Below are 286,621 nucleotides of genomic sequence, written 5' to 3'. Positions count from 1 at the left end.
TATAAGTTGGCAACCTAGACCCCTTTAAAACACAACAACAAAAAAAACATTAGTTTATCGTCCCTGCCCTCATGCCGAAACTGCATGAATTTATTTATTTATTTATTTTTTTTTTTTGCTGAATACCATTGACGGTGGTACAGCTGGTGCAGGAACCGACACGACAGCTAGGTGGCGAGTATGGCCAAAGATGGCCAAAGTTTACAAAGCCAGGCTGGGAACTTGTTATCACTTGGCTTGTTATCACTGACAACCACACACCGTCTCACTCACACATATGCATGTTTATCACACTATTAATATGCAGGACACTGACTGTATTCAACATGGAAATAAGATTTATTTTAAAAATAGCTGAAATTTTCCGTTCTTCACTTGCTGTTAGTGTCATTTTACAGGTTTGAAATGACGCATGTACAACCCCTGGCAAAAATTATGGAATCACCCTGTAAATTTTCATCCCCCAAATTAACACCTGCATCAAATCAGATCTGCTCATTGACATTGACCCTATGCCATGACATTGACCCTATGTGTCTTTTTGCAAGGAATGTTTTTGCAGTTTTTGCTCTATGGCAATGCATTATCATCTTGAAAAATGATTTCATCATCCCCAAACATCCTTTCAATTGTCCAAATATCAATAAACTTGTGCATTTATTGATGATGTAATGACAGCCATCTCCCAGTGCCTTTACCTGACATGCAGCCCCATACCATCAATGACTGTGGAAATTTACATGTTCTCTTCAGGCAGTCATCTTTATAAATCTCATTGGAAAGGCACCAAACAAAAGTTCCAGCATCATCACCTTGCCCAATGCAGATTCGAGATTCTTCACTGAATATGACTTTCATTCAGTCGTCCACAGTCCACAATTGCTTTTCCTTAGCCCATTGTAACCTTGTTTTTTTCTGTTTAGGTGTTAATGATGCCTTTCGTTTAGCTTTTCTGTATGTAAATCCCATTTCCTTTAGGCGGTTTCTTACAGTTCGGTCACAGACGTTGACTCCAGTTTCCTCCCATTCGTTCCTCATTTGTTTTGTTGTACATTTTTCGATTTTTGAGACATATTGCTTTAAGTTTTCTGTCTTGACGCTTTGATGTCTTCCTTGGTCTACCAGTATGTTTGCCTTTAACAACCTTCCCATGTTGTTTGTATTTGGTCCAGAGTTTAGACACAGCTGACTGTGAACAACCAACATCTTTTGCAACATTGCGTGATGATTTACTCTCTTTTAAGAGTTTGATAATCCTCTCCTTTGTTTCAATTGACATCTCTCGTGTTGGAGCCATGATTCATGTCAGTCCACTTGGTGCAACAGCTCTCCAAGGTGTGTTCACTCCTTTTTAGATGCAGACTAACGAGCAGATCTGATATGATGCAGGTGTTAGTTTTAGGGATGAAAATTTACAGGGTGATTCCATAATTTTTTCCTCAGAATTGAGTGATTCCATATTTTTTTCCTCTGCTTGGTCTAAAAAAGTAACCGTTACTGACTGCCACAATCTTTTTTTTTTGATTTCTTATAGTGTTTCTTAAAGCCAGAAAGTTGCCATTTGAAATGACTTTAGTTTTGTGTCATGTCTGTGATCTGCTTTTTTTCTACAAAATTAAACAACTGAATGAACATCCTCAGAGGCCGGTGATTCCACAATTTTTGCCAGGGGTTGTACGTGTATCTAAGAAAAAAAATAATAAATTAAAAAAATCCATCCTCCCTCACCACTTTTTTCTTTTGTCAAGGATAATAAACTTTTTCTTTTTTTTTTTTAATGGGGCCTCATATCCTTCCTTTTAAGGCAGAAATTGAACGTAAGTTTTTAAGTTGAGTCATTCTTATAATTTTTTTACAGTGTAGGTAACAAAGATAATAGAGCTTCGGGTGGTTGATTATTGTATTTTTTGCAGTGTGGGTGGTTCTTAGGTAGTTGGAGTACTGGTATTAGAAACTCTGATGCCATATTGCCTCAATAACTGGGCGCCATCAGCGTACCTAACATCACCAAGCTATCAATACCTGCTACTTAGTGTCAACGATTCTGACATATAAAATAAATAACCTGAAAATTTCAGGGACCCATAACTTTATGTTTAAGGTAGATTAAAGTGATGAGTTAAATAAGAATGGACAGGAAATTAGCTACAGAGACCAGAACTATCCTGTGACGTGTTTATTTCTGTTGTAAAGTTGTACGTTTTAACATTGAGCTCTATGACGACTGATACGCTTTTGGACCCATCCTTATGTGTCCATTTGAAGAACTGCAAGTTTTACCACTTCCACATTCTCTTCTCTGCACCAGAGGTTACCGCTTGGTTACAATCTTGGCTAGGTTGTCCACTTATTTGTGGACTGTTTAATTTGAGGCAAGGTACAAAAAGTGTCAAACACATTTTTTTTCAATATAACTGCACTCTAATTAGAACAGACAGTCTGCACTATAAATGCATGCTCAAAATTCACATTAAACTCAGTCAACGTCCAAGTATTTATCTCTTAGTGAGCTGTGCACACAGTTATATAGTGGTGAGGAGATTTGTTTCATGTCGGTTCCTCTGATGCTGTTCCCAAATCAAAGGCAGTGCAGTGCAGGAGAACTAATACACGTCGCTAATAAAAGAAAAAGCTCAACGATGGAAAATCTTATCTCCACGGGCTGACTATACACACACAGACACAAAGCCACCTTGATTGATTCCACCGCGCACCCACCGATAAGGTGACAAATAGATGGAGACCTTCCATCTCTCATGTCTCCTCACGGCCCAGCAAAGGAAAACAACTCCAGACTCCTCTGGCAAACATGGATCCATTAAATAAAGATCGATTGTTAAAGGAAACACGGTTGCCTGTAGAAAGAGAACGTTGTTGTGTCCACACAGTCTGCAGTTCTTCTCCAGGATCTTTGACAAATGTAGAATTTGATGCTGAGGGAAGACTCTCGAAACCAGGACCCCCAAGAACATTAAGCTTCTCTGGCATTAAGTCCTGTGGTGCATGTGTTTCTTGATGACACACACACACATTAGTCATTAGAGTTTCAGAATTGTGCATGAATAGTGAGGCTTAGAGGTGTAACAATTCACCGATATGAATCAGAATCCAGCAACTGATAGGATGACATTGATCCACGGGTGCCTGGATCACTTTAAATCCGCTATGAACCACTCAGTGGTCCGATTTTAATATTTCCAATCGGTTAAGTGAAGTTGCTGCCACATCTGCATCGTCAAACTCTCGTACACGTTCAGTGGTCAGCGTGAGAATCTTAGAGTTTCAGAACAGGAAAGTCTGTTTTAAGCTCTCATTAAATGCTCATTTTTAATTCTGCACCTCTGCTGCTTCTGGCGTACACATCACTGCCTCGTCTCTTCTGCATAACACAACATAATGAAAGAAATTGTAGAGTTCAACCATCATCCAAAAAAATCAGATGAATTTCCACACACAGACATTTACACTACACTAACAGTATAAAAACAGCTGGCTTCAACATCTGGGACTCTTCTATGCTCTTTTTTCTGATACTGTACCATACATCTGGAAAGTACAGCACTTCACTTTTTCTCCATTTTATTACGTTACAGCCTTATTCCAAAATGGATGGAATTCATTTTTCCCCTCAAAATTCTACACACAATACCCCATAATGACAATGGGAAAAAGGTTTTTCTATTTTAAAAAATAGAAAAGTAAGAAATCACATCTACATAAGTATTCACAGCCTTTGCCATGAAGCTCAGAATTGAACTCAGGTGCATCCTGTTTCCACTGATCATCCTTGAGATGTTTCTACAGCTTAGTTGGAGTCCATCTGGGGTAAATTCAGTTGATTGTGTTGTGTGGGCCGCCAGAAGAGGATGTACTGCTGGCCCACCACCAAAGGGCGCCCTGCCTGAAGTGCGGGCTTCAGGCACGAGAGGGCGCTGCCGCCACGGACACAGCCAGGAGTGACAGCTGTCACTCATTAATTCCTGACAGCTGTCACACATTCTTCATCATCGCACTCCATAAAGACCAGACGTCATCTCCACCTCATCGCCGAGATATCATACTTCATTGGAGGTAATATCCTCAGCCGTTTGTGTCTTTTGCAATATATCTGTATATTGTGAGTGTTTGCAGGAGTACCGGTTCCTTTTTCTGTGGAGGCTGAGTGAGTGCAGGACGGCACTCTTTTCCCCTGAGGAATCACTGCGGTACTCTGCAACATATTGAGTGAGAGGTGGAGGTGGCATTCCCACCGCTGTTGTTACTGGGTGTACACACACCCACACTTGACTGTCTTTGTTCTTCGCCAGCAGTACCAGATCCGACAGTCGGGGACGGTGATCACCTGGGAATTCGGGACTTGGCGGCTCCAGTATTCACCAGGTTCTGTGGGGGCGGAAATCGTGTGGTTCCGGCTCTTCTCAGGACAGACGTCTTCTATCCTCGAGCCTGCCCACACGTCACCTTTGTAATTTGACTGTAATTATATTCTGAGATTGTCTGTATGTTCGTTGTGCACGTTTCACAACATTAAATTGTTACCTTTTGGCTCATCTATTGACTGTTCATTTGCGCCCCCTGTTGTGGGTCCGTGTCACTACACTTTCACAACAGGATATCTCGGCCAGCGTCATGGACTCCGAGGGGCGTCACCCGGCTGTTGAACGACCAATGGGAGAGCAGGGAGCGCAGGCTCTGCAGGAGGCGTGATTGGTGAGCTACAGCACATTCTCACCGCCTTTACGGCTCGGTTGGATCAAATGGCCGAGCAAAACATCCTCCTGAACCGCAGGGTGGAGCTCTCTCCGCACAGATGGCGGCGAGCGCTCAGGGCTGCTGCAGCTCGTCCTCCTGCCGACCCTGTGCAGAATATGAACGTTCCAGTGGTGGTTCAACAACCCCTCCCACCATCCCCTGAAGCATACATAAGCCCTCCTGAGCCGTACGGAGGTTGTGTGGAGACATGCGCGGACTTTCTTATGCAGTGTTCGCTCGTCTTCGCACAACGTCCCGTCATGTACGCGTCAGATGCTAGTAAAATAGCTTATGTGATTGCTCTGCTTCGGGGTAAAGCACGCGCCTGGGCTACGGCGCTCTGGGAACAGAACTCACGGTTGTTATCAGCATACACTGGGTTTGTGGGGGAGTTCAGAACAGTGTTTGATCACCCTAACAGAGGAGAGACCGCTTCAACCGTGCTGCTGTCAATGAGACAGGGACGCGAGAGCGCAGCCGCTTATGCAGTCAACTTCCGCATCGCGGCTGCGAGGTCCGGCTGGAATAACGTTGCACTCTGCGCCGCCTTCATAAACGGACTGTCGTTGGTTCTGAAGGAGCAGCTGGTAGCTAAGGAGGAACCGCGGGATTTAGATGGGCTTATCGATCTCGTTATACGGTTAGACAATCGGTTGGAGGAACGCCGTCGGGAGCGAGGCGAAGGACGTGACCGGATACGCGCCGCCCCTCTCCCTTCCGGGTTCGAAAAGGGGCCGCCCTCCCCACGCTCCACAGCCACAGCGCTCCGTGGGGTAACAGCTCCCCCTGCTGACGTTGTTAGGGAAACGCACAGGGCCAAAATGAGGAGGCTGATCCACGGGGAGTGTTTTCTCTGCAGCTCAAAGGAGCACATACAGAAAAACTGCCCCAAACGGCCAAAACGACAACACTCGCCCTTAGAGACTGGGCTAAGGGGGGGTCAAAACATTCAATTGAGACACACACAGATTGCCACACGACTCCCAGTCACAATCCTGAGCGGGGATTTAACCCTTCAAGCCCCAGCACTTGTGGACACGGGGTCAGAAGGGAATCTGCTAGACAGCAGATGGGCAAGGGAGGTAGGGCTCCCTCTGGTGGCGCTTCCTTCGCCATTACAGGTTCGGGCACTAGATGGCACCCTCCTCCCTTTACTCACACACAAGACACAACCAGTAACTCTGGTGGTGTCTGGAAACCATCGGGAGGAGATTGAGTTTTTTGTAACTCCTTCTACCTCCCGCATGATTTTGGGCTTCCCATGGATGTTGAAGCACAATCCCCGGATTGATTGGCCATCTGGGGTGGTGGTTCAGTGGAGCGAAACCTGCCATCGGGTGTGTTTAGGATCCTCGGTTCCTCCCGGTTTACAGGCTAAGGAGGAGGTCAAAGTCCCTCCCAATCTGACGGCAGTGCCGGTTGAGTACCACGATCTTGCTGACGTCTTCAGCAAGGATCTGGCACTCACCCTTCCCCCGCATCGTCCGTACGATCGTGCCATTGATTTGGTTCCAGGCGCTGAGTTCCCGTCCAGCAGGCTGTACAACCTCTCACGACCTGAGCGCGAATCAATGGAGACCTACATCTGGGACTCATTAGCTGCCAGGCTGATCCAGAACTCCACCTCCCCGATGGGGGCAGGTTTCTTTTTTGTGGGGAAGAAAGATGGCGGACTCCATCCATGCATTGATTATAGGGGGCTGAATGAGATTACGGTTCGCAATCGATACCCGTTGCCATTGTTGGATTCCGTGTTCACCCCCCTGCATGGAGCCAAAATCTTTACTAAGCTGGATCTTAGAAATGCGTATCACCTGGTTCGGATCCGGAAGGGAGACGAATGGAAGACGGCATTTAACACCCCGTTAGGTCACTTTGAGTACCTGGTCATGCCATTCGGCCTCACCAATGCCCCCGCGACGTTCCAAGCCTTGGTTAACGACGTCTTGCGGGACTTCCTGCACCGATTCGTCTTCGTATATCTGGACGATATTCTCATCTTTTCTCCGGATCCTGAGACCCATGTCCAGCATGTACGTCAGGTCCTGCAGCGGTTATTAGAGAACCGACTGTTTGTGAAGGACGAGAAGTGCGAGTTTCACCGCACGTCTTTGTCCTTCCTGGGGTTTATCATCTCCTCTAACTCCGTCGCCCCTGATCCGGCCAAGGTTGCAGCAGTGAGAGATTGGCCCCAACCAACAAGCCGTAGGAAGCTGCAACAGTTCCTCGGCTTCGCTAATTTCTATAGGAGGTTCATTAAGGGCTACAGTCAGGTAGTTAGCCCCCTGACAGCCCTGACCTCTCCAAAAGTCCCCTTCACCTGGTCGGATCGGTGCGAAGCCGCGTTCAAGGAGTTGAAACGATGGTTCTCTACTGCGCCAGTTTTGGTGCAGCCCGACCCTAGCCGCCAGTTCGTGGTTGAAGTGGACGCCTCTGACTCAGGGATAGGAGCCGTGCTGTCCCAGAGCGGAGAGACTGATAAGGTTCTTCACCCGTGTGCCTACTTTTCACGCAGGTTGACCCCGGCTGAACGGAACTATGACGTCGGCAATCGAGAACTCCTTGCGGTGAAAGAGGCTCTTGAGGAGTGGAGACACCTGTTGGAGGGAGCGTCTGTGCCGTTCACGGTTTTCACTGACCATCGGAACCTGGAGTATATCAGGACCGCCAAGCGGCTGAACCCCAGGCAAGCCCGCTGGTCACTGTTCTTCGGGCGTTTTGACTTCCGGATCACCTATCACCCCGGGACCAAGAACCAGAGGTCGGATGCCTTGTCCCGGGTACACGAAGAGGAGGTCAAAACTGCACTGTCGGATCCACCGAAGCCCATCCTGCCGGAGTCCACTATCGTGGCCACCCTCACCTGGGACGTGGAGAAGATCATCCGGGAGGCCCTGGCACGGAGCCCGAACCCAGGTACAGGTCCGAAGAACCGTTTATACGTCCCACCAGAGGCCAGAGCTGCAGTCTTGGACTTCTGTCACGGTTCCAAGCTCTCCTGTCATCCAGGGGTGCGAAGGACCGTGGCAGTTGTCCGGCAGCGCTTCTGGTGGGCGTCTATGGAGGCCGACGTCCGGGAGTATATCCAGGCCTGCACCACCTGTGCCAGGGGCAAGGCTGACCACGGACGAGGGCGAAGACCCATGCAGACCGCCGGCGATCCCGGCCCCTGCTTACCAGCCCGGGCAGGAGGTGTGGCTGTCCACGAAGGACATCCCCCTCCAAGTGGACTCCCCCAAGTTGAAGGACCGGTACATTGGACCTTTCAAGATCCTCAAAATCCTCAGTCCTGCCGCAGTGAAGCTCCGACTCCCAGCTTCACTGCGGATCCACCCGGTTTTTCATGTGTCCAGACTCAAGCCTCACCACACCTCACCCCTCTGTGCTCCCAGTCCAGCGCCGCCTCCTGCCCGGATCATTGACGGGGAGCCGGCTTGGACAGTGCGCCGGCTCCTGGACGTCCGTCGGATGGGCCGGGGGTTCCAGTATTTGGTGGACTGGGAAGGGTATGGACCCGAAGAACGCTCCTGGGTGAAGAGGAGCTTCATCCTGGACCCGGCCCTCCTGGCCGATTTCTACCGCAGACACCTGGACAAGCCTGGTCGGGCGCCAGGAGGCGCCCGTTGAGGGGGGGGTCCTGTTGTGTGGGCCGCCAGAAGAGGATGTACTGCTGGCCCACCACCAAAGGGCGCCCTGCCTGAAGTGCGGGCTTCAGGCACGAGAGGGCGCTGCCGCCACGGACACAGCCAGGAGTGACAGCTGTCACTCATTAATTCCTGACAGCTGTCACACATTCTTCATCATCGCACTCCATAAAGACCAGACGTCATCTCCACCTCATCGCCGAGATATCATATTCATTGGAGGTAATATCCTCAGCCGTTTGTGTCTTTTGCAATATATCTGTATATTGTGAGTGTTTGCAGGAGTACCGGTTCCTTTTTCTGTGGAGGCTGAGTGAGTGCAGGACGGCACTCTTTTCCCCTGAGGAATCACTGCGGTACTCTGCAACATATTGAGTGAGAGGTGGAGGTGGCATTCCCACCGCTGTTGTTACTGGGTGTACACACACCCACACTTGACTGTCTTTATTCTTCGCCAGCAGTACCAGATCCGACAGTCGGGGACGGTGATCACCTGGGAATTCGGGACTTGGCGGCTCCAGTATTCACCAGGTTCTGTGGGGGCGGAAATCGTGTGGTTCCGGCTCTTCTCAGGACAGACATCTTCTATCCTCGAGCCTGCCCACACGTCACCTTTGTAATTTGACTGTAATTATATTCTGAGATTGTCTGTATGTTCGTTGTGCACGTTTCACAACATTAAATTGTTACCTTTTGGCTCATCTATTGACCATTCATTTGCGCCCCCTGTTGTGGGTCCGTGTCACTACACTTTCACAACAGATTGGACATGATTTGGAAAGACACATGTCTGTCTTCATATAAGGTTGACAGTGCATGTCAGAGCACAAACCAAACATGAAGTCAAAGGAATTGTTTGTAGACCTCAGAGACAGGATCGTCTCGAGGCACAAATCTGGGGAAGGATACAGAAACATTTCTGATGCTTTGAAGATTGCAATGAGCACAGTGGCCTCCATCATCTGTTAATGGAAGCAGTTCGGACTCACCAGGTCTCTTCCTAGAGCTGGAAACATGTCTAAACTAAGCAATCAGGGGAGAAGGACCTAGTCAGGGAGGTGACCAAGAACCCGATGGTCACTTTGTCAGAGCTCCAGCATTCCTCTGTGGAGAGAGGAGAATCTTCCAGAAGGGCAATTATCTCTGCACCAGTTCACCAATCAGGCCTATATGGTAGAGTGGCCAGATGGAAGCCACTCCTTAGTAAAAGACACCTGGAGTTTGGCAAAAGGCACCTGAAGGACGCTCAGACCATGAGAAACAAAATTCTCTGGTCTGATGAGAGAAAGATTGAACTCTTTGACGTGAATGCCAGGCGTCATGTTTAGAGGAAACCAGGGGCCATCTCTACAGTGAAGCATGGTGGTGGCAGCATCATGCTGTGGGGATGTTTTTCAAGAACTGGGAGACTAGTCAGGATTGAGGGGAAGATGAATGCAGCAATGTACACTGAAAAAAGTGAAACACAGTGCACTTCATTCAAAGTAGTTATTTACATTGGTCTAATGGAAAATTGTGGTTTCCAGTTTAAATCTGCTGGAATCACTTTACAAAATCATAACTATACATTGTGAGAAACTAAAAAAAATTAGCTGTAACGAATTACATCAATTTTTTTAAGTTGATCCAAAGTATCATTTTTTTCAGTGTACAGAGACATTCTGAATGAAAACCTGCTCCAGAGTGCTCTTGACCTCAGACTGGGGTGACGGTTCATCTTTCAGAAGGACAATGACCCTAAGCACACAGCCAAGATATCAAAGGAGTGGCTTCAGGACAACTCTGTGAATGTCCTTGAGTGGTCCAGCCAGAGCCCAGACCTGAATCTGATTGAACATCTCTATAGAGATCTGAAAATGGCTGTGCATCGACCCTCCACAACCAATCTCATGAGGTGCTGCAAAGAGGAATGGGCAAAACTGCTCAAAGATAGATGCACCAAGCTTGTGGCATCATACTCAAGAAGACCTGAGGCTGTATTTGCTGCCAAAGGTGCATCAACAAAGTATTGAGCAAAGGGTGTGAATACTAATCTGCATGTGATTTCTTAGTTTATTATTTTTAGTAAATTTGCAAAAATAAAAAAACAACTTTTTTCACGTTGTCATTATGGGGTGTTGTGAGTAGAATTATGAGGGGAAAATGGATTTGCTACATTTTTGGAATAAGGCTATACCATAAAGAAATGTGGAAAAAAAGAAGAGCTGTGAACACTTCCTGATGCACTGCATGTGGTGCTGCCCCAGTGTTGAATAAAAGGTAAACAAAGGCAGCGCCAACATACTACAGCACTAAAACCATGAAGAAGAACCCTGGTCTTTTCTGAAATGTGTATTTGAAGGGAAGCAATGCGACTTTATTATTTTATTTATTTTTTATTTTTTATTTATTATTATGGTAAATAAACCTCTACATTAAAGCTACAGTGTGTAGGATTTTCAGCATCTATTGATGAGATTGCAAATCACATTCTGCAGTCATCAGTAATGATTTTGTTTCCCCTTCATGTTTTCCTTCTTTGACGATGGGGAGTAAAATGCAGATCACGATTCCTTGTGTTCTCTTCTGATAAGCATTATGTATGATCCCCCAGTTCACAAAAATAAGGGTTCTCAATCTTACTGGTCTGCACTAGCAACCAGTAGTGTATAGGGAAGCAACCACTCATTCCTGTTTTTTTTCCTCCAGTCTTCTGACTGCTGCAAAATGTCCCTTTTGGGCTGCTGTATCAACATGGCAGCCTCCATGAAGAGGCCCACTTCCATGTAGACATAAAGTGCTCCTTCTGAGCTCATAAAAACAGATGGATTCATTGTTGCAGTAATGAACAGATGGCTACGAATGTTACTTTGTATTTCTGCAAAAAAAAAAAAATCCTAAATTCTACACACTGTAGCTTTAAACAAAGAACTGTGTTAAGTCACGTTGAACTGAATTGTTCCACAACAAAAGGTATCGTCCCTGAATAATAAAAATTCATGTGTCTAGATGCATATTGGATTCTTTTTTAAGGGAGTGATGCACAGCCCAAACAAGCCTGTTTTATCTCAACAGGATACTTCTAGGTTGGACTTAATTTGATTTTGTGCAGAAGAAGGAAGATGTCAGAAAACCTCTGTGGTGGAGCTTTTTAGTCGATGTGAGACAAAAGATACTTGACTTTGACCTAGACAGGCCAATCTAAAATGGACATGTCAGATCAGTTGTCAGATTAGTTTAAAGTAAACAGCATGCACTTCCCCTCAATGTGTCTGCTGCGATGAAGCAGTCTGGTCTCCATCGTGACCCAGCATGTATTTGGCTGCAGGATAATTCCATCTGAAGCTGATTCATTGGCAGGGAAAACAACTTTAAAGTGTATTTTTGACAAAAAAGACACCATCACCGTTGATGCATTTCTTTATAGTCTGTCACACATGGCGGAGAGAGCAAGATGAATAAATGGCTCAAAGAGGCTCAGCCTCTGAGCGCAGACTGCATGGGGCCAATTCAAAATCCAAGAAAACTCTCCAAATTACGTTTGCATCTGCTGAGGTTGGGGAGGGTGTCGATGTAATCCTGGTCAGTTTTCCAGCTGCACAAATAAAGCTGAGTGGAATAACAATGACTACCGAGAGAGAAGGGGAAAGCTCCGAAGCCACGGAATCTTCATGTGTACCTGCTCCAGGATCACTCAGACGCGAGCGCTGAGCATAACCAGAAATCAGGAAACCGCGACATGACCACACTGATTAAGCCTGCTGCTGCCACAGACAGTGAGAGCTTCAGTTCATAAATCAGACTGCGGAGCCTAAACACAGTTTGCAAAGTGGAGCAGAGCCGGTCCAAAGCCACAGCGGCAATCAGAAACCTTGTAGTCAACCTGCTTGTCATTATTTCTGAAAATGTTGAAAGGGGTGATCTTGAGCAAAATGTCTTTTTAGTTTACATTTGTTGAAAACTTTTACCGCTACCATGTTATTACACAATAAAATCGCCAAATTTGAGTGATCTGTTCTCTGTTAAATGCAGAAAATCAAGGCATGTAGTTTTTCTGTCCTACGTTTGACGGTTCAAGAGTGACAAGAAGAAACATAAGAAGAGATGTGCAACAACAAGCGCATTTTGGTCACCCCTCAGTCACCAGTGCACTTTTCGACTTTTGGTTCTTCGGGATCACCACAGTGGTCCTGGTTGAGATGTGCACTAGGATTTACACCGAATGTCATTTTGAATGCAACTCTTGTCCCACTTCGAGGATCATGCTTACGGTGTGAAATCAGCACATTTTTTTGTGAGATAAACCAACCTTTCAAATGTAGTGCAGCAGATAAGAGAATATTTAGAGGGGAATCCTGCAAATGGTGATAAAAGCATCAAATTCGGCAGAAATAGTCCTCAGACAATCCTCTTTCGAGAAAACCAATTGGCCACTTGAATTTCAGTTGGCATTCAGGTAGAGGTCAATTGAAGAATTACACAGGAGTCAAAATTAAAAGATGCTCCAGTCATATTGAAAAATATTCCACATTATTTGCCTGATCATAAAGATTCCAAAAAGGTATAGTTTGGACAGTCTGTAACTGAATTCTATGGAGTTATGGGATAAAAACAGCAAGAATGGTGACAAAGGTCAGTGTCGGTTTGTAGAGGGGTCAAAAGTTAAAGTTGCTCCAATTTTGGTAAAAAGTGATGCAAATTACTAGTTGAGTTAACACGGTTTTATAAAGGAATCGTTTGAACCATGTATCATTCTTTCTTATCACATTACGGGGTAACATATGTCACATGTCATAGAATCCAATAGACATAGACCTTGTTTGACCTTTACTTTGGAGACCAAACATTCAACACTGTCAAAACTAGTCCATTTATTAATCCTATTAGCTCAACCAATAATTTGCATCACTTTTTACCAAAATTGGAGTAACTTTATCTTTTGACCCCTGTACAAAATGAAACTGACCTTTGTCACCATTCTTGCTGTTTTTATCCCGTAACTCCATAGAATTCAGTCACAAATAGTCCAAACTATACCTTTTAGAATCTTTATGATCAGGCAAATAATGTGGAATATTTTTCAATATGACTGGAGCATCTTTTAATTTGACCTCTGTGTAATTCTTCAATTGACCCCTACCTGACCACCGATTGAAAAGTCAAGTGGCCAATCGGTCTTTTCAAAAGAGGAGTGTATTTCTGTCAAGTCTGATGCTTTTATCACCATGTGCATGATTGTTTCAGTTATCTGCTGCACTAATGGTCAAGTCAAGTCTGGCGGCACTCACTGCTGCCACATCCACCACACCATGGAACCTCCCTGGGTCCAACATGGGAAATCCTGAGGCAAACAAGCAGCCCATCTCCATCTCTTGAAAGTGACCATCCGTCTAGGGGAACCAGGGGCGTTCCCTTGGCCTTCTTCAGCCACTGGGTTCCTCAACACTGATTCACCTTTGTGCCGGATCATCAGTATGTTGTAGCTGTAGCTGAAGCTCATTTTCACCATACAACTGATACTCCTCACCTGAGCCTCCCTAAGTAGCAGCTCATTTAACACAAAGTCATTCCAGCAGTACCCAAGGATGCGGAGAAGAGACGTAGTACTCAAGACATCCAGTTACGCTGCTGGTCGCTGGTTAGCATCCAAGCTCACAACAGGGCAGCACAGTCTTGTTTGAACCCTGCGTGGTATCTCGGGATTTGACCACTTATAGGGACAACTGCTCTTGTTGTGCAATATAGCACAGCATAGCTTCGCACGGGAAAATGCTGTACTGTTTTGTTTTAGGCTGCACATCACCGAAGCAGTCGTGAAAAGTGTAGTATTTTTAGTTCCCAGTGGAGAAGGGAAGACAAGGCAAACGGGAGACGTTGTGTGATGGTAAGTGTTAGCCTACACAACTAACCAGCAGTGGTGGGCACACTTCCGATAATCCGATAACAGATAATTATCAAAGATAATGTTTTCATTATCGGATTATCTTTTTAGATAACTTTAAAAACTGTTATCGGACCAATTATCTTCCAATTAATTTTTGTCCTAGAACTTTTAGACCGATAAAGTAAACAAAGCTGAACAGCGACAAGCATTTTAAAATTAGTTCAGCACCTACCTGTTAAAAGTTTTGTAACAAATGGACAGTTATACCCTCTGCTAACAGAAGAGAGCTGCTTCTATGAAAAGCATCTCTATCCACTGTAGACAAAAGAGAAATGGCCAAAAAAAAACCAAAAAAAAAAAACCTTTCTTTTAACACCCTACTGATTTACTGGCAATATCAACTAAGTCATCCAGAGGCATACATTTTTAACTTATGGTTCAAATTTTAACCAAACTAATTTTGGACAAGCTATTTAAAATTACTGTCATGTCTGAAGTTTTATAAAGTGAAAATATCAGATATATGTTTTAGTTTTAAAGTAATGTGCTAATTTGTAAGGTTTTGTGAGCACATGCTGTGTCCAGCAGTGCATTATGGGTAGGATTATGTAATCTCAGTATGTTCACGACAGGACAATTGCATTTCAGACACTCTGTTCAGGCTCCACGGACAACAGCATTAAACTCTAGTGCCTAAAACTCTCGTGAATATATTCTCTGGGTTTATAAACGCTGTTACTGTATTTGAGTTTGTTCAATTCCACGCATTTTAAATGTGAGCAGACAGGGATTATCTGGAATTTTGTTTTCAAGGCCTCTACTGCCATCTACTGGCCAGTAGTGTTCATGGCAGTATTCGCCCTAAGTACTAAGCGTCTGGGCACCAGCGTCTGGCAGTGTTCTATTAATTTTGACCCCGGTTATATCAGATGATTGTCAAATCAACTTTTTGGCTTTGCAAATGGCTTTTTTTTTTTTTTAATGAAGTTTAAAAACAAAATAAAACAACAGCAAAAAATAAAATAACATTACAAGACAGCTCTGCGGTGTTTGCACAGGCACAGTGTGAGCGGTTGGTGGAAAGCCGCGTGGAGGCTTCGCGCGTCACGACCGATTTGCTTTGGAAGCGAGACAAAGGAACACCTCCTTTTCGGTGTGTCAGAGGACAAGTTTGGACATGTCCAGCTCTCCACAATTTCACTGATACTTACTGGACTGGTAAGCATTGAAAGCCGAGATAGATATGTCCAAACTTGTCCTCTGACAAGCCGAAACGGAGGTGTTCCTTTGTCTCGCTTCAAAGCGAATCGGTCATGACGCGCGAAGCCTCCGCGCGGGTTTCCATGACAAAATCTCTTGTTAAAAGTGAAATCTGCTGGAAAATGGCTGATGTCGAGCTCTTGTGATAACCAGAGAAAGAGCACACGACGGTCTCGTATCCACAGAGCCATCAGCTCAAAAATGGTCCAGTGGCTTGTGCCGTGTCGTCACAGCTCGCAGCGTGGCGCGCTGAGCATCCTTAAAGGGGTCCTTAAAGCTGTACTACCAGACCTTATTCTCTGTGAAGCCTGTAAAATTTTCACCGAAAGCCAGATAAATTTTTCGAATGGCTTCCAGGTGCCAGTCTGAAAAAATTCTGATGGAAAAAAAAACCCAAATCATTCCGCCATTTCCAGACAATGAAAATCTGACCACGGGGCAGGACCACTCCTTCCACAAGGCGTGCTCACAGGCGAATGACGTCACCGACAGGCATGGAAAAACTCACGCATGCGCACAAGGGTTCAAGCTTGTCTGACGTGAAAACATATGAATCAAATCCATATAGTTAAAAAAAATAATAAAAAAGGTATGATACTTTATGGACAGACCTCGTATATCTGTATCTGTTAATAAAGCGACATCCCTTTGTGTTTACAGACAGGCAACATGGGACTAAAAGAAAAGACAAGTCAAGAAGGTGCAGGTGGGTGCACATGGACTCTTCTGATGTGAGACACTCCCAGCTCTTGGCTGTGAATCAGAGAGCGATCCACGCTGTCAGCTGTGTGTTGTGACTTGCTGCTTCTGCAGCTTGTGAACAGAAGGCGTCCCAGCTGCCACACCCAGGCAAAGTGTTTTTCAGGAAAACGGGGGAGTACCAATGAACCGTGCAACAACTCCTGCAAGAAAAACACATGCACCGCCTCATCTTATCTGCATAATCTCTTTATTTATTTATTTATTTATTTATTTATTGTAATATATTGACCTCTGACTGGTTTTGCTGAAGCCTACAGCAGGTCGTCTCGTTGATAATTTTTGTTGTTTTTTTTTTCCAGATTTTGTTCTGATACGACCGAATTAAGAGCAGGCAATAAAAGAAAACACAGCCTCCCTGAGGAACAGCCTTCTCACTGCTTCCTAACAGCCGCCGCTCCCAGGCTGCAACTGAAACCTGAGCATCCTTCAGGGACTGACACCACCCACTCACCAACCATCTCCGCCTTCAACCCAGAGTGATCTGTTCCATTAGAAAAAAAATAAATAAATCCCCACTCCACCAGTTCCCACCACTCACTCATCTGTTTGTCCATCCGTGCACTTATATGTCTATTTATTTATCGTACTCATCTCTTTGTCCCCCCTTCTCACGCTACGCCTGGAAGCTCTCCTTTGGATGCTTGCTGCAAAGCCAGGTGGAGGAAATGCCCAGAAACACAGAGGTCTTATACACATGATGTCATGAGCTGCAGAGTCTTAGGTTTCACTGGTCAGACTTGTGGAAGAAGAGGAGAAGTCCTATACTGCTCCCCAGTCCCAATGGTGCCTGTGCTTGTCCTCGGTAGGGATGGGAATTGATTCTGGTTATCAGTCTGATTCTTTATCAACTCCCTTATTGATTCCTGGTCTTTTTTGTGTCTGGACAGCTGTTTACCTTATTGCTAGATGCAGAGTTGGCGTTGTGATGTTACGTCAGACATCATGCATTGATTGATAAGAGGTATTGACAGCACCTGAGGTGTTTGACGTTTCAACTGGAACCAGTTCTTGACTCTCATTCCTAATCCCTGGATACTGTAGCATGAAGCTGATGATGATCTATGCCTCCTCCTGGACGGGACACCAGTCCATCACAGATTACTTCCCTATCCAAGGCCAACACATTCTCACCCCCAACTCTTCAAATTCTGATGTTGGGTCCGTGCCCCTTTGCGTAACTATGTGATGAGCATCATTTCTCTGACAACAAGACAGAAATATTTGCTAGACTTCCACATCATCAGGGAACATTTATCTATGTTTGCATTATGGGCACTACCATGCATAAGGTTAAGGTTTGGACTGTTCTGTTTCCCCCGTCACAGCTACTCAAACCATCACATGTTACCATTTGGTCAAAACAAACCTCACTCACTCACTCACTTAGTCCAATTAGGGGTCCTGGGGGGGGGGGGGGGGTTTGGAGCCTATCCCAGCAGTCATAGGGTGTGAGGCGGGGTACAGTCTGGACAGGATGCCAGTCTGTCGCAGGGCCACATACAAACAAACAAACACATTCACACCCACACGCACAACTATGGACAATTTAAAGATCCCAATCCACCTAACCTGCGTGTCTTTGGATGTGGGAGGAAGCCAGAGCACCCAGAGAGAACCAACGCAAACACGGGGAGAACATGCAAACTCCACACAGAAAGGCCACAGGTGAGAATCGAATGCATGACTTTCTCGCTGTGAGGCAACAGTGCTAACCACTAAGCCACCGTGCTGCCGCAAAACAAACCTTTTGTGTCAAAATGTAACAAGTTGGGAGTGAGACTGCATTGCCAAGGCTGGTACCCATTTACATCTGGGCGGACTGGGAAACACATGAAATGCCTCGTTCAACTAATGTGACCGGGAATCAAACCCAGGTGTGCATACTGCCAGTTCAACTTCTATCCCAGATGAGTGGGATGTAAAACAATGAGGTTGCACTTGTGGAACAAGAACGGCAGCGGATAGCACTAACGGGTGGAGTTGTTTGGGTACTGAGCCCAAAAGCAGACAGACACCCCGCTACCCTGTCTTCAACCAGTTCAAACAGCCCCAGACAATGCCCACTGATCCTCACAGGCGCTGTCATCAACAAACGTGCTGACAGGGTCTTCACCACCTGATGCTCTCCTGGTTCCTCGTGATTTTATCTCAGCGAGATGGTTTCACTTTGCAGCATCTCCACATATCTTTTAGGGAGTTGGGTTTCTCACCCTGTCACCCATCCTGCTGCTTTGAGTCCAACCAACCACAGAATAGATTAGAGGATGACGGATGGCGGCTTTTATCTGCAGCAATAAACATGAGCCCCCGCTCCTTATCTCTCATGCAATGTGAGGATTCCACCACAACAGGATGTTTTGCCGTGACTTCACAGCTCAAACCTGTAAGTTGGGGTCACCAACCCTGCTCCTGGAGGTCACCTGTCCTGCAGGGTGTACAGTGTACAACTCTCCCTGCTAATTAATTCAGTCAGGTTTGATCAGCCAATAAAGAGCTAGAGACACCTAACTTGACTTATCACCTGTGGTTGCAGCAGGTACACTCTGAAAACTGGCATGGTGGGTGATTTCCAGGAGCAGGGTTGGCCGCTTATCTTCTTTAACTTCATTACTCCTCAGCCTACAACAGAGTTGTTTTACAGCTTGCACAAAATTCGAATGCATTTACAGCATTCCCTCTTAAACCCAGTACACTTTTTTAAATCTCTGAGCTCCATCTCCAACCCCTGCCAGATTAACTCCAGCATAATGGGGTCTTTTGTTTTATTAATACATCCTTTCAATACAGCGCCTTCTTTAGTGTGACGGATGAACAAGCCTCAACAACCTCGTGGATTGGTGTGTGTGTGTGTGTGTGTGTGTGTCGGGGGGGAGTCACAGCAGGCTGCGCAACGGCTCTGAGGACTTTTGTTTTTTTCTCAGAACCATCCCAAAAACCCATAAGGGATGCAACAATGGCCAACCCTGCGCGTTAATATTTAACGCGCACTGAAATGTTTAACTAACGCAGCTGTCACACTCGATCTAAAGAATTCCACCTGCTCAAAAGGTGCACATTTTTTAATTCATTTTCTTAAAAAAAAACAAAAAACTTTAGTTTGTTATTAACGCACTCTGTGGATTTTTTAATGTGTAAAAAGAGTCAGACCGCGTTTAAATTCTGTGCGTAAAAGCGTTCTGACGCCAAAAAACCCGTCAGACGCGTGAGATCCTTTTGTTACACGTAGACTGTCACACGCCATGCGTAATTTTTCTTACCCCATGAGAGATGGAGCGGCGAGAAGATAATTATTGGTGCTCCAAAAACGTCCTCACCATGTGGTCACAGGTTTTCACCATAAACGTTGCGCCCTGCTCCGCTCCGGGGGGTCCGATGACAATCAGAAGTTTGGCAGAGGACAAGATAGCGTGTCTCGTCTCCAGACGATGACGACAGTCTTTGGTAAATCCATATCGGTCTGCGCGCAAAAGCGCGCAAAGATCAGCAGCAACAAAACAAGCTCTCGAGGAGAGATTACAACAAAATAATTTCTCCCTCGCGTCGTAGTTTGTCCTTTTTTGTTGTTGTTGCGGCTCTCTGATCCAGCAGTCCGCCCGATAGTCCTCCTGCTGCCTCTTGAGGTCCGCAGGGAGGCGCGCACACCCAACACCCCCCCCCCCCCCCCACCTCCACACACACATACACAGAAACACGCACACACACGCACACTTTGAAAACGTCACATGTCCATAAAAAGTGTGTCAGTGTGTCGAAATAGAAATGATGATGTGGATTTGTGGATTATACAATTAATGTGGAAAAAGACTTTTAAAAAGGAAAATACTTTTTTTCTAAAAACTAATTCTGGATGGTTTTCCCACTCTGCAGCGCAGCAATGAAATCCAGATGTTCTCATCGTGTTCCACCTCCTCACTTCCTCTCTCCCAGCAGATCCTAAAGAAAACTCCCCATTTTTTTGCACTCATTCTGGCCCAGTTTCATCTGACCAGCTACAAATCCTAACTGGACACATCTCCAGCCAAAAACTCTCTCAGCTTTATTAGAGTGTCATAACTTGAATCAGCTTTTAACCTGCTCAACAATAAAGCTCCACTTTTGGAGGTAATAATAATAATAATAATAATAATAATAATAATAATAATATAATAACCTCATGTGACTTCTGACGTCATGTTTGAGTGACAGTTTGTTAGTGATCTCCAGATGTTCCACAGGTTGGGTGGTGGGAAATATCTGAGGTTTAGTTTTATGTGTGTGATGCTATTGTGGCTTCATTTTTTTGGCACTGTAAAAACAACCAGGCGGTAAGCTTCCATGGTCCCAAATGAAGCCCACCCAGAAGAAGAAATAGTTGCAGTTCCTTTACTGGCCACTTGAGGCTGGCTGCAAAAGCCAGCAGGTTCCCATACAAGCCCATGTTAAAATGTCCAACTTTCCAGCAGAAATAGACATGTTTACAGCCTGGTACAAAAAAAAAAAAAAAAAAAAACAGTTTTGGTCTCTATAGCTAGTTTCCTGCTCGATGATAACTGTATCGGGGTGGGGTTCTAACTTAAGATGTTTAAAGTTATGAATGTATGTATAATTAGGGTTGTGGATGCTTTGATTGACAGCTCACTGAGCTAAATTCCAACTCTCACAGCCTCTGTAGCTCAGGGGCTGCTGGTCGCAGTTGCTAGCTGTCGTAGGGAGCTTTGCATGTTTTTGTGCATTTTATGATAAATATCTGTTATAATATGGCTTGTTACATATTGAAGTGCCTTAATGGATCATCTAAGAAGTCTGTGTTGCAATCATTTGCACTGAGTGAAATTCTCATGTTATTTAATGTTGTATGCTAACACATTTAGCAGCTATTGGTAGGTTGATATGTTTAATCCTATTAATGCATGATTACTGAGAATATAAGAGGTCATAATTTTTAATGGCCACACCAAAGCAAAGTGTTATAACTACCGCACAGTCCACCCAAAATATAAATTCAACCATATTCCACCTCTTTACCCAAATATTGGCTGGCCATGGTTAGGCAGAGTAAGCCCTGCAAACATGGCGATATCTAGAACAGCAAATTTTGAGCTTCATATCAGCTCTTACGGATGTCGATAGAAAACCTATGGGTGATGTCACGCAATGTTTGTCTTCTATGTATACATTCTATGGTAAACATAGACTATAATGGGGGGCAGCACATCCAAGAAGGACACATCTAGGCTGGACACACTGGTCAGGCGGGTTGGCTCTGTGGTTGGCATGAAGCTGGACACTCTGGTGACGGTGGCAGAGAAGAGAACACTGGACAAACTGCTGGACATTATGGATGATGCCAGTCACCCTCTGTACACCGTTATCAAAGGAGCCTCTTCAGCCACAGACTGCTCCTTCCCAAGTGCAGGACCAACAAACTGAAAAACTCCTTTGTCCCTCAGGCCATCAAACTGTACAACTCCTCACTCAGGGGGAGGAGGAGTAACAGGAAGACAGAGGACGGGAATGAGAGGAACAGTAGTAGCCAGTAGCAAGCAGTATTTCTGGTATTTATATTTGTATTTACATTTTGTAAGTAGTTTTTTACTTCTAGTTTTTATGCTCTGTGTGCTGCTATACAATGCTGCTGGAAGCTCAATTTCCCTGAGGGAGTCTTCCCAAGGGATCAATAAAGTTCTATCTAATCAAATCGAATTTAATCTAATCTAATCTAATCTAATCTAATCTAATCTAATCTAATCTAATCTAATCTAAGCATTTACATCAATCTCTAATACAAACGTATAATAGTGTACTGTATGGTAAATCACTCTGGAGTTGGCAGTTCTTGAAACTGAGTGATTGTGTAAGAAGTAGATGAGTGAGGGAAGCCACCAAGAGATCCACAAAAACCCTGAAGGAATTATAGGCTTCTGTAGCTGTGATTGGAGAAACTACACAGTGCAACTTATGTCTATTGAAGTACAAGTCACAGCTTCCTGGCCGAGTATGAAGGAGATGGATGTTCATACATGAAAACCTATCATGTCTTGGGTTGCGTCTCCAGCGGGCTTTCTAGCAAACTGAAGATGAAATTTCACATCTTCTTTGGAAGAAAATCATTTTCTGTGACACTCCAACATGAAACTGACTCACTGACTGAATTAATCCTCTGCTTATTCTGCTCATCCCCGTGGAATAATTCTGATTTCTGAAATGCTTCAAATTTGTATTTTAACTGACACTGTTGTACTTGATTCATTTTTTGTGACAAGAAAATTATGTTCATAGGCAATATACAAATGGAAATTGTGTGACAAATAAACAGAATGATGAATATATCTTGAGTTCTTTTACTGCAATGAGTCACACAGTGCTGCCAGAAAGTACCATTGAGGTTTTGATTTTTGTAATGACATAAAAACTTCTTTTTTTTTTTAAAAATGTCTTTACCGATGCCCTGAAAACTAATCAACATGACATAAATGTATATAAAAAAGCCAAAATCAATGGTGTGCTGAAGTAGATACACCCTTAAGGATGGCACAACTAAATGGTCACTTTTACAGCCAAGGCAAAGGATCAATGAATATGTCTTGGACTTCATTTGTATCAGTTATTAAGAAATATAAACAGTGTGGTACTGTATGGCAAATCTGTCTGGAGTTGGCAGTTCTCAAATATTGAATGACCGTGCATGAAGCAGACTAGTGAGGGAAGCCACCAAGACACCCATGACAATTCTGAAGAAGTTATCTGTTTCTGAAACTGTGAATGGAGAAATTGTGCACAGTGCATGTTTTGCATTTTGTATCCCCAGTTATACAGCTTCATGATGAAGTGGTACAGAGGAGGGTTTTCTTTCACCAAAACATCAAATCTAGGTTTTCATTTCAGACATACCTTCTGGCAAACTTCCAGGTCTTTTTAAGAAAATCCTTCTCTATACCACTTCATCATGAAGCTGGCTTTCCTCACTCATCTGCTCCACATAGATTTACCATAGAGTGCCATACTGTTTGTATTTCTTCATAACTGATGTAAATAAAGTCCAAGATATATTCAGTGACTTGGAAATGTTCATGTATCCATCCCCTGACTTGTCTGAAGAAAAATGGCAATAAAACTGAGTATTTACAGGTATTATACTAAAGGGGCCCTTTACTTATGCAACCCATCATCTTGGCTTTTAGATTTTTAATTAATTTATATCAAGTTGTGGAGATTTGCTTTGAGTTTGAGTTTAAGGATGATAATTTTAGAAATTTTTATAATGAGAAGCCTGATTTACTGTATATGTATTTGAAATGCATCACCACCACTCACAGCTTCACAGTGGAGCAGAGGATGATTTTCATACAACAAAACAGATCAAATCTAGGCTTACATCTCCCATGTGCCTTCTGGCAAACTGTAGCTGAACTTTCAAGTCGTCTTTTTAAGAAAATCCTCCTCCATACCGCTTCTTCAAGGAGCTGTGCAACTGGGGATGCAAGAGTTAAAAATTGCACTGTGCAAGATTGGTTAACAGGAAGCAACTCAAGTTTTCTCACGTACAGTTTTTCTCCCTGAGTACAGCTGACTCTGGAGCAGTCGGGGAGAGCACCTTGTAGCACGTCAGACACTGTCAGTGACGCATCTCATTATTTCCCAAAAGAAAGTCTGACAGCTTTTAATTTACATATGCTGTGTTTGCAAATCAGGACTGCCTCGAGGCAACAGGGAGCCCTCAGACAGATTTTGTTTGGGGTGGGGGTGGGTGGGGGGCTTACTTTGCCTGGGGCCGGGAAATATGAAACAAAATACTGCACAATGTACAAGTATATATTTTTCATTCATTCATTCATTTGTTCATTTTTTGCAGCTATTATTACAGCCCAGTCTCACATTTTGTTTCGTGCTCCCGTGACGAAATGAGTCAAATTTTTGTGACAGGGTTTTTTAAACTCATTATTACTAACACTACTCCTTCCCCACAACCCTAACCATAACCACCCCTGACCCCCCTGACCCCCACTGCACTTTTAATTTTGTGCAGCCATCACAGAATGAATTACAATGAATTTGTGCTGCCGTGACAAAAATGAGGCCTTTTCTAACAATTTCACAAACCAATAGATTAATGTATATTTCGTGCTGCTGAATCCCGACTTGCTGTGACACCAGGTTGATTATTATTATTATTATTATTATTATTATTATTATTATTATTATTATTATTATTATTATTATTATTATTATTATTATTATCACTAATATGAATGAGCGAAGCTTTTCAGCATCTCACCATATCATTTAAGTCCTTCAGACTTTTTTTAGTAAATACTTCAGGGAAGCATACCATGGCTAAAACCTTTCACCTTCTGGGTGGGGGGGGTCTCCACTCCCCCCCCTCCCAGACCCCCCTCCTTTTTAAGCATTTTTCCTCTATTTCACTCTCACATGCCTGGAAGCTCCTCACCATCTAAAGGTGCACTGACATGTGCATGACTTTGATTCGCACACTTGCACAACCTGTGTCATGCAGGAGAGTAAACTCGTCTTTAACGGGTGCAGACTGAACACGAGAGGGGTGCCGGTGCGTGCAATTGCTCAAAGAGAATTTTGAAATGTTCAAAAAAATCCTTCACGCATAAATGTAGTGCTATATGGGGTGATCTGCTCACCAACACGATGTGCAGCTCATCAAGTGGAGTAAAGAAGTGAACAGAGTGAATTGCTGTGTCAGTGAATCACATCAGAGCGCAGCTCGTCTGAACGATTATAACAAGATGTTAAATCTATCATAAACATACTTTTACAGCTGCTAACACAAAGGAAAGAACATGCAACTGTTTTACCAAGCCATGATAATGTAAACATGACAAATAATTACCTTTTTAGATGGCTCCAAATACTTTCACAAGCTCATTCAGCACGCAGGCACATGAACAGCACTGCTGGAGCGGTCCTGTGTGATTCAGGTAGCGATTATAGCCATTTTCAACAGACAACTTGCAGAGTAAATGATTAATCCGCTACAAAATAATTATTTATATACGCAGTGTCCAGCATAGAGCGCCTGGCAGGTGGTGGAACAAAGCGTGGCATCCAGGTGGGAACACAGTGAGTGGGATCATCACAACAATGTGCGTGCAAGGGCGTGAATCAAAGTCATGCATGTGTCAGCGTACCTTACCATGTCATTTAGGTCCTTCAGACTTTTTTCAGTAAAATGGTTCTGGGAGCACAAGCATGGCTAAAACCTTTCAGCTTTCCCCCTAGACACCCCGCCTTTTTAAGCATTTTTTTTTTTTTTGACCATTAAGTTTCTGGGGGGGGCTCCGCATGATGTGTCTTTGTGTGAGTGCATGCGTGCGTTTCAGCAGGTTGAATGGACAATATGTAATGATCACTGAGACGAACGGAACGATGGCGTTATGTGTTGCAGCGAGAGCTGATCTGCTTCTCAGTAAAGCTTCAGGGAGGGTTCAAGAGCCCTGACCTCACTTCCTGTTGGGGCTCCTCACAAGCATTCCTTTGTCTGTGAGAATGTACATGGGCTCCAGGGACTCTGCACATCTGGCAGCTGTTATTAGTAACCCCCTGCACCCACCCCAGGGAAGATTACTGTATTTGTTAGTGGACAAGTGACCTGAAATGCACCAACAATACATTCTTACGATGGCATTGCTTCATATGCATTGCTGCATAGTTCTGTAGCTTCACTGCGATGGCGCCTCATGATGAACTTTTTATCTCCTCAGTCCTTTGCTTAGAGTTTTGCAATGTACAGCAAAGCAATAAGGCACAATGTCATTTTAGATCCATTTCACTTTGCACAATACAGGTGACATTTACAAATTTGAAGCCACCACACAGGCTGCGGTTACCTGACCGAGGTTTGCCCTGAGCTGACGTGAGACACCAAAGAGGTTTGAAGTCAGAGAGCGAAGCGAGAACCATAACAGAGAATTGATCAGCGCATCAGATCAAGAAAGAACAGAAAAATGTAAAGCGGCTGAAAAAAAACCCAACTTGTGTTTCTAATTTTAAACACGAGGGGAAGTCATTAACAGTCAACTACAACTGTTGTCTGGCTATATATTGTGTTAGATCAGGGACTTTCCATCCTTTGTTAAATGGCCTCATTTCCATAGCACACATGCCCAAAGTGCACATGTGTATCTGTATAAATTGAGGACAGCTATGTGGGCTGCAAAAGCGTGGGATTTTAGTTTAATAAAACTTTTGGATATTAGTGTCAACTCTTCACACTGAATAATGTTGAATATTCTCGGTCATCCAGGTAGAAGATATGTAGAATCAGATATTTAGTTTTAAGTAAATGTCTCAATATCCTGATTAAACATGCCTGAAGACAAAAACCAAAAACAATTTGATTAGAAAAAAACAAACAAACAAAAAAAACAAAGTTACAGTGCATCTGGAAAGTATTCATCTTTTCCACAATTTGTTCTATTACATCTTTATTCCAGAACAGAACAAATACATTTTTCCCCTCAGCAAAAAAAAAAAAAAAATCTCATAATGACAATATGAAAGTTTTTTTTTTTTTTAATTTTGCAAATTTATTAAAAATAAAAAAGCTAAGGAATCACATGTACTTAACTATTCACACCCTTTACTCAATACTTTGTTGATGCACCTTTGGCAGCAATTACAGCATCAAGTCTTCTTGAATATGATGCCATGAGCTTGGTGCACCTATCTTTGGGCAGATTTGCCCGTTCCTTTTTGCAGCACCTCTGAAGCTTGGATGGGGAGCGTCGCGCCACAGCCATTTTCAGATCTCTCCAGAGATGTTCAATCAGATTCAGGTCTGGGCTCTGGCTGGGCCACTCAAGGACATTCACAGAGTTGTCCTGAAACCACTCCTTTGATATCTTGGTTGTGTGCTTTGGGTCATTGTCCTGCTGAAAGATGAACCATCACCCCAGTCTGAGGTCAAGAGCACTCTGGAGCAGGTTTTCATCCAGGATGTCTCTGTACATTGCTGCATTCATCTTTCCCTCAATCCTGACTAGTCTCCCAGTTCCTGCCACTGAAAAACATCCCCACAGCATGATGCTGCCACCACCATGCTTCAGTGTAGAGATGGTGCTTGGTTTGCTCCAAACATGATGCCTGGCATTCACGCCAAAGAGTTCAATGTTTGTCTCATCAGACCAGATAATTTTGTTTCTCATGGTCTGAGAGTCCTTCAGGTGCCTTTTGGCAAGGAGTCTTTACTAAGGAGTGGCTTCCGTCTGGCCATTCTACCATACAGGCCTGATTGGTGGATTGCTGCAGAGATGGTTGACCTTCTGGAAGGTTCTCCTCTCTCCACAGAAGAATGCTGGAGCTCTGACAGAGTGACCATCGGGTTCTTGGTCACCTCCCTGTCTAAGGCCCTTCTCTCCAATTGCTTAGTTTAGATGGGTAGCCCGCTTTAAGAAGAGTCCTTTTACTGAACCCATTTACTGATATTCCATTTATGGATGATGGAGGACACTGTGCTCACTTGACCTACAACCAGATTTGTGTCTTCAGACAATCCTGTCTTGGAGGTTTAAAGACTTTGATTCCATGCATTTAAAGACATTGATTTCATTTGATTTCAGTTGGTGGATTAACAGTTATCAAAGATAAATTTTAGTTTGGCTGTGCAGACCACTGTGCTCATGTAGAAGAGAGAAAGACAGGCAGAGAGACAAGAAGCCTTCCAAATCAAAAATAAGTCTGGGTGGATGCCTTCCTCTTTTTGTGCAAAGATGCTGTAACCATAGGCATATTTTTAGTGCTGCAATGTTCTCCAGATCATGTGCACCACAGAACTAGAAACGCCATATAACACAATTCTCACAGGACAGGAGAAAGAAATGTGCTCTATTTCCATCTTCGAAGGTGCTGTTGTCACTCTTCTGCACAATGTGACCATACTGTGGTGCTGCTTACAGGTTTTGTTATTTCGATATGAAGGATGTAAATCAAACTATCATTTTGTGGCTTGGTTGAAGTCAGAATTTGATTTTGGTTTCTGGGACAAGGATGAATGGATAAAAAGTTCATTGGCTAACGATGATGTTCTCATTTTTCAACATAGCTTCCTTTGAGGTCCCCACATAACACTGATGCAGTTGATCCCGCTGGCATAGAAGAGTTCAAGGTAAAAAAAAAAAAAAAATCCTGAATGACAGATATGACATCATCACAGTGATATTTCTTGCATTTTGTTTTTAATTTATAAGCAGATGGAAGACAGATGGTGGTAAAGCATGAGAGAATAGTGTGTGTACAATCAAGTGGAATCTGCAGGAGCTAATGTAACCACCAACATATGAGCCGGGGCAATGTCCTAATAAAAACAAACCAAAAAAAAAAACAAATCCTCAGGTTCTCGTAGAATTTGGTCTGGATTGCCTCACGTTGCTACCTCAGCAAGCTACCATACAACACTCTGCTGGTTTTTCATTCATTCATTAATTTTCTGTACCCACTTACTCCAATCAAGGCTCACGAGGGGGCTGGAGCCTATCCCAGCTGGAACGCCAGTCTATCGCGGGGCCAAATATACACAGACAAACATATTCACACATGCACATACACCTGTGGTCAATTTGGAGTCACCATTCCACCTAACCCGCATGTCTTTGGATGTGGGAGGAAGCTGAAGCACCTGGAGAGAACCCATGCAAACATGGGGAGAACATGCAAACTGCGCCCAGAAAAGACAAGGTGGGAAGTGATCCCATGACCTTTTTACTGTGATGCAACAGTGCTAACCACAAAGCCGCTGTGCTGCCTGCTTAAGGTTTCACTTTTTAGAAAGTAGGAACACCACAGACACTATGCCCGAGGGAGTCTTTCCTTAACACTGTCGCCCGTGTGCTTGCTCAGGGGGGGTTGGTGAGGTTAGACCTTACTCATGTGAAACGTCTAGGGGCAGCGCTGTTGTGATTTGGTGCAATATAAATAAAGTAAATTGAATTGCAATGGCTTTTGGATCCCAGAAAGCTGACCTTGACCTTCTGTGAAGAGGGCGAGGACATGTTTCCACTGCATGGACTGTCTCTTTGTCTGTGGCTGAAAATAATGGATGCAGCAGCTCTCCTCAGGACATTTTCAGCAAAATGATCTGGATCTGCTTCACAACATTCTTCCTTGACATGAGTCTTGTGTACTTTTGATTAGGGGTCAGTCAGAAGATGTGGCACCTGCTAAGATGACCCCTTTGGTAATCCAGGTCCTGTATGCAGAATATTCTTGACTCTTTCGGTCATATTGAAGTTTCTCTCAACCCTTCTCTAATTTAGCTTCTCACATGAAGCTGGAATGTTATCTCCTAATGTAGCAACACCATCAGCATGAGTGTCCTGTGGAGTTAAACCCTTCTCCCGCTGATACCTGATGATACCACAAAGGTTTTCCGTTTTGATCAATACCTGCTGCCATCAATGTTCAACATGTTCTATGAAGCAATGGATGTGGTCTGGACAAAAGTAGTGCAATTAGTTGTGAAAAGAGTTTAAATTAATGGATGTTGTTTTATTAACTCAGTTTTGGTTCTTTCTTTCACGCTGCCGGTGCTGCCGACATGGTCAGAGTGACTTATCTCTCTTTAGTCTCCATTCCAGACTGTGGACTTAAGTGCTGGCTGTGCCACATGTCTCTGTGGTTCACAGGTTTAGTACAAACCCGTCCACCCTGCATTCACTCCCCAAAGACCTGCAGTATTATCTTACTGCTTATCTCCACGGCCCATCTAGCATCTATTTTTCCCCTCACAAAAGCTCTCCTGTCACAGTGTATGAATCCTGAATCACTCCCCATATTCAGGTCACTTCCTTTATTCGTGATAGTTAATATGTAAACCCTTGATTCTGAAGGAAACATGACTTTCACAGTTTAGTTCTGAGTATCGTGCCTTTGTGATATTTCATCATGCTTTACTGAGGTGTCTCTCACGGGACTGTAGGATTCCCTTTTTTATATAGCCAGGCTTGGAAAGACTGTTCAGTACTGCTTCGTTACTGCAGTAAACTTGAGTATTGGATGGCTGTTGAGTTCACTGTCCTCTAGTCTACCAAGGAGATGCGTTTTGGATACTAAAAAAACACATGTGGGGCTCCCCATGGTTGGTTGGGGGGTGGTGATGGAGTGACTCATGCCTTTTGTGGCTTCCTGCAGATTAGGGCATTGTTTATAGAGGTTTACTCAAAGACCCTTAGTAAAACACGTTCAAATCCACACAGCCATTATTAGCGTCTTTTGCACTGAGAATGTGAGTAAGAGCGAATGTTTTTTTGGAGCAGTTATAGGAGAGGTGACACAATTCTTCTGTGGCAGTTCTGTGGTTAAACAGTCATTTGGCAGTTGGAGAGGTGTATTTTCCAAGGCGCTGAAAACACACATAACGCTCAGTAGAGATTCACAAATAGGATGCCTGACATTTAATCTTCAAAAGCAAAGACACAAATCTAAAAACCTGTTGTTTTGACCTGGAACCATATGGCAGACATGAGTGGCTGCGCTTGTCAGTGGCTAAGAAACCCAATCCTGGTATTTCTCAGCTAATACACTAACTACACTTTAAAAAAAGAGTTGAAACAACATACGAATACGAAACAACATATGAAAAAACAACCCAGCCTCACGGATTGTCGTGATTCAGCAGCACGAAATATATACATCAATCTACTGGTTTGTCGAAAAGTGCAAAATTTTCACCATGGGAGCACGAATTCATTCATGATGGCTGCACGTAATTAAAAGTGCATGGGGGGGGGGGGGGTGATTATGGTTAGGGTTAGGGGAAGGACTAGGGTTAGTAATAGTGAGTTTAAAAAACCCCCGTCACAAACATTTTAATCATTTTGTGACGGGAGGATGAAAAAAACCTGGAAACATGTGCCATTGATTGACATTAATTAACATGTATTTGACATTAATTAATTTAGTAATACGCATGAAGTACCAGTTAATTAACAGCTAACTATTTGAAATAATTTATTAATAGTGTTCATGTTTGTTAATGCTGTAATAAGTATTAACTAAAGTGTTAACTCTGTTTCACTCTCACATATTAATCGTTTTCATGTTAGTTAATGCTGTAATAAGCATTAACTAACAGTGAATTAAAGAATTAACTCTGTTTTGCTCTCATGTATTAATGGTGTTAGTGTTAGTTAATGCTGTAATAAGCATTAACTAAAGTGTTAACTCTGTTTCACTCTCACATATTAATGGGGTTCATGTTAGTTAATGCTGTAATAAGCATTAACTAACAGTGAGTTAAAGAATTAACTCTTTTGCTCTCATGTATTAATGGTGTTAGTGTTAGTTAATGCTGTAATAAGCATTAACTAAAGTGTTAACTCTGTTTCACTCTCACATATTAATGGGGTTCATGTTAGTTAATGCTGTAATAAGCATTAACTAACAGTGAGTTAAAGAATTAACTCTTTTGCTCTCATGTATTAATGGTGTTAGTGTTAGTTAATATTGTAATAAGCATTAACTAAAGCATTAACTCTGTTTCACTCACATATTAATGGTGTTCATGTTAGTTAATGTTGTAATAAGCATTAACTAACAGTGAATTAAAGTGTTAACTCTGTTTCGCTCTCATGTATTAATGGTGTTTGTGTTAGTTAATATTGTAATAAGCATTAACTAAAGCATTAACTCTGTTTCACTCACATATTAATGGTGTTCATGTTAGTTAATGCTGTAATAAGCATTAACTAAAGTGTTAACTCTGTTTCACTCTCACATATTAATGGTGTTCATGTTAGTTAATGCTGTAATAAGCATTAACTAACAGTGACTTAAAGTGTTAACTCTGGTTCGCTCTCAAGTATTTATGGTGTTCGTGTTAGTTAATGCTGTAATAAGCATTAACAGTGAGTTAAAGAATGAACTCTGTTTTGCTCTCATGTATTAATCAATCAATCAATCAATTTTTTTATATAGCGCCAAATCACAACAAACAGTTGCCCCAAGGCACTTTATATTGTAAGGCAAGGCCATACAATAATTATGTAAAACCCCAACAGTCAAAACGACCCCCTGTGAGCAAGCACTTGGCTACAGTGGGAAGGAAAAACTCCCTTTTAACAGGAAGAAACCTCCAGCAGAACCAGGCTCAGGGAGGGGCAGTCTTCTGCTGGGGCTGGTTGGGGCTGAGGGAGAGAACCAGGAAAAAGACATGCTGTGGAGGGGAGCAGAGATCGATCACTAATGATTAAAAGCAGAGTGGTGCATACAGAGCAAAAAGAGAAAGAAACAGTGCATCATGGGAACCCCCCAGCAGTCTACGTCTATAGCAGCATAACTAAGGGATGGTTCAGGGTCACCTGATCCAGCCCTAACTATTAGCTTTAGCAAAAAGGAAAGTTTTAAGCCTAATCTTAAAAGTAGAGAGGGTGTCTGTCTCCCTGATCTGAATTGGGAGCTGGTTCCACAGGAGAGGAGCCTGAAAGCTGAAGGCTCTGCCTCCCATTCTACTCTTACAAACCCTAGGAACTACAAGTAAGCCTGCAGTCTGAGAGCGAAGCGCTCTATTGGGGTGATATGGTACTACGAGGTCCCTAAGATAAGATGGGACCTGATTATTCAAAACCTTATAAGTAAGAAGAAGAATTTTAAATTCTATTCTAGAATTAACAGGAAGCCAATGAAGAGAGGCCAATATGGGTGAGATATGCTCTCTCCTTCTAGTCCCCGTCAGTACTCTAGCTGCAGCATTTTGAATTAACTGAAGGCTTTTTAGGGAACTTTTAGGACAACCTGATAATAATGAATTACAATAGTCCAGCCTAGAGGAAATAAATGCATGAATTAGTTTTTCAGCATCACTCTGAGACAAGACCTTTCTGATTTTAGAGATATTGCGTAAATGCAAAAAAGCAGTCCTACATATTTGTTTAATATGCGCTTTGAATGACATATCCTGATCAAAAATGACTCCAAGATTTCTCACAGTATTACTAGAGGTCAGGGTAATGCCATCCACAGTAAGGTGTTGTGTGGGCCGCTGAAGAGGAGGTACTGCTGGCCCACCACCACCAGAGGGCGCCCTGCCTGGAGTGCGGGCTCCAGGCACCAGAGGGCGCTACCGCATCATGGGAGTAATCTGGGTGACAGCTGTCACCCATCTCCAAACACAGCTGTTTCTACTCAGCACCGAGGTATATCAGGAGGACGGCGTCTCCACCTCAGTGCCGAGATATCGCCTTAAGACTGAGGTAACATTCTCTGCCTTCATATTCTGAATAACCAGCTAAGATTTGTAAACCGTTTCAGGACTGCTGACTACTAACAGCTAAATTGCTTGAATAAGTACTCACCTTCCTGCTGTATATTGTCAAGAGGTGGAGGCGGCTTCTCCCCTCTCCGTGGCTGGGTGCTGTCGCATCCACATCTGTGTGTTGTTGCTCTCTCCTGCCAGCAGTACCGGATCCGACGAGCGGAGGCAGTGGCCACCTGGGAATTCGGGACTTGGCGGTTCCAGTATTTCCGGGGGTCGGTGGCAGAGGAGATCTGGGTGGTTCCGGTTCGACTGAGACGGACGTCTCCTACCTTCGAGCCTGCCCACACGACACCAGTGGAATTCGGTGTAAACCCAAAGTGTCAATTGTTGTATTGGTTGTGCATTTTCACAACAGTAAAAATTGTTATTTACTTTCTCCATTGTCCGTTCATTGCGCCCCCTGTTGTGGGTCCGTGTTCCTACACTTTCACAACATAAGGATCTGGTTAGACACCATGTTTCTAAGATTTGTGGGGCCAAGTACAATAACTTCAGTTTTATCTGAGTTTAAAAGCAGGAAATTAGAGGTCATCCATGTCTTTATGTCTGTAAGACAATCCTGCAGTTTAGCTAATTGGTGTGTGTCCTCTGGCTTCATGGATAGATAAAGCTGGGTATCATCTGCGTAACAATGAAAATTTAAGCAATACCGTCTAATAATACTGCCTAAGGGAAGCATGTATAAAGTGAATAAAATTGGTCCTAGCACAGAACCTTGTGGAACTCCATAATTAACTTTAGTCTGTGAAGAAGATTCCCCATTTACATGAACAAATTGTAATCTATTAGACAAATATGATTCAAACCAGCGCAGCGCAGTGCCTTTAATACCTATGGCATGCTCTAATCTCTGTAATAAAATTTTATGGTCAACAGTATCAAAAGCAGCACTGAGGTCTAACAGAACAAGCACAGAGATGAGTCCACTGTCCGAGGCCATAAGAAGATCATTTGTAACCTTCACTAATGCTGTTTCTGTACTATGATGAATTCTAAAACCTGACTGAAACTCTTCAAATAGACCATTCCTCTGCAGATGATCAGTTAGCTGTTTTACAACTACCCTTTCAAGAATTTTTGAGAGAAAAGGAAGGTTGGAGATTGGCCTATAATTAGCTAAGATAGCTGGGTCAAGTGATGGCTTTTTAAGTAATGGTTTAATTACTGCCACCTTAAAAGCCTGGTGTTAGTGGTGTTAGTGTTAGTTAATGCTGTAATAAGCATTAACTAAAGTGTTAACTCTGTTTCACTCTCACATATTAATGGGGTTCATGTTAGTTAATGCTGTAATAAGCATTAACTAACAGTGAGTTAAAGAATTAACTCTTTTGCTCTCATGTATTAATGGTGTTAGTGTTAGTTAATGCTGTAATAAGCATTAACTAAAGTGTTAACTCTGTTTCACTCTCACATATTAATGGTGTTCATGTTAGTTAATGCTGTAATAAGCATTAACTAACAGTGAATTAAAGTTTTAACTCTGGTTCGCTCTCAAGTATTAATGGTGTTCGTGTTAGTTAATGCTGTAATAAGCATTAACAGTGAGTTAAAGAATGAACTCTGTTTCGCTCTCATGTATTAATTGTATTTGTGTTAGTTAATATTGTAATAAGCATTAACTAAAGCATTAACTCTGTTTCACTCACATATTAATGGTGTTCATGTTAGTTAATGTTGTAATAAGCATGAACTAACAGTGAATTAAAGTGTTAACTCTGTTTCGCTCTCATGTATTAATGGTGTTTGTGTTAGTTAATATTGTAATAAGCATTAACTAAAGCATTAACTCTGTTTCACTCACATATTAATGGTGTTCATGTTAGTTAATGCTGTAATAAGCATTAACTAAAGTGTTAACTCTGTTTCACTCTCACATATTAATGGTGTTCATGTTAGTTAATGCTGAAATAAGCATTAACTAACAGTGACTTAAAGTGTTAACTCTGGTTCGCTCTCAAGTATTAATGGTGTTCGTGTTAGTTAATGCTGTAATAAGCATTAACAGTGAGTTAAAGAATGAACTCTGTTTCGCTCTCATGTATTAATGGTGTTTGTGTTAGTTACTATTGTAATAAGCATTAACTAAAGCATTAACTCTGTTTCACTCACATATTAATGGTGTTCATGTTAGTTAATGTTGTAATAAGCATTAACTAACAGTGAATTAAAGTGTTAACTCTGTTTCGCTCTCATGTATTAATGGTGTTTGTGTTAGTTAATATTGTAATAAGCATTAACTAAAGCATTAACTCTGTTTCACTCACATATTAATGGTGTTCATGTTAGTTAATGTTGTAATAAGCATTAACTAACAGTGAATTAAAGTGTTAACTCTGTTTCGCTCTCATGTATTAATGGTGTTTGTGTTAGTTAATATTGTAATAAGCATTAACTAAAGCATTAACTCTGTTTCACTCACATATTAATGGTGTTTATGTTAGTTAATGTTGTAATAAGCATTAACTAACAGTGAATTAAAGTGTTGACTCTGTTTCGCTCTCATGTATTAATGGTGTTTGTGTTAGTTAATATTGTAATAAGCATTAACTAAAGCATTAACTCTGTTTCACTCACATATTAATGGTGTTCATGTTAGTTAATGCTGTAATAAGCATTAACTAACAGTGAATTAAAGTGTTAACTCTGTTTCACTCTCATGTACTAATGGTGTTTGTGTTAGTTAATGCTGTAATAAGCATTAACTAAAGCGTTAACTCTGTTTCACTCACATATTAATGGTGTTCATGTTAGTTAATGTTGTAATAAGCATTAACTAACAGTGAATTAAAGCGTTAACTCTGTTTCACTCACATATTAATGGTGTTCATGTTAGTTAATGTTGTAATAAGCATTAACTAACAGTGAATTAAAGTGTTAACTCTGTTTTGCTGTCATGTATTAATGGTGTTCATGTTAGTTAATGCTGTAATAAGCATTAACTAAAGCGTTAACTCTGTTTCACTCTCACATACTAATGGTGTTCATGTTAACAGTGAATTAAAGTGTTAACTCTGTTTCGCTCTCATGTATTAATGGTGTTCATGTTAGTTAATGTTGTAATAAGCATTAACTAACAGTGAATTAAAGTGTTAACTCTGTTTCGCTCTCATGTATTAATGGTGTTCATGTTAGTTAATGCTGTAATAAGCATTAACTAAAGCGTTAACTCTGTTTCACTCTCACATACTAATGGTGTTCATGTTAACAGTGAATTAAAGTGTTAACTCTGTTTCGTTTTCATCTGTTAATGGTGTTCATGTTAGTTAATGAACATAAACATTTCCAAGTCACTGAATATGTCTTGGACTTTATTTACATCAGTTATGAAGAAATACAAACAGTATGACACTCTATGGTAAATCTGTGTGGAGTAAACAGTTCTGAAAAACTGAGTGACTGTGCAAGAAGGAGAAGAGTGAGGAAAGCCACCAAGACACCCGGACAACCCAGAAGAAGTTACAGGCTTCTGTGTCTGTGATTATAGAAATTGTGCACAGTGCATGTTTTGCATTTTGTACCCCCAGTTATACAGCTTCATGATGAAATGGTACAGAGGAGGATTTTCTTTCACCAAAACATAAAATCTAGGTTTGCATTTCAGATATACCTTCTGGCAAATGTTCAGGTCTTTTTTTTAAAAGAAAATCCTCCCATGTACCACTTCATCATGAAGCTGGCTTTCCTCACTCTTCTCTGTCTTACAAATTCACTCAGTTTTGGAGAACTGTCTATATCACACAGACCACACACCATAGGGTGCTATACTGTTTGTATTTTATTCATAATTGTTTTAAATAAAGTCTAAGGCATATTCAGTGACTTGGAAATGTTTATGTATCCATCCCCTGACTTGTCTGAAGAAAACCGGCAATAAAACTGATTGTTTACAGGTATTATACGAAAGTGTTCCATTACTTATTCAACCCATCATCTTGGATTTTCTATTTTTAATTAATTAATTAATTAATTAATTAATTATATCACGTTGTGGAGATTTGTTTTGAGTTTGAGTTTAAGGAAGATAATTATGGAAATTTTTATATTGAGAAGCCTGATTTACTTTTTGTATTTGAAATGGCATAAACAAATTAAAATGTGTGAAATACCAATTGAAATACTAAAAGTTTAATGTGCTTAAAACATATTAGATATTCTTTGAAGCACTGCCCCCTTGTCCTCTCCCTAGGGAGGTCTTCCAGGCACATCCAACTGGGAGGGGGCCCAAGGGAAGACGCAGCATATGCTGGAGGGATTATTTGTCCAGTGGTGGTCCAGATCAGTCCACCAACCCTTTGATGTAAAGACAACCTACTATAAAACTTGAATGTCTGACAATGATTGGTGGAACATTCATCAGATCATTTTGGAACTTATTTCTACTGTGTATACTAGTATCTAAGGAGTAAAGAGTATCTAAGGAGTGGACATACTGATGCAAACGTTTTCAGGTCAACATGACAATGCTGATCTGTGTCCGTGGATGAGAAACCTTGGGCCCTAACTTGGCAATCTTTAGCGCAAAAGGGGTCTTTAGTGTATCTTTAGTGTAATCTTTAGTGTGAAAGGGGTAGTACTGCATATAAGTGCCGGTTTCAGCTTAGAGTAAAGGTCGTTTTTACTTCTGCATTGTGACGTGAGTGCGTCATCTTGACCAGCCTTCGGATGTAATTTTGATGCTGTTTCCCTTTATAAGTTCTATGTCCTCCACAGACGGTGAAACAGATGAGTACCAGAAAACAGAGGAAGTGTCCCGGAGAGGAAACAGCTTTCAACCTCTCAACCTAAAATAACGCAGTGTTTTCTGTGTCCCAGGGAGGATGAACATCGAGCGCCTTCATTTGCTGTGTTAAATTCATATTCACCCAATCATTTTTTTTTTCAAAGTGCAGCAGAGATGATGTGCTCATGACAAACGGCAACTCACAGCATGACATCAAATGGGTCTCTAATAGGTCCATGGTATTTACCACTTGAAAGCGGTGGTGTTCGCAGTCTCAACTGGTCAGCTGTGCTGTGGACATGGGACTTTGAAACAGTTTGCATTGCAAAGTATTAGCGATGTCTGTTTCCGTACTTACTGGTTGTGTTTGGAATGAATCAAGAAACACAAATGTGATGATGGCTATCGGATGTTTACTGACCGTCATGTGGAAGCTGTGGAGCTTGGAAGTATCGAAGCATATGAAGCTGCGTGAAGCCCAAAGCAACATCTGACAGCATGACGATATTCTCCATGGTTGCTGTGTGCCTCTTCGGGAGAAGTAAAATCAGTTGGATGCAATTGTGTTGCCAGGTCTATATGTATTATAAATTACTCAGATTATCGAGTCTGGTTATCGCTTATGGGATGTATTTTTAATGCTCACTTTGTGAACACTGCACGGGTTAGAGTGTAACAAATCTATAATAAGACATTATTAAATGGACCCTCTATGTTGGTTTGTAGGTGACGATATGCAATAGGGAGACTGTTATAATGTTGTATGTAATGTAATGTTATAATCTATGTTGCTATTTGAGGACAAGGTCATTCTATTTCAATTTTCAATTTATTTAATTCATTTCATTCTCTTAATTTTGACTTATACAAGTGAAACGCCACGCAGCGACGCATAGCTCGCTCATGGTACAGGGAGTCCCAAACAGGAAGTGCCGAATTTTGAGTCCACAGTGAAACAGGACATGTCAAATGTTGAACACTTCCTGGCATGGGTGGAGCTAGAGCGGAGGCCAGGGTTGCACTGGACTCCCCTGAAATCTGATTGGACACAGATGATTGACATGTCACGGCACTGCACATCTGGTTGAAAAGATCTACATTTTGAAGTCAGTGATTCATATTGGCTGCTAGGTTCCTCCTGTCCAGGAGTTCGTGCTGTGTACCACAAAAAGTTCTAATCCACCTTACCTCAGATTTGAACTAAACACATCATTTGAACCCATCCATCCATCCATCCATCCATCCATCCATCCATCCATCCATCCATCCATCCATCCAGCCATCCATCCATCCATCCATCCATCCATCCATCCATCCATCCATCCATCCATTTCCTTCTGCTTTATCCGGAGTCAGGTCGCGGGGGCAGCAGCTCAAGCAAAGCCACCCAGACCTCCCGATCCACACACACCTCCCCCAGCTCCTCCGGGGGAACCCCAAGGCGTTCCCAAGCCAGCTGAGAGATGTAGTCCCTCCAGCGTGTCCTAGGTCTTCCCCAGGGCCTCCTCCCAATGGGACGTGACCGGAACACCTCTCCAGCGAGGCGTCCAGGGGGCATCCGGAAAAGATGCCCGAGCCACCTCAACTGACTCCTTTCGATGTGGAGGAGCAGCGGCTCGACTCCGAACTCCTCCCAAGTGACCGAGCTCCTCACCCTATCTCTAAGGGAGCGCCCAGCCACCCTGTGGAGGAAACTCATCTCGGCTGCTTGTACTCGCGATCTCGTTCTTTCGGTCATGAGCCAAATCTCATGACCATAGGTGAGGATCGGAACGTAGATCGATCGGTAAATCGAGAGCTTTGCCCCCCTACACAGCTCTCTCTTCACCACGACGGTCCGATAAAGACACCGCATCACTGCAGATGCTGCACCGATCCGTCTATCGATCTCACGCTCCATCCGTCCCTCACTCATGAACAAGACCCTGAGATACTTAAACTCCTCCACTTGAGGCAAGGACACTCCACCGACCTGAAGAGGGCAAAGCACCTTTTTCCGGTCAAGAACCATGGCCTCAGATTTGGAGGTGCTGATTTTCATCCCGGATGCTTCACACTCGGCTGCAAACCGCCCCAGTGCATGCTGAAGGTACTGATTTGACGAAGCCAACAGAACCACATCATCCGCAAACAGCAGAGACGAGATTCTGTGGTTCCCAAACCAGACCCCCTCTACACCCTGGCTACGCCTAGAAATTCTGTCCATAAAAATAATGAACAGAACCGGTGACAAAGGCAGCCCTGGCGGAGGCCAACGTGCAATGGAAACAGGTTTGACTTACTACCGGCAATGCGAACCAAGCTCCTGCTGCGGTCGTACAGGGACCGGATAGCCCTTAGCAAAGGACCCCGGACCAAATACTCCCGGAGCACTCCCCACAGGGTGCCCTGAGGGACACAGTCGAAGGCCTTCTCCAGATCCACAAAACACATGTGGACTGGTTGGGCGAACTCCCATGAACCCTCGAGCACCCGATGGAGCGTGTAGAGCTGGTCCAGTGTGCCGCGACCAGGACAAAAACCACACTGCTCCTCCTGAATTCGAGGTTCGACCATCGGCCGAATTCTCCTCTCCAGTACTCTGGAATAGACCTTACCGGGGAGGCTGAGAAGTGTGATCTCCCTATAGTTGGAACACACCCTCCTGTCCCCCTTCTTAAACAGAGGGACCACCACCCCGGTCTGCCAATCCAGAGGCACTGTCCCCAATCGCCACGCAATGTTGCAGAGGCGTGTCAGCCAAGACAGACCCACAACATCCAGAGACTTAAGGTACTCAGGTCGGATTTCATCCACCCCAGGAGCCTTGCCACCGAGGAGCTTTCTAACCACCTTGGTGACTTCGGCCTAGGTAATGGATGAGTCCGCCTCTGAGTCCCCAGTCTCTGCTTCCTCTTCGGAAGATGTGACGATGGGATTGAGGAGATCCTCGAAGTACTCCTTCCACCGCTCGACAACATCCCCAGTCAGGGTCAACAGCTCCCCACCCGCACCGTAAACAGTGCTGGAGGAGAGCTGCTTCCGCCTCCTGAGGCGTCGGATGGTTTGCCAGAATCTCTTTGAGGCTGACCGATAGTCCTCCTCCATAGCCTCCCCGAACTCCTCCCAGACCTGAGTTTTTGCCTCTGCGACCGCACGGGCTGCGGCACACTTGACCTGCCAGTACCTGTCAGCTGCCTCTGGGGTCCCACCTACCAACAAAGACAAGTAGGACTCCTTCTTCAGCTTGACGGCATCCCTTACGTCCGGTGTCCACCACCGGGTTTGAGGATTGCCGCTGCGACAGGCACCAGAGACCTTGCGACCACAGCTACGAGCGGCCACATCGACAGTGGAGGTGGAGAACATGGTCCACTTGGACTCCATGTCTCCAACCTCCCCGGGATCTGGGAGAAGCTCTCCCGGAGGTGGGAGTTGAAGACCTTGCTAACAGAGGGTTCCACCAGTCGTTCCCAGCAGACCCTCACGATACGTTTGGGCCTACCATGTCTGACCGGCTTCCTCCCCTCCCAGTGGATCCAACTCACCACCAGGTGGTGATCGGTCGACAGTTCTGCCCCTCTCTTCACTCGAGTGTCCGAGACACGTGGCTGAAGGTCAGATGATATGACTACAAAGTTGATCATCGACCTCCAGCTCAGGGTGTCCTGGTGCCACGTGCACGTATGGACACCCTTGTGCTCAAACATGGTGTTCGTGATGGATAAACTGTGACTAGCACAGAAGTCCAACAACTGAACACCACTCGGGTTCAGATCAGGGAGGCCGTGCTTCCTGATCACCCCCCTCCAGATCTCACTGTTGCTGCCCACGTGGGCGTTGAAATCCCCCAGGAGAACAATGGAATCTCCAGTCGGAGCGTTATCTAGTACCCCTCCCAGGGACTCCAGGAAGGTCGGGTACTCTGCACTGCTGCTCAGCCCGTAGGCCGAGACAATGGTGAGAGACCTGTCCCCGACCCGAAGGCATAGGGACGCGACCCTCTCGTTCACCGGAGTGAACTCCAACACATGGTGACTGAGCTGGGGAGCAATAAGCAATGCGATCCCAGCTCTCCGCCTCTCCCCGTGGGCAACGCCAGAAAAATGAAGCATCCAGCCCCTCTCCAGGAGTTTGGTACCAGAGCCCAAGCTGTGCGTGGAGGTGAGCCTGACTATCTCTAGTCGGTATCTCTCAACCTCCCGCACCAGCTCAGGCTCCTTCAACCCTAGCGAGGTGACATTCCACGTCCCAACAGCCAGGGGCTGTGAGCATGGACTGGGCCGCCAGGCCACCCGCCCTCGGCCGCCACCCAGTCCTCTCTGCACCTGACCCCCATGGCCCCCTCTGCAGGTGGTGAACCGACAGGAGGGCGGGCCGATGTCGCTCTTTCAGGCTGAGCCCGGCTGGGCCCCATGGGCTAAGGCCTGACCACCAGGTGCTTGTGCGCGAGCCCCAACCCCAGGCCTGGATCCAGGGTGGGACCCCGGCTCCACCATACCGGGTGACGTCTTGGTCCTTGATTTTTTACTGGTCATGGAGGATCATTTGAACCATGAACTAATAATGGCACCAAAATTCTATTGGTGAGTAAACAACCATATTTTATGCCAGAAATAAAGTCCAGGTTGTTAAAAGCGGCATTTCTCCTTTAATTCGGGTTGTTTTATATATGCGTGTGTCTCCAGTAATTTTTAAATGAGCAGGCAGCTGTTGATTAAATGACCTCTTAATTTTGTTGTCTGAGTGAAACACCAGTTACACAACTTTAGATAAATAAATCTAAAGTTATCTTCCTTAACCCTCTGGGGTCCGAGGGCATGTTTTGGACAGTTCACTCGCCTGGCATAAATGTTTTATTATTGCTGTTAACAGCTCTCCCTGAACCCCACAATCACGTTTTATGCCTCTTTATTTCAGGACAACCTGTGCTTTCAGAATATATATGTTTTTGTTGTGTTTTATTAGTGTAATAAAGGTTCACAATCAAAAATAGGCAAAGGAAAAAATAAAGCATACAATAATTTTCCAGACACATTTATTCAAAACACACAGCAAACTATAATAAACTACTGTTTTGTCACTTTATAAAGGTAATTTGAGGTCTTGTGTGAAAGACTGTACAACAAAAAGGTTCAAACAATAAACACAAATGCACATTTTGAACAATGTATACAAAATAGTCTATGCATTTTGTTATTTTGATATGGTAAACAGTGCTTTATGCAGAGAAAGCAACAGAGTTATCCAGTAACATTCACATGCAAACTAGTGGAGCAATCCTGATAGTTACACACTCTTTGTTTGAGCACATGAGATTGTCATCAGAGGCTTTCCGTCTGCTCCGTGTGGTTTCACTTTCACTGTGCGTAATGGCGCAGGGTGCAGTGAGTATGTACTAATAGTATGTACTCATTGGAGCACCCAGGGGGCTATTCAAATGGGCCAACTAGTAACACATCCTGAAACCATCTTTGGCTTTTCACGTGAGGTAAATCTGCCCTACGATTGGATTTTGGAAAACCATGTGACGGTGAACCAATTCCGATTGGACACTCACATTGCGCACGTCATCACACAGCTTCTATGAGGAGTACAAAGATGGCCGATGGCTGGCTTGAAAATTAGAGAGTTAACTTTTCAGCAAAAAAAAGTAAGTTTCTATCTCATATCATTAAAATGTTATTTATAATTTAGTAAAGCTTGGTCTTAGCCGTCGTATAAGACGGCGTCGGCCCCCACAGGGTTCAACTCAAACTGAAAAGCAAATCTCTACAACTTGATATAAAGTAATATAAAAACATAAAATCCAGCTTCCTGATGAAGTGGTGTAGAGGAGGATTTTCTTAAAAAGAAGCGCTGAACATTCAACTACAATTTGCCACAAAGTACATTTGAGATGAAAGCCTAGATTTGATGTTTTGGTGAAAGAAACTTTTGTATTTCTTCATAACTGATGTAAATAAAGTTTCCATCCCAACTTGTCTGAAGAAAACTGGCAATAAAATGGATTATTATTTACAGGTATTATCACATTTTAGAGATCTGCTTTCAGTTTGAGTTTGAGGAAGATAATTTTAGAAAAAAATGTTATTTTTTTGTATTTCTTGTATTTAAAATGGGATAAACAAATTAAATTGTGTGAAATACCAAGTGTTCTGATACTTTTGGAAGGCACTGTATCCTAACCTTATGATGAGTGCAAATGAGTGTGGTATTATTACTGTTTTGTTTAAGAATGTTTAATTTTCACTGTTGTTGCACTTTGTGTCAAATCATAGTAATATCGTATATCATATTGATATGACAATATTGAGATATGATAATTTGGCCATATTGTACAGCCCTACTGTCAACTAGCTGAAAACGTTGATTCATTTACATCTATATTTAAAAAGAAATGTTTAAAGTGGCAGGGGATTAAGAGGGATGTAATTAGGGGGGTCTGGGGGTGGAGCCCCCACAGAAGCTGAAAGGCAAAAAAGAAAAATGTTTAAAAAGGTGGGGGTCTGGGAGGCGGAGCCTCCTCCTCTGCCTCCCCAGAAGCTGAAAGGCAAAAAAAGAAAAAGGCTTAAAAACGCCGGGGGGATCTAAGGGAGCCGAGCCCCCCCAAACCTGAAAGGTTTTAGCCATGCTAATGCTCCCCTGAAGCATTTGCTCAAAAACAGTCTGAAGGACCTCAGTGACATGGTGAGATGCTGAAGAGCTTCGTTCGTTCATGTCTGCAATATATACATATTATTTTATGACTGAATAATGCATAAAATATTAGTCTGGACTCAAAAATGGGATCAAACTCCCCCAATGTATGTATTTTTCCAGTTTACATTACTGCTTGCTTAGAGCATCAAAATGATGCAGAGAATAACTTCAACACTTCTACAGCATGCTGTAGGAGACGGTCATGGGAAGCTGTTTTCTAGAATAGTTAGACAACATCTGGCCCCGTTTTTTGACCTCACAGGCATCGACCCGATGCAGCGCTTGAGAGAGTGCTACGTGCTTGCCGAGGTAAGGGAGTGAATCAGCACGCAGATGTTGCACGGCACTCACTCAGCACAACAGTAAAAGCAGACCTGTCCTTCTCTGTCTTTTCGTGCAAACCGGCAGATTTCATGGCCAGAAGGAAAGAGAAGAAAGCGCTATAGGAGTTTAAAGCAAGCAACAGAAACAGGATGGATGGGTGTAATCAGAGGAGGGAAGGAAGTGAAGTGAAGTTGGTCAATAGAGGGTAAAATAAGCTTTCAGTAACCAGGTCAAGCGTGCACCTATTGGAATCTGGCCCAAAGACGCTTGCGTGCGGTCTGCTCGCTGTACTTCTGAGACAGGTGGGCTGGACCCGGTGTGATGATCACTGTGTAATTTTGCTCGAGGGTAACGTTCAGGATTTGTTTGCAAAAGTGTGTTCTCAAAAGAGTGTGTGTGTGTCAAAGGTACATGTTTCCTTCCTGAGGCACAACATTTTCTGTTTCCCAAAGGGAAACTAGCACTTGGCTGCCGGGGTCAATGCTGGGGGTCCTCAGATAAGAAGGATCACGGTCAGGCTAGGAGCTTAATCCAGCCTCTGTGAGGACCAGGACCCCTCACCATAGAGCCCTAAAGGAATCCAGATGTCATCTGGATTCCTTTAGGGCTTGTAGAGAAGATTGTTCTTCTCTACAAGAGTCAAGACAGAAGTCAGAGTACCAGATCAAGAAATTTAGCTGAGGAAGCTTCTGCGATTAGAAGTGAAACATCCTCACGTCAAGCAATCCAGTCCAGTCGAAGATTCAAGCTTCTCTATAATCTTGGGGAAAGTTTTTTTATATGCAAATTTGCATGCAAACCTTTTTTCTTTAACACCACTGTCAATATGCAGGATAAAGAAATCACAGTGGTGTCTACACCCATGTTTGTATGGACAAGGATTAATATAATGCCATTAAAAATAGTCATGTCTTTATAAAAATACAGAAACACAAATAAGCCACCTTCACGAGAGAAATTTAGATTTACCTTCATATCATTGGATAACATCATGAATGATGTGTTTGCACAAAGGTTTTTATGATAAAATATTTACATGAAAATATTAGTAGATGATTAAAATTGGTATGTTTTTAATTGCTTTATGAAACATAGATGGGGACACCATATTGACAATGGTATAAAATTTAACCACCTTGGGGAAATTTTTAATTGCAAATATATCAGGGACCCCATAGGATTATAAAATCACAAACAAACAAACAAACAAACAAACAAACAAAACCAATTCAATTCAATTTATTACATTTATATAATGCCGAATCACAACAAAGGCATTTTACACAAGTAAGATCTAACCTTACCAACCCCTAGAGCAAGCACATAGGCGACAGTGGTAAGGAAAAACTCCCTCTGGTGATTTGAGGAAGAAACGTCAAGCAGACCAGACTCAGAGGGGTGACCCTCTGAGCAAAACAAACAACTTATTAGTATAAGTTGTTTATTTGTTTGTTTGATTTATGGGACCACAGGAAGCCCCATTGTCATAATTCATGGGGCACCCCAATATGGCAAATAAACGTGGTTGTGACTGTAATCACTGACCTAAACTGGACATCTTTGGTACGAGGTCTTTACTAACTGTTTTGGAATGGTTTGCAGTTTGATTGATTTTGATTGAACTTTCTAAGTTATTTAATTCATTATGTGTTTCTTCTTATTTTTTCTCTCTATGGCTGCTTCAGACAGCTGTCCAACCCTTTCATCATGTCAATTACATATTGGCTGCAAATTGTTGACAATAAAAAGGTGATATATGACCTGATATTAGTGTTTAATAATTCATGTATCTTTAACAAGGTAACTTCCCAGTTGGTCGAGTCCCAGTTCGTCTACTCCCATTTCGTTTACTCTCAGAAATGTAGAGTAGTGCCATTTCAATCTACTCTCGTATTTTCCTGATTTTTTCTTAATTATTTACAAGATTTTGATTTATAAGAGGTTGGGTTAGGGTTAGGGTTAGGGAGTACACGAAATAGGATTCATGTACTTTCCTAAGAGTAGACAAAATGGAAGTAGACGGGAATAAATCTCGAACAAATTCCTTAAAATAGCCATTGTAACCCTTATATGTAAGCATTAGGTCAGAATTGTACACTTGGTCTGTGACCTTTAACTTGAAATAGATTTTTCCGAAAAATCAAAACACTTCTCTGCTGATAGTCATTTCACCAAGACAGGTCCAAAGCAGATTGGATTAAAACTCTTTGAGGTATGTTGTCCACACATGGACAAAGTGAAAACAATACCCCTGCATGCGCTCCTACTGCACACTGGTACAACAAAAGAAGACAGTGAGTGGAGACATTAAGGGCAGTAAGTGTCACACTTTTCTGCTACAGCCTGAAGCAGTTTGAGCATTAAGGCCCAGAGCAGGCGAGGACGTCATTACCACTCAACCCTGACAAAAGTTCAAGGAATGACAGATTAGATGTTGTGATCACCTAGGCTATTTCAAATGATTGTATTGTTGAAAGTGAGTCTTTTTGTAAATGTGTCATTCCAACTTCTTTTCTAACTGGAGAGAAAGCAGCTCCGGTTTTATGGTGTGCACGCTGTAGCCTCCCCTGTGGTCACGCCCCGCACGCCACCCGGGACGCCAAGCTTTGATCAGCACACTGCAAACATTCTTCCCATCACCATCTCACCTCCCTCCCCAGTGTTTATTATTGGCTGCAGCTGGAACACCTCCTTTCACACAAATCTCACTCCACCAAGGTCACGTTGACAAAATCCCAACTGCACCATTTTAGAACGCAGCGTGCGGCCAGAGCAACAAGGACAGGAAGCCCCATTGTCAGTCTTTGTCTCTGCAGAACAACTGTCGAGAGCTGCTCTGTTTCACCTGGAATAGAATACCAATAATACTAATATGTTACTGTGGCAGATCTCTTTTCTTCCCTTTCTGCTTTGTAAATCCAGCAGTTCTGTTTTGTGAATGCTGATGCCACCACTTTGTGCCATGACATCTGTTCTACATATAAAGCTGCAGTGTAAACACGAACCAACATTACTTCCCCATAATGTCATTTCTCACTTTACATGTCCCTTTTTTCTTTGTTTTTACCAAGGCTTTGAATGTTCTTCAAGTTTCAAAAACGAAAACCAAAAACAATTCCCAGGAAGAAGAATTAAATGAAGTCAAAAATGTTATATACTCGTATGCTAATATTCTGGAACAGAAATATTTATTTGAAATAATGGCATCTGATAAATGACATTATTTCCCCCTTTGTTTCTTGCAAATTCATTTATTTATTTATTTGCTTGCAATAACTTGGGGCTGACTTCACGTCCTGTCTCTCTCTGAACATCTTTCATGTCTTTCAATGACAACAGGTGATTAAACAAAAATGTGGTGTGGTCTCCCTCTTTCCAACCAGAGGAGGTAAACATTGTGCTATGTTGTACCTTATAAATGTTGGTCTTAGACATCAATTTCATCTATGTTTGATGGATGGACTACCATCCATCCATCCAGCTATCGATCCATCCATCTATCCAAGTTCTAAACCCGTATATACCAGTTAAGGGTCATGGGGGGAAGGTTGGAGCATTTCCCAGAGGTAGGCTAACATGCAAAGAGAAATAATTTTGCAATACTCCAGTTCTAGCTCCAGTTCAGCATAGCCTACCTCGCTAAGGCCCCATAAAACAAAACATTAGTTTATCATCCCCACCCGCATGCTTAAATCAGTATGCATCAATTTTTTATTTTATTTTTTATTTTGATGAATTTCATTGACGGCGGTGGAGGGGTGGTGGCCATGTGGTTAATGCGCTTGGTTTGGGTGCAGAAGGTTCCAGGTTCAAATCCCACCCCTGCCACATTTCTCCGTGTAATGTGGAGTTGCGTCAGGAAGGGCATCTGGCGTAAAACCTCTGCCAATTCAACATGCAGATCCACCTTTGCTTGTGGCGACCCCAAGTGCAAACAAGGGAGCAGCTGAAGAGACTTACTTTTCATTGACGGCGGTATAGTTGGTGCACAAACCGGCACGTCCACTAGATGGTAAGTATTCTTTGGCTGAAGACGGCGTAAGTTTATCGAGCTGGGCCTGGAACTTGGCACTTGTTGTCATTGACAACCACACACACATGGATGATTGCCGATAAGGCCAAGAAGCTGAAGCCATGGTACGGGGTGAGACCCCCCCGAGGCGACTATGAGCGATATTTACAGCGAGTGTGCATGTGGTATGTTGGACAACGGAGGTAGCTTGGACACCAAGTGCAATGGTTCCAAGGTGAGTTTTTCCTCGTCCTCATGAATGAAATGAACTGAGTGCCATAAACTTATATTAATTCATATTACAAGGGGAACTTTTATTTCCCACCTTCAAAATGTTACTGTGTTATTTGTCCTCTGTTTCTAGGGAGAAGAAAAAAAATACACCCTCCCTCGTCACTTTTTTCTGATGTCATGGATTATAAACTAATGTTTTTTAATGGGGCCTCACTGTGGTTTTAGTCATAGAGTCAATCATAATCTATATCAATACACATTGTTATAACATCTGAAAAATACATATTGACATGTCAGACAGAATTACATGGAACATTATTAACAGGTATTGCATTTGGATTTAACCAGTTCAGGAATGACAATTCTGAGATGAAAACTAAAAGCACATATTTGTCATGTGTGCAAGTGAAATGATTTCTGGCAGAGGTGGAAGTGAGTCACTGTCAAGTCATTCTCAAGTCATCAATCTGCAAGTCCCAAGTCAAGTCTCAAGTCAGCTTGCAAACAGCTGGTGGTCATTATGGCTCGAGACTTGACTTTGGATTTTCTGATTCATGACTTGAGAGTGACTTGATGGTGACTTTCTCCCACCTCTGATTTCTGGCTCATTAACAAATTAGTGCCAATCAGACATTGGCCACCAAAGCATCCTGAGGTGAAGCCTACAGCATGATATCATGAGTATTCATACTCATTGTGTTTTATGGCTGTTTTCAGCTGACTTTCATTACGTATTTTGCTAGACAGTGCCAGACGTTAGACCAGGTTTTTGGTGGTCTTGCTTCAAAATACTTTCTGGTGACTGATGATATCAATGCAGTACCTTTGCACCTGACCACACATCATTTTTAGACAAACATTCCCACAGGAGCTATAGTGGTATTGTTACTTAGGGGACGCCACCGCTGAGTGTAAAAATGACAACTGTGCCAGGTGGAAATTAGCAATAACATTTGCATTGATTTTTGTGTTGTTTGCACCACCAACAAAATTCAATTAAATTCAAAATTACTTAACAACAACAGGCAAAATGACCATGGCAATGAAAGCGAAGCTAAAGGATATCCATGAATAGCAAATGTGCAAGTTATTCCTTGTTGCAGAGCTCAAATACAATATGAACAATTACCTGCTGCTCCAGAATCCACAGACAAAATTGTAACCTGGCAACTCTTTCCCCATGCAACACCCCATCAGTAAGTAATCAAAAAGGAAGGCTAATGATAGCCAGGCATCACTTTTTCCACACCGAAGTCACCGAATAGTGACCCATGATGACTAAAAGTCTGTTTCAGTATATGACGTTCTCACTGAACAAATTATTGTCTGTACATTTGGCAGCTCTGGACACATGATCACATAATGATGAATGTTAGTGCATGTGGCCGCTTGCCAGCTGGGCCAGTTCCACCTGGAGACTTCAAAAAGTGAGTCATGCCATTAGAGGCAAAGATTGGAGTCTGCTTGGGAGGGAGATGGCGTCATTATCCAGTCAGACTACATGTTAGACTGGAGATGTCAGGAATGACAGGAAATCTAGAACCAGTTTGGGGTCATAAATTGCATTATGCCATCACTTTCTTCCCTCCACTTTCACTTCTTTGGTGACAGAGATTCATGCTCTCTTGCCTTCTCTTGTCATAAGCAATATGTATGATCCTACCTTTCACAAAAACGAGGGCGTGCAAACTTGTGAACCTGCTTATAGGAGAGCAACCACCATAATAATAAGTTCTTTTGGCTTCTCTGTTTTTTTTTTTTCACGCTGGGTCGCCACAGCAGATTCAGTATGGAGCTGCATGTTAATTTGGCACGTTTTACACAGGATGCCCTTCCTGATGCAATAGTCCATGGGCCAAGCAGGTTTTCGGCACCACTTAAGGTGACGAAACGACACTTCGAATCCAGCCTCAGTGTACCATGGCCTCCACAAAAATGTATGACAGCAATCCTGGGGTGGCAGCTGTAGACAGGTAGGGGTTACATAGAGGTCAAAATTTAAAAATGCTCCAATCATATTGAAAACTATACCACATTATTTATCTAATCATAATGATTCCAAAAAGGTATAGTTTGGACTATCAATGACTGAATGTTCTGGAGTTATGGGGTAAAAACAGCAAAAATGGGAGGTGATGGTCTAGTGGTTAAGGTGTTGGGCTTGTGTCCAGAAGATCATGGGTTCAAATCCCCACCTGACTGGATAATCACTAAGGGCCCTTGGGCAAGGCCTTTAATCCCCTATTGCTCCCGGTGTGTAGTGAGCGCCTTGTATGGCAGCACCCTGACATTGGGGTGAATGTGAGGCATAATTGTAAAGCGCTTTGAGTGTCTGATACAGATGGAAAACCGCTATATAAATGCAGTCCATTTACCATTTACCATTTAAAAATGGTGACAAAGGTCAGTTTCAGTTTGTACAGGGGTCAAAAGTGAAAGTTGCTCCAATTTTGGTAAGAGGTGATGCAAATTATTGTTTGGGTTAAGATGGTTCTAAAATGGAATAGTTTGCATCATCCGTCATGCTTAGTTATCATGTTACAGGGTAACATATGTCACATGTCATAGAATCCAATGGACGTCGACCTTGTTTGACCTTTACTTTGGAGACAAAGCATTCAACACAGTCAAAACTATTGCATTTATTGATCATTTTATTTCAACCAATAATTTGCATCATTTTTTCCTGAAATTGGAGCAACTTTAACTTTTGACCCCTGTACAAACTGAAATTGACCTTTGTCACCATTTTTGCTGTTTTACCCCATAACTCCAGAACATTCCATCATAGATAGTCCAAACTATACCTTTCATTCAACACAGTCAAAACTATTCCAATTTTTTAATCTATTTATTTCAACCAATAATATACATAATTGTTTTACTGAAGTCGGAGCAACTTTAACTTTTGAACCTCCTAAATCCTGCATACTGTAGCTTTAAGATCAGCTACACCCTGACAGTGAAGACCAAGTGTTTAAGGTAAAAAGGTTGAATCTAGCAACACTGTAAGTGCCATGACAATACCCCATAAAACCGATAAATATCGCCGCAGGATAACAAACAAAAGGGAAGCTGGTTTTAATTATCAGCTTACACGACTACTTCTACAACCGACCGCAGTCTTACTAAGTGAGAACAGACTGAATTCAACATTCTTCCTCAAACACTAACAGGACAGTTTGCGTCAAACAGATTTTCAGATTGTTTTTTTCTTCATGTGGAGGCAAAAAAACACTCCACATTTCTGTAAATGTTTAATGTTGTAAACCAAGTAGCCCTTTTTAATTATGATAAATATTTACAGAAAAAGTTAAGTAAAGCATCTGTAATTAAGTGATGTAATTTTATTTTACGCCGACTCTCTGTAAACAGATTAACAAGCCGCCGGTGGAACAACACTTTTTTTTTTGCTCTTTATTTTTCAGTGAGTGCCAATAACACACTGAAGGCCTCCAACTTGGATGTGGCGCTCCAACGTGTAAACTCAGACAGGCCTTGGCAACTTGCAAAAGCAAAGAGGAGAATGTCAGTTTGATCTCTTACTTGGCTCCATCCCGAGGTGAATTGATTTAATGGAAAAAGTGAAATATTGCTCTTATCCTAGAACCTTCTAAACCCTCCTTAAAAAAGCCCCAAATTCCAGGAAAAGTTGGACTAATGTGCTCGGTTCCATAAATCACACTCCCTAGTCGCTCCCTGCGGAGCACAGAAGGAGAAACATCATCTCCTTCCCTTTCCCTGATCCTCCTGCAGCTCCACCCCTTCTACTCACAATCTTACCGAGACCTCAGCGGGTCTCTGTTGCACCAGAGGAGTTTAGTGTGTGCTCAGATCTTTATGACGCTGTCTGTCGCACCGCAGTGGTGTCAAAGTCACACAGCTTCAATCAGGTTCCTTGTTCAGTTTACCTGCTGGTGCTACATGTGCTTACGGTGTCATTACAATTTTATTGCTCGCAATCCACAACAGTGGTGCCGGTCAGATCTGACAACTGCTATCTGTGAGGGGCCGGACAAGCCTGAAGTCATTGTTAAACTCCTCCTCTTTCTTACATACATGGAGGTACTTTCACATACATACAGTATGTTCTGAAAAACGCCTTTGTCCCTCAGACCAATCAGACTGTACAACTCCTCACTCAGGGGGAGGAGGAGTAACAGGAAGACAGGGGACGGGAAGGAGAGGAACAGTAGGAGCCAGTAACGCATTATTGATCAGTGTGTCTGGTATTTACATTATATTTGCAAATTGTTTTTGTTGTTGTTTGTTTTGTTTTTTACTTTTGATACTCTGTGTGCTTCTTACCCTGTGTGTTGCTATTCAATGCTGCTGGAACCTCAGTTTCCCTGAGGGAGTCTTTCCAAGGGATCAGTAATCTAATCTAACCTAATCTAATCTATTCTAATATATTCTCACCGACACATGCAATTACTCGCACACATTTACTCACACATACATTTATTATCACTCACACATGTATTTATTGTCACACATTCATATATTTTCACTCATACATATATACATTTATTATCATTTTCACATTTATTCTCACTTAGACATTTATTCTTACTTACAAATGCAAATATCATCACACATACATACATTTACACACATTTAAACTCACTCACAAATATTTATTCTCACATATTCATTTATTCTCGGTCACACGTACTTTTATTCTCACTTAGACAAATATTTGTTCTCACATAGACATTTTTTCTTACTTACAAATGCACGTATTGTCACTCACACACACTTTTATTGTCATTTACACGAGTTTATTCTGACACACAAACATTTATTCTCACATTCATTTATTCTCGATCACACATACATTCATTGTCATTTACACAATGCATTATGTCACTCCCACACACACATTTACTCTCACAAATGAATTATACAAACATACAGTATGTAAATGTGTATACATAAGTATATTTTCACTATTGGAGTGTGCGTGCGTGCGTGCGTGCATGATAGATAGATAGATAGATTACTTTCAATCCAAAAATAATCCAAGGAAAATATTCCTTAATGCCCCACACTAGTGGAAAAATGTGTTACACAAGCGTTGTTAGCAGTGGCAGCGTTTTTATTGATTATGACTGTTATGATGTCTGAAAGCTGCGTGTGACTGTAGCGCTAAAGCCCCACCCATGTGAGTGATCGGCCTGTCTGTGCACGTCCATTTGACGCACTTGAAGTGATTAATAAAAGCCATTAGGCTCACGTATGATTAGCGTATCCATCACATGGTTGAATGTCGGGGTGGGTCAGGCCCGCTATGACAGGAACTCTCGGTCTCAGCTCTCATGAATAGGACATAAACAGAGAACATCCGTAAACAGTTTAGAAGACCCGTTTGGACTTTGTTCCAAATGTTGGGGTGGGAGGGAGACAAGTACAAGGAGGATGAGGACCAGAGGGGTGAGAGAGTGAAGCCATGCAGCTGATATTGCCCTTTCTAGCGACTTGTTGGGGAGGAGCAACACCAGGCTGCCTCTGTTCTCCTTTGGGACATTCTGCCTGTACAAACAAACCGACCCCGGGCCTCTGGTCTAATGGGAACCAGACCTGCTCAAGACCAGATCCATTCTCTCTCTCTCTCTCTCTCTCTCTCTCCCCCCTCTTCCCTTTTTTGCTCACTCCTTCTTCGTACGAGCAGTGCTTCACCAACGTGCACTCAGGCTGAAGGACGCACTTCAATTATCCTAAACAGACCTGAAAATATACCCCCTTCCATTTTCCAGTGTTCCCACATAGCAGCAGTTCCTGATATTCCATGTTTCTACATTAGCGCTGACCTTCTTGACCCTCGAGCAGCCAGACTCCAGTGGTCCTTACTTATCTCAGCAGATACACTTTCTGTCACTTTCACATGCTCTCTCTATCTGCATATCAGACACACTGAGAGAATTTTCCACTGATTCATATCAATACTTTGTTCTCCTGTACATTTAACCTTCATCCTACAGAGCTATGCTATATCTTTTTCCTACCATTGTTCATATATATATATATATATATATATATATATATATATATATATATATACAGGTTTAGAAAACATTTTGATCAAACAAGCGCCAGTCTCTCAGCAACTTCTCAGACAAAGGAATTCCGACGAGGGGCTGGACGACTCCTCCCACAAGGAGTGCTCACAGGCGAATGACATCACCGACAGGCGTGGAAAAACTCACGCATGCGCACGAGGGTTCAAGCATGTCTGATGTAAAAACATATGAATGAATCCATATAGTTTTGAAAAAAATAAAAAGGACCTATACTTTATTGACAGACCTCGTATATATCTTTATGGCATTTCAAATACAAAAAGTAAAGGCCGTCCTCAATATAAAAATTTCTAAAATTATCTTCAATGTTAAACCAAACACTCAATTTTAATACAATAATTAAGTTAATGTAACTCAAATTTTGAAAAAGTTAGAGTCACTCATTTCCATTAGTAAACTACTCAAAAATGATTGTTGTCATAACAACTCAGTTCCTTTAAGTGCATTTAAAGTTTTGGGGCATTTAAGTGTTGGTGATGTATTTCCAGTGCATTCCATTCACTCATTTTAATTGAGTTTATGTAACGGAGGCCAGCAGGTTTCGCTGTACGATGTAGTTAGTAAACCTCACTCCAACAGCTCAAAAGAATTCTCTGGTCACAAGGCCAGAGCCCTGGGTTTTAGCCTTCTGGTTAGAGAGTCTGACTTCCATGCCGGAGATTGTGAGTTCGCGTTCCGAGTGGAGCGAATGGGCGGAGTCATAACAACACAACACAGAGTCAACAAGTAAACGAAAGAATGCTCACAAAATCTAATCCAAAATGGAATGCAAATTTTTTAGGCAGAAATTTATTTCACTTTTTTTTTATTGAAAAACATAAACTAGATTTACATAAGTTTAATTAACTATAAATTAAGTTACTAAAACTTTAACAATTAAATTTAGATTTTTTTTTTTAAGTTGGCAAGCTCAAATGGTTAAGCAATCAATTTCCTCAAATGGTTTGAGTTCAACTAACTCATTAATTTTTACAGTGTTCCTTAGACTCAAACTGAAAGTAAATCTCTACAACTTGATATAAATTAATTAAAAATATAAAAGCCAAGATGATTGGGTACATAAGTAATCAGCCCCTTTGGTGTGATACATAATCAATTTAATTGCCAGTTTTCTTCAGTCAAGTCAGGGGATGGATACATGAACATTTCCAAGTCACTGAATATGTCTTGAACTTTATTTACATCAGTTATGAAGAAATACTCGTACAAACAGTGTGGCACTCAATGGTAAATCTGTGTGGAGGAGACAGTTTCTCAAAAACCGAGTGACTGTGCAAGAAGGAGAAGAGTGAGGAAAGCCACCAAGACATCCAGAAGACGTTATAGGCTTCTGTGGCTGTGATTGGAGAAATTGTGCACAGTGCATGTTTTGCATTTTGTATCTCCAGTTATACAGCTTCATGATGAAGTGCTATAGAGGAGGGTTTTCTTTCACCAAAACATTAAATGTAGGTTTGAATCTCAGATGTCCTTCTGGCAAATTGTAGCTGAACTTTCAGTTCTTCTTTTCATAAAAACCCTCCTCTGTGCCACTTCATCGTGAAGATGTAAGGATTCTCTGGTCTCTTACGTTCACTACTTAACCACTAGACCATCACCTATTTGACCTGAATCCCTCTCTCTTTTGTTTTGAAATTACATTTTTAACCTGTTTTAATATAATTTCCTTCATGTTGTGATGTCATTACAGGCTCTCTTGGACTGTATACTTGCTGTGTCCTACTTCAGGGTATGCATCCTTCTAAGGCTACATTTGTCCACTGTGTCCCTCATAAGTGGCACGATTAGGCTGTCTTATTTTGAAGGCTCTTGTGAATGCAGCTGACATGTAAAGTTTCTTTACCTGGGAATGATGTGTATCCTGCATGGACCAAATAATCTCACAAGTCATTGTACATTTTTGTTCAAGATAAACTATTGATAAATTAAAAAAAAAAACAAACAACAGGGATACCATACACTTTTGGGGTCCATATGAAAAGTTCAGATGCAAAAACCAAGTAAGTACTTTTTAAAAATGGAGAAAAATGTAGTTGAAAATGTAGATTTAAAGGAAACCATATTCCAGAAATGCACAGACTTTCGTCAATAAATGAAACAGTTTATTCAAAGTCTTTCATATTTTGCACACTGAGGTCCCCTTGACAGCCAAGTACATGTTGGCCTCACGAAAAATGTATGGTTAAGTAATGATGAGAAGTAAGTGTAATAAGCCCTGAAAAAGGAATACTCATCAATCATCAACATATTATTTATAAAGCGCTTACAGCACCGACTGGTGTCCAACGTGCTTAACATTAAAAACACAATTCACAAAAAATAAAACACATATAGAATAAAATTTTAAAACAGCACACAATAAACAGAACTTGTCACCTCCCCACTAAGTGTTAAAAAGCAGTTTAAATAAATAAGTATTTAACTAGATTTAAATGTGCTAGGTCAGCAATAGTACGTAACTCAAGAGGTAGATCATTCCACAGTCTGGGGCTGGCTACCGCGAAAGCATGATCACCCCCAGCGTTTATATCTGACCTCGGAACATCTAAGTAAAGCTGGCCAGACGCCCTTAATGTCCTACTGTAGGTGCGCAAAGTTAAATTTCAGACAAGTAGGGAGGTGCAAGGGCATAAATAGCTTCATAAATCAAACATTAAAATTTTAAAATGAATTCTAAAACGAACTGGAAGCCAGTGGAGTGAGGACAGGATGGCGTAATATGCTCATGTGTAAAAGTGTTTGTTAAAAGACGAGCAGCAGCATTCTGCACCAACTGAAGACCTGCAAGACATGACTGATTAATGCCCGAATAAAGTGCATTACAATAATAAAGTCTGGAGCTGATGAAAGCATGAATGGCTGTCTCAAGATCACGTCTACTGAGGAAATGCTTTATTTTAGCCAAAAGGCAAAGTTGAAAAAAACTAGCTTTGACAACAGAGTTTATCTGTTGATCGAACCTCAAACAGCTGTCAAATATACTAAACTAAGGGTCACACCAACTACGCTAGTTTGTCGTATACAGCTATCAAGGTTGCCAGGTGACAGTGGATAGTGGTGGGGAGCTAATAACGCAATCAAATTATGCTCTGTGGCTAGACCGTCTCATTTCAAACCTTTTGTTCCATCCTCCACTGTCTCTGAAGGCCAGGTCTTGGTAGGACACAGACTTAGAAGGGTGCAGCCCCTGAACATAGCCTCTGTTTACACTTAAAATACACCTGCTAACAAACAAACCAAAGACAAATCCAAGCCAAAACATAAACTACAGCAAAATTAGACATTCAGAAAAATCCTAAAAGTGGCTCTGTTAATGTGTGACTCTGAGCAAAAGGCGCTGTGTTGACCTACTGGGTGAGAACAGCTCAACTTTGGCTACAAACTGTGAATGTTCTCATTGTGACGGCTCAGAGGTTATCTATAAATGTCCTCCCAGTCTCAGTGCGCTCAGTATCTGAATGTTCTTTTTAACAAAATCGTGAATATTGGCAAAGAGCCAAAGAGAGACAACTCTTTAAACACAGAGCCTCCACATTTCCACACTGACAGTAAGTCCGATACAGAGGAGGCTGATTGTGATGCCGACTACTGACAGCTGGACTTCCAGACATTTAGTGCTCTTTAAATGATTACTGCATTCTTTTTCCTGAAAGATAAGCCCAAGATAAAATGCACGCTAACCAGGGCTTCAAGAAATAATTTTTTCAATCGGTTCATTCTGACCCGAATTAATATTTTAACGTTTCTGGTTTTGGGTTCCACCTTAAAATGTTCACTCCTAAAATGTTTAGAATCAAATTAAAGATTAGTTAATGAAGTTTCATGTAACATGTAACAATATGTATCTTTCAGGCGTACTATGTATCCAGAAAGTATTCACAGTGCTGTTTTCCACATTTTTTTTACATGACAGCCTTATTCCAAAATAGATGAAATTCATTTTTTTCCTTAGTATTCTACACACAATACCCCATAGTGACAATGTGAAAAGTTTTTTTGAGGTATTTGCAAATTTATTTTAAAAAACAACTAAGAAATCACATGTACATAAGCATTCACTGCCGTAGGTATGAAGCACAAAATTGAGCTCAGGTGCATCCAGTTTCTAATGCCCATCCTTGAGATGTTTCTACAGTTTAACTGGAGTCCACCAAATTCAGTTGACTGGACATGATTTGGAAAGACACACATGTCTACATATAAGGTCCCAGAGTTGACAGTGCATATCAGAGCACAAACCAAGCATGAAGTCAAAGGAATTGTCTGTAGACCTCTGAGACAGGATTGTCTCAAGGCACAAATCTTGGGAAGGATACAGAAAGATTTGTGCTGCTTTGAAGGTCCCAGTGAGCAGAGTGGCCTCCATCATCCATAAATAGAAGCAATTTGGATCCACCAGAACTCTTCCTAGATCTGGCTGCCTGTCTAAACTGAGCAATCAGGGGAGAAGATCCTTAGTGAGAGAGGTGACCAAGAACCTATAGTCACTTTTCCAGAGCTCCAGCATTCCTCTGTGGAGAGAGGAGAATCTTCCAGAAGGACAACCATCTCTGTAGCAATCCACCAATCAGGCCTGTATCGTAGAGTGGCCAGACAAGCCACTTCTTAGTAAAAGACACATGGCAGCCCACCTGGAGTTTGGCAAAAGGCACCTGAAGGACTCTCAGACCATGAGAAACAAAATTCTATACTCTGATAAGACAGAGACTGAACTCTTTGGCATGAAGCATGGTGGTGGCAGCATCATGCTTTGGGGATATTTTTCAGAAGCAGGAACTGGGAGATTAGTTAGGATTGAATGAATGCAGCAATGTACAGAGACATCCTGGATGAAAACCTGCTCCAGAGCGCTCTTGACCCCAGACTGGGGCGGCAGTTCATCTTTCAACAGAACAATTACCCTAAGCACACAGCCAAGATATCAAAGGAATGGCTTCAGGACAACTCCGTGAATGTCCTTGAGTGGTCCAGCCAGAGACCAGAGCTGAATCCGATTGAACATCTCTGGAGAGATCTGAAAATGGTTGTGCACCGACGCTCCCCATCCAACCTGATGGAGCTTGAGAGGTGCTTCAAAGAGCAGTGGACTCCGACACCACTACAGTTTTGGTGCTGTTAGATCTTAGTGAAGCATTTGTTACTGTGGATCATAATATTTTACTTGATAGGCTAGAGAATCTTTTTGGGATTACTGGAAGTATCATTGCGTGGTTGACGTCATACCTGTCCAGTCGTTCTCAATGTGTTTTGCATAATAACACTACCTCTAACCTTAGTAACATGAAATCTAGGGTTCCACAGGGATCTGTTTTAGGCCCCCTGCTTTTCTCTGTTCATGTAGCACCCCTTGGGCATAAACTGCGACGTTTTGGGATTGCCTTTCATTACTGTGCTGATGATACTCAATTGAACATGCCGATAACTGCTGGTGATCTCATTCACATCAAATCATTAGAAGATTGCCTTGCAGCAGTGAGAAACTGGATGTCTAGTAACTTCCAACTTTTAAACTCTGATAAGACTGAAATGATGGTTCTTGGTCCAGCGAGATATCGGCATCAATTTGACCAGCTAACGCTTAGCTTAGGTTTGTGTCTTATACATCATACAAAGTGAGGAACCTTGGGTAATTTTTGATCCTACGTTGTCCTTTGACCTCCACATTAGAGACATTAGGAGGACTGCTTTCTTCCATCTGCGAATTATAATGAAGATTCGTCCCATCCTGTCTATGGCTGATGCTGAGACTCTGATACATACATTTATCTCTTCCAGACTGGACTATTGCAATGCCCTATTTTCTGGTTTATGCAGTCCAGCATTAGGGGTCTTCAACTAGTTCAAAATGCTGCTGCCAGACTTCTGACATGAAGGAGAAGGTTTGACCACATTACACCCGTTTTGGCATCCCTTCATTGACTTCCTGTCTCTTTGAGGTTGGATTTTAAGGTGTTCATGGCCTAGCACCTCCCTACCTGGCTGACATGGCTATGCCCTACGTACCGGCTCGGGCCTTGCATTCACTGGGTGCAGGACTGCTGTGTGTTCCTAGGGTGAAAAAAAAGTCTGCAGGTCACAAAGCCTTTTCTTATCATGCCCCGGCTCTGTGGAAAGATCTCCCTGCACAGATATGGCAGTCGGACTCTGTGGAGATTTTAAGTCCAGATTAAAGACTCATCTTTTTACCCTGTTTTGAGTCAGGGGTGGTGGCCAAGTGGTTAATGCGCTTGGTTTCAGTGCAGAAGGTTCCGGGTTCAAATCCCACCCCTGCCACATTTCTCCATGTAATGTGGAGTTGCGTCAGGAAGGGCATTCGGCGTAAAACCTGTGCCAATTCAACATGCAGATCCACCTTGGATTTGCTGTGGCAACCCCGAGTGCAAAAACAAGGGAGCAGCCTAAGGGAATTACTTTTTTTTTACCCTGTTTTATCGTTAGTATTTTATGTGATTTCATGTTTTCTTTTATTGTTTTTATTTGTTATGTTTTTATTCTTTTGTTGTGTTTTTTTAAATGTTTTGATTCATGTTGTTCTTGTGCTGTACGAAGCGCCTTGAGACGACCACATCGTGAGTTGGTGCTATATAAATTCATAAAATTTGAATGTGAATTTGAGGAACGGGCAAAACTGCCCAGCGACAGGTGCACCAAGGTTGTGACATCACATTCAAGAAGACTTGAGGCTGTAATTGCTGCCAAAGGTGCATCAACAAAGTACACAGTAAAATTACCAGTGTTAAATTAACACTGTCAGTGTTAGTTTTACACTGGTGATTTTAGTGTTTATGACTAGAATTTTGAGTGAAAAATGAATTTAGTTCATTTTGGAATAAGGCTGTAACATAACAAAATGTGGAAAAAAGTGAAGCGCTATGAATATTTTCCAGATGCACCGTAGTACCAAGTACATCCAGCTGTTGCCTGAGGTCACTAGTTAACCTCCACGTCTTAGAACTGTACAGTAAGACAGGAAACTCCAAGACACTAAAGACCCCCCACCCCCATATCTGCCCTTGCTTCATTCTTCTGCAAAGATATCAACATCATCAAACACCTCTGCAACCATGACTCCATGAGGCCATCTCTCAGTCTCAAACCCAGAGATATGAATGTCAACGCAGAGATAAAGGAATCTGTTTATATGTTTGACATTTTTACCGCATGTGGATGCACGTCTGATGAGTCCAGAAAGTTGTTGAAAGCCTGGCTCTTGAATTTTGATTCAATCCAACTGCAAACCCAGCCTACGAAGTCAAGACCAGTAAACCTGTCATTGCAAACAAAAGCACCTAACCCCTCCCCAACACTCTATTATTTGAAACCAGCTCAGTGGATTTAGTGTCTTTTCCAAGGACACAGACAGGTAACATGAGCAGGAGTCAAATCCAAGTCTATATATTGGCAGCTCAGCTCCATTTGCATTGTCTCAGTCCAGCCAGCTGGTGTCCTTTCAGGGGGAGTTGGAGACTCTCTTCTGCTTCATGTTATGGCCACTGGAGATAAAGCAAAGGCCCTAAGTCAGGGCCACTATAAGACATAATATGTATTTCTGTTCTGGAACATTAAAAATCTAACATTTCCAGTTTTAGTTTTTGTTTGTTGAATTGATTCAAAGACTTGAGTTAACCGTACTTTTCCATTTCTTTTGAACATAAAACAAGTATAAAAAAAACTTTGTGTATCACAGAGTCTGTGATTACATCAGTGATGCAAAGTGTCAGGAAGTACAGCAGGTTTATTGACGAGAATCATGTGCCTGAACAGCTTGAAAACGCTGACAAACATTGGACATAACCGTTCAGCTCTCTTCCCTCCCACACATCTGGGCACAAACTCGTCACTGTTCCTCCAGGCGCACATCCACAACGAGTTGAGTCGATCTGCTATCCGTCTCGCGTTTGCATCGCCCCCACTTCCCCTCCCTCCCGGGTTTTGCCCGGTCTTGTGAGCTCCTCTGGGGAGATCTGTTTTTCTCTTTCACTGTGCGATTGCTGTGGGCTCTCTGGCAGCTGTCTGCTGTTGTGCCGTGTGAGCCAGGAGTGGCCAAGCCCAGGCGCAACCCGCTGGAAGTAGTGTTTTCTTGTGAAGTCAGCACAAAATCAGACCTGCCCACAGCAAACGTGTTGCAACTCACTCCGCTCTGGCTTCTAAACAAGGTTAGGAGTGGGAGGTGTGGTCTGGCAAGTGAAGGAAATTGGTGTAAAAGTGTGGTTGCACATTTCCAAACGTGAGACGTTGGTTGTTGGATAGATAACATGTTGATTTCCGCATGCAGTTCGGGATCGTGTTTGCACCATAGCTTTAGGATATATTTAATTGGTATTGCATTGATCCTCTGGAAAGATATACTCACATGTGAGCGTCACAGATGAAATAGATCAATACCGTAACACAACACTACACCCTTAATCTCAAGAGGAAAACATCCGGTACTTTGAGAATGAGACACCCGTTTGAGACAGATTCTACATTTAAGGCCTTTAGTTTTTAATTTGCCAGTTTCCAAACTTACCACAACATTGCAAAATATGGAAACCACATGAAATTACACGTAGCATGCTTGCAGAGATAAGACCAAGCGGGTGTGTCCAGCCTGGGGTGGAATCCACATTGGTTTGTTTCCCACTGATGTCACGCGTTGAGGCAACAGCACTTTGGCAGGAAGGGGCTAACAAACAGTCAAGGTCACTGAACCACTCAGGGGAACAAGTAACCAATCCGTGTGTGTGTCCCTGATGCTTCAGAATAATGATTATTCCCCACAGACGTGAGGAACAGAGCAGCCTTTGCCTATTAATGGTCATATATACAGTACGCCTGGTGTTTGTTTATGTGTTGTTAAAAATACGCCTCGTCTTTTGTCATTTCCTCAAAGCTTCATCTGTGATGATGTTTCATTTCCACCACATTGTTCTAACCACCATGTTGTAGCCCACTGGAACTGGGGAAGCTGAGACACCTGCGTCTGAATGGCCTGGTTCCAGGCTACTTCACGGTCTTGTGATGATAGCGTCACTTGTGATAGTGAGAAACACGCGAGCGTGGGGACTCCACACCCCCACAAGTCTGCAATGCTCTCCAGAATCATATATACACTCTCACAGGAGGAGCATGAACTCTCTGGCTTCCTGACCACAGATGAGGTCATTAGTCTCAACGGGGTTGTCCGTGAAATATCTGCTCGATAATGGTGCTTTACAGTTGTACGCGGAGGTCATAATTCCCCGTTTACAAGTTGGAAGTTTCAGTTGGAATGCTTCCTAAAGTCATAATCCCAACTCATCAACTCCACAATACGTAATCCATAGTAACACATTTTTAATGTATAATGTATGTATGTAATGCAATGCAAAAAATGCAATAAAAAGTAATGCAAAAAACTGATGTCATCAAAACCAAGATGGCGGCTTTTCCTTCCAAATAAATAAATAAATAAAAGGTGAAAATTCACATTATTATCATTATTATTGTACTTCTAACCTCAAACAAAATTCAAATGCACATTTCTAAATGTTAAATGTAAAACTCTCATTGTACATGACAATTTTTGTACATAGAAATATGCACAAAATATCGCACTTTACTTTTCATATGATCATATACAAAATAAGTTGAACACTAACCAACCCAATCTCATGCCAAGTTTGTGATGGCATCATGAAAGGTGATTTAATCTATTAGTTTGTGATACCATCATGAAATAGAGTATAGTGTAATGAAAAAAATTTGTGATGGCATCACAAAATTTGGGGTGACATAAGACGGGGGCATTGGGGTTATGGTTAGGGTTAGAATTAGTGAGCGAAGGGTGATCGCATCATGAAAATGTAAGACATTTTCTGGCGGGATCACGAAAAACAAAACAAAGGGTGAGTCTGGGCTGACACTAACATACCCTCTGTGCCATCTGTCCTCTTCCATGAGGCCTCTTTATTGGATCGCATATTTGTTTCGTAGCTCTCTACACTCTGAAAGAGAAGCACAACAAAGGATTTCTTGGTGACACCAATACGGGTTTCCCACCTGCGGTTTTGTGTAGAAATTGGAATGCATTTAACTCGGCCATTTAACATCATTCCCTGTTGTGAGTTGTGATTTGAGAGGCAATGGGAATGTGGTATAACCACAGACTTTATACATACTGGAGGAAAACCCTCCTTGACGTCACCTACAGGTTTTCTGAAATGTGGGTTTTAAGCGCAAATGGGTTGTTCTCAAATTTTGCCATCTTGGCACTGCCTGACTCCTCCTAACTCCTAACCAACCCATAATGAGTAAAATGGTTGAATGAGCAAGATGACCTGGGCGAGATGAATGAAGCCTGAACACACACCCATCTTGGAGTTCCCAAACAAGCCAAGGCCAACAGGTTAATGTTGGTTCAGTTGTTTGATTAAGGAAAGTTTTTGTGGACAGGGTGGTGCATTTCATAATAGGGCGGTATAACAAACAGGTATAACAAAGTGTAGCGGGATGAAAGTCCCGGGTCCCAATTGAAAAGACGTTCCCGCTAGCTTGGCTAACGGGGAGTTCCCCTTTGGCTGACCTGGTAGAGGAACGGTCTTTTGTGCGAGCCGCATGGGTTCGATCCCCACCGTCGTCCCGGCCATGAAGGTCCTGCTGCTTCAATCGTATGACCAGCATATTGCCTCAGTAGCAGTTGCACCTTCAGTGGACTTAATGTCACCAAGCAACCGATACATGCTAATTTGCGCTAACAGTGCTAAAGCAGGAATTAAATAATACTAAAACTTCACACAATGGAAATACTGGAGCACAGGCTTCTGTGATGGTATGTAAGTACATCAATGTGATAGTTTTAAGCTATAAATAAACTACAGCACTCAGAGTGTTCTTGTTCATTCTTATAAGTGCTGTATGACTGTGCTAAAACTATCAAACTTGTGTTGTTTCCTACAAGATATTCAATGTAGGTTTTGAGTATTTTATTTTTAATTTTATTGTTTCATGTTCTGTATTGTATTGTTTAGAGCAATTAATGCCATGATTCCAGACAGTCTGATACAGTAGGTGGCAGTATGCACCTCTAAATGTGGTTTGTGATTAGCTGATGAACACAAAGAAGAATAAGTTTTATTGTTATTTATTTATGTGTTGTTTATTTTGAGACCGTGGCTGATGACACCTTAAAGCAGTGATTCATTTAATCGTTCATGTATGTTGAAAACAATGTCAAAGAAGTCACTAGCATGACATAGAGCGATGCTAATGGCTAGCATCAGGGAATGATTCTTCTGTGCATATTTTCCTTGCAAATGCCTATATGCCATGAAGCACCTTACATGTGTGGATCTGTGGCTCTGTATTTTTTTAGGTCGAGTGAGGTCGTGACTTACGTAGAAAGCCACTGTGCTGGACACATATACAGAGATACAGAGTCACACCACGCGCTGCGGACACATATACAAATCGTCACAGAGCCACACACGTACGCTCATTTATAGTAAGGATTACACATAAACAACAAGCATTTGCTGCAACTTGTTTGCAACATTGCGTCATCATGGAGGTGAGTTCAACCAAAATATGTATTTGGTATTTAACTAAGAAAATCGTGAGTCTTTAATGTGGGTTTTATAAAAAAGAAAAAAAAAAAAAAGAAGAAACAAAAGCTGTTGCTGTTAGGGTTGTGTGTTGGGAACCGGTTCTTTTCAGGTATCCTTAAGAAATGATTCAATCCATGGACATCAATAGCCTTTTTGCTTAACGATTCCCTTATCGGTCTTTCAGAGTGGCCGTTGTTTTTGGGGGTGTTTGTCAGGAAAATGATCATTTCTCTACATTGATTACAGACCCTGCAGAGGGTCTATATAATCAACCGTTTCTGCAGTGCGGCTTTGCTTTGAACCTTGAACCTGAACCTTTGAACCTTGAACCAATGAAGCAGTGCTTTGATCTTCAAGCTACTGCTTAGTTGGTTCTTTGTTTTATTTCGCATATCTTAATTTTTCCCCGCTAAAACCCTAAAGAGCATATGTCTTTGAGTAATATTTACCTTTTTATGTTAAACTGACCTGTTATGGTCTTCTGAAACAGTTGATAGTTATATTTTATAACTTAAAAATGGGACAGAGGCCAACATGTTAGCAGGTCTATGGCATTTTCAATGTTAAAGTTAGCATTAAGCGGAGCCATTATCTAGCCTCCCTCCCCAGCACGCAAAGGATTCTGGGATACTCTAAAACTGTCAGTAGAGTCTGGACTCCACTTTATGGTGCACAGCTGTCACTCAAAGTGACCATGCCCCTAATTATTGATAGGCTGTAAACACGTTCATTTCTGCAGTAAAGTAGGGAATGTTAACATGGGATCTGTTAGATATATTTGTGCATTTATCTATTTTTTTTCCCCTTTGGTTTCTTTGTTATTTGTTTTGGTATTAAGTAAGTCCTTTACTTAAGTGATTATATTCTTAGTTTAATATACTCTTAATTTGTTATTTGTTTAAATGTGCATGTTGAACTGGGTTGAACTGGTTTTACTATTTAGAACAAAGAGATTCAAGTTACAATATAAATCTTATGTTCTGTTATCACACGGGTTATGAGCAGGGGGCTGGACCTCCCTTGAATGCCCGCGGGGACCAATAAGTGAAGGGTTTCACAAAATAAGTTCTACCTTTGTCACGTCCATGTTGTGCTTTATAAAAACTGTTTTAGTTCATTGTTTGGGGTTCTGAATGGATGGATCTTCAGAAACCAGGCCTGTTTTTCAACATGACTTTCAATAAATTTAAAAGTGTGAAAGAGTTTGACTTTGTACTTTGTGAGGGACAGTATTACAGTAAGAACCGAGTAGATTTAACAGATCTATGGGGTTTTTCACACTTATGAAGGGCTTGAGCAAAACAGATGACTAATGATGGTTGCGGTGCTAAAAAAAAAGGGATGGGATGAGCAGCACAGGTAGAAGAGTAGGTGGCGAGTTGATGGGTTGATTGAACAAGGAGGAGGAGTGAGGGAAGATCATCCAGTGCAGGTATCATTAGAGAAAATCATCTGGAGATGACTATGCTCTATTTTCTCAAAAAAAAGCTGAGACAAATGTAGGTGGGGAGTGCCAAAACTACACAGCCAGGAAAATCTCATAATATGTTCCACAGCTGTCTTGACAAAATTCTGCTTTCATTAATCACAAATGCAGGTCCGTCCAAAGGCAGTGCACAGTTTGAATAAAGCAAGACCACCAAAACTGAAACGTTTTTTTTGCTTCACCTGGAGAGGAATGAGTGGACGGAGATACACATTTTTTGGAAATCAGATGCATTTTGTTTAAATCGTTTTGGGCACAAGATTTAATGCTCTGCTCAGTAAAGTGGGTACTCCATAACCCAGTTGTGCACAAATTCAAACTCGTCTATCTGTAAGTGGGGCCTAGGCTGCTGTAAACCTCAATTAGGGGAGCACCTGGTGTGCTGTGCCCGAGGCTGCGGTCCTACAGGTAGGGTTATATGAAGGGAGGGAGGGATGGTGATTACACATACAATGCCATCTTGTTTTAGGCCAGCTGCTCTTTTTTCCAAAGGTCCAGAGCTCTGCATCCTGCCGCCAGTGAAAGAGCCAGTCTTCAAACATGTTGTGTGAACAAAGACCCATACATGCTGTGTGCTGTGCATCAGTACACCAACATGCACATACAGAATGGGTACTGTACTTCATCATCCATATCTCCCTTCATATCTGTTTTCACTTCCTAAAAACACCCTTATTGAGCTCCAAGTAGAGGCTGTGTTTCATCCCCCAGTTCACAAAAGCAAAGCAAAGAAATCGCACGCTTGCCCCCAATCATCGTCTTCCTATGTTTCACCTCTGGGTTACAGTGTAATGCCTTCCAGATGTGGAGATAGTGTACTCTCCATCTTCACCAAACTTTCGAAGCCAGTGATCCTCTCTGCTGGTGTTAATGGTGCCCAGGAGGCCTCTTTGGGGGGATGGCGCGGTGGGAATGCAATACCTTTCAAGCTCCTACTGAGTTGACAAAAAGACATTTCCACCCTTTCCCTTTAATGGGGTAATCATTGATCTCTTGTCTCTTTCCGCCTATCAGCAGGGTATCAAATGAAAAGCTGCACGAGGAACATGGGTGGGGTTAGAAGACATGGTACCATTTGAGGAAAGAAGGTGCGCTTTGCACATTTAGAGTAAAACACATCTGCAGCTGTCTTCTTTCTATACAGATGGCTGATGGTGGTGGTCGTGGTGGTAAATATTAAGTTTAATTTATCTGCATCTTTGAGTGGAAACTTTGGGTATTGGTGCAGTCCCACAGACTGTCGCAGTCCCACAGTTCGGTACAAGGTCCACAGCTGGGGTCTATTAATTTGTAAATCATTAAGCCCTATCTGTTACTCAGTATGGATCCTGTACTGTGGTGTATGGTTGATGTGCAGAGTCCCTCATTCCTTATTTTTATGTTATCCTTGAGCTCATGGCTCCACTACATTATTTTCTTCATGCCTATTTTCTGTAATGTTCTGTGTTTGTTGATTAAATTAATATACATTTATCACAGGATTGTTACCACAAATGGATATGAGGTGCACTTGGGGGACCCCTACAGGTGTGAATCATAATTCTCCTTTTTTTCGACTTTTGACAATAGAAGTCACAATTTGAGCCTTACGGAAGCACATTGCATTCAGAGGATTAAAAAAAGTTAGACTCCTAATCTCGTAATTATGAGAAAAGATCTCACGTGAACTCGGGTGTCTATTTTTTTTTTTTAATCCAGCTTCCATATAATGTGCTTCCATACTCCCATCTGTCAGTAAAGACAAGCGTGCGAATTCCTGAGTCATAATCAAGATGGAGCTCTCCGCCTCTCCCGTGGGCAACGCCAGAAAAATGAAGCATCCAGCCCCTCTCCAGGAGTTTGGTACCAGAGCCCAAGCTGTGCGTGGAGGGAGCCTGACTATCTCTAGTCGGTATCTCTCAACCTCCCGCACCAGCTCAGGCTCCTTCAACCCTAGCGAGGTGACATTCCACGTCCCAACAGCCAGGGGCTGTGAGCATGGACTGGGGCGCCAGGCCACCCGCCCTCGGCCCACCACCCAGTCCTCTCTGCACCTGACCCCCATGGCCCCCTCTGCAGGTGGTGAACCGACAGGAGGGCGGGCCGATGTCGCTCTTTCAGGCTGAGCCCGGCTGGGCCCATGGGCTAAGGCCTGACCACCAGGTGCTTGTGCGCGAGCCCCAACCCAGGCCTGGATCCAGGGTGGGACCCGGCCACCATACCGGGTGACGTCTTGGTCCTTGATTTTTTACTGGTCATGGAGGATCATTTGAACCATGAACTAATAATGGCACCAAAATTCTATTGGTGAGTAAACAACCATATTTTATGCCAGAAATAAAGTCCAGGTTGTTAAAAGCGGCATTTCTCCTTTAATTCGGGTTGTTTTATATATGCGTGTGTCTCCAGTAATTTTTAAATGAGCAGGCAGCTGTTGATTAAATGACCTCTTAATTTTGTTGTCTGAGTGAAACACCAGTTACACAACTTTAGATAAATAAATCTAAAGTTATCTTCCTTAACCCTCTGGGGTCCGAGGGCATGTTTTGGACAGTTCACTCGCCTGGCATAAATGTTTTATTATTGCTGTTAACAGCTCTCCCTGAACCCCACAATCACGTTTATGCCTCTTTATTTCAGGACAACCTGTGCTTTCAGAATATATATGTTTTTGTTGTGTTTTATTAGTGTAATAAAGGTTCACAATCAAAATAGGCAAAGGAAAAAATAAAGCATACAATAATTTTCCAGACACATTTATTCAAAACACACAGCAAACTATAATAAACTACTGTTTTGTCACTTTATAAAGGTAATTTGAGGTCTTGTGTGAAAGACTGTACAACAAAAAGGTTCAAACAATAAACACAAATGCACATTTTGAACAATGTATACAAAATAGTCTATGCATTTTGTTATTTTGATATGGTAAACAGTGCTTTATGCAGAGAAAGCAACAGAGTTATCCAGTAACATTCACATGCAAACTAGTGGAGCAATCCTGATAGTTACACACTCTTTGTTTGAGCACATGAGATTGTCATCAGAGGCTTTCCGTCTGCTCCGTGTGGTTTCACTTTCACTGTGCGTAATGGCGCAGGGTGCAGTGAGTATGTACTAATAGTATGTACTCATTGGAGCACCCAGGGGGCTATTCAAATGGGCCAACTAGTAACACATCCTGAAAACCATCTTTGGCTTTTCACGTGAGGTAAATCTGCCCTACGATTGGATTTTGGAAAACCATGTGACGGTGAACCAATTCCGATTGGACACTCACATTGCGCACGTCATCACACAGCTTCTATGAGGAGTACAAAGATGGCCGATGGCTGGCTTGAAAATTAGAGAGTTAACTTTTCAGCAAAAAAAAGTAAGTTTCTATCTCATATCATTAAAATGTTATTTATAATTTAGTAAAGCTTGGTCTTAGCCGTCGTATAAGACGGCGTCGGCCCCCACAGGGTTCAACTCAAACTGAAAAGCAAATCTCTACAACTTGATATAAAGTAATATAAAAACATAAAATCCAGCTTCCTGATGAAGTGGTGTAGAGGAGGATTTTCTTAAAAAGAAGCGCTGAACATTCAACTACAATTTGCCACAAAGTACATTTGAGATGAAAGCCTAGATTTGATGTTTTGGTGAAAGAAACTTTTGTATTTCTTCATAACTGATGTAAATAAAGTTTCCATCCCAACTTGTCTGAAGAAAACTGGCAATAAAATGGATTATTATTTACAGGTATTATCACATTTTAGAGATCTGCTTTCAGTTTGAGTTTGAGGAAGATAATTTTAGAAAAAAATGTTATTTTTTTGTATTTCTTGTATTTAAAATGGGATAAACAAATTAAATTGTGTGAAATACCAAGTGTTCTGATACTTTTGGAAGGCACTGTATCCTAACCTTATGATGAGTGCAAAATGAGTGTGGTATTATTACTGTTTTGTTTAAGAATGTTTAATTTTCACTGTTGTTGCACTTTGTGTCAAATCATAGTAATATCGTATATCATATTGATATGACAATATTGAGATATGATAATTTGGCCATATTGTACAGCCCTACTGTCAACTAGCTGAAAACGTTGATTCATTTACATCTATATTTAAAAAGAAATGTTTAAAGTGGCAGGGGATTAAGAGGGATGTAATTAGGGGGGTCTGGGGGTGGAGCCCCCACAGAAGCTGAAAGGCAAAAAAGAAAAATGTTTAAAAAGGTGGGGGTCTGGGAGGCGGAGCCTCCTCCTCTGCCTCCCCAGAAGCTGAAAGGCAAAAAAAGAAAAAGGCTTAAAAACGCCGGGGGGATCTAAGGGAGCCGAGCCCCCCCAAACCTGAAAGGTTTTAGCCATGCTAATGCTCCCTGAAGCATTTGCTCAAAAACAGTCTGAAGGACCTCAGTGACATGGTGAGATGCTGAAGAGCTTCGTTCGTTCATGTCTGCAATATATACATATTATTTATGACTGAATAATGCATAAAATATTAGTCTGGACTCAAAAATGGGATCAAACTCCCCCAATGTATGTATTTTTCCAGTTTACATTACTGCTTGCTTAGAGCATCAAAATGATGCAGAGAATAACTTCAACACTTCTACAGCATGCTGTAGGAGACGGTCATGGGAAGCTGTTTTCTAGAATAGTTAGACAACATCTGGCCCCGTTTTTTGACCTCACAGGCATCGACCCGATGCAGCGCTTGAGAGAGTGCTACGTGCTTGCCGAGGTAAGGGAGTGAATCAGCACGCAGATGTTGCACGGCACTCACTCAGCACAACAGTAAAAGCAGACCTGTCCTTCTCTGTCTTTTCGTGCAAACCGGCAGATTTCATGGCCAGAAGGAAAGAGAAGAAAGCGCTATAGGAGTTTAAAGCAAGCAACAGAAACAGGATGGATGGGTGTAATCAGAGGAGGGAAGGAAGTGAAGTGAAGTTGGTCAATAGAGGGTAAAATAAGCTTTCAGTAACCAGGTCAAGCGTGCACCTATTGGAATCTGGCCCAAAGACGCTTGCGTGCGGTCTGCTCGCTGTACTTCTGAGACAGGTGGGCTGGACCCGGTGTGATGATCACTGTGTAATTTTGCTCGAGGGTAACGTTCAGGATTTGTTTGCAAAAGTGTGTTCTCAAAAGAGTGTGTGTGTGTCAAAGGTACATGTTTCCTTCCTGAGGCACAACATTTTTCTGTTTCCCAAAGGGAAACTAGCACTTGGCTGCCGGGGTCAATGCTGGGGGTCCTCAGATAAGAAGGATCACGGTCAGGCTAGGAGCTTAATCCAGCCTCTGTGAGGACCAGGACCCCTCACCATAGAGCCCTAAAGGAATCCAGATGTCATCTGGATTCCTTTAGGGCTTGTAGAGAAGATTGTTCTTCTCTACAAGAGTCAAGACAGAAGTCAGAGTACCAGATCAAGAAATTTAGCTGAGGAAGCTTCTGCGATTAGAAGTGAAACATCCTCACGTCAAGCAATCCAGTCCAGTCGAAGATTCAAGCTTCTCTATAATCTTGGGGAAAGTTTTTTTATATGCAAATTTGCATGCAAACCTTTTTTCTTTAACACCACTGTCAATATGCAGGATAAAGAAATCACAGTGGTGTCTACACCCATGTTTGTATGGACAAGGATTAATATAATGCCATTAAAAATAGTCATGTCTTTATAAAAATACAGAAACACAAATAAGCCACCTTCACGAGAGAAATTTAGATTTACCTTCATATCATTGGATAACATCATGAATGATGTTTGCACAAAGGTTTTTATGATAAAATATTTACATGAAAATATTAGTAGATGATTAAAATTGGTATGTTTTTAATTGCTTTATGAAACATAGATGGGGACACCATATTGACAATGGTATAAAATTTAACCACCTTGGGGAAATTTTTAATTGCAAATATATCAGGGACCCCATAGGATTATAAAATCACAAACAAACAAACAAACAACAAACAAACAAAACCAATTCAATTCAATTTATTACATTTATATAATGCCGAATCACAACAAAGGCATTTTACACAAGTAAGATCTAACCTTACCAACCCCTAGAGCAAGCACATAGGCGACAGTGGTAAGGAAAAACTCCCTCTGGTGATTTGAGGAAGAAACGTCAAGCAGACCAGACTCAGAGGGGTGACCCTCTGAGCAAAACAAAAACTTATTAGTATAAGTTGTTTATTTGTTTGTTTGATTTATGGGACCACAGGAAGCCCCATTGTCATAATTCATGGGGCACCCCAATATGGCAAATAAACGTGGTTGTGACTGTAATCACTGACCTAAACTGGACATCTTTGGTACGAGGTCTTTACTAACTGTTTTGGAATGGTTTGCAGTTTGATTGATTTTGATTGAACTTTCTAAGTTATTTAATTCATTATGTGTTTCTTCTTATTTTTCTCTCTATGGCTGCTTCAGACAGCTGTCCAACCCTTTCATCATGTCAATTACATATTGGCTGCAAATTGTTGACAATAAAAAGGTGATTATGACCTGATATTAGTGTTTAATAATTCATGTATCTTTAACAAGGTAACTTCCCAGTTGGTCGAGTCCCAGTTCGTCTACTCCCATTTCGTTTACTCTCAGAAATGTAGAGTAGTGCCATTTCAATCTACTCTCGTATTTTCCTGATTTTTTCTTAATTATTTACAAGATTTTGATTTATAAGAGGTTGGGTTAGGGTTAGGGTTAGGGAGTACACGAAATAGGATTCATGTACTTTCCTAAGAGTAGACAAAATGGAAGTAGACGGGAATAAATCTCGAACAAATTCCTTAAAATAGCCATTGTAACCCTTATATGTAAGCATTAGGTCAGAATTGTACACTTGGTCTGTGACCTTTAACTTGAAATAGATTTTTCCGAAAAATCAAAACACTTCTCTGCTGATAGTCATTTCACCAAGACAGGTCCAAAGCAGATTGGATTAAAACTCTTTGAGGTATGTTGTCCACACATGGACAAAGTGAAAACAATACCCCTGCATGCGCTCCTACTGCACACGGTACAACAAAAGAAGACAGTGAGTGGAGACATTAAGGGCAGTAAGTGTCACACTTTTCTGCTACAGCCTGAAGCAGTTTGAGCATTAAGGCCCAGAGCAGGCGAGGACGTCATTACCACTCAACCCTGACAAAAGTTCAAGGAATGACAGATTAGATGTTGTGATCACCTAGGCTATTTCAAATGATTGTATTGTTGAAAGTGAGTCTTTTTGTAAATGTGTCATTCCAACTTCTTTTCTAACTGGAGAGAAAGCAGCTCCGGTTTTATGGTGTGCACGCTGTAGCCTCCCCTGTGGTCACGCCCCGCACGCCACCCGGGACGCCAAGCTTTGATCAGCACACTGCAAACATTCTTCCCATCACCATCTCACCTCCCTCCCCAGTGTTATTATTGGCTGCAGCTGGAACACCTCCTTTCACACAAATCTCACTCCACCAAGGTCACGTTGACAAAATCCCAACTGCACCATTTTAGAACGCAGCGTGCGGCCAGAGCAACAAGGACAGGAAGCCCCATTGTCAGTCTTTGTCTCTGCAGAACAACTGTCGAGAGCTGCTCTGTTTCACCTGGAATAGAATACCAATAATACTAATATGTTACTGTGGCAGATCTCTTTTCTTCCCTTTCTGCTTTGTAAATCCAGCAGTTCTGTTTTGTGAATGCTGATGCCACCACTTTGTGCCATGACATCTGTTCTACATATAAAGCTGCAGTGTAAACACGAACCAACATTACTTCCCCATAATGTCATTTCTCACTTTACATGTCCCTTTTTTCTTTGTTTTTACCAAGGCTTTGAATGTTCTTCAAGTTTCAAAAACGAAAACCAAAAACAATTCCCAGGAAGAAGAATTAAATGAAGTCAAAAATGTTATATACTTATGCTAATATTCTGGAACAGAAATATTTATTTGAAATAATGGCATCTGATAAATGACATTATTTCCCCCTTTGTTTCTTGCAAATTCATTTATTTATTTATTTGCTTGCAATAACTTGGGGCTGACTTCACGTCCTGTCTCTCTGAACATCTTCATGTCTTTCAATGACAACAGGTGATTAAACAAAAATGTGGTGTGGTCTCCCTCTTTCCAACCAGAGGAGGTAAACATTGTGCTATGTTGTACCTTATAAATGTTGGTCTTAGACATCAATTTCATCTATGTTTGATGGATGGACTACCATCCATCCATCCAGCTATCGATCCATCCATCTATCCAAGTTCTAAACCCGTATATACCAGTTAAGGGTCATGGGGGGAAGGTTGGAGCATTTCCCAGAGGTAGGCTAACATGCAAAGAGAAATAATTTTGCAATACTCCAGTTCTAGCTCCAGTTCAGCATAGCCTACCTCGCTAAGGCCCCATAAAACAAAACATTAGTTTATCATCCCCACCCGCATGCTTAAATCAGTATGCATCAATTTTTTATTTTATTTTTTATTTTGATGAATTTCATTGACGGCGGTGGAGGGGTGGTGGCCATGTGGTTAATGCGCTTGGTTTGGGTGCAGAAGGTTCCAGGTTCAAATCCCACCCCTGCCACATTTCTGTGTAATGTGGAGTTGCGTCAGGAAGGGCATCTGGCGTAAAACCTCTGCCAATTCAACATGCAGATCCACCTTTGCTTGTGGCGACCCCAAGTGCAAACAAGGGAGCAGCTGAAGAGACTTACTTTTCATTGACGGCGGTATAGTTGGTGCACAAACCGGCACGTCCACTAGATGGTAAGTATTCTTTGGCTGAAGACGGCGTAAGTTTATCGAGCTGGGCCTGGAACTTGGCACTTGTTGTCATTGACAACCACACACACATGGATGATTGCCGATAAGGCCAAGAAGCTGAAGCCATGGTACGGGGTGAGACCCCCCCGAGGCGACTATGAGCGATATTTACAGCGAGTGTGCATGTGGTATGTTGGACAACGGAGGTAGCTTGGACACCAAGTGCAATGGTTCCAAGGTGAGTTTTTCCTCGTCCTCATGAATGAAATGAACTGAGTGCCATAAACTTATATTAATTCATATTACAAGGGGAACTTTTATTTCCCACCTTCAAAATGTTAGTGTTATTTGTCCTCTGTTTCTAGGGAGAAGAAAAAAAAATACACCCTCCCTCGTCACTTTTTTCTGATGTCATGGATTATAAACTAATGTTTTTTAATGGGGCCTCACTGTGGTTTTAGTCATAGAGTCAATCATAATCTATATCAATACACATTGTTATAACATCTGAAAAATACATATTGACGTGTCAGGCAGAATTACATGGAACATTATTAACAGGTATTGCATTTGGATTTAACCAGTTCAGGAATGACAATTCTGAGATGAAAACTAAAAGCACATATTTGTCATGTGTGCAAGTGAAATGATTTCTGGCAGAGGTGGAAGTAAGTCACTGTCAAGTCATTCTCAAGTCATCAATCTGCAAGTCCCAAGTCAAGTCTCAAGTCAGCTTGCAAACAGCTGGTGGTCATTATGGCTCGAGACTTGACTTTGGATTTTCTGATTCATGACTTGAGAGTGACTTGATGGTGACTTTCTCCCACCTCTGATTTCTGGCTCATTAACAAATTAGTGCCAATCAGACATTGGCCACCAAAGCATCCTGAGGTGAAGCCTACAGCATGATATCATGAGTATTCATACTCATTGTGTTTTATGGCTGTTTTCAGCTGACTTTCATTACGTATTTTGCTAGACAGTGCCAGACGTTAGACCAGGTTTTTGGTGGTCTTGCTTCAAAATACTTTCTGGTGACTGATGATATCAATGCAGTACCTTTGCACCTGACCACACATCATTTTTAGACAAACATTCCCACAGGAGCTATAGTGGTATTGTTACTTAGGGGACGCCACCGCTGAGTGTAAAAATGACAACTGTGCCAGGTGGAAATTAGCAATAACATTTGCATTGATTTTTGTGTTGTTTGCACCACCAACAAAATTCAATTAAATTCAAAATTACTTAACAACAACAGGCAAAATGACCATGGCAATGAAAGCGAAGCTAAAGGATATCCATGAATAGCAAATGTGCAAGTTATTCCTTGTTGCAGAGCTCAAATACAATATGAACAATTACCTGCTGCTCCAGAATCCACAGACAAAATTGTAACCTGGCAACTCTTTCCCCATGCAACACCCCATCAGTAAGTAATCAAAAAGGAAGGCTAATGATAGCCAGGCATCACTTTTTCCACACCGAAGTCACCGAATAGTGACCCATGATGACTAAAAGTCTGTTTCAGTATATGACGTTCTCACTGAACAAATTATTGTCTGTACATTTGGCAGCTCTGGACACATGATCACATAATGATGAATGTTAGTGCATGTGGCCGCTTGCCAGCTGGGCCAGTTCCACCTGGAGACTTCAAAAAGTGAGTCATGCCATTAGAGGCAAAGATTGGAGTCTGCTTGGGAGGGAGATGGCGTCATTATCCAGTCAGACTACATGTTAGACTGGAGATGTCAGGAATGACAGGAAATCTAGAACCAGTTTGGGGTCATAAATTGCATTATGCCATCACTTTCTTCCCTCCACTTTCACTTCTTTGGTGACAGAGATTCATGCTCTCTTGCCTTCTCTTGTCATAAGCAATATGTATGATCCTACCTTTCACAAAAACGAGGGCGTGCAAACTTGTGAACCTGCTTATAGGAGAGCAACCACCATAATAATAAGTTCTTTTGGCTTCTCTGTTTTTTTTTTTCACGCTGGGTCGCCACAGCAGATTCAGTATGGAGCTGCATGTTAATTTGGCACGTTTTACACAGGATGCCCTTCCTGATGCAATAGTCCATGGGCCAAGCAGGTTTTCGGCACCACTTAAGGTGACGAAACGACACTTCGAATCCAGCCTCAGTGTACCATGGCCTCCACAAAAATGTATGACAGCAATCCTGGGGTGGCAGCTGTAGACAGGTAGGGGTTACATAGAGGTCAAAATTTAAAAATGCTCCAATCATATTGAAAACTATACCACATTATTTATCTAATCATAATGATTCCAAAAAGGTATAGTTTGGACTATCAATGACTGAATGTTCTGGAGTTATGGGGTAAAAACAGCAAAAATGGGAGGTGATGGTCTAGTGGTTAAGGTGTTGGGCTTGTGTCCAGAAGATCATGGGTTCAAATCCCCACCTGACTGGATAATCACTAAGGGCCCTTGGGCAAGGCCTTTAATCCCCTATTGCTCCCGGTGTGTAGTGAGCGCCTTGTATGGCAGCACCCTGACATTGGGGTGAATGTGAGGCATAATTGTAAAGCGCTTTGAGTGTCTGATACAGATGGAAAACCGCTATATAAATGCAGTCCATTTACCATTTACCATTTAAAAATGGTGACAAAGGTCAGTTTCAGTTTGTACAGGGGTCAAAAGTGAAAGTTGCTCCAATTTTGGTAAGAGGTGATGCAAATTATGTTTGGGTTAAGATGGTTCTAAAATGGAATAGTTTGCATCATCCGTCATGCTTAGTTATCATGTTACAGGGTAACATATGTCACATGTCATAGAATCCAATGGACGTCGACCTTGTTTGACCTTTACTTTGGAGACAAAGCATTCAACACAGTCAAAACTATTGCATTTATTGATCATTTATTTCAACCAATAATTTGCATCATTTTTTCCTGAAATTGGAGCAACTTTAACTTTTGACCCCTGTACAAACTGAAATTGACCTTTGTCACCATTTTTGCTGTTTTTACCCCATAACTCCAGAACATTCCATCATAGATAGTCCAAACTATACCTTTCATTCAACACAGTCAAAACTATTCCAATTTTTTAATCTATTTATTTCAACCAATAATATACATAATTGTTTTACTGAAGTCGGAGCAACTTTAACTTTTGAACCTCCTAAATCCTGCATACTGTAGCTTTAAGATCAGCTACACCCTGACAGTGAAGACCAAGTGTTTAAGGTAAAAAGGTTGAATCTAGCAACACTGTAAGTGCCATGACAATACCCCATAAAACCGATAAATATCGCCGCAGGATAACAAACAAAAGGGAAGCTGGTTTTAATTATCAGCTTACACGACTACTTCTACAACCGACCGCAGTCTTACTAAGTGAGAACAGACTGAATTCAACATTCTTCCTCAAACACTAACAGGACAGTTTGCGTCAAACAGATTTTCAGATTGTTTTTTTCTTCATGTGGAGGCAAAAAACACTCCACATTTCTGTAAATGTTTAATGTTGTAAACCAAGTAGCCCTTTTTAATTATGATAAATATTTACAGAAAAAGTTAAGTAAGCATCTGTAATTAAGTGATGTAATTTTATTTTACGCCGACTCTCTGTAAACAGATTAACAAGCCGCCGGTGGAACAACACTTTTTTTTTTGCTCTTTATTTTTCAGTGAGTGCCAATAACACACTGAAGGCCTCCAACTTGGATGTGGCGCTCCAACGTGTAAACTCAGACAGGCCTTGGCAACTTGCAAAAGCAAAGAGGAGAATGTCAGTTTGATCTCTTACTTGGCTCCATCCCGAGGTGAATTGATTTAATGGAAAAAGTGAAATATTGCTCTTATCCTAGAACCTTCTAAACCCTCCTTAAAAAAAGCCCCAAATTCCAGGAAAAGTTGGACTAATGTGCTCGGTTCCATAAATCACACTCCCTAGTCGCTCCCTGCGGAGCACAGAAGGAGAAACATCATCTCCTTCCCTTTCCCTGATCCTCCTGCAGCTCCACCCCTTCTACTCACAATCTTACCGAGACCTCAGCGGGTCTCTGTTGCACCAGAGGAGTTTAGTGTGTGCTCAGATCTTTATGACGCTGTCTGTCGCACCGCAGTGGTGTCAAAGTCACACAGCTTCAATCAGGTTCCTTGTTCAGTTTACCTGCTGGTGCTACATGTGCTTACGGTGTCATTACAATTTTATTGCTCGCAATCCACAACAGTGGTGCCGGTCAGATCTGACAACTGCTATCTGTGAGGGGCCGGACAAGCCTGAAGTCATTGTTAAACTCCTCCTCTTTCTTACATACATGGAGGTACTTTCACATACATACAGTATGTTCTGAAAAACGCCTTTGTCCCTCAGACCAATCAGACTGTACAACTCCTCACTCAGGGGGAGGAGGAGTAACAGGAAGACAGGGGACGGGAAGGAGAGGAACAGTAGGAGCCAGTAACGCATTATTGATCAGTGTGTCTGGTATTTACATTTATATTTGCAAATTGTTTTTGTTGTTGTTTGTTTTGTTTTTTACTTTTGATACTCTGTGTGCTTCTTACCCTGTGTGTTGCTATTCAATGCTGCTGGAACCTCAGTTTCCCTGAGGGAGTCTTTCCAAGGGATCAGTAATCTAATCTAATCTAATCTAATCTAATCTATTCTAATATATTCTCACCGACACATGCAATTACTCGCACACATTTACTCACACATACATTTATTATCACTCACACATGTATTTATTGTCACACATTCATATATTTTCACTCATACATATATACATTTATTATCATTTTCACATTTATTCTCACTTAGACATTTATTCTTACTTACAAATGCAAATATCATCACACATACATACATTTACACACATTTAAACTCACTCACAAATATTTATTCTCACATATTCATTTATTCTCGGTCACACGTACTTTTATTCTCACTTAGACAAATATTTGTTCTCACATAGACATTTTTTCTTACTTACAAATGCACGTATTGTCACTCACACACACTTTTATTGTCATTTACACGAGTTTATTCTGACACACAAACATTTATTCTCACATTCATTTATTCTCGATCACACATACATTCATTGTCATTTACACAATGCATTTATTGTCACTCCCACACACACATTTACTCTCACAAATGAATTATACAAACATACAGTATGTAAATGTGTATACATAAGTATATTTTCACTATTGGAGTGTGCGTGCGTGCGTGCGTGCATGATAGATAGATAGATAGATTACTTTCAATCCAAAAATAATCCAAGGAAAATATTCCTTAATGCCCCACACTAGTGGAAAAATGTGTTACACAAGTGTTGTTAGCAGTGGCAGCGTTTTTATTGATTATGACTGTTATGATGTCTGAAAGCTGCGTGTGACTGTAGCGCTAAAGCCCCACCCATGTGAGTGATCGGCCTGTCTGTGCACGTCCATTTGACGCACTTGAAGTGATTAATAAAAGCCATTAGGCTCACGTATGATTAGCGTATCCATCACATGGTTGAATGTCGGGGTGGGTCAGGCCCGCTATGACAGGAACTCTCGGTCTCAGCTCTCATGAATAGGACATAAACAGAGAACATCCGTAAACAGTTTAGAAGACCCGTTTGGACTTTGTTCCAAATGTTGGGGTGGGAGGGAGACAAGTACAAGGAGGATGAGGACCAGAGGGGTGAGAGAGTGAAGCCATGCAGCTGATATTGCCCTTTCTAGCGACTTGTTGGGGAGGAGCAACACCAGGCTGCCTCTGTTCTCCTTTGGGACATTCTGCCTGTACAAACAAACCGACCCCGGGCCTCTGGTCTAATGGGAACCAGACCTGCTCAAGGACCAGATCCATTCTCTCTCTCTCTCTCTCTCTCTCTCCCCCCTCTTCCCTTTTTTGCTCACTCCTTCTTCGTACGAGCAGTGCTTCACCAACGTGCACTCAGGCTGAAGGACGCACTTCAATTATCCTAAACAGACCTGAAAATATACCCCCTTCCATTTTCCAGTGTTCCCACATAGCAGCAGTTCCTGATATTCCATGTTTCTACATTAGCGCTGACCTTCTTGACCCTCGAGCAGCCAGACTCCAGTGGTCCTTACTTATCTCAGCAGATACACTTTCTGTCACTTTCACATGCTCTCTCTATCTGCATATCAGACACACTGAGAGAATTTTCCACTGATTCATATCAATACTTTGTTCTCCTGTACATTTAACCTTCATCCTACAGAGCTATGCTATATCTTTTTCCTACCATTGTTCATTATATATAATATATATATATATATATATATATACAGGTTTAGAAAACATTTTGATCAAACAAAGCGCCAGTCTCTCAGCAACTTCTCAGACAAAGGAATTCCGACGAGGGGCTGGACGACTCCTCCCACAAGGAGTGCTCACAGGCGAATGACATCACCGACAGGCGTGGAAAAACTCACGCATGCGCACGAGGGTTCAAGCATGTCTGATGTAAAAACATATGAATGAAATCCATATAGTTTTTGAAAAAAATAAAAAGGACCTATACTTTATTGACAGACCTCGTATATATCTTTATGGCATTTCAAATACAAAAAGTAAAGGCTTCTCAATATAAAAATTTCTAAAATTATCTTCAATGTTAAACCAAACACTCAATTTTAATACAATAATTAAGTTAATGTAACTCAAATTTTGAAAAAGTTAGAGTCACTCATTTCCATTAAGTAAACTAACTCAAAAATGAATTGTTGTCATAACAACTCAGTTCCTTTAAGTGCATTTAAAGTTTTGGGGCATTTAAGTGTTGGTGATGTATTTCCAGTGCATTCCATTCACTCATTTTAATTGAGTTTATGTAACGGAGGCCAGCAGGTTTCGCTGTACAGATGTAGTTAGTAAACCTCACTCCCAACAGCTCAAAAGAATTCTCTGGTCACAAGGCCAGAGCCCTGGGTTTTAGCCTTCTGGTTAGAGAGTCTGACTTCCATGCCGGAGATTGTGAGTTCGCGTTCCGAGTGGAGCGAATGGGCGGAGTCATAACAACACAACACAGAGTCAACAAGTAAACGAAAGAATGCATCACAAAATCTAATCCAAAATGGAATGCAAATTTTTTAGGCAGAAATTTATTTCACTTTTTTTTATTGAAAAACATAAACTAGATTTACATAAGTTTAATTAACTATAAATTAAGTTACTAAAACTTTAACAATTAAATTTAGATTTTTTTTTTAAGTTGGCAAGCTCAAATGGTTAAGGCAATCAATTTCCTCAAATGGTTTGAGTTCAACTAACTCATTAATTTTTACAGTGTTCCTTAGACTCAAACTGAAAGTAAATCTCTACAACTTGATATAAATTAATTAAAAATATAAAAGCCAAGATGATGGGTTACATAAGTAATCAGCCCCTTTGGTGTGATACATAATCAATTTAATTGCCAGTTTTCTTCAGTCAAGTCAGGGGATGGATACATGAACATTTCCAAGTCACTGAATATGTCTTGAACTTTATTTACATCAGTTATGAAGAAATACTCGTACAAACAGTGTGGCACTCAATGGTAAATCTGTGTGGAGGAGACAGTTCTCAAAAACCGAGTGACTGTGCAAGAAGGAGAAGAGTGAGGAAAGCCACCAAGACATCCAGAAGACGTTATAGGCTTCTGTGGCTGTGATTGGAGAAATTGTGCACAGTGCATGTTTTGCATTTTGTATCTCCAGTTATACAGCTTCATGATGAAGTGCTATAGAGGAGGGTTTTCTTTCACCAAAACATTAAATGTAGGTTTGAATCTCAGATGTACCTTCTGGCAAATTGTAGCTGAACTTTCAGTTCTTCTTTTCAATAAAACCCTCCTCTGTGCCACTTCATCGTGAAGATGTAAGGATTCTCTGGTCTCTTACGTTCACTACTTAACCACTAGACCATCACCTATTTGACTGAATCCCTCTCTCTTTTGTTTTGAAATTACATTTTTAACCTGTTTTAATATAATTTCCTTCATGTTGTGATGTCATTACAGGCTCTCTTTGGACTGTATACTTGCTGTGTCCTACTTCAGGGTATGCATCCTTCTAAGGCTACATTTGTCCACTGTGTCCCTCATAAGTGGCACGATTAGGCTGTCTTATTTTGAAGGCTCTTTGAAATGCAGCTGACATGTAAAGTTTCTTTTACCTGGGAATGATGTGTATCCTGCATGGACCAAATAATCTCACAAGTCATTGTACATTTTTGTTCAAGATAAAACTATTGATAAATTAAAAAAAAAAAACAACAACAGGGATACCATACACTTTTGGGGTCCATATGAAAAGTTCAGATGCAAAACCAAGTAAGTACTTTTTTAAAAATGGAGAAAAATGTAGTTGAAAATGTAGATTTAAAGGAAACCATATTCAGAAATGCACAGACTTTCGTCAATAAAATGAAAACAGTTTATTCAAATTCTTTCATATTTTGCACACTGATGGTCCCCTTGACAGCCAAGTACATGTTGGCCTCAACGAAAAATGTATGGTTAAGTAATGATGAGAAGTAAAGTGTAAATAAGCCCTGAAAAAGGAATACTCAATCAATCAATCAACATTTATTTATAAAGCGCTTTACAGCACCGACTGGTGTCCAACGTGCTTAACATTAAAAACACAAATTCACAAAAATAAAACACATATAGAATAAAATTTTAAAACAGCACACAATAAAACAGAACTTGTCACCTCCCCACTAAGTGTTAAAAAGCAGTTTAAATAAATAAGTATTTAACTTAGATTTAAAATGTGCTAGGTCAGGAATAGTACGTAACTCAAGAGGTAGATCATTCCACAGTCTGGGGCTGGCTACCGCGAAAGCATGATCACCCCCAGCGTTTATATCTTGACCTCGGAACATCTAAGTAAAGCTGGCCAGACGCCCTTAATGTCCTACTGTAGGTGCGCAAAGTTAAAATTTCAGACAAGTAGGGAGGTGCAAGGGCATAAATAGCTTCATAAATCAAACATTAAAATTTTAAAATGAATTCTAAAACGAACTGGAAGCCAGTGGAGTGAGGACAGGATGGGCGTAATATGCTCATGTGTAAAAGTGTTTGTTAAAAGACGAGCAGCAGCATTCTGCACCAACTGAAGACCTGCAAGACATGACTGATTAATGCCCGAATAAAGTGCATTACAATAATAAAGTCTGGAGCTGATGAAAGCATGAATGGCTGTCTCAAGATCACGTCTACTGAGGAAATGCTTTATTTTAGCCAAAAGGCAAAGTTGAAAAAAACTAGCTTTGACAACAGAGTTTATCTGTTGATCGAACCTCAAACAGCTGTCAAATATACTAAACTAAGGGTCACACCAACTACGCTAGTTTGTCGTATACAGCTATCAAGGTTGCCAGGTGACAGTGGATAGTGGTGGGGAAGCTAATAACGCAATCAAATATGCTCTGTGGGCTAGACCGTCTCATTTCAAAACCTTTTGTTCCATCCTCCACTGTCTCTGAAGGCCAGGTCTTGGTAGGACACAGACTTAGAAGGGTGCAGCCCCTGAACATAGCCCTCTGTTTACACTTAAAATACACCTGCTAACAAACAAACCAAAGACAAATCCAAGCCAAAACATAAACTACAGCAAAATTAGACATTCAGAAAAATCCTAAAAGTGGCTCTGTTAATGTGTGACTCTGAGCAAAAGGCGCTGTGTTGACCTACTGGGTGAGAACAGCTCAACTTTGGCTACAACCTGTGATGTTCTCATTGTGACGGCTCAGAGGTTATCTATAAATGTCCTCCCAGTCTCAGGTGCGCTCAGTATCTGAATGTTCTTTTTAACAAAATCGTGAATATTGGCAAAGAGCCAAAGAGAGACAACGCTTTAAACACAGAGCCTCCACCTTTCCACACTGACAGTCAGTCCGAGACAGAGGAGGCTGATTGTGATGCCGACTACTGACAGCTGGACTTCCAGACATTTAGTGCTCTTAAATGATTACTGCATTCTTTTTCCTGAAAGATAAGCCCAAGATAAAATGCACGCTAACCAGGGCTTCAAGAAATAATTTTTTCAATCGTTCATTCTGACCCGAATTAATATTTTAACGTTGCTGGTTTTGGGTTCCACCTTAAAATGTTCACTCCTAAAATGTTGTGAATCAAATTAAAGATTAGTTAATGAAGTGTCATGTAACATGTAACAATATGTATCTTTCAGGCGTACTATGTATCCAGAAAGTATTCACAGTGCTGTTTTCCACATTTTTTTACATGACAGCCTTATTCCAAAATAGATGAAATTCATTTTTTTCCTTAGTATTCTACACACAATACCCCATAGTGAAAATGTGAAAAGTTTTTTTTGAGGTATTTGCAAATTTATTTTAAAAAACAACTAAGAAATCACATGTACATAAGCATTCACTGCCGTAGGTATGAAGCACAAAATTGAGCTCAGGTGCATCCAGTTTCTAATGCCCATCCTTGAGATGTTTCTACAGTTTAACTGGAGTCCACCAAATTCAGTTGACTGGACATGATTTGGAACAGACAACACATGTCTAACATATAAGGTCCCAGAGTTGACAGTGCATATCAGAGCACAAACCAAGCATGAAGTCAAAGGAATTGTCTGTAGACCTCTGAGACAGGATTGTCTCAAGGGCACAAAATCTTGGGAAGGATACAGAAAGATTTGTGCTGCTTTGAAGGTCCCAGTGAGCAGAGTGGCCTCCATCATCCATAAATAGAAGCAATTTGGATCCACCAGAACTCTTCCTAGATCTGGCTGCCTGTCTAAACTGAGCAATCAGGGGAGAAGATCCTTAGTGAGAGAGGGTGACCAAGAACCTATAGTCCACTTTTCCAGAGCTCCAGCATTCCTCTGTGGAGAGAGGAGAATCTTCCAGAAGGACAACCATCTCTGTAGCAATCCACCAATCAGGCCTGTATCGTAGAGTGCCAGACAAGCCACTTCTTAGTAAAAGACACATGGCAGCCCACCTGGAGTTTGGCAAAAGGCACCTGAAGGACTCTCAGACCATGAGAAACAAAATTCTATACTCTGATAAGACAGAGACTGAACTCTTTGGCATGAAGCATGGTGGTGGCAGCATCATGCTTTGGGGATATTTTCAGAAGCAGGAACTGGGAGATTAGTTAGGATTGAGGGAAAGATAATGCAGCAATGTACAGAGACATCCTGGATGAAAACCTGCTCCAGAGCGCTCTTGACCCCAGACTGGGGCGGCAGTTCATCTTTCACAGAACAATTACCCTAAGCACACAGCCAAGATATCAAAGGAATGGCTTCAGACAACTCCGTGAATGTCCTTGAGTGGTCCAGCCAGAGACCAGAGCTGAATCCGATTGAACATCTCTGGAGAGATCTGAAAATGGTTGGCACCGACGCTCCCCATCCAACCTGATGGAGCTTGAGAGGTGCTTCAAAGAGCAGTGGACTCCGACACCACTACAGTTTTGGTGCTGTTAGATCTTAGTGAAGCATTTGTTACTGTGGATCATAATATTTTACTTGATAGGCTAGAGAATCTTTTTTGGGATTACTGGAAGTATCATTGCGTGGTTGACGTCATACCTGTCCAGTCGTTCTCAATGGTTTTGCATAATAACACTAACCTCTAACCTTAGTAACATGAAAATCTAGGGTTCCACAGGGATCTGTTTTTAGGCCCCCTGCTTTTCTCTGTTCATGTAGCACCCCTTGGGCATAACTGCGACGTTTTGGGATTGCCTTTCATTACTGTGCTGATGATACTCAATTGAACATGCCGATAACTGCTGGTGATCTCATTCACATCAAATCATTAGAAGATTGCCTTGCAGCAGTGAGAAACTGGATGTCTAGTAACTTCCAACTTTAAACTCGATAAGACTGAAATGATGGTTCTTGGTCCAGCGAGATATCGCATCAATTTGAACCAGCTAACGCTTAGCTTAGGTTTGTGTCTTATACATCATACAAAGTGAGGATCCTTGGGTAATTTTGATCCTAACGTTGTCCTTTAACCTCCACAGTAGAGACATTAGGAGGACTGCTTTCTTCCATCTGCGAATTATAATGAAGATTCGTCCATCCTGTCTATGGCTGATGCTGAGACTCTGATACAATACATTATCTCTTCCAGACTGGGACTATTGCAATGCCTATTTTCTGGTTTATGCAGTCCAGCATTAGGGGTCTTCAACTAGTTCAAAATGCTGCTGCAAGACTTCTGACATGAAGGAGAAGGTTGACCACATTACACCCGTTTTGGCATCCCTTCATTGACTTCCTGTCTCTTTGAGGTTGGATTTTAAGGTGTTCATGGCCTAGCACCTCCCTACCTGGCTGACATGGCTATGCCCTACGTACCGGCTCGGCCTTGCATTCACTGGGTGCAGGACCTGCTGGTGTTCCTAGGGTTGAAAAAAAGTCTGCAGTCACAAAGCCTTTTCTTATCATGCCCCGGCTCTGTGGAAAGATCTCCCTGCACAGATATGGCAGTCGGACTCTGTGGAGATTTTAAGTCCAGAGTAAAGACTCATCTTTTTACCCTGTTGTTTGAGTCAGGGGTGGTGGCCAAGTGGTTAATGCGCTTGGTTTCAGTGCAGAAGGTTCCAGGGTTCAAATCCCACCCTGCCACATTTCTCCATGTAATGTGGAGGTTGCTTCAGGAAGGGCATTCGGCGGTAAAACCTGTGCCAATTCAACATGCAGATCCACCTTGGATTTGCTGTGGCAACCCCGAGTGCAAAAACAAGGGGAGCAGCCTAAGGGAATTACTTTTTTTTACCCTGTTTTATCGTTAGTATTTTAATGTGATTTCATGTTTTCTTTATTGTTTTATTTGTTATGTTTTTATTCTTTTGTTGTGTTTTTTTAAATGTTTTGATTCATGTTGTTCTTGTGCTGTACGAAGCGGCCTTGAGACGACCACACTCGTGAGTTGGTGCTATATAAATTCATAAAATTTGAATGTGAATTTGAGGAACGGCAAAACTGCCCAGCGACAGGGCACCAAGGTTGTGACATACATTCAAGAAGACTTGAGGCTGTAATTGCTGCCAAAGGTGCATCAACAAAGTACACAGTAAAAATTACCAGTGTTAAATTAACAGGACTGTCAGTGTTAGTTTTACACTGGTGATTGTTAGTGTTTATGACTAAATTTTGAGTGAAAAATGAATTTAGTTCATTTTGGAATAAGGCTGTAACATAACACAATGTGGAAAAAAGTGAAGCGCTATGAATATTTTCCAGATGCACCGTAGTACCAGTACATCCAGCGTTGCCTGAGTCACTAGTTAACCTCCACGTCTTAGAACTGTACAGTAAGACAGGAAACTCCAAGACACTAAAGACCCCCCACCCCCATATCTGCCCTTGCTTCATTCTTCTGCAAGATATCAACATCATCAAACACCTCTGCAACCATGACTCCATGAGGCCATCTCTCAGTCTCAAACCCAGAGATATGAATGTCAACGCAGAGATAAAGGAATCTGTTTATATGTTTGACTTGTTACCGCATGTGGATGCCACGTCTGATGAGTCCAGAAAGTTGTTGAAAGCCTGGCTCTTGAATTTTGATTCAATCCAACTGCAAACCCAGCCTACGAAGTCAAGACCAGTAAACCTGTCATTGCAAACAAAAGCACCTAACCCCTCCCCAACACTCTATTATTTGAAACCAGCTCAGTGGATTTAGTGTCTTTTCCAAGGACACAGACAGGTAACATGAGCAGGAGTCAAATCCAAGTCTATATATTGGCAGCTCAGCTCCATTTGCATTGTCTCAGTCCAGCCAGCTGGTGTCCTTTCAGGGGGAGTTGGAGACTCTCTTCTGCTTCATGTTATGGCCACTGGAGATAAAGCAAAGGCCCTAAGTCAGGGCCACTATAAAGACATAATAGTATTTCTGTTCTGGAACATTAAAAATCTAACATTTCCAGTTTTAGTTTTTGTTGTTGAATTGATTCAAAGACCTTGAGTTAAACCGTACTTTTCCATTTCTTTTGAACATAAAACAAGTATAAAAAAAACTTTGTGTATCACAGAGTCTGTGATTACATCAGTGATTGCAAAGTGTCAGGAGTACAGCAGGTTTATTGACGAGAATCATGTGCCTGAACAGCTTGAAAAACGCTGACAAACATTGGACAGTAACCGTTCAGCTCTCTTCCCTCCCACACATCTGGGCACAAACTCGTCACTGTTCCTCCAGCGCACATCCACACGAGATTGAGTCGATCTGCTATCCGTCTCGCGTTTGCATCGCCCCACTTACCCCTCCCTCCCGGGTTTTGCCCGGTCTTGTGAGCTCCTCTGGGGAGATCTGTTTTCTCTTTCACTGTGCGATTGCTGTGGGCTCTCTGGCAGCTGTCTGCTGTTGTGCCGTGTGAGCCAGGAGTGGCCAAGCCCAGGCGCAACCCGCTGGAAGTAGTGTTTCTTGTGAAGTCAGCACAAAATCAGACCTGCCCACAGCAAACGTGTTGCAACTCACTCCACTCTGGCTTCTAAACAAGGTTAGGAGTGGGAGGTGTGGTCTGGCAAGTGAAGGAAATTGGTGTAAAAGTGTGGTTGCACATTTCCAAACGTGAGACGTTGGTTGTTGGATAGATAACATGTTGATTTCCGCATGCAGTTCGGATCGTGTTTGCACCATAGCTTTAGGATATATTTAATTGGTATTGCATTGATCCTCTGGAAAGATATACTCACATGTGAGCGTCACAGATGAAATAGATCATACCGTAACACAACACTACACCCGTAATCTCAAGAGGAAAACATCCGGTACTTTGAGAATGAGACACCCGTTTGAGACAGATTCTACATTAAGGCCTTTAGTTTTTAATTTGCCAGTTTCCAAACTTACCACAACATTGCAAAATATGGAAACCACATGAAATTACACGTAGCATGCTTGCAGAGATAAGACCAAGCGGGTGTGTCCAGCCTGGGGTGGAATCCACATTGGTTGTTTCCCACTGATGTCACGCGTTGAGGCACAGCACTTTGGCAGGAAGGGGCTAACAAACAGTCAAGGTCACTGAACCACTCAGGGGAACAAGTAACCAATCCGTGTGTGTGTCCCTGATGCTTCAGAATAAGGATTATTCCCCACAGACGTGAGGAACAGAGCAGCCTTTGCCTATTAATGGTCATATACAGTACGCCTGGTGTTTGTTTATGTGTTGTTAAAAATACGCCTCGTCTTTGTCATTTCCTCAAAGCTTCATCTGTGATGATGTTTTCATTTCCACCACATTGTTCTAACCACCATGTTGTAGCCCACTGGAACTGGGGAAGCTGAGACACCTGCGTCTGAATGGCCTGGTTCCAGGCTACTTCACGGTCTTGTGATGATAGCGTCACTTGTGATAGTGAGAAACACGCGAGCGTGGGGACTCCACACCCCCACAAGTCTGCAATGCTCTCCGAATCATATATACACTCTCACAGGAGGAGCATGAACTCTCTGGCTTCCTGACCACAGATGAGGTCATTAGTCTCAACGGTGGTTGTCCTGTGAAATATCTGCTCGATAATGGTGCTTTACAGTTGTACGCGGAGGTCATAATTCCCCCGTTCAAGTTGGAAGTTTCAGTTGGATGCTTCCTAAAGTCATAATCCCAACTCATCAACTCCACATACGTATCATAGTAACACATTTTTAATGTAAATGTATGTATGTATAGCAATGCAAAAAATGCAATAAAAAGTAATGCAAAAAACTGATGTTCATCAAAACCAAGATGGCGGCTTTTCCTTCCAAATAAATAAAAAATAAAGGGGAAAATTCACCATATTCTCATTATTATTGTACTTCTAACCTCAAACAAAATTCAAATGCACATTTCTAATGTTAAATGTAAAACTCTCATTGTACATGACAATTTTTGTACATAGAAATATGCACAAAATATCGCACTTTACTTTTCATATGATCATATACAAAATAGTTGAACACTAACCAACCCAATCTCATGCCAAGTTTGTGATGGCATCATGAAAGGTGATTTAATCTATTAGTTTGTGATACCATCATGAAATAGAGTATAGTGTAATGAAAAAAATTTGTGATGGCATCACAAATTTGGGGTGACATAAGACGGGGCATTGGGGTTATGGTTAGGGTTAGAATTAGTGAGCGAAGGGTGATCGCATCATGAAAATGTAAGACATTTTCTGGCGGGATCACGAAAAACAAAAACAAAGGGTGAGTCTGGGCTGACACTAACATACCCTCTGTGCCATCTGTCCTCTTCCATGAGGCCTCTTTATTGGATCGCATATTTGTTTCGTAGCTCTCTACACTCTGAAAGAGAAGCACAACAAAGGATTTCTTGGTGACACCAATACGGGTTTCCCACCTGCGGTTTTGTGTAGAAATTGGAATGCATTTAACTCGGCCATTTAACATCATTCCCTGTTGTGAGTTGTGATTTGAGAGGCAATGGGAATGTGGTATAACCACAGACTTTATACATACTGGAGGAAAACCCTCCTTGACGTCACCTACAGGTTTTCTGAAATGTGGGTTTTAAGCGCAAATGGGTTGTTCTCAAATTTTGCCATCTTGGCACTGCCTGACTCCTCCTAACTCCTAACCAACCCATAATGAGTAAAATGGTTGAATGAGCAAGATGACCTGGGCGAGATGAATGAAGCCTGAACACACACCCATCTTGGAGTTCCCAAACAAGCCAAGGCCAACAGGTTAATGTTGGTTCAGTTGTTTGATTAAGGAAAGTTTTGTGGACAGGGTGGTGCATTTCATAATAGGGCGGTATAACAAACAGGTATAACAAAGTGTAGCGGGATGAAAGTCCCGGGTCCCAATTGAAAAGACGTTCCCGCTAGCTTGGCTAACGGGGAGTTCCCCTTTGGCTGACCTGGTAGAGGAACGGTCTTTTGTGCGAGCCGCATGGGTTCGATCCCCACCGTCGTCCCGGCCATGAAGGTCCTGCTGCTTCAATCGTATGACCAGCATATTGCCTCAGTAGCAGTTGCACCTTCAGTGGACTTAATGTCACCAAGCAACCGATACATGCTAATTTGCGCTAACAGTGCTAAAGCAGGAATTAAATAATACTAAAACTTCACACAATGGAAATACTGGAGCACAGGCTTCTGTGATGGTATGTAAGTACATCAATGTGATAGTTTTAAGCTATAAATAAACTACAGCACTCAGAGTGTTCTTGTTCATTCTTATAAGTGCTGTATGACTGTGCTAAAACTATCAAACTTGTGTTGTTTCCTACAAGATATTCAATGTAGGTTTTTGAGTATTTTATTTTTAATTTTATTGTTTCATGTTCTGTATTGTATTGTTTAGAGCAATTATGCCATGATTCCAGACAGTCTGATACAGTAGGTGGCAGTATGCACCTCTAATGTGGTTTGTGATTAGCTGATGAACACAAAGAAGAATAAGTTTTATTGTTATTTATTTATGTGTTGTTTATTTTGAGACCGTGGCTGATGACACCTTAAAGCAGTGATTCATTTAATCGTTCATGTATGTTGAAAACAATGTCAAAGAAGTCACTAGCATGACATAGAGCGATGCTAATGGCTAGCATCAGGGAATGATTCTTCTGTGCATATTTTCCTTGCAAATGCCTATATGCCATGAAGCACCTTACATGTGTGGATCTGTGGCTCTGTATTTTTTAGGTCGAGTGAGGTCGTGACTTACGTAGAAAGCCACTGTGCTGGACACATATACAGAGATACAGAGTCACACCACGCGCTGCGGACACATATACAAATCGTCACAGAGCCACACACGTACGCTCATTATAGTAAGGATTACACATAAACAACAAGCATTTGCTGCAACTTGTTTGGCAACATTGCGTCATCATGGAGGTGAGTTTCAACCAAAATATGTATTTGGTATTTAACTAAGAAAATCGTGAGTCTTTAATGTGGGTTTTATAAAAAAAGAAAAAAAAAAAGAAAAGAAGAAACAAAAGCTGTTGCTGTTAGGGTTGTGTGTTGGGAACCGGTTCTTTTCAGGTATCCTTAAGAAATGATTCAATCCATGGACATCAATAGCCTTTTTGCTTAACGATTCCCTTATCGGTCTTTCAGAGTGGCCGTTGTTTTTGGGGGTGTTTGTCAGGAAAATGATCATTTCTCTACATTGATTACAGACCCTGCAGAGGGTCTATATAATCAACCGTTTCTGCAGTGCGGCTTTGCTTTGAACCTTGAACCTGAACCTTTGAACCTTGAACCAATGAGCAGTGCTTTGATCTTCAAGCTACTGCTTAGTTGGTTCTTTGTTTTATTTCGCATATCTTAATTTTTCCCCGCTAAAACCCTAAAGAGCATATGTCTTTGAGTAATATTTACCTTTTATGTTAAACTGACCTGTTATGGTCTTCTGAAAACAGTTGATAGTTATATTTTATAACTTAAAAATGGGACAGAGGCCAACATGTTAGCAGGTCTATGGCATTTTCAATGTTAAAGTTAGCATTCAAGCGGAGCCATTATCTAGCCTCCCTCCCCAGCACGCAAAGGATTCTGGGATACTCTAAAACTGTCAGTAGAGTCTGGACTCCACTTTATGTGCACAGCTGTCACTCAAAGTGACCATGCCCCTAATTATTGATAGGCTGTAAACACGTTCATTTCTGCAGTAAAGTAGGGAATGTTAACATGGGATCTGTTAGATATATTTGTGCATTTATCTATTTTTTTCCCCTTTGGTTTCTTTGTTATTTGTTTTGGTATTAAGTAAGTCCTTTACTTAAGTGATTATATTCTTAGTTTAATATACTCTTAATTTGTTATTTGTTAAATGTGCATGTTGAACTGGGTTGAACTGGTTTACTATTTAGAACAAAGAGATTCAAGTTACAATATAAATCTTATGTTCTGTTATCACACGGGTTATGAGCAGGGGGCTGGACCTCCCTTGAATGCCCGCGGGGACCAATAAGTGAAGGGTTTCACAAAATAAGTTCTACCTTTGTCACGTCCATGTTGTGCTTTATAAAAACTGTTTTAGTTCATTGTTTGGGGTTCTGAATGGATGGATCTTCAGAAACCAGGCCTGTTTTTCAACATGACTTTCAATAAATTTAAAAGTGTGAAAGAGTTTGACTTTGTACTTTGTGAGGGACAGTATTACAGTAAGAACCGAGTAGATTTAACAGATCTATGGGGTTTTTCACACTTATGAAGGGCTTGAGCAAAACAGATGACTAATGATGGTTGCGGTGCTAAAAAAAAAAGGGATGGGATGAGCAGCACAGGTAGAAGAGTAGGTGGCGAGTTGATGGGTTGATTGAACAAGGAGGAGGAGTGATGGAAGATCATCCAGTGCAGGTATCATTAGAGAAAGTCATCTGGAGATGACTATGCTCTATTTTCTCAAAAAAAAAGCTGAGACAAATGTAGGTGGGGAGTGCCAAAACTACACAGCCAGGAAAATCTCATAATATGTTCCACAGCTGTCTTGACAAAATTCTGCTTTCATTAATCACAAATGCAGGTCCGTCCAAAGGCAGTGCACAGTTTGAATAAAGCAAGACCACCAAAACTGAAACGTTTTTTTGCTTCACCTGGAGGAGGAATGAGTGGACGGGAGATACACACATTTTTTGGAAATCAGATGCATTTTGTTTAAATCGTTTTGGGCACAAGATTTAATGCTCTGCTCAGTAAAGTGGGTACTCCATAACCCAGTTGTGCACAAATTCAAACTCGTCTATCTGTAAGTGGGGCCTAGGCTGCTGTAAACCTCAATTAGGGGAGCACCTGGTGTGCTGTGCCCGAGGCTGCGGTCCTACAGGTAGGGTTATATGAAGGGAGGGAGGGATGGTGATTACACATACAATGCCATCTTGTTTTAGGCCAGCTGCTCTTTTTTCCAAAGGTCCAGAGCTCTGCATCCTGCCGCCAGTGAAAGAGCCAGTCTTCAAACATGTTGTGTGAACAAAGACCCATACATGCTGTGTGCTGTGCATCAGTACACCAACATGCACATACAGAATGGGTACTGTACTTCATCATCCATATCTCCCTTCATATCTGTTTTCACTTCCTAAAAACACCCTTATTGAGCTCCAAGTAGAGGCTGTGTTTCATCCCCCAGTTCACAAAAGCAAAGCAAAGAAATCGCACGCTTGCTCCCCCAATCATCGTCTTCCTATGTTTCACCTCTGGGCTGTTACAGTGTAATGCCTTCCAGATGTGGAGATAGTGTACTCTCCATCTTCACCAAACTTTCGAAGCCAGTGATCCTCTCTGCTGGTGTTAATGGTGCCCAGGAGGCCTCTTTGGGGGGGATGGCGCGGTGGGAATGCAATACCTTTCAAGCTCCTACTGAGTTGACAAAAAGACATTTCCACCCTTTCCCTTTCATGGGGTAATCATTGATCTCTTGTCTCTTTCCGCCTATCAGCAGGGTATCAAATGAAAAGCTGCACGAGGAACATGGGTGGGGTTAGAAGACATGGTACCATTTGAGGAAAGAAGGTGCGCTTTGCACATTTAGAGTAAAACACATCTGCAGCTGTCTTCTTTCTATACAGATGGCTGATGGTGGTGGTCGTGGTGGTAAATATTAAGTTTAATTTATCTGCATCTTTGAGTGGAAACTTTGGGTATTGGTGCAGTCCCACAGACTGTCGCAGTCCCACAGTTCGGTACAAGGTCCACAGCTGGGGTCTATTAATTTGTAAATCATTAAGCCCTATCTGTTACTCAGTATGGATCCTGTACTGTGGTGTATGGTTGATGTGCAGAGTCCCTCATTCCTTATTTTTATGTTATCCTTGAGCTCATGGCTCCACTACATTATTTTCTTCATGCCTATTTTCTGTAATGTTCTGTGTTGTTGATTAAATTAATATACATTTATCACAGGATTGTTACCACAAATGGATATGAGGTGCACTTGGGGGACCCCTACAGGTGTGAATCATAATTCTCCTTTTTTTCGACTTTTGACAATAGAAGTCACAATTTGAGCCTTACGGAAGCACATTGCATTCAGAGGATTAAAAAAAGTTAGACTCCTAATCTCGTAATTATGAGAAAAGATCTCACGTGAACTCGGGTGTCTATTTTTTTTTTTTTAATCCAGCTTCCATATAATGTGCTTCCATACTTCCAATCTGTCAGTAAAGACAAGCGTGCGAATTCCTGAGTCATAATCAAAGATGGGCCAATTTATTACCAGGTGGGGAGGTGATGGTCTAGTGGTTAAGGTGTTGGGCTTGAGACCAGAAGATCCTGGGTTCAAATCCCCGCCTGACTGGAAAAATCACTAAGGGCCCTTGGGCAAGGTCTTTAATCCCCTATTGGCCCCGGTGTGTAGTGAGCTGCCTTGTATGGCAGCACCCTGACATCAGTGTGAATGTGAGGCATTATTGTAAAGCGCTTTGAGCGTCTGATGCAGATGGAAAAGCGCTATATAAATGCAGTCCATTTACCATTTACCAACCACTGACGGTGCACAGTGATCGCACACAAAGTGTGGATTTCCCCTAAGGTGTTCCTGGATGGATGAAATCGAGGCCGGAGCTCAGGGACCGTCAACAAATTACCACAGTGAAAGGAAATGCTTTGATAAAAACTCAATACATTTATTGCTTTTAATGCAACCAAACACACATCACACATCAATGAGCGCTCTCTAGTTCTAAAACAGCACTCAGGATTGGAAAAATGTACTATTATATAATTTTAGGGCTTTTTTTAAATTCCAGTAAATATGAATAAAATCTCAATAACTTTTTACATATATTGCTTGTAGTGCAACCAGACTCACATCACACATCAATGAGCTCCCTCTATAGCACTCAGTTTGGAAAAAATGTCATTGGGAAAAATTTTTTTTTGAATTTTTCCTTGTTTAAACTTTCAATGGCATCATTGTTATGACCCTTTTCCAAACTGAATGCTGTAGTATAGCCTGCAGGAGACCATTGATATGTGCAGTGAGCCCGTGTTGCAGGCATCCATTTCAAAATGAGCAAATATTTGCACAAAAACAGTAACGTTTATCAGTTTGAACATTAAATGTCTTTGTACTGTATTCAACTGAATACAGGTTGAAGAGGATTTGCAAATCATTGTATTCTGTTTTTGTTTACATTTTACACAACATCCCAACTTCATTGGAATTGGGGTTGTATGTGTCAATATTGAAGAATTCTCCACAAGAATTCTTTTTATCTTCTTCATTTTCTCCGACAATGTCATCTTCTGAGAAAACAGACAGCTAGCTAACTATTCCGAGGGTGACAGCTAGCTAGCTAGCTAGCTCCTTCTTATTATTATTAGCTGGTGGCTGAACTCTGCCCGTGTAAAATCTTTGGTCTGATGTGTGTCATATGGCGTAAAGCATTTCCCACAATTCACTGTTCTCATGAGAAATGTTCCATCTCCTTAGCAAAAAGAAGTTTATTCAAGTGTACTATGAGTATACTTATTTTTTAACTAAAATTGAGGAAGTATACTTGAAGGTGACTTTTTAAAAACTATATTTTATATACTTAAGAAAAGTGTAGTGAAGTATACTTGGCTTATACTGAAAAGTATAAACAAAAGTCTAAGTCTAAGTACATTAATACTAATACTTACACTTGTACTTTAATACTAAAACTTATACTTTAGTATACTTTTTATGTCTTTCTGCCACAAAGTACTAACACTTATGCACTTGGAGCAAGATATACTAAATCAAGCCATTGACCCAAGTAACTGAAAAGAAGTCATAAAAGTACAGATGTTTTTTTCTATGTAGTTATTTATTTTTGGTTCCAAAGGTTCACACTTTTCTTTTACGTTTTTTGACAAGGAAGGACTTGAGTTCTCAGTTGAAGATGCTATGTTTATACAAGGTCTGTGATAAAAGTAACGGACCTTATTATTTTTTTCAAAAACCATATGGATTTGAATCACGTGTGATTACATCAGACATGCTTGAACCCTCGTGGGCATGCGAGAGTTTTTCCACGCCTGTCGGTTACGTCATTCGCCTGTGGGCAGTCTTTGAGTGAGGAGTGGCCCACCCTCTCTTCGATTTTTTCATTGTTTAGGAATGGCTCAGAGACTGCTGCTTTGTTTGATCAAAATTTTTTCAAAACTGTAATGTTGGGAAAGTGTAAGTACACAGACCCACAACAGGGGGCGCAAATGAACGGACAATGGAATAGGTCAAATAACAACACTTTACTGTTGCGAACGTGCACAACAAACACAACAGATTACACAATAGATCAAAGGTCAAATTACAAGGTGTCGTGTGGGCAGGCTCGAAGATAGGAGACGCCTGTCCAAAGCAGAACCGGAACCACACGGTTTCCTCCGCCACCAGACCCCGGGAATACTGGAGCCGCCAAGTCCCGAACTCCCAGGTGGCCACTGCCTCCGCGTGTCGGACCTGGTACTGCTGGCGAGGAACAAAAACACAATTAAACGTGGGTGCGTCTGCACCCAGCAACCTGCACGGCAGGGAAGCTACCTCCACCTCTCGTTGGAGAAAAAGTCTGTTATCACTCACAAAAATCACAAAAAGGGCTTTCTATCAAGCAATCAGGCTGAGGATATTACCTTTCAGGTAGAACGATATCTCGGCAAAGAGGTGGAGATGACGTCTTGCTGATATACCGATGCAGATCAGATGAGTGGTGACAGCTGTCACAGGTGATGGGTGTCAGCTGTCACCCCGGCTGCTCCTGTGAGGCGGCAGCACCCTCTGGTGCCTGGAGCCTGCACTCCAGGCAGGGTGCCCTCTGGTGGTGGTGGGCCAGCAGTACCTCCTCTTCAGCGGCCCACACAACAGGACCCCCCCCTCAATGGGCGCCTCCTGGCACCCGACCAGGCTTGTCCGGGTGGCGGCGGTAGAAATCGGCCAGGAGGGCCGGGTCCAGGATGAAGCTCCTCTTCACCCAGGAGCGTTCTTCAGGTCTGTACCCCTCCCAGTCCACCAAATACTGGAAGCCCCGGCCCATCCTACGGATATCCAAGAGCCGGCGCACAGTCCAAGCCGGCTCACCATCGATGATCCGGGCAGGAGGCGGTGCCGGACCCGGAGTACAGAGGGGTGAGGTGTGATGTGGTTTGATTCGGGACACGTGGAATACAGGATGGATCCGCAGTGAGGCCGGCAGCTGAAGCCTCACTGCGGCTGGACTGATGACCTTCTGGATTTTGAAGGGGCCGATGTAACGGTCCTGTAACTTGGGGGAGTCCACTTTGAGGGGGATGTCCTTTGTCGACAACCACACCTCCTGCCCTGGCCGATACGCAGGGGCCGGGGTCCGCAGACGGTCTGCATGGGCCTTTGACCTCATCCGGGCCCTCAGCAAGGCAGAACGGGCGGCACGCCACACCCGACGGCACTTCCGTAGGTGGGCCTGGACCGAGGGCACACCGACCTCTCCCTCAACCACTGGAAACAAAGGCGGTTGGTACCCCAGACATACCTCGAAAGGGGAGAGGCCGGTGGCTGACGACACCTGGCTGTTATGGGCATACTCGATCCAGGCCAGATGGGTACTCCAGGCCGCCGGGTGCGTGGCTGTCACGCAACGCAGGGCCTGCTCCATCTCCTGATTGGCCCGTTCTGCCTGCCCGTTGGTCTGGGGATGGTACCCGGATGAGAGACTCACCATGGCCCCCAGTTCCCGGCAGAAGCTCCTCCAGACGTGCGAGGAGAACTGGGGACCGCGATCTGAGACGATGTCTGTTGGGATCCCATGCAGCCGGACGACGTGGTGAACCAGGAGGTCCGCTGTCTCCTGGGCCGTCGGGAGCTTCGGGAGGGCCACGAAGTGGGCCGCCTTGGAGAATCGGTCCACTATCGTGAGGATGGTAGTGTTGCCCTGGGACGGCGGGAGACCCGTGACAAAATCCAGGCCGATGTGGGACCAGGGGCGATGGGGCACGGGCAGCGGCTGGAGCAGACCCGAAGCCCTACGATGGTCAGCCTTGCCCCTGGCACAGGTGGTGCAGGCCTGGATATAATCCCGGACGTCGGCCTCTAGGGACGCCCACCAGAAGCGCTGCCGGACAACTGCCACGGTTCTTCACACCCCTGGATGACAGGAGAGCTTAGAGCCATGACAGAAGTCCAGGACTGCAGCCCTAGCTTCTGGTGGGACGTAAAGTCTGTTCTTCGGCCCAGTTCCGGGGTCCGGGCTTCGTGCCAGTGCCTCCCGGACGGTTCTCTCTACGTCCCAGGTGAGGGTGGCCACGATAGTGGACTCCGGGATGATGGGTTCCGGTGGATCCGACAACTCCGTTTTGACCTCATCTTCATGTACCCGGGACAAGGCATCCGATCTCTGGTTCTTGGTCCCGGGACGGTAGGTGATCCGGAAGTCAAAACGGCCGAAGAACAGTGACCAGCGGGCTTGCCTGGGATTCAGCCGCTTGGCGGTCCTGATATACTCCAGGTTCCGGTGGTCAGTGAAAACCGTGAATGGCACGGACGTTCCCTCCAACAGATGTCTCCACTCTTCAAGAGCCTCTTTCACCGCAAGGAGTTCTCGATTGCCGACGTCATAATTCCGTTCGGCCGGGGTCAACCTGCGGGAAAAATAGGCACACGGGTGAAGGACCTTATCGGTCTTCCCGCTCTGGGAAAGCACAGCTCCTATCCCTGAGTCCGAGGCGTCCACTTCAACCACTAACTGGCGACTAGGACCGGGCTGCACCAGAACGGGTGCAGACGAGAAGCGCCGTTTCAACTCCTTGAACGCGGCATCGCAACGATCCGACCAGGTGAAGGGGACTTTTGGAGAGGTCAGGGCTGTCAGGGGGCTAACTACCTGACTGTAGCCCTTAATGAACCTCCTGTAGAAATTAGCAAAGCCGAGGAACTGTTGCAGCTTCCTACGGCTAGTGGGTTGGGGCCAGTCTCTCACCGCCGCAACCTTGGCTGGATCAGGAGCGACAGAGTTGGGGGAGATGATAAACCCCAGGAAGGACAAAGAGGTGCGGTGGAACTCACACTTCTCGCCCTTCACAAACAGCCGGTTCTCCAACAACCGCTGCAGGACCTGACGTACATGCCGGACATGAGTCTCAGGATCCGGAGAAAAGATGAGTATATCATCTAGATATACGAAGACGAATCGGTGCAGGAAATCCCGCTAGACATCATTAACCAAAGCTTGGAACGTCGCGGGGGCGTTTGTGAGGCCAAACGGCATGACCAGGTACTCAAAGTGACCTAAGGGGGTGTTTCTCCCTCAGCCCCAACCAGTCCCAGCAGAAGACTGCCCCTCCCTGAGCCTGGTTCTGCTGGAGGTTTCTTCCTGTTAAAGGGAGTTTTTCCTTCCCACTGTAGCCAAGTGCTTGCTCACAGGGGGTCGTTTTGACCGTTGGGGTTTTACATAATTATTGTATGGCCTTGCCTTACAATATAAAGTGCCTTGGGGCAACTGTTTGTTGTGATTTGGCGCTATATAAAAAAATTGATTGATTGATTAAATGCCATCTTCCACTCGTCTCCCTTCCGGATCCAAACCAGGTGATACGCATTTCTAAGATCCAACTTAGTGAATATTCGGGCTCCATGCAGGGGCGTGAACACTGAATCCAACAGGGGTAACGGGTATCGATTGCGAACCGTGATTTCGTTCAGTCCCCTGTAATCGATGCATGGACGAAGTCCGCCGTCTTTTTTACCCACAAAAAAGAAACCTGCACCCATCGGGGAGGTGGAATTCCGGATCAACCCGGCGGCTAAAGAGTCCCGGATGTAGGTCTCCATTGATTCGCGCTCAGGACGGGAGAGGTTGTACAGCCTGCTGGACGGGAACTCACCGCCCGGAACCAAATCAATGGCACAATCGTACGGACGGTGGGGGGGAAGGGTGAGCGCCAGATCCTTGCTGAACACATCAACAAGGTCGTGGTACTCCACCGGCACCGTCCCTAGATTGGGCGAGACTCTGACCTCCTCCTTAGCCTGGGAACCGGGAGGAACCGAGGAACCTAAACATACCCAATGGCAGGTCTCGCTCCACTGAACCACTACCCCGGACGAACAATCGATCCGGGGATTGTGTTTCAACATCCAGGTGAACCCTAAGATCACACGGTAGGTAGCAGGTGTCACAAAAAACTCGATCTCCTCCCGGTGATTTCCTGACACCACCAGAGTTACTGGTGGTGTTTTATGTGTGATTGGAGGGAGTAGGGAGCCATCTAGTGCTCGCACCTGCACAGGCGAGGTAAGCGCCACCAGAGGGAGCCCTATCTCCCTGGCCCATTTGCTGTCTAGCAAATTCCCTTCAGAGCCCGTGTCCACCAGTGCTGGGGCCTTCAGGGTTAAATCCTCATAAAGGATTGTAACTGGGAGTCGTGTGGCAATATGGGTGTTACCCACGTGAATGTCTCGGCCCACCCCTAGCCCAGTTTCTAGGGGCGGGCGTTGGTGTTTAACCGCTCGGGGCAGTCTCTTACCTGATGCTCTATCGAGCCACAAACAAAACACGCTCCGCGGGCCAGCCTCCTCTGTCTATCTGGTGCCCTAAATGTGGCCCTGCTCGTGTCCATAGCTTCATCAGCAGGGGGAGCTGTTACCACACGGAGCGTAGGGGCCGTGGAGCGTGGGGAGGGCGGAACTCGGTCGGAACCGGAAGGGAGAGGGACGGCGCGTGCCCGGCCACGCCCTTCGTCTCGTTCCCGACAGCGTTCTTCTAACCGATTGTCTAATCGTATAACGAGATCAATAAGCCCATCTAAATCTCGCGGTTCATCCTTAGCCACCAGGTGCTCCTTTAGAACCAATGACAGTCCGTTTACAAAGGCGGCGCAGAGGGCGGTGCTATTCCAGCCGGACCTCGCAGCCGCGATGCGGAAGTCGACTGCATAGGCAGCTGCGCTCCGACGCCCCTGTCTCATTGACAGCAGCATGGCTGAAGCGGTCTCTCCTCTATTTGGGTGATCGAACACTGTTCTGAACTCCCTCACAAACCCATCATATGTCTGAAGGAGCCGTGAATTCTGCTCCCAGAGCGCTGTAGCCCAAGCGCGTGCCTCACCGCGAAGCAGGTTTATTACATAAGCTATCTTGCTAGAATCAGTCGCGTACATGACAGGACGTTGTGCGAAGACGAGCGAACACTGCATAAGGAAGTCCACGCACGTCTCCACACAACCTCCGTACGGCTCTGGAGGGCTTATGTATGCTTCCGGGGAAGGTGGGAGGGGTCGTTGAACGACCAGTGGAACGTCACTGTTACGCACAGGGTCGACAGGAGGGAGAGCCACAGCAGCGCCCTGAGGGCGCGCCTCCACCTGCGCGGCGAGAGCCTCCACCCTGCGGTTAAGGAGGACGTTCTGCTCGGTCATTAAATCCAACCGAGCCGTGAAAACGGTGAAGATCCACTGCAACTCACCGATCATTCCTCCTGCGGGCGCCTGTGCGCCCTGTTCTTCCATTGGCCGTTCAACAGCCGGTTGACGCCCCTCGGGATCCATGTCGTTGGCCGAGATATCCTGTTGGGAAAGTGTAAGTACACGGACCCACAACAGGGGGCGCAAATGAACGGACAATGGAATAGGTCAAATAACAACACTTTACTGTTGCGAACGTGCACAACAAACACAACAGATTACACAATAGATCAAAGGTCAAATTACAAGGTGTCATGTGTCATTCGATAAATTCAGCTGGTTTTCGGTAAAAAATTTTAACAGCTGATGAGAGATTTTGGTCTGGTAGTGTCGCTTTAAGGACGGCCCACGGCGCCTGACGGCAATCTGCGCTTCGAAGCGGCAGCGTCTTGCCGTTTCAAGTTGAAAACTTTCACATTTCAGGCTCTGTTGACCCAGTAAGTCGTCAGAGAACAGAGAACTTTCAGAAGTCGTCGGCATGAGGAGTTTATTCGGACATTCCATTGTTAACGGACATTTTGTAATGAAAGAACGTGCGGGCAAAGTCGCATGTCGGGCCCGACCCGACCGCGGGGGGTCGCAACAGGAAAAACACCTCCGTTGGAAACCTTAACGGACAAGTTGGAACATGCCCAAGCTGTTAAACAATTTCTCAGTTACTCACTTTTTGAAAGCCATCAAAAGCCGCCTGAATTTTACAAATGGTTTTCAACACGGAGGTGTTCTTCCTGTCGCGGCGCACACAGATTCACAGAGTCGTCACGGAAACGACTCGGCGAATTTGCACGCACGTCTTTCATTACAAAATGTCCTTAAACAGTGGAATGTCCGCATAAAGTCCTCATGCCGGCCTCTTCTGAATCTTCTCTGTTCTCTCACGACATCCTGGGTCAACAGAGCCTTAAATTAGGATGATTTCAGGTCGAAACAGGCTGACGACGGCGCCTGGAAACGCTGCGCGACGTCCCGCTCCGTGGGAAGTCCTTACAGCGACAGAAACACCCCATAATCTCTCATCAGTCGTTAAACTTTTCACCGAAAACCAGCTTAATTTCTCCAATAGTGTCCACTCGGATATCCCTTACAGGTCCAGAAAAAATGTTGATAAAGCAACGCGCGCCGTCCGCAGCAGCTATTCAGACAAAGAGATTCCGATGGGCGGGGTGTAGCACTTCTCACTCAAGGCCTGCCCACAGGCGAATGACGTCACCGACGCGTGAAAAAACTCACACATGCACACGAGGGTTCAAGCATGTCTGACATAAAAACATATGAATCAAATCCATTTATTTTTTGAAAAAAATAAAAAGGACCACTTTTTTCATCACAGACCTCGTATTTTACAAATAAGGACTTGATCTTGGAGAGATCATTATGTTTACATTTTACATGCACTTTTTCCTTTAATTTTCTCCACAAAGTAAGGACTTGATTTCATAGGTATTTGTTTTTTAAATGTTTGAAAATATATCAAACTTGTTTTCAACATTCTGTCTTGTGATTTTTTAAATGCATCACACTCTTGTGTACATACAGTATGAGTAAACTTTAAGAATACTTTAAGGAGTATATTTTCAGTATATAAATAGTAAGCTACAAGGAATATGCCAAGCAAAATTAAAGTATAAAAAATAAAATAGTGAAATAACCAAAGTGTATAACAGTATAAGTATATGATAATAAAATAAAACTAGAGACTCAAAGTATACAACTAGTACAATGGCAGTATATCAATAAGTGCACTTGTGGTATACTTTAAGCATAGGAGAGGGATATATCAAGTACACTGATAAGTGTACGTGTAGTATACTTTAAGCATACAAGGGGGACATACCAAGTACATTGATAGTATATAGATAAGTGTACTTGATGTATACTTTAAAATGTACTTTTGCAAACTTAAAACAAACTTTAAAATATACTTTTATAAACTTAAAATGTTCCAATTTCATCCGAAAAAAGCATTAAATTTGTGTACTTTCTAGTATACTAACAGTACACGGTCTGTAGCATACTTGCTATACTTATACTGAAGCATACTTAATAAAATGAACTTTAAGTATACTACTTTTTGCTGAGGGTCATGACACACCAGAGTTACACAATGCAATACCAGGTGTTTTGGTGATGCTGTGGCATTACCCAGACGACTGTGTGATTTGCTCAACTGGCAGATCCACTGAGTTCTGAGGCCAAAAATGAGCGCTGCCCTCAAACCAGATGAAGAAAGTGAGCTGGGAGAGCTGTGTGAGAAAAGGACCAGCTGCAGCACATGTTGGATACAACCCAAAGCAAACAAGTTAAAATTAAACCACAAAAAGACGCCCAGTCCTTTTGTTTAATGTCGTAATAGACAGGGGATTACCATGTTACCATTTCAAAGTTCTGAGATTTTGTTAATTTGTGGTTTATCCCACCAAAATACAAAAATAATCTCTGTAACAGCTATCATCCACTACTGGGCGCTGTAATGAAGTCATAGTGCTGTGACATAAAAAGAAGTGAAATAATTACAGGTGTTTCAGCTATCAAGCAATATTAGTCAAATTTTCCTGACAAAAGTAGCACGACTCATCCTCGCACTTTGAAAAATCCATTTTTGGGTGTACATTTTGACTTTAAAACCATGAAAAATCATTACTGCCTCTAAGGATAACTAAACTATCGAAAGGGATCGACACTGTGCATTGACTAAAGTTTTTACAAAGTGATGTACAAAAAGGAAGTTAACATATCTGCAAGTATTGCTGATGACACCAGTAAGAAACCAAACCACAGTACCTGTGTGGAACTTCTTAACTGTCAGATAAACATTTCCATGTACGTGACTTTTCATTAGTTGTACGTCTGAATTGTATTTCCTGTTATGTGCATGATGAAAGGTTTGTCTTGGAGCCCAGCACATAATGTTTCATCTAAAAAAAAAAGTATCATCATGATGTTAGTTGTTAGTTGAGACCAGTGTTGGATACTAAGACATACATACATATATTATTTGTAGGCATTTCCTACATCACTGGAGTGCTGGTACTCCCTCTGAATATTACAGAATACTGTAAATCATCAGACCATATAAATGATAACATTAATGCAGTGCAAATATAAAGTTTTCTGACACTGAGTAACCAAAAAAGGACACACATTCATCACTTTTCTATTTATTGAATTTGATTCTCAGTTTATTTTATTCTGATTCACTTCACAAGCAGCATATGTGCACCTACTGACTGTACTTGCCGTGAATATTTTTTCATTGTTACTTAAGTATTGCTTATTAATACCCCATGATCCTTCTTCATTCACTTGTGCTGAATTATTATTATTGTTTTGAAACAACTGATGACATAACAAAGCTCCATTTAGCACAGGACATGATGTCTCCCTTTTGAAACGGGCTGTCTAATAATTTCAAAACACAAATGTTTTGCCAATTTGAAGTGTTCTGAAGAGTATTTAGACTTTGCAATTACTAATTTGAAGTACTGACAAAACATTTTTTGTTACTGTCCCCAGCCACACGTTCTATCCATTCTTTAATAAGCGAAGTGCGCATCTCAGGCCGCGCGGTGTATTATGGTTAGGCTAAATTTTTCGACTACCAACCCTCAAGCTATGGCGGCGGAAAGCAGCGAGGAGTGCTGTGATTTGGATCATTTCAACCACTGGAAAGTTGACAATTTAAAGCGTTTATGTAAGCTCCGCGGATTGCCTGTTACAACCAGGACTACGTACGGCAGTGGACAGAAACAGAAAGAAGAGCTGGCTGCGCTTGCGTGTGCTGCATCGTTACAGAAACTACCGTTGGTGCTGACAAAGGAGGAAGAGAGAGCTGCTGTCAAAAATGACCAGTCCTTGTTGATAGTTGGGGACAAACAAATTTCTGACCCCTTGAAGGCAACTGATAGATAGTTAGACAAAGTCCAGAGACTGAAACTGTGGATATTGCGGAACATTTGCTAAGCAGGGATGAGAAATCGTTACTCCGCCGGCTTCATAATGACGACAATGAAGGTGGGTCTCACATATAACCTCTTTGGTGTCACGTTTGTTTTGATAAGTTCACAGACATACAATGATATGTGCATGTATGCAGTTTGTTTATAGAACATGTCAATATTACAATATTACGCGCCACGTCATTCATGGCGCGACATTACAGTCATAAGCCGATGCACGAAAACGGTGGCACGGTTTCAGGATATTGACAAAATAAATGTGTGCAAGAAACTTACAATTTTAGTCCGTCTTTTACGTCCGTCTGGATATTTCTTTTCTGTGGCGAAATTGTGTAGAATAAATGGAGGTTTACAACCACATTTCTTCTTCTTTCGTCTTTGGGTGGACTCGGTGGAGCCTTGCAATCGTGTGTTTTCAGCCACCTTTCAAGCCTTTAAATTCCGTTCGAGCATTTGAAAACAGCACAATGTGCACCTGTCATTATTGTATGTGTCACTTAAGGCTTAAAGCCTTTGAAACAATCCCTGTAAGCCTTAACTTTTACAGTCCGCTAATGCTACTGTATATGAAATTCAATGGGAGCGGTGTGAGTGTGGTAGTTGGGGTTTTTGCCCCCGTTTGACCCACGCATGCACAGATGCGTTTCACACTTCGCTTATTCTGGTTTTGCTTGCCCATTCTTTTGTATATTTTGTCCCATATTTGCCCACATAGTGGGCATCATGTTTCTTGCTAGCTTGATAGCTAACACTCATGTGAAGGTGGTTGCTTGCTTGCTAACTGTCGCTCATGTGAAGTGAAGGTAGGTATCTGTTTCTGATATTCCACAATCCATCCAGCATCCAGGGGATAAGGACTTACGAGACCTGGGTACCAATCTTGCTCATGATATCTGTATGTGTTCTTAGAGAAGACACTTCATCTGCACTATCTCAGTCCACCCAGCTGTATAATAAGTACTGGCCTTGACTGGGGAAGTAACCTGCATCAGACTGGCGTCCCATCTGGAGGAAGTCATAGACTCTCAGCCGGTTCATGCTATGGGTCTCGAAGCGCAGGACTACTACACATTCGTATATCTGGTGGTAGATTTCCCATCACGATGTATTTTTTTAATCTTTGTTCTTTTCCTTGTTCTGGTAGATGGTGAAGCTCACCAAGAAGCATAACAACACTTCAGTATTTGCTGTTTTATTGTTTAATCTGGACACCAACATGCCAGGATGTTTGCTTTCATCCACGCCTCAACTTGGAACATTGATCTGTCAGTAATGGCAGTGGGGTCACTAATAAAACTTTAGTGCAGATTATCTGTGATTAATTCAAATTCAATCTGACAATACCAGATTGCACATTTCAAAGCAGCTGGTTTTAACCTGGCCTGTATGGTTTTTGCCGTGAGGTTTGTTGTGGCCTCACAGTTATTACATTTGGTCACTACAGTTGGTTAAATCTGAGGTTTCACAAATACATATGATCTCCAACTGTGCAGCAGCCCGCTCCTCCACTTTAAGAGAGAAGGGGAGAAAGAGAGAGATCAAAACTGTGGGATGGTAAAACTGCATGCATCAGAAGCAGTTTTGACACTATGCTGCTATCTAGTGGTGAATAATAATGAAACAGTGGAGGTGGACAGCTGTGGGTTTTTGCACATTATATCAATCAAATCAAAACGTACAGTATATTTATTTATTTATAGCCTTGACCAGGAATTTAGATGTGTATTCTGCATTAAACATATGCATGTATATGTATACTGTGAATTTTGGACTCATGTATGAGTTCAGCTTGTGGGGGAGCCAGAGATCACTGTAAGAAAGTTCATGCACAGTGTTGCTGCAGCATCATGAGACCCCAGACAGACAGACAGACAGACACACACACACACACACACACACACACACACACACACACACACACACACACACACACACACACACACACACACACACACACACACACACACACACACACACACACACACACACACACACAGAGCCAAAGCCTAAATCAGTCACACATGTTTCTCTTTTCTCCTGCGGATGCATTTTTCTACAGGAACAGATGTTGTTGAGGTGAGGTGTTGGGTGGTTTAAGCGATTTATCTCCTCAGAGCAACATCACACACACAACGTAGGAGTTTCTTTTTCTGCATAGCTACAGTTTATTATTCCCAAATCGCATGACATCAGCTTTCACTGCACATTTGTACTTCACATGCTCCAACCTAAGACTGATTTTTTTCTTCCTCTAAAGCAGGGGTGTAGCCACTTCATTTAGCCAGGGGGTGGGGGGATGACAAAATTTATTCATTTAATGTTTCAGAAAGATTTATTGTTCTGAAAAAACTTAAAAAAAAAAAAAACCCACATAAATAAATAAATAAATAAAACTACTTCAAACGATTGGTGCAGAAAAATGTTCTATATTTCAAAATGCTTTCAATACCAGATGAAACAACTGATTCACAAAATGAGTCAGGACATCCAAAAGCTAAAAGAACCACTTTCTTCAGATTATTTTTAAACATTTGGATCACTGAATCATGATCCAAGGAATCCACTGTCCATTAAATGTTCTGTCCATTTGATTTTGCCATCAAAGTATTTTAAGCATTTTTAATTATCAAGTCTTTTTCTGAAACACTTGGCTCATTTCAAGCATTTAAAAACACAAAATCATTTTCAAGAAGAACAAAGATTAAGTCCTATACAGACACTGAGGACCACACTGGCTATTATGTCAATTCTAAATATATAGAAAGCAGAATGGTGGATTAGTGGTTACTACTGTTACCTCACAGGAAGAACCTTCATTTCCAAACTGATCCTTTCTGTGTGGAGTTCCCATGTTCTCCACGTGTCTGTGTGGTTTCCCTCCGGATGCACCAGTTTCCTTCTGCTTCTACCAGAAGGCAAGTTAAAGTTAATAATTATAATGCACAGAATGGCACATGGTCTATGGTAAATTAGATTTGGCACTGGTCCCCATCATGGCAGAGAGCAGACCTGAGATGATCACAATTCTTGCTGATAAAATGGAGAGGTGGAGCCTATCCCCAGGCACAGGATGGGGAACACCTGGTGGCAGTGGGGTGGAGGAGGGGATGTCTTGACAGTGATCTGGAAACAGTGAGAGGTGAGTGAGAACACTGATTTTTTTTTTTTAAGGAATGTGTATGTTCCTATTGGTTGAGAGCTGATCCCTAATGGAAACACCTGCTTCATTCAGAGATTAAATTAACCAATTTTTAGTGACTACTTAAAAATCAGAGTCCTCTAGTAAAACTTACACCCCGCTGCTGATTCTCGGCCCTCTGATAGACAGGAGTCCTGCACAGGGTGTACCCCACCTCTCGTCCAATGACTCCTGTCATAGGCTCACCCCTCCCCCTTCAGTGACCCTTAATTGTAATGAAATTAATATATTTTAGCATTTGTTTTTAAACAGTAAAGAATTGCAAGGCTTTTCTGGACCCACCGCACTACATCGTGCCTTAACCATTCACAGATGGCTATCATGTCAAGTTTCAAGTTGCACAGCAGTGATCGCCCTCTTGGGATTGCAAAATTTAAAACCCGTGTCAGCAAGCATCTGCTCTGCTGGACTGTTCTGCAGCACAGTATTACATTATGTTTGTGGAATCTGTGCAGCATGAATCAAAAGCCAGTCTTGTTTTATGTGCTCCAGACTTGAACAGTTGCAATCGAGGGACTTTTTGTTGCTCGTTCTCTCATGTATCTTCCCCCCGCCAGCTTGACATACGGGATGTGAATGCAATTGTTGTCAGTCTAGTGGAGCAACAGCATAAACCCTGCAAGGGGCAAACTGTTGAAACAATCAACCTGAACAATGTAATTCCACTAATTACACAGCAGGGGGGAGCTTCATCTTCGTTTCCATCTGACTGAAGAGAGCTGCTGCATTTGAAAGGGGGCAAGAGAAAGTGCAACCGTGGGGGTGATGAAAACCGAAAGAAAAGAGAAAGGGGATTTTTGGCCAGCTGGGTCATGTCATGCAGAGATCCAAACAGGCGCGCTCAAAGCACAGGATGTCTGGTGTTTGTGAATTAACACACCACTAACGTAAAAGAATGTGAGTCCTTGTGGCTTGATTATTTAACATAAACTGATACAATCAGAAATAAACAGCAGTGAGTACGTGTTTAAAGAGGAAGAGAATCCACCAAACCCAGAGTACAGACATCAGAGGTCATCAGATAAGAAATGAAAGCTGAAACGTAGTTTTGCTCCGATCTTTATAACAGCTGTGTGGTGGTCTTCAGTTCGACTCCTGAAGTATCCTGTTTTGGATACCATTTAGTTTCCGCCATAAAATAGATATTTCCTGTTTGCATACATGACCTTTCCCTCGATATTTCTAAATGTGCATGTCGATGTCAGATTAATAACTTTTCTTGCAGGGTCAACTGAAAGGTGAAGGTCAATAGTTTTCAATCTTGGCTCTATTTTTATGTGTTTTTGGGGTGAATATTGGGTGGAATGGTGACTTAGTGGTTAGCACTGTTGCCTCATGGCAAAAAGGTCATGGGTTCGATTCCCACCTGTGGCCTTTCTCTCTGGAGTGTGCATGTTCTCCCGTGTTTGCGTGGGTTTCCTCCAGGTGCTCCTTTTCCTCCCACAAAGACATGCAGGTGAATTTTGGACTATAATTGTCCAGGTCTCCCTTGCAAAAGAGGTCTCGATCTCAATGGAACTAACCTGGTTAAATCAAATATTTCCATTGGGGCAGAAACAGATTCATCGGTGCAGCATTGATTTAAAACAAAAAACTCATCACAGGCTAACCTGCTAATGTTACTGAATGTGGCACGCTAAAAAACAAACAGACACTCTTCTTGTCATGACTAAACAGACAAAAATATTATGAGAAGGACTGATTATATAGTTGGCCACTTAACTTAGCCTCACCTTCATCCTGCGATGCTAAAAGCTGCACCAGAATAAGCAGCATACAATTTTGCATAGGCGCTATTAAAAAAAACACTTTATCAGACACCGAAGAGTAAAGGTACCTTGACATTTGCATGAACTTGATCCCCACACTGCCGTGCAATTCATCGTGCCAGTGCACCCCGTTTTGTGGTTGGGGTGGAGTTTAATCCAGGAACCTTCTGCACTGAACCCAAGCACACCACTTGGTCACCACCCCTGCTAAAGTGTTCATTAAGTCAACTGAAATATTTCCATATATAATTACTTAATTCTTTTAAGTTGTGCTTAAGTTCTAATTTGAAGTTTTGCTTAATAATTAATTAGCTGAAAGTCAATCAAAAATTTTGAGTTTAAATTACTCAAAAAGCAAGACCATGTTACACAAACTTGAAATATTTAAGTACGTAGAACATTTTCTTAAAACTTTGAGTTTACACTACTTAATCTTTTTAATTCATTTTAACATTCAGGTTTACAGTGTATATAAAATAATCATTTCATAGCCGATTTGCTCTCAGAACTTGGCTGATAAACCATTTTCTCATCACTTCCAGAATCTCAGAGAAATTATCTAGAGCTGCAGGTTGTCTCGTGCACATCGTGTAGTGCAGAACTCATTTGGAAAAGTGCTGTGTTGATATTTTTGTTCGGTGTAAATATAACATAGTGGGATGGGGCTGTGCAAAAGCATGTGATTGGTGTGCAGATGTACAGTACCTTTCAGTGCAAGAATGAGCAAGTTGTAATTTGTGGTAGTGGGGGGGGGGGGTGGGAGCGGAGGGAGGCAGGGTAAATGGGGTCTCTGGCATTATTTATTAGTCTAGCTTTGGATGGAAAGAAGCTGTTTTTGTGCCTTGAAATTTTAGTCCTGATGGACCTCAGCCATCTGCCAGAGGGGAGGGTGACAAAATGTTTGTGTCCTGGGTGAGAGGGGTCAGCCACAATCTTCCTTGCTCATCTCAGGGCCCTGGAGGTGTACAGGTCCTGTAGGGATGGCAGATTGCAATCGATCATCTTCTCTGCTGCATGGATGATACGCTGCCGTCTGCTCCTGTCCTTAGCAGTGGCAGCAGCAGCATACCAGACGGTGATGAAAGAGGAGATGATGGACTCAATGATGGCAGTGTAGAAGGTCACCATCATTGTTTTTGGCAGGTTGAACTTCCTCAGCTGCCGCAGAAAGCACATCTTCTGTTGTGCTCTCTTAATGTGAGAGTTGACATTCAGCTCCCACTTGACGTCCTGGGTGATGGTGATCCCCAGGTAATAGAAGGACTCCACAATGGTGACTGGGGAGTCACACAGGGTGATGGGATTGGCCAGGACTGGGTTCTTTCTAAAGTCAACAACCTTCTCCACTGTCTTGAGGGCATTAAGCTCCAGGTTGTTCTGACTGCACAGGATACCAGGTGCTCGATCTCCCGTCTGTAGGCCGACTCATCCCCATCAGAGATGAGTCTGATGAGGGTTGTATTGTCCATGAACTTCATGAGCTTTACAGACTGGTGACTGGATGTGCAGCTGCTGGTGTACAGGGAGAAGAGTAGAGGAGAAAGAACGCAGCTTTGGGGGGATCCGATACTGATGGACCGTGTGTTGGAGACATGCCCTCCCAGCTACACATGCTGCCTCCTGTTGGACAGGAAGTAAGTGATCCACCTGCAGGTGGAGTCGGGCACGCCAAGCTGAAAGAGCCTGTCCTGCAGCAGGGCCAGAATGATCATGTTGAAAACAGAGCTGAAGTCCACAAACAGAATCCTGGCGTAGGTTCCTGGGGAGTCCAGATGCTGGAGGATGAAGTAGAGGGCCATGCTGACAGCACCATCTACCAACATGTTGGCTCTGTAGGTGAACTGCAGGAGGTCCAGGTGAGGGTAAAAGATGGCCTTGAGGTGTGTGAAGACAAGGCGCTCGAAGGTCTTCATCCCCACAGAGGTCAGGACAGCGATTCTGTAGTCATTAAGTCCTGAAGTTCTTTGTTTTTTGGGGGAAAGGGATGATGGTGGATGCTTTGAAGCATGCTGGCACCTGGCATGTCTCCAGTGAGGTGCTGAAGATGTCTGTGAACACCAGGGACGGTTGGTCTGCACAGTTCTTCAACATGGATGGGGAGACAGAATCAAGTCCAGCTGCTTTGTGTGGGTCCTGTTTCTTGAAGAGTCTGTTAACATCCCGCTCATGAATGGAGAGAGGTGTGGTGAGGAGCAGGTGCTAGTGGGTTGGAGCTGATGGTTGTCATTGGGAATGGTACTAGGATTGTCCCATTGTCTTTCCAATCTGCAGGAAAACTTGTTCAATTGATTTGCTAAAGAAGGGTCCTTGGCAGAATGGGGGAGGTTTGGTTTGTAGGTGGTGATTTGTCTGAGACCTTTCCAGAAAGAGGTGGAGTCATTGGCTGAGAACTGATGGAGTTTCTCAGAGTACAGCCATTTAGCTTCCCTGACTGCCTTTTCAAACCTGTACTTAGAGTCACCTTCTCCCCGCTCTTGAAAGTTTCCTCCATCTGCATCCTCAGCTGTCTGAATTTAGGACTGAACCAGTGTTTGTCATTGTTATACCTCACCGTGGTTTGTGGTGGAATGCAGCAGTCCTCACAGAAGTTGATATATGAAGTCACAGCATCTGTGTACCCATGTAGACTGTTGGTGGCAGTCTTGAACACATCCCAGTCCATGATTTCCAAACATGCCTGAAGATCCTCCACAGCTTCACTGTTCCACAGTTTGGATCCTCACTACAGGTTTGCAGACCTTTACTTTCTGCCTGTAGGTAGGAATCAGGTGGACTATGGCGTGGTCAGAGTGGCCCAGAGTGGCACAGGGGACAGCATGATAAGCATTGTTCATAGTTGTGTAACAGTGATCCACAGTTCTGTCCTCTCTGGTCAGATATTTATAGGATTATATTTGTCCCTGGTGTCAGATCTTGCATTGAACGTGTAATTGAGTGCACATGCACACACACCAAGCTGCTCCCTGTCCGCGCCCCTATTTAAATATGCAAATGGACCTAGGGATCCCTCTCCCTGTCCGGAATGATCACGGTGAGAAAAGAGTGTGAGCTACAAATGAAGTTAAGTAATTGAAGTGGAGATATGTGAGGATATCTTATTTGGTACCCTGTCAACAAGAAGAAACATGACACGGACGCAGAGCACATACACTGAATGAAGGCTGATATGGTGTGACATGTGCAGGTGGATCTGGTGGGAGTTATGGTTAGGGGAAGGGAGACAGTTACATTATGGTTATGGTTAGGGTTAGGAGAAGCAGTTAGGGTTAGAAATAGAAAAAAAAGTGTCATGGAAATGTCGCTCATTTCATGGTGGGAGCATGAAAAAAGCGTGAGACTGGGCTGTACCAACCATGCTGTTAGTAAGTTAGTCAGGATGAATGGGTGATGCATTGAACCAGATTGTAGCCACATTTGTGCATCACATATGATTTGTATATTGATGGAGTGAAAATGTTTCCTATTGCACTTTAATGTTGGAATGTGATGTACCTGGATGACATTCGGATGATTGCATTCCACACAGCTGGCATGGCTCAGCTCAAGGTTGACTGGCACACTCCTGACCGATCGGCCAGCTCACACTGGAATTCCCACGTTGCCAGGAAGCGCAGCGTGGTCAGCACCCGTGTAGACACAGACAACCTCGTATTGCGCTCTGGGCCGGCCGCATTCTGCATGCAATTCCAGTAACACTGGCCTAAATCAGCTTATGAGCCAATTATTGTCATTTACAAGTAAATCCTCACATTCCCTGAACACACACACACACCTCAAATTGCACCATTTGCAAGGTCCTCTAACAATGTGTGCCATTTTCCTCATCACTTTGTGTGTGCTTTTATATCCACCCATATAATTGCAAACACATGGGTGTGTTAATTAGTGTGTCACTGATGTGCACATCACTCTGATGACTTCATGTTTTCACACTGTTAACAGTGTCCTAGCATCACCTCCACATGTCCTCAGTGGAATAAGGTGTGGAAACGTGCATGCGGCAGCCAGGATTTCTGTGTGACACACCACACATTTTCACTGTCATTTCACTTTTAATACATCTGATCATTGGCATGGAGACGAACGTACACCACATTTCTGTGCATATGTACGCTTTGTACATGAGACCCCTGGTGACCTATATTGTTTGGCTGAAATCTGTATAATGTGGTCCCTTTAAGTTTGCTCTCATTCATATGCGTTAGAATGATATCATGACATCCACACACAAAGGCTATGAACTAGATATTCAGTGATTAACATCCGGGAAGGCAGTTTCTACTGGAAAACTCTCCAACCTTGTATGCGCCATATAACTGTGTATTTCCTCAAAGAAAATATGCTTTCCAGATATGACCTATGCTTAGTTAAACAGGTCTCCCACCCCAAAAAGAAAAAAAAATATGCACTTGGCAGGGCAATTCATCTGTCTCATTACTGTGGTATGTAAAATCTCTAGAGTGTGCGATGAGAACAATGAACTTTAGGCCATATGCAAAATATGGTGCATGAACACCAGAGTTGGTTCTATATAACCTACTGAACATGATTTTAAATGTTACCAAGAAAAATTTGGAGTGCAATGCCAATTTTGGCTCTCTACCCTGGGGTACTGTACAGCACGAAGATTTTCTGCAGATTAGCAAAGTGAAATGCAGCACTGGGTGGTCGTGTTCCTCGAAGCTGTATGTTGCACTAATGAATCAAATAGTAGAAGAAAGCATTTCTGTGAAAATAACTATAAATAAGGGCAGCACGGTGGCTTAGTGGTTAGCACTGTTGCCTCACAGCGAGAAGGTCGTGGGTTCAATTCCCATGGCCTTTCTGTGTGGAGTTTGCATGTTCTCCCCGTGTTTGCGTGGGTTTCCTCCGGGTGCTCCGGTTTCCGCCCACATCCAAAGACATGCGGGTTAGGTGGATTGGAATCTTTGAAATTGTCCGTAGGTGTGTGTGGGTGTGTCTGTGTTTGTTTGTCTGTTTGTGGCCCTGCGACGGACTGGCGTCCTGTCCTGGGTGTACCCCGCCTTGCGCCCTATGACTGCTGGGATAGGCTCCAGCCCCCTGCGACCCTTAATTGGACTAAGCGGTAGAAGATGAATGAATAAACTATAAATAAGCTTTCATTTGGTGCATAACATGGTGCAAAATTTAACCTATATTACGACTGAAATGCAATCTGCATTGCACCCCCCCCCCAAAAAAAAATATTTTTTGGTAACATCTAAAAACATGTTCAGTACACATTTACAAAAAACTGGTCTGGTTTCTGTGCACGTGGATCATATCTGTGCTACAACTAGAATTAATTGGTAAGGATGCCCCCTCGTCACCTCCCTAGGGAGGTGTTCCAGGGACGTCCAGCTGGGAGGAGACCCCAGGAAGACACAGGACAAGGTGGAGAGATTATATCTCCACACTGGTCTGGGAACGCCTCGGGATCCCCCAGTCAGAGGTAGTTAATGTGGCTCGGGAAAGGGAAGTTTTGGGTCCCTTGCTGGAGCTTTTGCCCCCATGACCCGGTCTTGGATAAGTAGTTGAAGATAAGTAATGAGTGTGAGGAATTCATATCTGAAAGTGAGTCAGACATTCTCACTGAAAACGTTGAGCCCATGCTTCCTGCATTATGATGAGTCTGTCTGCCCAGAACCATAACTGCAGTTTCCAATGAAAAACCTCACGTTAGAAAATCCTGTGTGTCAAACTGATTCCAGAAAAGGCTAAGAGGGGGCAGCTTTTCTTTGTAACCATCAACTCCACCAGGTGATTTCACTGATTAACGTCACTTTGAGCAGATGGAATGAGTTCATCAGGGAAATCACCTCGTGGAGTTAATGGTTACAAGGAAAACCTGCACCATCTTGGCCCTTTCTGGAATCAGTTTAGACACCTGTGGCTTAGTGTTTCTATCACTGGTGTCCGTAACACAAGGAATCTGCCCCGACAGAAACCCCTCTGTCAGGCGGGATCACATTACAGCCCGCCGCACTTCAGCAAGTCCGTGGACAACACTGCTATTGTTGCAACCACGAAAATGTCTCTTGTGTTACTCCCAAATCTTTTTGTTAAACATTAAATACATGCTGAAGTTTTAGATTGAGAGAGGAGTGGGAAAAACGGCAATCAGTCACACAGAAGGTCACCCTATCGGCGTCCAGACAAACTATCTGTCCTTTTATATGTAGTGTGTTTTTCTCCTATCTTTTTGTGTGGTTTCATTTCCTCTTGATCTCTTGTGGAGTTTGTGTCAGCTTTTAAATTCCACTCACTCTTCCCGGCCGTTCTTGTGCAGTGACATACGTCTGTGTCCGAGATAAATGGATGAAAGAGATAAAGTGAGTTTTAGGGGGAGCAGATTTCATGTAAGTGATGTGGTTCCTTTGGTTTTCTATTCTTCATGTACTTCCTCACTTTCAGTTTCTTTTTTTTTTTTGCTTTTGAGGGGGATGGTGAATTGCAGTCTGAAGGTCCCCTGACACTTGCACAACTGTGATGCATGCACTGTGTCATGCAGGAGAGTAAACTTGTCATTAACGGGTGTAGACTGAATGTGAGAGGGGTGCCAGCGTGTGCAATTATGCAAAAAGAATTTTGAAATGTTCAAAAAATCCTTCACGCATAAATGTCGTGCAACAAATGTGAATCTGTCTGAAAAAGATGCTAAATCTATTATAAACATACTTTTACAGGTGCACACAAGAAGGAAATAACATGCAACTGTTTTACCAAGCCATTCCAAAATAAACATGACAAATAATTACCTTTTTAGACGGCTTCAAATGCCATGTCATTCAGCAGCTGGAGCACTCCTCTGTGATTCTAGAAGTGATTAGAGCCGTTGTCATGATCCAGCCCCTTTAGGGCCATCTGTTATTAGTATGGATCTGTATCCACATTTGTATTCTGTGCCTTCTGTATTTTATCCATGCTTTGTCATATGTTATCATTAGTTTTGTTTCTGTTAACCTTGTATTTGTTCCCTCTTGGTCACTTAGTCCCTCCAGTCTTAGTTTGATTCTGTTTACTTCATTTCTTGTATTATGCTTTGGTCACCGGTTTGAGACAGACGTGCGAAGGAAAAATGGGTGATGTCCAGCTCTTGTGATAACCAGAGAAAGTGCACACGATGGTCACGGATCCACAGAGCGATCCGTTTAGAAATGAAATGGTCGTTCAGCCTGTCGATGGCAGCTGGAGCGCGGCGTGCCCCACAGCTGCTGAGGGCGTCCTTAAAGCGACAGTAACATCCCTTAATGTCTTTGAAGCCCATAAAATTTTCACCAAAAACCACCTGAATTTCTCGAATGGTGTCCACATGGATGTGCCTCACAGTTTCTAAAAAAAATTTGATCAAGCACAGCAGCAGTCTCTCAGCCATTTCCCTGACAATGATAATCCGCCGAGGGGGGTGGACCACTCCTCACTCAAAGCCTGCTCACAGGCGAATGATGCAACCGACAGGAGTGAAAAAAATCACGCATGCGCATGAAGGTTCAAGGTTGGCTCACGCAAGCACACGTGATTCAAATCCATATGTTTTTGTTTTTTTTTTAAATAAGGTCGGATACTTTTCTAATAGACCTCGTACCTTTGTCTTCCCTGGGCACGCCCCCTTCCAGAACCTTCACGGACACCTGTGTCTTGTTGCACTAATTACATCACCAGTTATATAAGCCCTCACAGTCTCACAGTCCCTTGCTTGATTGCCGAATGTATTTCACTTTCCAGCTCTCACGTCCTGCCTTGTTTTGCTTGTCGATCTGCCTGCCGGTATTTGACCTTGTTTTGCCTTTGACCACGTTTTTTGTCTCTGCCTCTGATTGCCACCACGTCGTGTATTTTGACCTCAGCCTGTTTTTTCGACCAAGCCTCAGCCTTACGTCTGTCTGTACCTTTGCTTCACTGCTGGACCATTCGTGTACTGAATCTCTGCCTGTTACTATCGTTAAACCTTATTCTAACTGAATCTGCTGTGAGAGTTCGTATTTGTGTCCACTCGATTTGTGCCACGCCCTGACAGCCGTTTTCAACAGCGAACTCAGACAGAAAATGATTACTCCGCTACAAAATAATTATTTTATATACGCAGTGTCCAGTGCACAGCGCGTGGCAGCCGGTGGAAAAAAGCATGGCGTCCAGCTGGGAACACAGCTGCTGGGATCATCACGAGACGTGCATCCAAGTCCACAGATCAAAGTCGTGCAAGTGTCAGGGCACCTTTACTTATCTGTTGAGTCTTACACCAGTACAGAGAACATACATGAAATACAGAAGATGGAAAAATGATTAAACATTTCACAAGGTGATGCTTTTATGATTTGTTTCTGTTGGTATTGTCTATTCGGTGATTAACAAGTACCAAATCTTTAAAAAGTAAAAAGTAAATATTCACTCATCTTCAACCGCTTAGTCCAATTAAGGGTCACGGGGAGCTGGAACCTATCCCAGCAGTCATAGAGCGTGAGGCGGGGTACACCGCAACAGGATGCCAGTCTGTCACAGAGCCACACATAGACAAACAATCCATACCCACACACACACCTATGGACACCTATTTCCAATCCACCTAAAAAAGTAAATAAATAAATAACTTCACTGTCCAAGAAGAGTCAAATTTGTTATATCACAATTATGTACACTGTAAATAATTGTGATGATATATATATATATATATATATATATATATATATATATATATATATATATATATATATATATATATATATATATATATATATATATATATATATATAATGCTTATGTACATCTGATTTCAATTTATTTTCATTTATATAGCGCCCCATCACAACAAGGTTGCCTGAAGGCGCTTCACACAAGTAAGGTCAAACCTTACTAACCCCCAGAGCAACAGTGGTAAGGAAAAACTCCCTCTGAGGAAGAAACCTCAAGCAGACCAGACTCAAAGGGGTGACCCTCTGCTTGGGCCATGCTACAAACACAAATTACAAAACAATTCACAAAAGGAACATACAGGAAATGTTGTCGGTGCACAGGACAGTTTCTGGAACAGATATCACACCCAGCTCTGGATGGAGCCACACCTCAAACAGAGAGAAAAGAAAAAAAAAGGCAGAATCAAGCATCAGAAAGACAAATACAGTGTAATTTGTCAGCATTAAGTAACAAGAAATACTAAGGTGATCGCCAGCCACGAGCCCTAAGCTTCACTAAAAGACCCAGAATTTAAATAAAGTTGAGGCTGCGGCCCGCTCCGTTTCCTCATAAAATGAATTAAATGAGTAAAATGCATAGAAACATACTATGCCAGTATGCTAGCCATACGAAAGGGAAAATAAGTGCATCTTAAGTCTGGACTTTAAAGTGTCTACAGAATCTGACTTATTGATGGAGGGCACAATAAGAGAAAGTTCTGTGACCTGTAGACTTTTTATTCACCCTAGGGAGACTAATTAGTCCTGCACCTTGAAAACGCAAAGCCCGGGCCGGTACATAGGGTTTAATTAGGTCAGCAAGGTAGGGAGGTGCCAGTGAATAATTTTATAGGCTAGTAGCAGAATCTTAAAATCTGATCTCACTGGGACAGGAAACCAGTGAAGGGATGCCAATTGGGTGTAATGTGGTCGAACTTTTTGCTTCGTGTCAAAAGTCTGGCTGCAGCATTTTGAACCAATTGAAGACCCCTAATGCTGAACTGCGATAAACCAGAAAATAGAATATTGCAGTAGTCCAATCTAGAAGAGACAAATGCATGAATCAGGGTCTCAACATCAGCCATAGACATGATGGGACAAATCTTCGCTATATTTCATATAAGAAAGCACTCCTCGTAATATTTCTAATGTGGAGGTCAAAGGACAACGTACGATCAAAAATTACCCCACAGTTCCTCACTTTGTCAGTGTGATGTATGACACACAAGCCTAGGTTAAACATTAACTGGTCAAATTGATGCCAATGTCTCACTGCACCAAGAACCATCATTTCAGTCTTATCAGAGTTTAAAAGTAAGAAGTTTCTAGACATCCAGCTTCTTGCTAATGCAATGCAATCCTCTCAGGATTTTGTATGGATGGAATTACCAGCAGTTATCGGCATGTATAACTGAGTATTATCAGCATAGAATGTTGTCTGTCCCACAAAGGTCACAGAAATTCTACTTCAACTGGCTCATAAAACGCATAAAATACTCACACAAACCTTCACTGAGAAAACAAATTAATTGATTAATTGATTGACAATCAATCAATTCATAGCAGTGAAAGGTAACCCCAAAATGCTGCAATATGTGCCCAAGGGGTGCTATATAAAGGGAGAAAAGCAGGGGGCCTAAGACGGACCCCTGTGGAACCCAAATTTCATGTCACTAAGGTTAGAGGTAGTGTTATTGTACAAAACACAGTGAAAATGACTGGTCAGGTATGATGTCAACCATGCAAGGGCACTCCCAGTAATCCCAAAATTCTCCAGCCTATCGATTAGAATATGATGATCCACAGTATCAAACGCAGCACTGAGATCTAATAGCACCAGAACTGTAGTGGTGTCTGAATCCATTGCAAGTAGAAGATCATTCACCACTTTAGTGAGAGCCGTCTCTGTGGAATGATATTTTCTAAAAGCAGACTGCAGTGGCTCAAAAAGATTATTCTCAGTAAGGTAGTCCACAAGCTGCACTGAAACCACTTTTTCCAGAATTGTAGAGCAAAATGATAGATTTGATATTGCCCTATAGTTTTTCAATACACTAGGGTCAAGATTAGATTTCTTAAGTAATGGTTTAATCACTGCAAATTTGAAACATTTATGAACAGATCCAGAAGTTAATGAGAGATTAATCATTTCCAGCACAATCGGCCCAAGAGTGGGCCACAAATCCTTAAACAGTTTTGTTGGTATAGGATCAAATAAGCAGGTTGTGATTTTGTAGACGTTACGAGTTTTGTCAGCACGCCTAGTGAGATAAATTCTGTAAATGTAGGTAATGCCTCAGTAATGGCGCCCACCTCAATAGCAGCGTGTAGTGACTGGGTTAAGGCATGCTGGGATATGCTCAACCTAATGTCTTCTATTTTCTTCTCGAAGTAATCCAATAAATCTTGTGCTCTAAAAGGAGACTGAACTACAGGTGGTTGTCCGTGTATAAATACTGCCACTGTGTCGAACAAGAACTTTGAGTTATGTTTGTTTTTGTTGATCAAATCAGAGTAATAGGTCTGCTTTGTAGCCAGTAGTGCATGCTTATAGTCTAAGATAGCATCATGCCACGCAAGGCGGAATACTTATAATTTTGAACTATGTCATTTCCGTTCTAGACCTCTAGCCTTATGTTTTGAGGTCACGCAAGTAGTCATTGAACCAAGGTGACTGTGTTTTGGGGGGGCATGGTTTTAACAAAGGTGGCGCAATCATGTCGACTGTAGTTTTGAGCACTGAGTTTAAACTATCCACAAGACTGTCTACTGAGTGGGCATTTTCCAAACGTGAAGCTAAGATATCAGGCAGTCTGGCTTCGAGTTCAGCCTTTGTTGAGGAGTTGATGCATCACCGTAGTGATAAATAAGGTTGTTGTTCCACTAAACACAGCAGCAAAACTGTAAACATGATAAGTGAGTGATCAGCAACCACTGAAGTAAGATGCATGATGTCAATATTCGTGACAGCAATAACGTGTGAGAACCAATTCCAGGGTATTTCCACTAATGTGCGTCGAGTCCGGAATGCATTGCTGAAATCCTAATGCATCCACAATTTCCATAAATGATTTGCAGAGGGGATCAGAAGGCTTATTTATATGAATGTTAAAGTCACCAATAATCAGAATGTTATCTGCACTTGTTGACAAGTTAGAGATGAACGCACCAAATTCATCTAAGAATTCAGAGTATGGGCCAGGGGGCCTATATACAGTGACAAAGTAATACGGATGATTTTTATTCTTCTGGCAATATGTAGCATCGTGGGTAGAGTGGAGAATCAGATGCCCAAATGAGTTATATTTGTGACCCCCAACACCTAGATTTATAAATAAGAGCAACACCCCCACCTTGCTTCACATCACGACGTGACTAAATGTGTACGCTGGTGGGCAGGTCTCATTTAAGGGGAGGACAGCTGTAGGTTTAAGCCAGGTTTCACATAACCCAATCATATCTGATGATCCATAATTAGATCATTAATCAACATTGATTTTGAGGATAGTGATCTTATGTTAATGAGCCACAGACTAAGGACCTCTGTGGGGTTGACAGTTGGACTGTTTGGGTTTAGGGATGGTTCCAGAATAGCATATATAAGATGCCTGGAAGTAGGTTTAGGTTTGAGACATTCCGCGCGAGTTGTAGGTAGCAGACATGAAATCTTTGATATTGCTGGAACAACCAAGGGGCCATACTCAATTTCAACATCATCCAATGCAGTAATGGGTATCAAGTTTGCAAAGCATATCCCTCTATGATTTTTATGATTAGTTTTTTTTTTAAGGTTTTTTTTTTTTATTATTTGTAAGACATTTGCAAAAATATCACAAAACCCTTTTCACACTGTCATTATGGGGTATTGTGTGTAGAATTTTGATGATAAAAATGAATTTCATTCTATCTGGAAAAAGGCTGTAACATAACAGAATGTGGAAAAAGTGAAGCACTATGAATCCTTTCTGGATGCATTATATATATATATATATATATATATATATATATATATATATATATATATATATATATATATATATATATATATATATATATATATATGTTATTTCATAACTGATTAACTGAGACAATTAATTGACTATTCTAATCCAATTACATTTTTTCCACAAATGTGATTGGTTAATCGCGTGAGATTTCAGACCATAAAATATAGAGCAGATTGTGGCAAAATATTCGACCGTTTCACATCTGATGTATTACTCCGTGCCCTGACTGTGTTGCTGTGTAGGTGTCAACAATGGCGCTATCAGCTGAGAGCAAGAGAAACTCGCGCAGCGATGATGATGCGTGGATTTAATGGATTTAACTAGACTGATTGATGGATTTACGGTGGATTTAACTCAATGTAGCTGACGAGATGGAGAAATCTGTGGGTCTGCTCACAGAATTTCCAGTTTGGCATGAAGACGCTTCTACGGTAAGCTTTGACGAGCCGACCACACCATTTCACAACAATTCGCCGACTGAATTACTTACAGAAACGATGGAACTTGCAAACGATGGAATTGGATTAGAATGGGAATAACCCTAACGCGTCGCCGGTAAAACTCAATTTGCGACCGTAAAATCCAGCATGAACTTCCACAAATCATCAGACATAACATTTCCTAAATTAACTTTAGTTGTTTGGTCCACAAATTGTCAGAAAATGGTAAAAACTGTCTATTAGTGTTTTTTAGAGCCCAAAATGATGCCTTTAAATGTAATGTTTTGTCTACTACCCAAAAATATACAGTTTACTGCCAGGTAGGTGTAAAGAAATTAGTAAAATAAACCACAACATAGTCACATTTAAAAAGCTGAAATCAGCTACGTCTTTGGAAGTTGGAGGAAGCCGGAGCCTCCCGATTCTCCACAGTGCCATCTCCTTGCACCATTAATTACATGGAAATTGCTTGTCTTTTGGAAGTGACCAGGGCTCACCTCTGGAAAGGTTCGGTGGTCATGTGTTTATGGGAAGTGTCCCTTTCTCCTTGGCAGCATTGTTTAGTTTGAACTTCCACAGGCGTTATTGTTAGGGGGATTAAAGTGTTCTTGTCCAAATGGACAAGAACACTTTAAGATTTTTTATCTGCCTGTGAGTGTGTATAAACCTGCAGGAGTGTGTTGGAAAGAGGAGAACACGGCATGTATTGAGTCTTTATTTTCTCATAAATAAGGAATCCTTCAGCACCACTGGAATCCTAATGTTTGTTTTCTTAACTCCTTGTTTTGCGTATCAGCGTGTACCGTCTCTTCCTGTTCTCATCTAATGGACTCTTGCAATGACCTTTGAGTGGATTAAAGATGGCATAGCTGTTTATTTACAGCATTCTCACATCCACACACTGCCTGCGGTCACACACAGTTATCACCTACACGTTTGTTATTGCTGACTGACACAGTACAGACTCCCACAAATTCATAAGGTGAGTCATTGTCCTGCGTTGGCGCCATCAGAGTCCATGTTCAGGCATTTGGCAGTTTACAGGGAATCGACATGCTGCACAACCGAAAACTGAAAGTGTAAAAGAAAAAGCAGGAAAGCTGCCCTTCAAAAAAAAAAAAAAACAGGATGTTGCAGCACTCTGTTGTGTTTGGAATTTCCAGAGTGCAAATTCACTTCTCCTTGGAAGTCAAACATGCCCTAATGGAACAAACATGTTCTTATCACACGGTTTATTGTGTTAAAACACCATAACAGTAATGACTTGGGGGCTATTAAAGGGGTCATATTATACACATTTTCTATAAACTAATATAGATCTTAAAAACAACTATTTAAGTTTGTATTCAGAAATACCCCATTAATGTTCAGGCGATGCATCATTCAAAAAGTCATTTTTAGGTCTCTTGAAAAACAAAAAGCAAAACTGAAGACTGTGTCATTTCTGCCACCACTTCCATTTTTGTGAGATTGAAATGAATATAAAAATAAATGAAAAGCTAATTGTATGTAAATGTAGCTGAATATAAATGTAGCATATGTATATAGTGGGGGGCAAAAAAGTATTTAAGTATTTACGTTCTCCTACTTAGAAAGATGAGAGGGGTCTGTAATTTTCATCATAAGTACACTTCAACTATGAGAGACATCACATTGTAGGATTTTTAAAGAATTTATTTGTAAATTATGGCGGAAAATAAGTATTTGGTCAATAACAAACAAGCAAGATTTCTGGCTCTCAAAGACCTGTAACAACTTCTTTAAGAAGTTCTTCTGTCCTCCACCTGATACCTGTATTAATGGCATCTGTTGGAACTCGTTATCTGAATCTACAATAGTCAAGCAGGCTGGTGTGAATAAATCAACTGTGGGAGCAATTGCAAGAAAATGACAGACATACAAGACCCACCCACTTCTTTTGTCCCACTGTTTGTGGTGTGTGTGTATATATATATAATGAAAATGCTGACCTTTTTTGAAAGCATGGGTTATATAAAAATGGAATGCATGTAATGCTGCAGATTTTCAGTCTATATCCAAGTGTGTGCGTGAATTTATGCACGGTGAAATTGTGTGGGCATAATGAAACCAATGTGCACACAAAAACATTTAGACAGTTTGTACTGAGTGGGAAAATGATCATGATATCACAATAATCACAGTTTGGTCCTTGTTACTTTTTTTTTTATAAAAGTGCATGTGAGATTTTTTTTAACCTGAATTAATAACGTCCAGCAGTATAGCAATAGTTTTGAGGTGTAGTACTTCATATCTAAACTTAATGCCCTCAAACCAAACCTCAGTTGTTTTATGAGAGGACACTACAGTGCGTAAGGCAGTACATATCACAAACCTACACCTAAATGTTTGAACAGAACTTTCTATCACAGACATTCTGGCAACTCTCCTGCTGGGTAGCATCAAATTTTATGGGCTTAATTCTTTAAACCCCATTTTTGTAAGTAAAGGTTTCAAGAAAAGAAACAAACAATGACTAAAGAGGTCAGATAATGTGATTTTTTTATTTATTTATTTTTTTAAGTGTTTGACATTTCATATGAAAGTACTGCAAATCGATGGGCTTCTGTTGAAATGCAATTGATGCAAGCAATGTTCTGGTCTGGAATGATGCATTTCAAACTTGTGTAAGAGCGTGTTGTTGGATTTACACGGAGATACAGGCTGAGCTCTCGAGTCAGGGCTGCATGCCTTCGTAGGCTGCATTTGTCGACAGCATGCGTCATATAGAGGCGTAACAAGGCAGTCTTTCCCGTGAAAATGAAGTCTACAACAGGTCTATCCCTTGCAGCCTAAACACTCCCAAAAGCACAATCCCCACCCCCCCCACCCCCCACCCCACTCCCCCAAGACAAAATGGTTGTTAAGAAAGAAAGCGATAGAATACAATTATTAATAAGTAATGTTTGTAAGTAAAGTATAAATACGTATGGAAAAATTATTACTAAACTACGGGTTACACCCACTATGCTAACATGTGCAGCAGTCAAGGTTGCTAGGCAACAGGTCACCTCTAAAAAGCAACACATCTCATTGAAAATAATGTTTTTTGTTTTACCGATTTTTTACACTTCTGACACTTTCAGTGTGAAAGGCCATTTAGGGGCACGAAAAGCTTATGATGCAATTGCAGAATACTGTATGTAGTAGACCGTCTCATTTCAAAACAGTTGGTTCTCTGATGGCCACACTTCGAAGGATATGGTCCTGAGATAGCTGCTGTGAGAAATCTCCCCTCTAAAGGATGGTGGGCATGGCAAAGAACAGCTCCTTTCCATTTTAAACAACAGCAGGCACAGAAAAAAGCCACCTTGTTTGTCATGTTTCCTTTTATTTCAGTTCCTTGTCATACTTCTACAACATACTGTATGTTAAAGTGTCTCTTAGCATTTACAGTATAACTACAAGAATATTATTCTCTTTTAATAAAGATTAAACTGAACTGCATTAAAATTGTTCTACATAACTAACCTAAAACTTAGCTTCAATAACAGCTAATCCACTAACTGAAAAGTTAACTGTTATAACACTAAACTGATAAACCACTAACGCATTTAGCTGAAACAACCGCTAACTAGCACTGGTACCACAGTCTCCTTTGCATTGGCTGGAGGAGTGGAACCAACTTAACTGCTAACCAGTACTATCTTTTATTATATTAATTCATCTTTGGCTTGGTTTTGGGCTCTAAGTGACAGAAAACAGACATAAAGAGCTGAAATTTTGATATGTTTTTAGCATAAATGTGGAGGTTCCCAAAAATGGTTAGCATGCCAAGATCAGATGATGACCAAGAGATTAAATGAACAAATGAAATTCAACATTAGTTTCCATTCAACATACTGTTTATGTGCAGAAATTGTTAACTGAATGAGAATTATTCAGAAATCAAGAATCAAGAAATTTCAATCAAACATCTTCAATATGTTTTATTCAGCTTCACATAAAGGTTCAACAGATGTTAACTTTCCATCATGTCGAAATTCTTAAGTCAACAACTATGGGTTGATGCGGAGCCACGTCACTTCCGGTGAAGTAGCCAATCCGAAGGCAAGAATTCGTACCTCTGCGATTTGCTGCCTGATGAAAACACGTTCGGGCTCCATTGACTGAAATCAGCTGATTTTGTTTTGTCTCCTGTCTTGTTGCTTGCTTCTAACAGCCAGCTCACAGCTCTCACTGCCTGGAATGACAAGATTTATACACCAAGCTGACCTGAAATGAACCATTGTACATTAAATTGACTTTATTGACGAGTTTTACCTGTTTGAAAAGTGACCCAATTATATGCATTTGTAATGAGCCAAGAGGGCACTCTGTGTAAAGTCCACAGCAACCCATAGTTGTTGTTGTTGTTATTATTATGATGTAATTAACAGCATCAAAGACACTTATCTTCCGATAGGTTGGTGGATATCCAGTATTACTTTTATAATACAATTAAATGGCTTTCTGTTCAGGTTTGTTTTTTGTTGTTTTTTTTGTTTTTTTTGCTGTAAACTATTAGGCTAGGGCAGCACGGTGTCTTAGTGGTTAGCACTGTTGCCTCATAACAAGAAGGTCATGGGATCAATTCCCACCTGTGGACTTTCTGTGTGGAGTTTGCAAGTTCTCCCTGTTTGTGTGGGTTCCTTTTGGGTGCTCCGGTTTCATCCCACCTCCAAATACGTACATGCGTGTTTGATGAATTGGACAGCACAGTCTTGTTTGAGGGTGGATGCTAAAGGGTGACGCATATGACGCAATAATCCTACATCTGGGGACAGCCTTTGTGTGTCCCCAGCAGATATGGCACTTTCTCTGAAGTCTTTGGCAAATTACACGGCAAACAAAGTAAAAATGCAAAGAAAAACTGACTGTGCGGTGGGAAGCGGACATGTGTTGCGGTTTGTTGATGACACTTATCGACACAACTTCTCATATTTGCCTCGTCTTCCCTTCTCCACTGGGAACTGAAAAAAACTGCATTTTTTGCAACTGTTTCTGTGATTGCACCCGAAAACAAAACAGTGCACCATTTTTTCTGTGTAAAGTGATGCTGTGGTTATGTTGTGCAATGGCATGCTGTCCCCACAAGTGATCAAATCCCGGAATATCACGCAGGAGTTCAAACGAGACTGCGCTGCCCTATTGGAAACTTTAAATTGTCCGTAGGTGTGAATGTGTTTGTTTGTATAAAATGTGGCATTGTGACAAACTGGTGTCCTGCACAGGGTGTACACTGTCTCTCGTCCTATGGCTGCTGGGATAGGATCCAGCCTCCCGTGACCTTTAACTGGAGTAAGAGGGTACAGAAAATGGATGGATGGATGGATGGATGGATGGATGGATGGATGGATGGATGGATGGATGGATGGATGGATGGATGGATGGATGGATGGATGGATGGATGGATGGATGGACGGACTATTAGGCTTTCAATGAAACTCCTATTCCACAAAAATCTGTCAGCTGTTGAAAGCTAAAGTGATTCTCTCTCTCTCTCTCTCTCTCTCTCTCTCTCTCTCTCTCTCTCCTCTCTCTCTCTCTCTCTCTCTCCTCATGTACTTCAGTGGTTTGCAGAGGCTCAGCAGAAAGAGCTCTTCATCAGAGCCGGACAAACCGACAGGAGGAACTCTGTTATGTGTACATTATCATCACTTCGACTTGTGGGGTTTGTCCTCAGCCTGACAGGTAGGTTCCCACTCTTTCTTTTTAAAATAACATTTTTTTCCATATATTGTAATGATTTCTTCTCAAACCATGTGTTGTCAAACAAAAATTTAACAGGGAAAAGATTGCTCCCTCTACCGCCCCCTTATGGATGGTAGAGGGGGCAATCCAAAGCCTCCTTTCCCTGTTAAGAATTACTGTATATAAAGTCATGTCTTAGATGTGTAATGTTGAAACAAACAAAATTATGTGAAATTTATGGAAGAAAAACATAACACATTTTCTACTTTAATTATTAAATAATACATGGAATTTATAATTCATTGCTGAAATATATATATAGTGTGAGGTTGTGGGAGCACCTGTGTCACAACTGTGTCACACTTAAAATATGTGTGGGTACAGTGAATTTAATGAATGGTTAGTAAATTATTGTTACAGCTGTTACAGCTTTGTCTGGTCTTTGATCCCCATCACTCATCTTGGATCCTGATTGCTAATTGCTTTGATTCCTTAATGGGGGTTACATTTACATTGCTGACTGACTGGCAGTCTTAAATCTTGATTATACCCTGATCTTTCATCCTGATCACTGAATTATCCTCATTGCAGAATCAAAGAAATGTAATCAGCAATCAAAAGCAGATCAGCATTAAAAAAAATCTGATTCAACAATCTCAGGTGAGATCTTTGATCATGATTGCTGTAATTGAATGGGACCTTGGATGATTGCTTTGATTGATTGATTTTATGTTTTTGTTGATGGAATCTGGTTGACTGGGTGACTTTGATCTTGTAATCAGAAACAATGGTGATCACTACACAGGAAATTTTGCAGAGTAAAATAAACTCTGCTGGGGCTACATTTGATCCCAGTTCAAATAGATTTAAATAAACTCTATCACAGTGTAAAATCAACTCTATCATGCTATTAATGACTCTTAATGGAGTGGAAAACTTGATTTGACAAGATGATGGAGCTGATTTCACACTATAATAGAGTTTATTTAACTGTTGTTGGTGTTGGACCAGATGTAGTCCCAGCAGTTTATTTTGCTCTGCAAAATGTCCTGTGTGGAAGCTCAAAAGCAGGATCAGTATTTAAAGAATCCATCGCAACAATTACTGGATCCGGATCGTGTTCCGGATCATTACCAAAATTTAATCACTTCTAAGTTAGGCCAAGATGCACCCCTGGTAAAAATTTCATTGAAATCCATTGAGGATTTTTTGAGTTATCCTGCTAACAAACAAACCAGCGCGACCGAAAATATAACCTCCTTGGCGGAGGTAAAAAAAAGGCAGAAAAACAGAAAAAGGGACTCATAACCTTCTCAGCTGAAGTAACACTGGATATTTAGGGTTGGGGTTTATTCATTTTAGTTTTTCTCTGTCGACATCGAGAAGCAAGAGATCTTTTTCTTAGGCTGTGAAAATAATGATAATAATAACAACAATAATAATAATAATAATAATGAGAAATATTTCATTTGTTATAAATTTTCTGAAGTGCGGCATTTCTGACCTCTTTCATTAAACTTCTACAAATATCCATACATTTATAACTCTCAAGGGTGGTATTGAATATGCCTTATTTACCTGTTCTATTAACAAACAAAACACATCTGCTGAAATATGTTTCACTTCATTAAAGACGGAATTGCACTTTATTTTATTTATTTATTTAAATATTTATTTTGCCTCATAGGTGTACATGCCTCCTGTCCTATTGAGATGAACCCCAAAAGTGTTGCGGTAAAATATGGTACCTCTGTCTCAGTCAACTGCAGCACATCATCCAGGCACGATGGAATGGGCTGGGAAGCTCAGGAAGGAGGCACAGGTTTGATGATGGTCAACCATTTGACATGGACTGTGGGGAGCCTAAAAACATGGACAGTTTCTCCAAAATGCTATATTAATGTTTTAAATCCGAATGAGCAGTGCTACAAGGATCTAAAAGTAGTTCTTTACAGTAAGTCTTGGTTATTGGGGGCAACATATGACTGAAATTGTGGCTGTACATCTGATGACTTTTTCTGTGCAGCATTTCCAGAAACAATCAGCATCGTTGGTGTTGGTCCCATGGAAGAAGGAATCAAGTATGAGTTCACATGTGACATCCGTGAAGTAGCACCACTTCACAATCTCTCTGTGTGGTGGTACACACCAGTGGAAATAATTACACACAATTTTCACAATGCCATAAAGACACCAGTCCATGTGTCAGATAAGCTCACCATGACAGCTTCGAGAAATGTCACTGGAGGAAAACTGAGATGTGAGGCTCTTTTGGATCTGGCACCAGACGGGCCACAACTTAAAGTATCATCACAGGAATATAATCTTACAGTTCACTGTGAGTATATGATATATTGTTTAATATTTTTTTTCTTTTTACAAGTTTTAGATTTACAGTAGTTCTTTGAATATCTAATAAGTCATCATTTTTATTAAGGAATAAATTATTTTCTCCACCTAAGCATCATAAGTAAATGTCTGGAAGCTAATTTGCTGTTGAAAAGAAGGAGATTTTTTTAATGAAAGACGTGCGGACGGGTCCGCGCGTCGGGACACAGCCGGCGCGCGGCACAGGAAAAACACCTCCGTGTTGATAACCATTTGTAAAATCCAAGCGGCTTTTGATGGCTTTCAGTGGAGTGAGTATATGAAAAATTGTTTAACAGCTGGACATGTTCCAACTTGTCCTTAAGGCTTCCAATGTAGGTGTTTTTCCTGTGGCGGAGCGTCGCAGCGGCTGCGAGCCAACGCTTGCAATCTGCCCACACGTCTTTCATTAAAAAAATCTCCTTTAACAGTGGAATATCCGGATAAAATGCTGAAACTGACATCTTCTGAAACTTCTCTGTTCTCTCACGACGTCCTGGATCAATAGAGCCTGAAATGTGGAGGTTTTCAGCTTGAAACAGGCTGACGACGGCGCCTGGGAGCGCTGCACGACATCTCGCACCGTGGGAAGTCCTTAAAGCGACAGTATCACCTCAAAATCTTTCATCAGCTGTTAAAATTTTCACCGAAAACCAGCTTAATTTTTCGAACCGTGTCCACTTCAATGTGTCTCACAGGTTTAGAAAAAATTTTGATCAAACAAAGCGCCAGTCTCTCAGCAACTTCTCAGACAAAGGAATTCCGACGAGGGGCTGGACGACTCCTCCCACAAGGAGTGCTCACAGGCGAATGACGTCACCGACAGGCGTGGAAAAACTCACGCATGCGCACAAGGGTTCAAGCATGTCTGACATAAAAACATATGAATGAAATCCATATAGTTTTTGAAAAAATAAAAAGGACCTATACTTTATTGACAGACCTCGTATTTACAATTTAACAGCTCAGTTTTAACCGAATAGCATGACATCACAAGATGATATTTCTAAGTAGCATCTCACCTGAGGTAAAATGTCATACTTTTTGATTAATACCATATACTTATCTTCATAGATACTGTATATTCATTATAGAAACATATCATAATTATGACACATCTCATAATAGTAACTTCCCATATCGTAATTTTGACAGCATCTCACAGTCAAGTTGTACAATTTATACATCATAATTATGGCTTACCATCAATCAATCAATCAATCAATTTTTTTTTATATAGCGCCAAATCACAACAAACAGTTGCCCCAAGGCGCTTTATATTGTAAGGCAAGGCCATACAATAATTATGTAAAACCCCAATGGTCAAAATGACCCCCTGTGAGCAAGCACTTGGCTACAGTGGGAAGGAAAAACTACCTTTTAACAGGAAGAAACCTCCAGCAGAACCAGGCCCAGGGAGGGGCAGTCTTCTGCTGGGACTGGTTGGGGCTGAGGGAGAGAACCAGGAAAAAGACATGCTGTGGAGGGGAGCAGAGATCGATCACTAATGATTAAATGCAGAGTGGTGCATACAGAGCAAAAAGAGAAAGAAACAGTGCATCATGGGAACCCCCCAGCAGTCTACGTCTATAGCAGCATAACTAAGGGATGGTTCAGGGTCACCTGATCCAGCCCTAACTATAAGCTTTAGCAAAAAGGAAAGTTTTAAGCCTAATCTTAAAAGTAGAGAGGGTGTCTGTCTCCCTGATCTGAATTGGGAGCTGGTTCCATGGTACCATGTCATTATTATGGGTTAACACTTTATAATTATCATAAATATTAATTGGAATCATATACCACATATAACTTGCTGACTCATAAATATAACTCATATATCTCATAATTATGAATTCCTAACTCATAATTATAATTTAGTATCTCACAGTTATGACTTACTATTAGAATTTTGACTTTGCATGTTACAATTTTGACACATTGTCTCACAGCTAAGTCACAATTATCAGATATTACAACCCCAATTCCAATGAAGTGCAAATCCTCTTCAACCTATATTCAATTGAATACACCACAAAGACAAGATATTTAATGTTCAAACTGATAGACTTTATTGTTTTTGTGCAAATATTTGCTCATTTTGAAATGGATGCCTGCAACACATTTCAAAAAAGCTGGGACAGTGGTATGTTTACTACTGTGTTACATCACCTTTCCTTCTAACAACACTCAATAAGCATTTGGGAACTGAGGACACTAATTGTGAGTGTCATGACTGGGTAGAAAAGGAGCATCCCCAAAAGTCTCAGCTGTTCACAAGCAAAGACGGGGTGAAGATCACCACTTTGTGAACAACTGCAAGAAAAAAAATAGTCCAACAGTTTAAGAACAATATTTCTCAATGTTCAGTTACAAGGAATTTAGGTATTCCATCATCTACAGTCCATAATATAATCAGAAGATTCAGAGAATCTGGAGAACTTTCTACACGTAAGCAGCAAGGCTGAAAACCAACATTGAATGCCTGTGACCTTTGATCCCTCAGGTGGCACTACATTAAAAACAGACATCATTGTGTAAAGGATCTTACCACGTGGGCTCAGGAACACTTCAGAAAACCATTGTCAGTTAACACACTTTGTCGCTACATCTACAAGTGCAAGTTAAAACTCTACCATGCAAAGCAAAAGCCATACATCAACAACATCCAGAAATGCCTCCGCCTTCTCTGGGCCCAAGGTCATTTGAAATGGACAAACACAAAGTGGAAAAGTGTGCTGTGGTCTGATGAGTCCACATTTCAAATTGTTTTTGGAAATCATGGACGTTGTGTCCTCCGGACAAAAGAGGAAAAAGACCATCCAGATTGTTACCAGCGCAAAGTTCAAAAGCCAGCATCTGTGATGGTCTGGGGGTGTGTTAGTGCCCATGGCATGGACAACTTACACATCTGTGATGGCACCATCAATGCTGAAAGGTACATCCAGGTTTTGATCAACACATGCTGCCATCCAAGCAACATCTTTTTCAGGGACGTCCCTGCTTATTTCAGAAAGACAATGCCAAGCCACATTCTGCACGACAGCGTGGCTTTGTAGTAAAAGAGTGCAGGTACTAGACTGACCTGCCTGCAGTCCAGACTTGTCGCCCATTGTGTGGCGCATTATGAAGCACAAAATACGATAACAGAGACCCCAGACTATTGAACAACTGAAGTCATACATCAAGCAAGAATGGGAAAGAATTCCACCTACAAAGCTTATTGAGTGTTGTTAGAAGGAAAGGTGATGTAACACAGTGGTAAACATAACACTGTCCCAGCTTTTTTGAAACTTGCTGCAGGCATCCATTTCAAAATGAGCAAATATTTGCACAAAAACAATAAAGTCTATCAGTTTGAACATTAAATATCTTGTCTTTGTGGTGTATTCAATTGAATATAGGTTGAAGAGGATTTGCAAATCATTGTATTCTGTTTTTATTTACATTTTACACAACATCCCAACTTCAGTGGAATTGGGGTTGTAAATCATAATTATGATTTGCTAAGTTATAATTATAGGATGTAAAGTCAAAACTATGAGATAGTGAGCTGTAAGTATGACTAAAAATCTCAATCCATGAACATCCCATCTCATAATTACAACTTGTCTCATAATTATGATGAGCTATCTCATATTTATGTCCTTCTATGTCATAATTATGGGTTATTAGAAAATGATACAACTGAGTATCTAATACCTACAATTTAGCCCATCCATCCATTTTGTACACCCACTTACTCCAATTAAGGGCCATGGTGGGGGGGGGGGGGGGGGGGGGGACAGCAGTCCTATGGTTTAGTCAAATTTCAGCATGTTAAAATATTTAAATTATGACTTCACATTTCCAAATTCTGACTTAAGATCTTAGAATTATATGACAAATCACAATTAAGACTTTACTGTCATCATTTTGACTTAGTATGTTATAATTTTGACACTGTATCTCACTGTTACATCATAATTATCAATTATGAAGTCATAATTATGAGTAAAGTTATAAAGCACACAAATTCAAAATTATGTGATAGCAACTCATACTCATGACTAATGATTTCTATTATAATTAACAACTTGTAATTTAATTGATGTGTCAGAAATATGTTCAAGATCTCATAATTATGACTTAGCATTTCAGTATTGTCAGTTAAATTTTTGTGCTTTTGGATTATTATCTCACAAGTAAACGTGTCACAATTATGACTCGTTATGTCATAAATCTTACTTTTTAGCTCATAAATATGACTTGCTGTCTGTCTCATAATTATGACAACCTATCCAATAATTATAGCTTGCAATATCATATTTATGAGTTATTAGTAACTCATGTTTGGAACTCTGTATCGCATGCCTAACTTTAAAAAGTGTCAAAATTATGCTTTCACATCTCATAATTATGAGAAAGTGCTACTTCTGAAAGAATAGAAAAAAGAGTTTGTGGAAATTGTGTTTTTAATGAGAGAGAATAACGGTGAAAAGCTATTTTTGCAAAAATATTAGGATTTTCTTTAATGTTTTTGCAAAATGTGTGCACAGCAATAAATCAGTCATGTTTTATGACTGATCAGAATCATGTTTATTTGTTCAGTTGTGTCTTGTGATTTGATGGGATAAGTCATTGCTTATTTTCTCCTGTCTTAGATGGACCAGAAATAGGATGCAGTTTGGTTGAGATGGCGGAAGGGGAAACGCTGGAGAGTGCGTGTCCTGTCTTAGGAAATCCAACCCCTGTTGTTACATGGATGAAAAACGGACGACCTATTGACCCAACCATTCCCATGGATAGGAAAGATGTTGGCTTGTACGTTGTTGAAGCTAAAGGCCATGTCTCTAAGAAGAAGAACGTCTCTGTACATGTTTTCTGTAAGTGCAACATTCAGTCTTTATGTTAGTATCACAGCAGCACAGCCAGCCTCAGGTGCATGAATAAACCCTCCACATAAGTACAAAAAAGATATAAAGAGTGTTGTTGTTCAATTACAGGTTTTCTGCCTTATTTGAGAAAGTATGTGGGCCCGATTTAGGTTTTACTATTAAGACTCAGGAGATTAGCAACAGTTAAAGATTTACCCCAAAGTGATGTTGTGCAGAATGTTGCGACAGTCTTTGGGGCAGGTGCTAGTCATGATGGCGAAGGGATATGCTGTTCTTGAATCCTACCCTTGGATGACACTAGGGGCGGAGTCTACCCCAGGTGTCAGACAGTGGCCAGTTGATGATAGTGGGGTGGAGGAGGTAGCATTAAGGCCAACAACTGCAAACAGGAGAAAGGCAAATTTGAACTGATATATATTTTTTAACATTATGATGCCTGACCCCAGAAATTTATGTATCAAAAATTATATGTATAGTATTATAGGGTTAAATTAATGTGTATGTTTCCTATTGATGACAAAGGGGATAGCTGCTTCCTGTTACAGACACAGCGGTTACTGATAAGGTGAATGAAAGCTTTCAAATCTCTGTCTTCCTGGTGGAACTTGGGCTACGCTACATTTCATTAGCTGTCTTTGTGCTGCAAATTTGACCCACAAACCTGTCACTGAGTGTTTCATCATCTCATGCAGAATATGATTGGGCCAATTTCATTTAATGGCTATCAGCTGAAATAAAACTAATCAAACATGCAAAAACATTTGTTTTTTTCAGATGGTCCAGAAGTGTCCTGTCCGGTTAATTACACTATAGTGGAGTATTCTGCTAACAACTTCAGATGCTTCATTCAGGGTCACCCCAAACCCATTGTAATCATATACAAGGACGACGATGAGGTGTACCTTCCGAAGACACTCACGAGAAATGACGCTGGTCAATATTTGATTGCAGTTTCAAACGCGCACTCAAGTGTCAATTTTACATTTGAGATCAACGTTGAATGTAAGTTGGATTTGATGAAACTCACATGCTACATCTAATAGCATGAAAGATTAGTATTGACTTCTTTGAAATGATTATCTCTAGACCCCCCTTCAAAGATAGCTGAGCTTGAAGACTCTGAAGTGGAAGCTGGTTCTGCAGTGTGGTTGAAGTGTTCCTCCACAGGCAACCCCCGACCAAATTATTCCTGGGAATATTACAAAACTGCTAACGTGATAGAGAAAAATGAAGACGGAGTGTCCCTTCTGCAAATCTACAATGCTACCGCAGCCAACATAGGGTTTTATACGTGCTATGCTGAGAACAACAGAGGACGAACATCTGAAACAGTCAGAGTCACTGTACAAGGTAAGGCTACTTACTATCAACTGATACCACAATACTGTCATCGTCTAGCTGATGTGAGGACGTGGTACCGTACATGGCACTGGCAGCCTGCTTTGAGCATTTGTCCCAGAATGTTTTCCTAAAGCAAACAATACATTTTTAGTGTTTCAAGTGTGCCAAAACATTCGTTTTCAGAAATAACTGTTTCATGAGACATTTTGAGTGTTTTGAGATAGAGAATGATTTTCCGTATCAATTTTTTTTTTATTTAATGTTTAGTTATTTGTTTTGTTTATTTAATTATTGATTGACTGAATGAATGGGGTTCCAAAATTGTATAGTTTGCACCATCTTTTATGCTTAGCTACCACGTTATATCTATCATAGAATCCAATGGACATTGACCTTGTTTGACCATTACTTTGGAGTCCAAGCATTCAATACAGTCAAAACTATTCCATTTATTAACTGTATTGGTGCAATAATAATTGTGAATCACTTTTGTCCAAACTAAGACATTTTAACTTTGAACCACTGTACAAATGGAAACAGACCTTTGTCACTATTTATTTATTTATTTTGCTGTTTTTACCCCATAACTCTGAAACATTCAGTTACAAATAATCAAAACTATACCTTTTTGGAATCCTTATGGTCAGACCAATAATGTGGTGTACTTTTCAAAATAATGGTGTACTTTTATACTGTGTACTCCATCATTGACCCCTACCCTAGGATGGCTAGTGCAGCAGGTAACAGAATATTTATAGTGTAATCTTTCAAATGGTGATACAAACCATGGTGATACATACCAAATTGAGCACAAATACTCCTTAGACATTACCTTTTGGAAAAGCAGACTATCCACTTGATTTTTCAATAGGCAGCCAGGTAGGGGTCAATTGAAGAATTGCACATACCTAAAAGAAGCTCCAGTCATGTTGAAAGCACATGATTTGTTTGATCATAAAGATTCCACAAAGGTTTGACTGAATGTTATAGAGTAAAAACAGCAAAAATGGTGACAAAGGTCAATTTCAATTTGTACAGGGAACCAAAGTTAAAGTTACTCCAGTTTTGGTTTAAAAAAAAGTGCTGCAAATTATTAGGATTAATAAATGGAATAGTTTTGACCCTGTTAAATGTTTACTGTGCAAAGTAAATGTCAAAACTATGTCAGTGTCCTTTGGATTCTATGGCACATGACATATGTTACCCTATAACATGACTGCCATGTATGACACATGGTGCAAAGTATTCTAAACCACCTAATGTGTGTGTGTGTTTGTGCCTGCAATGCCAACCTATATATGGGTAAAGAGGTGTAACATGGGTAAGACTGTGCTGAATGACCTTAAACCACTTGCTTTGATCTCAAATGTATTTCGAGCTAAGTTGTTTTCATTTCTTAAAGATGATTACAAAAGCCATTGTTTTCCCACAAAAAAAAAACAAAAAAAAACAACAGCACCCATGACCAGTATTTACAGTTTCTTTTTCAAACAGTCAATTCTTTGACTAATATAATCACCCAGCTCAGCGTGCTGCTCTCAATGGAGCGTCATCTCTGCTTTTTGGCATTGTGGGATAGCTGACCCACAGACTGAGCTCACTGGACTACTTTCACCTGACCCAGTTTCTGGTTGTTTGCAAAACGGTGTTGAATTTGCAGACATGAGAAGATGCTGCTGGATGAGTGTGACTGAGTATTGACTTACGATCAATTAGGTGTAAAAACACACAAGATACACAAGTTCTTGTGCCAAATATCACAATTATCTGGGAACTACTTTTGTGCAGTGCGCGTACTAATACAGAATACTCAGAAACTGGCTAGATGTTCGGCCAAAACGAGAGCGTCCCTTGCCATAAGATAAGCTAGTGGCGCCAGTGAGAGTGTGTAATATAACGGAGTGGCTGTACGCCCAACCGTTGGTTCAATGAAGTAAATACGCAAGCATATATACACCCAACCACAACCGACCAGTGATCGCACTTGTAAGTTCACTTCCCGTTTTAACGCGGGGAAAAAGGGTGGATATTTTCTCGCCGGCTGCGGGAGGGTTCATAAACGGTAAACGGTAAAGCGGTTCGGTTTGGCTCATCACTCCCAGGGAACTGTGTCAAACTAACACCATCTTACAGGCAACAAGCAGCATTTTGTTCATCAAAACTGTTTCATTGTCGTTAACAGGCTTCCGTTCAAAATACTTATGAAGTTTGTCTGCTTTCATCCATTGCGGTGTTTCTTTTCGCAGTAATTAAAGACAGCGCCGTTAAATGTGTCAAACATACGCTGCTTTTCACGCCGCAATAGAGCCTTAAAAAAGTGGTGTAAAAAATGTAGTTTAGATGCACAGAACGTGTCAAATACACGATCATGGTTGGGCGACTAAGGTAAGACATTATATTTATCTGCCCAACGGTTGGGTGAATAGCTTTTGCTGTAATATATTACGGTCAGAGGGAACTGTTTAATTTAGCAGTGTTTTGAGCATTCCATTCATCTGTAATGGAATACTTCACAGGGGGGCACGAACTCAACCCGCGTCCCCCGTAGCTCCGCCTATGTTTGGGTAGCGGTGTCGTTTCCTTTCTCTGTTAAAGTTAGAACTGGAACAGCTAAATGGGACGCTGCCTTAGCTTAGCTTCGCTTAGCGTTCTCCTAAAAAAAAATTAAAGTTTCTCGGTTGGCTCGTCCGATGCAGCTGAAAGTAGGAAAAAAAAGGGGCAGCAGCTGCTGGAAGAACCTCCGAGACTTTATTCCAATGGAGGATTTAAAGAGTCGTCGCCTCCTGCCGCTGTTTTTCACTTTGCAGCTGCTGTCGCTTTCTAACGGCTCAAACTCGAGTGAGTTATGTGGCGATAAAAACGGCCTCCACTAAAAACTCTTTAACTGTTGTTTTCTCTCTCCCTGGAACTATTTATGACAAGTGGAGAAGGTGTTAATTTTGTATTTGTTTATTTTTATTTTAAGGAAAACTGGCAGTGGAAAAAAAAAATCCAGTAATGTTATTTGACATTTCCTGAGTAGCATTAGCATTTATTTAGTTGCACACTTAAATGAATTGTGTATTATATTTTTGTAATGCCCTTGACTTCAGGGGGTTAATGTAGAAAATGACTGAGATTTGAGAGCCACACAAAGAATAGCAGGTAGTGCATACTTTCCTAAGGAGGAGTATCCTTCCTGAACCCTACTTGACTCACTCTTTCTGTGTGCTGGATGTGTAAATGTTGTGTTAAGCCTAATTTTAGCATGCCACAGGGTATTTTTTTTCCTATTCCCAAGTTCAAGTAAATGTAAGTTGAACAATGCACAAATATTTATTACCTTTCACATATTAAGACAGAAAAATGCAATTATTCTTATGTACAGACAGTACTGTCACACCCTGCTAACGCTGCCAAATATGTACTACATATGCAGTATTTGTATATTACTTTTTATATTTGTGTATTACTTGTGTATATTACTTTTATCTTTATTTTTTTACTTATCAGGCTAGTTCCATCCAAATTTCATGGTGCTTCACTGTATAATGACCATAAAGGAATTGTAATTCTAGTTCTAAAAAGTACTACACATCAACTCAACTCAAACTTTATTTATGATGCACATTTAAAACAACCAAGGTTGACCAAAGTGCTATACATATTCCAATTACCAAATGAATAAAATATACACAATAAAACTAACACGATACTATAAATAGAACATAAAATTCAGAGTAATTAAGTTAAAAATTTGCCCCCAAAAAATGAGTACTTAACCTTGATCAAAAGCCAGGAAAAATGTCTTTTAAAGATGATTTTAAAAAAACTTCAATTGATCCAAGGCAAGTTGCTCCAGAACCTCAGGCCGCAGCCACAAAGGCTCACATCAGAGTGGGTGGGTCAGTGTGATAGGAGTTTGTGCTACTAATTTGTAGTCTTAGGTTCGATTCCTGGCTATGCTACCCATATGTATCCTTGGGCAAGACACTTTATTTGCATTGTCCCAGCCCATCCAGCTGTAAATGGGTGCTGGCCTTGGCTGGGAAAGTAACCCGAGATAGACTGGGGAACCCTCCAGGGAGAGTTGTAGACTCTGGTTGGGTCCAGGGATAAACACTGGTGCCAATAGGTCTTAGGACCTATTGGCTAATTGGGGGAGGTGATGGTCTAGTGGTTAAGGTGTTGGGCTTGAGACCAGAAGATCCTCGGTTCAAATCTCCGCCTGACTGGAAAATCACTAAGGGACCTTGGGCAAGGTCTTTAATCTGCTATTGCTCCCAGTGTGTAGTGAGCGTGTGGTAGCACCCTGACATCGGGGTGAACGTGAGGCATAATTGTAAAACGCTTTGAGCATCTGATGCAGATGGAAAAGCGTTATATAAATGCAGTCCATTTACCATTTAGGACCCATTTCACAGTGTAGCTGACATAGATTTTCAAAAATCTCTGTGAAATTCTAGAGAAGGCATGCTGCAGGGGTCCAAATTTTCTGTCTTCAACGCAGGTCGATGTAGCTCATTGGAGGGCACTGACTTACTGTAGGACATAGTTCAACTTTTCGCCATTGGAGGGTGGACACATAGGTAGCGCACTCCACGGACCAGTCAGCATGGCGGAGCTGATCATCGACTCACCACATTTGAGAGGTCACTTGACATAACCTCTATAAACTCTATGTGACGCTGCAATTGTGTCACTTGCTTCTGGTGCATCGTAGAGACAGTTTCTACATGTTATGACTCAACATTTCTTCATATTTGTAGTTTTGTACATATTTCTTCATACCCAAGGGATCCAGAGTAGGTGGCGTGTCCAGTCGAGACAGGCAGTGTTGAACATAGCAGTAATGGCATACTAGTGGAGGTAACGTAGTGGTAACAGAGCTCAGCTCTTGCCAGAGTTTTAGCATGTGGAAATGAAGCATGTTGAAAATTTTCCCAGGACTACAATGAATATCAGCGTTGACAGACTGATATCAACTTAGCTTGTGCAGAGTATGGCGGACCTCAGCGCTGGTCAACGTTAATCAGCTTTTCGTTCTAACATCAGCAAACACCTGGCTAATCACCAGAGAGTTTGATCAAATTGGTTAAAACTAAGGAAAATGGATAAACGTATTTCAGTTTCCTCTGGAGTTCAGAAGGAATATTTTAATGATTTTCTGGAAGCTCCACATTCATTCATTTTCTATATGTGCTTCTTCCAGTTAAGGGTTATGGGAGCCTGAGCTTATCCCAGCTGTCACTGGGCAAGATGCGAGGTACACCCTGGACAGCTCCACAGTCTATCGCAGGGGAAGCTTCACATAAGAAATGTTTTTGTGTACTTCATTTGACAGAAATATAAATGGATAAATTCATAAAATACTAGAGCACCACGCTTGTAGAGCACAAACCTCCACCAACACTAATTTCCAATAGGTACGGTTGGACATCCAGGTCCCTGATCCGGACACAGATAGCATCACGCATAATAGTAACCAGCGAGCCACTGAAAACAAACCACTGTCGCGCTTATTTCCTACTTGACATCCATCGTACTCGCATCATTCTGTCACGTTTTTTTCTACTTAATATACACCAGTTTTCACAGAGAATGCCACGATCGTGTGTTGCAGTTGGCTGTACCAAACACACGATAAGTTAAAAGATCGAAAAATACTGGGGGTTTTTTAGCTCTCAAAGCACCACAAAAGTTCAGACACAAGGGATAAATGGCTGGCTGCTATCAGCCGAGTAAACGAGGATGGTCATGGGAATAATGACTTTGGATCGCTTGTTGGCATCGTTTATGGTCGGAACGACGACGGTTTCTGATCGTCTTCGAACCGCCGACTTTCGTTCTTGATTAATGAAAACATTCTTGGCAAATGCTTTCACTTTTGTCCATCTTGTGCCGGTCCAAGAATTTCACCTGTAGTGGCACAATGCGAATGCCCCCGGCTGTCCCTCTTAATCATGTCCCCAGTTTAGAGAAAGGAAACCCACAAAATAGAACCAGAGTCCTATTCCATTATTCCTAGCTGGGGTATTCAGTCAACAGGGCCTGCTTTTGAACACTAATTTTTTTCAAACGCTTTGGACCCCGTGCCTCCTCGATGCTAAGACCATCAAGGGGGTGCCAAGAGGCAGGGGCTGGGACAGACGGCAGCTCACCTCGTGGCGGGCCATCAGCTCAATCCTGAGATCCAACTATGAGCTTTTTAACTGCAGCAACTTTTGCACACCTATCAAGGCTCTCCACATAGTCATATGCCATTTGGCATGACCAAATCAGCAGGCCTTTGGGAATAAACAGCGGCAAAGATGACTATAATATGTATTTTATTATATAATGGGGACTGCAGATGGAAACTAGCTATTTAGCTACAATCTGGTACAGATCATCTTTGTTTTATGAGCTTAATGTCTCTGTACATTGTCCCTTTTCAAATAAAGGCTAAGATAAGATAAGATAATACAAAATATAGCTCAAAAGGGCTTTTCAGTGTTACAATCAAATATTCACAGAATCTGCAATGCGGATCAGATGCGGATCCAACTTGGCAGTTTCGTGGCAGTTTGCACCTCATTGTTGCAAATGATAGTGATTGAGACACTTTTGATTGAGATATAATGCAAAATGTACACCAAATGGGCTTTTCAATATTAAATTCAAATGGCCACAAAATCCACAATCCGGATCAGATCCAGATCAAACTTTGTCAAGTGATAGTGAGTGCCAGTCTGCACCTCACTTTCAAATATAAGTGTGATTGGGGAACGCTTGATTAAGATATAATGTAAAATATACATTAAATGGGGTTCTCAGTGTTACATTTAAATGGCCACAAAATGTGTAATCTGGATCAGAACCAGATCAAACTTTGTCAGTTGATAAAGAATAACATCCTACATAACACTTTTAAATCATTTTAGACAGTTATGAATGTTTGAAAATTCATTCAGTGTTAAGGAACAGGGATTTTCCTGACTTTGACCTATGACCTTGAAAATTTAATCAGTTCTTGCCTCTCAGGATATGAATCCCCTGTTAGACTTATAACTGACAATATATGAAAAATTGTGGGTTACAGGCTGTTCACAAACAGACAGAGAGACAAACAAACAGGGGTGAAAACAGAACCTCTGCCCAACTCTGTTGGCGAAAGTAATTAGCCAGAATGATATACAGTATGAGTAGCACATAACATAAAGGGACATGTCTGGGATCCAATTCAACTCAACATGGCAGAATGAAGGCAAAATGGTGTATGTATGGAATTGAACTAAAATAATATTTGTCCACTTTTCTGCAGGTGTAAAGGAAGAATGTCCACTTGAAATAATTCCAGATGGGGTGGTGGTTCCATATGAAGGTAGAAATGTAACATGCAAGCCAACATCCAGTGAACATGGAAATGTCAAAAACCTCCACTGGGAAGCTTCAGATGGCACCAGGATCAACAGCAGCACGTTCTTGGTTGAACCCAGCAGAGATTGGGATATAAAGCCTGTCTGTATTGCTGTATTTGAGGGAATAGGAACATGTTACAAAGCATTAAGCTTCACCCCATACAGTATGTATAACTTATTTAATACTTCTACACCTAGCTCCATTATTGTATCTATAATGCATTGTTTGACCACATTAAAATTGCCTCCATAGAAATGCCAGACAGTGTCTCCATCCGTCCTGTGCACAGTTCAACTTCAGTGCTGGAGGACAAAGAGTACCAGATAGAATGTGAAATTATCAACATTGCTCCTGTTCAAAACCTTAGTGTATGGTGGTACCGAGGCAATGAAGCTATTGAACCAGCAGTCAGAGGTGGGTAATCCTCATTTATGCATATTCATCCTTTCAAACATGACACTCAAAGAAAGACAATAATTGATCAGTTTAGCTGATTTGCCATTTAGGATTTCAACATTTAAAGTTAAATAATTGTCATTTACACATACAGATGTGGTGCTTTAAGTATGCTGGAAAAATGATTGTTCTGGTAGCTCAGTGGTTAAGAGATCCGAATTGAATCCCCATTCAAGCTAGCTGTCTGTGTCATTGGACGAGGCACTTCATCTGCATTGTCCCAGTCCACCCAGGTGGAAATGAGTACCAGCCTTGGCTGAAAAAGTAGCCTGTAATGGACTGGCATCCCATCTATAGTTGGCCCTCATGATATGAGGAAAACCAGCGACGTGCAGTATCACTGTTCAATATTGCGATGGCAATATGAATTACGATAAATAAACAAACATGGAAGAACCAACATAATTTCTGTCTTTTCCATTTCCCTTGACAAACCAAAAAGCTCAAATGTTTAATTTCTTCACTTCTACCAGCTTCCCACTCTACTCACTGTGGAACCACGGAGTATCTGCATTTCAGGGTCAAATTTTACTTTGCGTCGTGTTGTGTGCAAATAAAATGATTCATACAAATATTTTCCAAAGTAAAAATAATAAATACTAATTAAAGTATTCATTGCACCTTGCATGCTTGTATGGAGATGATGAAGAAAATATGATTAATTGTGCAGCATTAATCCAGAGGGAGTTCTAGACTCTCATCTGCTTTCAGCTAGGGTTTCTGGGGATGAGTAGCAGCCTGATAAAGCAGTGGTTACACTGTAATAAGGTACTGCATAAACCACAACTGCATCTTTTAACTGATCAAAAATATATATGTTTTGTGATGCAAATGTGGTTGCTTGGTTTCCCATTTATTACCCTGCATGCTGGCGAAGATGAGTAGTGTAATCAGTCCTGTGGAATCAGTCGTGTGGAATGTTTTAATATATAAAAATATATAAATACCATAGCTACATTAAGTTTATGTGGACTAACCGTAAGATAAGGTCCGTTTTTCCCCATGATTTGTATAGTCCAGAGTTCCTTGTGGAGCTCTGGTTGAAAGAGTACAAAGTGAGTACTCTGAACTGCACAACAGTCGTGACTTTTTTTTTAGTCCCTGCAATGTTTTTTTTTTTTTTTTTTTTCATATAGCATCCGGGCTGTCCGTCTGTTCGTCTGTCCGGCCGCAATTAGCTCGGCACCTATTGCTCGCAAAAACTTCATATTTGGTGGGTATTTGCCTTGGAGGAGTACTTTGCATGGGTTCGAAGGCTGGTGACCTTGACGTACTTTTCAAGGTCACCAGTGGTCACAACTGTCAAATCCTTCGCCACAACATTGCTCGGCACCCATTACTCGTAGAAACTTCATATTTGGTGGGTACATGCTTTGAAGGAGTACTTCGCATGTGTTTAAAGGCCGGTGACCTTGACCTACTTTCCAAGGTCACCAATGGTCACAGTTGTCAAATCCTTCACCTGAAATTTGTTTGCCGCAATGTCCCTCGGCACCTATTGCTTTGCAAAAACGTCATATTTAGTGGATACATGCCTTGGAGGAGTACTACACATGGGTTTGAAGGCTGGTGACCTTGACCTACTTTTAAAAAATTACCAATAGTTGCATTTGTTTGAAGGGTACTGACTTATGGTCACTGTTGGCCACATCCTCTAAATAAATATAATGTCAATCTCCAATTTTTCCACTGTGTACCCCAGTGTACATCAAACACATGAGGATTCAACCAAATACCTACCCCACACATGTATATATTACTGCACTTTACATAGAAAATAGTACTGCACGCGGGGCATTTCGTGACAAATGTCTCCAGTTAACTCTGTTTTTATTTTTCATGAGTGTCAATTGTTTTTCAGCAACAGAATGTCCAGTGAAAGGTGTTAATTGTCCTGCTTGCTACACGTGCCCGCACACGACACAAATCCAAACTGAAGTGTGGAAAATGATTCATTTAATACTTAGCTCATCTTGTCCTCTGTCTCTCTCTGAGTTCTTTGATGTCCTGGTGCACGAGCAGTGCGCCTCTGTAAACTCCGCTTTGATAATTTCCATATCATGCTCCAGTAAACACTTGGCTGCCAGCTCTTGGCCAATTTTATTGTTAGTCTGCAACTGGTTTTGAAACCTCCTTTCCTGCTAGCTCCTCCCTGAAACAGTGCTTCTGAACTTCCAGCTCTTTCCTCCTGGGTTTCCCGGTTCCTCTTGAAGATTTATTAGGTCAGGTCTTGGGAATAACTTCCACCCGGTTGAATTTTTTGCACCTGTCTTTCTGTGTTCACTCCTTTGGTTTGGTTGAGGCGTTCTGAGGAGGCGCTTTCTGCTGGGATGTGACAAACCGTCCATCCTCAGGAACACTCAGCCCATAATGCCACATTCAGGAGACCTGAAATATAATACAAATAACAGTAAATTACATAGTTAGAAGTCAGTCTTCGGATTTAGCTACCAGGCGTGTGGCAAAAACAGACATTTGAGTTCACTTGAAGAATCAAGTGTCAAAACGTATCGGTTCTTCCTCTCCTGAGACATTCTGATTATTGATTGAGAAATTTCAGGATTTACTGAGCAGGTTTTTCAAGGTTGAGAATGAAATTTGTATCATTGCTCTGCAGATATTAATATGTAGCAGTGCTAAGTGATGTTACAAAGACAAAGAATCAAATCAAATGTTTTTGTGACATCATCAGGTGAGTTCAATGCTTAATTCCATTCATGTCTATTAGTAATTATGTCATGAAAGCAGTTTAAAATGAATTTTCCCCATTGCAGGTTTCAAGGATCTGCTTCTGACAGATAAAGTACTGAGTGGTTGTTTGTGCTCCTCCTCATTATATGGAACTTGCTGGATGTGATGGCACATGTTAATGCTCTGACACTGTTCAGAATGTGACAGTACTTTCTTCTGCTTTGTCTTTTTTTGCTTGCCCCCCTCCAAAAAAAAAAAAAAAATTACCTTCCCTGTCAGGCCCTCTGAGACTAACTGGCTGCCTGTATGAGAACAACACACACTGTGACATGAGTGTGATTAGCACGCCAGTGAACGTGTCATCCACCATCAGTATCACTCTGGGCAGAAAACACAGTGTTGCAGAATTCAGATGTGAGGCTTGTTTGGACCTGGGAGTTCCTCTAAACATGACGTCAAGTCCTCTCAACGTCACTGTTTATTGTAAGATTGCATTTATGTTCACTGCTCAGTGTTGTTACTATAAGCTTGAGTAGTGAAGAAATGACCAGCATGAAATGGAAGACATTCAGATTTTGATCACATTCGCAAAATTGCATTTATCTCACACTTTGTCTGTCTCGACAGATAAACCCACCATTAATACCACAAAACTTCCAAAGACAGTCCCAGTTTTCAGAGGATATCCTGAAGAGCTTGTTTGTGAAGCTGATGGTTACCCACCACCAAAGATCCAGTGGTTCTTTGGTTCAGATAAAGGTGCCTATGTGAATGGAGACATACTCATCGTAACCCAGGCGGGACATTACAACTGCTGTGCCACTAATGACATAGATTCCATCTCTCATGAGGTCGAGGTGATTTTAAAAGGTAACACCCTGAACTGAAACACTGTAGTTCATTTCTGACTATAAAATGTGTATCTTTGATTAAAAAATGTTGGTTAGTAGTTTTTTGTTGTTTTGTTTGTTTTTTTTTGGTCAGTCTGGGTCACCAAACTTAATATTTCACCGGTTCAAAAATCTTGCAGAGAGCTGAAGTGCTCATGTAAGTTTTACAATATTGCCCCTTCTTGAAATGGTTGAAAATGTCTAGACCTTGACATTCCTACATGCCCAGAGAAAGCCTGGTCTTCAGTGTTACATTTGTTAAACAAAAACAGGAAGGACATGGTGGAAAACATTCTGTCTCTGAGAAATCTGGCTGTTTTGAGCATACATGTGAGTTTCATTCAAGATCTTCAAAAAGATGAGACAAAGACTTTCCACCCAGATATCAAAGATTGGCCAGTAAATCTGGAGGGTAGCTGGAAAATTTGAAAAGTAACTAATCAGTGAGCAAAACCCTTTAATGTCTTCTCCCGTATAATAATGGTTTCCTGTTGGAATTCAAAAATCCAGTATGTGTATTTTATAAAAAACAATATTGCTAGGCTGGATTTGTTAAAAGGATTTTGGCAATTGTTTGTTTTAATGCACTCCTATAAATTGTAAGGAAATTTCATCTGTTCCACTTCACTATGTTTGTCCTAGGAGAAAAATACATTTAGGGCCACTTTGGCAGTTTTGATCCAGTCTACTTTTTCCCCCTCTCCTTTTAAAGTGAGTTGACTGTTGTGCTTCACCCATATAGGGTATGAAAACAATGGAAAATTATTTTTAAATCATCAGATATCAATTTGGTACAGTTGGCGCAGACAGTGAACATTCCATAAATGTTAAGATCTACCTTGAAACTTAACCTTCAGAAATAAACTTAATCTTCCTCTGAATCATTAAAGGCTCTTCCCCCTCGGTTATTTTTGGCTGTAACACCCTGTGTGGACAACCCCAACACTACCAGTTATTCCATTTCTAAGAGCGTTGCTGTACCTGTGTTGGGGGAATTGTACCTGCCTTGTACTGATGATGTGTCAGCATTAATGCCTTAATGAGAATGCATCACCATTGGTTTCATCCAAGGCAGTCAGACAGTTGGACGTCACCCACTCAGCAGTTGCGCTCCTCAAGCGGTTGCCAGGTGTTCAGACGTTACAGTGCTGTAGCTCCAGCACTGCACAATGCTGACTGAGGAACCTCAAAAACTATCTGTCAGAGAGAGTTGAAATACCTACACTCAACAAAAATATAAATGCAACACTCTTGGTTTTGCTCCCATTTTGTATGAGATGAACTCAAAGATCTAAAACTTTTTCCACATACACAATATCACCATTTCCCTCAAATATTGTTCACAAACCAGTCTAAATCTGTGATAGTGAGCACTTCTCCTTTGCTGAGATAATCCATCACACCTCACAGGTGTGCCATATCAAGATGCTGATTAGACACCATGATTAGTGCACAGGTGTGCCTTAGACTGCCCACAATAAAAGGCCACTCTGAAAGGTGCAGTTTTATCACACAGCACAATGCCACAGATGTCGCAAGATTTGAGGGAGCGTGCAATTGGCATGCTGACAGCAGGAATGTCAACCAGAGCTGTTGCTCGTGTATTGAATGTTCATTTCTCTACCATAAGCCGTCTCCAAAGGCGTTTCAGAGAATTTGGCAGTACATCCAACCAGCCTCACAACCGCAGACCACGTGTAACCACACCAGCCCAGGACCTCCACATCCAGCATGTTCACCTCCAAGATCGTCTGAGACCAGCCACTCGGACAGCTGCTGAAACAATCGGTTTGCATAACCAAAGAATTTCTGCACAAACTGTCAGAAACCGTCTCAGGGAAGCTCGTCTGCATGCTCGTCGTCCTCATCTGGGTCTCGACCTGACTCCAGTTCGTCATCGTAACCGACTTGAGTGGGCAAATGCTCACATTCACTGGCATTTGGCACGTTGGAGAGGTGTTCTCTTCACGGATGAATCCCGGTTCACACTGTTCAGGGCAGATGGCAGACAGTGTGTGTGGCGTCGTGTGGGTGAACGGTTTTCTGATGTCAGTGTTGTGGATCGAGTGGCCCATGGTGGCGGTGGGGTTATGGTATGGGCAGGCGTCTGTTATGGACGAGAACACAGGTGCATTTTATTGATGGCATTTTGAATGCACAGAGATACCGTGACGAGATCCTGAGGCCCACTGTTGTGCCATACATCCAAGAACATCACCTCATGTTGCAGCAGGATAATGCACAGCCCCATGTTGCAAGGATCTGTACACAATTCTTGGAAGCTGAAAATGTCCCAGTTCTTGCATGGCTGGCATACTCACCGGACATGTCACCCATTGAGCATGTTTGGGATGCTCTGGACCGGCGTATACGACAGCGTGTACCAGTTCCTGCCAATATCCAGCAACTTCGCACAGCCATTGAAGAGGAGTGGACCAACATTCCACAGGCCACAATTGACAACCTGATCAACTCTATGCGAAGGAGATGTGTTGCACTGCATGAGGCAAATGGTGGTCACACCAGATACTGACTGGTATCCCCCCAATAAAACAAAACTGCACCTTTCAGAGTGGCCTTTTATTGTGGGCAGTCTAAAGCACACCTGTGCACTAATCATGGTGTCTAATCAGCATCTTGATATGGCACACCTGTGAGGTGGGATGGATTATCTCAGCAAAGGAGAAGTGCTCACTATCACAGATTTAAACTGGTTTGTGAACAATATTTGAGGGAAATGGTGATATTGTGTATGTGGAAAACGTTTTAGATCTTTGAGTTCATCTCATACAAAATGGCAAAATGGGAGCAAAACCAGAAGTGTTGCATTTATATTTTTGTTGAGTGTAAATAGTCCCTGCTTTCAACATTGAAAATGGAGGGGGTCTGCCTGACAAAAACGTGACTTTTCAAGCACAATGTGACAGTCTGTCTGAAGGACTATACAAAGGTTTTTAATTCTTGTATTTGATTTTTTTTAATCCCATTTTATTAACACAGCTGTACTGTTGAAGCATACTTCAGTTTTCGAAACAATATCACTCACTTAAAATATCAGAAATACTAGACATGGTGCTTAAAAAAAAGTTCCATCAGCGATCTCTTTCCAAATTTTTTTCAGGTAGTGTCCTGTTAGAGAAATAATATCTTAGAGTGAATATTTGAGGGAAAAAAAAATCAGTCATTGCACTGTATGTCCCAATTTCTAATGTTCTGAAAAAATTAAAACTAGCCAAACATAAAAAATACGGCATAGCAGTTAGCTTCAAGCAACATTTTATCCCGTCTTTTACGAAGTTGGGCAGAGGTTATGTTTTCACCCGTTTGTTTGTTTGTTTGTCTGTTTGTGAACAGCCTGTAACCCATGATTTTTCATATATTAAGAAATGTGTACAGAGGATGCATATCCTGAGAGGCAAGAACTGATTCAGTTTTCAAGGTCATAGGTCAAAAAATCTTGGCAAAATCTCTATCTTTAACATTGAACAAATTTTCAAAAATTCATAACTCTGTCAATAAAGATCAAATTTCCTTCATATTTGAGAGCATTATGTAGGATGGTATCATTGACTGACAAAGTTTGATGTGGATCTGATCCAGATGACAGATTATGTGGCCATTTAAATTTTACATTGAAAATCCAATTTAATGTATATTTTACATTATATCATAACAAACGTGCCCCAATCACTCTCTTATTTGAAAATGAGGTGCAGACTGGCACTTACGATCACCTGACAAAGTTTGGTCCATATTTTGTATTTTGTGGACATTTGATTTTAATTTTGAAAAGCCCATTTGATGTACATTTTGCATTATATCTCAATTAAAAGAGCCTCCATCACTCTCTTTTGTGACAATGAGGTGCAAACTGGCACTCTCAATGAATAGACTTCTGACAGGCATCTGATCCATAATGCGGCTTTAGGGGATATTTGATTTTAAACATTGAAAAGCCCTTTTGATCTATATTTTGTATTATGTTTTAATGTATGAAAAGCCACTTGTAACAGGGCTTTGACCTTGAAAAATTTTTCCAACTTAAAAAGTTGTGGAATTAGAAACTAGTTTTGCGCTCTACAAGCACTGTGCTCTAGTTTTGAAATTGCAGCGCCTGATTTGTTTGAGAGGTATGAGCCATGTACAGTGATACAACAATACACCAAGTGGGGGGGGCAAAACAGGGAGTGGGGGAAAAAGTCTTCCAATTTGGAGGATTTAGTCATTAAAAAAAAAAAAAAGTAAAAAAGTTTAACTTTTCAGTGTGACTTGCTTTTTGTTTTAAGATGGTGTCAAGAGGTGTTCCCATGGCCTTATATACCCCATATTAATATGATAGATACTGGGACTATGACAAAGGTTCCTATGTTCCCCAGTTCTAGGGTTCAACGTTTCCCAGCTCTTTAAAGCACATAATGGAGGTGCCATTGTGTGTTACCAGGAAACGGAACTGGGGATCATGGACTCTGGGAACATATGGCACTTGGAACATAAGTACGCCCCAGCAGGGAATATATTGATGTTATTGGTTGATATTGAGCAACTTTTGATCATTTTATGGCTACATCCAGTTAGTATTTTCACAAATAGTATGTTGCAAACAACATATAGCTCAAGAACATAAAGTTTTTACAGATGTGTTGTTTAAAATGGTTTTATCTGATGGAGGAAGAAAAATGGAAATCTTGCATTTCCAGCTGAATATGTTGAAATGTGCACTATTAATAAGTTGTTTTTTTTATTTATTTATTTACAGAGGACTACCTGCCTCTTATTGCTGGACTTGTGGCTCTCACAGTGGTGGTCATCTCCATCATCTTTGTTTTTATTTACAGTATCTACTACAAGAACACTAAGATGCGCCGTTACAGTGTGAAAAACCCCAAACTCAAGAACCAGAATGGCAACGTAGCTCACAATAGCTGGGACATGCAATTTCCCATGACCAAACTGTCTTAGTGGCACAAGATGGATTACTGACTGCTCAGAATAAATCTCCCAGTTACAGCAAGTTGACACTCGAGCCTTTGGAAATCTCTTGTTTAAACCTACATTATTAACACAGTTCATGATGGAAAACCACCTGATGTCAGTCCATAATTTTAAGGGTTCTTTGTTGGGTGAAGTGTCACGCCTCCGTAGTGTTTCGTGAAAATTGGCTGAGCTGTTTATGGGTAATCCTTGTTAACAGACAGACAATAGCTCTGTGTTGAAGCTAATAAACTATGGCTTCAAATGTAAAATGTTATATTTACTACTGGATTCTACTTGTTTTCACTGGACAAAAAGAGAATGAAGCACAAACTGTAATCTGACTACCCAAAGAAAGTTTTGTAGGTTTTTTTTTTTTTTTTTTTAAGCACAAAAAGGATCTGATATGAATGTTTGTTTCTTTGTTTTTTTGTATCATGACAGGCTTGTGAATTCTTGAGGTTGTTGTTTTGTTTTGCTGCACTACCAGTGTATTAACCCTAAACATCTGTATATGCAATTATTCTGCCTTAATGTCTCAGTAATGAGTGGCAACCCTGGAAGATTGCAATGATTTAAGTAGCTGCTCTAACGCAGTACTAACCAGCTATTGTGTCCAGATTTCTATTGTTGATTGTGCGTATACACACACAAAAAACCCTTTGAGACCATTCTTGATGAACGGAGCCACGCTGTACTTCTGAATTTGCAGTCTTCTCTGAGCGTGGCCGTCAATGCACCGAAATTGTCTGAGCCTCTTTTGTATTCTTTTGTATGAATGACTGCATCTGTTAATGCCCGGTGCCCATCAGGACTGTATGTTCAGAATTCTACTTTACTTGGTGGGAAAGCTTTTATTTATTTATGAGAAAAAGATAAAGCTGCAGCAGTCTCGTATGGAGACTATACTGCACGTATAGTGCAGCAAATAACTGAAACAATACTTCACATGGTGATACAAGGACCAAATCAAGCACAAATTCTCCTTAGACATTGCTCCTTTGAGAAAAAATGACGGGCCACTTTAATTTTCAATAGGAGGCCATGTAGGGGTCAATTGAAGAATTACACAGGGGTTAAAATATAAAAATGCTCCAATAATTACCACATTATTTGTCTGATCATAAAGATTCCAAAAAGGTACAGTTTGGACTATCTGTGACTGAATGTTATGGGGTAAAAACCTTAAGAATGGTGACAAAGGTCAATTTCAGTTTGTACAGGGGTCAAAAGTTAAAGTTGCTCCAATTTAGTAAAAAATGGTGCAAACTGTTGCTTGAGCTACTTGGATTAATGAATGGAATAGTTTTGACTGTGCTGAATGCTTGGTCTCTAAAGTAAAGGTCAAATAATGTTGATGTCCATTGAATTCTGTGACATGTTACCCTGCAACGTGATAACTAAGCATGATACATGGTGCAAAAGATTCCATTTTTCAAACTCTATTAACCAATAATTTGCATCACCTTTGAACAAAATTGGAGCAACTCTAACTTTTGACCCCTGTACAAACTAAAACTGAACTTTGTCGCCATGCTTGCTGTTTTTACCCCATAACTCCAGAACATTCAGTCACAGATAGTCCAAACTATACCTTTTTGGAATCTTTATGATCAGACACATAATGTGGTATAGCTTTCAAAATGATTGGAACATTTTTTTTTTTTTGCCCCATGGACTTCTTCAGTTGACCCCTACTTGGCCACCATTCTTGTTGTTTTTACCCCATAACTCTATAGAATTCAGTCATAGATAGTCCAAACTATATCTTTTTGGAATCTTTACAATTAGATAAATAATGTGGTATAATTTTCAATATGACTGGAGCATTTTTATATTTTGACCCCTATGTAATCCTTCAATTGACCCCCAAGTGGCTGCCTATTGAAAATTCAAGTGGCCCGTCATTTTTAAAAAAAGAGTAATATCTAAGGTGTACTTTTGCCAAATTTGGTGCTTGTATCACCATTTGAAGGATTCCTCTGTAAATATTCTGTTATCTGCTGCACTAGTAATGGTGTAAAAAAGGGGTAAAAAAAAAAAAAAAAGGAAAATTAAGGAATGGTTACATTGTGTGCCTACCTGAGGTATTATGAGAACATTATAATGTATATTTGAATACTGCTGTAAATTGTTGATTTGTGTAAAACATTATTTTAATATTAAACAGCTTTTCTATGAAATTGTTTATTTTTGTAATAAGAAAGATGAAAATTAATGTCAATGTTTAACAGCTACTTTAAAGACACCAGCTGAAAATCGGCAGAGTATGTCTTCTTTAATGTGAATCTCTCACTCATTTAATTTCTGCTTTGCTGAACTAATCTAGGAAGGTGAGTCTTGCAGAACTTGCTGACTAAGATGATATGAGTGGGAATCCCAAAAAATGTATCCAAACAACACACACAAACCCTGAGAAATTTGGTCTACAGAGTTGTGATTTTTGCTTACAGTCCATCTGGAAAGTATTCACAGTGCTTCATTTTTTCCACCTTTTGTTACAGCCTTATTCCAAAATAGATGAAATTCTTTTTTTTTTTTTCCCCCTCCCCTAAAAATTCTACTCACAACACCCCATAATGCCAACATAATTTTTTTTCAGTTTTATTAATAAAATTAAGAAATCACATGTACATAAGTATTCACACCCTTTGCTCAATACTTTGTTGATGCACCTTTGGCAGCAATTACAGCCTCAAGTCTTCTTGAAAATGATGCCACAAGCTTGGTGCACCTATCTTTGGACAGTTTTGCTCATTCCTCTTTGCAGCACCTCATCAGGTTGGATGGGGAGTGTTGGTGCACAGCCATTTTCAGATCTCTCCAGAGATGTTCAATCAGATTCAGGTCTGAGCTCTGGCTGGACCACCTTTGATATCTTGGTTGTGTGCTTAGGGTCACTGTCCTGCTGAAAGATGAATCGTCGCCCCAATCTGAGGTCAAGAGCACTCTGGAGCCCAGACCTGAATCCGATTGAACATCTCTGGAGAGATCTGAAAATGACTGTGCACTGATGCTCCCCATCCAACCTGATGGAGCTTGAGAGGTGCTGCAAAGAGGAATGGACAAAACTGCCCAAAAATAGGTGCACCAAGCTTGTGGTGTCATACTTAAGAAGACTTGAGGCTGTAATTACTGCCAAAGGTGCATCAATAAAGCACTAAGCAAAGGGCGTGAATACTTAGGCACGTATTAGTTCTTAGTTTGTTTTTTTTTGGGGGGGGGGGGGGTTTATAAACTTGTTTTTTATAAAATGTTTTCATGTCATTATGGGGTGTTGTCCGTAGAATACTGGGGGAAAAAATGAATTTCATCCATTTTGGATTAAGGCTTTAACATAACAAAACTTGGAAAAAGTGAAGCGCTGTGAATACTTGCTGGATGCACCGTAGGCGGTGGAGGCTGTGGGCGCAAACAAATGCATGCGTATCTGTAACCACAAGACTTCTAGTCCCTTAATTTTAACACTTCAGACGGTATGGAAGTTAACGTATGAGGGCAATCTGATGACTACAATTCATAGTATGTCTACCCATACATGTGGAAGAAGAAATCCTATGTAGACTCTGAGGGCTGTTGATGGTCTTCAGATTCCATTGCATGAAGCACATGAGAGTGTTTAACTTTCCCTGGAGGGGTCACCAGTCCAACACAGGTTACTTCCCCAACCAAGCTGGTTAGCAAGGGCGCAATTTAGAACTATAAATTGGGGGGGACGAAGTGCGAGGTCCGCAGGGCCAAAGCCCATAGGCCGGGGGTCTGGGGGCCGCTTTAGGCCCCCAGAAGCCAATGGTTTCTAGATAAGCTCAGATGCATTCTGAGCATCCAGAACAGGAATTTTAATGTTTTGAGAAGACCATAAAGTGGACACCATTTATGCAATTTGAAATTGTGGATATAAGTACTTTATTCTGAGAATAGCCAGCATTGATTTTATTAACATCCTGATGTAAATAAGGTATCACCACGTGTAGAACTCAAAAAGAATGATAGGTTGAGTTTCCATTTAAAAAAACAACTGCAATGTGGTAAAATGTATTCATAAATATGAAAGAACAGGCTCATAATAATTATTAACTTATCGCATACTGTATTTTTTTTTCTCAAGATTTGTTTTTGCATAAGTTTGAAAAAACAACAGATCATATGTTTAGGATAAATTACTTATCATGAATTTAATTTTCGAAGTGGCACTAATGACAACACTCATACTGAACATAATTTCACTTGCATAGACTGATTTTGGAGATCAAGCAATAATTGCAGATGCGCTTTCTGAGGTCCCAGATAGCTTTTCTGATTTCCTTTTCTAACTTTCAGAATTTAGTCAATTAGCATATGGACCATTGATACTTATGTGTAGACAATAGTCCCTAGAGGCAACTATTTTTGGTTTCAAATCTGGGCAAATGCAGTCCCAGAAAATTCCGAATGTGACAAATAAGAAACAGGCGTTGTAAACAAGTCAGTGCTGCTAAAAATACAAACTTGCAGAAACAAAGATACTATTCTGACATGGTTTGCACATAAGACTGGCATAGCATGTTTCAAGTACACACATATATGTCAGAAGATGGGGGAGACATACCATATTCTGTCCCCCCTGGTTGAGGGGGTGGTGGTGGGGGGGGACCACCCTTGCTGGTTTGCCATTCATTTGCAGCTAGGCAGACTGACAATGCAGATTTTAGTGTCTTGTTCAAGGACACACGTAGTAGAAGCGGGCTCGATCCCAGGTCTAAATACTGGTTGGTCAGCTGAGCTCCATATCCACTGAGCTACCTGTGCGGCACCTGTAGATGGTGCCTAAATAATCATGCAAACATCTCCAAGTTCAAGACTCAAACTGGGGTTTTCCACACCCTGTACAAATCGCTGCAGTTCTTCAAACAGGTTGATCAACTTTTTTAAAACTGAATAGAATCATATTCTGGTGTGTATGTGTGTGTATGGGGGGGGGGGGTGGAAATGGGTGTGGATGATGTGGATTCGTGTACGGACACGCACGGACGCGCGTGACTTCTAACCAAGCCATATTCGCACATGGTTTTTCCTAAGTGTAAGTGAATGCATCAGGTTAGTTTTACTTTGGGTGTTACTAGTGCAGCGATTTTGTACAAAGTCTGGTCGGCTGGACAACTTAAAAATAAAATAACTTGTATAACGTGTATTTTTTTTTTTTAAACGGAAACGGTTCAAGCCAAAAGTTAAGCGAAATCAACATGAAGTGGTTGTTCATTCTCTGCAGCGTCGTTGTGTGTACAGGTAAGAATGCTAACGTTAGCCAGGTGGATTTTTTTTTTTTTAAGTTATGATTTTGGTATTAAATAAGAACAATTTATGTCCGTAAGATTGTATCTTCTCGAATCAGCTCACAGCCTACGCCCTTTTACTGTCGCCTGTTGTTTGCAGAGCTCAGTTTGTTTGTCACAGCGTCGTGCTGTTTGTAAAGTCGTGGTTTTATCCCCGGTTGGTGGTTTAGACGACAGCCATTAATAAATTGACAGGAATCCCAAGATTTTGCTGAGTTCAACTTCAGACTTTGCCTTTAAAAAAAAAAAAAAAAAAAAAAAAAAAAGCTCTGTCAAACTGGGTCCTGCAGAGGTGGAAAGACCGCTGAAAGCGGCCGTCATCCAGACGCAGCTCCTGCATTAAAATCAATCAATCAATCAATTTTTTTATATAGCGCCAAATCACAACAAACAGTTGCCCCAAGGCGCTTTATATTGTAAGGCAAGGCCATACAATAATTATGTAAAACCCCAACGGTCAAAACGACCCCCTGTGAGCAAGCACTTGGCTACAGTGGGAAGGAAAAACTCCCTTTTAACAGGAAGAAACCTCCAGCAGAACCAGGCTCAGGGAAGGGCAGTCTTCTGCTGGGACTGGTTGGGGCTGAGGGAGAGAACCAGGAAAAAGACATGCTGTGGAGGGGAGCAGAGATCGATCGCTAATGATTAAATGCAGAGTGGTGCATACAGAGCAAAAAGAGAAAGAAACAGTGCATCATGGGAACCCCCCAGCAGTCTACGTCTATAGCAGCATAACTAAGGGATGGTTCAGGGTCACCTGATCCAGCCCTAACTATAAGCTTTAGCAAAAAGGAAAGTTTTAAGCCTAATCTTAAAAGTAGAGAGGGTGTCTGTCTCCCTGATCTGAATTGGGAGCTGGTTCCACAGGAGAGGAGCCTGAAAGCTGAAGGCTCTGCCTCCCATTCTACTCTTACAAACCCTAGGAACTACAAGTAAGCCTGCAGTCTGAGAGCGAAGCGCTCTATTGGGGTGATATGGTACTACGAGGTCCCTAAGATAAGATGGGACCTGATTATTCAAAACCTTATAAGTAAGAAGAAGAATTTTAAATTCTATTCTAGAATTAACAGGAAGCCAATGAAGAGAGGCCAATATGGGTGAGATATGCTCTCTCCTTCTAGTCCCCGTCAGTACTCTAGCTGCAGCATTTTGAATTAACTGAAGGCTTTTTAGGGAACTTTTAGGACAACCTGATAATAATGAATTACAATAGTCCAGCCTAGAGGAAATAAATGCATGAATTAGTTTTTCAGCATCACTCTGAGACAAGACCTTTCTGATTTTAGAGATATTGCCTAAATGCAAAAAAGCAGTCCTACATATTTGTTTAATTTAATGCATTAAATAATGATACTCCCTGTATTGGGAGCTTTCCACAACAACTCGCTCAGTGTGATCAAGGTCCGTCATGTTAGCTTGACTGACAACCGGAACCGGCTAGCGGAATGGAAGCTCCTCCTATTTGATGGCGCACCGGGGCGAATTATTCACGGCAAAAGCAGAGTGACACACCGGGCGAAGGAGGCGTGTCCGTCGCCACGCGACCCCCGCAAATTTGTAGCGTCTGATCACGCCCGGTGTGAACGCGGCATTACAGACAGAGTAGACTTTGATGAAACTGCGTGTGCAGCAGTCAGTGCATGCGGGAGAGAAAAAAGCTTGAGTACCGATCTTTTTACATGAGGATCGTTCAGTGTCAATACCAGCGTTGGTATCGATATTATCGATATTAGGATCCATCCGCCCACCTCTAGCATGTTGAAGTTGTTTTTGCATTTATAGTAGTAGGCTCTGTTGCACTTAATGTTACAAAAGTGTGAAAATAAAAAAACAAAAACATTTAATCATGGTGAATTACCATTATTTGATGATTTTCAATTTGACAGATTTATAGACAACAGTACATTTATTTCATTTTATTTATTTATTTGAATGGGACAATGCATATTAATGAACAGAAAACGAGTGACTAAATATGCCAGATTTAGCTCAAGGCTATTTTCCATCCGCAGTACCATGGGGTAAAAATACCACCAACACAAAACATACATGACCCATACAAAGGAATACAATACAACATAACACATTACGAGACAAACACTACAATAAACAAATTAACATGACAATACAAATGAGATAACACAAAATCAACACTATTGCTAAAGTGCCTAAATGTTAAAGAGCTGATCATAAATAAAACAGAAAATTTTTACACACTCATCTATACCCTCTTCTTCATCTAATATCTCAACTAATATTCACAGTTTTGCTGACCAAGGAGCCATTTTTTAAGTCCCCTCTTAAATAAAACACATGTTGCTTTCTCTAACTATAATTGGTAGAGCGTTCCAACTGGAACAACCCTTGATAGAAAGCACATTATTAAAGGTTACTAATGGTGTATATCAACAGAATCATGTTTTATTTTTGTTAATTGAACAAAACTGGATCTGTTTTGTTAGCTATTTGAATGTATTACATTTAGTTGTGAATTTTAAAATCAGTTTGGGGCTGTAATATACACCATCAAATAATTTAAAGAGGTTAGGACCAGTGGACCCTCCCTAGACATTAAGTAGCCCAAAGTTTAAAAGAAAGCAGGAAACCTTGGAAATGATTGCTGGGGAATATGATGATGTAATGTGCAAGATATGTTATGTGTGCAAAGGAGCCGTAGTATAATTTTAGTGCAACCTCTGGGCATTTTGAAAACCTCTGTGATGTAAGTGCATGTGTGCATTTTGTAAATCTGAGCTATTCTTAGGATCTGGACCATATCGGAAGTGTACTACTGCACAACTCTTAAGCCTCGGTCCCACCGAGTGAAGAAGGAACCACGCACCCTGTTTTTTTTTTTTTTTGTTTCGTGAGCTATCGTGGCATTATAGTGGTTCAGAGTGGCTCTTAGAGGCATTATCTTCAGTTAACGAGGCTCCTCTCTGAGCGTGGCGCTAATTTCAAGATGTTCAAAATTTAGCAACAACAGCGTGGCGCAGTTTGTGTTCGAATTACTGCGACAACTTAGAGGCATTTGCGTGGTGCTTACGAGTCTGCTAAAAGTCCATTATCCGTGCGCCTGGCACCTTCACAGGACCTGAGAGGCTATTTTTGGAGCGGCTCCTCCTCTTGCGCACACAATTGCACCTGCTCTGTGCGCTGGACTCTATATACGAGGTCTGTCAAAGTATAGGTCCTTTTTATTTTTTTCAAAAACTATATGGATTTCATTCATATGTTTTTACGTCAGACATGCTTGAACCCTCGTGCGCATGCGTGAGTTTTTCCACGCCTGTCGGTGACGTCATTCGCCTGTGAGCACTCCTTGTGGGAGGAGTCGTCCAGCCCCTCGTCGGAATTCCTTTGTCTGAGAAGTTGCTGAGAGACTGGCGCTTTGTTTGATCAAAATTTTTTCTAAACCTGTGAGACACATCGAAGTGGACACGGTTCGAAAAATTAAGCTGGTTTTCGGTGAAAATTTTAACGGCTGATGAAAGATTTTGAGGTGATACTGTCGCTTTAATGACTTCCCACGGAGCGAGACATCGCGCAGCGCTCTCAGGCGCCGTTGTCAGCCTGTTTCAAGCTGAAAACCTCCACATTTCAGGCTCTATTGATCCAGGACGTCGTGAGAGAACAGAAGTTTCAGAAGAAGTCGGTTTCAGCATTTTATCCGCATATTCCACTGTTAAAGGAGATTTTTTTAATGAAAGACGTGCGGACGGATTGCAGCGTCGACTCGCAGCCGCTGCGACGCTCCGCCACAGGAAAAACACCTCCGTTGGAAGCCTTAAGGACAAGTTGGAACATGTCCAGGTGTTAAACAATTTTTCATATACTCACTCCACTGAAAGCCATCAAAAGCCGCCTGGATTTTACAAATGGTTATCAACACGGAGGTGTTTTTCTTGTGCCACCGCGCCGGCTGCGTCCCGACGCGCGGACCCGTCCGCACGTCTTTCATTAAAAAAATCTCCTTTAACAGTGGAATATCCGGATAAAATGCTGAAACCGACTTCTTCTGAAACTTCTGTTCTCTCACGACGTCCTGGATCAATAGAGTCTGAAATGTGGAAGTTTTCAGCTTGAAACAGGCTGACGACGGCGCCTGGGACCGCTGCGCGACGTCTCGCACCGTGGGAAGTCCTTAAAGCGACAGTATCACCTCAAAATCTCTCATCAGCCGTTAAAATTTTCACCGAAAACCAGCTTAATTTTTCGAACCGTGTCCACTTCGATGTGTCTCACAGGTTAGAAAAAATTTTGATCAAACAAAGCGCCAGTCTCTCAGCAACTTCTCAGACAAAGGAATTCCGACGAGGGGCTGGACGACTCCTCCCACAAGGAGTGCTCACAGGCGAATGACGTCACCGACAGGCGTGGAAAACCCGCGCATGCGCACGAGGGTTCAAGCATGTCTGACGTAAAAACATATGAATGAAATCCATATAGTTTTTGAAAAAAATAAAAAGGACCTATACTTTATTGACAGCCCTCGTATTTTGTAGTGGATTAATCATTTTCTGCCAAACCTTGGATGTTGAAAACACTTCTAATCACTTCTGGCATCACAGAGGACTGTTTCATCTGGACACTTTTTTTTCCTCTCTTTCCTGCTCCATGTGGGATGTATTTTGAGCAGCTTAAGGTAATTATTTTTAATGTTTTTTATAGCTTGATAAAACAGTTCCTTGCTATAAAAGTATGTCTGTATGTTGATGTCTGTTGTATGTAAAAGTATGTTGATTTAATATCTTGTTAATGGATCACTGTGTGTGCGTACTGAGGCAGGACCTGAGAGGCTATTTTTGGAGCGGGTCTCCTCTTTGCGCACCAAATTCTACCTGCTCTGTGCGCTGGACTCTATATAAAATAATTATTTTGTAGCGGATTAATCATTTTCTGTCAAACCTTGGATGCCGAAAATACCTGTAATCACTTCTGGAATTAATGTATCACATGAGGTCCGCTGTGTGTGCGCACTGAGGCAGTAGTGACTCCTCATCACGCTTCAAACGAGCATTTAGGCAGAACGCCAGCTCACAAAAGAGTGATATTTCAGTCAATATTGGACGAACACAAAGTTAAAATTTGGATGACTGCGTGAAAGTGGATGTGTGTTTAAAGCCATGGAAGATAATAACTCCAGTGGAGCAGCTAAGAGCTGTGCGGCAACACAGGTGGAGAGCGCACAAAAGACCGATTTTGAAGACATAACACAAAGTTAAAAGTTGTATCATGGTGACTTGTAAGCTGCAGAAGAAATAAAGAAATATATATATTGAAAATGATCCACAGGTGTATATAATAAAACGGCCACCTCATTCTATATGCAGAACGGCACAGCGCGCAAAAGAGCACTTTTGCAGAAATAAACAGACGAACACAGTGTCAAAAGTGGAATCACGTTGTAAAAATGATTGTGCTTAAAGCCAGGGAAAAAATAAAGCCAGCAAGCCACGGATGGAACGGAAGCCAGAAAGAGTAGAGAGGCGGCTGTCCATGAAAGGACAACAGCAGCGCGCGCGCAAAAGAGCGCTTTTGCAGAAATAAACGGACAAACATAAAGTTTTGTGTGTTTAAAGCCGCAAAAAAAAAAAAAAGCCAGAGAGCCGCGGAGCCAGTGATGAGCACAGAGGCGGCTCTCCAGGAACCCATGGTTCGGGTCTAGCTGGTCTGGTGCATTACAGGTGGACTGCAGCCTGGCGCGAAGCGCACAACTGCGGAACTGTGATGGAGTGTCTATTTTTGGACTGCGTTAAAAAAAAAAGAAAAAAAAAAGAAGGGACATCTTTAAATGCTGCTGTGAATCTGTGAATTGAAAACCCACACTTTGAAGGGACCAGGTGTAGGAGGGCTGGAGGTTTGGACCAAACTCATGCCTAAACGTGCGCCAACATAGCGCTATCATGGCACTACGAGGCTTAGTGTGGCTGATGCGAGCCATTCGAGGCTGTAATGACAGGTCGGTCGTGGCTCACTAGAGGCTGCTACGCGGCACATGCGGGGTACAGAGAGGCACATAGTGGCACCTTCATAGTGGATACGTGTTAAGATGAAAATGTGGGTCATTCTTCAAATAATCACCCCACACCCATGCGTGGCTCCTTCTTCAGCCTTCATTATTCGGTGGGACCGAGGCTTTAATCAGGGCTGGATTAAAACCTAACAGTACCCCTGGGCAACATCATTGAAAGATGCCCCCCGCCCAACACACCCTACCCACCCTGGTGATTGCAAAGTTGCTGTTATCATTACATGTATTTCTGCATGAATGCATTGCTATAAAGATGCAACTTTTTCTTTTTAAAGAAATTATTTTATATTCTGTCTTTCTTACATATGTAAACTGATGCTTGCATTTTGTCAATATGTTTGTAGCCAACTAACACAAAGCTGAACTCTTCAAGGAAGTGAAGAGGTGAAGTGTATTTTTAATATCACATAGCGGCACTTGTCTTTTCCGTCTGTCTGCTGCACTGACACCCTTATTGTGTCACAATAATTAAAATAGGAACAAGGCTTGTGATCATGAGAAAACTTTGTTGCACTACTGATTTGCTGTTGTAATTTTCTGCACACATTTTCTAATGGGACAAACTGTCACAGTCAAAAAAAAAAAAAGTTGTGGAGACTATTTTAGTTGATCGTTATAAATGACGGTGATAATGCTCAGCACAAACTGTTTAGATTGTTGCTTTCTGAGACTGGCTGGAGCTCAGCTGAGCCTTTAACCTGCTGAGGGTGAAGGAAAAAAGCCAAGATTTGCTTTTGTGGCGCAAACAAGCAGTCTGTCATGTAACCATTTGTTTTGTAGACTTTGAAGTTAAAATCCACATTCAGATGGAGCTGGAACACACCACTACATATTTCTTGTTCTGTGATGTTTCATATGGTTAACCACCAAGCCACCGTGGAAACATGGGTGTGTTAATAATGAAAGTATCAAATTTTAAGGTTTGGGGAAAACATGGTGTGGAGTTCATTTAGAAATCTAAAGTAAGTGCAGTTTATGGGTTTCTCTTATACGACAGTCGCCACCAGTGAGTAGATCATTACTTTAAAACAATACTTCATGTCTGAGGTTGTAAAATAGTGAACTTGTCCTTTAAAATAAAAAGGGAGAGTACGATTAAGTTTATTGTAGTTTTTAGTTTCTACTTTGTTTTACCTGGAAAGTACCCACTGTGGTAGATATACCTGGTGAGATCTTTTTTTTTCTGTGTACCGGTAGGTGATCATTTAAGTGCCTCATGTCCTGTTGAACTGATCCCCCCAAGTGTTGTGGTGGAATATGGAGATGCCATCTCAATAAACTGCAGCTCACTCGCTACCGTGATGGATGGAATGGGCTGGGAGTCACCCTTCGGTGGCACAGGACTGCTAGAACAAACATCTGTTTCCTGGTATGTCATGTCTCTGCAGACCTGGAAAATTGAACCAAAGTGCTTCATCAATCTCCCTGATGATCAGTGTTTCAAAGTTGCGCCAATCACCATTTACAGTAAGTAATCTAAAGGTTTATATTCAGTTAGAAAGCAGGGCAATGCTGAATTTTGAAAATTCTGTGTCACCAATATGAGGATTTTTCTTTTTCTTTCTGTCATTTATACAGAAATGCCGGAGGATGTTTCAGTCACAGTGTTACATGATGGTCCACTGATGGAGAACAAAATGTACGTTGTGTTGTGCACTGTCACTGATGTCGCTCCATTAAGGAACCTTTCTTTGACTATGCACACAGGGAAAGAGGTCATGGGACTAATGGTAAATGACACAGGGTTGCCAACACCGCAAAACCTTACAATACCCATCCAAAAGCACTTTTCAAGACATCATAATGGAACTCATATCACTTGTCAAGCAAAGCTGAACCTTGCTCCACCAGGAGCAGATCCGCTCATAATGACGTCAACGCCATATGAATTGATTGTACACTGTGAGTTTTTAATTTCCTTTTTACTGCAGTAATCAGGACTTTTGTGTTTTTTATTTAAATATTTCTGCATTTATGTTAATTGTATCTGCAGATCCACCAACCTTCATCAAACCTAAAACGGAGATGGTGCCTCTTCCAAATAGAGGGGAAATAACTTTAAATTGCATGGCTACAGGAAACCCTGTCCCAGTCTACAGTTGGCAGGTGCCACATTATGCAGACGAGAATCCAGGGAATCAGCCCACCCTGACGGGTTCAGTGCTGCTCCCAGGGACCTATAACTGCACAGCAACCAACCTGCTCGGCAGCACAACTAAACATTTCATCATCGCTGAAGAACCAAGTAAGAAATTGTTAAAGTCAATAAGTTCTTTGTCTTGTTGTGTTCCCTCATTTTCTTGCAGTGTTAATTATTCCATAGTTCCACTGAGCTGTCGTTCTCTGTCAGGCTGCTGGAATTTTAATGATTGTTTATTTTCACATCAGGATGTAAAGTGGTGTTTCACAAGCAAGCCCTGACCTCCGGTACTGAGAAATGAAGCAATCGTAGAAGTGGCAAATGTTGCACTTCTTTGAACAGCCACTTTAGGCTGACTTGAAGAGCGAGTTATTCTCTATAGACTCCCATGTTAAAATGTTCAGTTTTAGATGTCTGTGGAGTAGTAATGAGAGACTCAGTCATTTGTATATGTAATATGTATATTTATCCTTTCTGAGCAATTTCTTAAAAATATCTGAGATAATGACTTTCCACGTTGAAAGAATTTGGTACTCTGGATAGAGTTGGGGCTGATCCGATCCTGTATCGGTATTGGGTTCCGATACAGATGTAATTTGCGTCTCGGAATTTCCCGATCCAACCTGTGGGATTTTCCGTTACCGGAGAGAAACCACATCTGTGAAACCTCTCTCGTGCTGCCTGGTCTCTGCTATGTTTACTACTGAGTGGGAGGAGAGGAGGGGAAGGATTCTGAGCTGAAGCCGAGCTGGTTCTTCCGCGCACCGCAGCCAAGAGTTTTAAGTCACCGGTAACAGCAAATTTTCACCTGGCTCTCGGGTTCAAATGGTTTGTGTCTCCGAGCATGGATTTTCCAAAAAATGAACTGAATTGTTACTGAAAAATCAGCCACTTCAACGTCCCAAGGCTGTAAAATGCTTTAACAGCAGCTCAGGGCGCAACTGAGGATGGCAGCTGAACAGAGATTCACTTTCTCTCTGCTGAATGGTGGAAAAAACACCAAAATCCTTCAGTGTTTACCTAGAGTTACTCCTGTGATGCATTTAGAAATTTACTGTTTATTTTACATTTGAAAGGCTTCATGTTTGCTCAGCAGGAAAATGGTGAGTGAGGGACAGACAGAGAGAGTGAGGGAGGGAGAGAAATTGAGAAGGAGAGAGAGACAGAGCGCTGTCTTTTCTCTTTTAAGTCTGTAAATAGAAATACTTAATTCTTTCACCAGAACATCAAATCTAGGCTTCCATCTCAGATATACCTTCTGGCAAATTATAAGTAAAATTTCAGGTCTTCTTTCATGATAATAACAGTATTAAAGCAAACAGAGCTCTGGTATCGGATGTTAAAAGTATTGGTATCGACATATATCCAAATTCAGGTATTGGGATCGGATCGGAAGTGAAAAAATGTGGATTTGTGCATCATTACCATTGGTGCATTATTAGCACCAGTGGTATTTTCTTGGCATTAGGTCCACTTATGGTGTGATGGTTACTAACGCAATATGCTGGCCATATGTTTTAATATGCACACCTAAGCCATAAATTACAAAAACCGCAACAAAGTCCACAAACACCTGAATCAAACCAGGAGGGCACATGAGCTGATTGAGAGAATTTAACACAAACTCCAATCTCCCACAGGGAATCGAACAACATTGGCAGTCCTGGTTGGCGTGCTGGCATCCCTCGGAGTGCTGTTCTTCATCTTCGGTGTCATTTTTGTGACACGTGATGGCATGTTTTCTTTCAGCAAAGGCCCCTGTACCAAAGGACAACCCGCCCCATCAGGAGTTATATGAGGCTGACCTTTATTTTTTTGTTTTAATTCATTTGTGCATGGCTTTGCAATGACTGATGATTTTTTTTTTTACCGAATCAATTGCATGTCTGTTAATTGCTGAAGGGACACATCTGCCAACAGGTTAATTTGATGTGCATCTCCTCATGTGTAACCCCTATAGAGTGTATGAACCCAGCAGCTGTCTTTTAAAGACAGCAGCAGAGTATTTTTTATACTTCTACACTGTATTGACACTCAGTGACTGACAAGTATGAAAGTGGGGACGCTCAGTCACGAATGCGATTTGTGGGTATACAATGGTGAGCCAAACCCTCAAATATAAGAGCATAACTTGGCAGGTTGCAATCTTCTACTCTCAAGTGAATTAATGTTGTTTGCATTTAAACGGGCCATAATAGACCCATTTTAGCAAGTTATCATGTTAGCCATCACATCCCTTTAAAAATATATTTGGGTAACCTCAACACACACACACACACGGTTGCGATACATTAAAAAATAATGCGTTTTCAAGTTCAGACCTGACCTGTTCAGTCTGTTGCAGTTGTACTGCAGTCAAATTACTCAGCTCAGTTAGTCTGAAGAGGTGTGAGCCTGCATTCAAACTCTAAGTTGGACCTAACAACAGGGCCATCGCCCTCCAGAAATCACAGTACTGTAGTAATGAGAATGCAAATATCTTTTCCATGCTGGAATTCTGTATGTTGTACAGTTCTCTGAATTTTTTTTTTCTTTAGTTTGTGAAAACCGACAAAAATACTTTGACAGATAAAATGTACACTGAGCTACATACAGAGGACAGTTTTCAAAAATCTGCAGTAGTTTCATGTCAGAAAAATAAAAGTCAGGACCAAACCAGTTGAGAGGAGACCAGTGAGTTCAGGAGTTAGGTTACCAATATGTAGACCTAGGTTCAAGTGCTGGTCATGGTTGTGTCCTTAGTCAAGACACTTAATCTGAGTTATCCCAGTTCACCCAGCCATAAATGGGTACTGACATTGGGGAAGTAACCTGCCTCGGACTGACATCCTGTCCATGGGGGAGTCATAGAGTCTCACCCACTTCATGCTGCCGAATGTGGGGAAAAGCATGTGTACCAGCAGGCCTCTGGGCCTATATAATACTTATGGGTGATTCTTTAACTACGGGCACTATTGGCCTTGTAAATGTAATTTCCACCACACCATTGCCTTACAATATAAAGTGCCTTGGGGCAACTGTTTGTTGTGATTTGGCGCTATATACATGTGCTCTGATGTCACTGTTTATCTCCATAGAAACTACCCAAACAATCTTTCATACAAACTGTTTAAAGGGACATTACAGTGTTGTGGTGGAAATTACGGCAGTAGTGTGGGACAACTACATTTTGTTTAAAAAAAATCACAACAGTTGTATGACATTGAATACCCCAATTATGTTTTGATTATTTTACTGATATTTTAAAACATTAGAAAAAAAAACGTTTCTTTACCATTCATTTTTATCATTGAAGATCAAAAGTCTGGGTGTGGGACAAGCACAAAACGGCAATATTTGCATATAATGATGCTGAAAAAAGGTGAAAAAGTCATCATAGACTACTAGAACAAATTTCTTAACACACTTTCATTGTAAAGATAACTATAAAAGTGTGAAATCTCCCCTTTTTTCTGTTTTTCATACAATATGATCAAAGGACATAAGTGCCCGTAGTCTAAGAATCACCCTTATATAGTTGTAGTAGTAACTGCACATGAAAATTCAGTAAGGTATGTCTTCTAGAATATATTCCATTTCTAAGGTAGAACTCTACTAGTGTATACTAAGTTGTATCTAAATAGCTAAAAACAGAAGAGTAGAATAGAGTAAAGTAGAGCCACTTAGGTGTCTGGTCTTGAGAACCAGGGGATGGTAGGTTGAAAAGCTTTTTTATCCCATGGGAACGCTCCCTACCCACCCAAGTGGCTCAGCCAGCTGTTGATTGGCTAAACACACTTGACTGAGCTGATCTAGACTGAATAGATCAAGGATAAATGGGAAAACATGCAGTACGTTCAGTCCCGAGGACCAAAATGGGAAAACCCTGCCAGATGATGGACGTGTGTCACAGAGCAGAAACCTGGTCAGTGAGCATCAAAGCATGAACTTTGAAAAATGTTGCAAAAGTCTGCAGCAAGTCTAAAGTTTACTTATCTCAGGGGGCTAGGTTCACCCTACATTTTCATATTCAGTTACTTTATATAGTGCCACATCACATAATGCATCCTAAGACGAGTCATAAAAGCAAGGTACCCTCACCACCCCCTGAACAAGCACCTTTACACCAGTGGTAAGGGGGAAAACTCCCTCAAGCATTTTTTGATTGTAGGAAGAAGCCTCAAGGAGACCAGACTCAGGCGGGGTGACCATCTGCTTTAGCCATACTATCAATTACAAATTAACAAAACAAAAAATATGAAAAAAGAATTGTCAAACATGCAAGACAGAGAAGATGCAGCTAAGCATTCAGTTAGGGAATAACCCTGTTGTGTCTGATGATTTGTGGACATTCATGCTGGTTATATGGTGGCAAATAGAACTTTACCAGCGACGTGTAAGCAGAGCCGGTAAAAATGAGTTTTACGGCGATGCGTTAGCAGAGCCATGAAACGGCTATTTGCGACCGTATAACAGCATGAACTTCTGCAATTCATCAAACACAAGAGGGTTATTCCCATCCTAATTCAATTCCATCGTTTGCACGGTTTATATTTCTGTAGGTAATTCAGGCCGCGAGGCTTACCGTCGAGCCGAGGCACCATCGTTACAACAGCAGTCAGGGCGCGGAGTAATTCATCAAACGTGAAAATCCATCAAATGTGAAACGGTAATTTTGTATCAGAATCCACATCAATACTTTCATATGCTAGCTTAAATTCACCCATTTCGAGGGTGCTGTCGGTACGCGATTTTCTCTTGCTTTCAGCTAACAGCTAGCAACGCATGCAGCTGGTGTTATGTCGAATTGTGTGTCTTGTCGCATAAATAGACAGTTCCGCGCCTCAACTATATTGCGCATGCATGCGCAGTTGCACAGAGGACTGGAATGACATTTCATCAGAACATTGGTCAGGACACGGAGTAATACATCCAAATGTGAAACAGTTGAATATTTTGCCACCGCTACCCCAATATTAAGTCTGAAATCTCAGACAATTAACCAATCAGATTCTTGGAAAAAAATGTAATTGGATTAGAATTACTCATAAAATCCAGTGGTTGTATTAGCCTGGTTTGGCAAAATATGGCCCCTTTAAGTATGCTGTTATTTTTGTTATAAGCAGTGTGTCAACAAGTATGTATCTTTTAATTACTCTGAGCTCATACTTGATGATAAGGTATAGCATTATTGATGGTACAAATACAAGCGCTGTAGTTGTCTCAATTCACTTCTGCTCTACATGCAATGTGGGACTGTGAAACCAGAGTTTAAAGTGTCATAATATGCACTTCTTCTTCAGCAAGTACTGTAGTTTGCTGGGTGCAATTACATATAAGGATGATTCTTTAACTACGGGCACTATTGGCCTTGTAAATGTAATTTCCACCACACCATTGCCTTACAATATAAAGTGCCTTGGGGCAACTGTTTGTTGTGATTTGGCGCTATATACATGTGCTCTGATGTCACTGTTTATCTCCATAGAAACTACCCAAACAATCTTTCATACAAACTGTTTAAAGGGACATTACAGTGTTGTGGTGGAAATTACGGCAATAGTGTGGGACAACTACATTTTGTTTGAAAAAAATCACAGTTGTATGACATTGAATACCCCAATTATGTTTTGATTATTTTACTGATACTTTGAGATATTTTAAAACATTAGAAAAAACGTTTCTTTACCATTCATTTTTATCATTGAAGATCAAAAGTCTGGGTGTGGGACAAGCACAAAACGGCAATATTTGCATATAATGATGCTGAAAAAACGTGAAAAAGTCATCACAGACTACTAGAACAAATTTAACACACTTTCATTGTAAAGATAACTATAAAAGTGTGAAATTTCCCCTTTTTTCTGTTTTTCATACAATATGATCAAAGGACATATTAAGTGCCCGTAGTCTAAGAATCACCCATAAACAGTTGAATATCACCAAAAACTCTCTAAACTACCTGTTTCTGCACCTGTGGCTTTTATTCGGAAGGAGCTTTTGCTATCCCTTGCTGTGGGACACCCCCACATGTTCTGTGGGGCACACCTCTGTGTGTCCCACAGTTTTTGTAGGAAGAAATTTTTGTGAAATATTTGCAAACTTATTAAAAATAAACTCAGAAATCACATCTACATAAATATTCACCCTTTGCTTTGCAATTACAGCCTCAAGTCTTCTTGAATATGATACCACAAGCTTGGTGCACCTATCTTTGGGCAGTTTTGTCCATTCCTCTTTGCAGCACCTCTCAGGCTCCATCAGGTTGGGTGGGGAGCATCTGTGCACAGCCATTTTCAGATCTCTCCAGAGATGTTCAATTGGATTCAGGTCTGGGTTCTGGCTGGACCACTCAAGGACATTCACGAAGTTGTCCCGAAGCCACTCCTTTGATATCTTGGCTGTGTGCTTAGGGTCACTGTCCTGCTGAAAGATGAACCTTTGCCCCAGTCTGAGGCCAAGAGTGTTCTGGAGCAGGTTTTCGTCCAGGATGTTTCTGTATATTGCTGCATTCATCTTTCCCTCAATCCTGACTAGTCTCCCAGTTCCTTTGGGTGAAAAACATCCCCACAGCATGATGCTGCCACCACCATGCTTCACTGTAGGGATGGTGCCTGGTTTCCTCCAAATGTGACGCCTGGGATTCACACCAAAGAGTTTGATCTTTGTTTCATCAGACCAGAGAATTTTGTTTCTCATGCTCTGAGAGTCCTTCAGGTGCGTTTTGGCAAACTCCAGGTGGGCTGCCATGTGGCTTTTACTAAGGAGTGGCTTTCAACTGGCCACTCTACCATACAAGCCTGATTGATGGATTGCTGTAGAGATAGTTGTCCTTCTGGAAGTTTCTCCTCTCTCCACATAGGAATACTGGAGCTGGATACTGGACCAGCTCCAGGAAGAGTCCTGGTGGATCTGAACTTCTTCCATTTACAGTTGATGATGGCCACTATGCTCATTGGGACCAAAAATGTTTCTGTAGATTTGTGCCTCAAGATAATCCTGTCTCAGAGGTCTTAAGACAATTCCTTTGACTTCATGCTTTGTTTGTGCTCTGACATGTCAACTGTGGGACCTTATATGTAGACAGGTGTGTGCCTTTGCACATGTCCGATCAACTGAATTTACCCCAGGTGGGCTCCAGTTAAGCTGTAGAAGGGTGATTCTTTAACTACGGGCACTATTGGCCTTGTAAATGTAATTTCCACCACACCATTGCCTTACAATATAAAGCGCCTTGGGGCAACTGTTTGTTGTGATTTGGCGCTATATACATGTGCTCTGATGTCACTGTTTATCTCCATAGAAACTACCCAAACAATCTTTCATACAAACTGTTTAAAGGGACATTACAGTGTTGTGATGGAAATTACAGCAATAGTGTGGGACAACTACATTTTGTTTAAAAAAAAAAATCACAACAGTTGTATGACATTGAATACCCCAATTATGTTTTGATTATTTTACTGATATTTTATTGAGATATTTTAAAACATTAGAAAAAACATTTCTTTACCATTCATTTTTATCATTGAAGATCAAAAGTCAGGGTGTGGGACAAGCACAAAACGGCAAAATTTGCATATATTGATGTTGAAAAAAGGTGAAAAAGTCATCATAGACTACTAGAACAAATTTCTTAACACACTTTCATTGTAAAGATAACTATAAAAGTGTGAAATTTCCCCTTTTTTCTGTTTTTCATACAGTATGATCAAAGGACATAAGTGCCCGTAGTCTAAGAATCACCCAGAAACATCTCAAGGATGATCAGTGGAAACAGGATGCACCTTAGCACAATTTTGAGCTTCATGACAAAAGCTGTGAAAGGCTACATGTGATTTCTTAGTTTTTGTTTTTATTTTAATTTGCAAAAATCTCAACTTTTTCACATTGTCATTATGGGGTATTGTGTGTAGAATTTTGAGGGAAAAAATTTAATTCACTTTGGAATAAAACCATAACATTAAAAAAAAGTGGAAAAAGAGAAGCGCTGTGAATACTTCCTAGATGCACTGTACACTACGATAGTTAAGGCACAAATCATCAATCACGTATTTCTGCTATGAGTGAAATGATGAATGAGTGTTTGTATGGGGGAATGAGCAGCTGCTGCCATGTTCTGTAAAATGATTTTGCCACATATACATAAGCAAGGAGACTGTTTCAAAATGTTATGCACTGAAAGGTGTTCTGTATTGTACCTACAATGCAAATGACCTGAATATGAGCCAAAGAATCCAGTGTTGAGTTACTATAATGTCTGATGTACCGGTAACAATTCTTGGACAGTGTATTTTGTGTGTGTGTGTGTGTGTGTGTGTATCCTGTTGCTGTGACAGCTGAAATTCAGTGGTGCCTAGCTTTTAAAGGTGAATTATGAAGTTTTTGTTTAATCACTTTCTAATGTCTGTGTTAACAGCTTGTAACTGCACCCAAAAACTGAGTCTTCACAGCTTTCTCAGCTGCCAACAGCAGCCTGGATAATGTAACTGTAAAGGAATCATACAGCATTTCACAGGAAAACCCATTGTCTTAACATAGGCTGTGGCCTTTATGAGCACTCCCAAGTGTCTTCACCTCTACAGTGTAGGTAGAGAGGACTGCGGTTTGTATTCTGGAATTGATTGTACAGCTAACAACATGGAATTGGCTAATGCCAACAAACGACCAGCTCCCACCACACCATTATGACTAACAAAATTTTATCTTCTGAAGGTCATCAAGCCAAACAAGAACGTGCTCAACATTGTGCAAAAACTCAGTTTAACATATTGAGGGGAAAAAATAAAATAACTGGCTGAACTTGAGTAACAGTAGCTTGCTACTGAACGTGTCCATCTCCACATAGTTTTTAATTATATTTTGTTTTTGTGGAGATTTCCTTTTTTTTCTCCTCCTCCTTGGCAGAAAAGCATTGGCCTGCTTTTGTAAAAAGACAAAACAGTTTTGTTTTGATGACATTATACAACAGGCTTGCACCAGTACAGTGATAATAGCACAACACTTGCTAGCAGCATTTAGAGTCTGTCCAATCTGCTCCTGTAGAAGAGCTTTTATCTCTGTGTTTCTTTACAGTATGTCATACAGATAGGTTGGTCAGCCTTGTTGTCTTTTGTATATGTTTCAGCAAAGACAGAATACTTGGTTGTGAGTGTGCGCACACACGTGTGCACACTTGGAAGGGGAGGGGCCAGGTTTGGTTACAATCTGAAACCTCACTGCTAGATGTTACTGGAAAAAAAAACTCCATAATTCACCTTAAAAACAGAAAATAATTGTAAATGTTGATGTATTTTTCCATGTGCAGTTTTCCCCCCACAAACCCATTTAATTTAGCTAACATTTCCACGTCAGAAAACTGATTGAGATGTCTTTGACGCGTTTCCCTCCAACCTTTTGTCAACCCCTCTTTCTCCCTCATTATACACAGTTAGGCCTGCCATACTAATTAGAGCTGATCCAAGTGAATGTTAAAAAAAGTTTTTGTAATCTTGCCTCCTTTTGCCAATATACTGTTTTAAACCAAACCTTCATGTTCAGTCTCTTATCTCCTCAGAAATACCTCTGTCCACTTTTGACTTTCAAAATATTGCACAATTTGGCAGAGTTGTGTTTGAGACATGCACAACCGTGGCACATTATCTGCAGACAGCTGTCATCTTATTCAAAGTGAAATACATGTACACTGGAATTCCCAGCTGCGCTCTGGTCTGTCCACCAATAAGCAGCCGATTACTTTCTCTCTGAACTTGTGGTCACAGCTGATACCCTGTGTAGCATTCTGGTCACAGCGTGAGCCTCCTGCCCACTGAGGTTTTACGAAGAGTCCAAAAAGGCAATGGGAGACGAGAGCGTAACCAAAACTGAAAATCAGCTTTTTAATCACATACGTTCTGTTTATGGAGATAAAAAATAAATGAATAAATCCGTGACTTGGAAGCAGTGTGACAGCTACACCTACGACTGGAATGTAGAGTATTTCCTAAAAACAACCTCCTGAATCGATCTAAGCATAATACAGCTCAGATGGGCCATTTTAATGGAATCGATGTATGTGGAGAGATGTTGCTTCTGAAATGTGAATTGGTTTTTATATCTTAACTACAATTCAGACCTTGGCGCTTTATAGGCCATTAATTCCTCTTATAGATTCACAGTACAAAGGGGGGGACTGTTTTTTATTTTTTCAGAGGCCTACCACCTGTTGGATTTCCCTCTTTCACATTAACCCCCCGCCCCCCCAAAGTCAGCCTGGATGAAGGAGGCCCTTTTGTTCTGACACAGTTCACTGCAGAGTCGCCAAGCCTGGACAAGTTGGGTTTTTTTCCCCCCATCGCTCACCCGGCATCTCGCTTGCAAAAGTAACATGGGAAACAACTTTCGGGAATGGGCTCTGGTTCTTTGCATGATTTATTCAGGTAAGTTGTGCAATTTAAAGCTGTTGCCTCTTTGTGATACAGAGTAGTGAGAACAAGAAATTGGCACATCAGAAGTATAAGTTTATGTCCCCTTTTGAATGCTGAACTCTCATTGTGGATTTGTGTTGCGTAACCTAGGCTTTTATAAGGGTAGACCTATATTCAAATGTAGTTTATATAACACGTGCGTAGTGCCAAAAGGTGCTTCCCAAACACTCACTCGGGGTTGTATTAATTAAAATGACCACAGACTCGCCGTTTACTGTCGACCTTTATGAATTTATCTGTAAAGTATGTTGTTGGGAAGGAGGTTTAACTCTAACAACAGCGTGCTTGCTTGTAAATTGGCCTATTTTGTATTTAAATCAAACACTAAATAGGCTCTATTTTGTAATATATAAAGCAATTGATCTAGTTGATGCACGTCTGGTGGTGCAGGCGGGTGGCATGCTTACTTCCCCCCAAACACAAGGTCTGTAGTGTCTGTAGTTCAAGACCACCTGGGCCCTTTTCTCTGTGTACATCTGGAGTTGTTTTAGGAAGGTCATCAGGCATAAAACGTCAAATCAACATGTCCATATTAGAACCATGGTGGCAACCGCATGCAAAAACAGGAGTATCCGAAAGAAGAAGCAACAGTATGTCTGGATTGTCACCGCACAGCTTAATAATGTGCTTTAATTTTCATGCAAACTTTATTCCCCCCACATTTGCTTAGTTACCCATGGGCTACTGATAAAACAACATTTACTCATTTGACTTTTACTGTTGTTTCCAGAGTGTGAATTACACAATAAGAGGGAGTCCTTACCTAATATTAGGCAGCTAATTTTACTGTAGGAACAGCAAATGTTAGCTGAAGTTACTTAAAACGTATCTTCAGGCAAACGTTAGAAACTAGCTAACATTGGCATTCATCCATTGACGCTTGACATAATACAATAATGACTATTTACATTAGTCTATGGGAGTATTCTTTGGCTTGTGCCACACACTGGATCATAGATGTAAATGAATCTTTGCATTGATGGGAGGGAGGCAAATAGATTGAGCTTCAGCTAAGTTTAAGAAATGGTATGGTCGACTTTATGGGTTTCTGAAATTGTATTGAATTGTATTCAGTCTTCTAGACCTGAAATAAACAATTACAAGGTACAAAGGATACATATATAAATGTTTTCAACCTCCCAAATAGTCCACGGGCCAAGCAGGTTTTCTGTACCACTTAAGGTGAAAAAAACAAACAAAAAAAAAACGACACTTAGAATCCAGCCTCAGTGTATCGTGGCCTACACAAAAATGTATGATGGCCATCCCAGGGTGGCAGCTGTAGCCAGGTAAGGATCAATAAACAATTACACACAGGTCAAAGTTTAAAAATGCTCCGATCATTTTGGAAACTATATCACATTACTTGTCTGATCATAACGATTCCAAAAAGGTACAGTTTGGACTATGATGGAATGTTCTGGAGTTATGGGCTAAAAACAGCAAAAATGGTGACAAAGGCCAGTTTCAGTTTGTACAGGGGTCAAATATTAAAGTTGCTCTAATTTTAGTAAAAAAAATTATGAAAATTATTGTTTGGGTTAATAGGGTTCTAAAAAGGAAAGGTTTGCACCATCTGTCATGCTTAGTTATGTTACAGGGTAACATGTCACATGTCATAGAATTCAATAGATGTTGACCTTGTTTGACCTTTTACTTTGGAGACAAAGTAAAATTCAACACAATCACAACTATTCCATTTATTGATCCTTTTATTTCAACCAATAATTTACATAATTTTTTGCTGAAATTGGAGCAACTTTAACTTTTGACCCCTGTACAAACTGAAATTGACCTTTGTCACCATTTTTGCTGTTTTTACCACATAACTCAAATAATGTGATATAGTTTTGCAACATGATTGGAGCATTTTAAAAGTTTGACCTCTGTGTAATTCTTCATTGACTCCTACCTGGCTACAGCTACCACCCTGGGATGGCTATCATACATTTTTGTGTAGGCCATCATGCACTGAGGCTGGATTTTAAGTGTCGTTTTTTTTCCCCTTAAGTGGAACCGATTAGGTCAAAATTCATAACTGGCTCATGGACTAAAAGTGTTGCTTTTGTTTATTTTTTGGGGGGGGGGGGTCTCAACCCTAACCCTAACCCCTGTAATTCAAAGCATGAATGCTTATAAAATGACTAGGCCCCAATGAATAAACTGCAGCAGTCTACTAAATATGAATTCTACAAATGGAAATTAAAAATATCCATACCACATATACTGAAAAAGTGCACATCGGAACTATAGAAACACTGGGTTTGTCATGGATTTGCACACTGTACAAAAGGATAAATGCAACACAGGTCATGAGTTGACCTCAAAAATATTTTCTACATACACAAAAGACCTATTCGTCTCAAATATTGTTCAAAATCTATCTAAATCTGCGTTAGTGAGCACTTCTCCATTGCCGAGATAATCCATCCCACCTCACAGGTGTGACATATCAAGATGCTGATTAGACAGCATGATTATTGTACAGGTGTGCCTTAGGCTGGCCACAGATGTCGCAAGTTTTGAGGGAGTGTGCAATTGGCATGCTGACTGCAGGAATGTCCACCAGAGCTGTTGCCTGTGAATTGGATGTTCATTTCTCTACCATAAGCCGTCTCCAAAGGCTTTTCAGAGAATTTGGCAGTACATCCAACCGGCCTCACAACCACAGACCATGTGTAACCACACCAGCCCAGGACCTCCACATCCAGCATGGTCCTCTCCAAGATCGTCTGAGACCAGCCACCCGGACAGCTGCTGCAACAATCGGTTTGCAGAACCAAAGAATTTCTGCACAACCTGTCAGAAACCGTCTCAGGAAAGCACATTAATGTACTCGTCGTACCCATTGGGTTCTCCGACTGACCACAGTTTGTCGTCGTAACCAAACTGAGTGGGGAAAATTCTCTCATTCGATGGCGAAGGAGTTGTGTTGCACTGTGTGAGGAAAATGGTGGTCACACTTGATACTGAATGCTTTTCTGACACCCCCCCCCCCCCAAAAAAAAAAGCAGAACTGAACATTTCAAAGTGGCCTTTTGTTGTGGCCAGCCTAAGGCACACCTGTGCAATAATCACGCTGTCTAATCAGCATCTTGATATGCCACACCTGTGAGGTGGGATGGATTATCTCTGCAAAGGAGAAGTGCTCACTAACGCAGACTGAGGCAGATTTGGAACAATATTTGAGACAAATAGACCTTTTGTGTATATAGAAAATGTTTTAGATGCTAGAGTTCAACTCACGAAAAATGGGAGAAAAAAAACAGAAGTGTTGCATTTATATTTGTGTGTGTGTGCATATATATATATATAATATGAGGGCGTATTTTTTTACCGTGTGAATATTAAATTTGGTACATACTTGCTGGAATGACTGAGGGTTGGCCAACAATAAGATGATTTGATTTTTTTTTTTGGGGGGGGGGGGGGGGGATAAAATACAAAAATAAAATAAAAAAATCTTAAAAGTCACAGTCACACACCAAGATCAAAATTTTGGCCCAGTGTTTAGTGAAATGGCTCTTTTGAAGAATCGGATAAAGATATAACACATGGCTGCTCTTAAACACGAATATGAAGTCATATATCACCTTTCGATTTGCTTCTGAGTTTTGACCTTGGTGACCTTAAATTGGCAACTCCAAGGTCATAACTATTTTTACTCCAACAGTTTGGAGCCAGTATTGATGAAACATGATGTAAGGGTTTTGTGTTAGTCAAGGATGAAGTGGTTCCAGTACAGACAGACCCAGCTGATGAAAGGTGGAGGCCACACTGTGTCACTGAATCACAAAGGATTAGTTTGCTTGAATCTGTGTCCCGCGTAGAAGACGTTTGTTCTAGTCTTTAGTTTGTAACAGGATGCCTTCAGCAGCAGATCACGATGATGATGATGACGATGATGATGTGTCTCAGTGTCAGGTGATGGTTGCTGCCTCCTCATCAAGCCCTCCAGGGTTGTGGTGGGGTTTGGTGAGCCCGTCTCGGTCACCTGTGAAGCCGCTCGGCCAGTACGGGTCCTAGGGTGGGACTCATCCATCGGCGCCTCACACACACAGCAGGACCTGTCCGTCCAGTGGAAGGTGGACAGCCTCATCGACTGGATAGAGGAACCCATCTGCTACGGGGTTTTCTTCACTGCTCCACGCCAGTGCGAGGAGAAACTCAACCTCGTCCTCTACAGTGAGTTGGTCTAGAGCTGGAGATCCACATGCATGATGCTTTTGATTAATCCAGATCATCCATGTGTATCATTTGTTTAGAAACTCCAGATAGCATCTCCATTAGATCTGCGAACCACACTGGCCCCATGGTGGAAGGAAAAGCGTACCAGCTGCTCTGTGAGGTTCAGAACATTGCTCCTGTCCAGTACCTCACCCTGAGGTGGTACAGAGGACACACTGAGGTCTACAACCATTCCTTCTCAGACCTCACGCCATCTTCACCTGTGCAAGTCTCGTCCATCTTGTTGGTCACGCCAACAAGAGCCGACAACGGGGCACAGTACAGGTGCGTCGCAGAGCTCGAACTGGGACCAGAAGGACCACAACCTCCTCCTGCAGTCACCTCTGAGCTTCTTCATGTCTCCGTGTACTGTGAGTCATAAAGGTTCTCATCATGAAATACTCTACATGTAGTGATGAGAGGGGGAAAATATGCAACACAAGGAATTTCCTCAGAAAATTATTCACTGTTTCGCAAAACTAAAAGAAACAATTTCTTCAGCAGACAGTTCACTGTTTATAAATGCTTCATCTAAGCATAACAATGGCTTCAGGAAATGACTCTGTTAACCAAAAATGCTCACAGTGATGCAATAGTTAGGTGGACAGTGTGTATTTATTCAGAAATTGATTCACTCTCTTAAAATTCTCAAAGAAAGAAAAAAGAAATTGCTTCACAAAATGATTGTTTTGAAGCACAATATAACTGCTACTGAATATATTCAATATTTCAAAGTACTCAACATTAAATTAACCTGCAGTTTAAAAAAAAAATGAACTGTTTTGAAAAGTTGAAAAACTAAATGAACTGTTTCAGAAAATGACTGACCAAATAGAAACATTCGAAGCAGTAAATGAGGCAATTGTTTTAGAAAATGATTCGCTGTATGAAAATGATTAAAACACTGTAATAGTAGCATGGAGTAGATTATGGGGATTCTTTGGTCTTATAAATCATTTCACTTTTGAAAAGCAAACCCCTGAAATGAACAGTTCACTGCTTTAAAATGCTTGAAACACTATGTTGACCAGTTATTTCAGAAAATAGTGTTTTAAAATGCTAAATATTTGCATCAGAAAAAGTGATTTATGATTTCAAAAGCTGTGAACCAACTACCCATAAAACTTGTTTTCTAACACACACACACACACACACACACAAATGAACAAGTTATTACAGAAAATAATTAACTTGTCTACAATCCTCAAACATACGATCAGTGTTGTGAAAGTAACTTTTTTTAGTTACTTTTTAGTTGCTTTATACAGTTACTTTATTAGAATCTGCTGAAAACTTGCAACTAATAAGTAATGTAACTAGTAATCTAACTTGGTTACTCTTAAGATTAAGCAATCGGCAAAGTAACTCACCAGCAAAGTAACTAATAGTTACTTTTCTGAGTACTAAATCTTAAAAATAACCAAATTAGATTATGAGTTACTTGATTTACATTCAGCAGCTGCCGACAAGTTGCCCGCAGCTGCTAATGAAGTAACTGTAAAATATAACTGTATTAAGTAACTAATGAAGTAACTTTCCAAAGTTACTTTGCCAAAACTGCATACGATAGTGACATCTAGGAGGGATCCACAGAACAATTATGCTAGAAAAATAGTCAGTGTTGCATAACTCATTTTCAAAATGTTTGAAATGCTAAATGCAACTGTTTCAAAAATGTTTCATTGTTTTGAAACACCTGAAACATTTAATGAACTGCTTTGTTTTGCACAGTAAGAGAATATAGACAAATTCAATGGATTTTGCACTCCTGAAACTCACCAGGGGGGCGCCATGATCGTCTACATTCCGAATGAAGTTCTTGCTAATTATGTTCTCTTAAACATTTGGGTTAGGTTTGAATTTCTCTGAAATGCATAAAAAGTCTGGACATTTGATCTCTGGATTCCCGCAGTGACTTTGCACACTTCTGCAAATTTTGAAAGTTGTAAACCCCCCCTCCCCAACCCACTCCCAAAAAAGGCTTTTTTCTGGTTACGCCCCTGAAGTCAGTCTGTGCAGTAATATAATATAATATATAATATCCAGTCATATTTAGCACATACTTTCAAAAGTATACTATAATGATACGAACATTTTGTTGGTTTTTCTAGATCCACCAACATTCCTTAATCCTGAACCAGAACTTGTGGACCATATAATGGGTGCTGAAATCACCTTAAACTGCACGGCCTCTGGGAATCCCACACCTGTGTACAGCTGGCAATCCCCCCATCCCACACAGGAGAAGGTGGTGGATGAAGCTGTCCTTACCTCCTCATCTCTGCTCCCTGGAACATACACCTGCACAGCCTCCAATGCCCTGGAGAAGAAGAGCAAGCAGTTCATTGTTAAGGCCAAGACCAAAGGTTGGCAAAAGTCTTAACTGCAGTGTCAAAACAAGAAGGTGTCTCCATAAACAGTGTACTAATGTCCCTGCATATTATTTTCTTTCTTTAATCAGGTGTTTAAAACCGAAGATCTCATGATACACTCAGATGAAAGTGGTGACATACATGGACACATCCACTAAGCTGATTTTTACTCTTGCTGCTTTGGAGAAGGAATCGTGTTTCACAATCATGACCTGGATACAGTTACAGTGCATCCAGGAAGTAGTCATAGCACTGCACATATCCCACATTTATTTACAGCCTTATTCCAAATTGAATGTAATTCCTTTTTTCCTCAAAATTCTGCACACAATACCCCATAATGACAACATGAAAAACCTTTTTAAAAGATTTTTGTAAATTTATTAAAATCAAAAAACTAAGAAATCACATGTAGATAAGTATTCACAGCCTTTGACATGAAGCTCAAAATTGAGCTCAGCTGTATCCTGTTTCCACTGATCATCCTTGAGATGTTTCTACAGTTTAATTGGAGTCCACCTGGGGTAAATTCAGTTGATTAGACATGATTTGGAAAGGCACACACCTGCCTACACATAATGTCCCACAGCTGACAGTACATGTCAGAGCACAAACCAAGCATGAAGTCAAAGGAGTTGTCTGTATACCTCCGAGACAGGATTGTCTCAAAGCACAAATCTGGAGAATCTTCCAGAAGGACAACCATCTCTGCACCAATTCACCCACACACACAATACCCCATAATGACAATGTGAAAAAAGTTGAGATTTTTGCAAATTAAAATAAAATTAAAAAACTAAGAAATCACATGTAGCCTTTCACAGCCTTTGTCATGAAGCTCAAAATTGTGCTAAGGTGCATCCTGTTTCCACTGATCATCCTTGAGATGTTTATACAGCTTAATTGGAGCCCACCTGGGGTAAATTCAGTTGATCGGACATGTGCAAAGGCACACATCTGTCTACATATAAGGTCCCACAGTTGACATGTCAGAGCACAAACAAATCTTGAAGTCAAAGAAATTGTCTTAAGACCTCTGAGACAGGATTATCTTGAGGCACAAATCTACAGAAATATTTTTGGTCCCAATGAGCATAGTGGCCATCATCAACTGTAAATGTAAGACGTTCAGATCCACCAGGACTCTTCCTGGAGCTGGTCAGCGAGGTGACAAAAAACCTGATGGTCACTTTGTCAGAGCTCCAGCATTCCTCTGTGGAGAGAGGAGAAACTTCCAGAAGGACAACTATCTCTGCAGCAATCCATCAATCAGGCCTGTATGGTAGAGTGGCCAGAGGGAAGCCACTCCTTAGTCAAAGGCACATGGTAGCCTGACTGGAGTTTGCCGAAAGGCACCTGAAGGACTATAAGACCATGAGAAACAAAATTCTCTGGTCTGACAAGACAAAGATTGAACTCTTTGATGTGAATTCCAGGCGTCATGTTTGGAGGAAACCAGGCACTATCCCTACAGTGAAGCATGGTGGTGGCAGCATCATGCTGTGGGGATGTTTTTAAGTGGCAGGAACTGGGATATGAGTCAGGATTGAAGGAAACATAAATGTACAGAGACATCCTGGATGAAAACCTTCTCCAGAGTGCTCTTAACCTCAGACTGGGGCTACAGTTCATTTTGAGCAGGACAGTGACCCTAAGCATACAGCCAAGATATTAAAGGACTGATTTCAGGACAACTCTGTGAATGTCCTTGAGTGGCCCAGCCAGAGCCCAGACCTGAATCCGACTGAACATCTCTGGAGAGATCTGAAAATGGCTGTGCACCGACACTCCCCATCCAACTTGATGGAGCTTGAGAGATGGTGCAAACTGCCCAAATATAGGTGCACCAAATTTGTGGCATTATATTCAAGAAGACTTGAGGCTGTAATTGCTGCCAAAGGTGCAATAACAAAGTATTGAGCAAAGGGTGTGAATACTCATGTACATGTGATTTCAGGATTTTTTTTTTCTCTTTTTAATACATTTGCAAAAAAAAAAATTTTCCATGTCATTATGGGGTGTTGTGAGTAGAATTTTTGAAGGAAAAAATTAATTTACTCCAATTTGGAATAAGGCTGTAATATAAAATGTGGAAAATAGTGAAGCACTGTGAATACTTTCTGGATACACTGTATATGGCTCTTTTTGTCTCTGTCATATTGTAACAATTGGGAAAAACACAACTATAAACAAGTATGCATGAGGCATCTTTTTATTATCTTTTTTGTTCTTTGTTGTCTTTTTCCTTCAGCATTTCAATATGTTCAGTAAAGTAGTTGGTTTAGGTTGTAGAGAGTTTCATCTTTTATGTATTCATGTGATGTACTGGTTTGAGAAATCTAATTTATACTGTTTTGTTAATACTTATAATCATATTAATAAAGTGTAATTACACTGTAACATTGCCTGCATTGTTTTTGATGCATCTCGAAAAATTGGTAGTGAAATTTGACTTACTGATAAAGATCAGGAGGTTTTCACCGTTTTAAAAACAAGACTTATTTTTTAAACTGCCTCACTTCCTTGTATTTATTGTTACGCACTTTGCCAATAAACCACCAGGTGTCGCTGTAGCCCAAATATTTCTGTTGCACATTCCAAACACCTCATTGGCTGTGTCATTGTCACGTCGTCAAAACATTGCCTGTCATAGGAAGTATTAGGAGCTAGCTATCTTTCAAACGACCTTTTTCGCTTAAAAAAAAAAAAAAAAAGTCTGAAATGAACCGTCAAAAGGGAGGCTTAGTTTCGGCTGATTTTTGACCCAGCGCCTTAAGGGTAGGGTGTTTTTCGTGGTGCTGTGGAGCGCATATAAACGAGCGGAGCACTTTTATATCGTCTTGTAGGTTTTGCTCTCAAGTATGCCGAAGAAAGATCCGTGCCAGAAACAAGCATGTGACATTCAGAAGTGTTTACAAGGTAAACTTTCCAGTGCTGTCATTGTGTACTTAAAGGGGTCATGTAGCTGCATTTGACAGGAACTGGGAACGACTTTCCAACTGCGCCACCAGAGGTCGCTGTTCCTACTTGATTCGAAAGAGTGGCGACATGAGTCGAAAAAAAAGGTGTGAGGTAAATTTATTGTTCAGTCCCATGTACAGGAAAACTCACCTAAACCGTCATCGTATAAACCAGATACTCGCAGTCACCGGACAAAAAAGTCCCAATGTTTTTGTTTTTTCCATGTAATAAACACAGTTTAACGGATTTTGTGTAACTGATTTTTCGCTCACATCGGATAAAATGGCCTGTCTGATCACAGTGTATTTCCATTAAAAACCCAGACCAGTCTGGACTTGCACAGTAACAGAAGTACAAATTAAAGTTCAGCACTCTGACTCTCGCCGATTTGAGGAAAGTGGGACCGGAGATATTTCTGTGATTAAAACCCGACCAGTTCACACTGTGCTCAGATTCGGACCTGCAGCCTGATGTGCACCTGTTTAAATCAGACACAAAAGGCTGTGATTTGGCACTTTTCTGCTTTCACTCTTCGTCTGACATCATATTATAATAGTTTTTGCAGTGCACACGGTGATCACAAATGGATCAGAAACGTCTGCAACTTTACAGCACCAAGTCGATAAGAGAAAATGGTACAGCTTACCATTTGATTTGGAGGTGATGATCGTAGAAAGAAAAGCTTGTTGGGGGTCAAGTTAGTCCATAATAAAGCATAATCCAGAGAAGGAGAACTATAAAACTGGCACACACATCATTGCATGACACAGAGTTACAGAGTGGCAGCTGCATAACTCAGGCTTTAAATTAATAAGTCATCATCAATTGTAAATTCATGTAAATTTGATAGCTTAACTATTTTTAAATTTATTTTGATAGCACCTGTACCTGGACGTGTTGCTGTATGTGATTAAATGATTTAATAAGTAAGTCCCTTCGGCTGCTCCCTTGTTTGCACTCGGGGTCGCCACAGCAAATCCAAAGTGGATCTGCATGTTGAATTGGCACAAGTTTTACGCCGGATGCCCTTCCTGACGCAACTCCACATTACATGGAGAAATGTGGCAGGGGTGGGATTTGAACCCGGAACCTTCTGAACTGAAACCAAGCGCATTAACCACTTGGCCACCACCCCTGCTGATTAAATGATTTAATAAAATGTTGAAAACGTAAGTTGGAACCGAAATGGCGCCTTGTTCTAAGTTGACTTAAGGCACTCTAACAACTGGTAGATTGTAGTGCCCACTGGTGGTCAGTTGAAAGGCATGCGTGTCTAGAGGAAGTCTGTGTTTGCGGGTGAGTCTGGAACAAAACATTTCAGTGAATATGAGTAATTGTGAATTTCTAAATCAGAACATTAGATGCTGATTGTCTGAAAGCTCCTAGATCATCATCATGACCGGTGGTCTCACTGGGGACAATTCCTGATTATAATAAGGCATATGGTGAAGTTTTTGAAATTCTGCTTGATGACATGTCACTTAACTGACTTCAAGGGTCTACATTTGTTGTCCCCAGCAGTGTAGAAGCTTGTGCATAAAACTGCGTTTCAGTATTTCACCTAGTTCCTGAGATATGGTCATTAATATATTTTAGACAATGATATGTGATTCAACCTTCATGTTAGACTTCTGACTTTGAGATCCATGGTGTAATGGTATTAACATGACACATGGTGCCTGCTCAGTGCTTCAGACAGCTATAGATGTAAATTTGCATGTTTTGAAAGGTTGGATTCTTAATTGATCCACAGAAGAGCTTTCAGCACAAACTTAACTTGACCACAAATATTGCCCTGCTTAATTCACATGATAAAGCTGATTTACTTTTAATAATGGCGAGAGCAGACACACGGTGTTATATCAGATGATATAAATATATCTTGACATGAGAGAGAAATTTAACTCAGCCACATGGGCTGTGCAGCCAGCACATTCTGAGTGCCAGTCCCAAGCCTGGATAAATGAGGGTAGACGGAGGCAGGGTGTAAACCTTAAAGTTGTCAAATCTCAGCCACATGGGGTGTGCAGCCAGTACACTCTGAGTGCTGGTCTCAAACCCACATAAATGAGTACGGTTACATCAGGTAAGACATCCGGTGTAAAAAAAAAAAGTCAACATATTAATGCAGAGTACAAATTGATTTCCATACAGAGTCGGTCGAGGCCCGGGTTAACAACGACCGCCACCAGTGCAGTGCAGGAGCCCAGTTTCCACCGGCATCCTGTTGGGCGAAGAAGAGGAGAAGAACGTGTCCACAGATAACAGGAGAAGAGGAAAACTAGAAGGGTGGAAGTGAAAATCAATACTTTGTATATGTTGGCAGTATGACTGGTAAAGGGAAAGAGCTGGCTGACATAATGGGAGATGAGAAAGGTAGGCATATTGTGTGTGCAAGAAACCAAGTGAAAGGGAAGTAAGTCCAGGAGCATAGGTGGTGGGTTCAAGTTGTATCATGGTGTGGGTAGGAAGAGGAATGGTGTTGGGGTCATTTTATAGGAAGAGTATGTTAAGAGTGTGTTGGAGGTTAAGCGAGGGTCTGACAGGGTGATGAGTGAATTTGGAGATTGAAGGGGTGATTATGAATATCATCAGTGCATATGCCCCACAGGTAGGTTGTGAGATGAAGGAGAAAAGATTGTTGGAGTGTGTTAGATGAGGTGGTGGAGAGTGTGCCCAAACATGAAAAAGTGGTGATAGGAGCAGACTTCAGTGGGCATGTTAGTCAAGGGAACAGAGGTGATGAGGAAGTAATGGGTACATATGGTATCAAGGACATGAATGTGGAAGGGCAGATGGTAGTTGATTTTGCAAAAAGGATGGAAATGGCTGTGGTGAATACCTACTTTAAGAAAAGGGAGGAGCACAGGGTGACATAAGACTGGAGGAAGGTGCACACAGGAGGACTACATTCTTTGTAGGAGACTAAAGAAATTGGAGACTAAGCTGGTGTCAGGAGAGAGCGTAGCTAGACAGCATAGGATGGTTGTTTGTAGGATGATTTCAGAGGTGAATGAGTGAGAGCCCAACAAAGGATCAGATGATGGAAGCTGAAGAAGGAAGACTGTTGTGTGAAATTCAGTGAGCGGGTGAGAGTGGTACTGGATGGAGGGGAAACAGGCTTGGACAACTGTAAAAATACTGCAGCTGTAGTGAGGGAGACAGCCAGAAAGGTACTGGGTTTGACATTTGGACAATGGAAGGAAGACAAGGAGACTTGGTAGTGAAACGAAGCTGTTCAGGAAAGCAGAAGGAGAAAGAGGTTGGTGAAAAAGAATTGGGATAGTTGGAGAGATGAAGAAAGTACACAGGAGTACAAGGAGATGCAGCATAAGGTGACGAGAAGTTGCAAAAGCTAAGGAAAAGGCATATTGCGAGCTGTACAAGAAGTTGAATAGTAAGGAAGGCAAAAATGATTTGTACCGATTGGCTGGACAAAGGAACAGAGCTAGAAAGGATGTGTAGCAGATTGGCGTGGTAAACGATGCAGATTGTAATGCTTTGACAAGTGAGGTGAGTGTGGTGAGAAGGTGGTGTGTCTATTTTGAGGAGCTGATGAATGAAGAAAATGGGTGAGAAAAGGCTGGATGATGTGGAGAGAGTAAATCAGGAAGTGCAAGAGATTAGTAAGGATGAAGTGAGGGCAGCTATGAAGAGGATGAAGATTGGAAAGGCAGTTGGCCCAGATGACATTCCAGTGGAGGCATGGAAATGTCTAGGAGAGATGGCAGTGGAGTTTCTAACCAGACTGTATAATAAAATCTTGGTGAGTGGATGCCTGAGGAGTGGAGACGAAGTGTGCTGGTTCATATTTTTAAGAACAAGGGTGATGTGCATTGCTGCAGTAACTACAGAGACATAAAGTTGATTAGCCACAGCATGATGTTATGGGAAAAAGTAGTAGAAGCTAAGCTTAGAAAAGAGGTGAAGATCTGTGAGCAACATATGGTTTCAAGCTGAGAAAGCACTACAATGCAATGTTTGCTCTGAGAATACTGATGAAGTATAGCAAAGGCCAGAAGGAGGTACAGTGTGTGTGTGGATTTAGAGAAAGCTTATGACAGGGTGCCAAGAGAAGAGACATGGTATTACATGAGGAGATCTGGAGTGGCAGAGAAGTATGTGCAGGTAGTGCAGGACATGCACAGGATAGCGTGACAATGGTGAGATGCACAGTAGGAATGACAGATTCATTCAAGGTGGAGGTGGGATTAAACCAAGGATAAGCTCTGAGTCCATTCTTGTTCACATTGGTGATGGATGCATTGGCAGATGAGATCAGACAGGAGTCTCCATGGACTATGATGTTTGTAGATGACATTGTGATCTGTAGTGAAAGTAGAAAGCAGGTGGAGATATGCCCTGGAGAGAAGGGGCGTGAAAGTCAGTAGGAGCAAGATGGAGTACATGTGAGTGAATGAGGGACAGCTCAGGTGGGACAGTTTGGAGACATAGTCAGAGAGGAGAGATTGAGATGATTTGGACATGTGCAGAGGAGGGACCCAGGGTATATAGGGAGAAGGATGCTGAGGATGGAGCCACCAGGCAGGAGGAGAAGAGGGAAGGACAAAGAGGAGGTTTATGGATGTGCTGAGGGGGGACATGCAGGTGGTTGTTGTGACAGAGGACAGGGTGCGATAGAAACGATTGATCTGCTGTGGTGACCTCTAACGAGAACAGCCGAAAGAAGATTAGAAAGAAATTTAGCTATAAAAATTTGTCCTTTAAGCTGTAGTCAGTGACTTCATTTTTTCTAGCGTAACACTGTAAAATATTGTTCTCATTTTTATTTGAGTTGTTGCCATCTCGTTAACACTACAATATGATCACTGCTTGTCTGCACCACTGCAGATGACAGAGTTTCTGTCGTGAAGTCCAGGAGGCTGGTTTTTCCATAATCAACATGTGAATCCCACAGAAAGCTGAGTTACATCCTAACGTGGCCGGGCTCACTCTTCTGTTTTCATGGATTTGTAACAACTGCTGGGAAGCTCAAGGATTTTCCTTTGTTTTCCTGTTTTTGCAGCTCTCAACTGAACAAATATTTGTATATGGGTGATTCTTTAACTACGGGCACTATTGGCCTTGTAAATGTAATTTCCACCACACCATTGCCTTACAATATAAATCGCCTTGGGGCAACTGTTTGTTGTGATTTGGTGCTATATACATGTGCTCTGATGTTACTGTTTATCTCCATAGAAACTACCCACACAATCTTTCATACAAACTTTTTAAAGGGACATTATTGTTGTGGTGGAAATTACGGCAATAGTGTGGGACAACTACATTTCATTTAAAAAAATCACAACAGTTGTATGACATTGAATACCCCAATTATGTTTTGATTATTTTACTGATATTTTATTCAGAGATATTTTAAAACATTAGAAAAAACGTTTGTTTACTATTCATTTTTATCATTGAAGATCATAAGTCTGGGTGTGGGACAAGCACAAAACGGCAATATTTGCATATAATGATGCTGAAAAAAGGTGAAAAAGTCATCGTAGACTACTAGGACAAATTTCTTAAAACACTTTCATTGTAAAGATAACTATAGAAGTGTGAAATTTCCCCTTTTTTCTTTTTTTCATAAAATATGATAAAGGGACATAAAAGTGCCCGTAGTCTAAGAATCACCCATATCCTTTGATTGCGACACCATATGTGGTGGTCCTATTTTTTTTTTTTTCTTTTTTGGTACTCTTTGTCCATAAGTGCACGTGGCACCAGGAAACCCTGAGCCGGAGGTCGATGATCGACTTTGTAGTCGTATCATCTGACCTTCGGCCCACGTGTCTCGGACACTCGAGTGAAGAGGGGGCAGAGCTGTCGACCGATCACCACCTGGTGGTGAGTTGGATCCGCTGGGACGGGAGGAAGCTGGTCAGACCTGGCAGGCCCAAACGTATCATGAGGGTCTGCTGGGAACGACTGGTGGAACCCTCTGTCAGCGAGGTCTTCAACTCCCACCTCCGGGAGAGCTTCTCCCAGATCCCAGGGGAGGTTGGAGACATGGAGTCCGAGTGGACCATGTTCTCCACCTCCATTGTCGATGCGGCTGCTCGTAGCTGTGGTCACAAGGTCTCTTGTGTCTGTCGCGGCGGCAATCCCCGAACCTGGTGGTGGACACCAGAAGTAAGGGATGCCATCAAGCTGAAGAAGGAGTCCTACTTATCTTTGTTGGTAGGTGGGACCCCAGAGGCAGCTGACAGGTACCGGCAGGCCAAGCGTGCCGCAGCCCATGCGGTCGCAGAGGCAAAAACTCGGGTCTGGGAGGAGTTCGGGGAGGCCATGGAGGAGGACTATCGGTCGGCCTTGAAGAGATTCTGGCAAACCGTCCGATGCCTCAGGAGGCGGAAGCAGCTCTCCACCAGCATTGTTTACGGTGCGGGTGGGGAGCTGTTGACCCTGACTGGGGATGTTGTCGGGCGGTGGAAGGAGTACTGCGAGGATCTCCTCAATCCCATCATCACGTCTTCCGAAGAGGAAGCAGAGACTGGGGACTGAGAGGCGGACTCATCCATTACCCAGGCCGAAGTCACTGAGGTGGTTAGAAAGCTCCTCGGTGGCAAGGCTCATGGGGTGGATGAGTACCTTAAGTCTCTGGATGTTGTGGGACTGTCTTGGCTGACATGCCTCTGCAACATCGCGTGGCGATCGGGGACAGTGCCTCTGGATTGGCAGACCGGGGTGGTGGTCCCTCTGTTTAAGAAGGGGGACCGGAGGGTGTGTTCCAACTATAGGGGGATCACACTCCTCAGCCTCCACAGTAAGGTCTATTCCAGAGTACTGGAGAGGAGAATTCGACCGATGGTCGAACCTCGGATTCAGGACGAGCAGTGTGGCTTTCGTCCTGTTCGCGGCACACTGGACCAGCTCTACACGCTCCATCGGGTGCTCGAGGGTTCATGGGAGTTCGCCCAACCAGTCCACATGTGTTTTGTGGATTTGGAGAAGGCATTCGACCGTGTCCCTCGCGGCACCCTGTGGGGAGTGCTCCGGGAGTACGGGGTCCGGGGTCCTTTGCTAAGGGCTATCCGGTCCCTGTACGACCTCAGCAGGTGCTTGGTTCGCATTGCCGGTAGTAAGTCAAGCCTGTTTCCAGTGCACGTTGGCCTCCGCCAGGGCTGCCCTTTGACACCGGTTCTGTTCATTATTTTTATGGCACGAATTTCTAGGCGCAGCCAGGGTGTAGAGGGGTCTGGTTTGGGAATCACAGAATCTCGTCTCTGCTGTTTGTGGACGATGTGGTTCTGGTTGGCTTCGTCAAATCAGGACCTTCAGCGTGCACTGGGGTGGTTGCACCGGATAGTGTGACGCGTCCAGGATGAAAATCAGCACTTCCAAATCGAGGCCATGGTTCTAGACCGGAAAAAGGTGCTTTGCCTCTTCAGGTCGGTGGAGTGTCCTTGCCTCAAGTGAGGAGTTTAAGTATCTCGGGTCTTGTTCATGAGTGAGGACGAATGGAGCGTGAGATTGATAGACGGATCGGTGCAGCATCTGCAGTGATGCGGTCGCTGTATCGGACCGTTGTGGTGAAGAGAGAGCTGAGTAGGGGGGCAAAGCTCTCACTTTACGGATCGATCTACATTCCGATCCTCACCTATGGTCATGAGATTTGGCTCATGACCGAAAGAACGAGATTGCGAGTACAAGCGGCCGAGATGAGTTTCCTCCTGCAGGGTGGCTGGGCGCTCCCTTAGAGATAGGGTGAGGAGCTCGGAGTCGAGCCACTGCTCCTCCACGTTGAAAGGAGTCAGTTGAGGTGCCTCGGACATCTTTTCCAGATGCCCCCTGGACGCCTCGCTGGAGAGGTGTTCCGGGCACGTCCCATTGGGAGGAGGCCTCGGGGAAGACCCAGGACACGCTGGAGGGACTACATCTCTCGGCTGGCTTGGGAACGCCTTGGGGTTCCCCCGGAGGACCTGGGGGAGGTGTGTGTGGATCGGGAGGTCTGGGCGGCTTTGCTTGAGCTGCTGCCCCCGCGACCCGACTCCGGATAAAGCGGAAGAAAATGGATGGATGGATGGATGGATGGTGCTCTTTGTGCCCACATGGTCAGAGAAGAAGCAGCAGCAGCTCGTTTTGTTGAGCTCTAAAAATATTTTCATAACAGTTGGAATGATTGTGAGTGAACTGTTTTGTTTTTTGTTTTCACACACACACACACACACCCCCCCCCCCCCCCCTTTTGCTGCAGCTAACAGATACGTGCAGAGCATGTGTGAGGATGTGATCAGAGAGATGCGTCGATGCTGTGAGACTCAGACTCCTGGGATCTCCATCACCTGCTCCGGCTTCTCCAAAGATTTGAAACTCAATGAGTCCAGAACCACGTAGCACCATGTGAGACGAAGCTGGTGCGGATTTTTATCACTGAATCAGTGCAGAAAAGTTCTGTATAACATTGTATGTTTGTTGTCACAATGCAAAAGCTGGTGGACTGAGACATGATTTGGTTGCATGTGCTGTGCAGGAGCCACATAAAATAAATGCTTCCCAGAGGTGTGCTATAGTGCACCTTGGGTACTATATATAGTATAAGCAATGACTTCAACACTTGACATTTAATAAACACTGTATGTTACTGCATTTCATTATGTGTTTGAAATTATTTTATTTACACAAAACTTGGAAAACAGTTGGATGCTGCAAGGTGCTGAATTTCAGTACAGTGTTAATAATTAACTACAGGAGTGGAATAATTAAGACAGTGTAGGCTGTGCATGTTTGTTCATACCTTAATCATGTTGTAACTTAGGAGTACAACAGTCACCGTTAGGTAGGAATCGCTGTTTCAAGGCCAAAGTACGGTTCAAGGAAGGTATGTTCCTGTCAGGTTTCCCCGTAAGAAAACACGCAGCATTGAAAGATGGAATTCTGTCATGAGAAATGTTCAACAACTGCTTTGAGGATGTACAGTTTGCACGTCCTGAACATTCTGCCTGAACCTTGTACTTGGCATTTTTGCGTAATCACAATAAAAGCAAACGTCTGAACATGATGCTGTAATTTATAATCAATGTTACAGACTTCATGTTTTTTTTGTGGTTTCTTGTTTCCATGATTATTGTTGCACTCCTGTGACTTAGTCATGAAGAGGATGCCTGAAGTCTTACATTTGTATCAGCAGCTTGAATCTTAACATCGTTAATTATCAGAAACACAGTGGCCTCAATCATCTGTAAATAGAAGAAATTCAGATCCACTCTTCCTAGAGCTGGCTGCCCGTCTAAACTGAGCAATCGGGGAGAAGGGTCTTAGTCGGAGAGGTGACCACGAACCCGATGTTTACTCTGTCAGAGCTCCAGTATTCCTCTGTGGAGAGAGGAGAACCTTCCAGAAGGACAACTATCTCTGCAGCAATCCACCAATCAGGCCTGTATTGTAGAGTGGCCAGATGGAGCCACTCCTTAGTAAAAGGCACATGGCAGCCTGCCTGGAGTTTGGCAAAAGGCACCTGAAGGACTCTCAGGCTATGAAAAACAAAATTCTCTGGTCTGATGAGACAAAGCTTGAACTCTTTGATGTGAATGCCAGGCGTCATGTTTGGAGGAATGTTTTTCACTGGCAGGAACTGGGAGATTAGGATTGCAGCAATGTACAGATACATCCTGGATGAAAACCTGCTCCAAAGCGCTCTTGACCTCAGACTGGGCCGACAGTTCATCAACAAAGTATTGGAGCAGTATTGAACGGTGTGAATACTTGTATTATACATGTGATTTCTTAGTTTTTTTTTTTAATGTTTGCAAATATTTCACAAAAATGTTTGTCCCACAAAAACTGTGGGACACACCTCTGTCCCACAGAACATGTGGGTGTGATCTCACAGCAAGGGATGGCAAAAGCTCCTTCCCAGTTAAAGCTGCGGGTACAGAAACGCGAAGTTTCAAGTGTTTTGGTGACAAAGTTCAACTTTTTTTTTTTTTTAATGGCACCCAGTAAACCACCGGTCAATCTTTGTCCCTGTACTCTCACCTATGGTCATGAGGGTTGGATCATGACAAAACAACTAGATCGTGGGTGCAAGCAGCCGAAATGGGTTTCCTCAGGAGGGTGGCTTGTGTCTCCCTTAGAAGTAAGGTGAGAAGCTCAGTCATTTGTGAGGAGCTTAGAGTGGAGCCACTACTCCTTCGTGTTGAAAGGAGCCAGATGAGGTGATTTGGTCAACTGGTAAGGATGCTCCCTGGGCACCTCCCTAGGGAGGTGTTCCAGACCCATCTGGGAGGAGACCCTGGGAAGATCCAGGACTAGGTGGAGAGATTATATCTCCACACTGGCCTGGGAACGCCTCCAGATACTCCAGTCAGAGGTGGTCAGTGTGGCCCGGGACAGGGAAGTTTTCTGCTAGGACTTGTGACCCGATCCCGAATAAGCGATTGAAGATGAGAGAGTTAGCAATGGGTTTTTCTTCAGTCACGTTTGTGGAGATGTCTAGTCCATAATTATCAAAATTAAAATAAAATATTAATAAAAATAAAATAAAAAATCTTGAAATATTTTCGCTTATATGTAATAAGTTTAGAATGTATAATAAAATCGTCACGTTCTGAAATAACTGACAAAAATACTTAACTGTTTCCACGATATTTAATTTATAAGATGCGCGCGCACGCTCGATGAATTATAGTTTTATTTGAAACTCTGGCACTACGTCTGCTGGCGTGATGACGTCGACGGAAATGTTTATTTTTTGAAGCAAATCTTTCTAGAATTCTGTAGCAGTCTGGTTAGCACTGCTTTCCTGTTTGTGTTTATTACATCAGAAACGTAGTTATTACATTGCAGTTGAGCTTTTTTTTTTTTTTTAAGTATATGCATTTTGGGTTGACTCCGTTTGTCCGAGTTAGCGGAGCTGAGCATCTTCCGAGCTAGCTAGCGTGCATTGGGTTCTTGTAGCATAATGTCGAAGATCGACTACAGCGTGTGGGACCACATTGAAGTGTCAGATGACGAAGATGACACTCATCCAAACATCGACACACCCAGCCTCTTCAGGTGGAGACATCAGGTACGTACGTGATCAGAGAACATGTATTTATACGTCTTTATATGTCCTCTAACCAGACAACCTAAGTGACGTCGTTAAATTATAGTCAGCTGCATAAGTACTTGGGCAGTGACGTAGTTTTCTGCACAGTTTAAGTGGTTAGTGCGAAACTTTCAAACCCCACCCTTGCCACATTTCTTCGTGTTATGTAATGTGTAGTTCCATCGGTAAGGACAAGTCAACACGCAGACCCATCTTGGGTCTGTAGTGGCGACCGTGAGTGAAAACAAGGGAGCAGCCAAAAGCATCAGATTGTGGAAGCTGAAGGAGTAAGACTTTTGTGTGAAATTCAGTGAGCAGGTGAGAGAGGCACTGGATGGAGGGGAAGCAGTTTTGGACAACTGGAAAAGTACAGCAGATGTGGTGAGGGAGACAGCTTGGAAGGACCTGGGTATGACATCTGGATTAGCGGAAGGAAGACAAAGAAGACTTGGTGGTGGAATGAAGATGTCCAGGAAAGCATGTACGGAGAAAGAGGTTGGAGAGACGAAAAAAGTAGACAGGAGTACAAGGAGATGCAGCATAAGGCGAAAAGAGAAGCTGCAAAAGCTAAGGAGAAGGCATATTGGGAGCTGTACAAGAAGTTGAATAGTAATGTAGGAGAAAAAGACTTGTGCCTATTGGCCAGACAAAGAGACAGACCTGGAATGGATGTGCAGCAGATAAGGGTGGTAAACGATGCAGATGGTAATGTGCTAACAAGCAGGGAGAGTATGTTGAGAAGGTGGAGGGAATATTTTGAGGAGCTGATGAATGAAGAAAATGAGAGAGAGAAAAGGCTGGAGAGAGTAAATCAGGAAGTGCCAGACATTAGTATGGATGAAGTGAGGACAGCTATGAAGAGGATGAAGAATGTCAAGGCAGTTGGTCCAGATGACATTCTAGTGGAGGCATGGAAATGTCTAAGAGAGGAAATAAGAGGATGCTTGAGGAGTGGAGACGAAGTGTGCTGGTTTCTTTTTTAAAGAACAAGGGTGAAATGCAGAGCTGAAGTAACTACAGAGACATAAAGTTAACCAGCCACAGCATGAGGTTATAGGAAAGAGCTAGAAAAAGAAGCTAGTCTTACGGTGAGTATGAGGAAGTCTAGTACAGCAGATAACTTTAAGAATCGTTCAAATCCGGTTACAAGCACCAAAATTTGACTGTGTATACCTTTTGGTACATTATTGTAGACAAATAACTAGCCATTTAAATTTTCAATAGGGGGCCAAGTAGGGGTCAGTTGAAGAATTGCACAAGGTCAAAATTTAAAAAATGTTCCAATCATATTTAAAGTGATACCACATTATGTATCTGATGAGAATGATTCCAAAAAGGTATAGTTTGGACTATCTATAACTGAATGTTCTGGAGTTATGAGGTAAAAACAGCAAGAATGGTGACAAAGGTCGGTTTCAGTTTGTATAGGGGTCAAAAGTTAAAGTTGCTCCAGTTTTAGTAAAACGTGGTGCAAATTATTGGTTGAACTAATAGGATAAACAAATGGAATAGTTCTGTGTTGAATGTTTGTTCTCCAAAGTAAAGGTCAAACAATGTTGACGTCCATTGGATTCTATGACATGTGACATATGTTACCCCGTAACATGATATCTAAGCTTGACACATGGTGCAAACTATTCCTTTTTAAAATCCTACTAACTCAACCAATAATTTGCATCATGTTTTACCATAATTGGAGCAACTTTAACTTTTGACCCCTGTACAAACTGAAAGTGACCTTTGTCGCCATGCTTGCTGTTTTTACCCCATAACTCCAGACCATTCAGTCACATATAGTCCAAACTATACCTTTTTGGAATCTTTGTGATCAGACACTTAATGTGGTATAAAAATGATTGGAACTTTTTTTACCCTTATGCTGGTCTTCATTTGCCCCCTATTGAAAATTCAAATGGCTAATGTTATTTTTCTAAAATATGTACCAAAAGATATACACAGTCAAACTTTGGTGCTTGTAACTGGATTTGAAGGATTCCTCTGCAAATATTCTGTTATCTGCTGCACTAGTCTGGAGTGACAGAGAAGTATGTGAAGGTAGTGCAAGACATGTTCAGCTTAGCGTGACAGTGGTGCGATGCGCAGTAGACATGACATTCATTCATGGTGAAGGTGGGATTACACCAAGGATCAGCTCTGAGTCCTTTCTTGTTTGCAGTGGTGATGGACAGGTTGACAGATGAGATCACACAGGAGTCCCCATGGACTATGATGTTTGCAGATGACATTGTGATCTGTAGTGAGAGTAGAGAGCAAGTTGAATCTAGCCTGGAGAGGTGGAGATATGCTCTGGAGAGAAGGGGAATGAAAGTCAGTAGGAGCAAGACTGAGTACATGTGTGTAAATGAGAGGGAGCCCAGTGGAATAGTGCAGTTACAAGGAGTAGAAGTGGTGAAAGTAGATGAGTTTAAATACTTGGGGTCATTTGTCCCCAGTAATGGAGAGTGAGGTAGAAAGGTGAAGAAGAGAGTGCAGACAGGGTGGAGTGGGTGGAGAAAGGTGGCAAGAGTGATTTGTGACCGAAGAATATCTGCAAGAGTGGCGGGGAAATTTTACAAGACAGTAGTGAGACCAGCTATGTTGTACAGCTTAGAGATGGTGGCACTAACAAAAAGAGAGGTGGCAGAGCTGAAGCTGTTGTGATTCTCTTTGTGAATGATGAGAATGGACAGGATTATGAATGAACGTATCAGAGGGACAGCTCAGGTGGGACAGTTTGGAGACAGTCAGAGAGAAGAGACTGAGATGGTTTGGACGTTTGCAGAGGAGGGACCCAGGGTATATTCGGAGAAGGATGCTGAGGATGGAGCCACCAGGCAGGAGGATAAGAGGGAGGACAAAGAGGAAGTTTATAGATGTGCTGAGGGAGGACATGCAGGTGGTTGGTGTGACAGAGGAAGACACAGAGGACAGGGTGAGATGGAAATGATTGATCTGCTGTGGAGACCCCTAACAGGAGCAGCCGAAAGAAAAAGAAGAGTTGTAGTGTAGACTTTCAGCTTCACTTAATTATTATTAATTATTAATTTATATAGCGCCATCTCACGACATAGTCGACCCAATGCGCTTCACATAACACACAATTTATAACAACACAAAGTAATTTAAAATCAAAAAGGCACAAAAAGGTAAAACACAGTAGAATAAAAAGAAATTACAAAGCAAAGATAAAAACAGAATAGATTAATGATAAGACAGTCTAAAAAAGTGGGTCTTCAGTCTTTATTTAAAAGTCTCCACCATGTCACTGGAGGTAGATTGTTCCAAAGAGTAGGGCCATGGTCGGAGAAGGCTCTATACTCTACAGACTTTTATTCACCCTTGGAACACACAAAAGCCCTGCGAACGCAAGGGCCACGCAGGTACGTAGGGCTTAACCAAGTCAGCCAGTTAGGAAGTAGCCAGTCCATGAACAATTTTATAGACCAGCAGCAGGACTTTAAAATCCGATCTGGCAGAAACCGGAAGCCAATGAAGGGACGCCAGAATGGGTGTAATGTGGTCAAACTTTCTACTTTGTGTCAAAAGTCTGGCGGCAGCATTCTGCACTAATTGTAGACCCTGAATGATGGACTGCGGCAGACCAGAAAATAAAGCATTACAGTAATTCATTCTGGAAGAAATAAATGCATGCATCAAAGTCTCAGCATCAGCAATAGACAGGATGGGACAAATCCTCGCTATGTTTCGCAGATGGAAGAAGGTAGTCCTCATAATATCTCTAATGTGGGGGCCAAAGGATAACGTAGGATCAAAAAGTACCCCAAGATTTCTCACTTTGTCCGTATGATGTATAACACATGAAACCAAATTAAGTGGCAACAGGTCAAATTGATGCCGATGTCTGGCTGGACCGAGACCCATCATTTCAGTCTTATCAGAATTTAAGAGTAGGAAGTTACTAGACAACCAACTTCTGACAGATACAAGGCAGTCTTCTAAGGATTTTATATGGGTAAGATTACTAGCAGTTATTGGCATGTACAATTGAGTATCATCAGCATAGCAATGACAGGCAATCCCGTAATATTGCAGAATATGCCCAAGGGCCGCTATATAAAGTGAGAAAAGCAAGGGGCCTAACACAGACCCCTGTGGAACCCCAAACTTCATTTCACCAAGGCCAGAGGTAATGTTATTATACACAACACAATGAGAATGACTGGACAAGTATGACGTTAACCAAGCAAGGACACTTCCAGTAATCCCAAAGTAATTTCCCAGCCTATCAAGTAAAACACGATGATCCACAGTATCAAACGCAGCACTAAGCTCTAAAAGCACTAAAACCATCATTGGTGTCCGAATCCATTGCATACAGAAAATCATTCACCAAGCAGTTCAAGGAGTTCAACAAAAGTGCTGCAGTGGTTTAAGAATTACAGTTGTGTGTACACATTCCCTCTCATTTTCAGACCCCACAAGGAATTGGACAAGTTGTAGGGTTATTGTTATTACAAATCATCACTTTTACAGCCAGGTGTCTTTATACAAATATTTCCAAGTCAGTATGTTTTGGACTTCATTTACATTGTTCATTAAGAAATTCAAACAATGTGGCACAGTAAATCTGGAGTAGTAGCTTTCAAGAACAAGACTGGTGAGGGAAGCCACCAAGACACTCATGCAACTCTGAAGGAACTGGAGCTCGACCTACCCCTCCGATGTTATGGATGGCCAGATAACTGTCCATCCATAACTGTTGTGTCCTAACTGTGGTTAGGACCCACCCTGCTTGCAGTGATGGCAAGTGTCTAATGCTAGTAACTGCTAGCAAAAAAAGTTTAACCTTAATGTTAGATGTGAGGAAACGTAAAAAGTTAAACAAAAGTTTGCTTGCTAGCTATCACTGTCATCCTAGTGAGAAGCCAAAAGCAGAAGTAATGTATGCTTTGTTTTTAATTTGACTTCCCATTCAGTTGCTATCATGGTGCAGTCAGGACTAAATTTCGGGCAATTTAATTTCTGTTAAAATTTAATTATAGTTTGCCAAGAAGCACACGGAAGCCTCGGGCCTAGATTGATCTGGTTTCTTGTATTAAAATCCTTCTGTATGCCACACACCATGAAGCTATGACTGTGTGCATCAGATAAAAGTTGCACTGTGCCCAGTTTCTCCTATCACAACCATAGACGCCTATAACTCCATCAGAGTTTTCATGGGTGTTGGTGACTTTGGTCTGTCCCTTAGTAAGCCGACTCAGACAGATTTACCAATGAGTACCATGCTGTTTGTATATCTTAATGTTTGATGCAAATAAAGTCCAAGACATTTCAACAACTTACAAAGTTCATGTATTCATCCCCTGACTTGTCAAAAGAAAACCTACTGTAAAAGTGATGTTTTGTTTTCACATTAACTATTATATTTAGTTTGTCCAGTTACTTATGGGTTCTGAAAATGGGGCAACTGTGTAAATAAATACACACCTGAATAGAAAGTAAATACAGACCTGAATAAACAATTAAGTATGATGCCAGTTGGTAATTTGACCAACAAAAATCATATCAAACATGGAAACAGATGATAAAATATATGACATAGACACCAACATTGATGAAAGTATATTTGACTTAAAAACAATTGGTTGTGAGTATTATATGGAAGAACAGTTAAACAGTGAAATAATTACAGAAGATACCCTGTCACTTATACATATAAACAGCCGAAGCGTTTATTGTAAAATGTCAAAAATAAAAGATTATTTAAATCAGTTTAAAAATAGATGCAGCATTATTGCAATCACAGAATCTTGGCTTAAAGATGACCTCATAGCTGATGTTCAAATGGAGGGATATGAGATGTATTTTGTGAACAGAAGAGATAAAAAAAGGCGGAGGTATTGCTTTGTACACAAAAACAGATCTGACATGTACAATTGTAGAAGAAATGACAATTATAGATGATGTCATAGAAATTGTAACAGTGGAAATTGTACATGAAACATCTAAAAATATTCTAATCGGTTGTGTATACAGAGCACCAGACTCTTGCGTTGTGAAATTTACAGATAAAATAATAGAATTATTCCATCTAATCAAAAACAAAACGTTTTTTATGTGTGGAGACTTTAACATTAATATAGAAAGCTCCAGTTGCCAAAGAACAAGTGGTTTTGTGAATTCAAGGTATAGTTTGGGTTTATTCCCCTTGATAACAAAACCAACCGGAATTACATCGCAAAGTGCATCTGTAATTGACAATATATTCACAAATAGAACAGATGAAATTATTACGAATGGGATCTTGATGACAGATCTTAGTGGTCATTTACCAGTTTTTTTCAATATTTAAATACAAAAATTGGTACAAGAAAAAAACTGTTGTAAATTTTAAAAGCGATAAGTCAGTAAAAGCCTTAGAGGCATTAAATTATGACCTTAAAAATCAAAATTGGGAAGAAGTTTATGTCGGCGACGTTAACGTAGCATATAATTCATTTATGAAAATACTGATGAAGTCATATAATAAAAACTGTAAATTAATAAAAATTAGTAAGAAAAGAGTAAATAAACCATGGCTGATTAAGGGAATAAAAAATGCTTGTGTAAAGAAAAACTATTTATATAGGTGCTTTTTAAAAATGCAAACAAAGGAAACAGAACACAGATACAAAAATATAAAAATAAACTATTGACAATAATTAGGAAACAAAAAAAGATTATTATAGTGAACAATTAAATAAAAGTAAAGATAATATAAAGGCAACATGGGGAATTATAAATAGTGTGATTAAAAGTGATGGAGTGAAATCAACTTTTCCAAATTACTTTGTCAAGGAAAATAAAGAGATATATGACATAAAAGAAGTTGCAAATGAGTTTAATGATTATTTTTCAAATGTGGGATCAAGTCTGGTGGGAAATAAACTAATAGTAGAAGATAAATTAAATACACTTGTAAATACGGTCAATAGTATTTTCCTTGACAGTGTGGGAAAAGATGAAATAAGAAATATTGTAAAAAAAAAAAACTGTGTAAGCAAAAGATCAACCGACTATGAAGATTTAGACATGATGACTGTAAAAAGTATAATAGAAACTGTTATTGAACCATTCACTTACATTTGTAATCTGTTTCTGTGAACAGGAATTTTCCCAGACGAAATGAAAATTGCCAAGGTAGTCCCATTATATAAAAATGGAGACAAACATAATTTTTCAAATTACAGGCCAATGTCATTGCTTCCACAGTTTTCTAAAATTATGGAAAAAGTTTTTGTGACAAGGTTGGACAAATTCATTGAGAAACATCATATTTTAAATAATGCTCAGTATGAATTCAGAACAAAACATTCGACAGCTATGGCAATTATGGAATTAACAGAGAAAATATCAACAACAATAGGTAATAAGGATTATTTTGTAAGTATTTGTATCGACCTGAAAAAAGCTTTTGATGTTATCGACCACTCAAGATTGCTTCACAAGTTACAACAATATGGAATTAGAGGTATTGCACATCAGTGGGTAAAAAGCTACTTAGAAAATAGAAAACAGTTTGTTCAGATAAATAATACTAAATCAGAATTGTGTAACATTATTTATGAGTACAACAAGGGTCGGTGCTTGGACCCAAACTGTTAATTTTGTATATCAATGACTTTGTGAATGTATCTAAAGTACTTGGCAGCATATTATTTGCTGATGATACAACATTATTTTACTGTGGATCAGATATACAGGAAGTAGTACAAGTGATAAATACAGAGTTGGAAAAAGTTAAACATTGGTTTGATATAAACAGATTGTCACTAAACCTTAATAAGACAAATTTCATATTGTTTAATGACAGAGTGGAAAAAAATGATGTCATTAAAAATAGATGGAATGGACATACAAAGGGTAAAAGAAACAAAATTTCTAGGAGTCATGGTTGATGAAAATCTTACATGGAAGTCATACATAAATTACACAAAAGGAAAAATAGCGAAAGCCATTGCTGTTTTGCATAAAGTAAAATTTTCGTTGAATAGTTATGGTTTATTAACATTGTACAGTTGTCCCATATTTAACTTATTGTGTAGAAATCTGGGGATCAACATGTAAAACTTATACACAACCATTATTTATTCTGCAGAAAAGAGCTTTAAAAATGATTAGCAATAGTCGTTTTAGAGATCCATCTAATCCATTATTCATTAAGTATAAGGTACTTAAATTTCATGATTTAGTTGATTTGAAAATATTACAAACAATGCACCAAGCTAATAAAAATACCTTACCAATAAACATTCAAAATATGTTTGAAAAAAGAGTAAGTAGTTATAATTTGAAAGGAATAGAAGTCTTTAAAAACCAAGATTCAGAACCAAAGTAAAGGAACGGAGTATTGCAGTGAATGGTGTAAAGTTATGGAACAACCTCAACAAAAAAAACAAAGAATCAAGGTCGCTTAAATTATTTTAAAAAATGTATTAAACTAGATGTATTAAGTAAGTATGAAACTATGAAATAAGTCAGTGGGTTGTGACAAAGTCTACAATGTAATCTGTTAATAATGTCTAAAATGTTTTAAGTCTAAAATGTAACCTGTTAAAAATGTAATCTTTTAAATAATGGCTAAAGTTATGAAATAAGTCAGTGGTATATGACAAAGTCAAAAAATGTAATCTGTTAAATAATGTGGAATAATGATGCTTAAAAGTGAAAGATTGTATTGTAAAAAGGGGCAGAAAAATAAGACTTGTTCTTCTCTCTGCTCGTTTTTTTATTGAGGATTTATTTCATTCATTTAAAAGAAAAACAAAAGCAAAATTAACAAAACATTACAAACCATTGAATGAAAAAGAGCAGTTTGGAAGAACAAGTCTTATATATCTTAAGTATCTTATATATCTTATATATATAAGTCATATATTTTCATTCAGTGTCTTGTAATGTACTCATTTCTGCTTTTCTGCTTTTCTTTTAAATTAATGAAATAAATATTGAAAAAAAATGGCTTGTAATTCTTAAATGTTTAATGCAAGATTGTTGTTCACGCTCTTGAACTAAAGCTGAAAGTCTACACTACTGAAGGGCAACACTACAAGCACATCTTGATTGTTTCTTTTTCAACTCCATTGTGGTGGTGTACAGAGATAAAGCCCCCCCCCCCCCCCCCCCCCCCCCCCAAAAAAAAAGCCATCTGTGCAAATACTTATGGACCTGACTGTAAAAGTTGAGGACTGGCATTGTGATTAAGCTTCCTTCAGATCTTGTGATGTTTTCACTCCAGGCACGTGTTGAGCGAATGGAGCAATTTAAGAAAAAGGGTGATGAAATAGAAAAGGTACTGGGTGAATGTCGGCGGAAGCTCTCAGAAGCACGTAAGAAAGTACAAGAGATGACCATTACGACGACGGATGATGCCAAAGCAGAGCTAAGCAAAGCCCAAGCTGAGGAGAAGAAACTGAAGAAAGAGGAGAGGGAGTGGGAGAAGAAGCTGGAAGAACACCAGCATGATGAGAAGAGGCAGGCGTGGAACGTGGACACACTGAGCCACGATGGCTTCAGCAAGGTGAGAGAGGACTAAGAGGATCTGGATTGTTAGAACGTTATAGTGTGCCATTCTTTTTGCATTGTTTTCGATACTGGCATTCTGATGTTGCTTTTATGGAAATACAAAGGAAAGTGAATCATTATGGCTTCAGCTATACTATGTAGATACAATATTATGTGTGCTCAACCTTGACAAGAAAGGATTCTTATTGTCAGTAGTCTCATAATACTTGTTCCTTTCCTTTTGCATTGTGTAATTAATAATAATGAAGCTATATGTGATTGATTTGCTGAGGCAGGAAAATTCTCATGTTTTCAGTTGTTTTGGAACCTGGCTGTGTGTTGTGTAGTACAAGTCTTTAAGAGCCCAAAGTTTGGACCAAATTAAACACCTACACAAACCCAGACAAGCACCCTGACATGACCTACCTACCACATGATGATTCAGTAGAATTTCAAGAAGAAAGGTTACATTTGCATAACATCAAACCAGGACAAGACTCCAAATTTATATTCTGTGGAGATTTTAATTTGTTTTTTGATTGAGTCAACATGCTACTTTACTACAGGTGATGTTTAAGTTGAGGAAATTCTCACCTTAAAGCTGTACAGTCTTTGGATTTTTTTTTAAGATTTAAGTCATAAAAAGAATTTTCTTTGGCACCACTATAATTTTATTCCTTAGTTAAATAAGGGATTCATAATATTATATTGCCAATATGATCAAAATTTGCACTGTGTGGAAACAGTTTAGATTTTCAACCCCTGATCTGTAAAATTCAAGCGATCAGATGCCATAAATCACGTGGGGGACTTCGAAATGTGCAAGGATGCTGGAAAGGACATAGCAACTGCCAATCAAAATAAAGAAAGGCAGCGTGATGTCAGCTGGCTGCTCGCTTGAACAAAAACCAATATGGGGTGGGGGGCGCTAAGAAAATGGTTTACTTCTATATAAATCAATATGTTTCTTGTATATTTTGTACAAGTTAGCAAAAAACACACTTGCTGAAATCTAAAAACGCTCTTTTGAAACAAAATACCAGCTCTGAAGTGATTTACAAGACATCGTATGGATGTTGGCTTTAGGGCTGCAGGCCATCGATTATTTTAGTAATTGAGCTATTCATATCGATTATTCTGGCAATTAATCGAGTTAATCGGAACTAAATAGGACCTTCTTGTTGTTTTTAAACAACATCAATCAGTCCAGGGACTCTGCTCTGAGCAATGGCACATTGTCACTGCTCCAAAGGTTGCATTTTGCTGAAATGGCGGATGGGATGTGGCTTTCTGTTTTGTTTTCTCCAACTTGTAAAATTTATCCATTTTTAAGGTTTTTTTTTTTAATTTTTTATAAAGGTTGATGGACTGGGTCCCTGCGTGATTTTGTTTATCCCTTCTCTGCATTTCGCAGTCACTTTTTTTAAAATTATTATTTTATTTAAGTTACCGTGTTTGTGAAGTGTTGTGTGTTGCCCAAAAAGCAAAAAGTCAAACACTCATTGTGACTCTGAGGGGAAATGAAGAAGAAAGAGTGGACTTCTGCTGTTTATCAATGTAGCTGGGGACAGAGCTGTGAATCGCCCGGTCTGAGAGCCCCTCACATCCGGGTAGAGAGAGACAGCAGCCAGCCACTGGGTCGTTTAGTCCCTCCCCACGTAGAGCAGACCATGTGTTTTTTTAAAAATAGACAAAACACACTGCTTTCGCTTTAATGCACAGGAACTCTATTTCAGGATGATCAGCGTGGAACCATCTTTCTCTTTAAAAGGCTTTATTTTACTCTGTGTGTCACATTGGAAAGCGGTAGCTATCGTTGCTAATTTCATTAGCTGTTATGCTCCAGACTTCTTCTGTTTTTTGTTTTTTCTGCGGACGTTGCAGCGCCACACACAGGCCTGGCATATGTATTGCAACATTAAACGAAGCTTCGAGGCACAGAATTTGCCTCGAACATTTTTCGTAATCGAATTATTCGAGTTACTCGACTAATCGTTTCAGCTCTAGTTGGCTTGCATGTCCTAGAAACGTGCATCAAGCAAGTGGGTCAGGTCACTGGTAATCTCAAAACCTCACATATGTGCACAGGGGGTTAGAAGGAAAAGTATAGTGGAACCTCGAGATACGAGTTTAATTCATTCCGTGACCAACCTCATAAGCCAATCTGCTCGTATTTCAAATGAATTTTCCCCATTGAAAATAATTAAAATAATTTAAATCCGTCTCCCCCTCTAGCAGCCATCTTATCGTGGTGGGGGAGTTTGTGTACCCGGATGCTCCTAGGAGCTATGTTGTCGGGGGCTTTGTGCCCCTTGTAGGGTCTCCCAAGGCAAACAGGTCCTAGTTGACGGGTCAGACTAAGGGCAGTTCAGAAGCTCCCATGACCAGTAAAAAATCAAGGACCGAGACCCGACCTTCTTGGAGTCCCTGGGAAGGGTACTAGATAGCGTTCCGACTGGGGACTCCATTGTTCTCCTGGGGGATTTCAATGCCCACGTGGGCGGCGACAGTGAGACCTAGAGGGGGGTGATCGGGAAGCACGGCCTCCCCGATCTGAACCCGAGTGGTGTTCAGTTGTTGGACTTCTGCGCTAGTCACAGTTTGTCCATCACGAACACCATGTTCGAGCACAAGGGTGTCCATAAGTGCACGTGGCACCAGGACACCCTGAGCCGGAGGTCGATGATCGACTTTGTAGTTGTATCATCTGATCTTCGGCCACGTGTCTCGGACACTCGAGTGAAGAGAGGGGCTGACCTGTCGACCGATCACCATCTGGTGGTGAGTTGGATCTGCTTGGTGGGGAGGAAGCCGGTCAGACCTGGCAGTCCCAAACGGGAGTTGTTGACCCTGACTGGGGATGTTGTCGGGCGGTGGAAGGAATACTTTGAGGATCTCCTCAATCCCATCGTCACATCTTCTGAAGAGGAAGCAGAGACTGGGGACTCAGAGGCAGACTCAGCCATTACCCAGGCCAAAGTCACCGAGGTGGTTAGAAGCTCCTCGGTGGCAAGGCTCCTGGGGTGGATGAAGTCCGTCCTGAGTACCTTAAGTCTCTGGATGTTGTGGGACTGTCTTGGCTGACACGCCTCTGCAACATCGCGTGGCGGTCGGGGACAGTGCATCTGGATTGGCAGACCGAGGTGGTGGTCCCTCTGTTTAAGAAGGGGGACTGGAGGGTGTGCTAAAACTACAGGGGGATCACACTCCTCAGCCTCCCCGGTAAGGTCTATTCCAGAGTACTGGAGAGGAGAATTCGACCAATAGTCGAACCTTGGATTTGGGAGGAGCAGTGTGGTTTTCGTCCTGGTCGCGGCACACTGGACCAGCTCTACACGCTCCATTGGGTGCCCGAGGGTTCATGGGAGTTCGCCCAACCAGTCCACATGTGCTTTGTGGATCTGGAGAAGGCATTTGACCGTGTCCCTCGGGGCACCCTGTGGGGGGTGCTCCTGGAGTACGGGGTCCGGGGTCCTTTGCTAAGGGTTATCCAGTCCCTGTACGGCCACAGCAGGAGCTTGGTTCGCATTGCCGGTAGTAAGTCAAAGCTGTTTCCAGTGCACGTTGGCCTCTGCCAGGGCTGCCCTTTGACACCGGTTCTGTTCATTACCTTTATGAACAGAATTTCTAGGCGCAGCCAGGGTGTAGAGGGGGTCTGGTTTGGGAACCACAGAATCTTGTCTCTGCTGTTTGCGGACGATGTGGTTCTGTTGGCTTCGTCAAATCAGGACCTTCAGCATGCACTGGGGCAGTTTGCAGCCGAGTGTGAAGCGTCTGGAATGAAAATCGGCACCTCCAAATCCAAGGCCATGGTTCTCAACCGGAAAAAGGTGCTTTGCCCTCTTCAGGTCGTTGGAGTGTCCTTGCCTCAACTGGAGGAGTTTAAGTATCTTGGGGTCTTGTTCACGAGTGAGGGACGGATGGAGCGTGAGATCGATAGACAGATCGGTGCAGCATGGAGGCAAAGCTCTCGATTTACCGATCAATCTACGTTCCGATCCTCACCTATGGTCATGAGATTTGGCTCATGACTGAAAGAACGAGATCGCGAGTACAGGCGGCCCGAGATGAGTTTCCTCTGCAGGGTTGGCTGGGCGCTCCCTTAGAAATAGGGTGAGGAGCTCGGTCACTCGGGAGGAGCTCGGAGTCGAGCCGCTGCTCCTCCCGTCGAAAGGAGCCAGTTTAGGTGGCTCGGGCATCTTTTCCGGACGCCCCCTGGACGCCTCGCTGGAGAGGTGTTCCAGACACGTCCCATCGGGAAGAGGCCTCGGCTGGCTTGGGAACGCCTTGGGGTTCCACCAGAGGAGCTGGGCGAGATGTGTGTGGATCGGGAGGTCTGGGCAGCTTTGCTTGTGCTGCTGCCCCTGCGACCCGACTCCGGATAAAATGGAAGAAAATGGATGGATGGATGGATGAATCCGTTCCAGCCTTATAAAACATCCCAAATTATGAAAAAATACATTTTATTATTAACAAATAGACATGTATACTTTACCTGTACATAATAAAATAAAAGAAAAATGCGGTTAACGGATATGGAGAAGGGAGGGAGGGAGGGGGGAAGGTTTGCTCACACTGTAAACACAAACTTAAACTGTAGATCTTTAAAAAGATCATACAGATGTAACTTTAATTGTAAACTTGCAGGTCTTTTGGATAAAAACCTATCCAAGGAGGTTTGCTTCTGCCTGCCTTTCAAAATGTTGTGGAAATGTGACGGACAAGTGTCATTAAAAAGTGCTGAAGCACGACCAGTGGACACTTTTTCTAGGTGTTTTTTCGTGTTTTTCTTCTCCTCTGCTATTATATACATCCTCTGTGGCATGTTTTTTCCAGAATAATCCAGTTTCCTCACAGTTAAACACTTTTTGCGGCACATAGCCTTCCTTCACAACAAGTGCAGCAAAAATGTGTTGCGTATTCTTCCGCTGCCTTAACGTCTGCACTTGAAGCTCGTCCTCCTTCTTCTCTCCACCTTCCTTTTTGCTCCGGTGGTGTCCTGAAGTGTGACTCGTAGCTCAGATTTCCGCTCATATTCCAAACAACAATATGGACCGAGTGACAGCTCGTATTTCAAACAACTCGTATGTCGAGGGTCCACTGTATTAGCCATGGAATTCCCCCCAGATAAATATTTTCTCTTCATTAAAATGAGCTGCAATTTTGCAACATGTTACAAAAATAGATTAGATTAGCTAGAACTTTATTAATCCCTTGTGAAGACTTCCTCAGGGAAATTGAGGTTCCAGCAGCATTGTATAGCAGCACACAGGATAAGAAGCACACAGAGTATCAAAAGTGAAAGTAAAAAAAAATTTATATAAACTACTATACTAAATACTATACTACGAATATATTAAAGTACTATATAAATAAACTACGTTATAAATCTTGGATTTTGGTGAAACTCAATTTTGTCAGTTTTGTGAAATTTGAAAGGCCGTACAGCTTTAGAGGAAATGTCATACAGGAAATACACATATGATAGGTATGGTCAAATGCCAGGCTTTGGATGTCAAAAGGTAAGTTATTGTATTTTCAATTTGTATTTGACCAGAACAGACGTAGGATGAGAGAGAACACACTGGCAGCAGCATCATTAGGTAATAACAATTAGGCAATAACCCAATGATATAATGTTATACTTAATATGGTACATTACTTTACAGCCATACAAACCTCATCATCCATTAGATTCACCTGTTAATTGTCAGTGAGGGGAAAACAGCTCTTTTATCTAATCATGAGTTAAGATCACACACCGTAGTAGAGAAGTTTGAATCTTCGACTGGACTGGGTTGCTTGACGCGAGGACGTTTCGCTTCAAATCGCAGAAGCTTCCTCAGCTAAAATTCTTGCTCTGGTGGTCTGACTTCTGTCTTGACTCTTGTAGAGAAGAATTAATTGTAAACTAGACAGAAGTCAGACCACTAGAGCAAGAATTTTAGCTGAGGAAGCTTCTGCAATTTGAAGCGAAACGTCCTCGCGTCAAGCAACCCAGTCCAGTCGAAGATTCAAGCTTCTCTACTATGGAAAACACCTGGACAACTGAGAGCCTACACAAACATCACACACCTTGTCTTCCTCATTCCGCTGTGTTCACAGGCACATACCGTATGTATCTAAGCTTATTGCCATAGATGAGGATAGGAGCATAAATCAAGAGCCTTACCTTCTGGCTCAGTTATCTCTTGTTCTTTGTTCTCTTACAGCATTTGTGCTAGGACTTCAGATACAGCACTCACCCTCTATTACACACTTTATCTTACCCTCACTTGTGAACAAGAACCTGATATTTGAACTCGTCCCCTTGGGGCAGTAACTTTCCCCTGATTCAGATGGGAAAATCTCCCTCTTCAGACAGAGGACCATGGCCTCAGATTTGACAGTGCAGATCGTCATCCTACTCTCTTAGCACTCTGCTTCAAGCCTGCCCAGTGCCAGAGGTGAAAAACCCTGCCTTCAGTGAGTAAAAGTCCTACCATATGTTTCTTCCATCCACCCGCTAAACCAGCTGATAATAATTTGTTCAGACCAAACTGGACACCCTCCAGTCCCTGACTGTTCATGAATATCACGAAGAGGATTGGTGATGAGCGACAGCACTGGTGGAGTCCAGCACCCACCAAAAGCAGGTCTGATGAAATACAGAGAATGCAGACACAGCTCCTACTTTGATCATATAGAGGCCGTAGTGCGCGTTGCAGCAGATCTGGTACCTCACACTCGATGGACAATGGACAGGGTCATGAGTTCATACAGACTGACACTGTTATGTACTATATGACATTCAGTTTGAATATATTGGAGCCATGCGTCCTGATTTTTTTGTTTGTTTGTTTGTTTTCTTCCCTATTGTGCAGAGCATTGTTAACATCAAACATGAATCCCACGAAGTGACGGAAGAAGAGAAGGAGCAAAAGCATAAAACTTTTGTGGAGAAATATGAGAAGCAAATGAAGCATTTTGGTAAGTGTCAGCTCCCGTTGTTGAGCGCATAATTTACAATGATCCTGTAGAAGAATGATGGTGGCCCTTCATTTCTGTCGTTGCTGTAGGCATGCTGCGACGTTGGGATGACAGCCAGAAGTATCTTTCTGACCACTCTCACCTTGTTTGTGAAGAGACGGCCAATTACCTCGTTATCATGTGCATTGACCTGGAAGTTGAGGAGGTAAACTTGAACATTTGTCCAGATGCTCTCCTACAGACACACAAGATAAACATAGGTCCAAATGCGCTGTCCCATTATTTCTTCACATTGATTAATTAAATTAATGTACTCATGATTTAAGATTTAGATGCATTAACTCAAATATTTCAAGCATCAACAGTGTTGGATAAAGATTAAAAAAAAAAAAAAAAACTCCTTTCTTTCATAGAAACATGCTCTCATGCAGCAAGTGGCTCATCAGACCATTGTCATGCAGTTCATTCTGGAATTGGCCAAAAGCCTCAAAGTCGATCCCCGAGGTTGCTTTCGTCAGTTCTTTGCCAAGATTAAGGTGAATCAGTGCATTTGCATGCTTTGATTACAAATAAATGAATGCATTACTGAAGTATGAATAACACACTGGCATTATATTCCCTGCAGACGGCAGACCAGCAGTACCAGGATGCTTTCAATGATGAGCTGGAGTCTTTTAAGGAAAGGGTTCGAGGCAGGGCAAAGATCCGCATAGAAAAAGCCATGAAAGAGTATGAGGAAGAAGAAAGACAAAAGCGACTGGGACCTGGAGGGCTTGACCCGGTTGATGTGTACGAGTCCTTGCCGGCTGTAAGTCCAGTCTTTTTTGTAATGATCACAGCTTTTGCCTCTTTGTATTACGATAAAAATGCCTCGTTAAGAATGTTGTCAATTGCAGGAGATGCAGAAGTGCTTTGATGAGAAGGACATCCAAATGTTGCAAGATGTTATCAGCAAGATGGATCCAACGGTAGGTTACTTTTTACAACCTTATTCATATTACTGCATTGTTAGTAATCAAGCCTTTAAGTGTTCTACGCACCTTTGACAATTTTGTCCTTTGAGTGATAACCCTTTTTGCTTAAAAAAATATGAGTGTCACTGGCGTGCCTGACAAACGCAAACCATGATGTTCTGAACCTTAAAATCATCAGCCTTGGTACCACTTATTCACATGCTTTTCATCCTGTTTTGGTTCTATGGGTTTAGTATGATCTTGCGTGTGTGCAAAAACTTGCAACCAAGAAGGATACCAGCAGTTGAAAAACACTTTAGAAGCTCTATAAGAAAGTGGAAAAGTTGAAGGTCAGTGTTCAGAAAGGAAGAAAAAAAAAAGGCATTTGATACCAAGAAGGATAAAATTAGAGTAGCACGTGGAGGGGAGTAGGACCTTTGGTGCTCACTGTAGGCTGAATTATTATTATTGTTATTATTATGATTGTTCTTTTTCTTCTTTTAAGATTTCACGGCAGCCTAATGGAAGCATTAATGTACAATCGAGTTTGGACATTTGTTTGATTTATTCATTAGTTCTGGTGTTCAACAGGTTAATGGCTGAAGTAAAGCTGCACTCTTACTATTTATATCATTTTAAAGGTTTAGCTAAGCCAGCTACAGGTGCAATGGCACTGTCTGAAAGGTCATGCTAAGGAACAACATAAAATGAAATGAAAACAGCTGCTCCAAGATCATAAATTTATTCTAATAAAATTATAAACTACACGATTTCAAAATAGACATTTGACATGTTGAATTATTTTATTTTACGTATTGACATGAAATCTAACACATCTTCATGATTACTACATTTTAATTGCTTATCAAACAGCATGGGTTGACTCACAAATGTTTAAAAAGTAAGTCCTGTTCGACAACAGATCTGAGATGGACCTGCATGTTGATTTGGCACAAGCTTTATACCTGATTTCCTTTCTGTCACAAATCCACATCATGTGGACAATGGGCAGTGCTGGTCTTGAACCCTAAACCTTCTGCTCTGGAAATGAGTATACTAACTTCTTGCCCGCTATGCTGCCGCATATGTTTTTAAATTCAAAAAGAAAAAAGAGAGAGAGATTCCTCACTGTTCCTCGCATATGTATGACTGCAGTACTGCTGCCACCAGATGGTGTGTACATTGTGTTAAAGTTCTTGATGATCAGTACATTGGAAGTTTTTGTAGACTGCTCGACAGGACTAAGAAACCATTTCAGAATGAAATCTTGGCAGACATATTTTCAAGACAAAACACTGTATTTCATGTGTAATTTATTATTATTATTGTGGTGGAATCAGTATACATAGAAACCCATTGGGCACCTGTAATATGGCAGAGGGTTTATTAAACAAAACATTCAGGGCAAAATGCCGTCTGTAGTCTTCCAGCAGGAGGCAGCAGGACTACAAAAAAAAAAAAAAACAGGTTCAAGGAAAACATCAAAGCAAGTAATTGCATGTAGCTGATAATAAATTCAATCAAATTTCGATCTGTGAGGACTGGCAAAGACACCTCCCTTAATCATAAATGTAGAATGTTCTGCTGCATATTTATTGTTGTGTGGCTACATTAACACAAGATTTTACAATATTTAGGAGGCAAAGGCTCACATGAAGCGATGCATAGACTCAGGGCTCTGGGTGCCCAACTCCAAGACAGACGATGGGGAGGACAAAGAGGAGGAAGCAGCCTATGAGGAGGTGAAAGTGGAGCAGGAGGAAACGAAAACAGAATGAAAGCGTAATTTTTCTGTGCAAATTCAGCTAATCAACTTGCCCACTGTTTTCTCCAGTTTGTGTATGACTAGCTTGACAGTCAAGGAATAATGAAATAACTTGTCACATAGATTTAATTTGGCTTGCAGGGATGTGTTGTAGTGTTCACCTAACTGCATGACGTGTTTTTTTTTTTTTTTTCCTGGGGGGGGCTTCTTTGTGTTATGCTTACACATCTGTCTCGCTTGATGTATTGGAATGTCAACCCATTTGATTTATCTTATTAGAAAGTTTGGAAAACTGTCTAATTTAGGTTATGTTCAGAATTTTTAATGTTTAAGTCAACCCCGTAAAGACTTTTGGTCTAGGTTTAGGGCTTGAGCAAATAATGTAGGCAATTAATTTCAAAAAGTGGGCTAGGCCTTTCTGACAAAATTAAAGTTTTAGTTGTATCCAGCTACAACGAAACCAGTATATCCTCATCTGACAACCTGAGGCTTCAAGCAAAAGTTTGCTGCTTTCTCTTCTTCTCTTTTTGGTGGGGGGTGAATTATTTTGTATTTACAAATGGCTTTTGATCTCTGTAGTGATTCACTGTTAAATAAATGGCTTTGTAAAATCCGTTTGCTGTAAGGACAGTATTGTTGCAGGTTTGAGCATGGACTCCATGTACAATTCCAAATCAGAAAAAGTTGGAATGATATGGAAAATGCAGTTTAAAAACAAACAAACAAAAAACCCTAGTGGTCCTTACCTTTTATTTTGACTTCTGTTACTACGCAAACAATATGAGCCCAGGTATATTAAGTGTTGTGTGGTCACCTTCATTTCAGTTGAATATACAGCCATTCCTGCATTTAAGGCCTGCAACACATTCCTTAAAAACACTGGGACGAAGGGAATTAGTTGTATGTATAATGCTGAAATTTCCATTTTTCTTGAGACAGGTCAGAGGAGTATTTCCAAGTCACTGAATATGTCTTGGACTTTATTTACATTAAATATTAAGAAATACCAACATGACCATATTGCACGTTAAATCTGTCAAGTTGGCTGTTCTCAAAATTGGAGTGGCCATGCTGGAAGGAGATTCAGGAGGCACGCCAACAAGACACCCAGACAACTCTGTAGAAGTTACAGGTTTCTGTGATTGTGTTTGGAGAAACTGCATAGTGCAACTTTTGTCTTGCATCACCAGTTACGTCTGTCTACAGTTACATCACCTTCACGATTAAGTATGGAGGAGGATGTTCTTAAAAATAACCTGCAAAATTTCAGCTGCACTCTTGTAAGAAGGCATGTTGGAAGACTTGTTTTCCCACTTCATGGCCCTTCTCCACCCCAACATGAAGCTGTGAATCAGGATGCAACAGGCAAATGTGGCACTTTTCCAAGTTTCTCCACTCACATCCACAGAAGCCTACGCTGCATGTGCAATTATTCAGCAGGTTGTATTCCTGAGGATTCATTTTTATTGTTGAACAAATGGCAGAGATGTCACTCAATCCAAAATGTTAATAAACCTGAATGTTTAACAAAGGGAAAAGTGAGTTTTGGCTTTCTTGGGAACACACTCACTGACCACTTTATTATGTATACCTGTCCAATTGCTTAACACAAATAGCTAATCAGCTGAACACCTGGCAGAAACTCAATGCATTTAGGCATCTAAGCATTGTGAAGATTAGATTGGATTTATTGGTCCCTGTAGGGAAATTTGTCTTCACCGACTGTACAATACATTGTACATAACAAGACAGATAACGCAGTAAACAGTAGCACATCACAAGACAGACAACAACAATATCACAGTAGCACAGCACAAGATGGACAGCACAGACATCTACAATAGCACTAATAACAACAATAAGCAGCAATACAATGGCAAACAGACTGGTCAGTGGGGCTTGCTGTTAAGGGCCACTATAGCTGCGGGGATCAGGCTGCTCCCGAGCCTGATCCCGTTCATCAAGACGACTTGATGAAATTGAAACCATGGGGAAGAAATTGGTATGGCTGTTGGTGCCACACAGGCTGCTTTTGAGTATTTCAGAAACTGCTGATCTACTGGGATTTTCATGCACAACCATCTCTTGGGTTTACAGAGAATCATCTGAAAAAAAGGAAGATACTGTATCCAGTGAGAGGCAGTTGTGTGGACGATAATTCCTTGTTGAGGTCAGAGGAGAATGGGCAGACTGCTTAAATGGGTAACTGCGTGATACCATCACGTCAATATGGACCAACATCTCTGAGGATTGTTTCCAACACCTCATTGAATCTATGCCACAAAGAATCAAGGCAGTTCTGAAGGCAAAAGGTGGTCTAACCTGGTACCACCAAGGTGGACCTAATAAAGTGGCCAGTGAGTGTACATGGGTTAAAGTTGTAGTAGTAGTAGTTTTCTAGGCACGTCCATCTAAGAGGAGATCCCGGAGAAGACCCAGGACTAGGCCTTGGGATCCCTCAGAGGTGGTCAATGTGGCCTGGGAAAGGGAAGTCTGGGGTCCCTTGGTGGACCTGTTGCCCCCATGACCCAATCCCAGATAAGATGGTTGAAGATGAGTATATACACTCAACAAAAATATAAACAAAGCACTTTTGGTTTTGCTCCCATTTTGTATGAGATGAACTCAAAGATCTAAAACTTTTTCCACATACACAGTATCACCATTTCCCTCAAATATTGTTCACAAACCAGTCTAAATCTGTGATAGTGAGCACTTCTCCTTTGCTGAGATAATCCATCCCACCTCACAGGTGTGCCATATCAAGATGCTGATTAGACACCATGATTAGTGCACAGGTGTGCCTTAGACTGCCCACAATAAAAGGCCACTCTGAAAGGTGCAGTTTTATCACACAGCACAATGCCACAGATGTCGCAAGGTTTGAGGGAGCGTGCAATTGGCATGCTGACAGCAGGAATGTCAACCAGAGCTGTTGCTGGTGTATTGAATGTTCATTTCTCTACCATAAGCCGTCTCCAAAGGTCTTTCAGAGAATTTGGCAGTACATCCAACCAGCCTCACAACCGCAGACCACGTGTAACCACACCAGCCCAGGACCTCCACATCCAGCATGTTCACCTCCAAGATCGTCTGAGACCAGCCACTCGGACTGCTGCTGAAACAATCGGTTTGCATAACCAAAGAATTTCTGCACAAACTGTCAGAAACCGTCTCAGGGAAGCTCATCTGCATGCTCGTCGTCCTCATCGGGGTCTCGACGTGACTCCAGTTTGTCGTCGTAACTGACTTGAGTGGGCAAATGCTCACATTCGCTGGCGTTTGGCACATTGGAGAGGTGTTCTCTTCACGGATGAATCCCGGTTCACAATGTCCAGGGCAGATGGCAGACAGCGTGTGTGGCGTTGTGTGGGTGAGCGGTTTTATGATGTCAATGTTGTGGATCGAGTGGCCCATGCTGGCAGTTGGGTTATGGTATGGGCAGACGTCCGTTATGGATGAAGAACACAGATGCATTTTATTGATGGCATGTTGAATGCACAGAGATACTGTGACGAGATTCTGAGGCCCGTTGTTGTGCCATACATCCAAGAACATCACCTCATGTTGCAGCAGGATAATGCACACGGCCCCATGTTGCAAGGATCTGTACACAATTCTTGGAAGCTGAAAATGTCCCAGTTCTTGCATGGCCGGCATACTCACCGGACATGTCACCCATTGAGCATGTTTGGGATGCTCTGGACTGGCGTATATGACAGCGTGTACCAGTTCCTGCCAATATCCAGAAACTTCGCACAGCCATTGAAGAGGAGTGGACCAACATTCCACAGGCCACAATTGAAAACCTGATCAACTCTATGCGAAGGAGATGTGTTGCACTGCATGAGGCAAATGGTGGTCACACCAGATACTGACTGGTATCCCCCCCCCAATAAAACAAAACTGCACCTTTCAGAGTGGCCTTTTATTGTGGACAGTCTAAGGCACACCTGTGCACTAATCATGGTGTCTAATCAGCATCTTGATATGGCACACCTGTGAGGTGGGATGGATTATCTCAGCAAAGGAGAAGTGCTCACTATCACAGATTTAGACTGGTTTGTGAACAATATTTGAGGGAAATGGTGATATTGTGTATGTGGAAAAAGTTTTAGATCTTTGAGTTCATCTCATACAAAATGGGAGCAAAACCAAAAGTGTTGCGTTTCTATTTTTGTTGAGTGTATGTGTGTGTGTGTGTGTGTGTGTGTGTGTGTGTGTGTGTGTGTGTGTGTGTGTGTGTGTGTGTGTGTGTGTGTGTGTGTAAGAACAGGCTGACATAGTGGCATTCTGTTAGTTCCACGTTGTCAGTCCTTGTCCATGTACGTCTTGTTCCAGTAGCCCATTTCCCATCAGTGTGTCCTGGTTCCTTAACAACTGATGCGGACATTGTTAACCCAGGCGATGTCTGAGCTGGTTCGAGCTTTGTTTGTCTTTTGCTCATGATTTTGAGGTAGGGTCCCACTGAGGGGGTAGAGTTGCCAGAAGGCAGGATAGGGGACATACAGGACAGCTACAAGTACCTGGGAATCCCACAAGCCAATGGGAACCATGATAAAGATGCAAGAAGGTCAGCCACAGCCAAATACCTCCAGAAGGTAAGATAGGTGCTGAGAAGCCAGGCATCAACACATACGCCCTACCAGTCATCAAATACTCAGCTGGGATAATAAGTTGGCCACAGGAGGAGATAGATGTAACTGATGTCAAGACACAAAAACCCCTCACAATGTAAGAAGGTTTCCACCCAAAGCCCAGTACCCCGAGGCTTTATGTGGGACAAGAAAGGAGGGTGAGGATCAGTGTGTGTCATAGCCACAATCCAGAATGAGACAAGGAGCATCCATGAATACATCAGAAATCCCCCCGTTACAAGAATGCCTCAGACGGTGATAAGAAACAGAACGAGGAGATAGCATGGAAGACCAAGCCTCTCCATGGGACATACCATCGACAGATAGAGGAAGTGGTTGACATCAAGCAGACCTACCAGTGGCTAGAAAAGGCTGGCCTAAAGGACAGCACAGAGGCTCTGATCCTGGCAGCACAAGAACAAGCCCTAAGCACCAGATTGATAGAGGCAGGCATCTACCTCATCTGACAGGACCTAAGTTGCAGGCTGTAATGTGCCCCAGAGACAGTCCAGCACATTGCAGCAGGATTCAAGATGCAAACTGGGACATACACTAGGAGGCACAACTAAGTGTCTGGAATAGTGTACAAGAACATCTGTGCCGCATACGGGTAAGAGGTCCTCGAGTCCCGATGGGAGATGTCGCCAAAGGTGGTTGAAAATGGCAGGGCTAAGGTCTTGTGGGACTTCAAATTCCAGATAGACATAGTGGTGTAGACAACCGAAAGAAAGCCGCAGTTGTGATCAATGTGGCAATCCCAGCTGACACCAACATCAGAAAGAAGGAGCATGAGAAAATAGAGAAGTACCAAGGGCTGGAGGAGCAACTGGAGCAGATTTGGAAGGTAAAGTCCAAAGTGGTAACAGGGGATGAAAACACCAAAACTGGAAGAGTTGCTCCAGGAGATTCCAGGCACAACATCAGAGGTCTCTGTCCACAACGCTGCAGTCCTAGGAACAATACTGCGCTGAACCCTCAAACTCCCAGTCCCCCCGGGAGGGGGAGGGGATATATATATATATATATATATATATGTGCGTGTGAGAGAGAGATGCATCAACAATTGCGTTTTATGCATCTAAATGATTCATTTCGTAATAACACATAAACCAATACAGTATATAAAATTGCAGATGGCACAAAAACACGTTATTTCATCCCTGCATGCCTACACAGCCCCATTCCACTATATCTATTTGACAGTAAACTTAGTTTTGCCTGTCTGTTTGATGCCTTTACTTCTAACAGTATTGTTTCCTTTTCTTTTTATTGTTTATGCAACAATGACACCAGATCAGATTCCTTGTATGTGAAAACTTAATTGGCAATAAATTCGTTGCTGATTCTGGTGCTCAAATAAAAAAACTAAAATTTTGCCATCTGGCTTATTTTCATTTATAAGAGTATAACAAATAAACAGTTGACATTTAAAAAATACTCAGTGACTAGTAGCCGCCATTCTTTTCAGTAACTATGATAATCCTTCCATCCGTGGAATCTTAGTTTTTTTTTTTAAATCTATTAAGGATCAACTTTTCGTGCAGCAACAACTACTACAGCCTCCCAGATGCTCCTCAAAGAGGTCTTTTTCCCTCAATGGCAATTAAGCCGGATGACTTTACGATTATAATATTATGTTACACTTCCGTATGTTACATTCGTTGATTTTGTCGTCTCGGTGCGTGGCGCGCGCAGGAGTGAGGGCGTGGTCACGTTGGTTCCGGTGTGCTCGCGCAGTTCTCGAGAATCAGAACAAGGAAATACACACGGAGCCGCTGAACGTCAAGTTGTTGTGGTGGTAGATTTTCTCTAATAACACCGTCAGCAGCTCGCCGCTGAATGGTAAGAAGACATTTCAAAGAGATAAAATACCGTGTGAACGTCATATTCGAGGAGTCTAGAGGAGTGTTTATGAATTTCCCACCGTGAAGTAGGAGGACTCGTGCTTTTGGGCCAGTGACGTAAGCAGATTGTGTTTTTTAAATATAAAATCATAACTGTAATTTTAACAGCCATAAAAAAAAGCATATCTTGTTTTGTTCTGTTATGGCCCATAATGTAAAGCTTGAATCAGCTAGGGAATGATTTACAGAAAGTTATTTGGCACAGCTTTGGTAAAAGAGTGCAGCGTTAAAGATAAATTAATAAATAAATCTTTTACGCTTAAATGCTATTGTAGTTTTAAATTAAATATCCTCAAATTCTCACAATTTTATAGTTGCGTATGAAGAACTATAAACTACGCAGTTGTAAAGGTGAGTAAGATCGGTTTTCAAATTATATAGAACATTTAATTCATGTGATTGTGTACTTTGCTGTGACGTTTGGTGGTGATCGAAGCGTTTCCATGCATATTTTTATGATCCGCAACACCGATGTCGAGACGGCGGACATTTTTTTTTTTTTTTTTTTTCAACTACTGTCAGAAAACAGTGTTTATATGGCGGATCATTGCAAATCACACATTTAAATTAGATAATAATTAGCTTTGACAGAGTACCATCATTTTGAAATGTAAACAATGAGACACCGGTCACAGCTTTTCTCTTAAGCACACAGATGAAAATTACAAATTTCAAAATGCTCATACCTTTCTTCATATGGGACATAGAACAAATATTTAAACACCACTATGAAGGTCTCTTTAAGCTATTTCCAACCACACCTTTTCTGATACACGTCCTTTCACTTAATTTTTTTATCATGTACCTACTAGTTGTGGTTGATAATATTGTTGTTAACAGTGTAAGTTAACTTTTTTTTTTTGTCTTGTGGATCATTAATGGAATTTATTTTCATCGTAAGCAGAATGTTGAAGAGATGATAGATGGCTGTGGTGTATGTTGATCGTGAATAAATATAGCACTGTGACACTAATAATTGCAGAAAGGACTTTCAGCTTTTTAAATAAGTTATTTTTGTTCTTGTTGGTGATAGGACAAAGCAGCTACTTCCTCCATTCTCAGGCTGGAGCAGTGTATTGTAACACAGAGGGACTTCTTTAAAAATGCTGCCTTTGTTCACAAGCAATTTCCAAAATAAGGAATTAAAGTATTTCCAGATGTTGTCTTCCAAAACAACAGTTTTTGTCAGACTTATGATGAAACCAGCAGAAAGGACACATCAGGTCAGAATTAAAAGACTTTATTTACTCTGTGCGCTGGGACAGACAGGTCTGCTTCACATGATACAAATGTTTGTTTTTGTTAATAATAATAATAAAAAAAAGTCAAACAGCTTTCTGTTTGTGGGGATTTGTTTAGGATGGAAATAACACACATTACAGTGTCTGGTTTGGTTTGGGGTCGGACAGAAACATTCAAACAGATGTTGGGTTCGGTCAGTATGCTGTCCGGACGTGGGTCCGGTTTGGACAGAAATATGAGGCCTAAACCGCACTCTATAAGGGATTCATAATATTTTCAATATGATCAAAATTCATATTGCCTGGAAACACTTTAGAATTTTGACCCCTGATGGGTCGAAATTCAAGCAGTAAGATGCCATGACCTACATTTGGTAATGACATCATGGATCACATGGGAACTTCCTCCAAGCTGCGCGAGGATGCTGGGAAGGACATAGCGACTGCCAGTTGGAATAAGGAAAGACAACACAGCGTGACGTCAGCTGGCTGCTCGTGCAAACAAAATAAACCGGGGTGGGAGGGAGCGGGGCAAACACTTCGAAATGGTTTATTTCTGTATAAATCTTTCTTATATATTTTTTAAAAGTTAGCGAGAAATAAACATTTCTTAATCTAAAGATGCTGTTTTTGAAACCAGATAACACCTCTGAAGTGATTTACAAGACATCTTACAGATGTTGGCATGCATGCCCCAGGAATGTGCATCAAGCAGTTGGATCAGGTCTCAGATCATCTCAAAACCTCACATACTTCCTCCTCCAGTTAGTCTACATGATGGCATTTGAAGGAAGAGAAGATACTCACCATGGAATTCCCCCCTGATAAATATGATTTCTTCATTAAAGCTGTAATTTTACAATGTTACAAAAATAAACTACATTATAACTCTTGGATTTTAGTAGAAACTAAATTTTGCCCGTTTGTAAAATTTGAAAGGCTGTGCAGCTTTAAATCATATGATATTTTTAGGAACTTTCAAAATAATGGTCTCCTCTAGTGTTGCCCTGTTTGTGTAACAACTCATTTGCAATGATTATGCAGGTGCTTTCAAATTTCAATTAGTCCTGAATGATCAGATTCAGGATTCAGTGGCTCTGTCACCGCTAAACAATTTATCAATATGAGTGGATCTCGACCCTGTTTTTAAAGAGCGAAGTTAGAAAAAAAAGGGGTTGGACAATCAAGACTACGAGCTACCAGAAAGAATGAGGGTTTTTCAGGTGGAAAACTGCAGTGTGAATGTACTATTTTAGATTACAAGCTATATTCTAAGTGCCCCTGATTTCTGTACGCATTTCAGAACTCCATTGTGACAGAACAATTCAGGGATCCTGAAAGTGAAGTCATTCTCATGCATGCGTATGACATGCCGTATGACGTTATGGCAAATATTATAACAGTTACAGCAAATATTGTTATATTCAATATATCTTGTGTGCATTGCAATAACACTGAGTTACTGTTTGTCTTTGCCTTTTAAGTGAAACAAACACGTTCAGTACATCTGACTGCCGCCTTAAAGCATTGCTCGAGGGCAGCTTGCCTCTACATGTTGCTCATGAGACAGGTATAACCTTGTGTATCACAACACTGCTATTTGTTTTCAGTTGACCTCGGCTTACCGCTCTGAATATTCCACAGCTGCATGTACAATTATTCTGTTACATGAACTGTTTACTCTTTAAACTGTATCAAGCTAGAAAATGCATTGTCTACTGTGTGAAAGACGTCTTGTCTAGGCTCAAGGCATACCTTCGATGAACTGATCACATGATCTTTCATCACTGTCACTTGGGTTTTTCCTCTTGTTTGTTCTTGCCAACTGTTTTTTTCTCCTTGCAAAATCCTTTGGAATTCTGTGAAACTTCACGTGTGTTTGTCTGTGTCACTATTTGTACATCTGTAGACAATGTACACCTTCCCCATTGTCTGTTTTAGTGTTGATTGATAAAATGTGTGCACTGTTGTGTAAGCAGTGTTGATTATTATTATTATTACATGTGTGGATAGCCTGGCAGCTTTAGGAGCAGGATATCCCCAGAAGTGACGTTGCCTCCAGTTTTCCTATAAACATGTATGATATCAGACATATTTTATTCAGAGTAATGGCAAATTAGTCTTTTGTTGTCGTAGCGCTCACTAAAAATAGAATGAGAACATCAGTGTATACAAACTAAAGGAATTCTAATGAATAAAAAAGTAAGATTAGATACAAAATTTAAAAAAATGTACATAAGTAAGAAGAGCTTGTGTGTGTGTATGTGTGTGTGTGTGTGTGTATGTGTGTGTGTGTGTGTGTATATATATATATATATATATATATATATATATATATATATATATATATATATATATATATATATACACACGCACACACCGGTGGGCACAGTTCCGCTAATTAGCGAAAGTAACTTTTTTGTTAGTGGATTAGCTTTTCAGCTAACTTCGAAAACCATCAGCGGACCAATTATCTTCCGCTAAATATAGTTTCGCTAACTTTTTGTCTGCTAATATTTATTTTTTTTTTTTTGCTGGCATAGTAACAGTCCAAAAACATTTGAAATCCTAAAATCACACGTTACTTCCTGTCTGTTATATGTTTTGCAGTAGTCAGGCAGCTGTGAGGAGCTGAGCTCAACCTGACCCCAGCAGATGGGACCAAGCTGCCTGACTGTTACAAAAAAAAAAAGTAATTTACATTCAACATAGAGTGCCCCAGATGTGTGATAAAAGGCATAAAAAGCAAAGCAGGTTTGACTTATGGTTTGATTTTAAAAACTAAACTAATTCCTGCCATTTTATTGATTTTAATGTCAGCTCTTTCATTTTTACAAATTGGAAATATCACAGATATCTTTTAAATTAATGCACTAATTCTGAAGGTTTGAGCATTAAAACTCACAGATGCCAGAAGGCATTATGGGAAAATGAGCCTCCTCATGAGTGGTTGGTTGGTTTATTTGTTAAAAACCAACACACAAGTTACTGTAGTGTGTGTGTGTGTGTGTGTGTGTGTGTGTGTGTGTGTGTGTGTGTGTGTGTGTGTGTGTGTGTGTGTGTGTGTGTGTGTGTGTGTGTGTGTTGGTTTTTACAAATAAATGTGTAGTTGTAAATATGTCATTTGTTTTTCATTTATAACAACAAGGCAATTGCAAAACTGAAAATTCTGTGATTCAGCGCACTGAATGGCAACTGTGACAGTTAGATGCTGTTTACACTCCCATCCAGTAGATGGTGGTGTTTTATGGATTCTGATCCAAAATGCATGGAACACTGCCATCTACTGGATGGGAGTGTAAATAGCATCCAACTGTCACATGGTTGCCATTCAGTGCATTGAATCACACTTAACAGAATTTTCAGTTTTGCAAATGCTTTTTTTTTTTAATGAAACAAATGACATATTTACAAATACACATTTATTTGTAAAAAAAAGCAACACATGTTACAGTAACTTGTGTATTGGTTTTTACAAATAAGTAAACAGCCAACCAGTGATGAGGAGGCTCCTTTTCCCATAATGCCTTTTGGCATCTGTGAGTTTTAATGCTCAAACCTTCAGAATTAGTGCATTAATTTAAAACTAAAAGATATTTGTTTTTTTTTTTGTTTTTTTTTCACTTTGTGAAAATGAAAGAATTAATGTAAATATCAATAAACCGTCTGGAATTACTTTGATTTCTATGTCAAACCATAAGTCAAACCTGCTTTGCTTTTTATGCCTTTTGCCACACGTAAGGGGCATTGTATGTTGAATGTAAATGACCATTAATTATAGCAGTGGGCAGGGTGCGCAAAGACAGAAGCTCTGACTCATTGTTTGTGTTAGGTTTGTGATTGCCTTTGATTCTACTCGGAAGCGTTGGCGGTGCTTAAACTCAAAACTGGCTTGTCAGTAGCTGATAGTGTACCGGAGTCTATACTAAAAGTTAGCGGTCAGCTGTCGCTTCTGCTAATTTTTGTTTTTCAGTTTATCGGTTTATTGTTGTAAAAGTTAACTTTCAGTTAGTGGATATTGAACCTAACTTTTTGGTTAGCTGTGTGTGTGTGTGTGTGTGTGTGTGTGTGTGTGTGTGTGTGTGTGTGTGTGTGTGTGTGTGTGTGTATTTATTTATTTGTTTATTTATTTACCCAACAGTGTGGTTGTTTTTTAATTTATGTGTCAGTGATCCAAAGATGTCCAGGTGTGGGTCCAAGCATAGATGGTCCAGGCCATCTCCAGGCCTGCCTGAGCCTCCTCAGGTTCAAGGCATCCATGTCTACCTCTTCTGGACACGGGAAGGGGAACGATACTTGTCTCACACAAGTGGAGAGGTGACAGCAGAGGAGCTGTGCATCTCAGCTGCAGAGGCTGTGGGTGAGAATGTTGACCACTATACACTGAAACCGATGGGACCTGCTTTTTTTTTATATCCACCTGCTGGTGTGTGTAAGTTTTAAGTGTGTTCTTCTCCTTAGGAATAACTCCTGTTTATCATGTGCTGTTTGCGCTGTACAATCCACTGTCACGTTGTTGGTACAACCCAAACCACATTTTTAATCCAGAGGAGAGCTCCCTCATACTTCACTACTGTATGAGGTCAGCAGAATTAACACAAGGAATATATTCAGATAATTCATGTGACATTGAAATCAAAGATTTGTTGTTCTGTATGCAGGTTTTACTTTCGGAACTGGCACGGGCTAAATGACAAGGAGCCAACTGTATCCCGTTATGGTCTCCATTCCGGGACAGATGAGCGCTGTTCCCCTCTGCTTGAAATGTCATCCTTGGAGTATTTGTTCTCGCAGGTTTGACATTCATACCTCACTGTGTGTTAATTCATATGCACATTGTCACGATGCTTAAAATACCACATTACCGAAATTCTTTGTCTTGTGTGTCACCTAAAAGGCAAAATATGAATTTGTGAATGAAGTTGTACCCATGGAGGAGGTGCAGTCAGAGGAGGAGTTGACTCAGTTCAAAAATGAGTGCTTTGGAATGGCAGTACTTCACCTCTCACATCTAGCAGTTCAAAAAGTCTGTACCTTACAGGAAATTGCTGATAACATCAGGTAATGACTTTGCCAGTAATAAAGACAGCCTTATGTTACTTAATTTGTCACTGTTTCATCATCCGTACGTTATGGTAAAAATGATACATTGCACAACAATTTAAAAAAAAAAAAATCTATAACAGGTTATAAATAATTTCTTCCAAGTCCTTTACTTGTACGGATCCTGATATAGCTGATAAAAATAAAATAAGCGATAGGGTGTCTGAAAAATGCAAGACAGAGTCATAGCCATTTTGATCCACATTCAGGATCATGAGGATCTGACTTTGACACCGGCATGAGAGTAACACATGCCTAAATGGAAATCGACGCATAACAGATTAAACACTTCAGCTAAAAAGTATTTTTATCTGGGTTCCACTGTACTGCAAAGTGTATGTGAACATTATAATTATTACATCACTAACTGTAATGCCGCAGACAAAAGTAAACAGCTGAACTTACTTATATGATTGCATTTAGCAGAAAATTCAGTCTTTTTTGTTGTTGCCATTACATAATCCTTTACGTGCTCGTTGTCTGTGGCACTCACTTGTTGTCTTATGTCCACTCAACTTTTACACACAAGCAAGGAGTTAACCAGGCTAGTTCTGCTAGCTATTCAACGCTGGCTGTAAACTGTAGACTTTTCAGGCTCAGAGTCCGCTCCCCCCAACACACTATTTCAACATATTCCATGGTAAAAAAAATAAAATAATTTCCCTTAACTGCTGTGATCTCATTGCAAGTTTGTATCAAGATTTACACAATTCTTACTTTTTCTTACAGTAAATCTGTATTTCACACTATTATTGAAACTTTGCAATGAATCCGTGCTTCATATGTGTTTCGAACAATGGGTGGGGAGAGATCTGTATGGATGACAGGTTGGCTATTATGCATTGCAGCATTCAGAGTCTTCAGACATAATTTAATTGCTGGACTTTCTTTGCAGCTATCTGTCCTGCATTCCACGGTCTTTCGCCAAACACATTTCCAAAGAGAACTTTGTGACCAAATTCAGGATCCGGCGAGGGTTTCATGACTTTGTGAAGACCTTCCAGCACCACACGGTGGATCAGGGTCGGCTCTGCTCCCAGGAAATAATGTACAAGTACATATCTACTCTTGAGCATTTGGTGCCACGCTTTGCCACAGAAACGTTCCCTGTATCTCACCTGCAAATAAGGAAGGATGGCAGTGGGAGCAGCTCTTACTCCAACACCAACCTTGTCCAAGGTGTCTCGAAAGACAATATTAGTGGACTGGTCACACATGAAATACTTGTTTCTGGTACCAAGGGGATTCAGTGGAGGGAAGTGTCTGGTCAGAAGGTTTGTCAAAGCTAAATCATATTCCTGTTCTGTTCTAATCCCATGCCATTTTGCACTTATTGCTAATGTGGATGTAATGTTCATGCCATTTGTCTGCTCAGGTTCAGGGAAACACTTACATCAGGAATGATTACATGAACTACATGAAGAAAACAAAACAGCAGTCGAGCCAAACGAATGAGAACGCTGCCCATAAATGGAGCTCTTTCTGTGATTTCCCAGAAATAACACATATCGCTATCACTGGAGTTAATGTGTGCATTAGCACTCAAGACAGTCTGTGCATGGTGAGAGCAGTTGTTTTATCACTTAATGTATGAGGTGAAATGTATTATTCTAATTGGTAAATGTGACTTTGTAATGCATTAGTCTAATTGAGACACTGCATTCTTCACAATGTTTTCTTAAAGTGTTTTGAATATTCAGTGTGCATTCATTCATTCATTATATTTGTTTGTTGATTTAGTTTTTTTTCCTATTTCATATATTTGTCTAGATGGACACTAGGTTGTGAGTGTGTAAAAATGTGAATTTGAATGTAATTGTAGGTAATAACTGGTGTTCTTTCTCTGCTTATATGTAGGAGGTTAAGATGAACTCCAGCCAGGAGGCTCGATCCTTCATCTCCCTCTTAGACGGATACTACCGGCTTACTGCAGATGCTCACCACTATTTTTGCTATGAAGTAGCACCTCCAAGGATTGTGTTGAGTGCAGAAAACAGACTTCATGGACCAATTCTGTAAGTTGTATTCCCTGTTAGATGCAAGCTCACTGTTTACTTTTGAATGTTTTTTTTGGGCCATCCCACATGATGACTGGTTGGATTATAAGTGCTGAAAACAGCCACCTTAAGTGGTACTGATTTGGTGAAAGTTGGCTGCAAGCCCATGGGCTGTAATTAAAAATATATCCGTGGCTTCAGGGACGCTCCAGCTGCCAGTATGCACAACTGCAGAAGCTTCAGCCAGGGAGTCATTCAGTAATACATATTTCCATTGTACAGTGGGAAATACAGAATAATTTTATAAGTCGGCAAACTTGCACAGTGTAGAGAAGTTCTTCCACCAATAAATACTAGTTGTAAAGAAGCAATATGTTATTTCACAGCTGTTGATATTTTTTTCAGTGATGAGTTTGTGCTGCAGAAGCTGAAAAAAGAGGAAAAAGGAGAGGGAGCCTTCCTTGTGCGTTGGAGTGCTCTTGATTATCGCCGTATCATTCTCGCTGTCCTGCACAAAAATAAGGTATTTTAACAGACATGTGCTAGTGTCAAAGTTATTATGGTGCACCAAACATGACAATTTTCAGCTGTTTATGCCTGCTTTGTTTGCATCTACTGTACATCTGTGCACCTTGGACTTTTAGAATGGAATATTACAGAGCCACAAGCAGTTTCTGATTCAACATAAGGGTTCATCGTTCTGCCTGGAGGGCTTGGACAAAGAGTTTTCCAGTTTGAAAGAGCTCACAGACGTTCTCAAGACTTTTGTGCTCAAGTCTGGTGAAGAAAACTTTTCTGTGAAAAAGTGTTGCCTGCCCAGATCAACAGGTATGATATGGTGTTGCTTCTACCTGTGCACCTAAAACAGGTGACTTCACTGGTTAGCTCATCTACCTGCCTAAAGAGTTAAACGCAGTAGAATGAGATGGTTTAGTGGGTGTATTGAACATGTATGTGGTAGTACTCACTGAAGCTGCAGTTTTACATCTCTGTATTTTACATCTCAAATCTAGAAACATGTTTTGTGTGTGTGTGTGTGTGTGTGTGTGTGTGTGTGTGTGTGTGTGTGTGTGTGTGTGTGTGTGTGTGTGTGTGTCAATTTCTTTGTTGTGGATCACGTAAATGTTTTCGTAATGTTTGTGTGATGTAGATATATCCAACCTCCTGGTGAGGAGACATGGAACAGACAATCACCGAGTCCATAATGACTCGTTCTCCATAAATTTGACTGAACTACGCTTCCACCAGATCAAAGACAGAAAGATAATACAGGTCATAGAGTCCACTGTGTTAGCCTGGTTTTCTGCTTATTCTTGACTCTATGACTGCTAACTCAGTATGTGATCTGTTTGTGAACAGGACCAACACTTGGGACGTGGCACCAGAACCAACATCTACTCAGGTTGGCTGCAGTCGTTGGATGCCAGGGACAATGAAGAGGAAGAGTCCAACAACAACTTTACAGACCCAAGAGGAATGCGAGTGGTTCTCAAGATTTTAGATCAAAGCCATAAAGATATTGTATTTGTAAGCTGACATTAATGAATCAATAGCCATTTAAGTACAGTAGTGTTCAGAATAATAGTAGTGCTATGTGACTAAAAAGATTAATCCAGGTTTTGAGTATATTTCTTATTGTTACATGGGAAACAAGGTACCAGTAGATTCAGTAGATTCTCACAAATCCAACAAGACCAAGCATTCATGATATGCACACTCTTAAGGCTATGAAATTGGGCTGTTAGTAAAAAAGTAGAAAAGGGGGTGTTCACAATAATAGTAGCATCTGCTGTTGATGCTACAAACTCAAAACTGTTATGTTCAAACTGCTTTTTTAGCAATCCTGTGAATCACTAAACTAGTATTTAGTTGTATAACCACAGTTTTTTTTTAATGATTTCTTCACATCTGCGAGGCATTAATTTTGTTGGTTTGGAACCAAGATTTTGCTCATTTACTAGTGTGCTTGGGGTCATTGTCTTGTTGAAACACCCATTTCAAGGGCATGTCCTCTTCAGCATAAGGCAACATGACCTCTTCAAGTATTTTGACATATCCAAACTGATCCATGATACTTGGTATGCGATATATAGGCCCAACACCATAGTAGGAGAAACATGCCCATATCATGATGCTTGCACCACCATGCTTCACTGTCTTCACTGTGAACTGTGGCTTGAATTCAGAGTTTGGGGGTCGTCTCACAAACTGTCTGCGGCCTTTGGACCCAAAAAGAACAATTTTACTCTCATCAGTCCACAAAATATTCCTCCATTTCTCTTTAGGCCAGTTGATGTGTTCTTTGCCAAATTGTAACCTCTTCTGCACGTCTTTTATTTAACAGAGGGACTTTGCGGGGGATTCTTGCAAATAAATTAGCTTCACACAGGCGTCTTCTAACTGTCACAGCACTTACAGGTAACTCCAGACTGTCTTTGATCATCCTGGAGCTGATCAGTGGGTGAGCCTTTGCCATTCTGGTTATTCTTCTATCCATTTTGATGGTTCTTTTCCGTTTTCTTCCATGTGTCTTTTTTTTTTTTTTGTCCATTTTAAAGCATTGGAGATCATTGTAGATGAACAGCCTATAATTTTTTGCACCTGCGTATAGGTTCCCCCTCTCCAATCAACTTTTTAATCAAACTACGCTGTTCTTCTGAACAATGTCTTGAACGTCCCATTTTCCTCAGGCTTTCAAAGAGAAAAGCATGTTCAACAGGTGCTGGCTTCATCCTTAAATAGGGGACACCTGATTCACACCTGTTTGTTCCACAAAATTGATGAAGTCACTGACTGAATGCCACACTACTATTATTGTGAACACCCCCTTTTCTACTTTTTTTTTTTTACTAATAGCCCAATTTCATAGCCTTAAGAGTGTGCATATCATGAGTGCTTGGTCTTGTTGGATTTGTGAGAATCTACTGAATCTACTGGTACCTTGTTTCCCATGTAACAAAAAGAAATATACTCAAAACCTGGATTATTCTTTTTAGTCACATAGCACTGCTATTATTCTGAACACTACTGTATATGGAGTATTGACATGTGCAGCATATTATTGTTGTGACATTTATGCTGTTTCTATCATCTTCTGTCTACATGGATTAGGCATTTTTTGAGAATGCAAGTCTTATGAGTAAGGTCTCCCACATCCACCTGGTGTATGTGCACGGCATTTCTGTCAGAGGATCAGAAAGTAAGCCCAACATTATCTTCAAATACTCACTTCTTCTTATCTGTGTGTCATTTCCTTATTTGTTGCTTCCTTGTAGCACACATGATTCCAACATAGAATGAACCAAAAAACACAACCACTTTGTTGACTTTAAAGGAGTTATTTTGTGTAAAATCTTCTTTTTTATTATTATTATTATTATTATTAATTTAAGTTAATGCTAGTTACAAAATGGACTTGTGTAGATGGCACTAGGCCATTTGTTGCATGTCCCTATGTACTTTAATGATTATGCCGTGGGAAATAGCAAGGCAGAACCTGTGCTGTGAGCATAGAGGTTAGGTTTACTGTGTTCATTAGTGTTAGGTGTATCATAATATGAATATGACATCAACCAACTGCAGTGGCACCTGTCCTTCCCTTTTAAACTGGACTGTGTCTGACACAGAGTTGTGGAATCTAGGATGCAGATACAAGTGAAAGGATTACTGGTTCGTTAAAGGATTAATTAACTGGTGAATTGTCTCCGTAATACCCCATTTCCACAGGATACTGTTCTATTACGATCCAGAAAAAGTGCAAAAACGGGATGAAAGGGCTTACTCCAGCATGCCTCCTATCATGCTGGCTTATAAAGTGCAGGCCTGGCAACTGGCGGGCTTATAAAGTACATACCTGGCAATTCACTCGAATTCGACATTAAAGCAGCGCCCAGCTGCGTTCTCAGCCACAACAAACTGAAACTGAAATTTTTAGCCTGATGGAGCGCAATCAAACAAGTACCAAGCTGCACTCACTAGGACTACCTCACTTAAAGATGTTTGAATATGACTGAAGTTGTTAGGACTACGAAAACCCAGACGTAGCTGCGTAATGATGCCGATTTGATGAAGAGCTCGAAAATTTCATCCCGACTTAAAAACCAGTGCAGATGATGGCCGTAACTACTACGTACACCACGTTTGTTCAAGATTGACAACTGTGATGCTATTCAGGATGAAACGTGTAAGAGAGAACCTGTGTGCCTTGAGACACAAGGCACACAGGACTTAATGTTCTATTTACAAGGACTTAATGTTCTATGTACTACTTTTTAAAACATTTCACTCAGTCCATGTTCACACAGTAAAATCATTTGGATTAAATCCACCTTATCAGAGCCGTCTAAAATTACAAGAAAAAAAAATTCAAGACTTAAAATGTCAGTTTTCTTTCCCCTGCAGCTAGCTGTATATTATTTTAATTTTATAACTACAGTTTTTTTGCTTTTCTAGTATTTATATTTCTAGTATTCAAGTATTTACAGTGATTTTAACAGTTTTGCATGCAGACCACTGTATATTGGTGTAGGTTGTAAAACTTAAAAAATAAGAGAGAGAGAGAGAGAAGCTGATTCTCCAGTTGTGAAAGTAAATTGTTAAAAACAATGCCCAGATATCAGTATAGCACATAACTAATAGTTCATTTCTGTTCTGATATCAAACAGAAGAACTTATTCCAGGGTGGTGGATGAATCAAGTGCATGAACTCCTCTCATCTTTTAGGCAGACCACACTCTCTTCTTTAGTTATTGGAAAAATGTTCATGAGGTTTTACTTCACTAATTTTTACCCGAGGCCATCAAAAAATGGACATCAGGTATTACGAAGGCTTTGCGTCTGTCCATCCGTTTGTGCTCAGCATAAGTCCAGTCCTACTACTGTCAGGGTCTTGAAATTCACAAGGAACATTATTGGGACAAAGACCTGGGACAAGTTCAAAGATGGCTAACCTTGACCTATTTTAAGAGGTAAAAAGGCCACATTCTGTTCCCTATTTTTATGCTATGAATCATGCAAATCTCTTTTTTTGGAAGGGGGGGGGGGGGTGACAGCCAATCAGAGTAGAGAGGCTCCATGACATCACTGGCTGGTCTCTCTGGCTGCTAGTTCAACATGGTGGAATCCGCTCTCAAACCGCTTAGTTTCTATGTAAATATAACATCTGTCTCATATATTATGTAAAAGCTAGCGAGAAATAACCACTTGTAAAACTGAAAAGGCAGTTTTTGTAACCTGATAACACTGAAGTGATTTACAAGACATCTTGCAGATGTCAGCATGCACACACATCAAATGCAGTCAAAGGTAACTTCCGCTCTTTTCAAAAGCTAATGTATGCACACATGCATGCCCTCCTACAGATGCTGTTAAAGTATAAAAGGATATTGTTTGACTGATTTACTCTATTTTGCAGCATCAGTATAAACATACAGAGGTGACTATATCAATGATACACAGATAATACAATAAAGCATAAATGCTGATTTCCATTGTGTTCCTTATGAAATTATCACAGGACAAAATAGAAGGGCTTGATTGAACATGTACAAATTGTACATAAGTCAATAGGATCTTAATCAATTACAGAAGATTATTGGGTGCCCTCTACCCACACTGGGGGACCTTCATGGCTCTTACTGTCGCAGGAGAGCCAACACCATCCTGAAGGATTCATCCCACCCTGGACACACTTTGAGCTACTGCCATCAGACAGATGGTACAGTGCTATTAAAGCAAGTACAAATAGATTGAAAAACAGTTTTACCCAAGTGCTGTTAGAGCTTTGAATGCCACAAGAACCAAATCGCCATATCACATGCCACACTTGAGTGCAATATTTGTTTTTGTGCAATATCCACAGTTATGTATATACTTTTCTCTTTATACAATCTGTTTTTTGCTGCTACGTTCTTATTTTTTTCTTTTTTGATTTGCTCTCTGGACATACCTTACATTCAGTTAAATTTTATGTTTATTTTTCTTTTCTTCTGCTGCACTACATAGGGCTGGACTTTAGACCTTCTACTCATGTCATGGAAATTGTCCATGGCTTGGGTAACATACACATGTATGAGGGTAGCATAAAATATTAGCACATTTTACAGAAACAAATTAATCCTCTAAAAATCCTTTCTTTGCAGACATCATGGTGGAAGAATTTGTGGAATTTGGGCCATTGGATGTTTTCCTTCGCAGGACAAAGACACTAGTGACTCCTCAGTGGAAATTCATTGTTGCAATACAACTTGCCAGTGCCCTCAGTTATCTTGTGAGTTTGAAACACAATTTTTGGCCGGGTGATCTTATGCTTAATGTGCATATTACTGATTTAGCTTTGTTTGCTTTCTTTAATGTTGGAAAGGATACTATTGGTACAGTCATGCCCATAAGTCATTGGACAATGGCACAATTTTTGTAATTTTGCCTTTAAAAAGTGGCGATTTATATGAAAAACAAATCCTTAAAATTATTTTCCCCAATTGTTTATGAGCTCTTAAAATAAATGAGCTGTGTATATAAATCACTGCAGTTCTTAGTGGTTAATGCAGTATTTTTTAAAACACTTTAAATTAGTAAATTAAGCCCAAGGCATGCTCAGTGATGTGGATGTTTCCATTTACTGTCTATCCTCTGACTTTTCCAAAGAAAATGTCCTGCAAAAGTGATGATTTCAATGAAAAATAAATCCTTATATTTACTTAAGGGCTCTAAAAAGTGAATGGGCTGTGTATACAAATGGCTCCAGTTCTTAATGGTTTATGCAGTATTTCATGAAACACTTTGAATTAAAGCTAAACATCTGCACAAGTGCATCTTGATTGTCTAAAAAAAAAAAGTCGCTATATATTACTCGTGTACATCCACTCCTGGATCATATTTTGCATATAGTTTTTAATGTATTTATCTTGAACTGCTACACTCTTGCAGGAAAAAAAAAAAATATATATATATATACGAGGTCTGTTAGAAAAGTATCCAACCTTATTATTTTTTTCAAAAACCATATGGATTTGAATCACGTGTGATTGCGTCAGCCAAGCTTGAACCCTTGTGTGCATACGTGAGTTTTTTCATGCCTGTCGGTTGCTTCATTCGCCTGTGAGCAGGCTTTGAGTGAGGTGTTGTCTACCCCTCTCGTCTATTTTTTATTGCGAATAAATGTCTGAGCGATTTGGATCTTTGCTGCATCAATTTCCAGAAACTGTAAGAGACCTCCAGGTGGCCACCGTTCGAAAAATTAATATGGCTTTCAGGGACGATTTTATGGGGATTAAACAGATTAAGGAGTGTTACTGCCCCTTTAAGGACGGCCCACAACTGCTGCGAGCGCAGCGCGCTCCCAGCCCTCATCGACAGGCTGACACCCCGCACAAACAACCAGATCATTTCCAACGTGAAAGCTTTGTTGATCCGGGACCTCGTCTGACTTTCACAAAAAGGCAGAAGATGTGGACATCAGCACTTTTTCCGGCACATTCCACCGTTACAGGAGTTTTTTTTTCATGGAAAAAGAAGCCAAGGGACGCGCCACGGAGCCGTTCATTACGCGGGACAAAACCACCTCGGTGTTGGTCTCACAGGACAGCTTAAAGGTGGATTTCAGACGGATTCCGGTTGCTTTCCAGTCATGTGAATATCTGATTGTGATTGTGCATGAGCTGGACATGCCAGAACATGTCCTGTGAGGCTTCATCACGACATTTCTTTTCGCCATGCAGCTCCGCCGCGACGCGCGGAATTCCTCCGCCTTTGTTCCTCTTTCCATGACAAAAACTCCTGTAACAGTGAAATGTGCCATTCATTTCTAAACTGGATGCTGTCTTGATCCGGTATGTCCTCTGACTAGCACAGGAATTGTGAAAAGGAATCATGGAGGGGTCTGAAATTTGATCTTAGGTGCATGTCCACTGTGAGAGACATAATCTAAAAAAAGTTGATGGGATAAGAAAAGTGTCCAAAATATCAACGTAAACTTGTGCATTTATTGATGATGTAATGACAGCCATCTCCCCAGTGCCTTTACCTGACATGCAGCCCCATATCATCAATGACTGTGGAAATTTACGTTCTCTTCAGGCAGTCATCTTTATAAATCTCATTGGAACGGCATCAAACAAAAGTTCCAGCATCATCACCTTGCCCAATGCAGATTTGAGATTCATCACTGAATATGACTTTCATCCAGTCATCCACAGTCCACGATTGCTTTTCCTTAGCCCATTGTAACCTTGTTTTTTTTCTGTTTAGGTGTTAATGATGGCTTTCATTTAGCTTTTCTGTATGTAAATCCCATTTCCTTTAGGCGGTTTCTTACAGTTCAGTCACAGACGTTGACTCCAGTTTCCTCCCATTCGTTCCTCATTTGTTTTGTTGTACATTTTCGATTTTTGAGACATATTGCTTTAAGTTTTCTGTCTTGATGCTTTGATGTCTTCCTTGGTCTAGCAGTATGTTTGCCTTTAACAACCTTCCCATGTTGTTTGTATTTGGTCCAGAGTTTAGACAGAGCTGACTGTGAACAACCAACATCTTTTGCAACATTGCATGATGATTTACCCTCTTTTAAGAGTTTGATAATCCTCTCCTTTGTTTCAATTGACATCTCTCGTGTTGGAGCCATGATTCATGTCAGTCCACTTGGTGTGACAGCTCTCCAAGGTGTGATCACTCCTTTTTAGATCAGACTAACGAGCAGATCTGATTTGATGCAGGTGTTAGTTTTGGGGATGAAAATTTACAGGGTGATTCCATAATTTATTCCTCAGAATTGAGTGAGTCCATATTTTTTTTCCCTCTGCTTGGTCTAAAAAAGTAACCGTTACTGACTGCCAAAATTATTTTTCTTGATTTCTTATAGTGTTTCTTAAAGCCAGAAAGTTGCCATTTGAAATGACTTTAGTTTTGTGTCATGTCTGTGATCTGCTTTTTTTCTACAAAATTAAACAACTGAATGAACATCCTCCGAGGCTGGTGATTCCATAATTATTGCCAGGGGTTGTATATACAAGGTTGGGTAGGATTACTTTGAAATGTAATCCAAAAATAATCAGATTACAAGTAATCCAAATGTATGTACATACATACATGCAATTCACATGTATTCTTTCAAAGTAATCCTACCCAACCTTGTGTGTGTGTGTGTGTGTGTGTGTGTGTGTGTGTGTGTATATATATATATATATATATATATATATATATATAACCTACAGTTATGTTTATTCACAAACTTAATACTGTAAGTGCATCCAGTCTGTAACTGATGCATGCACCAGTATCTTACATATATCATGTAGGCATATCATTGCTGCGTCACTTACTAATGAACACTGTCATTTCTCAAATCAGTTGTTGATGTTTTATTACTTGGTATTTTTGTTGTGATGTTACTGTATCAGCCAAATTAATGCCAGTGTCATTTTGTTGACTGTAGGAGAACAAGCGGCTTGTTCATGGAAACATCTGTGCCAGGAACATTTTGGTGGCCAGGCCTGGCATGGATGGTACGACTCCTTTTGTCAAGCTAAGTGACCCAGGAATTGCCCTGAATGTCCTTTCCCGGGAAGGTTAGTATCAGAAACCAGCTGTGAACTAACGTCATTTAACAAGAAAGCTTCTCAGTTCTGCTCTGTGTTTTGTGTACTGCTCGGTCTTATTTTAATCTGATAAAGGAAACAGGAAACCTCAGCTAGACCAATGAACTGGGCCCTGTTTCCTGCTGCAGTTTCATCTCTAAATGTAACATTAAGCCTGTTCAAAGTAAATGACTCCTCCTGAAATAATTTAGAATATGTTTTTAAGTCCTTCTGGTTCTTGTGGTCTCAACTGCTGGAACATGGATCCTCTAAACCACTGTTTATTCCTTGTAAGAGACCAACCATGTGTTGCCATTAAAAGTGGGTGTGTGGGTGTCTGTGCGTGCGCACGCATGAGTGATCTACCTACCTACACATCATTGTGGTTTAGTGTGGCAGAGAAAGATTATCTTAATTAAAAAGATGTTGTGAAATTTTGGTTTTGGAGACTCAAGCCTAGATTTGATCCATTTTCTTGAATGCAGATCTTTCTCTTTTCTATTCGAAAAAAAAATCTGACTGATGAGCCAACAGACAAAAGTTAAAATATGCACAGTCTCTCCGGTCACAGCCACAGAAGGCTGTAACTCCTTCAGAGTTGTCATGTGCACTTTGGTGGCTTCCCTCACTGTTCTCCTCCTTGCACGGTCACTTAGTTTTTTGAGAACTGCCTATTCCACACAGATTTACCGTACAGTACCATACTGTTTGTATTTTTTTTTAACGATTCTTGTAAATTGAGTCCAAGACACATTCAGTGACTAGGAAATGTTCATGTGTCATCTTCTGACTTGTCTAAAGAAGACAGTTGTACAAGTGATAATTTATTTGTGTTACAGTAAAGTAAATTATTTAGGCTTTGTTATTTTTATTCAATTTGTATCATGTAGAAATTTGCTTTCACTGTGAGTTTAAAGGGAATAATTGTAAACATCTTAATATAGAGAAGCTTGTTCTTTTGTTTTTTGTCATCAAAAAAGTAACATAGAAAAACATATAGATAACTCATACATGTCTCTCTCTCTCTCATATACTGAAATGACTTGTGTAATTTCAGCTTTCATATTGAGTTTGAGCTGACTCAATAACATAATCTTGTAATTAAGGTTTATTATCGCTGTCTGCCCTACAGAGCGTCTTGAGCGCATCCCGTGGATTGCCCCTGAATGTGTTGACAGCGGTGCACTCATGGGCAATTCTGCTGACCAGTGGAGTTTTGGTGTCACACTGCTGGAAATCTGCAACAACGGCGATCTTCCAATGAGTGGCAGCACATTGTCAGAGGTAGGCCCCTGCTTCAACCAATAGCACTCTTCCAACACTCCCCATCTGCCTCTGCTCTCTTTATTTCACCATCTGTTCACTTTCCCCCCACAACAGAAAGAACGCTTTTATCAGCGAAGGGGTCGCTTGGCTGAACCGTCCTCCCAGGAACTAGCAAGCTTTATCAGCAAGTGTTTAAACTATGAGGCTGTGGAGAGGCCGTCCTTCCTCTGCGTGCTTAGGGAGCTCACAGAAATCAGGAACAGAAGTTTGTTGTTTATTTCTTGCCTTATTTTCCGCTGTCTTTCAGCCTGTCATGATGTAAATGATAAACTAACATTCTTTGATGTGTGCACAGATCTTGACATGTCCCCTAGTGAAAATCTTCCCGACATGAACTCCAGCGTGTACCATAAACGCTACCTGAAAAAGATGCGTGACTTGGGAGAAGTGAGTTCTGAGAGCGTATCACGTGCACTTTTCTTATTGTGTATGTTGGAGGTGTATGAACACCAGTGTTTACATGCATCTTCAGGGTCACTTTGGCAAGGTGACTCTTTACATGTATGACCCGGCCAATGATGGAACAGGAGAACTTGTGGCGGTGAAGTGTTTGAAACAAGAGAACGGCCTGGTGCCCGATGGCTGGATGAAGGAGATCGAGATCCTGAAGTTGCTTGATCACACCAACATTGTCCAGTACAAAGGCTGCTGTACTGAATTTGGTGAGCATTGACATATCCTGTATGTTAACACACAGTGTTTGTGTGTACAAAGCATAGACTGTATGTATATTAAACAAAGCCTGCGTGACATCACCCATTGGTTTTCTGTGGAGACATGGAACAGCCATAATAACCCCCTTTTCTGGGCATCACAATGTTGAGAGCCCCCCCGCACTGATTCATGATGAACTCATTAATGCATAAAGGGGTGGAGCGTGGGTGGCTCCATGTGTGATGAAAAAAGCTTGAACACACCCCTTTCTCCGAATCCGAACCACCAGATAACAGGCTAACCTCGGTTCAGGTATTTATTAAATTGTATTCTTGGGGACAGCGTGGTGGTTCTCCTATTGGTTTGCTTTGGTGTGGACAGCAAAAGATATGCGCCGCATATTTTCGCAATAATCCTGCATTAAGTGGACCTACCAACAGCTGCTAAAAGTGCTAATACCATTAGCACTCAATGTTAAATAATACTAGAATTTCACTGAGCATCAATTTTGCAATAGGGACATCTTAGGTGACATCTGTTAGGATGTTTCACCACACAACAAGACAGATTATTCCAGGCTTTTGTAATAAAATACTCCAAACAGACACAACAACAGCGAGTGGTTGCTGCCCAGCGGACTCTGAGTTACTGTCAGAGGCTACGAGAGGCCCAGGAGTCACTGAACTCAGCAGCTGTCACTTCAAGCAACTGTGCCCACAATTACACAGAACTTTATTGCTTTAAAATGACTTAAACTAAAAAGTTAGGGAAAAAAAAATTCACCCCTCGTACAGTTGTCATGGAAAAGAAAACTATAAAGGCCAAAACCATTTTTTTTTTGTACCAGGTTGTAAACCTGTTTATTTCTGCTCTAAAGATGTACATGTACATTTTAACACAGAGTGCTGTGGGAAAGTGTTCTGTTTTGGAGCCAGCCTCAAGATGCCAGTCAAGGAACTACAAGAAAAATGACTTCCTCTTTGGGGCCATAATTCAGGCTCGTGTGTTGCTGCTTGATACGAAGATGTGCTTAATCAGTGCCTCCCTTTTCATTTGTAGTGCAAGGTTATGGCTACTGAAGTTATTTTAAATGCCTGCATATCTGTCTTATAATAGTCAAGTGGCCTGTGTGTGTGCGTGCGTGCATACGGCTTCAATCATGCCGAAATTGAGGAGAGCTGACATTTGTCGTTTGGTATGCTTATGTATTTTGGGTCAAGGATGAACGCTGCAAAAATAGAAAATATTTTTGGAGAAATTAGCAATTTTAGCTAACCAGTAAACAATGGGCATTGTGTTGCAATGCACCATGGAAGTTCGGGGTTTTGGGGTTTGAAATGTTATTGTGGTTCATGTTAATTTAACAGTGTTGTTAGTGTTATTGATTTATTGTGTTTTTGTAGTTCAGTTGGTTTAGTCAATTTAGTTAAGTGTTATGTTGCACTTACCATGAGTGAGTTAGGTTTCATGTTGCTGTTACCATGTGTATTGCGTTTGATGTCTTCTGCCATGTTTCTGTTTCTTCATGTCTAAAATTAGAAGCACCTGCTTGTGGCAGAATGCGGAAAAAACAAAAAGCTCTCTGTATGCATGCATTCGTGTGTGTGGAACTTGGATCACAGAGAAACTGTGAAGAGCTGACTTTTACCATTTGGTATGCTTATGAACATTTCCAAAACAGAACATTGATAGGACTGATATTTTTGGAGAAGCTATGGATATTAGCTAACAGTACTTGAACAATGGATGTTGTAAACTACATTCTGGACTGACACGCCATTCCAGCAGGGGATGGTAAATCATCTTTATATTAAAAGCGTGAGTGTATGATTTTATTTAGTAAGTTCAGTGTCGGTGCATAATATAATTGTAAATACGTTAAGAATACATGGATGACACATGAAAGTGAAAAACACTTTTTCCATTGTGATCCATTTAAAAATCAAATGACAAAATAGAAGTAAAAATAATAATAATAATAATAATAGTGTGTATATGATATCAACAACCTAAACAAATTAATACATACATTAAGACAGTAAATTAATATTAATACATAATTAACAGGAAATAAAAGGGTTGAGTTCCTCTTCTAAAAACTTTTGAGGTCTAACATTCTAAAAGTATTCTGGACTCACACACATTCCAGCTCATTATACAAGCTTTGTTTAATTCATTACCACCCTTGAAAAATGTCAGCTACCTTTTTTTATAAACACTACCAATTTAGAGCTTGTGGATCCCCACGGGCAATGTGCTAGTTATTGTATATTTTATTTACAGCATTTTTTCCACTGTGTTGTCTGTAAATGGCATACTGAGCAGGTACACCGTTAGCAGTAGGAAATAGGACATTTCTTGTCTCTGAGGAGTAAGACGTGTGCTGTGTTGCTCACTGGCAGGTGGACAAGTGGTGCAGCTAATAATGGAGTACCTTCCTCTGAGGAGTCTACGAGAGTACCTTCCCAAACATAAACTGGGGATGCCTCAGTGCCTTCTCTTTGCCCAGCAGATCTGCCAAGTGAGTTTTTGACTTTATATTGTTTTTATTTCACAACATCAGTGAGGTTTTGTGCAGACTGTAAAGATATTCAGTCTGTTCTCCTTTCTACAGGAAAAAAAAGTTGTTCTGTTTGTTGTTGTCTGTTATGAAAATGTTCACTCAGTTGAAAATGTCCAGAAGTAGATCATGTTTTTCTTTTTATGAAGGGGATGGAGTATTTACACTCGAAGCGATACATCCATCGAGACCTAGCTGCCCGTAATGTCTTGGTGGAAAATGATAGTTTGGTCAAGATTGGAGACTTTGGCCTGTCGAAATACATTCGTGAAGGAGAGAACTACTATCGTGTCCACGAGGATGGAGACAGTCCAGTGTTTTGGTGAGTTCATGCAGCACTCGACTTCATGCCTGAGTTTTGTTCTCCAACTTTTTCTTCTTTCGGCTACTCCCATTAAGTGTCAACATAGCAGATCAACTATCTCTGTCTCACCCTGTCCCTTACATCTTCCTCTGTCACACCAAAAACCTCTATGTCCTCCTCACCATATCCTCAAACCTCCTCTTTGGCCTTCATCTTCTCCTCCTGGCTGGCGAATCCATCCCCAGCATCCTTCTCCTCACATACCTTAATTTAATTTAATTTAACCTTTATTTAACCAGGGTAGTCCCATTGAGATCGAGACCTCTTTTGCAATGCAGACCTGGACAATAATAAAGTTTCCAGTTCATCTAACCTGCATGTCTTTTGTGGGAGGAAACCCACTCAAACACGGGGAGAACATGCAAACTCCACACAGAAAAGCCAGAGGTGGGAATCGAACCCATGACCTTCTTGCTGTGAGGCAACAGTGCTAACCACTAAATCACCGTGTTGCCCTTGTATCCCTCCTCTGCATATGCCCAAACCATCTCAACCTCACGTCTCTCATTTTATCTTCAAAAAAATTCTTCCTACACTCATTCCCATTCCTGTCTATCCTCATCAGTCCCAAGGAAAATCTCAACAGCTTCAGAGCTGTACAGTCTCCAGCTCAACCTCCAATGTTTTTGTCAGTGCCACCACCGCCAAGCCATACAAGATAGCTGGTCGTTCAGATTTTACTGTGAAGTCTGCGGCATTATGAAAAAAACGTGTTGTTGTGTTGGAAACACAAAGCAACTTGTGTGTGGAGATGTTGTTCTTCAGCAGAAAGACAATTTAAAGTGCAACAGTTCCATCAGGAATAAATTCAAGTGGGCCTGTTTAGAGCAGAAGGACCAAAACTGTGACTTCTTTTTTAAATCATCCTTTATATGGAAAAAGTAACAACCCCGGGAAGTTTTTCATCTGATATCGTATTGTTGAGTGCATAGGTAGCAATATCCTGCATAAATTCGTTGTCAGTTGACATGATTCAAGTTATTTGACACAAATCTACGAAAATCTATCTTTGTGATGAATTTACTTCAAACTGTCGACGTGCAGACTCAATATGTTTATTTATGTTTTGTCGTAGCATGCAAGATATGCATTTTATGACTTCTTCTGTTACATGGGCATGAAATTTTCATGTGGGGAAAAATCAGTGTTGTTGAGAAATTAAAGTGATATTGTTGAATAATAATCAGTGGTAGATACAGATTTACTTGTCTCATTTTGTTTTCATCTTAAGACTATCAGTTGTGTTACAAAAGCGTAATTTGCTGAAGTCAAATATTTGGATAGGTTTAAAGCTAGAACAGTAACAATCCAATGCAAATGTGTGATTTTATGAATCATAATGTCATATTCTAACCCATGTAACAGACTATTATCGACCCATCATCTCACCAGTATGGGAAATATGTGGTGCCCAAGTGGATAAGTGTGCTTGTTTACAGTGCGGAAGGGTCCCGGTTCAAACTCACCCCTACCTATTCTCTGTATAATATGAAGTTGCATCAGGAATAGGGATGTACCAGTCCACATTTTTTCACTTCCAATCTAATCCCGATACCTGAATTTGGATATCTGCCAATACCGATACTATTACAATACCAGAGCTCTGTTTGCTTTAATATTATTATCATTATTGTTGATTTTATATGAGGATATTTTGTATCCCCAGTTATACAGCTTCATGATGAAGTGGTGTAGAGGAAGATTTTCTTAAAGAGAAGACCTGACAATTCAGCTACCATTTGCCAGAAGGTACATCTAAGATGCAAGCCTAGATTTGATGTTTTGGTTGAAAGAAAATGCCACTTCATCGTGAAGCTGTGTAACTGGGGATACAAAATGCAAAATATGCACAATTTCTGTAATCACAGCCACAGAAGCCTAAAACGTCTTCTGGGTTGTTTGGGTGTCTTGGTGGTCTTTCCTCACTCTTCTCCTTCTTGCACAATCACTCAATTTTTGAGAACTGTCTACTCCACACAGATTTACCATAGAGTGCCATACTGTTTGTATTTCTTTGTAATTGATGTAAATAAAGTTCAGGACATATTCAATGACTTGGAAATGTTCATGTATCCATCCCCTGACTTGTCTGAAGAAAACTGATTATTTACAGGTATTATACCAAAGGGACCCATTACTTATGCAACCCATCACCTTGTCTTTTATGTTTTTAATTAATTGATATTAAGTTAGAGATCTGCTTTCAGTTTGAGTTTAAGGAAGATCATTTTAGAAATCTGTTGTTTTCTACAACTCATAGCAGTTGCTCATCGAGTACAACAAAGTTGAGTAACTTCTCAGTCATTCCTTTAGCTTTCACATTGTCTGTTAGTTTACCTTGTTTTTGGAATGACTCCAGAAGTGATTCCTGGCATCTCCTTTTGTCTATCTGCCCCCGGCTAAAAAAAAAAATCCTTGTGCTCTTTAATGTGGTGTGCTTAATCAAATGTTTGATTAAGTTCACTGTATTGTAGGTCACAAAGGAGCTTCCACCTCTCGGTGCAACAGCTTTGCAAAAATTACACATTGCTGTCTTGCTTTGTGGTGTTTCTAGTGTAATATATTTTCACACAGCAGACATGTTGTGATGAGATGTTGGTCAGTGACAGTGCTCCTCAATGCTTGCCTGCTTGTTGGCTATAAACTGCGGAAGGAATTTCCTAAACGGAGGCGTGTCTTATTGAGACGCCTGTGTTCAGGTAACTCCTTCCCGTTTGAGTCCCAGCTAGCAGAGCAGCCAGCAGGGAATCACTTGTGGAGACATTTCAGCAGAAAACACACACACACACAGAAGTGGCTCCTGGATCAGAAATCTCTGCAGGTTGGATTGGAAATTACTGATCCATGAATTACGTTCGTATTGGAACCCAATACCGATACTGGATTGGATCAGCTCCATCCGTAGTCAGGATGGGCATCCAGCATAAAACTTGTCCCCCAGGCCCTCCTTGACCACAGATCCTCCTTTATTCATGATCTTGCAGGGTCATGAATAAAATTTTCTGTTGTTTTTTTTTTTTTTTTTTCTTTTCTCAAAGGCCACTCATGTTACTTAACAAAGGTAGCCTTCTGATTGGATGGGCCTGACTAACAAGTGGGTGGGCACAGGCCCACCCACAGCTACTCAACAGATCTGCAAAAAACATAATCAGTGGAGGCTCCTGTCTGATCTCAACCGTCAGCCTATCCATCACCATTACAAACACGACAGGGCTGATGAGCGAGCCTTGATGCCCTCCCACCTCTGCCTTGAAGCCATCTGTCATTCCTGCTACACACCTCATCACTGTCACGTAGTCCTTATTTATATGCTGCACCATCCTTCAAATGCTTTGTCACTCACTACATCCTCATACAGTACCTCAGCACCGCTCTCGACACCCTATCATAGGCTTTCTCATAATCCACAAACACACAGTACGACTCTTTTTGGCATTCTCTATATTTGTCAGCATTCTCAAAAAAATCCATGTTCCTTGACTTTGACATTTTTTTGTGTGTGTGCTCAATAGGTATGCCGTTGAATGCTTGAAAGAGAGTAAGTTTTCCTTTTCCTCTGACGTTTGGTCTTTTGGCGTTACGTTGTATGAGATCCTGACCCGCTGTGACCATGGCCAGAGTCCTCCAACAGTATGTCATCACTGCTTTTTTTTTTATTAGTTTAAACATGCATGTCATATATTGTGAGTTAAATACACAATGTGCTGTTCTGTATCTTTTGTAGAAGTTTTTTGAAATGATGGGGAAGGTACAAGGACAGATGACTATGGTGGGACTCATAGAACTGTTGGAGCAAAAGAAGAGACTGCCATGTCCAAAAGAATGCCCCTATGAGGTAAAGTCTAACATATTAAGCATTTAAATAAAACTTGTATTTTATTCGGCCTGATAATCTTACCGCCCTTTTCTTCCTAAACAGGTGAAGAGCTTAATGGAGGAATGCTGGGACGCCGACACCACGCGGCGACCATCATTCACGTCCCTCATTAAAAGGATTGAGACAGTTTGCCAAACATATCAGTGGCAGCCAAATATAAATTTTTCCTTGGCACAAATCTGTTGATCTGGATTCAGTGAGAATCTTCCTTTTTGGAGGTCATCACCATGGTAACCTTATTGTATAGTTCAGGGTGAGTCACAGTGCTGATTTCTGTTGTCTCCGTCTGCGCAGCTGTTGTATTGTATATAGTGTTATTGTACATAAAACCAGTACCTGGTTGTATCTTGTTCACACAGGGGGAAAAAAAGGAAAAAATGGTTCCTTTAGCTTTTGGTTAATGAATTGTGGGAAAACGTCATGCAATCGAGGCAACAAGAGAGACTGTGTTAAATTGTTAGATATTTTAGATCTCACTAATGTTTTAGAATGTTGAATGTAGTGTAATGCACAAGAGTAGGCACACAGTTGTTGTGAGTTATTTTACTAATGACTGTGTTTAACAATATTATGTGACTTAAGAGATAGATTCTTACAGTCTGACACACTGTGACCAATAGGTGGCACTTTGCTGCAACGATTTTTTATATATGTAACTTGCATTGAGGCAATGCAAGTCTTCAACACCCAAGTGTTTCTGTATAAATATTAGAGCTGCCACAAATGACTATTTTGATAGTCGACTAGTCAGCGATTATTTTTGTGATTAGTGACTAGTCACATCATACGTAAATTGCAGCTTATCGCATTTTATCATTATTGATACCATTATCGATTCCGCTTATCAGTCCGATTCCTTATCAATTCCATTATCAATACGTCCTGTGAATTTTCTGTGTGCAACAAGTAGGCTTTACAGGCTTTCTATGTCAAGAACTTTTTATTGAGTCTTAAAGTAAATAAATATGAAATTGGTCACTGGATCCTTGATCTCTGGACATAAATAAACTCTACATAGTGGATCCTTGATCTCTGTAGTTTTTGTCAAAAGCATTTCCTTTCAGACATTAACGACATGGATGTCACTCCATATGTCTGAGCTGAGCTCAGCTGCTGCTGGAGTCTGCAGGTCTGCAGCCATACAGTTTTGGGCTGCTGCACGTCAGCCAGGACGTCTCATTTTGGGAGGAAAAAAAACTTTTTTATCAATTGCAGCTTATTGTTTGTATTACAATGTTTGGAAAGAGGTGTCATTTGATTTAAACTGCGATTCGCTTTGAAGTTATTCATTCCGAGTGGACTCTATCTTTTTAACTTGACTCGGCGGCGCAGTGTTTGGAGCAGCAGAACGGAGGATGATTCTCATTTCTTTCTCGCAACAAGACAGGAGTCCCAGTTAGTCACTTTAATCCGCACAAAAGTGACTCACGATTGATATATTTTAATGCCTTTTTGAGAGAAGTTAAGAAGTGGAGTTGCCACTTCTGAAGAGGAGCGAAGCAAAGATCCAACGAAGCAGCGGATCGAAGCACTGCTTCATTGGTTCAAGGTTCAAAGCAAATGACTTGTCGACGACTAAATTAGTTGTCAGCGGTTTCGATAGTCGACGTAGTCGTGACTAGTTGACTAGTCGTGGCAGCCCTAAAAATATTTATATAACACCTGAATAGATCCTTGTCATTTGATTGGTGATTTGTATGTCACGTGATATGGATCATTCATCCCATTTGCCATTGTGTTCCTTTGACCGAGAAAATTTGGCTCCATTTACCATGCAATTTTGGTACCATATATTTTGTACCATTGCACGGTGCCACCACCATGTGCACTCACACTAGCAGCGACAGCGCTTAGCTTAAAAACAAACGTGGCTGGGTTTGTTTTATTAACAGTGCGCATTCTTGTAACACAAAAAATTGAGTACGCTGTAAGCCATCTGGAGGCATTGGCAGTATTCGCTAGGATGTCTCTACCTGAAGTACCAGCGCTGTTAGATTAAGAGCTCTACATGATTTTTCACTGGCCTGAAGAACGTAGACGGCAGTATGTATATGAAGAAGTCAATACATGGCATCAGGTATGGACGTCAGCATTGTTAGGCGTTATATAAAACAAATGAATGTTTTTTCATTCATGCAATGATAAGAATATTTCATTCAGTGAAATATTCTTACCATTGCATGAATGAAATGAATGCCTCATTTCATGAGATATTCTCATGAAATATTCTTATCGTTGCACTCATAAACATTCATTATTTGTATACTGTTTTGATGTTTTAGTCTCTCTGGAAAAGGGCAAATCTGAAATTTAAAAATTAATTTTTCAGAAGTTATTTATTAAACAGAGTAATATAGCAGTATATGAAAGAAAGTAAAGCCTTTTCACATTAATATGAAATGATTAAAACTGAGAACATCAACAAAAAATGGATAATTAATAATCATGATTAAATGAACATGATGTTCTTTTAAAACCATTGGCTAGATCAACCAGAAGAAGGTTTAGAGGTGGTCACATGAGATTTATTTTGTTTACATTGCTAAGCATTAAAGACTAATGTAAATTATTAATGATAACATGTAGCTAGCTATTCATTATTTTTATAGTGTCCTTGTTTATGTAAAATGTTTAATTACTTGTATTTTGCTGGCACAGTACAGTATGCAGCTGTGTGTGTACATTCACACACAAAGAGCCACAGGGACTCCATTTAACTCGTATTTACCACTTAATTGTTCAAGCACATTTGAAATTTAATAAACCAATTTCTAGAATGCTCCTTGCTGGCTAAAGAGGCACTTATTGTAGTATAGGCAACCCTTTGACCCACTGAAAATGTGACATGGTAAATAAAAAGGTAATCTTTGTTGTAAAAATTGATTTAAAGTAATTTTATATGGAAATGAAGTAGACATTCTATTTGATTTAACATGTATTGTTTGAAAACATGAAAATGTGTGGAGTTGGAGAGGTTTTTTTTTTTTTTTTTTGGTTTTTAGCCAAGGTGTAAGTAAACTTGTAGCCTCATCTGTACATACGTATGTCCTGAATATGAACGAATGACTTTCATGTAAGGCCTAACTCACACAAGCTACATCTAAAAGGATATTTCCCCCAATCTGAATGACATTCTGTACACAGTAGGAGCAACAAAACTGATACATGTGTATATGTGCCACTCACTGTAATCAGAAGACATGTTGTGACGTATGGAAAAGGTGTGGCCAAGACCAGTTTAAGATGGTTTTAAAAATTTATATAGCTGATATTTTTCCATCAAACGTCCTATCAAAGATTTACACCACCCTTTTCATCCCAAACGTAACGTTGATCATAGTAATGTATTTCTGATTGATGGGATTACATAAGACATGTAATGTATGTTAAGATGGAAAGTGTTTAAATTGTTAGCGCTGTGTGTAAATGTAGCTAGCCACTCGTCTGGCTTTAACAAAGGCTTTTAGAAAGTTTTGATTTGTTGATTTTCCTTCACATACTGTATTACATATGGTAAGTAAAATTTCTGTAAGAATAAAATTTTTCTATTTTCTACAACTGTTCATTGTATGTTCACTTGCTATTTCATTTTACACAAGTCAAAAGAGCAAATACAATTAGCATGCATTTCAGGAATGATCTCACTCGAGGACTGGGGCATTTAGGAGCACGGTTGTACTTCTACTACATGGGCAAGTATGGGTTCTTGTACAGTATATTGTTCACTGACCGCTACTGACCAACAAATAACTAAAAGGACACTGAAATACCTCTGAAGTGATAATAATCACCAAGTCTTTCTTATTGTTAAGGTCAAATTCCTACTTGTGTTCTTTATTGATTTTGTGATGTCATAAAGCAAGCATATATTCCAGAAGCCCAACAAGAGGGGGGAAAAAAATGATTTTGACACAGACCCAGATCACCAAAATTTTAACTCTTCTCTGACATAAGACCGATATGTAAAAGTTACTCCAATCCGTCAACCATGCCCTGACCAGACGGATAGACAAACTTGTCATTTAACCTCCGCCCTCCTTTGTCAATCGGCATTGGCAATAAGTATGATAAACTTAATGCACTCACGTTCATGACATGTTGGAGTTACATAGTTTGACTGGACTCATGATACGCTTACATAATGTACATTATAACTAAATGTAGGTATGAAGCAAGTTTGGTTGCCTGAATGCATCAAGCCTACAACTTTTTAATGCACTTCACACGTACTTTGAAACATCAGAAGACACCAAACAACATTACATTCACGTCGCACATCTGGTGGGACAGCAAGGCCACAATGATGTCTACATGACTGCTGTGCAAATTACTGCTTTACATGCAACCCAATCCTGTAGAATGCAAACGAACAGCTATGGAAAGATCTTGTCTGCTGCCGTGTTTCTTTTTAGACTTTGCCTTTGTGATCACCATGCCAACACAACACAGCAAGTGCCTTGAGGATGAAAGACTATTATGAGGAATGAATCACTGGATCTGTCCACTTCCATGAGCTGAGTCTCTTGTGCATATCCAGCTGCTGGGATTTCTGCATTACTAGCTTCTGAGAGTAGGCCCAAGGAGTCAGAAGACCAACTATTGATCATAGTACATGTTTTGCCAAACATAAAACCCACATCTACTCTGGTGGTGTAAAGGCCAAATGCAACCCATAAATCATAGGGTGACACCAAGGGACTATTCCAGATGTTTCATGATGTTGGCTCCATCCATGTGGCAGAGAAAGTCCATTCCCAAACAATACCTGTTTATCATTTAATAGCATCAAGTCATTCATAATCCTGGTCATAAACTGGATCTGGTCAGTGGTTCTCAAGAAATACAAAATCAACCAAATTTAGATTAAATAATTTTCTTAAACATAATTGTGTAACTAGACAATAGTTTACCCAAAAAAGCAGATTATTGGACTGTTTGTACAGTACACTTCCGTATGACACCATAAACTAAAAATACACCAAATGATTCTGATTATGATTCTGTTCAGATTATGTCTCCAAGGGAACAATGTTGCAGGCCTGTTATTAAAGTACATCAAAGGGTAATTTAATCTGGGCCAAAATTCATACTTCAAATTTACAGTAATTTTCGGGGGGGGCGGGGCGTGAAATCAAATTGGATCAAATAAAAACTTTGAGCCACTGAAAAATTAAAGTTCATCATGTGTATTCTGGCTTCAGTGGTTAATGAGGCAGTTCCAGTGGCGTTAAAGTTCAAAACAGGTGTTTCAATGCTTTAATTAGGGCAAACACAAACTTGGGGTTTGTTCCATTAGAGACTATAAAAACTGCATTTTTTTTTTTATTCTAAAGAAGAGATTGTACAGAGAGATTGTAGCAGTTCCTGCGATATGAAAGAAAGCATACATATTTATTCATAGAGTGCACTGAAGGACTTTTTCATATTTTTTTTCAATTCCTATTTCAGTGTATCTTGAATTTAGTCCATTTTGGTCTACTTGGTCATGACTCCAGTCCTGTTCCTTGAGAGGAACATTATTATTTGACAAACCAAAGACACAAACTATTGTAAAAACTAGAAGCACTCAGAGTGCAAACCTCCGCACAACAACGCCATAGGGTCACTGACCCTAAAGAGATTCCCTCCTTGGCACAGTGATCTATTTCTTTTTGTCTCTTTCTCTAAAATTGTATATAATCATCATTAGATTATTAATATATAAACAAAAATAAATTTAAGAAATATTACAATTTGAAAACAAATGCACCCGAACATGATGACAGCTGCAACTGCTTAATGCTAACTTTTAACATTGAAAATGCCATAGACATGCTAACGCGTTAGCATCGGGATCACCACTAAAATTGAATCACTTGTTCCTCTTGTCATTTCCAACCACTCCACCAAATTTCATCAAAATCCGTTCAAAAACTTTTTGAGTTATCCTGCTGACAGACAGACAAACAAACAAACGCGACCGAAAACATAACCTCCTTGGCGGAGGTAATCATTGTGAAACCTGCATGCATGGCATCTGTTTTTATATTTCATAACACTCATCTTCAACTGCTTAGTCCAATTAAGGGTCGCGGGGTGCTGGAGCCTATCCCAGCAATCATGGAGCGTGAGGCGGGGTACAGCCTGGACAGGACACCAGTCTGTCGCAGTGCCACATATAGACAAATGAACACACGCATACCTATGGACAATTTAAATTTTCCAATCCACCTAACCTGCATGTCTTTGGATGTGGGAGGAAGCCGGAGCACCCAGAGGGTGGGAGAACATGGGGAGAACACGCAAACTCCACACAGAAAGGCTACAGGTGGGAATTGAACCCATGACCTTCTCACTGTGAGACAACAGTGCTAACTACTAATCCACCGTGCTGCCCTATTTCATAACAAATAATGTTTAATGCATTTGTCCCTGTTCAGTAAAACAAAAATGAAGAGAATGCATATATATAGTATATATATATATATACTCAACAAAAATATAAACGCAACACTTTTGGTTTTGCTCCCATTTTGTATGAAATGAACTCAAAGATCTAAAACTTTTTCCACATACACAATATCACCATTTCCCTCAAATATTGTTCACAAACCAGTCTAAATCTGTGATAGTGAGCACTTCTCCTTTGCTGAGATAATCCATCCCACCTCACAGGTGTGCCATATCAAGATGCTGATTAGACACCATGATTAGTGCACAGGTGTGCCTTAGACTGTCCACAATAAAAGGCCACTCTGAAAGGTGCAGTTTTATCACACAGCACAATGCCACAGATGTCGCAAGATTTGAGGGAGCGTGCAGTTGGCATGCTGACAGCAGGAATGTCAACCAGAGCTGTTGCTCATGTATTGAATGTTCATTTCTCTACCATAAGCCGTCTCCAAAGGCGTTTCAGAGAATTTGGCAGTACATCCAACCAGCCTCACAACCGCAGACCACGTGTAACCACACCAGCCCAGGACCTCCACATCCAGCATGTTCACCTCCAAGATCGTCTGAGACCAGCCACTAGGACAGCTGCTGAAACATTCGGTTTGCATAACCAAAGAATTTCTGCACAAACTGTCAGAAACCGTCTCAGGGAAGCTCATCTGCATGCTCGTCGTCCTCATCGGGGTCTCGACCTGACTCCAGTTCGTCGTTGTAACCGACTTGAGTGGGCAAATGCTCACATTCGCTGGTGTTTGGCACGTTGGAGAGGTGTTCTCTTCATGGATGATGCGAAGGAGATGTGTTGCACTGCATGAGGCAAATGGTGGTCACACCAGATACTGACTGGTATCCCCCCCCAATAAAACAAAACTGCACCTTTCAGAGTGGCCTTTTATTGTGGGCAGTCTAAGGCACACCTGTGCACTAATCATGGTGTCTAATCAGCATCTTGATATGGCACACCTGTGAGGTGGGATGGATTATCTCAGCAAAGGAGAAGTGCTCACTATCACAGATTTAGACTGGTTTGTGAACAATATTTGAGGGAAATGGTGATATTGTGTATGTGGAAAAAGTTTTAGATCTTTGAGTTCATTTCATACAAAATGGGAGCAAAACCAAAAGTGTTGCATTTATATTTTTGTTGAGTGTATATATATATAGAGAGAGAGAGAGAGAGAGAGAGAGAGAGAGAGAATTATGATGATCATGACATTATTTTGGTGTGCCCTCCACGTCATGTCCTAGGCAGAGCACGTGGTGCACACGGTGGGAACGGCAGCACTGGATCTGGTGCATCCAAAGTTCACCAGATGCAATGCATTTTGTCCTCATGTGCTTTTGGGGAGTTGATGATATTTACTCATTTTGTGTTAATGTCTACAAAACTTACTTGGAATGGACTAATCTACTCACTGTCACTCACCCACTCGTCTAAATTTTGGGTTTATAAGTCCTGTTTCCAGCACAGGGGATATTTACATCACTTTGATTTGTTTAAATTAAATATAAAATGTGTATTTGTATAGGCTATACATTGGCCCACCACTACATAGTTATGCTGTCCCCCAGCCCCACCAAGATAAAAATCTCTGGAGCCGCCCCTGACTTCATGAGCACTCTATCCTGAATAAATGTGGGAAAAATTTTGTAATAGTGATAAAATAATTACACTTAGATGTTACAGAAATATTATTAGGAATCCTCCGTGGTGTCCTAAAATGCTCCGTAACAAACACCTGACCGCATGATCCCACAAAGCCCCGCCCCCAGCTGTTACGTTGCCCTACGCATTCCCCTCTCAGCCAATGAGACGCGTCCCTGAGAACATGTGTGTATTGTTTAAACTGCTCAAATTGGACAAAACTTCCAGCCCAATGAAACTTCCGTCAAGCCCAGTGATGGCTGCTGCTATGTCAGGGAGCGCAGCTGCCAGCAGTGAAAGCTCGGAGACGGAGCTCGGTGTCGCCTCCCGTCCGCTTCTTCACAACTACGACCTCGCCGCGGAGCACGTAAACTGGATGCCCGGAGACCGGTGGCGTGCTGAAACGGAGCCCGGCGGAGAGGACGCGGCGCCGGGGCGGAGGGTCGACGAGAACCTGCCACCGCTGAGCCCCGAGGAGATAGAGAGTCGTTTGGACAGAACTCGACGGGAGTTTTACAACCGCAGAAAAATCCTCATTAAAAACCTGCCCGCTGATGTCACAAACCAGGTATAACTGATGCGTCACTTACGTTTGGCTAATGTTAGCCTAGCTCTGTAAATGCTACGTGACGTTAGCCTGCTAGCCGGTTAAATTGTTGCTTGCCCCGTTTAAAACGGAGAAATAACAATAATGACGAGTTTAATCGGTAGTGTTTATAGCTGTACACGTTTACATCTCGCGTTGTTGTGGTGTTCTTAACTTGTTTTGATGAATCAACTTTCATCCGTTGGCCAGATGACTTTCAATAATCTGGGTTGTGTGATCTGTCAACTCCGGACTGTTAAAATTTAACTTTGTTGACAATGCAGCCGCATCCTTACTGTGTGTTATAAATATACTCAAGAATACTTACTAGTAAGTTGTTTTATTTTTAACTTTTTTTTTTTTTTTTTTTTTTTTTTTGGAACGTGCCTGACTCGCGGAGAACGGTCAGCGGTGGGCCTGCGGACTGTACCATGTTGTTCAGAGGGGGGAGTTGATGGTTAGAGTTCGGGCGGCGAGTTGTTTTAACAAAAAGGAGCAAAAACACGTTTCAGAAAGCACTAGATTGTATCGTGGTCCCTTTGTGACTGAGTAAAAGCAGCGGAGAACAATTTGTCAATGAACAATGTGTGTTGTTCACAGACCCCCCGCCAACAGGTGCTCCTATCGACAAATGAGTTCATTATTGCCCAAATCTCCACACTTTTGAAGAGGGAGATGGGATATTCTAGGGTAAAATGCTGGTCTGAATGACAAATTTCATTGTGTGAATGTAATTGTTCTTTCACAGGAGGTCCATGAGTTGTTGGGGAACTATGACTTGAAGTACTGCTTTGTGGACAAGTACAAGGGTACAGGTTAGTCTGATTGCTTATTGAATGTGCAGTCGCAGAGATGGGGAATGCACTAGACTTGCTCAGTAATGACTAGCTCTGGCAGCTATCCTGTTTAGGAAACTCAAACTATAGTGTCAAGACACATGACAAAACGTGTGTCAGTCCACTTAGCTGTGAATGAGTCGCAGCTTTGCCTGGGGAAGTAACCTGCATGGGACTGGTGTCCTGTCCAGGAGGCAGGGGAAATTGTAGACACTCATCTGTTTTATGCTATAAAATCCTGAGGTGAGCAAGTCCTATAACTTGCTTATGGCACACAATGTAAACAAAGAAATAAGTTTTATTGTTTACACACTGTAAAACTTTGGGGAGAGGGACAGCTTGTCATCCTTTCTTCTGAATGCTTCACAATCGTACTGCCATAGATGTTGCCTGGGTGATAAGAGGAAACTGAAAGTTTGAAATGACCACTGCTATAGTAAGTCCTTTCAGTTCCTTCCCTTTTTCTCCACTCTGTGTTGCCACAGCAGATCAGAGATGGACCTGCATGTTGATTTGGCACAGTTTTACACCGGATGCCCTTCCTGATGCAACACATTACACGGTGAATGGGCAGGGATGGTCTTGAACTGGGAACCTTCTGTAACAAATATGCAGTTTCAGTGCATAAGGACAGTTATCAAAATCAATTGCTTAATGTAGTTCTGTAGATAAAAAGATAATTGATTCAATGAGCTGTAATTGATTTTTTTGCCTCAAAAATAAAGGAAATGTACCACAAATTGTAACAGTGGTGGCAAAAGAGAATATAGTTCATCTTTGTATAATATGTTAGTGCTTTAAGTTCTGTTTAACCCTCTGGGACTGACGCTGTCGTATATGACGGCTAAGACCAAGCTTTACTAATTTATAAATCACTTTTTAAAGATATGAGATAAAAACTTACTTTTTTTTTTTTGCTGAAACTTTAACTCCGCGGACTTTCGAGCCAGCCAACGGCCATCTTTGTACTCCTCATAGAAGCTGTGTGATGACGTGCGCAATGTGTGTGTCCAATCAGAATTGGTTCACCGTCACATTGTTTTCCAAAATCCAATCGTAGGGCAGAGTCACCTCATGTGAAAAGCCTCTAGTTGGTAGTTACTAGTTGGTCCGTTTGAATAGCCCCCTGGGTACTCCAATGAGTACATACTATTGGGCTCCAAATGTGCCCTGCGTCATTACGCAAAGTGAAAGCAGACGGAGAGCCTCTGATGACAATCTCACGTGCTCAAAGTGTGTAACTATCAGGATTGCTCCACTAGTTTGCATGTGAATGTTACTGGATAACTCTGTTGCTTTCTCTGTGTAAAGCACTGTTTACCATAACAAAACGCATAGACCATTTTGTATATATTGTTCAGAATTTGCATTTGTGTTTATTGTTTGAACCTCTTTTTTTGTACAGTCTTTCACACAAGACCTCAAATTACCTTTTTAAAGTGTCAAAACAGTTGTTCATTCTAGTTTGCTGTGTTTTGAATAAATGTGTGTGGAAAATCATTTTTCGCTTTATTTTTTCCTTGCCTATTTTTGATTGTAAACCTTTATTATTATAGTTTATTAAACACAACAAAAACATATATTCTGAAAGCAAAATCGTGGTGTGTCTCAGTACAGAGAAGTCATGGTTTGATTCACACTTTGGTTCAGTACTAACTCGCTGTCAACCGTGTAGACTGAATGTGAGATGTGCGCTGCTGTGTGCAAAGAGAATTTTGAAATGTTCAAAAAATCCCTCGCACATCAGTCGTGCCACAAACTTGAAATGGCTGTGAATGTTGCGCGATCTGCGCGCCAACACTACATGTTTGATGGTGCATGAGATGGCATGCACAGCTCGTCAAGTCGAGTAAAGAAGTGAACAGTGCGAGTGATTGCGTCAGTGCACCGCATCACAGAGCAGCTTGATGGGGAGGTGATGGTCTAGTGGTTAAGGTGTGGGGCTTGAGTCCAGAAGATCATGGGTTCAAGTCCCCGCCTGACTGGAAAATCACTGAGGGCCCTTGGGCAAGGCCTTTAATTCCCTATTGCTCCCGGTGTGTAGTGAGCGCCTTGTATGGCAGCACCCTGACATTGGGGTGAATGTGAGGCATAATTGTAAAGAGCTTTGAGTGTCTGATGCAGATGGAAAAGCACTATATAAATGCAGTCCATTTATCATTTGTCTGAATGATTAGAACGAAATGTTAACTCTGTCGCTAACATACTTTTGCAACTGCACACGAGAAGGAAAGAACATGCAAATGCAACTGTTTTACCAAGTTATAACGTCAACGTGACAAATAATTACCTCTTTAGACGGCTCCAAATGCTTTCTCCACCTTGTTCAGCGCGCGCCAGAGAGAAAAGCTGCTGCTGGAGCCGTCTGCTGGGATTCCAGAAGCGTTTAGAGCAGTTTTCAATAGCCAACTCGAAGAGAAAATGATTAATCCTCTACAAAATAATTATTTTATAGGTGCAGTGTCCAGCACACAACATATGGCATCCAGCTGGGAACACAGCGGGTGGGATCGTCACGATGTGTGTGCAGATCAAAGTTGTGCAAGTGTCAGGGCACCTTTAGTTCGAACTTGATGACTGTTCATTACAGAACAGTACTAAGGGTTGTTGCTAGTCACAAAACAATAGAATGGCTAGGAAAACCTGCTTTAATGCCAGTTCATTGTCTTGTGAATTGCAGGAAATAATTGCATGTCTGAAGATGACATTTGGTTGCTCATCAGATAATTGGCAAGTTTTTCCATTTATAGAATTGCAGACATGCACAGTGTGTTCTCTCATTCATACTTTGCAAGAAGATGCTGTGCATTAACAGAATTTGGTCACACTGGTGAGCTTTTCCTTGCAATTTCATCATCTTATCAATGTTCTGAGTACAATATTCAAGCACAGACGGGCCAGCATTTGTGCTGCCTTCTGCCTGTGGGAGTGTGGAGAAACTGGGAGTGGATTCTTTACACACACAACGCTTGCAAATCAGCAGTGATTGCAGTATCTTGACACACATTCTACTGTCTGTGTCAGAGGTGACGCACCAGTGAGGGCATGTACTGATTGAGGAGCAGACTGATGCCTGATCGGCCACTTCATTAGCAGCCACGTTGCAATGAAGAGCATGTAAAAGTGCAAAATCATGCAGTCGCTGAATGCACAGGCAAATGTGTGATTGTTGTTCCACACTTGGGATGTAACTCAGATTCCCCACTGCCACCTCATTTGTTAACTTTAAGTTTTACTTTAATGTACAGAGTTTTTAAAAACCTGTATGCAGAATTTTGATGCTTATGTGTGGATCTGGAGAATATTGTGTATCCAGTTATAATGGATTAGTTAGATGGCTAAGGGTAGCGTTTCAAATTGAAACACTAGGGTTTTGTGCTGTCTGGCCGAAGGAGCCAATGGCAAAGGGATGTCCTTTAATTGCCCCTGTATTTGGTCAATTGATTTACTAGAGCTTATGATGGACTACTTGGATATGGTGACCTTTTCAAAACATGAATAAGTACTGGTAATTTGTCTGACGTCTAGACAGCTCCATAGCTACATCATTGTCTTAGAGAATTAATGTGCGTCACATTGGAGGACTGTATGCTCATATTAGGAGTGAGATGTCTTCATGTGAGATTATTAAAAATGAACAAAATAAGCTCCTGAAGGATTAAAGTCCATTTACACCTTCAGTAAAGAGACTTGATTTATCCTGCCTCTCTTCACAAACCTTCCACATATTGCCTTAACACACTTGCCTTTCTGACAAATGTGGCTTTTTAGTCCTACGCTAATGGGTCTGAGTGCATGAAAGATCAGATTACCGTTAAAAATTCAAAGCTTGTTTGCGATGCAGAAGAGTCATTATCAAACAAACTGTAAAACACAGCTTGGCACTTGCGTGTTAAGTATGCTCTTTGTAGTGGCTGCAGATAATCGGCTGGTAAACTGTACAAGCTCGGCTGTGAATTCAAGTCAGGGGGCTGTTATTTACAATTCATAGAAATAAGCTGTTTATTTAACCCACAAACCAAATTCACATTCAGTCAAGATTCTGACCCCTGTGGGTAGGTTGGGAAATGAGTGTTTGTGTGGTTCTTTCAAGACAGGCTTAAGTAAACTATGGAATTAGATGAGACTTTCCAGATTTGTTAGTTGTGTATAAATCTAGAATGAGTTTAAAGAAGAAATATGTACACTTTTTTTTAAACAATGAATTTCCCCTCCTATTACCTTTTTGAGGATGGCCAGCGGCTCCTCGAGCAGTTACTGATGACAGGTTTTCCTCCTGTGTGCTTGACAGCAAATAATCTTAATCACATCTGTGGCAGCATCTGTAACAGGGCACTCGGGCTAGCAGCAGCATAATGTTGGGAGATGAACATACATAAGCCATCTCCAGTGCTTGGGCTACCTTAGCTTATCCCCAATTAGCCTGCTAACACTAAAACCATGACATGTGAATGGGTGGCATTTTGCTCTTTCCTGCCCTTTTTCCTCGGGCTCTGAAAATGTTGGTTAAAATTTTTCTTCAGCATGGCTCAAAGTACATTATGTGGACCTACAATACAAAGTTTTTGTTAGAATTCTAACCCTGGCTGCAATTTAACTTTGATGCACCAAAGGAAATTATGAACCACGGCGATTTGACTTTCTGGTTATCAGCAGCAGTTCAGTGAGATGAAAAGCCTCTGAATTATGGCTACAAATGGTGTGGTTTCTGCATGATAAAAGGCTGCTGTGACATCAAAGCTGTATCTAGGTACTTAACTGTATATTTATTTATTATCATGCTAAAGGAGAACTGTTTTTGGCACAAGGGCTTATTCTCTGAGACCTGCTGTGCTTAAAAATGGATGTTGCTCATTATGCTTACCGAGCAAATGTCATCACACTCTCTCTTCACGGCTAATTGTGCCTATTCTCTCTGTCCTCAATCACCCTCAGCCTTTGTGACTCTACTCAATGGGGAGCAGGCACAGTGTGCCATCAAAGAGTTCCACCAGCATGTTTTACGGGACCGGGAGATCTCTGTGTGGCTGCAGCCGACTGACTCACTGTTGTGTATTGCCAACCTGCCTATCACTTTCACGCACCAGCAGTTTGAAGAGTTGGTGAGGCCGTTTGGCAACCTGGAACGCTGCTTTTTGGTGTATAGTGCCACAACTGGTCATTCCAAGGGCTATGGTTTTGTGGAATACATGAAGAAGGACTCGGCGGCCCGAGCCAAGTCAGAGCTCCTCGGTAAGCAGCTTGGGTCCCGCATGCTGTACGTGCACTGGACTGAGGCGGGTTCTCTCACGTATCCTTTGCTGCATTCCAAATGCCTCTGCGTTGACCAACTACCTCCAAGCCTAGTGACTGCCCAAGACCTCTGCAGTGCGCTGGCTGACACCCCTGCACCAGTCTTCTGCCAGGTCATCTTCCCCCCACACACATTCACATTATTAATCATTTAACATTTTTGCAAATCGGTTTCAATATGATCATCTCGGGCCCTCATATAGGATTTCAAAGTGTCTTCTGCATCACTTGCATCATGACATGAACAACAGTGATGTAGTTCTAGAGAGATGGAAGTTGATTTGGGTGCCTTACCTGTGGAATTAGAATAAGTGGTGGAAAAAAGTCCAACAATGGGACCTGAAGGAGAATAATAAACAGTGGACGGATGAGGAAATGAAGTGCCTCTTAGCTATCGCTGTCGTCCATGTTTGTTTGTTTTTTTTTTTCCCCCTCCTGCCTGTAACCTGTTACCATAGCATTCAATGTGGACACACAGCTCAGATCTGGGGCCTCATTTACTAAGACTGCGTATGTACAAAAACATTGCGTAGGTAGTCTTTCACGTTCGGATTTAGAAAAAGTGAACTGAATGTGAGAGTGTATGTTCCCCCACGTCATTTTCATTTCAGCTGTGTTTTTGTCATTTGGTGACACTTGGAGGCGATGCATTGAAATTGCATGTTTTGGGAATTGGCCATTGCTGTCTTTATTTTCATTTATATAGCACCAAATCACTTGCCTCAAGACGTTTCACACAAGGTCTAACCTTACTAACTCCCAGAGCAGCAGTGGTAAGGAAAAACTCCCTCTGAGGAAGAAACCTCAAGCAGACCAGACTATACACGCGAAAGCCATTACTGTCTAAAATCGGACAATTTCAAATAATTTACAGATTATTTGCACCTTGGGTTTATGGAAATCTATCCTCAGTATGTATGTAAATGAGAATATAAAAGCTGTGTCACCCTGAAAAGGTTTCCAACATTGTGTGGGCATGCAGGATGCTGGCCAATATTACACACAGGCACGGATCCAGAACCAGGGGACCGGTCAATGTGTGGCCCCATCAAAATACCATTCAAACATGGCATTAAGTAATAGATAAATGACACAAGATTAATTTCTTAACATGTTCTTTTAATTACTGACTGACATCAGTGACTGTCATTGATTTTTTTTTTTAAAGTGTTCGTTGAGCTCTCCGATGGCTTGAACAATTTGCTCTTGCGAATCAAACACAAAGTATGTCAGAACCCGACCTGTCTGGTGGGCCGGAGACACTGGAGGGGCCAGTCTGGACAGAAGGGTTCGACTCTGCATGTGGTGTTGATTAGAGTGGGTGCTACTGGCTGTTGCAGTGTGTGTGTGTGTGTGTGAAAACGAGCCAAAGCGTTGTTCTTTCAAATGAGGAGGCATATATTGGCCCAATTGTCTTCAAACACAAAATTAAAAACTGTGGGTGGCTAAGGCAAATGTACTTAGTCTGCAAAAGTTTTGTAAATAAGTACAAACTTGTTAATGTTTATTGCAATCCTTTGTTGGTGTGATTTCCTGACCTCACCTCACACCTTGGTCATGCGTTATGACTCCATATTTTTAGGTTTTGTAATGCTGACTGGAAAAATGTTTTTTGAGAGTAAAACCTCAACTTCAGTCCATTGAAGTTTCTTTCTTCTTTGATTATATGAATTACATATTCAAAGTGGGGTCATTGAATGAGACAGGATGGAACTGTGTGATTTTCACGTTGATTGGGATTTACAAAGACTGCCTCAAATCCTGCTTATGCACGTTTTGATAAAATCTGATTTTATTTTTTTGGGGGGTGGGGGGCGCATACGTAACTTTTCAGCTTTGAGCATAAACAAGGTTTTAGTAGGAATTTCACACACGTCTTAGTAAATGAGGCCCCTGGTCCCTTGCTGTATTGTCCTGAGAACCAAGTCGGCAGGGGGGGGGGGGGGTGTCAAAAATATCTTTGTTTCGCTTTTTTTTTGCAATAACTCCGGTTTGAACTGGCAGTGTAAACAAGCCCAAACTTTTGCGTCACTTCCTACCTTTTGGATTTTTGTACAGCTAATGTTGCTGAACACCACACCATCATAAACTGAGTGCTTCATGAATGCCATTTGCACTGTCATGAGTTAGATGTAAATGTATTTTTGATGAATGTGGGTTTTGTTTAATCTGTGTTTCTGTACACTTTTACCCCATGACTCCCCCAGGTGATGTCATTCAGCAGCTTTTTCTGGAAAGGGAGAGAGGGCTGTCCTTTGAGTATGACAAGCACAGAAAGACTTTTATGCCTGTTCCTGTTTTGTAGTTTTTTTTTTTTTTTTTTGGAGGGGGTGTGATGACTTCAGGTCCTTGAGGAAAAATGTGGAGGTTTGGAGATTAGTGTCCCACCAACATTTAATGGGACACTAGGTTTGATTATGTTAGTTGTAAAGTAGAATAGTGCTAACTTTTGTGGGAAAGAAATCTGTATCGCCTCATTTGTGAATAGAGTTCAGCGAGTTGGTCTCTTGCTGTTTTCATGATCAAAGCAAAAAAATTTGCCCTAAAATATGGCTGCCATGCAAATTTGATCTGAAAACAAATTTAGCTCTTGGAGATTAGAGTTGGTCTGTGTTCCCTCTTTCCAGTTGGCTCAAGGGCAGGATGGAAGTTTTCGACGGTTTGCTGTGTTGGAGTTTGCCACAGCAGAGATGGCCGAGGAGGCACAGCGACTCAGTGATGGCAGGCTACTGGGTTGCGCACACATCAGGGTGTCTTTTTGTGCCCCTGGACCCCCTGGAAGAAGCATGTTGGCTGCTCTCATTGCTGCCCAGACCATGGTACTGGAAGATATTCTCTCCACATGCTAAATTTAGAGATGGCACATGCCTAAATCCAATATATGTGCTATTCATTTAAGCTGTGGTCTTACCCCCAAGTCTTAAATTGTGGTTCCTCTATCCAAGGCTGTCAATCGAGGGAAAGGTCTCCTCCCTGATCCCACAGCCATACAGATTTTAACAGGCCTCAGTAACCCGGCCACCGTCAAGATGCTGCTCAGCCCGCTGTCACAAGGACCCAGACAAGGTTGGGAATCGTTCATGGTTATAGATATGTGATTAATAATGGCAGTGTTGTGGATCTTTGATCATTTGTTGTTTGCAGGTCTTCTTGGAGCAGCCCCAACAATGCCACTGCTTACCAACCCGGCCCTCTCTGCCACCTTGCTCCAGCTACTCCTTCAGAACCAGCAGCAAGCCCAGCAGGTACTGCTGCCTCCTTTTTTTTTTTTTTCTTTTTTTTTTTTACCTGCCCTCTTCATCTCAGCTGCTCGGCGTCTGACTCATCCTTTCCTACCCCGCTCTTGCTCCCTTTTTGCCATTAGCAAGCCTTTCTGGGAAATCATCTTCTGTGGGCTCAGGTGCTACACAATAAAGAAACTCCTCTCGTGCCTTGTGTGAGTGATGACTGTTTGTTGTGTGTGTGAGAGATGTTGTGAAGGTAGATGAACACCAGTCTTTGTGATTGACAGGCACAAAGTAAGCTCTTGCTTTTGTGTGTGGGTTGCACATTGAGTGGTGTGGTAAATGGACTTCATTTTTCTGAAAATGCAAAGCACTATTTGTTAAACAAATTTCATATGTTACAAGAAAATCTTTGCTGTAGTCAGTCTGAGGTTTTTTTTTTTTTTTTTTTTTTTCCGGCGTGGAATCCAAGCCATGTGTCACTGAAATCTGCTCTCTCCTTTGGCCACCAGGCAGGGCTCATTAGGGAGAACCCTCTGGCTGCTCTGCCTGTCCCACAGGGAGGCCATCTGCTCAGAGACCTGCCCCAAGGTTTGACATCTGCTGACTGCAGACGCAGCTCTTACAGCCATGAACTGCATGTTTTGCTTTTCTCCTGTAGCCAAACATCTGTATTTCTCTGTTATTTATACATTTGGCTAATTTGTTGTGGTTATGTCACAATTCAGTATGTTAGTGATTACAGCAGGGTTTCATCTATTCTGTGTTGTGGTGATTGATGCATTAAGGAAGTGTTCTAAACGGCCACAGTGTCAGTGACTATGCAGGAGAAATGTGCTATAAATAAAGGAGAGGTTGGACCTGAAAACTTCATATTTGGCACCTGTGCCTTCTGACTCTTTCCACTAGGTGTTGTCCCAGGTCTTGGTCCTCAGACAGATCCCCTACCTCCACTGAAGCCACTTGGCAGAGGTCTGAGTAGAGAGCAGGAGTCTCCCACACCAGTGTGCACTTTCCCCCGAAATTCCTCTCCCACCCTGCAGGGCATCTCTCTGCCATTGATGGGTGGCATGATGGGGGCAGATGGCCTCAAATCACAAGGGGTGAGGCTAGTCAGAAGTAATCTTCCTGTGTACAGTTTAAACCCCCCCAACCTAACAAAAATGTCACTGCTCACCCAATTTCAGGTCTCGCTTTTTGGAGATCCTCTTAAAGACATGAGTCCTCTTCTCAATGGCAACAGTGTTTTCCCATCAGGTGAGGCACTCCGCAGTGTAGTTGTAGGCTTTTTAAATTGATGCATTTTGTGTGTGTGAATGTGCTAAGTCCATCTAGTTTTGCAGCAAATGTAACACGCGTCTTGCCTGTCTGCCTGCTCCATTCCAGGAGCAAACTGTAGACCCCACCCTTACCGGAAGAGGCCCACACTGAGTAATGGCTCTATCCAACACGCACATCAGGTCCCGCGGTCAAATTACAACATGTGCTACCAGGAGTCCTACAGTCCAGAATTTCCTCTAAACCAGGTAACTGGTGACACCACGTTTTAATTATTGCAGCATTACTTGGGTTGACTTGGATGAGGAGTATTGCTTGTAATGTAAGGAAATGTTGACATTTTGGCCATGTGGTGTGACTCGAAGCAGTGTTGAACTTGTAGACATATTCTTGTGCTGTTGAAGTGACTTGCATGCTCCCTGTCTTTGAGAACAGGAGGTGCCTGGGAAGACTGAAGTCACTGGATAGAGATGTTTGGCAATGTATCGTTGTATGTGCCAATAAACTCTTGTGCTTACTGTGTGTTTGACACTTGGATACAAACCAATTAGCTACAGTTAGATCTACATGTCTTCGGTACTACGTCTCTTTGGGGGATTCCTGAGTTTCTCTTCTCCCTCCCTCCTTATCTTTCCTGCTTTTGTGGCGTGTTGTCTGTGAGGCTGCAGCTTTGCTCTTCTGGAAATGACAAATGGATCTGTTAAAGTGGTCTCTGAACGCAATTGACACTATTTTTTCTACAAGACCTTCGGGAGCGGAGGACCCGACCTGTCCTGCTGGGACGCATGTGATGGGTTACGTGATGGACTCGTGGAGGAGATGGCAGGTCATGTGCCTTTACATGCTTTCTGTGGAGGATGTTGAAGATGTGTACATATTCGGCTTGATGGTGACCGGCTTTCTGATGTGTGGTGCGGGCACTCTGCTGGTTTACCGGAAAATCAAGAAAGTGGAAGCAGCTTTGATTGGTCGTTCCAAGCTGCCCTATATGATTGATTCTATTGGGAAGGCAGTGGCTGCGCAGTCGGCGGGGGTTAACCGCGCGTTGGATGATATCTCGAGGAAGATTGCAGCCCTGGAAACCCGCTATGACCGTCTGTGAAGACCACATTCTACATTTCAGATGCATTGAGAGCCACTCTGTTCTCAGAACTGTGGAATCTTTCAGGCGTCTGTTAATCTGGCTATTCATTTGGCTTCCCCAAATACAGCTGCACTTCAAGGTCGCTGTGATAAGAAACCTCCTCAGAAGATCAACACCTAAGCCTCGCTCCCTGGTCTTCCCCCCTCCCCTCAGCTTCTCCAGCTCTGACGTGAACTGTGAACTGTCCAGGACTTTCTCAGCCTGCGCAGGGCTGTTCCCTTCCCCCCCCAGCCTGTCAGACAAGGCCGTTGACGGCGCCGAACTGGCTGCCTTCCGGAGTGTTTTGATAAACTGGTCTTTTCAAATCTCTGTGTCGTCCTGTGTCCTTGTTTTGTCTCTGTGATTATTGTTTTTTGTGCTGATGGGATTTTTTTTTTTCCCTCATTGCCGCTGTGTAATGCAGCGGCTATGAGGGTTTTTTTTTTCTTCTCCTTTTCCCTCGTGTTTTGCTTTCATATATATGTTTTATGTACCGGGCCGGCCTATGTGTTGTGTGTTGTTTGTTATGGGTCGGTGTTGGTTTGCTCAGCCCTGCTGTTGACCAAGGCAGGGATGTACATCTGGAGCTGGTCCCTGGGCGCCTAATGGCGACCTCTGCTCCTACTGGCAAATAGGATGGGTTAAATGCAGTAGCCACATTTCATTGTGCAGGAAAGTTCTTCTGTTCTGTGCATATGACAATAAAATTTCCTTGAATGGCTGTACCAAGCGAGGAGTTATTCCGGAATACTCGGATGGGGACGAGCACTTGCATAAAGAGCAAACGTCTGCTTGGACATTTTGTCCATGTGTCTCTGTCCATGATCCGGCACAAATGTCGGGTGCTTCAGTGTTGAAGACCGCAGCGGCTGGTGGAATGACCACATTCCACTTGGCTTTGGAAAATGGTTGCGTTTGAGAGGTGTGGATAGATCTTTTGCCTTCCAGTCAGTGTGATAGATGCATCAGCACAGGCTCCCCAACCTGACATTAGTGGGTGCTGTTGTCATGGTGTCAAAGATGTGGACACATTTCCAGTTTATTTCATATACAGTAGTGTTCAGAATAATAGTAGTGCTATGTGACTAAAAAGAGTAATCCAAGTTTTGAGTATATTTCTTATTGTTACATGGGAAACAAGGTACCAGTAGATTCAGTAGATTCTCACAAATCCAACAAGACCAAGCATTCATGATATGCACACTGTTAAGGCTATGAAATTGGGCTGTTAGTAAAAAAAAAAATGTAGAAAAGGGGGTGTTCATAATAATAGTGTGGCATTCAGTCAGTGAGTTCATCAATTTTGTGGCACAAACAAGTGTGAATCAGGCATCTCCTATTTAAGGATGAAGCCAGCACCTGTTGAACATGCTTTTCTCTTTGAAAGCCTGAGGAAAATGGGACGTTCAAGACATTCTTCAGAAGAACAGCGTAGTTTGATTAAAAAGTTAATTGGAGAGGGGAAAACTTATACACAGGTGCAAAAAATTATAGGCTGTTCATCTACAGTGATCTCCAATGCTTTAAAATGGACAAAAAAAAAACCAGAGACACATGGAAGAAAACGGAAAACAACCATCAAAATGGATAGAAGAATAACCAGAATGTCAAAGGCTCACCCGTTGATCAGCTCCAGGATGATCAAAGACAGTCTGGAGTTACCTGTAAGTGCTGTGACAGTTAGAAGACGCCTGTCTGAAGCTAAATTATTTGCAAGAATCCCCCGCAAAGTCCCTCTGTTAAATAAGACGTGCAGAAGAGGTTACAATTTGCCAAAGAACACATCAACTGGCCTAAAGAGAAATGGAGGAATATTTTGTGGACTGAGAGTAAAATTGTTCTTTTTGGGTCCAAGGGCCGCAGACAGTTTGTGAGACGACCCTCAAACTCTGAATTCAAGCCACAGTTCACAGTGAAGACAGTGAAGCATGGTGGTGCAAGCATCATGATATGGGCATGTTTCTCCTACTATGGTGTTGGGCCTATATATCGCATACCAGGTATCATGGATCAGTTTGGATGTGTCAAAATACTTGGAGGTCATGTTGCCTTATGCTGAAGAGGGCATGCCCTTGAAATGGGTGTTTCAACAAGACAATGACCCCAAGCACACTAAACGAGCAAAATCTTGGTTCCAAACCAACAAAATTAATGCCTCGCAGATGTGAAGAAATCATGAAAAACTGTGGTTATACAACTAAATACTAGTTTAGTGATTCACAGGATTGCTAAAAAAGCAGTTTGAACATAATAGTTTTGAGTTTGTAGCGTCAACAGCAGATGCTACTATTATTGTGAACACCCCCTTTTCTACTTTTTTTTTTTTTTTACTAACAGCCCAATTTCATAGCCTTAAGAGTGTGCATATCATGAATGCTTGGTCTTGTTGGATTTGTGAGAATCTACTGGTACCTTGTTTCCCTTGTAATTTACCATCTTGAGCTTGTGTGATGCCCCCTCTACTGTTCCTTATCAGGATCTCCAAGCCCATGCGTATGAACAGAACCATGACACTGGAGTGGTGTCAGGATTTGGACAGCAGGTAGTGGTTTTCTAATTGATATTCACATGATGGCATAAGCTAAATGTCGGTGAGGATCTTGTTCTTATGTTAATAAAGTATTCAATCTACAGTTCTCTCACCAGCCTCAATACAGTGAGCGGTTTTCTCACTACGGTTATACTCACAGCCCACCAATGTCCTCATACTTCAGCTCAGGGCCCGATACCAGCAAGACGGGTAGCTTCCATACCACCAACCTCAACAGGGTGAGTCTCGAAGTTTTGCTGCTTCCAAGGAGTTCATATTTTTACATTAATAAGCAACAGTGACCTCAGCGGAAGCCTGTGATTGGCCACAAGGCTTCACAAGCAACTCGATCAGCCTGTCTGTCTTTTATTTATTTTTTATTTTTTTAACAGCATTTAAAAAGGAATAGTTTGCACCATGTCATGCTTCGTTATGTTACCAAGGTTGGGTAGGATTACTTTGAAATGTAATCAGATTACAAGTAATCCAAATGTATGTACATACATGTAATCCTACCCAACCTTGCATGTTATGGGGTAACATATGTCATACATCAACCTTGTTTGACCTTTACTTTGGAGCCCAAGCATTCAACACAGTCAAAACTATTCAATTTATTAATCAGTTTAAATTTTTTTTCAATTTATTTTCATTTATATAGCACTAGATCACATCAAAGTTGCCTCAAGGCGCTTCACACAAGTATGGTCAAACCTTACTAACCCCCAGAGCACCAGTGGTAAGGAAAAACTCCATCTGAGGAAGAAACGTCAAGCAGACCAGACTCAAAGGGGTGACCCTCTGCTTGAGCCGTGCTACAGACACATGAATTACAAAACAATTCAAATCAAAATCAAATCAATTTTATTTATATAGCGCCAAATCACAACAAACAGCTGCCCCAAGGCGCCCCACATTGCAAGGCAAGGCCATACAATAATCACGGAAAACCCCAACGGTCTAAACGACCCCCTGTGAGCAAGCACTTGGCGACAGTGGGAAGGAAAAACTCCCTTTTAACAGGAAGAAACCTCCAGCAGAACCAGGCTCAGGGAGGGGCAGTCTTCTGCTGGGACTGGTTGGGGCTGAGGGAGAGAACCAGGAAAAAGACATGCTGTGGAGGGGAGCAGAGATCAATCACTAATGATTAAATGCAGAGTGGTGCATACAGAGCAAAAAGAGAAAGAAACACTCAGTGCATCATGGGAACCCTGCAGCAGTCTAAGTCTATAGCAGCATAACTAAGGGATGGTTCAGGGTCACCTGATCCAGCCATAACTATAAGCTTTAGCAAAAAGGAAAGTTTTATATACAGGAAATGCAGTTGGTGGAAAAGAGGGTCTCCAGCACAAATACCACACCCATCTCTGGCTCAAGCTGCACCTTAAACAGAGAGGAAAAAAACTGAATCAGGCATCAGAAAGACAAGAAATGTATAATTTGTCAGCATTAAACAAGAAAAACAGGAGATACTAAGGTGATTGCCGGCCACTAGCCCTAAGCTTCACTAAAAGACACAGAATTTAGGTAAAGTTGAGGCCGCAGCACACTCATTTTCCTGATAATAAAATAATTAAGCATAGAACTATACTATGCCAGTATGCTAGCCATACAAAAGGGAAAAAAAGTGTATCTTAAGTCTGGACTTGAAAGTCTCCACAGAATCTGACTGTTTTATTGACGCAGGGAGATCATTCCACAGAACAGGGGCACGATAAGAGAAAGCTCTATGATCTGCAGACATCTTATTCACCCTAGGGACACAAAGTAGTCCTGCACCCTGAGAACGCAAAGCTTGAGCTGCTATGTAAGGTTTAATTAGGTCAGCTAGGTAGGGAGGTGCCAGTCCGTGAACAGTTTTATAGGTTAGTAGCAGAACCTTAAAATCTGATCTCACTGGGACAGGAAACCAGTGACGGGATACCAAAATGGGTGTATGTGGTTGAACTTTCTGCTTCGTGTCAAAAGTCTGGCTGCAGCATTTTGAACCAATTGGAGAGCCCTAATGCTGGACTGCGGTAAATCAGAAAATAGAACATTGCAATAGTTCAATTTAGAAGAGATAAACTCATGGATCAGGGTCTCATCATCAGCCATAGACAGGATGTGACGAATCTTCGCTATATATCGCAGGTGGACGAAAGCAGTCCTCGTAATATTTCTAATGTGGAGGTCAAAGGACAATGTAGGGTCAAAAATTACCCCAAGGTTCCTCACTTTGTCAATGTGATGTATGACACATGAGACTAAGCTAAGCGTTAACTGGTCAAATTGATGCCGATGTCTCACTGGACCAAGAACCATCATTTCAGTCTTATCAGAGTTTAAAAGTAGGACGTTTCTAGACATCCAACTTTTCACTGATGCAAGGCAATCTTCTAAGGATTTTATGTGGATGTGATTACCAGCGTTTATCGGCATGTATAACTGAGTATCATCAGCATAGCAGTGAAAGGTAATTCCAAAGTGCCGCAATATGTGCCCAAGGGGTGCTGTATAACAGGAGAAAAGCAGGGGGCCTAAGATGGACCCCTGTGGAACCCCAAATTTCTTGTCACTAAGGTTAGAGGTAGTGTTACTGTACAAAACACAGTGAGAATGACTGGTCAAGTATGACGTCAACCATGCAAGGGCACTCCCAGTAATCCCAAAATTATTTTCAGCCTATCAAGTCAAATATGATGATCCACAGTATCAAATGCAGCAGCACTGAGATCTAACAGCACAAGAACCATAGTGGTGTCCGAATCAATTGCAGGCAGAAGATCATTCACCACTTTGATGTGTTTAACGGTGAAAACACTTGTGATTGAGATCCACCATTGATGGATACAGATTTGACTTCCAAATACTGAGTAGAGCAATTTTTTTTTTTTTTTTTTTGTAAGGGAACTCTCACATTAACCAGTTTTGTTATTTTAAGTTTTGTTGTTGCTGTAGGTACGATCGAAATTTACAATTGGTCTAGTCCTGTAGTACAAGTTGTCCCAATTGACTGCAGGCATCCAAGTTTTCAGTAACTTACTGTATATTTCATTAAGGAGGTGGTGGTTAGTGGGCTTGGTTTCAGTGTGGGGAAAAATGGGTTACAGAGCTAATTTTTCATTCTGTCGCATTACAAAAATGGCAGTTTGTCCATTCTCGCAAAAAATATAATTTCAAAGAGCAGTACTAAAGAAGGGATTCAATGGATAATCTTCATACTGTAGAATACACATATCTAGGGTACTAGTTATATGTGCATAAAACATTGTGGTCATAACTTGAAGGGTTTTTGAATTATTGACTCTTGAAAATCGAACATGATCGTAGAATGTCAAAAATAAGCCTCCAGTCTCTTTATGATTTGACCATATATATATAATACACACTGACTGTCAGTTGTGTTTTTTTTTTTTTTTTTTAATCTTGGTCAAATCCCTTCATAGTGAGAAAAATTTGCGAAGTAGGGTTCAGTAACATGGCATGAACCAATTTTGAACCTGTATTTGCATATTCAAAAAGCAGTATATCAGCTCTGAATGGAAGCATAAAGTTCAAATTTGGTATTTACAGTATTTGGCACCCCAAAATAATGGATCAACTTTGAAAGATGGATTACTGAACTTATTTTTTTCTTTCATGACATCATAAAATTAGCAATTCAGCCATCAAAGCAATTTTGTTACAAAGTTTTGAAGAGCTGTACTCTGAGAGTAAACAGATACTTTTGATATTTCAGAATTTATTCTCCAAGTAAAATATATTTATGCACAAGAACTGCATGAACTGTAATGAATTACTCCAAACAAAGCAATGCATGCACTCCTCACTGATACACTATATCAACTGGCAAGAGACAGGTGACTCCAATTTCTTTATGTGCAGCAGCTGATTACATTTTCAGCCACATTTAAAACAATGAGCAGTTAATCTTTCAGATCTATTTTTAAACTGCAGTGACTCATGATCAGTTTGCCTAAAATTGTTATAACAATTCCCTTGCCCTATTAATGCCTCTGATGAAATGAACAGATACATGTATACATATTGTTTTAGCTACTGAACTAAGCACTATTAATATAATACTAGACTAATTATACACTTTACTGCACCATGCAAGATTTCACTTTCTTTGAAAGAGAAACCCCATCCTGATGAATATATCTGTATGTGTATTCTACAATATGAAGATTATCAATCGAATCCCTTCTTTAGTCCATCTCTTTGAAATTTTGTAATTTTTTTGCGAGAATGGACAAACTGCCATTTTTGTGATGTGACAGAATGGAAAATTAGCTGAGCCACTTAGGTGCCTGGTTTGAGTCAAGACTCAAAACCTATGTTTATTCTTTCTTATGGATAGTTTTTATTTGTTTTATTCTTTTACTTCTGTTTTTATTTATGTATTTGAATTTTTTATTCATTTTTAATTATTTACTCAATTTTATGTTGACTTGTTTTATGTAAGGCGCCTTGAGACGTCTTTTGCTGTGATTTGGCGCATTATAAGCTAATTAAATTAAATTACAGTACTACAACAGACTGGTAATAGCTAAACTCGTTGTACATTAAGGCTCCCAAGCCAAGATTTGAAAAGTTTCACTTGGGAAGGGTACAGATTGAGACAAACCTACAAAAACTCCAACTTGAATAGTGTTTTTTTTTTGTTTTTTTTTTTTTGTCCCTCCTCCAGGCTGTGGGAATGCCACCAGTGAGTCATTCCACTGGGTACCCTTCAGGTCTAGAGAGTGCTGTGAAGGTAAATGGACACTTATAGACCTTTTTATGCATATAGAACAAATTCCTCCATTTTATTTATTTATTTTACTTCTTTCTGTTTTTAGACTCCCGTCAGTTGCCAGAAGCGCATGTTCTCTCACTTGATCCCGTCTCCAGAGCCGAGCCCTGAAGGGGGCTATGTGGGCCAGCATTCCCAAGGTCTTGGGGGCCATTATGCCGACTCCTATCTGAAACGCAAACGCATTTTGTAACTACAGCAAGTTTGTTTCCATTCAATATTGGAAAAACTCCTCCAGTGGACGTTGGAGGGTGGTGGCCCCCCCCTTTTTTTTTTTTTTTTTTTTTTTTTTTTTTTTGTCAGTTATCTCTGTATTCCAGCAGCTGAGCCCCTGGAGAGCACTGACACGTGCACGCTGTAGCTGTCCAGGCAGTTGCGTATTTTGTCACGTTCCTCCCTCCCTGGATATGTTGTTTTAGTGTGTTTAAATTAAGTTTTTTTTTTTTTTTTTTACTTTTTATGTAGGTTTTCTGTTAAGTTGTACAGTAAGAAAAAAGTTAATTCATTTATGGAGTTATCTTTTTCTTTTCTTTTTTTTAATAATCTGTCTGAGGTTTTGATCCTTTAGTCAGTTTTCAGTAGCAGCTGTGGGCTGCACGTTTGCCCTCTTGCAAAAGTGATGCTGTCTATAATTTCAAGTCAAGGAACTTGCGTTGTCCAAAAAAAAAAAAAAAACCCTCAAAGGTTGTACTACTTTTTTTTTTTTTAATGGTCTTTCTATTGTATAGTTATATAAGTTCAGCAGTTTGAGTTGTTCCCGGCACAGGGTTCTGTTTCTGACCGTGTGCCTATTTTCTTGATGTCATTTAAGCTTGTCTTATCTCGTGGCCTTCCATTCACCGGTGATGGCTGTCCACCGACGCTTTTGACAAATTACTGCTATATTTTATTTAAACACTGTTTACCCATATAGGTGTCCACCTTACTCCAGAAAGGGCAAAGGGGGTGCACGTGTCTTAGTAACCACCAACTCCACCAGGTGATTTCAGTGATTAACAGCAGACGGGATAAGTGAAAATACCCGGTGGAGTTGGTGGTTATTTGCACCCCCTTTTTCCTTTCTGGAGTCAGGCGGACACCTATAGTTTACCCCCTCCGCACCCTCCAGTCTCTTTGTTCTTCTGCACTGGTTCAGTGATTCACTTGGAAGATGTCGGGCCACAAGCTGTCCCCCCCCCCCCCCCCCCCCCCCCCCAACTCACACTTCCATGAGTAGTACAATTTCTATGCTGCACAAATGTAATTGTGAAATGGTTTGTAGTTTGGTGTTCTAATTCTTAATTTGCCAGATGTCAAACTATGTATCAACACGCCATGTGTTCTTGCCCCCCCCAAAAAAGAAATGAGTGCCAATTACAATGATGGACACAGCCTTTTAAACTTTGTGTGTGTTTAAATCCTCCCTCGCTCCTCCCTGGACGGGGGTTTGTAGTGAAGACTAGTAGCAGGTGACTGGTCAGGTCTGTTTTCTGGAATAATCTGCGTGATGATTTGATTGTGATTGATAACCCTTTACCTCAGCTCCTGCTGTGAAAGGGTCACGACCACATTTCAAGTGTTGCTCTCATCCTTTGTTTGCTTCTATCTACATTTACTCTTTACTTGCTGTGTAATTTCTTATCTTTGAGTTTTTTTTTTTGTTTTGTTTTTTTTTTAAGTCCCAAACTCATGTTTTTTGAGTTATGGCTGCCTCTGGTCTTTTTTTTTTTTAATCTTTGCTGCTTGTGCGTTTTTTCCCTGTATGTTTGAATACTGTGACAGCAGACTGCTCCGGTTTATGGACCACAAGATGCAACTGTGATCTGATTGATTTCTGATCATAACAGCTACTCATCTGTATCATCATGATCGTCTCATTTGTGTGTGATGTGAGCAAGTAAACGTTATTTAAAACTCATTTTGAGTGTCCTCATTCATGGGCAAAGTACGTGCTAGTGTGCATATTGATTTTTGCTTCTCAGGATTAGGTATTGCTTTTAGATATGAAATTGTAATAGATACACATTTGTAAACGGCCCAGCAGGGCCACTTCAGTATGTTTTTGACAGGAACAGAAGAATCATGTTCCTGACCAGTGTTTTCAGTTTGACGTCACCAATTTTCACTCCTGATAGTTTCACTGTATATTTGCTTAAGTACTGGATGTATCCCCCCCAAAAAAACCCTGCATATGCGATGAAGTGCACAGCTCCTTGATGACATTCAGTGGCAGTCAATATGCGTATGAAGGTTTCGGGTGGAGGATAATTTCTAACATTATTCACAAGTCTAATGGTTAAAGGGGCTTGTTTTGCCAAGGACCCACCACGCACACACCCACCCCTAACTTGGCACTCATTTGGTGGTGGGTTCTGGAATTGTCCAGGTGAGATCACATTTCCCAAACATTGATCAGTGATGTCAAAGGGTAAATTGAAGGGCTTCCCCTTATTAGCATGGGCGGTGGGTTCTGGTACTTCCCGGGCAAGGTCAGTTTTGCATTAGGACAGTCGTTGTTGTCAAAGGTCAAAATTGAAGTTTTCCTCAAATTTGCAACAAATCTGGCACCCACCATGGATTTAAGTTCTGGAATTGGCCAGGAAGGTCCAAGTCTGTTGGACCTTCTCCAGCATCCTTTTGCTGGGTTTTTTTTTTCTCAAACCTATCAATGAATATTGAGCCTGATATTTCCATTTGCACATTCATTTTGGTAAAGGTCAAGGAATTTGGTTCTCAACTTGATTTGGCCTTTTTATGAAGGTGCTATGAAATAAGGGCATTTGTGTCACAAGGGCTCTGCTAATCCTGTTAGTGCAGCAGCTAAGAGAATATTTAGAGCAAAATCATGCAAATGGTGATACAAGCACCAAAATTGGCACAAATACTCCTTAGATATTACTCTTTTGAACAAACCGACTGGCCACTTGAATTTTCAATAGGCGGCCAGGTAGGGATCAATTGAAGAATTACACAGGGGTCAAAATTATAAATGCTCATTTTGAAAACTACACATTTGTCTGATTGTAAAGATTCCAAAAAGGTATAGTTTGGACTATCTATGACTGAATGTTATGGGGTAAAAACGGCAAAAATGTTGACAAAGGTCACTTTCAGTTTGTACAGGGGTCAAAAGTTAAAGTTGCTCCAATTTTGGTAAAACATGATGCAAATTATTAGCGTTAATAGGGTTTTAAAAAGGAATAGTTTGGACCATGTATCATGCTTAGTTATGTTACGGGGTAACATGTCACATGTCAAAGAATCCAGTGGACGTTGACCTTGTTTGACCTTTACTTTGGAGACCAAACATTCAACACAATCAAAACTATTCCATTTATTAATCCTATTAGCTCAACCAATAATTTGCATCACTTTTTACCAAAATTGAAGGAACTTTAACTTTTGATCCCTGTACAAACTGAAACTAACCTTTGTCACCATTTATGCTGTGTTTTTTTTTTTTTTTTTTTTACCCCATACTTTTGTATCACCATTTGCACGGTTGTTTATCTGCTGCACTATATGCCATGTTTCCAGCAGCCT

The 286,621-nt window shown here is 41.4% G+C and overlaps 5 protein-coding genes and 2 long non-coding RNA genes across 10 annotated transcripts; 6 read left to right on the top strand and 1 right to left on the bottom strand.

Moving 5' to 3' along the window:
* Positions 1-53,772: 53,772 nt before the first annotated feature.
* On the top strand, positions 53,773-82,002 carry LOC117528352. The gene is made up of 3 exons (XR_004565741.1): positions 53,773-53,886; positions 78,751-78,758; positions 81,974-82,002. It is a non-coding gene; the product is annotated as an uncharacterized LOC117528352 (long non-coding RNA).
* A 51,295-nt stretch (positions 82,003-133,297) lies between these two features.
* Positions 133,298-189,236, top strand: icam3 (intercellular adhesion molecule 3). Its single transcript, XM_034190502.1, has 23 exons — positions 133,298-133,448; positions 135,136-135,402; positions 135,475-135,786; positions 140,453-140,674; positions 141,461-141,688; positions 141,773-142,089; positions 144,688-144,865; positions 149,310-149,570; positions 149,660-149,821; positions 152,834-153,037; positions 153,182-153,424; positions 158,201-158,402; positions 163,664-163,680; positions 170,959-171,228; positions 171,340-171,663; positions 171,755-172,006; positions 173,542-173,690; positions 178,743-178,786; positions 182,165-182,298; positions 186,265-186,531; positions 186,612-186,944; positions 188,685-188,939; positions 189,035-189,236. Exons 1-23 carry the CDS (start codon positions 133,397-133,399, stop codon positions 189,040-189,042), a joined length of 4,701 nt encoding a protein of 1,566 aa, XP_034046393.1. The 5' UTR covers positions 133,298-133,396; the 3' UTR covers positions 189,043-189,236.
* A 2,339-nt stretch (positions 189,237-191,575) lies between these two features.
* cmc4 (C-x(9)-C motif containing 4 homolog (S. cerevisiae)) lies at positions 191,576-200,788 on the top strand. Its single transcript, XM_034190146.1, has 2 exons — positions 191,576-191,864; positions 200,113-200,788. The coding sequence occupies exons 1-2, from the start codon at positions 191,807-191,809 to the stop codon at positions 200,250-200,252; spliced, it is 198 nt and encodes a 65-aa protein (XP_034046037.1). The 5' UTR covers positions 191,576-191,806; the 3' UTR covers positions 200,253-200,788.
* Positions 200,789-202,598: 1,810 nt separating this feature from the next.
* On the top strand, positions 202,599-222,752 carry cdc37 (cell division cycle 37 homolog (S. cerevisiae)). Its single transcript, XM_034190145.1, has 8 exons — positions 202,599-202,926; positions 212,186-212,467; positions 219,315-219,420; positions 219,510-219,625; positions 219,834-219,956; positions 220,046-220,228; positions 220,317-220,388; positions 222,011-222,752. The coding sequence occupies exons 1-8, from the start codon at positions 202,819-202,821 to the stop codon at positions 222,149-222,151; spliced, it is 1,131 nt and encodes a 376-aa protein (XP_034046036.1). The 5' UTR covers positions 202,599-202,818; the 3' UTR covers positions 222,152-222,752.
* Positions 222,753-228,477: 5,725 nt separating this feature from the next.
* tyk2 (tyrosine kinase 2) lies at positions 228,478-256,189 on the top strand. Of its 3 annotated transcripts, none has more exons than XM_034189662.1 (25): positions 228,516-228,617; positions 231,405-231,490; positions 234,090-234,280; positions 234,382-234,502; positions 234,582-234,714; positions 234,818-234,981; positions 235,919-236,297; positions 236,399-236,584; positions 236,881-237,038; positions 237,426-237,543; positions 237,665-237,848; positions 238,171-238,292; positions 238,380-238,547; positions 240,132-240,219; positions 243,161-243,288; positions 246,451-246,583; positions 247,725-247,876; positions 247,973-248,123; positions 248,214-248,305; positions 248,391-248,580; positions 250,975-251,093; positions 251,282-251,454; positions 255,009-255,126; positions 255,221-255,331; positions 255,416-255,559. In XM_034189662.1, the coding sequence occupies exons 3-25, from the start codon at positions 234,100-234,102 to the stop codon at positions 255,557-255,559; spliced, it is 3,513 nt and encodes a 1,170-aa protein (XP_034045553.1). In that variant the 5' UTR covers positions 228,516-228,617; positions 231,405-231,490; positions 234,090-234,099. The 3 variants fall into 3 exon arrangements, with proteins under 3 accessions (XP_034045556.1, XP_034045553.1, XP_034045555.1); XM_034189664.1 differs by lacking the exon at positions 228,516-228,617 and adding an exon at positions 228,675-228,736; XM_034189665.1 differs by lacking the exon at positions 231,405-231,490 and having other exon boundaries at positions 228,478-228,617; positions 255,416-256,189.
* LOC117527357 lies at positions 251,462-266,459 on the bottom strand. Its single transcript, XR_004565507.1, has 3 exons — positions 266,450-266,459; positions 265,686-265,688; positions 251,462-251,691 (listed from the first exon to the last, which is right to left on the bottom strand). It is a non-coding gene; the product is annotated as an uncharacterized LOC117527357 (long non-coding RNA).
* Positions 263,660-283,359, top strand: raver1 (ribonucleoprotein, PTB-binding 1). 2 transcript variants are annotated; one of them, XM_034189666.1, is made up of 15 exons: positions 263,660-264,018; positions 264,785-264,851; positions 269,808-270,277; positions 272,792-272,983; positions 273,110-273,230; positions 273,309-273,409; positions 273,529-273,600; positions 273,901-273,979; positions 274,298-274,491; positions 274,576-274,645; positions 274,775-274,914; positions 278,266-278,331; positions 278,424-278,558; positions 282,995-283,060; positions 283,146-283,359. In XM_034189666.1, the coding sequence occupies exons 1-15, from the start codon at positions 263,683-263,685 to the stop codon at positions 283,290-283,292; spliced, it is 2,256 nt and encodes a 751-aa protein (XP_034045557.1). In that variant the 5' UTR covers positions 263,660-263,682; the 3' UTR covers positions 283,293-283,359. The 2 variants fall into 2 exon arrangements, with proteins under 2 accessions (XP_034045557.1, XP_034045558.1); XM_034189667.1 differs by lacking the exon at positions 273,529-273,600 and having other exon boundaries at positions 263,661-264,018; positions 283,146-283,358.
* Positions 283,360-286,621: the final 3,262 nt, after the last annotated feature.

Source organism: Thalassophryne amazonica, chromosome 16 (assembly GCF_902500255.1).
Source record: "Thalassophryne amazonica chromosome 16, fThaAma1.1, whole genome shotgun sequence".
Lineage (NCBI taxonomy): Eukaryota > Metazoa > Chordata > Actinopteri > Batrachoidiformes > Batrachoididae > Thalassophryne > Thalassophryne amazonica.
The sequence above is the reverse complement of the archived record's forward strand: the minus strand, read 5'-3'. Positions and strand labels throughout refer to the sequence as shown.

Excerpts from the sequence above, each read along its gene's own strand:
- cmc4 (XM_034190146.1), top strand. The coding sequence starts at position 191,807 with ATGCCGAAGAAAGATCCGTGCCAGAAACAAGCATGTGACATTCAGAAG. Across the intron at positions 191,865-200,112 it reads CATTCAGAAGTGTTTACAAG|CTAACAGATACGTGCAGAGC; the intron begins GTAAACTTTCCA and ends CTTTTGCTGCAG.
- cdc37 (XM_034190145.1), top strand. The coding sequence starts at position 202,819 with ATGTCGAAGATCGACTACAGCGTGTGGGACCACATTGAAGTGTCAGAT. Across the intron at positions 212,468-219,314 it reads GCCACGATGGCTTCAGCAAG|AGCATTGTTAACATCAAACA; the intron begins GTGAGAGAGGAC and ends CCTATTGTGCAG. Across the intron at positions 219,957-220,045 it reads AGTTCTTTGCCAAGATTAAG|ACGGCAGACCAGCAGTACCA; the intron begins GTGAATCAGTGC and ends TATTCCCTGCAG.
- raver1 (XM_034189666.1), top strand. The coding sequence starts at position 263,683 with ATGAAACTTCCGTCAAGCCCAGTGATGGCTGCTGCTATGTCAGGGAGC. Across the intron at positions 264,019-264,784 it reads CCGCTGATGTCACAAACCAG|GAGGTCCATGAGTTGTTGGG; the intron begins GTATAACTGATG and ends GTTCTTTCACAG. Across the intron at positions 273,231-273,308 it reads GTCACAAGGACCCAGACAAG|GTCTTCTTGGAGCAGCCCCA; the intron begins GTTGGGAATCGT and ends TGTTGTTTGCAG.
- tyk2 (XM_034189665.1), top strand. The coding sequence starts at position 234,100 with ATGTCCAGGTGTGGGTCCAAGCATAGATGGTCCAGGCCATCTCCAGGC. Across the intron at positions 236,298-236,398 it reads GGGAAGTGTCTGGTCAGAAG|GTTCAGGGAAACACTTACAT; the intron begins GTTTGTCAAAGC and ends TTGTCTGCTCAG. Across the intron at positions 240,220-243,160 it reads TTCTGTCAGAGGATCAGAAA|ACATCATGGTGGAAGAATTT; the intron begins GTAAGCCCAACA and ends CTTTCTTTGCAG.
- icam3 (XM_034190502.1), top strand. The coding sequence starts at position 133,397 with ATGTGTACATTATCATCACTTCGACTTGTGGGGTTTGTCCTCAGCCTG. Across the intron at positions 140,675-141,460 it reads CGTCTCTGTACATGTTTTCT|ATGGTCCAGAAGTGTCCTGT; the intron begins GTAAGTGCAACA and ends TGTTTTTTTCAG. Across the intron at positions 171,664-171,754 it reads ATATGAATTGATTGTACACT|ATCCACCAACCTTCATCAAA; the intron begins GTGAGTTTTTAA and ends TTGTATCTGCAG.